At 41.0% G+C, this 206571-nt stretch overlaps 2 protein-coding genes across 3 annotated transcripts; one reads left to right on the forward strand and one right to left on the reverse strand.

The window, feature by feature from the left end:
- The first annotated feature begins 47694 nt into the window (after window positions 1–47694).
- On the forward strand, window positions 47695–175908 carry LOC132835872 (uncharacterized). The gene is made up of 13 exons (XM_060854970.1): window positions 47695–48916; window positions 62063–62153; window positions 63610–66854; window positions 69388–69753; window positions 111976–112191; window positions 113872–114390; window positions 121477–121911; window positions 123969–124502; window positions 140663–141217; window positions 143580–144068; window positions 159946–160119; window positions 161354–161558; window positions 168722–175908. The coding sequence occupies exons 1-13, from the start codon at window positions 47695–47697 to the stop codon at window positions 168864–168866; spliced, it is 8196 nt and encodes a 2731-aa protein (XP_060710953.1). The 3' UTR covers window positions 168867–175908.
- Window positions 175909–176125: 217 nt separating this feature from the next.
- LOC132835934 (A-kinase anchor protein 8-like) lies at window positions 176126–202796 on the reverse strand. 2 transcript variants are annotated; one of them, XM_060855052.1, is made up of 13 exons: window positions 202707–202796; window positions 198803–198850; window positions 196486–196690; window positions 193730–194210; window positions 190391–190502; window positions 189493–189551; window positions 187579–187597; window positions 181982–182048; window positions 181747–181888; window positions 181459–181564; window positions 179465–179595; window positions 178558–178653; window positions 176126–177572 (listed from the first exon to the last, which is right to left on the reverse strand). In XM_060855052.1, the coding sequence occupies exons 1-13, from the start codon at window positions 202723–202725 to the stop codon at window positions 177144–177146; spliced, it is 1914 nt and encodes a 637-aa protein (XP_060711035.1). In that variant the 5' UTR covers window positions 202726–202796; the 3' UTR covers window positions 176126–177143. The 2 variants fall into 2 exon arrangements, with proteins under 2 accessions (XP_060711035.1, XP_060711034.1); XM_060855051.1 differs by having other exon boundaries at window positions 187555–187597.
- Between the last annotated feature and the right edge of the window lie 3775 nt (window positions 202797–206571).

Below are 206571 nucleotides of genomic sequence, written 5' to 3' on the forward strand. Positions count from 1 at the left end.
CTCCCAACTCTTTTTATCGAGCATCATCAGGTTGTCCTTCTCAGAAACAAAAACAGAAATTGCTGTAAAAATCTCAGCAGGTATAGTAGCATCTACGGAGAGACATTCAGAGTTAACATTTCAGGTCTAATGACCCTTCTTCAGCACTCAGTTCATGACTGGATCTGAAACGTTAACTCTGCTTCCTCTGCATAAATTCTGCCAGATCTACTGAGTTTCTCCAGCACTTTCTGATTTTTTTTCTGACTTCCAACATCCACAGTTTTTTTTGATATGTTGTCCTTCTAACTCTTTCTCCCTCACATTCTATCTAGTTTACCTTCGGAAGTGTCAATGCAGCACAATTAACCTCAATGAATCCCTGAGGGAGTGAGCTTTTCAGTCCCCTGACTTTCTGAGTAAAATCTTTCAGCTGAATCCCCTATTGGATGTTTTGCAATCTTTCTTAGTTTGATCATTGCCCACATTCAGGAACACCTTCTTTACATCTTTTTCTTAATTTAACCTATTTTTCCAACCAACCTATTCAGTGATGTTATTACACATCCTCTGGAGCATACGGGACTTGAACCTGTATCTCCCATCCATGGGTAGGGACACTACCACTGCATCACAAGAGGGCCCTTCTGTAAGTCTACTCTACCAGACGGCTTCAAAATTTTAAAGAAGGCTATCAAATCCTTTTCTACCCTGCAGAGGTCAGTTAGTCTTTTAGTCCAGAGAACTGGATTAATGATCCAGAAAGTGTGAATCGGAAATTACATACACGTTAGGATTAAGGGGCAAATCCTATTGCAGCTGAGACAAGAAGAATTTCTTCATTGAGAGAGTGGTGAAATCTTTGGAATTGCCTTCCCAGGCAACAGTGGAGGTTCAGCAGTTGAGCAAGTTCAAGAGGTTAGATTGGCTGCACTGATGCAACGGTACAAGCAGTATTTCATCAGCATTTGATGCATTAGCACTTTCACTCCATGTGTACTGCCTTTGTGCATAGAAATGATTGCAAATAAAATATGGCCAGAGCTTGCAAACCCATGCTTCATGTATTTGCCTCCTCAATATCCAGCAGTCATGAATCCCACACTTCTACACATCAAACTGACACTGTCTACTCTGGCCATTGGTCCAGCTATCTTCCAGTTGTATTTCACATCAAGAGAACGATAATTGATGGCCGAAAATGCAGATTGCGATGAACATCATCAGGACCAGGCCCCATCTGGTCACCAGGTACACACCCCAGACACTCCAGAACCTTCATGTCACCTTTTGCTCTACCCAAACAGCCCATTTCCATTCACCCCTAAACCCCTCCTTCTGGTGACTCATCTCATTGAACTTCACCTCCAACAGTCTTCCCAGCCCCCTCAGCCCCAATTTTAATGATAACTACCCTGCTCTTCTATGCTGATGCTATGGAAGCGGTCACTGACAATAAGTACCCATGTGTCCCATGCCCTCTGATGCTCTTTGACATATACCCCTACACCTTGGTGCCACCTACTCCATCACTGTCCTGTCCCCGCCTCCCCTAATGCCCTGCTTTGCCCCCTCAGCTTTGAATCCCCCTGCCCTTTTTGAGCAGTGATCCTCTCGCTTCCCCTACATGCCTCCCTTACAATTGAGCAATCGATGAATTCTATTCTCCCTAGACTCTAACTGCCTTACACAAGCAGCTCGCTCCTAGCTAGCATGACGAGCCAGACCCCTGAGACTGCTGTTTTAGCAGCTTCTCGAACTAATGAGACGCATTTCCCCTGACTGTTGGAGCTGCACCTATCGCAGCGTGCTGCCCAATCACAAGACTGTAGCTGGACAGATTCCCTGATAGTAAGTAATCCAAACTGACAACTAACCATGGCCAAGCTCCTGGACTCAGTACAGATGACGCCCCTGACAGTTGGTACCAAGACCCGCTGACTGACAGAGACTGGACTGAGGACTAGCCCCAATGCAGTTTCTGATATGCTCAGTTGATTGAATAAAGGTACAGTATGTTTGCCATGTAAGCAGCTGACACATGCTGTAAGTATTGGACTGATACCTCAGTGTGCCTTAATGTTACCACCCCCACCATCACCTGGAAAGATTCCTACTGACAAGCAGCCTGTCTGTAAGGCCATGTAAAGGAGTGCATCAATACAGCAATACTCATAGCTTTGGGCTCTGGAAGAAGCATGAATGCTATCACAGGCAATGCAAGGTGATAGCTGGATGCTGTGGCCAAGCAAGTCGGCTGTAAATGAGCTCAGAAAGCAAATGAACAGCTCCAAATGGCTGCACAGATACAATGCAAGTGAACATTGTACTCCATTTTTGGAGCATTTCATTCCATCTTTGATACTTTTTCAAAGTGAGTTTCTCACTGTGCAGTGATGAGTTGCCAATTAAAGAGATGAGTGCCAATTGTCAAACACCTTGTTAAAGGCCCAATTCGCCTCACTAATAGTCAGTTTCCCATCTTACTAAATGTGCGGACCAGGCTTGACATAGAGATCGCAGGAGGTTACCTGGGGACTTCAACTAACCCCAGACTACCAGAAGCCATCATATTTCCCCAGCTTCACCCACCCCTCGTTCATAGACATTGGCATCTGACACCTGCTAAGCTCTAACAACCTTCTCGGATCCACCGGAAGGATACATGGACATGTATTTTGGGGCTCACCAATAACTAGCATCTAGAGGCTGCAGCAGGAAGACTGTGCAGCAGGGCCAGGCACTCAGCTCCCAGATTGCACCAGGATGCAAGTGAACAGCTCAGATTGGCTGCACAGGTACAATGGTGCAATCGGTATTTCATCAGCATTCGATGCATTAGCACTTTCACTCCATGTGTACTGCCTTTGTGCGTAGAAATGATTGCAAATAAAATATGGCCAGAGTTTGCAAACCCATGCTTCATGTATTTGCCTCCTCAATGTTCGCTGCAAAGTGAGAAACACATTTCGAAAAGTATCAAAAATGGAGTGAAATGCTCCCAAGGTTGAGACAGGGTTTGGTGCATTTTTCATCCAATTCTGCCACAAATCCCAACATATCATATATCTAAGGTACCGCCTATGGTGATCAGTACTGCTGTTGTTTGGAATCTTTTTCCTGTTCATGAAAAGTTGCAATATGTTAGTCAGCTTCCTGCTCCCATTGCAACCCTGTGCTGATTGCAGCTTTGAGTAGTGGGACGGAAGCAGTGAAATGTGCTTCAGATACTGAAACCGTCTGAGGCTATAAATGATTAGTGACATTCAGGCAAACAGTGGTGGCACTACCAGTGCAAATGAGATTGAGTGAAAGGCCAGGTAAATCCCAGGAGGAGTCCTGAGTGCGTCAGGATCCTGGAGAGCTGCAACAATCTGGGAGGTCCATTTGATTGGATATCATGCCAGCTCACTCATTTTGAGGATGTACATTTAAACTGTGCAGGAAGTGGCTGAGGAGAATAAGAAGGGCCCAACCAAGGGCAGAGAGATTCCGAGGGATCAGCTGGAACACAAACATGGATCTAATGACAGGCTACAGGAAAGAAAAAAAGCTTGGAGATGTGCAAAGGACTTGCCACTTTTCTGGCCTCATAGAGTCACAGAGTCATAGAGATGTACAGCATGGAAACAGACCTTTCAGCCCAACCCGTCCATGCCAACCAGATATCCCAACCCAATCTATTCTCACCTGCCAGCACCCGGCCCATATCCCTCCAAACCCTTCCTATTCATATACCCATCCAAATGCCTCTTAAATGCTGCAGTTGTACCAGCCTCCACCACTTCCTTTGGCAGCTCATTCCATACACGTACCACTCTGTGTTTGAAACAGTTGCCCCGTAGGTCTCTTTTATATCTTTCCCCTCTCACCTTAAACCTATGACCTCTCGTTCTGGACTCCCTGACCCCCAGGGAAAAGACTTTGCCTATTTACCTTATCTATGATCCTCATAATTTTGTAAACCTCATAAGGCCACCCCTCAGCTTCTGACGCTCCAGGGAAAACAGCCCCAGCCTGTTCAGTCTCTCCCTATAGCTCAAATCCTCCAACCCTGGCAACATCCTTGTAAATTTTTTCTGAACCCTTTCAAGTTTCACAACATCTTTTCCGATAGGAAGGAGACCAGAATTGCATGCAATATTCCAACAGTGGCCTAACCAATGTCCTGTACAGCTGCAACATGACGTCCCAACTCCTGTACTCAATATTCTGACCAATAAAGGAAAGCATACCAAACACCTTCTTCACTATCCTATCTACCTACGACTCCACTTTCAAGGAGCTATGAACCTGCACTCCAAGGTCTCTTTGTTCAGCAACACTCCCTCGGACCTTACCATTAAGTGTATAAGTCCTACTAAGATTTGCTTTCCCAAAATGCAGCACCTCGCATTTATCTGAATTAAACTCCATCTGCCACTTCTCAGCCAATAAGCCCATCTCATCAAGATCCTGTTGTAATCTGAGGTAACCCTCTTTGCTATCCACTACACCTCCGATTTTGGTGTTATCTGCAAACTTATTAACTGTACCTTTTATGCTCGCATCCAAATCATTTATGTAAATGACAAAGATTGGAGGACCGAGCACCGATGATTGTGGCACTCCACTGGTCACAGGCCTCCAGTCTGAAAAGCAACCCTCTATCACCATCCTCTGTCTTCTACCTTTGAGCCAGTTCTGTATCCAAATGGCTAGTTCTCCCTGCATTCCATGAAATCTAACCTTGCTCACCAGTTTCCCATGGGGATCCTTGTCAAACGCCTTACTGAAGTCCATATAGATCACATCTACCACTCTTCCCTCATCAAGCCTCTTTGTTACCGCCTCAAAAAACTCAATCAAGTTTGTAGGACATGATTTTCCACACACAAAGCCATGTTGACTATCCCTAGTCAGTCCTTGCCTTTCCAAATACAGACCTCCAGTCTTCCTGCACCTCACCGGTGACTATCGATGATACAAATATCTCAGCAAGAGGCCCAGCAATCACTTCCCTAGCTTCCCACAGAATTCTAGGGTACACCTCTTCAGGTCCTGGGTATTTATCCACCTTTACCCATTTCAAGACATCCAGCACTTCCTCCTCTGTAATATGGACATTTTGCAAGATGTCACCATCTATTTCCCTACAGTCTATATCAGGGGTGGGGAACCTGCGGCCTTAAGGCCATATGCGGTCTTCTAGGTCATTGTGTCTGGCCTTTTGAATGAATCCAAATTTTGCAGAACAAATCTTTTTTTTTATTAATATGTCTTTTTTCGTCCTTTATTATTTTTATTTTCATCTTAAAATGAATGTATTTAAAATACCAAAGAGTAAAAGAAAATTCAATGAAATAATCCTCACAGACTGACAGCTACAATTAAAAAATTGGTAAGTCATAAGGGCTATTGCGACACCTGCTATGCTCATGATTTAGTTATAATGTGACTCTAGTTAGACTTTTACAAAATAATGTGAATTTTGAAGAATATATAATTGAAATTTCTTGGAATCAGCCTTATTAGGTTACAACTAATATAATGTGCCTTCCAACATGAAAAGGTTCCCACCTCTGGTCTATATCTTGCATATCCTTTTCCAAATTTTGCAGAACAAATCTTTTATTTTTTTATTAATATGTCTTTTTTCGTCCTTTATTATTTTTTATCCTTTATTACTGATGCAAAATACTTATTTAGTATCTCCCCCATTTTCTGCGGCTCCACACAAGGCCATCTTGCTGATCTTTGAGGGGCTCTATTTTCTCCCTAGTTACCCTTTTGTCCTTAATGTATTTGTAAAAACTCATGTTTGGAAAGGTAACTTTTTTTTACTGCACCTTCTCACCCAGGGTCTCTCTGTCCTTTCTATTGAAGGAGACCAGGTCTGTGTTCCTTTGAATGATGTATCAACCTAGCAAACCATGTCTCAATTGCAGAGTTGCATGCTGCCATGTGTTCTTATAGTGTCATAGTCATAGAGTCATACAGCATGGAAACAGACCCTCCATGCTGACCAGATATCCCAACCCAATCTAGTCCACCTGTCAGCACCCGGCCTATATCTGTCCAAACCCTTCCTATTCATATACCCATCCAAATGCCTTTTAAATGTTGCAATTGTACCAGCCTCCATCACTCCCTCTGGTAGCTCATTCCATACACGTACCATCCTTTGCAATCCCAAACTAAACCAGTCCCACCAGCCTGTCCCTGGCACATATCCTGCCAAACCTTTCAGGTATCTATCCAAATGTCTTTTAAATGTTGTAACTGTGCCCACAACCATTACTTCCTCAGGAAGTTTATTCCATACACGTATCATGCTCTATGTAAAAGAATTACCTCCAGTGGCTTTTTTAAATCTCTCTCCTCTTATCTTAAACATATGCCCCTTCTCTTGAAATCCCCCATCTTTTGGGGATAGAGAAGTTGGCCATGATGGGTTGAATGGTCTCCTTTCATTCTGTAAATCTTCCTGGCTTCTACGGAGCTGTCAGATGAATATTTGTTTTTCTATCTTGGATATTATGAAAGAAGCCTGAGGCTTTTTGTCTTGCGCTCATCAGGACAGATGCAAGAATGACAAATATTAAAGGATTTCAACAGCTGCAGTACAAAGCGGTGTTGACTGGGTTGGCAAGCTGCTTCAGATTGGCTAAGGCGTTTCCATGGAAAAAGCTGTGATGAAATATAAGATCTCCAAGACTCCCAAGTATTTCAAAAAAAGTGCAAACTTGAACTGTCCTGTTGCCTTCTCCATGGCAATGCCTTGATCAGAGTTAACGATCCAATAGCCAGGACCACTTCCCCTGGGATATAAATTGTTATGGTTGTTTAAAATTTTGCATTGTTGCATGTGTCCTGATGAGCTGAAAATGTGTTGCTGGTTAAAGCGCAGCAGGTCAGGCAGCATCCAAGGAACAGGAAATTCTACGTTTCGGGCAAAAGCCCTTCATCAGGAATGAGGAAAGTGTGTCCAGCAGGCTAAAATAAAAGGTAGGGAGGAGGGACTTGGGGGAGGGGCGATGGAGATGTGATAGGTGGAAGGAGGTCAAGGTGAGGGTGATAGGCCGGAGTGGGGTGGGGGAGGACAAGATGATAAACTCGACAATATATTAGTCTTTACCGCAATGTTTAAGTTCTGTACTGCCAAGGTACTTGTTGTAACAATTTTAGAAACTTGTTATAAATTGTCAGCTTCAATTGTTTTACCTTCTTCCTACACTCCAGCTAATATCAGTTCTACATACCCAACACCACTTGGGCTAAGATCAGATGAACCAGACCTGGCACTGGGTATAACTGGAATCACTCCTCATCTCTCTCCTAGATAAGGAGTGATTGCAATGATAAATTAAAATCTCTGTTGATGGGACAGAGGGAGCTGAACTTGTCGCAGGCTCAGACTAATAATAATTCTGTTAATATTCCAGGGCGAAAGAGGTTGGCACTCTTGGGCTTCCTGCTGGTGAAATCAGCATCCACTGAATCCAGGAGTGAGAGACAAGCCAGGATCCTGGGGTAAGTCCAGTAACTAGAGACTGCCAAATGGGATTGTGCGATGAATACAGAGAAAAGAATGACTGAAATAGTGTCAGCTGGAACCCCATTGTTCAGTAGAGCTTCTTGTTAGTTCCCAAGAGACCAATTTGCTAATTCATCTGCAATTCAGCCAACTCCCGGTCGACTGTAATCATAGTCTCCAATAACTATAACAACACCCTTAATAACTGTAGCCACAACCCCTGATAACTGTAGCCACAGTATTAAATAACTGCAGCTATAGTACTGATGGCCACAATATGAAACAACTCTCGCCACAATACCAAAAAAACTGTAACTGCACCCCTCCAGTTACGGCCTCAAATAACTTAATACAGCCCTAAATAATTGCAGCCATACTCTTAATTAACTGTAACTACCACCTGAAATAACTCTAGCCGCACATTGGAATGACTGTAACCACAGCTGCAAATAACTGTAACCACAACCACAAACACTGCAACCACACCCAAAGGACTGTAACCAGCACCCTGAACAATAACCCCAACCTGGACAGCATAAGCACCTACAGCTGTTCACACAATCATCTTGTTTCTCAGTGTCTGAATGCTATTGGATGGTCCCAACTATGGAGGCATTGTCTTACAAGCAAAAGCGAAACAGGTTGGGATTCTACTCATTGGGTTTTAAAAGAATGTGAGGTGATCTTGTTGAAACTTATAGGATTCTGAAAGAGCTTAACTGGGTAAATACTGAGAGGATGATTCCTCCCATGGGAGAGTCTAGGACCAGAGGGCACAGTCTCAGAATAAAGGGGCGCCAATTTAAGACTGAGATGAGGAGGACTTTCTTCTCTTAGAGAGTTGCGAGTCTTTGGAACTAATTGTCACTGAGAGCTGTGGGGGTAGGGTCCTTGTGTGTATTCTTGATCAGTAGGATGATCAAAGGGCAGGAAAGTGGATGCGAGGAATGTCAGATCAGTCATGATCTTATGAAATGGCAGAGCAGGCTAAAGGGGCCAATGTCATACTCGTTTTGCTATTTATCATGATTTTATGGTCCTCTATCTATGTTAAGACACAGTAAGGTTGTTGATATTGGTGTGAATGTGGCTAAAATAATCCCATTTGATTTCTTTCTGTAGATCCCATGAAGACAAAGCTCTTAAATGGGGAGAATTGCTGGACAAGCTACTGAATTACAAATGTTAGTGTGAAAGAAGGAAAGGCTCACTTCTATTCTTTGCTGGTCTCATCCCTCAGATACATGCTCCACTCCACTCAAAATTTGAATTCTATTGTACCATAATTACTGTTCTGCATGAGGCAGACACCAACAGCCATTTGACGCACAACAAGACCCAGACGCACGAATGAGGGAAATAAATAAGTCTGCCTTGAGGAATGAGAACCTTGACATTAGTTGTTGTACTCTTAGAGTCATAGATCCGTAGAGTTATACTGCATGGAAACAGATCCTTCAGTCCACGGTCCATGCCGACCAAAATACCAAAACTAAACTAGTGTCATCTGCCTGAGCTTGACACATATCCCTCCAAGCATTTCTTATTCATGTACTTATCCAAATGTCTTTTAAACATTGCAACTGTACCTGCATCCAACATTTCCTCTGGAAGGTCATTCCACACATGAACCACTGTCTGTGTAAAAATATTGCCCCTCATGTTTTTTTTTAAATCTTTTTCCTCTCACCTTAAAAATGCCCCACCATAGGGAAAAGTCACCTGCCATCACTTTATCTATACCCCTCATGACTTTATAAGCCTCTGTAAAGTCACCTCTCAACCTCCTTAGCTCCAGTGAAAAAAGTCCCAACCTATCCAGCTCTCTCCAAACTCAAACCCTCCATTCCTGGCAATACCTTGGTAAATCTATTCTGAACCCTCACATTGCTGTGGGTCTGAAATCACATGTTCTGAGGTGGTCCAGGTGAACTTGTGGTTGGGGTGGAAGTTGATGAACTGTTCAACCTCCTTAAGTTTACCTGGACCATCTTAGACATCTTGGACATCTCCCTCCCCAGCCTAGACCTCTCCATCTCCATTTCTGGTGACTGACTCAACATGGACATCTACAACAAATCCACTGACTCCCACAGCTACCTGGACTACACCTCCTCCTACCCTGCCTCCTGCAAAAATTATTCCCAATTTCTCCACCACATCTGCTCCCAGGAGGACCAATTCCACCATAGAACACACCAGATGTCCTCCTTCCAACAAAGATCAGAATTTCCCCTCCCACATGGTTGATGATAACCTCCAGTGCATCTCCTCCACTTCCCACATCTCCACCCTTGAACCCCAGCCCCCCCCAACACAACAAGGACGCAGCCCCCTGGTCCTCACCTTCCACCTTACCACCCTTCGGATACATCGCATCATCCTCCACCATTTCTGCCACCTACAAAAAGAAGCGACCATCAGAGATATAATTCCTTCCCCAACCCATCTGCGTTTCAGAGAGACCATTTCCTCCGTGACTCCCTTGTCATCTCCACGGCCCTGCCAACTCACCCTTCCCTGTGGGCACCTTTCCCTGCCATCGCAACAAGTGCAAAATCTGGCCCATACCTCCCCTCTCACTCCATCCAAGACCCAAAGGATCCTTCCACATCCAACAGAAATTTACCTGTACTTCCACACACGTCATCTACTGCATTCCGTTGCACCTGATGTGGTCTCCTCTACACTGGGGAGGCAGGACACCAGCTTACGATCATTCCAGAGAACATCTCTGGGATACTCGCACTGACCAACCCCACTGCTCTATGGCTGAACACTTTAACTCCCCCTCCCACTCTGCCAAGGCTTGCAGGTCCTGGGCCTCGTCCATCACCAAACCCTAACCACCTGACCCCTGGAGGAAACATCCCTCATCTTCTGCCTTGGAACCCTCCAACCACACAGGATCAATATGGATTTCACCAGTTTCCCCATTTCCCATCCCCCCAGCTTATCCCAGTTCCAACCTTCCAACTTGCACCGCCCTCTTGAAAGAGCCTACCTATCCATCTTCCTTCCCACCTATCTACTCCACCCCCCTCTCCGACTGATCACTTTCACTCCCACCTTCATCTACCTCTCACATTCCCAGCTACCTTCCCCCAATTTATCTCTCAGCCCCCTTGGCCCACAAGCCTCATTCCTGAAGAAGGGCTTATGCCTGAAACATTGATTCTCCTGCTCCTCAGATGCTGCCTGACTGGCTGTGCTTTTCCAGCACCGCACTCTTCGACTCTGACTTTCCAGCATCTGCAGTCCTCACTTCCTCATAGATGGGATGACTATACAACAATCAGCGATAGTTTTCATTACTAAAGCTAGCTATTGATTTCAGACCTAGTAATTGAATTTAATAATTGTGATTTATTAATGGATTCTGGCTGTAGTGATGGGATTTGAACCCAGGTCCCAAGAATATTATTTGGGGCTTCTGGATTACTTGACCAGTGACAATATTAGCAATGCTATCATCTCCCTTGACATCTTCTGTGCTTATATTGCAATGGGAGGCATCTGATTTATCAATGGTTGTAAGAGTGGGAATGGATGGTTCCTTCATGAGGAAGCAGAATCAAATTCTCTTTCTGTCTTATTCCAGGTCGCATGGCTGCATTCCAAGCATTCCTTCACTCAGAGTTCAACGAGGAGAACATTGACTTTTCTCTTGTCTGTGAGGACTACAAGAACACAAAGACCAGCTCCAAACTCATGGTCAAAACCCAGAAGATTGATGACAAGTTTGTCAAGATCCAGGCCCCGAAGGAGGCAGGTTTGCCCTTCTTCTCTTTTGAGCATTGCCTTACTGCGTATATTTTCTTTCATCATCAGAGCACCCTTGACTGAATCAGGGGTCAAGTAGAACAGGGCAGGGGGGTGTCAGAGTGGCCAGCGAGTACTGAAGGTGATGGGGAGCTGGAGGTGGGGGAGAGTCAAGGGGTTTGGAGGAAGCTAGATTGGGTGGGCAATGGGAGGTCAGAGAAAGTGGGGAGTTCAATTAGACCTGTACCTCATCTGAGGGTTTCATCCTCCAGCTGAAAACCTTCCATGGTTTCGCAGTTTCCTATATCTCTTCCTGTCCTATTAGAAGCATTGTCTTTCTGATGAAATGTTATACTGAGGCTTGTCCACACTGTCAGATGGATCCAAAACATCCTGTGGCACTTTTTCAAAGGAAGTCAGCACAGTTCTCCCAGGTATGCCAGCTAATGAAGCATTCAATCAACATCATTAAACAGACAATCTGGTTTTTTAAGTCATGCCATTTACTGTATATTAATTTTGGACCCCACTTGACATGAGTTGGTGTGTATCAGTGGCCCATGACATAGCATTTTAATTTAAAATTGTTGATTTCCTTTGAAACATCTTGATTTAGTTGTACGACCCCCTTGTTAAGGATTGTCACCTAATTTGTTTCTATCACTTTGCAGATTAGGAGAATGAGGGGCTCTTGTGGCATAGTGGTAGTGCCCCTACTTCTGGGCCAGGTGGCCAGGTAATATTATCTGTGAACAGATTCATTAGAAGGCAATTTAAAGAGAGAATGTGGAGAGGGATGGGCAAGGAATTCCTCTTGGGCCCAAAAAATGATTGCTATGAACAAGTCCAGACAGTGGGATTGTTAAACCTGGCTGACTGCCTGCCTGCCTCTTTTCTGTGGTTATGTTCACACCTGGGGTGGCCTCAAAGAGACATCATGGATTGACTATTGGTACTTTCCAGGTTGGTGGGCACTATCAGGGCTGGTAGGCATCAACTTCCCTCAAAATCACATCTCATTTCAAGCTATTAAGTTTCCTTTCAGATCTTGATCTTAGTTACATGACACCCTTCAGTGATGGACCCCCTATTTAGTTTGGCTCAATTCAGTTTGATTTGGACTGAATCCCACCCGAGGCAGAAAACCAACCAAGGTCTCGAGCCCTACCTGAATGGCTGACACCTTCTCCTAGTTGTCACTACACTGCAGTCAGTTCTCATTGGGAAACTGGAAGCCAATTGGAAAATATCTAGGTTTAACAAGATTCTTCATAAACATAATTACCTCTTGGGGGTGGATGGTATTCCTTGAAAATAGCAATTACCTATCTCAGCAGGACACAGTATCTTGGGCCTCGGGCCCTGGAAAAGGCTTGGGACTCTCCTAGCAGTGAAATGGCAGAAACCACACGGAATCTGTGGGCCCCCAGTCCCCATGGCTCTACCTCAGCAAAGTGGTAAACTGCTTCAAAGGGAGGGTTTTACAGGGAAGGGAGCTGGTGAGCAACATGCTGATAGTTTCCTTTTGTCATTTATTTTCAGGTGAACCTGGACTTGCTCAGCAGAGAGTTCATCCTCAAGAACTTGACCAACCTGGGCCTCTCCTGCTTTGACCCAGCCCAGAAAAGGATTCACAGCCTCGTGGAGAAAGATTCCTTCCCCCATTTCCTAAAGTCCCAATTCTACCGTGTTCAAGCAGACTTAAGAAGGAGGAAGATTGATGTCCAAGAGAGGAAGGAGAATCATAGAGAGTTCCAAAGACCATCTCCCAGATGACTCAATCTTTGGGCCAGGAACTTACATTCCTTAGGCTAGGCCCTTAAGCTGTGCAACTGAGTGGGAAGGGTCACATCATTCAATCTAATTTTAATCCAGCTTTAGTGAGCAGCGAAGATGATGGGATGTGCCCAAGGGATGTGGTCCATCAACAGCTATGACAGTTTTGAGGGTAGGTTGATTTGGTTATGGGGGTAGTTGGGAGGGTGCAGGGTCATGGAATATTTACTCATGGGCCTTGGATGAGGCCCCTCTTGCACGTACTGCTGCCCAGTCTGCTCCATGTGCTGTGGACAGCAACATCTTTACATTCACAACTTATGGGTCAGTTGGAAGAGTCGCACATTGAACCCCCAGCGTTGTTCCACCATCATTATTAATAAATTCACCCTGAGCTCATGCCCTAGTAATTTGTTGACGTGAGTCCATATCAATGATGTGAACCAAGTATGACCCCAGGGGAGGAAGGTGAGAGAGTTTTTGGTCAGTATGGAGTTGGGGTTGAGCATTGGTAAATGGGAAAGAGGGTTTAAAACCTGCTGGGTTGGGACTAGAAACAAAGCAAAGACCTGCTTTACATCGGCTACAACAATCAGGCTTCTGAAAACAGGAGATTAAGTCAGGCCGACAGAGCACAAGCATTTAAAGGGACCCCGCATCCATCAAAATATGCTCCAAGCTCCACAGCCTCTGTTATTGTCTTGGGATTTGTGACCCCAAAAGGCCGTGCTGCATCCTCACTGGGGGTCATAACCTACAATTTGGAAATGTGTGAATGACACTCCTTATTCAAAATGAATCAATCAAGTTAATCTCTTCCCTCCCTATCTCTCTGTCTCTCAGTTTTCAAAATATGCTCAGAACATATAACCACATATGACACTGAACTGAAGAAAAACTATTTTTAATATAACATAGACACAAGGACCTTCTGTTAAAGCATTAAAATCCTTTCTGCTGGCTCTCCCCATTACTGCTTTGTCCATTGAATTGTATTTAAAGTGTCAGTTTTGGCTCAGTAACCAATTTATAATCTCAATCCCCCTCCAGAGACTTGAACTGATGACACAGGCTTACACTCAAAGTCCGTGCTGAGGGGGTATGGCCTGTTGGAGTTGCTGTGTTGTAGAAAATATGTTAAGACCTTAAAACCATCAGATGTAGGAGCAGATGTACGCCATTCAGCCCAACGAGTCTGCTCACTATTTAATGAGGTCATGGCTGATCTGACAATCCTCAACTCCACTTTCCTGCCTTTTCCCCATAACCCACAATTGCTTTACAGATTTAAAAATCTGTTCAAACTTCTACGTATATATGAACAGGAGAATCAACATATGAACCTCAACCAAGGTCACTAAAACTAACTCTGTTATTAGTGGGAGCATGCTGTGTCTTAATCTGTGATTTTTTTAACTTTGACTACTTCAATCCAACACTGGCTGCTCCACCACATAGTATTTTATGAGTGTAAGAAGATCTGGTTCATTTCAGGTTCCTTTCTTGTCGATACATTCTAATGATAGCGAAGGAAATATGTATAATGGATTTTGTAACTTATTGATATATGACTACAAGGATAAATACTTGTAAATTGCCAGCCAGAATCAGCTGGAGAATCGATACTTATGTAGAAGTTCTCCTTGCTACTGATATTCTTTCTTTTATTTATGGGTTTCACTGCCAGGATTTGTTGCCTGTCCCTAATTGACATTGAACTAAGGGGTTTGCTAAGGCCATTTCAGAGGGCAGATAAGAGTGAACCACAATGTTGTGGGTCTTGAATCACATGTAGGCCCAATTAGGTAAGGACGGCAGATTTCCGCCCTAAAGGGCATTTATGAACTGGATGCATTTTTTAAAAAACCATGAAAGGATAGTAATTTTCATGTCACTTTAACTGAAACTAGCTTTATATACCAGAGTTATTAATTAAATTTAAACTCCACCAAAGCAAAGGTGTCATTGGAACCCTTATAATTAGAGCCTGTCCCTATTGGACTACGAGCCTTGTGACACTATCAGTGATGAGATTTCTCTGAGTGAGTTTGCATATGTCATTGAAACCCAGCCGTACCTGTATTAAACTGCCTGGAATGTGGTTTAAATACAGCTCTACTACCTCTCCATTACATTCTGGGAATGGACTGGCCATTTCCTGCTCTTCAAATGAACAAAAATACAGAAAGGTTTTGCATTTTTACTGTTCATAACAATAACTGCAGCAACCAATTTGCTCACAGCAAGCTCCCACATTAGTAATGTGAGAATTAGCAGTTGATATTTTAAAATATGTGATTAAGAGCTAATATTAGTCAGAACAGCTGCTTTAATTGGCCTGCTCTTCAAAGTGGTGCTCTGGGATTTTTCATATCCCCAGAAGCAGACTAATGGCATTTCAATTTATTGTCCCTCCTGAACAGCAGCATCCCTGACACTGCAGCACTCCTCTGTGGGGTCCACCTTGATTTGTGCATTCAATGTAAACAAAGAACTTTACTATCCTGAGGTAACAATGCTTCTACTTGTGTCAATCATTCTATCAACTGCTTCCAAATATTCGTGATGTTCGAAGGTGCTGGTGAGCTGCAAATATTTGGTTATGAAAGATCAGTGACATGATGTAGATGAGGCTCCATATTGCTGAGCAGGAAACTGCTTCTGTTTTAACCTTTGGTGTGGAAAAGTATCAGAGATATCTGCCCTTTGACAGAGGGTGTGCTATAGGAGAGGGCGGATCGTGTCGAGCGGTTCCCTGGGCAGACTGTCAAAGTCATTTGGCAGAATGCCTCATCGCTAGAACTTTCCAACAAGCACCAAGACATGGCTTGACTGGTGGTGAGAAGGGCTCTGCCTGTGAGATCCTTTATGCACATCCGGACTCTCTGCCGCACCGCACGCTGCCCTCGAAGCGGCTGCAGAGGGGACGAGACTGTCACACACCTCCTTCTGGAATATGCCTATGCAAAGGAAGTCTGGAGTGGACAATGCAGTGGTGTTTGTCGAGGTTCGTCCCGAGCAGGTCCGTGACATGGGACTCCGCGCTCTACAGTCTGTTCCCCGGGACACATACCGAGACGAATATCTGTGCCCGGAGGGTCATCAACTCAGTCAAAAACGCTCTTTGGTCTGTCTGAAACCTGTTGATCTGCCAGCTGAAGGAGCTGACCCAACTGAGTGTTGCAGTTTGGCACATTCCAAAGTCCAGGACTACGTTTTGAGGGATGCGCTGAAGTTTGGGGCAGCTGCCACCAAGATGCGATGGGGAAAGACCACTGTGTAACGTCTGCCTGCCAAAGAGCAGGGGGCCCACGCAGTAAGTGGGCTCCACTGATGCCTCAGTTAAATATATGGATATATGGATGTATATATGAATGATTACTCGATCTCTGTATGCAAAGAAATGGAATGTTTTACCTATGTATGCATGACCAATTGTACAGATCATCAAAATATTTTTTATGAATAAAGTGTATTTTTGAAATAAAAAAGAGAGGGTGTGCTATCTCATTGCAAACATGTCTATTAACCAAAACAAGTATCGACTCCTTAAAACAATTCACTTGAATTCTGCTTTAGAAATTGTACAATACTTTAATGTGTGAAACAGCAAAATATAGGTTCTGTGTCTCTTGCACTGTTTCAGTGGGTGTTCTCTAATAGTTAATTGTACACTTATAAATTTTAATATTCCTGTCCTGGAAATTTCCTTCCGGAAAGATGTACTCCCATGTTGATGTGCCCAAGCTTACTCCTCCTTTCCATTCCTCAAACGAGTGATGATGCCCATTCCATGAGGAATCCTACTCCGATTCCACTCAACACCCAAGCACTAGCTGTCTGTCTCTATATTTACAGTATTGGCATCAGGAAAAGTTGCTAATCAGCACCGCCAATTGGGCTTTAAGAGTACTGCAGCTTCATGCTTCTTGTTCCAATTTCGTTTTGATGTGCAAGTGCTGGTGTTGGACTGGGGTGGACATAGTTTAAAAATCACACAACACCAGTTTAGTCCAATGGATTTATTTGGAAGTACAAGCTTTCGGAGTGCTGCTCCTTCATCAGGTAGCTAGTGGAGTACTCCACTAGCTATCAGATGATGGAGCAACAGCCTGAAAGCTTGTACTTCCAAATAAATATGTTGGACTATAACCTGGTGTTGTGTGATTTTTAACTTTGCCCAATTTAGTTTGGTAGGATCAGCGATATAAACTAACCAATGGTGGGACTTAGCTTGCCAGCTTTGCTATCACTTATAAGCGGAAAGTTGATCACATGGCATTTGTGCACTGTAACTGCATTTGCTTTAACTCAGCATCTCTGTGTTTCCAAACCCTAACCAAAATATTTGGCTTTTTCTTTTATAATGTGATGGTTTAAATCATTTATAACACAATAAAAATTCATCGGAAAATTCAACTCAAAACTTTTTAAGGGAAGATGCATCTGTATAGCACAGTTCATGACCACAGGACATCTCAGAAGAGTTTTACAGCTAATTAACTACTTCTTGAAGTGCAGTTGCTGGAAATTAGCAGCCAATGTGCACAGTAAGATCCCACAAACAGTGATATGGTAATGACAAGATGGCCATTTCTGATGATGCTGATGGTCAAATATTGACCTGGACATCCACTGCTCACCTTCAAAACAATGTCATGGGATCTTCCTCATCCACACAAAGATACTTGAAATAAAGAGCCTCAGGTTAATGACTCATCTGAAAGGCTACACCTCCAAAAGGGCTTACTCCTGATCCTATTTTCTCTGCATCAAATACACACAGACATGAACACATACATACACACATACTTGCGCACACACACATATTTACTCACACACTTATACACACAAATGGAGATACATGTTGCCAATACCTCTTCAGTCTGAGAAGGGATTGTTGACCTGTTTTATTCTAGACTATAAAAAAGGAATTATTTGTTACTGCTCCCTTTGGTGTAAGGAAAATCATTTTCATTTGGTTTATTTATTGTCACACGTATCTTGTTACAAAATACAGTGAAAAGTGTTGGAACATGTCTCCACACTCCAACACCATCTTAAAACACAGAAAAATAAATCAAAACATGGACTATAAAGGCAGAAAAATGAAGAAGTAACAATATTTTTACATGGTGATTAGAAATGCTCTGATTAAAGAACTAAGAACAACACAGCACAGGAACAGGCCCATCGGCTCTCCAAGCCTGCACCACCACATTTTACCCTTCCATAGTAAAACTGTCTTCACTTACAGATCTGTATCCCTCTATTCCCTTCCTATTCATATATTCGTCCAGGTGCTTCTTGAATGTTGCTATTGTGTCTGCTTCCATCAGCTCCGCTGACAATACTTTCCAGGCACTCACCACCTTTTGTGTAAAAATACTTGCCTCACACATGTCTTTTAGACTTCTCCCCTTGCACATTAACCTGTGTCCCCTAGTAATAGACCTCTCCACCCTGAGAAAAAGCCTCATACTTTCCACTCTATACATGTTGTTCACAATCTTATCAACTTCTATTAACTCACCCCTCAACCTCCTGCTTTCCAGTGTAAACAAACCCAATCTGTCCCCTGCCTCAGAGTGTGGTGGAGGCAGATTCAAACATGAATTTCAAAAAGGAATTAGGTAATTATCTGAAAAGAACAGATTTGTGGGGCCAAATGGCAAGACAATGGCATTAGCTGAGTCATTCTCACATAAAGCTGAGACGGGTCACATTCTGTTGAGGAGAGATGATGGTGTAGCAGTAATGTCACTATGCTATCATCTAAAACACAGACTAATGCACGGGGGATGCAGGTTCAAATCTCAGCATGGTAGCTAGTTTAAAATTTAAATTACTAAAAATTGGGAATTTAAAGCTAATATAATGGCAACCATTATTGTAAAAACACATTTGATTCACTCACACCCCTTTGGAGAAGCAAGTCTACATGTTGACTCTACTTGCTCTCTGCAATAACACCATAAGCCACTCAGTTCCAAGGTAATTAGCGATGGGAAATAAATGCTGGCCTAGCTTGTGACGCCCACACCCATAAATAAAGTGACTTCCTTTTGTCATGTAACCATTTGAATATTTTAGGAAGTTCCCTCTTTCTGATTAAAAAGTAAAAAGTGAGGTCTGCAGATGCTGGAGATCAGAGCTGAAAATGTGTTGCTGGTTAAAGCGCAGCAGGTCAGGCAGCATCCAAGGAACAGGAAATTCGACGTTTCGGGCACAAGCCCTTCATCAGGAATTTTCCGATTGCCTAGTGTGGCCTAAGCGACTCAGGTCTCTTTGCTGTCTTAGTATTTCAGCATATGAGCATATGCTTCACAGTTTGCTGACATTCTCTTCTCTAGCCTGCTCTGTGAAGCACTTTGAAGCCTCCAGAAATGCATGGGTAATTTCCCACTTATTCTTACTCTACACCCAATCAGTAGAAATATACTGATCAAAATAGGTCTGTTTCCTGCGATGTAGGTTAAGGGCTCTCCTGGAGCCAGCACTTTCAGGAGAAGGGCAAAAAAACACCTTAAAAACTATACGAATTTTGATTTTTACTATTTAAATTCAGTTGTTTTAACTTAGTTTGAAATGTTACAGCTACTGAGCTGTGTGACTGGAAATAGTTGTAGTACCATCTTATGCTTGCAGGTGGCGCAACTGGGCTCACATAAATTCATCCGTATTGAGCTTATTGAGCACGTGCCTCCACATATTTCCCAGATATGTGTCACTGCAATTATAAGACCATAATACATGGGAGCACAAATTAGGCCATTCAGCCCATCTGTTCTGCCATCCAATCATGTCTGATAAGTTTTTCAACCCCATTCTCCCACTTTCTCCTGTGACCTTGGATCCCCTTGATACTCAGGAACTTAACTATCTCAGTCTTAAATATACCAAATGACCTGGACTCCACAGCCTTCTGTGGCAATTAATTCCATAGATTCACCACTCTCTGGCTGAAGAAGTTCCTTCTTTGTTCTAAAACGTCTTCCCTTTACTCTAAGGCTGTGTCTTCGGGTCCTAGTCTCTCTTACCAATGGAAACGTCTTCCAACATCTACTCTGTTCAGGCCATTCAGTATTCTGTACATTTCAATTAGATCATCCCTCATTCTTCTAAACTCCATCAAGTATATTCAAAGTTTGGGAGAAGATTTGTAGCTCGGGTGCTCGTTGTTGTGGTTCTGTTCACCGAGCTGGGAATTTGTGTTGCAGACGTTTCGTTCCCTGTCTAGGTGACATCCTCAGTGCTTGGGAGGCTCCTGTGAAGCGCTTCTGTGATGTTTCCTCCGGCATTTATAGTAATTTGTACCTGCCGCTTCTGGTTGTCAGTTCCAGCTGTCAGCTGCAGTGCAACTACAACCACAGGGACGCCAAAACTGCAGACTTCCTAACAGCACTAGAATGCACACTCAGAAACAATGGACTGACAGAAGAGATACAACAAACAGCGAGACAAAGTATCGTACCCCTGATAACAAGGAAAACACAAACACATAATGTCAACACCAAGGAGAGGGAAGCATTAAAATCACTAAGAAATGATAAGAACATAATCATACTACCAGCAGACAAAGGCAGAATGACGGTCATCCTGGACAAAGCAGAGTACATCCGAAAAGCACAACAACTACTTGCAGATACCAACACCTACCAAAAGAGGGAGTTTGACCCCACCCCACAGCTCACTAATAGGATAAACAACACACTGAGGAACCTACAAAAAAAAAACGGACATATAACCAGGTTTGACTACAGAGAATGAAACCTGAAAGCAACAACACCCCCAGATTCTATGGACTACCTAAAGTGCACAAACCAAACATCTCACTCAGACCCATAGTATCACTACCAGGGACACCATCACACAAACTGGCTAAAGAACTACAGAAGAAACTGAAACACCTGATCAGCGGATCCAGACAATCTATACAGTCAACACAGGAATTTTTGGACATCATCAGAAATATACACATAAACAAGGAAGAAACTATGCTGTCATTCGATGTAACGGCACTGTTCACCTCTATCAACAAAACCCTAGCCAGAGAAACAACAGAGGACATACAGAACAGACAACAAGACGGGGAACCTATCAACAAAGACTGCATACTCAAACTACTGGACCTGTGCCTCACAACACACTTCACATTCAACAACCAAATATATGAACAAATCAACGGCACACCCATGAGCTCACCCATCTCTGGACTCATAGCAGAAGCAGTAATGCAAAGGTTAGAACAAACAGTCTTACCACAAATTCAACCCAAACTCTGGGTCAGATATGTAGAAGATACCTTTGTAATCATTAAAAACACAGAAATAGAGAACACACATTGGATCACCAATGCCACACTCACAGGAATCCGATTCACTGGAGAGGAAGAAAAGGACAACCAACTCCCATTCCTAGACATGATGGTACAGAGAACACCGAACGGAGAATTCACCACAAAGGTATACAGGAAAGCCACACACACACAGATCAAGTCCTAAACTACGAAAGCAACCACCCCAACACACGCAAAAGAAGTTGCATCAAGACACTGTTCAAAAGGGCCACAACACACTGCAGTACACCAGAACTGCAAAAAGAGGAAGAAGAACACCTATACAATGTATTCGCCAAAAACGGATACCCCTGCAATTTCATCAACAGATGCCTAAGGGAAAGACAATGGAATGAGGACATGCCACAACCCAAAGGACCAGTCACACTACCATACATCAAAAACATTTCTGAACTGACAGCCAGACTACTGCAACCACTAGGACTCATAACAGCACACAAACCAACAGCCACTCTCAGACAACAACTCACCAGAACGAAGGACCCGATAGCCAGCATGAGCAAAACCAATGTAGTGTACAAAATCCCATGCAAGGACTGCACAAAACACTATATAGGACAAACAGGAAGACAGCTAACGGTCTGCATCCATGAACACCAACTAGCCACGAAACGACATGACCAGCTATCCTTAGTAGCCACACACTCAGATGACAAGCAACATGAGTTCAACTGGAACAACACTACTATTATAGGACACGCCAAACAGAGAACAGCCAGGGAATTCCTAGAGGCATGGCACTCATCCACAGATTCAATCAATAAGCACATCGACCTGGACCCAATATACCGGCCACTGCAGCGGACAGCTGGAACTGACAACCGGAAGCGGCAGGTACAAATCACTATAAATGCTTTCAGAGGAAACACCACAGAAGCGCTTCACAGGAGGCTCCCAAGCACTGAGGATGTCACCTAGACAGGGAACGAAACATCTGCAACTCAAATTCCCAGCTCGGCGAACAGATCCATCAAGTATATACCCAGAGTCCTCAAATGTTCCTCATAGACTCAATGTTTCATTCCTGGGACCACTCTTGTGAGCCTCTTCTGAACATACTCCAGGGCCAGTGTATCCTTCCTGAGATATGGCGCCCAAACCTTCACGCAATACTCCAAATGTAGTCTGACCAGAACATTATAGAGCCTCAGAAGTACATCCCTGCTTTTGTATTCAAGTCCTCTCAAAATAAATGCCATCATTACAGTTGCCTTCCTAACTATTGACTCAACCTGCAAGTTTACCTTGAGAGAATCTGGACTAGAACTCCCAAGTCTCTTTGTACTTCAGACTTCTGAGTTTTCTCCCCATTTAGAAAATAGTCCATGTCTCCATTCTTCCTACCAAAGTGCACGACCTCACACCTGCCCATGTTGTACTCCATCTGCCACTTCTTTGTCCACTCTCCTAACCTGTCCAACTCATTCTGCAGCCTCCCTGCCTCCTCAATGTTACCTGTCTCTACCTATATTTATGTCATCTGCAAACTTAGCCAGAATTCCCTTAGTTCCTTCATCTAGACCATTAATATATAAAGTAAAAAGTTGTAGTCCCAACACTGAGGCTTGCAGAACACCAGTTGTCACCGGCTACAATCCTGAGAAGGACCCTTTTATGCCCACTCTCTGCTTCCTGTCAGACAGCCAAACTTCTATCCATGCTAGCACCTTGTCTCTAAAACCATGGGCCCTTATCTTATTTAGTAGCCTGCTGTGCAGTGCCTTTTCAAAGGCTTTCTTGAAGTCAATGGCTCCCCTTGGTCTAATCTACTCATTACTTCCTCAAAGAATTCTAGCAGATTTGACAGACATGACCTCTCCTTGATGAAACAATGCTGACTTTGCTCCATTTTATGATGTTCTGCCAAGTAGTTAGAAATTTCATCCTTCACAATGGATTCTAGGATCTTACCCACAATCGAAGTTAAGCTACTTGGTTTAGAACTTTCCATCTTTTGCCTTACTCTTTTTAAAAAGGGGTGCCCACGTTAGCGATTTTCCAGTTCTCTGGGACCCTCCCTGATTCTAGCGATTCCTGAAAGATCACCACTAATGCCTTCACGATTTCTTCAGCAATGGGGCATATCTCTTAAAACTCTGGGGTATAGTCCATCTTGTCCAGAGATTTATCCACCTTCAGACTTTCAGCTTTGCTAGCACCTTCTCCTTGGTGATGACCATCATACTCAGCTCTGCCCCTTCGCTCTCTTGAATTTTTGGGATATTACTCATGTCTTCACATGAAGACTGATACAAAGTAATTATTGAATTCCTCAGTCATTTCCTTGTTCCCCACTAGTATCTCCCCATCATCATTTTCTAACAGTCCAATGTCCACTTTTGCCTCTCTTTTGCCCTTTTTATAACTGAAGAAGCTCTTACCTTGGGCTTGTCATAGATTCTCATAAATATATGATTGTGGTTTATCGCAGGTTTTCTTTCTGCTGAGATTTTTGCAGTAATTGTGGATCCTCTTTCCTTTTACTGGATCTCAGGGTCTATTTGGTTTAACAATGGGGGAAGAATAGCTACGCTTGACTTTTAACATGTGAGCATCTTATCTTGTTAAAGTGTGGTTTATCGCAGAACTACAATTAAGTACAAGTTATACTAGCAAGATAACATTGTCAAGTCTTCATGAGTTTTGGAGATCTTGCTTTTTATTCTCCCTTTTAGCTCGCTGAAATCTGCTTTCAGGAACCCTAGGAGAAAGTGAGGACTGCAGATGCTAGAGGTCAGAGCTGAAAAATGTGTTGCTGGAAAAGCGCAGCAGGTCAGGCAGCATCAAAGGAGCAGGAGAATCGATGTTTCAGGCATAAGCCCTTCTTCAGGAAAATCCTGCAGAAGGGTTTCAGGAACCTAGCCCCTTTACTACCCAAGTTATTCGTACTGGCATGGACTGACATGCTAGCATACGTGCACACATACATACACACACACATACACACACACACACACACACACACACACACACACATATGGTCAAGAGTATCAAACGTCAATGCTACAGTCAAGAAAGCAGGAGGATGGAAAACAGCACAGTATCAGAACAAGGGTATGTCCACTGTATTCTATACATTGAGAGTGAAATAGTTTGATTCATTGGAATTTTATACACAGTGAATCACAGAAGTGTTAAAGTTCAGAAGGAGACAATTCACCCACCATGTCTGCACCAGCTCATTGAATAAGCATAATTTCTTAGTGGCAATCTGTTGCTTTTTCCCCAAATCCTTGCATGTTATTTTTATCTAAATAATGATTTAATGCTCTCTTAAATGCTTAAATTGAACCTGCTTCCACCAAACTTCTACACTGTACTTCCATACCATACACTAGCATCTGAGTCAATACAATCATCAATAATCTGCTATGTTCTCAACCCTACAGCGCATGACCGGGTGCAGGTGTAAATGTTGTCCATTATAACACTGATCATTATCAACTTGCTATTTGTGGGAGCTTGTCATGTGCAAATTGTCCACAATGTTTTGTAAGAATCTCAGAGCAGGAGTGGACCATTTGGCTCTTCATTGTATTTTGCCATTCAGTAAGATCATGGCTGATCTTTTACTCCATTCTCCGAAACCTTAGTTTCGGAATGTCTACTGATTTGAGTCTCAAATGTACCCCTGACTATCATCTACATCCCTCTGGGATACAGGATTTTGTTTTTCATGGGATATAGACATTCTTGACAAAGCCAGCAGTTGGTGTCTGAGAATCCACATCCCTATGGAGTAGAGAAGTCCAATTATCTATAACCATTTGAAAACAAAAACAGACTCCTCATCTATGTCCTAAATGCCTAACCCTTTTTGAGACTGTGTCTCCTAATTCTAGACCTACCAGCCAGGTCCCAGTATTTACCTTATCATGTCCCTTAAGAATGTTTTAATATTTCAATAAGGCATCCACTCATTGTTCTAAATTCTAGTAGTTTGTTCTAGTTTGTTGAGTTCAAATGCATAGATTGTTCAAACTCTGAACTCTTAAAGTGCATTAAGTAGCATCCCTAATTGCCCTTGGATTGAATAGGTTATTAGACCATTTCAAAAGGCATTTTAAGAGTCAACTGCTGTGGGTCTGGAGTCACCTGTACGCCAGACCAGGTAAGGAATGTATTAGTGAACCAGATTGTTTTTTTTTTAACAATTGATGAAGGTTTTCATGGCTTCCATAATTGCAACTGACTTTATATTTGAAACATATTAATTGATTTTACATTCCACTACTCCATATGATGGAGTGAGAAACCATTATGGCCACAGAGTTCACTTCAACACCATCTTCCCCACCCCCAAACCCCACCACCACCATCATTCTGAGCTTGGAATTTCCCCTGAACTCAGTGCGGAATGACTGTTCCCTTAGTCCAAGACTGTGTCCCCCGGATACTGATTTCTTAACCGAGGAAATTGTCCTTCAAAGAATTGCATTATATTCTTAAAAGTTTCATCACTGTATATAGGGAAGGGCATACTGGCATTGCAAACATTTCAGAGAAGGTCCATTTGTCTGATACCTGGAAGGATAATTTTATTTTATCAGGATAGGTTCAGAATGTTGCCCCAATATTCGTTAGGAGTTTAGAAGAATACAAAGTGATCTCTTTGAGACATTTAAGATTCTGAGGCAGCTTGAAGAACATAGGAATGGAAGTGGACATTCAGCCCATCAAGCTTGCTCCACCATTGTAAAGCTGATAGACCGGAATTTTGAAGTACTGCAGACATTATTAATTTGTAATTCCAAAATGTGTTTATTTTTTGGAAGAGGGCTAATACAACCAAAGATGGCTGCAGATGTACATTGAGGGTTGTTTTGAGAGAGAGAGAGAGAGAGAGAGAGAGACCAATGGAAGGTAACATTAATGAGACTTCATGCAGACTGGACTATGATGTCTTGATTATTATCTCTCTCAAAGATAATAAGGGACTGATGACCTCCTACTCAACAGCAAGCCACCTATGCCAGATTATATCATAAACTGAAGACACATTTTGTGTTTTTCCGTTTGAAGAATACACAAGGACAGAAGGTTAAAAAGCCAATTTGAACTCTACTGGAGTGGACTAGTGGGACTCAGTACTCTCATGTATACCAGCCTGGAGTTCAGTGGTAGTGTGCTGTCACAGATGAAGATTTACCTCTGTGTTGCAGGTAAAATCTTCTCTGACTTTGAGTGCTGCAAACTAGTTAAAAAGAAAACAGACAACAAATGGCTCTCTCTCACTCTCTTTTAATACTAGAATTTAATCACCGTAGAAATGCATTAGAACTACAGAATCTCAACTCAGGATCACAGAGCAGACAGTTCACCTACCAATGTCAATGTTACCAGTGACTTCCAATGCAATGAACTGCAATGTTCATCTTTACACACTTTATGAATAGTTCGGAGACTAAACCGTGTAACTGTTTTTATTAACTTTAATCATTTTAGATTTGCTTCTTATTTCTAATCTGTGTGTATGTGTGTTGCTAACTTTTCTCACATTTAATAATTATCAAACACATCTTTGTTCACTCAAGAAAGCCTAGTTATAGAGTCATAGAGATGTACAGCACGGAAACAGACCCTTTGGTCCAACCTATCCATGCCAACAGATACCTAATCCCACCTGCCAGCACCCGGCCCATATCCCTCCAAACCCTTCCTCTTCATACACCCATCCAAATGCCTTTCAAATGTTGCAATTGTACCAGCCTCCACCACTTCCTCTGGCAGCTCATTCCACACACGTATCACCCTCTGCGTGAAAAGGTTGCCCCTTAGATCTCTTTCATATCTTTCCCTGCTCACCCTAAACCTATGCCCTCTACTTCTAGACTCCCCCATCCCAGGGAAGAGACTTTGTCTTAGTTAAATTAGTTTATTTTAAAACTGAAATTAATTGCATCTGGGAGAAAAGCAGCCACAGGGGAAGGGATCTTTTTAAAATTATCTACACTGCAACTAACTGGGGCTGGCCGTTAGGTGGGGTTTGTGGGATGCTGCATGGTGGTGTATAAAGAAGGAGTTGCAGTCCATCTATTCTTACCCAGAAACTTTATACTTTGGGGTATTCTATCTGGAACTGCAACAAATTAGGGAACATCACGCAGGGTCTGGTCGTAACACCGTTCAATAAGATCATAGCTGACGACCACTTCAATTCTTTTTCTCTTCAGTATTCCCATATTGCTTTACAACATTGATATTGTTGTATTGATACAAAATCTCTATCTTGGAAATACTCAAGGACTGAACCTCCACAGCCATTTGAAATAGAAAGTTCTAAAGATTTACAACCTTGTGAGTAAAAGAAATTCTCCTCACTTCTGTCCCAAGTGTCTTCCCCCTTATTTTATATCCCTTGCTTCAAGACTCCCTGACCAGGGGAATACCTTATCTGCATCCACCCTGTCTAGCCCATCTCAATGGACTCAATGATATCCTTCTCTGGCCGTGATATCTTTGCTGAGATATGGAGACCAAAACTGCATAAAGTACTCCAAGTGCATTCTAACCAAACTCCTGGATAATTGAAGTAATACCAATACTCAACTCTTCTTGTGATACGTCTTCCTAATAGCTTGCTACACCTACATGTTAGCGTTCAGTGACCTACTGACAAGGAGACTCAAATCCCTTTGCTCATTTACACTCACCAACTTCTCACTATTTAAGAAAGATTCTGCACATCTGTTCTTCCTGGATAACTTCACATTTTTCCACATTATATTTCATCTTCCATGTTCTTGTCCACTCACTAAGTCTATCCAAATCCTCCTGAAGTGACTTTCATCTTCCTCACAATATGTTCTCACTCACTTTATATCATTTGCAAACTTGGAAATATTACATTTGGTCCACACCTCCAAATATAACTGCAGAATAACATCTGCATCCGTACACTCCAGCCCTTTAGAGATGATATATATCATGCATAGCTGGGGGCCATCTACTGATCCTTGCGGTATCCAGTTAGTCATAGCCTCCTAACGTGAGGATACCCCATTTATTGCTGTTTTCCACCTGTTAGTTGACCCTCAATCATGCCAGTACATTACTTCCTATTCTTTGTGTTATAATCTTGCTAACCATCCTCCTGTGTAAGTCTACTATGCCCACTGACTCCCCTTTATTAATTCCGTTAGTAATATCCTCAAAGAACTCCCAACAGGTTTGTCAAATGTGATTGTCCATTCACAAATTCCTCCCATGCCCAGTTAGGTCATTATTGTCCAAGTGTATATTTATCACATATTTAGTAGCTGTTTTTATCAGTTGAGTATCTGATAGATTCCTACACAATGAGATTTGGGCACATTGATAGTGTCCTGACATCTGGGCCATTAGGCCTGGGTTCAAACCCCATTTGTACTAGAAATGTGCCTAAATAGGTGATATAAAACAGAATGTCATTTCCATTATAACAGTTTCTATGAATAGCTTTATGGCTAACAGGTTTGAACTTCCTGTTTTCTTTCTCCTTCCTTTCTTAAAATGGTGAAATGACATTTGCTAGCTTGCAACATGTAGGACTCTTTCTAGAATCTATAACATTTTAGAAGATGATCATTCATTCATCCAATGTTTCCACAGCTACCTGTTTCAAAAGTGTGGATGCTTGAGATATTTCCTATTATGGGGAATCCTGCAGGGATCTGTATTGGGGCCTCGACTATTCACAATATTCATTAATGTGTCGGAAAATACCATAAAAAGTCAAATATACAAATTTGATAATGATACCATATTGGCAGCATTATAGACAGTGTTAACGACAACATAAAATTACCACAGGATATTGATACATTATATGATGGGCAAAGCTGTAGCAGTTGGATTTTAATATAAGCAAGTGTGAGATTATTCATTTTAGACCTTTAGAAAGGATAGATCAGGATATTTCTTTCGAATGCACAAAGTTAAATGTAATGGATGTCCAATGAGATTGGGGATTCAGGTATATAACTCTTTAAAATGCCATGAACAGATACAAATAGTACTCAAAAAGGCTAATGAAATGCTGGCCTTCGTTTCTAAAAGGGCTGTGTGGAGTTTGCACATTCTCCCCGTTTCTGCATGGGTTTCCCCCAGGTGCTCCGGTTTCCTCCCGCAATCCAAAGATGTGCAGGTCAGGTGAATTGGCTGTGCTAAATTGACCATAGTGTTGGGTACGTCAGTCAGAGGATGGACTGGATGGGTTACTCTTTGGAGGGTCGATGTGGACTTGTTGGGTCGAAGGGCCTGTTTCCATACTGTAGAGTATCTAATATAATCTAATTTAGTGTACGGATGCAGATGTTATTCTGCAGCTATACAAAACACTAGCTAAATCCCACTGAGAGTACTGTAAGCAGATCTGGGCACCATACCTTATGAAGGATGGCTTGGCTGAGGAGAGAATTCAATTCAGGTTTACAAGGCAAATTACAAAGGAAAATATTAGACAATTTAAGCTTTTATTCTCTAGAATTTAGAAGTTTGAGGAGTGATTTAATTGGGATCTTTAGGATAGTAATAGAGAAAGATGAGATAGATAAAGATAAACTATTTCCATTGGTTGAAGATTCTAAAACCATGGGGAATAATCTAAGAATTAGGGTCAGGCCATTCACAAGAGATGTTAGAAAGCACTTCTATGCACAAACAATAGTGAAGTTTAGAACTCAGTTCCACAAATGGCGGTTGATGCTATTTCAGTTGTTAAATTTAAATCTGAGATAGACTAACCTTTATTACGCAAGGGCATCAAGGGATGTGGGCAAGCAAGTGGAGTTAGGCCACAAATCAGCCATGATCTTATTGAATGGTACAGTAGGCTGTTCTACTCCTGTTCTTATGAATTTAGATCTGAGATGCAGTTTCAAAATCGTCTCTATTTAAATGGAGATGAGGAGGAATTTATTATGAGAGAATTGATAGCATTTGGAATTCTGTTTTCCCATGAGCTGTGGAGAATGGGGCACTGAATATATTCAAGCCAAATTTCTGGTTGACAAGGAAGGTGAAGGTTCTGGGTAACAGGCAGGAAGTTGGAGTTAAGGCCACAATCAGATCAGCTGTAACCTTATTGAATGGAGAGTAGGCTCATGGACGGAATGGTGGTACTCTTGCTCCTGTTTCTTATGATCTTATGTAAAGTGATTGTGTGGAATCAACTGCCAGAGGAACTAGTGGATGTAGGTACATTTATAATGTTTAAAAGATATTTGGATAAGTATATGAATAAGGAAGGTTTGGAGAAATATAGACTGAATGCCAGCAAGTCCTCCTAATTTATTTTGGGAACGTGGTTGGCATGGACTAGTTGGACCAAAGGGTCTGTTTCCATGCTGTATGACTATGACTGTGACATCTTCTGTCTGAGAGACATGACCATTCATCCCTTGTGGATTTGAGATGCTAGGAGAGCATCAAAGATACTTTACAGATGGAAGTCTTTATTTTATCTGAGCTGGAATGTGAATGGGGGAGATGCTTCCTCTTGGCCAAACAACCTAACATAAAGAATGGTCCTGAGAGGCAGTGAAGGCACTTTGGAAGGTAGGTTGGTGGACGTGGTGGGGAGATGAATGAGGTGTTTGGTGGCGCACAGTGTATGCCCCATTGACCAAACAGCCACCTGACATGAAAATTGGGGTTGGAGGAATTAGGGTGGTTTAAATATTCGGCCTTAAACTTGTGCAAACTATGCTGGTCCTGTACCAGTACCCCAATACGGGCTGTTCGACTAAGGGAGCCCTCGTCTTTCCTCGCTGTCAGTTGTTTGCAGGCGGTGGGAGAGGCAGCGAGTTGAAAGGAGATGGCTCCGCTAAGACCCAGCGGAAACACAGCGCCGGCCGAGTGACAGTGGGGCTTTGGGGGTGGGGGGTCCTCTGGCCAATGGGCGAGGCGGGGAGGCGGGCTTCCAGCCCTGACAGGCAGCGCTCCGGACCAATGGTAGGAGGCAGCGGGCGGGATGTCCGCTCGGCGCGTTGGGGCTGAGCCTGGCATTCCCAGGCAGTAATGGATGCCACTTGGCTGGGATTGCAATGGACTGAGCAGGATTGCAGCAGGGGGGCTGCATTTCCAGGTAGCAAGCACTGAGTACAGGCACCCCAGCAAGGAGAGAGTGCTGCCTGAGGGACATCAGGTGCAAAACCAAAAAAAAATCCACCTTCATCCAAAGCCCTGTATGTAGCTCATCCCCTTTTTGCAAAAAAAAACAAAAGTGGGATGTGATTGTCTTGAATGCAAAAGTGCATTGAAGTGTTTTTTTTTGCATTTCACAGTGACACAGCACTTGCATTTCTTGGCTGTGGGTTAACTTTCAGTTGCATTGAAATTAATACTAAGAATTGATAGGGCTTGCTTATTGTAGTTGCTGCACAGGGTGCAAGCTTTGCACACAAGACAGCTGCAAAAGTGGTCCTACAAGGAGAAGGCTCCCCACCCAACCCGTGAGTGGTGTTATTGTGCTTTCCAAGGGCACGGTGCCTATTGTGATCTGTGGTTGTGCAAAGGGGGAGGGGAGGGAAGGGAAGCAGACGGTGTGATTCGCAGTCGAGCTCTTGACTGGAAGCAAAACGAGTGAATGGGCTGTGATATAGATAGGTTTACTTATCGTTGCATTGTCTATCTCGCTTCCCCTCCTTGCAAAAACCCTGAAGGTGCAAGCGTCTTACTATTTGCATGTGATCAGTTACACGGTAGTTGAAATAATTAAGCTACTAATTAATACCACGAAGGTGTGCTTTTTGTTTTTTTCCCCCAAAAAAATCCCAGGTGAAGTCACCTGGACAACAAGCGAATTGTTAGTTTCCAGCTATGTTATCATTTGGTAGCTGTTGAGCAATCGATCATTTGTAATATATAAATGAGACAGGGAGATATTGTTTTTGTATGATACATAAAATAATATTATTTAATTAGGAATAGGATAGTGTAATTTTCATTCCAACTCAATATTGGGTCATTGACTAATATTTAAGGCAGTAGTTGGAGGAATACAGTTAGTCTTGATAGCCCTGGGATTGGGGCATTACTCCCATGTTAATCACTAAGTTGAAAAGTGTGTGTTAGCCCTTTGGTGAGGATGAGTTTGGGTGTGTTGTACTGGACAACGCGTCATACATTTCAGCTACAGGAATAGGAATGTTTTAAATAAGATACACAGAAGAATGGTGTTTTCAAAGTATTATCTGGAAAAGTGATATTTCAGTATATTGTCTAATACAGTGACATTTCTGTTATATTTTACTGGCAGATCTCCCATGGTGGTGCTCGTGACAAGTTGGATGATGTACTGCTGCACAAAGACTGGGCTGTTCTGTCAGGTACAGTGATAGAAAATGTATGAATTTCAGTGTATATAAGTTGTGCGTACAAGTGATTGAATCAAACAGCATGTTCTTCCAGTACAACACAGCATGCACTTGCAAAACCTTAAGACAGAGTGCCTGCTCTTAGATCTGACTCTCTGACTGGGTAACACTTGCTGAACCATTCTGAGTGTGCTTAAACTAGGTTCAGAAAATCAGTCAAACTTGTAATGTGGCACATTTACACATAGTCATTCAGCACGGAAACTGACCCTTCAGTCCAACTTCAGTCCTAAGTTAATCGAGTCCTATTTGTAAGCGTTTGGTCCATATCTCTCTCTCAACTCTTCCCTTTTCATGATTCCTTCCAGAGGTCTTTAAATGGTGTACCAGCATCCATCACCACCTCTGGCAGCTCATTCCATTTACACATCACCCTCTGCATGAAAATGTTGCACCTTAGGTCCCTTTTAAATCTTTTCCCTCTCATCTTAAAACTATGCCCCCTAGTTTTGGACTCCCCTACCCTGTGGAAAAGACATTGGCTATTCACCCTATCCATGTCCTTAATGATTTTATAAACCTCTCAGGTCACCCTTCAGTCTCTGGTTCTCCAGGGAATGCAGCCTCAGCCTATTCGGCCTCTCCCGATAGTTAAAACTCTTCAACCTGGCAACATCCTTGTAAATCTTTTTTGAACCCTTTCAAGTTTCACAACATCTTTCCTATACAGAGGAACCTTAATTATCCAGCATTTGATTATCCAAATATTGGATTATCTAGCAAGTTTGCAAAGTCCTGTTGCTTGACCAGACTATGTTCACCAGCATTCTGTTCTCCGGATTTCGATTAACTGAACGAAATACTCCCCTCCTGTGTCCTTCAGTTAATCGAGGATCCTCTAGTTGGGAGATCGGAATTGAACACAGTATTTCAAAAATGGCGTAACCAATGCCTTGTACAGCTGCAATATGACCTCCCAACTCTTATATTCAATGCACTGACCAATAAAGGCAAGCGTGCCAAATGCCACCTTCACTACCCTATCTATCTACGACTCCACTCTCAAGGGACTATGAACCTACACCCCAAGGTCACTTTTGCTTGCTAGAAGTAACATACGTTCATTCTCAGGCACCCATTCTGTGCAAGTGTAGGAATATTTTGAAGCTTGCCCTTTCTTTTGAGCTTCTTGGTAGTTTAAGATCCTACGGTTTCTGTTGTTTTTGCCATGGGATATCTTGGGCAATCAGAGGGGACTTTGCCAAATAATCAGCACTCTTTTCTCCTCTACTGTGAAACATTGTGATAATTAGAAACTTGGCATTCTTGTTTTTCATCCTGATGAGTGCCAGAGAATAAGCTTTGGCAATGTGTCTTCCTAATCAACCAGAGTATGATGTATTATTTGTTGGCTCAGCTGATTTCTGACTACCGATACATTAAATATTCTTAAAGATGAAAACAGTCACAGTGCTCCCAGAGTTTGATTTGGAGATGCTGGTGTTGGACTGGGGTGTACAAAGTTAAAAATCACACAACACCAGGTTATAGTCCAACAGGTTTAATTGGAAGCACATGGGCTTTTGGAGCACTGCTCCCTCATCAGGTGGTTCAGTGGCACTCCGAAAGCTAGCATGCTTCCAACTAAACCTATTTGACTATAATCTGGTGTTGTGTGATTTTTAACCCAGAGTTTGGTTTGTTTAGATTTAAGGAAGGTTTTTAGTTGGAAAATAACTAAAATTTGGATCCCAAATCAGTGATGACTTTTGGCCTTTTACAAACAAGATTGCTTTACATCTGTACCAAATTACAACATCTAGTATGTAATACCTTGAAATGAGAATCCTTTTTTTGCACAGCATATTTTTCTTGGCACTGCTCATGGGGAGTACATAGAACATAGAACAGTATAGCACAGAACAGGCCCTTCAGCCCACAATGTTGTGCTGACCATTGATCCTCATGTATGCACTCTCAAATTTCTGTGACCATATGCATGTCCCGCAGTCTCTTAAATGTCCCCAATGACCTTGCTTCCACAACTGCTGCTGGCAACGCATTCCATGCTCTCACAACTCTTTTTGTGTAAAGAACCCACCTCTGACATCCCCTCTATACTTTCCTCCAACCAGCTTAAAACTATGACCCCTCGTGTTAGTAATTTCTGCCCTGGGAAATAGTCTCTGGCTACCGACTGTATCTATGCCTCTCATTATCTTGTATACCTCAATTAGGTCTCCTTTTCTCCAATGAAAACAGTCCGAGCTCAGTCAACCTCTCTTCATAAGATAAGCCCTCCAGTCCAGGCAGCATCCTGGTAAACCTCCACTGAACCCTCTCCAAAGCATCCACATCTTTCCTATAATAGGGTGACCAGAACTGGACGCAGTATTCCAAGTGCGGTCTGACCAAAGTTTTATAGAGCTGCAACAAGATCTCACAACTCTTAAACTCAATCCCCCTGTTAATGAAAGCCAAAACACCATATGCTTTCTTAACAACCCTGTCCACTTGGGTGGCCATTTTAAGGGATCTATGTACCTGCATACCTAGATCCCTCTGTTCTTCCACACTGCCAAGAATCCTATCCTTAATCCTGTACTCAGCTTTCAAATTCGACCTTCCAAAATGCATCACCTCGCATTTATCCAGGTTGAACTCCATCTGTCACCTCTCAGCCCATCTCTGCATCCTGTCAATGTCCCGCTGCAGCCTACAACAGTCCTCTTATACTTTCAACGACACCTCCAACCTTTGTGTCATCTGCAAACTTGCTGATCCATCCTTCAATAGCCTCATCCAAGTCATTAATTAAAAATTACAAACAGTAGAGGCCCAAGGATAGAGCCCCGTGGAACACCACTCACCACTGACTTCCAGGCAGAATATTTTCCTTTTACTTCCACTCGCTGTCTTCTGTTGGCCAGCCAATTCTGTATCCAGATAGCTAAGTTCCCCTGAATCCCATTCCTCCTAACCTTCTGAATGAGCCTACTATGGGAAATCTTATCAAATGCCTTGTTAAAGTCCACATACACCACATCCACAGCTCGACCCTCATCAACTTTTCTAGTCATATCCTCAAAGATCTCTAAGGTTTGTGAGGCATGACCTGCCCCTCACAAAGCCATGTTGACTGCATTTAATCAAGCCATGCTCTTTCAGATGGTCATAAATCCTATCCCTCAGAATCCTTTCCAACATCTTGCAGACGACAGACGTGAGACACACTGGTCTGTAATTGCTGGGGATTTCCCTATTTCCTTTCTTGAAGAGAGGAATTACATTTACCCCTCTCCACTCCTCAGGTATGACTCCAGTGGAGAGCGAGGATGCAAAGATCTTCGCAAGTGGCTAAGCAATCGTATTTCTCATTTCCCAAAGCAGCTGAGGACAAATCTGGTCTGGGCCTGGCGACTTGTCAATCTTAATGTTTGACAAAATTTTCAGCACATCAGCTTCCTCTATCTCTATCCATTCCAGCATGCACACCTGCTCTTCAAAGGTTTCATTCACTACAAAGTTTCTTTTGTAAAGACAGAAAAAAAAACTCATTTAGGGCTTCCTCTACCACTCAGACTCCACACACATGTTCCCTGTGCTATCCCTGATTGGCCCTACTCTATCTTTGACCATTCTCTTACTCCTCACATAAGTGTAAAATGCCTTTGTGTTCTCCCGAATCCATTCTGCCAAGCCTTTCTCGTGCCCTCTCCTGGCTCTCCTCAGACCGTTTTTGAGTTCCTTCCTCGCCTGCCTGTAATCCTCTAGAGCTGAGCTTGACCCTAGCTTCTTCCACCTTATGTAAGCTACCTTCTTCCTTTTGACGAGACGCTCCACCGCTCTTGTCATCCAAAGTTCCTTTATCTTACCCCTTCTTGCCTGTATCAGAGGGACATATTTATTCATCACTCACAACAACTGTTCCTTAAACAGTCTCCACATGTCTATACTGCTTTTACCATGGAACAATTGCTCCCAGTCCATGCTTCCTAACTTATGTCCAATTGCATCATAGTTTCCTCTTCCCAATTAAATATCCTCCCATTTTGCCTAATCCTCTCCTTCTCCATAGCTATGTAGAATGTGAGGCAGTTGTGGACACTATCACCAAAATGCTCTCCCACCACAAAATCTGATACCTGCCCTGGCTCATTTCCGAGCACCTAGTCTAGAATGGCCTCTCCCCTCGTCGGCCTGTCAATGTACTGAGTTAGGAAACCCTCCTGAACACACCTTACAAAAAACAGTTCCATTCAAATCTTCTGCTCGAAGGAGGTTCCAATCAAAATTGGGAAAGTTAAAGCCCCCATTACAACAACCCTAAGACGTCCACACTTTGCCAAAATCTGCCAACCTACGCTTACTTCAGTCTCCCTGCTGCTATTGGGGGGCCTGCAGTAAACCCATAACGAGGTGACTGCTCCCTTGCTGTTCCTAATTTCCACCCATACTGACTCGGTCGGCAGATCTTCCTTGACAATGGAAGCTTCTGTAGCTGTGATACCCTCTCTGATTGGTAGTGCTACACCCCATCCTCTTTTTTTTATTTCCCCCCTCCCTTTTCTTTTTAAATGCTCTAAACCCTGGAACATCCAGCAACCATTCCTGCCCTGAGTACTGTTCTTTAAGTGTAGAATTGTTGTATTGTATAATGTACAATAAATTCTACTACTGAAGTGAGAATGTCCTTTAAAACCCCAGCAGCCTAGTCACTGTTCACCATTGGAGGTCACTTAGTTTAATTGCTCTTTGGTGAGGGAGGTGGGCAAATTGGTTGGTTGCTGCAAATTTTAGATTACAGGGCAGAATGAAGAAATTCCTGTCGGTCCTCTCTCTTCAATCTGATTGCTGAGGTCAGTGTCTGGTTGTAGACATTCTCACATTTGAATCAGTGGATATATTTTGTTACTGTTGTATGTCAGAAATATGACAGGTTCATCTTTAAATGTGTCTCTCTATCTCAGCCCCTTAGAACATTATTCCTCATGGTGCATTATATAGTGTTGTCAATGTGTGAAGGGAAAGGAGGGACCTATCTAAATACAGATTGTTGCAAAGACACTGTCCTTAACATAAAATGATAACGTTAAAACATTCAAAGGAGCTTCACATTCACATTGTCAAGATTTGACTGTGAGAAACAAACAAACATGCAAATTAGGAACTGAAATAGGCCACTTGGCCCCTCCAGCCTGCTCTGTCATTCAACAAGATCGTGGTTGAACTGATTACTCCACATTTCTGCCTACCTCCATTCACCCTCTTCCTCATTTATGAAAAATCTGCCTACTTCTGCCACAAAAAAATTCCAAGTACTCTGCTTCCACGTGAGAAAAGTGTTCACCTCCCCTCTATGTTAATTGGGTGACCCCTTATTTTGAAAGACTGTGTGTTAGACCACCTCCATGCAGTGGAGGCTAAAACCTGCCCTTGGATGAAGATCTTGCTCTGCCAGGACTGGTGGTCATTGATGTGCAATGGCCATCCCATATTAAAAGATTTCAGACAAACATATATTTCTATCCCTCCAAATGAAATTAAACTGAGGATCTCACCCACATTCCTCTTCATATGCCACTGCTCCCATCCTGTGGCAGGGTGTGCTTAACCAGCATTGTATTGTTGAGTGACCTCAGGATCCACAGCTCTAGAGTGAAAGAAAGTCATTCTCAGTCTCGAGGGGTTGCTCAGGCAGGCAAAGAGACTTTGAAACAGTGGCCTTGTGTCTGTACTCTCCCACCATTGGCACTTTGTCAAGGCTCCTCAGAATTTGTGTACTTCTGAAGATATTAAAGCAGTTAGTCACATTTGGTAAAAGCAGCATATATTTACAGAAAAAGTCAATGGGATGGATAAGTTTACATGGTGGTACTGAAGTTGAGGCCTTGGCAGCAGAACATCTGAAATTGGGTATGCTCGAGGTCAAATCAGAAAAGCACAGATCTCTCTGAGAGGTAGGGTTAGGTGGAGGAGGTTGCAAGAGACAGGGAAGAGCTAGGCCGTGATGCAATTTTTAAGCAAATGTGAGAATTTTACAGACGTGGCTGAACCGGAAGGTAGTATAGGTCAGGGAGCATAGGGATGATGGGTGAATGAGACTTGGGTATGACTTAGAATTTTGGAGGAATTCCAGCTTGCAGGGAGTAGAACATGGCAGGGTCAGCAAAAGTGCCTGGGACTAGACTGAAGTCAACAAAGTCATGGTTGAAGGATTTGGCAGTCAATAAGCCGAGACAGCTGCAGAGTTGAGTGACATTCAGGGGTTGGAAATAGGTGGTCTCATTCGATAAGCATGTAATACTGTAACATACTTCGAGTGAGTCGTGACCTATTGCTATGAAGCAGAACCCAGCATAAGTAAAGGGAAATAAAACATAAAGCTTCAGTTACTGTATCCAATAGTGCACACCATAGAATAGGAAGGAAGTTAAGGTTTCAGGGAAGAAGTTCAGAAGTGCCGTGCATTTCATGAGTTGTTCAGATGAAGGCAGGCTCGTTGTCTGCTGATGCTTCACCTTGAACTGTTTTACAGAACTCAGAAAGAGACCCTTCTGTCCAACCAGTCCATACCAAATATAATCCCAAACTAAATTAGTCCCACCCGCTTGCTCCTGGCCCATATCCTTCTAAATCTTGCCTTTTCATGTACTTATCCAAATGTCTTTTAAATGTTGTAACTATGCCTCAGGAAGTTCATTCTCCACATGAATTACTTTTCTTTTTAAAAAAAAAATTGCCCCTCATGTCTTTTTTTAAATTTCTCTCCTGTTGCCATAAAAACATGCTCCTGGTCTTGAAATCCCCATCCTAGACACCTGCCATTAATCATATCTATACCCATGGACAAAACAAACGTCATCTACAAAATTCCATGCAAGGACTGCCACAAACACTATGTAGGACAAACAGGAAGAAAGTTAGCCACCAGGATACATGAACACCAGCTAGCCACAAAAAGACACAAACCTCTTTCCCTCGTAGCCCTACACATGGATGAAAAAAAAAACACCATTTCGACTGGGACAACACATCTATCTTGGGACAGGCTAAGCAAAGACATGCCAGAGAATTCCTAGAGGCCTGGCACTCCAATCTCAATGCCTTGAATAAACACATAAATCTAGATGTCATCTGTCAACCCCTCAGGAAATGACATCACCACAAACCCCAGGAACCCCATCCAGGAGAAAGATATAAATAGAAAGCAGGAGACAACAGCTTCACTTCACTTGGAGGTCGCCACTGATGATGATACCTAGCCAGGTAGTGAAACGTCTGGATATCAAACCTACAGCTCAGCGAGCAAACCTACACCCTATATCTATACCCCTTATGATTTTATAAACCTCAATAAGGCCACCTCTCAAAATCCTGTGCTCTAGTGAAAACAGTTCCTGCCTATCCAGCCTTTTTTTTTATATAACTCAAACGTTCCATACCTGGCAACATCCTGGTAAATCTCATCTGAACCCTCTCTCACTTAATAATATCCTTCCTATAACAGTGCGACCAGAACAGGATACCATGCTCCAGAAGAGGCCTCACCAATGTCCTCAACATGATCTCAGTGGTGGGCTTGCCATTGCCTTCCACTCTCAAACAGGGTAAAGAGATGGGTTCCAGGTCTACCTCAGCCAGAACTGAGGATTAAAGATCTCCTGTTGTTGTTGTTTTGAATTGCACATTACATGCCTGAGCTAACCTCACCTATCCCCTTCTGGCTCAAAGTCTGGTATAGAGAATTAAGTATAAATAATTTTTTTTATATTCAGAATGACAGCCCGGTTTATGATTAAAGTGATTTAAAAATGGGGTTAGGGAAGATATGATGTTTAAGAGGTGAGTAGTTGAGAACTTGCTTCAACCATTTTAAACGTAGGGAGTCACAAGTTGCACTTTCAATGCAATTTCATGGAAATTATTGAGATTATTTGTAATTTGACATTCTTACATTTGTCCCAATGAGTGCAAAAGCTTTGGAAGAGTTTCTCTCATTTCAGCAAAGGCAAGTTCCAAACTTCTGAGTAATTATTCACTTTTTTACAGTGAGCTGTATGAAAATGATTATATTAGAAATGCTGTAATTTTGGACTTCAGCCTAACATTTTGGCTCTGAGATTATTCAACTCTTGATTATTCCTGTTGAGTCATCACCCTTTCTCTAATGAAATTATCCCAAAGTAATTCCAAGCTCGAACAGATATGCCACAAACATTCAAATTCATTGTGTACAAAGGGATCACAGCTCGGAAACCACAAGCTAAGCTCATGAACATTAATCTGCTCGTAATAAAATTCGATGGCTGTATGTAGCAAGCAGGAATGAGGTGAAAATGCATCAATTAACTATGTTGACAGGCTCGGAGGCATTGAGTGGCGAGATTAAATTGACATTGGGACTCAGTGGTTCTCACACCAATCAGGGAGATATTCCTCCTAATTGGGAAACTACGTTGGCTGCTCACTTTATTCCTGTTTCCTAAAGAAAATCAATAGTCATTCAGTGTGGATAAAATTAGAGCTCAGGACCACGGATGAAAATCAGGCCATCCCAAACATTACCGTATTTATTGGAGTGTAAGACACAATAGACTAAAGGGTGCATCAGGATTGTACAAGTACATATTTGAGTGTAAACTCCAAACTGCAAGCCACACTGCAATTTTACTTTCTTTTTCTAGAAAACGTGCAGTTAAGATGCTCTATGGGAGAGGTGTGGTTAACTTACGTTGTTGTTAGCTTTGTCCTTGATCTCTAACCATGATGTGTGCTTGCCCCCTATTTAAATGATAGCAGCAGACAGTGTTCACTTAAAGAAAGTGCAGTTGTGCTGATGGTGTATATTAGTAAGGTCAGATTCAGTCCTGGGCTGTCATAACATTTATGTAAGAGATGGACAATTCAGCCCACTATGTCAGTGTTTTTGCTCTCTACTTGACCTTCCCACCTTGCTTCAGCCAACTCTATCAACATTACCTTCTATTACTTTCTTGTATATCTACCAACTTCTCCTTTAATGAATTTATGATCAGCATCTCAACTGGGCTATGTGATAGCAATTTTCACAAACTAATCAATTTCTGAAGAAAGTTTCTCTTGAAATGTTTCTTAAATTTACAGGTGACCTTTAATTTGGGAAGTATTTCCTCTATGTCCATTCTATATCAGCTGTTGGATCAGCTTTTGGTCATTTTCCTAAAGCAAGAAGCCCCACCTTTCCTGATGGATATACTCTCTTAATTCTGGTATCATTATCGGAAATTTTCTGTTGAGTTACAGAACCAAAGGTCCACCACCTCTTTGGAAATGTTTCTTCACAATTGGTTCACATGGATTCAGGGACCATTCTGCTCCCTTCACTTTTTCACTGATATGACCGTGCTGGCATTAGGCACAGATATCTCCCTGTAAAGGGATCATGGCATCAATCCTTTCTTGGGTCTGCTTTATCTCTTTTCGTGCTCTGTGTTGAGTGATGTGTAATTGTTAATTGGCTTAGATTTAAGCAAGTGTGTCAGTAGAAATGAAGAGAACATTGGAAGCACTCATTGGCCATGATTTATGTAGAAGGTGACTGAAGTCAGGAGTGAGTTATGGTCAGTTCATCATTTGGCATGTAAATCATATCCCACAGGTTTTCATACTGTGCACTATTTACAGTAAGTGTTAAAGGTTAATTAGATAAAGGCGTAAAAATGTCGGGTTTAATGATGCATGGTGTTCCTTTGTGGGTTGGTTCCAGTGGAGCTGAAGGCAGGGAAGTGCTAATTAACTTAGGAAACTATAGTAAGGGTTTTGCATTTCTACTTTTGGCTAGCTTTTTCTCTTCTTTTCTGATACATCAGACAAAATCCATGACAATCCTTCCTTTCGAGCTTACAAAGAAAAATGTGCTTTTTTAAAAAAAATCATCCCTTATCGGGAAAAAGTGTTGCTGGCAAGACCAAGAGTTGTTGCTCATCCCTAATTGTCCTTTAATCGAGTGGTTTGTTTGGCCATTTCAGAGGACAGTTAATGAATTAACAACATTGCTGTGGGTCTGGAGTCACATATTGGTCAGACCTAGTAAGGACAATGGATATGTCTTTTCTAAAGCACACTAGTGAACCAGATGAGTATTCAGTGGCCATTGATAATAGCTTTCAATTCGAGGTTTATTTACTTGAAAATAAATTCCACCAACTGTTATGTTAGGAATTGAACCTCTGTCGCCATAACATTAACCCACGTCGCTGGATTATAAATCTAGTGTCATCAGCACTACACCAGCCTGCTTCCATCCTCTGTTTTTCTCTTCCCTACTGTCCCCCAGTCTCACTGCAGGACCTTGGACAGCAGATTTCCTTCCCTGTAGGTCAATAGTGAACCAGATGAGCTTTTTGAACCAATCTGTTTCAGAATTGTTAACTGAATTTGAGCTGCATCAGCTGCCGTGGGGTTTTGACTCTCCGCACCACTAACCTGGGTTCTGGATTACCAGTCTCTAATAGCATTATCATTACACCACAGTCTTGCTTGCCTTTCCTGGCCCCTTCAGAATGCTTCAGAAATGTGGTTTCTGTTTCAGTGTAGAGGAGATGTTATCTAGTTTGGAAATGGTAAAGTTCCACATTTAGTAATGTTATGACTATCACTTGTTATTGCGTAGATTTTGGCCAAAACAATGGAGTAAGCTGTCCTGCTTTGACAGTTAGAGATGTACAGCAGAGAAACAGACCCTTCAGTCCAACTCATCCATGCAGACTAGATATCCTAAATAAATGTAGTCCCATTTGCCAGCAATTGGCCGATATCCTTTAAACCCTTCCAGTTTATATACCTATCCAGGTGTCTTTTAAATGTTGTAATCATTCCACCTCCACCACATCTTCAGGCAGCTCATTCCATATACACACCACCCTCTGTGAAAAAGCTGCCCCTTTCAGTCCCTTTTATTATCTTTCCCTCACTCACCTTAAATCTACGCCCTCTAGGTTTTGACTCCCCCACCCAGGGAAAAGACCTTGCATGTTTACCCTATCCATGCCCCTTATAATTTTATGAACCCCTATTAGGTCACTCTTTAGCCTCCGCTCCAGGTAAAATAGCTCCAGCCTATTCAGCCTCCCTGTAGGAGAAACCCTCCAACCTTGGCAATGTTCTTGTAAATCTTTTCTGAATGTTTTCAAGTTTTATAACATCCTTCCTATTGGAAGGAGACCTGAATTGCACACAATACTCCAAAGGTGACCAAACCAATGTCCAGTACAGCCGCAAAATGACCTCCCAACTCCTATACTCAATGCACTGACCTGTAAAGGCAAGCATTCCCAATGCCACCTTCACTATCCTATCTACCTGCAACTTCACATTCAAGGAACTATGAACTTTCACTCAAAATAGTCCTTGGCCTAACATCTCATGCAAGTGACTGCAACTCTGGTTGTGTTATACTGAGGCTAAAATTATACTGTGAGCATTTGGCTAGATGATTTGTTGCAGTTTCTGAAAAGGACTCGAACACACCACCTCCTGGGTTAGAGGTGAGTGCTCCCCACTGAGCCGTCAGATGGCATTAGAATGGCACTATATATCTAGACAGTGATTGTTCTAAGGATGTGGAAAGGGCAGGAGCCACCAGTACAAGCCTCAACATTCCTACATATGCATTCTATTCTTAGGGATAGTTTGGATGGACAAGAGCTACTCTTCCTGTTTGCTTCTTTACTCTGTATCATGTCTGCTGGTTGCTAAGGACAGTCAGAAAATTCCTTTCACTGGTACCTTGGTGAATTTGAATCCATGACCTTTTAATCTTGCAATGATCAAACCCCATGACAACCTGCACTACCTGGAGGGATGGTTTAGAATATTTGTACTTTGAGAGTTTCCTTCACCATGATGTTTCAGGAAACCTGATTTCCTTGAGAAATAAAAATAATTTCATTGCAATTACATTATGAAGCCTAGAAGTTCTTTAATAACTCGCTTAAGTGTGTCAGTATGTCACTTTTTGGTTTTTTGGGAACTTATTTGGGGAGTCAGTGGCCTAGTGGCATTATCACTAATGTTCAGGGGATCTGGGTTTAAGTCCTGCCATGGCAGATGGTGGGATTTGAATTCAGTAAAGAATCTGGAATTAAGGGTCTAATGATGACCAGGAATCCATTGTCAGTTGTTGAAAAAAGTCCATCTGGTTCTCAAGTGTCCTTTAGGGAAGGAAACTGCCATCCTTACCTGGTCTGGCCTACATGTGACTCCAGACCCACAGCAATGTGATTGACTCTTAATTGCCCTCTGGGCAATTCGGGATGGGCAACATGTGCTTGCCCAATCAGAGAACCCCTCATCCTGTGAGCGAATTTAAAAAAAAATCCCCAGTGCAGGAATGTCTTGGGTTCTATTTCTAGCTCCAGTAACTAATTTATGTTGATATATTGGTGCAGTACCAAAGGAATGCAGCATTATTGATGGTGTTGTCTGATGAAATGGTTAAACACAAGATCCACCTGTTTGTTTAAATGGCATAGAGGATCAAGTGAGTTCTCCAGCTGTCCTGGACAATATTCATCCCGCAAGCAATTTCAAATAAAAACAGATTAACCACACATTATTACATTGCTGTTTATTTTCTGAAGTAGAAGTTCCTAACAAAATGCAAGTTCTTTTTTCTTTTTTGTGAAGGAGTCTCTCACCCCTATTCTTGCTGGGTTTTAATTATGGCCTCTCTAGACTGGGCTGCTGACTCTTGACTTAACCTGTGCCACACTGAATAAATGCTTGGTTTCTCCATTTAGTATTTCGTTGTCCTTCCTCATTAGCAGCACCAGTCAGCAAGGAAAAGGCAATAAAATAGTTGGAAAGGCTAACTTCAGGACTGGAGTGGGGTCAGTGGAAAAAAACCCACTAAAATTATTTTGGGACATACTTGATTCAGCTGTACAGACTGCTTCCTGCTGACAATTCAGTGAGCCACTCTGTCGTTTAGATCAGATTCTGAAGTTTAAACAGTGCATTCAGAAGGAATAGGGGAGAGATTAAAAACATTCATTTCAGCAATAGAAAGTACTTGGGTCAGTTAGCCTGTGGAGAGAAACAGAGTTAAGGTTTTGGCTCGCTGACTTGACAGATTTAACTGATGGCAGGTAGGGCATTTGAGAGCAATTTGTAAAGAGGTTCACTTACCTATTCCCGATCCCTAGCCTGTGACTTCTACTGGAAAATAAGCTGACGTCAGGCTCGGCTGTAATACATCCCTGGTCAAAACAGTTTACCAGCATTCAGCATAAACTATTTGTATAACGAACATGTACAAACAGTACCCTAAGACCGTTGGAAATAGGAACAGTAGTAGGCCATTTGGCCCATTGAGGCTGCTCACCAGTTCATGGGATCATGGATGATCTGACATAGCTCATGCTCACTTTCCTGCCCTTTTCCCATAACCTTTCATTCCACGACCAGTCAAGAATCTGTCTATTTCAGCCTTAGTATACATATGGTCAGTTTCTGTGCTGTATGATTCCTCGGTTCAACCAGTCCAAGCTGATCATAATTTCAATCCAAACTAGTCACAGCTTTCCATGGCAAGGAATTCCAAAGATACTCAACTCTTTGAGTGAAGAAATTCCTCTTCGTCTCAATCTTAAATTGGTATTTACCTGTTAAGTGCCTTAAACCCGGTTCTTGGGGTTATTGCATTCTGATGCTTCAGAAGAACAGATCAAGTTTGCGCAAGTTTCTTTCTGTGTGCCCTGATTTTTTTTTATATTATTGAACGTCCTTGAGGCTTGATGGATGCTTTTATGAACTGCATAAACTGGTGAACTCTTCATCTCAGGTGAGGCATAGCAGAGGTATATATGATACTCTAACTGAAGTTGTGACTTCCATGCAGACTCCCCATGACCTTTCTCAGTTGCCTCATCATTAACTTTGAGGAATTCAGCCAGTGTCTATCACCAGCTACTGAAGAAAATGTAATCTAAACTTAGCAGAAAATGTTGGAAGCGTTCAGAAGAGCATGTAGCAGCTTTTGGAGAAGAGGAGATGGAGGTCAACATTTCAAGCTATTAACCTATATTTTAAAAAAACACAAATACCATAATCTGAAGACATACCTAAGCAGCAGAGTAGTACTTCATGTATAGTGTATTATCTTACTATTCTTATTGAAAACAACATATCCTCTGACTTGCAGAGCAGTGCAGATTACTTAAACTGTCATATGTTTCTGCTGCACTTCAAATGTACTTTCAATTCCGTGCTAGCTTTGAAGAAGTGCATGAAGAAAAGGGAAATAATGTGGTACACGATCAGAATAATACCAGATATGAGGGACTTGAGTCAAGAGAGTGGAGAAGCTGGATTTGTAGAAAGTTGAAGGTAGATTTTAATAAAGGATTTATAAATGCTGAGGTTTCAATAGACTAAATGAGGGGAAATTGCTTTCACTGGTAAGAGTGTCAGTAGCCAGATTTAAGGTAGTTGGCAGGAAAAGTAGAGGAGGAGTGAGGATTTTGTTTTAAAAGCACTCAGCAAACTGTTCGAATTTAGAATGCACTGTTGGAAAATATTGGGAATTGATTCTAAATTTCGAAAGGGAAGTTGTGTGTGAGAGTATATACATAAGTACTTGAAAAAGAAAATACTTGTGGGGTAAAGAGCAGGAGGGATTGTAGCCAGTTTGGAGGGGAATTGGGATCAATTAGAAAGCTCTTTTAAAGGGCTGACTAAAGCACTGCTGAATGGGCATTTTCCATGCTGAATGATTCTGTAAAGCTTGTAATATGCATGACTTAATAAAGGTGCAACCTGCTGTATATGTGTTGATAAGATTGAGAGATATTACTGTGGGGGGAGGCGGTTGTGGAAAAGTGGGCTGATGGGATTGAGCGAGAGGATCACAGGGTCTATAGAAAGTTCTGACTGTCTAAATGTTTTCTGTTTCAGCCACAAAGGAGCTTTGATCATAAAGTATAAACGGCTTTGCAAGAGGGCACTGTCATTCCATAAGTTCAATGGCGAAAAGTAGCAATCAGGAACTAATAGAATGGGATGAAGAAATGCAGACCAACGTCAACAAGGGATTTTGCAGCCCTGATGATGTGCTAAATCTGTCAGGAGATCAAATGGACAATGTTGAGCTTTCACAACACAGTTCAGGTGGTGATGACAGCATCAGTTTTGGTGTCCATTGTGTGAATACCTTGGAGGAGATGAGAGGCAGGGCATCACATGAGCAGCACCTCAGTTTATCCCTTGAGGGTGTGATGGGTGCCGACCATCTGATGAGGACACCTCTGAGCGCGAAGACAGAGGTGGAGCATGAAAACCTATTTGAGGACTCTTCTGGTGCTAAACCAGTTAGTTCATCAGAGCAACAAGGCAGTGTTGGGCACATTGAAGCAATTGACTCCAAAGCAGGACCAATCATCACCAAACTTGAGCCCGTTCCTGCACATTCTGTCCTCACTGAGAACTTGAGGACTTTCGGTGAGAACACAAGGGACCAGTTGAATAACCACGCAAGTTCTTTTTCTGCTTGCCTGCCAGACAATATTTTAGATGGGATAAATCTGAACGTATCAGAGGTTGGACGCAGGGTGTTGTTAACACCTTATACCCAAAAGGAGCATGACAACCACACTATGAATAATCTTCAGAGTACTGCTGTAGACCGAATGTTGTATGGGTTTGATTTAACATGTGAACGAGATGGTGACCAATACTCTTCTTTAGACCAGATGACCTATGAGTATGATGTGACTTGTGGAGAGGAAGAAGTGCAATACACCTCTCTGGATCCAGTCTCCTATAGCTTTGATGTGTCTTGTGAGGCTGATGAAGATTTAAACACTTCAGTAGATCCAATGTCATATGAATTTGAGGTTTCTTGTACAAGAGATGATGAGGAAATGGCATGCTTTAGTCAAAACTCCCTCGACAGTGGCAAAATTGTAGATGATCCGACACCAAGTGTCAGCTGTGAAAAGGCTATCAGCAATGTGCACAATGCTGTCCAGTCATGGCCGGATGCAGAGTTCATTATTGGCTCACTTGAGCATTCAAGCAGTGTGGAAAACCCTTTCAGGGTCTTACCTTTAGCAAATGAAGACAGTTGCAAGAGAGTGGCCGTGACTGAGATTTCTGTCAATGTGCCTCGAGACCAAATGCTGCCAACAAAAGACGTTCATGAAAGGGAACAAGTTCTGACAAGCTTAGGAAAGGATTGTATTCCTGGTAAGTCAATTGGATGCCTTGCAGAATTTCACTTTACTCGATGTATTTTCACATGTGCGAGAGCGGGCATGTCAAGACGTATTGTGTAGCCAATAGTGGACATGCTTGATGGCTGCAGTCTGAAATATCTTCCTCCTTTTATGTGTTTGCTGATTACTCATCTCATTCCTCCCCACCTCCACCAGCTGCCCACTAATGTGTAAGTAACCCTCCCCAACTATTACGCTCTTTATTGAGTGTTGGCAGATCCATTAGACTGCAGGTTCTGTTCTCCCTTGATGTAAAAACCAGGCGTGGCAGGATTATAACCAGAAGTGAGAGCTCTGCCTGTGAATGCTTTTCCTTTTTAACTTGCACACTGCAAACAGCCAGAGCCCTGTACTTGACCAATTCATCATAGACATGACAATAAGTGTGAAGATTTGTCTAGTCTGTAGTTCAGCTATGCAAACTTGTTGAGCATTTGGAGGCTATAGTTGTACGGATCAGATGTTTCATTTTGTGAGAGTTGTTGGTCCTCCTGAGCCATAGAAAGGAGTTGGAATGGTTCGTGACTGGGGAAAATATCATATAGAAGGTAAGAGGCACATTGTATGAGGCTTTCCTTGTGATTTCATGAACTGGTTCTGATCGTCGGAGTGAATTTACCAGTGGTTTTTTTTTGTCCCACATTGGTCCTTTATTTTGTTTTCCCTTTTGCATATTTCAGGAGATCATGAGAGCAAGAGATTGGAATAAAATGTGTTCCAAACCCCATTGAGATTTCTTTTAAAATGAGTTCCTTCATTGTGCTTTTGGGCCCTAAAACCAGTGGAAAGAAAACTGATGGACAAGATTTTATTAATACTTCAGGTATTCCAAGCCAACACACAATCTAAACATGAAATATCCTGTGCCTGTTAATTAAAATAATTTCACTTTAAATAGCTGATACAACAAAGATATACCTCAGCTTATGTATACATGTTCCCTTTCAATCTTTCCCACTCAGTCTTTGTTTTGTAGGATTTCTCACTTTCCAATCAAATGTTATTGATTTGAGCTACACTCACCAGCAGTCATATTCAATTGGACATCAGCTGAAGTGATTCCCACAGAGAAGACAACATGTCACTTGACCAGACTGATGCCACAATTTTCAGACCTCTTTGAATGGTCTGGTTGACTTTGGCAGTACTGAAGTTTCAGGAATGGTCTTGCGTGACCTACAATCTCTCAATCTTCCTGTCTTAGGTTTCTGACTTTCCAACACTAAAACACACATGCAAACAATCTTCGATCCATTCTCATAATCTAGCTGCTCTAAAATAGCAAGCGGAAAACTTTCTTTCAGAGACAACCTTTCTTGTTTACCTGTTATATGAATTTTGTGTGTTGTAACTTAAACAGAAGGCACAGGCTGATCTAACCCTACTGCAATACATTGTTTTCTATTTACCACTTGCTTCTTGACTGTTCATCCTTGTGGCAATCCCAGGTTGTGACAATCGGGCATTTCCAGGCACAGAATGAGTTCCTAATCAGTAAACCAATTAACCAAATGCCCGAGCCCATCAACCGGTTCAGGTAGCAGGTAGTGCAGAGGGTTGTGATTCCCAACTGCATGCTTCCCTTCTGTGGTTCATGCTCAAGTGACCTTGCACGGGGAGCATGTGGTGTTCACAGCAACCTCGAGGCTTTTGTAGAGAGTGAGTACTGTGAGGGCTGATGTGTTATTTTGATTTACTTCCCTTCCTGGTTTCTTTCCCTTTTGACTTTTATTGTTACGCTGTCCTAGTGGACAGTGTTTGTTATTTGATTATGAGGATATGATAATTTGATGGTGGGTCTACTTTAAAAATACCTGTCGAACCCACTTTAATCTTAAAAAGATATTCCACAAAATTAAAAGACTTGCTTCCCAAAGAAAATAGGTTTTCGAATAGCCTCGCTGTAGCTTTCATGAGGGTGGTGCATACTCGATGGATGTTTTGGTCTTTCCCTGCCTATCATTATCACATATTTGTAAAACTGTGGACAAGGTGGTTTCTGGGCTACTCTTGTGCCCAATTTATGGCAGACGGGAGATCCCGCAGAACAAGATGCCAAATGTCTTGGCCCAATTATTGTGTGCTGGAAAGGCGCAGCAGGTCAGGCAGCATCCAAGGAGCAGGAGAATCGATGTTTCAAGCATAACGTCAATTCTCCTGCTCCTTGTATACTGCCTGACCTGCTGCGCTTTTCCAGCAACACGTTTTTCAGCTCTGATCTCCAGCATCTGCAGTCCTCAATTTCTCCCAATTATTGTGTACTTTCTCAAGTGGTTTCCTATCGTGTTTCTTCAAATATCATTACTTGGCCTGAATGAAATGTTGCTACACAGTATCCATTTGCTGATAAACATTTATACAGTAGTTGCTACATTGTTGGCACAGATTGACTGAGACACTACTGTGAAGTACTCAATGAAACAATTGTAAATTTTGGATTATATTTTACTTCCCATTTGTATCACTAACTCTTTAAACCATCCTCTCTGCTGGTGAATAACACCCCACGTGAAACAAGTGGGGAGCATTCTAATCCCAGCCCCTCAAGCCAAAGTTTTATCTCACTGCTTCCCTAATTTGAGAGAGCAGTGAGATGGAAAGCTGTTTCAATCACAGGGCTTAGAAATAAAAAGCATCTACCTAGTTATTGTGGACAATAATTAAGGCCTAAAGATCTGGCCTGTTAGGTCACATCCATAGTTTTAAAAAATAACTCTGCCATTTAAAGGGCCTCTGGACCAGAGCTCCACCGCTGCCATTGCTGCATTGGACCTTATCATCCTGAAGCTTTGGTTGCTGATGGATCGCTCCAGCTAATTTGCCACTAAACTAGAGATGCTCAAAATCGTGAGGGCTTTTGACGGCACATGTGAGGATGTTGTGTGGGTCAGTAACTAGAGGACAGAAATTTAAGATAATTAGCAAAAGAATCTGAAGAGAGATAAAGAAAAATGTTAGGGGTATTGAAAGCCCTTTCCAAAAGGGAGTTGATGGTCAAAGATTTGCAAGACACTGGGTCAGGAGGAGGGAAGTGGGACGAAATGAACAGCTCTTTCAAAGGGCTGGTACATGCACGATGGACTGAGAGCCTCCTTATCTGTTTTATGGTTCTAGAAACAGCCAGCCTCTCTCAGAATATAGACCATCGTGCAGGAGATATTGAACGTGCAAAATTGAGGGATGCTATTCTACAGTTAGGGCTATACTCATTGTTGGGGAATTGATGTCTTATTCTCTATTTGGCCAGGTTATGTTTGATCTGAAAGTGCTTATTGCTGTCACATTGCAGAATGTTCCATTCCTTAGTGATCATGTCACTAAGACAATTGTAAAATTTGGAGTCCAATAGACACTTTATTTCTCTTTTTTTTTTTAACCTTCATTCTGTCTTCAGGTGTGGGTGACATGGCAAGGCAGAAACTGAGTGCAGCTCTCCTCCTTTTGCAAAAGTGGTGGTCGTGCCTCTTTCCTGAATTGCTGCAGCCTAGGGAGTGAAGATGTTCCCTTTCTGATGGCCTTCTGCCTGCCAGATTGCTTGTGGCTTTGCACAACTTGAGCTTACCAAATGCCAGGAGTCCCCCTGCCCCACCTCAACTCCATTTTTTAAAAAATGCACTCTCTGCATCATTGGATAATCACTCGGTCTATTTAATTGCTGGTTGGCATGGTTACACTGCCTTGTCGCATCCCAGCCCTGCTTCTAAGTTCCTGGCCCATTAACTACTCTCTGGAACAACTTTTCAGGAAATCATCTCTTTAGTGTTAGCTCTCACCCTTCATATATTCTCTTCCCTTTAACCACAATTTTAATGTGCCTTCCATTTCTGCCATTAGTTTGCTAGCACTGGTGCAGCGTAGCATTGTAAATTTACACCTATACTCTTTGGCTGTGGAAGGAAATAAAAAGGCCTACATTTCTAGAGCATCCCAACCCACTCTATAGCCAGTGAAAGACTTCTGATGTATAGCCTCTGTGGTGACATAGGAAAAACAGCCACTGGTATGCCCATAAGAAATCTCCCACAAACAGCAACTATACAAGAAATAGGAGGAATCTTAGACAATATGTCAAGCCTGCTGTGCTATTCATGGCTGACCTTGGGTATCAGTACCACTTTTCCATCTGCTGGTCTATTCCTTCATTCTTTGAGGAATCAAAAATCGGCCTATCCCAGCCTTAAATATCTTCAGTGATGGAGCATCCACAGTCCCCTGGGTAAAAAATTCCGAGAATTCATAATGCATTGAGTGAGGGACTTCCTCCATCCTCTCAGTCCTAAAGATTGATAGTTCCAATGAGATTTGTACCACTGTGTTTTAAATTCTCCTACCTATGGAAACACTCACTGTTTCTCAGTATCTGCAGCCTCTCAATCTTCTATGTCTCAATGAGATTGCATTTCTCATTTTTCTAAAGAAGTCAGCAAGTGATAAACAAGGAACTAGTCCATCAGTCTAATCTCAGTGGTGGGAAAACTATTGGAAGTAATTCTAAGGGACAGAATTAATCTGCGTTGGGAGAGGCAGGGATTAATCAAGACTAGTCACCATGGTTTTGTTAAGGAGAGGGTCATGTCTGACCAAACTGATTTGAATCTTTCAAAGAGGTAACTAACTACGTGGGTGAGGACAATGCATTTGATTGCAGTCTGTGTGGATTTCAGCAAGGCTTTTGATAAGGTCCTGCATGAGAGACTGATCGCAACAATGAGATCCCATAGGATCCAAGGAAATTTGGCAAAATTGGATCCACTTGTGGCTGAGTGGATGAGGAGTTTTTATCCGATTGGAAGTCTGTGTCCAGTGGAGTCCCACAGGGGTCAGTATTGAGACCCTTACTGTTTGTAGTTTATATAAGCGATTGAGAATCGGATGAAGGAAGGTTGATGAGTATGTTTGTATGTTATTCAAAATTGGTGCAGGTGGTAAACAGTGAGGAGGTTAGCCTTAAACTGCCAAAGGATATAGACAAGCTGGTCAGATAGGCTGATCTGTAACAAATGGTATTCAATGTGGATAACTAATGCACTGGGCAGGAAAAATATAAAGGAATACCTGATGAATGGTAGGACCCTGGGAAGCACTGTGGATCAGAGGGACCTCAAAGTGCATGTCCACTGATGCCTTAAAGTGTCAGGACAATTGGATAAATTGGTTAAGAATTGTGTAGTCTACTAGCCTTTATTAGTCAAGGCATAGAGCTTAAAAGCAGCAAGGTTATACTGTATAAATTGTTGGTTAGGCTAAGGCTCGAATATTGTGAGTAGTTCTGGAATCCACCTGATAGGAGGAATCTGATAGCACTGGAAAGGAATATAGCTTTCAATTCTGGTTGCCCTTCTATAGGAAGGATGTTGTTAAACTTGAGAGGCTGCAGAAAAAGTTTTCAAGGATGTTGCTGAAACTGGAGTGTTTGAGCAATAGGGAGAGTTCAGTAGGCTGGGGCTGTTTTCCCTGGATCTTTGGAGACTGAGGGGTAACCTTATAGAGGGACATAGATGTGATAAATAGCCAACGTCTTTTTTTGCAGGTGGGGGAGTCCAAACCTAGAAGACATAGGTTTAAGGTGAGAAGGGAAAGATTTAAAAAGGATTGACAGGTAACTTATTCATGCAGAGTATGATACGTGTATGGAATGAGCTGCCGGAGGAAGTGGTGGAGGTGGGTAAAATTGCAATATTTAAAAGGCATCTGGATAGTTATATGAATAGAAAGGGTTGAGAGGGGTATGGGTCAAATGCTGGAAATGAGACTAGATCAGATTGGGATGTCTGGTTGGTGCAGATGATTTGGACCAAAGGGTCTGTTTCCATGCTGTATGACTCTCTGACTCTTTGAGCTGCAGCGAAGATTTTCCAGGGTATTGCCTGGGCTGGAAGTTATGAAGAGAGATTGGATAAATTGAAGTTGTTTTCCTTGGAGCAGAGGAGATTGAAAAAGGACATGTTTGAGATTTATAAAGTTATAAATTATCTAAGGTAAATAAGAAAAAAAAACCTCTCCCCTTTGAATGGATTAATGACTAGGAGGCATAGATTTAATGTAAAAGGTAGAAGGTTTATAGGGGGATGTGAGGAAAAGACTTTTCACCTAGAGAGTGGTGGGAATCTGAAACTCTCCAACTGTTAGAGTGGTAGAGGCAGAAACACTTATAACATTTAAGTAGTATTTAGATATATACTTGCAATGTCAAGATATACAAAGCTATGGGCTACGTGCTGGAAAATGGGATTAGAACAGTTAGATGGTTGTTTTTGACCGGCACAGACGTGTTGGGCTGAAGGGCCTTTTTCTGTGCTGTCTGTGACTCTATAACTCTGAACTCCAGAAAATACAAACCCAACTTATCCAACCCTTAGCATTACACTCAAATAAAGTAAATGATCAGATCACCTGTTTTAGTAATGTTAGGTGACAGATAAATGTTGGCCAGAAATGGGGGAGAAGATCCCTGATTTTCTTTGCATTCGTTTCATGGGATCTCTTGCATTCAACTGAGTGAGAAAGTGGGGGAGTGAGTGGGGGCATCAGTCTAACAGCTCCCCTGGAAGATAGTACCTCCAACAATGCAGCACTCCAGTGATGCCAGCCTTGATTGCATGGGATTGAATACAGCTTCTCCATAGTCACTGTGGGTCTGTTGAGTTGGCAGAAAGGAATTTGTCCCACAACGAGAAGGATTCTGCAGCTTGGGACCCTAAAGGCACCATAAAAATACAGAGCATTAGTCAGCACTGAGTGCAATGACCTTGGCATGTGGTACATATTATCCACAAGTCCCTCGATGACTTTAAGCTGTGTACATGTCAGTACTTAAGTCTGAGCTAAAAGCTGTCTAAGGGGATGGAGGGGAGGGAGCACCAAAGCACTTCAGGTTGTATTTACCTGCATATGGCAAGCCACTTAACAGGACCATCTGCTTAAAGGGAACATGCTTTCTTGGATTCAGCCCAATTCTTGGTGCATTCAAATAGAAACATGTCTGGTTTATAAATGGTGCTAATTACATTGATCCATTTTGGGCTTTGTGAATATAGTTATCTCAAACAACAGACCAGAGCTTAATACAGTTACTTAAGGGAAGAGGGTGCCCCTGAGAGTAGACAGCTTCATTTACACATGGAGAGGTGAAGCAGAGCATTTCAGTACTTGTACAGGTTATACAAAGCCTCCAGTTATTACCATTCCCAAAGGAAAAATATGCTAAGGGATTTGAGAGTAAAACAATTATGAAAATAGCACTGAGCATGTACAAACAATGAATATTTTGTACATTATTGAAAATAAATCCACCTCCCCTCTGCCTCAATAGGTTTCAAGAAGTTGAAGGGTTTTACCTATTACTGCATAGACATGATGGGTTGAATAGCCTTTTTCTGTACCATAACCTATAGTGTTATGATGTCTCCAAAACTAGAATTGGAAATAATCAAAGAGTTTTCTCTTTTGCAAAAAGCTCCTGGATTTCCTTTCCTGCCCTCATCCATTCAGGCACAGACTCTGAGATCAGAGAAGGGGAGATTGGATGGAAAAAAAAGGAAGAAAGAACTTACATTGAGATAACATTGTCACATCTCACAGGACTTCCCTTAGACCTTGCCTTTTCTTTTAAGTAGTGCCATAGGGCTTTTGAAACTCAGACCAGAGATCAGGCTGCTGTTTAACAAACTTTCTGCTCCTCTACAGAGCAATGCTCCCTCAGTACTGCACTCAGAGTGTCAGGCTAAATGACACTGCTCCAGTTGGAGTAGAGCACCAAGTGGGGCCACAACCTACTGACTAGGCTGGAGGTATTACTGCCTGGACCACAGTTGAGCCTTGAGCCAGATTGAAGGAAGAAATGGGTGGCAGTGAAGGGAAATGTTAGGATAAATACAGGACAATCGAAGGGAGAAGATGGTAATGGAGGGGACAGTAGTAGTTGCCCTCATTGTCGCACACAAATAAGCTTGAGGCCCTGAAAGTGGGGAATGAGCATTGTATTGCCTGATCCTTTCATCCTGCTACATTCACTTTTGACAGGAGCAGGAATCCTGACTGAATCTTCAAGTCTCCTTCCAGGCAATGAAACTACAATAAAAACAAGAATGTTGGAGAAACTCAATAGGTCTGGTAGCATCTGTGGAGAGAGAAACAGAGTCCAGTATGACTTGTCTTCACTGGGGACCTTCCTACCTGAGTTATTTGTGTAACAACAGGCCAGTTAGTTTAACATTTGTTATTGTGAAAATATTAGAATTGATTATAAAGGATGTAACGGCAGAGCATTTAGGAAAAATAATATTTTCAAACAGAGTCAGTCTGGCTTCACAAGGGGGAGTCAGCCCTAACAAATTTATTTGAATTTTTTGAGGAGGTAACAAGCAAGCTAGATAAAGAGGCAGTCAATGTAACATATTTGGATTTTCAGAAGGCATTGATAAGGTGCCACACGTTAGATTGCTCAATAACTTAAAGCTGTAATGCTGAGGTCATTTATTAGCATAACTAGAGGATTGGCTGACTAATAGAAAATACAATTGGGAGACATTTTCAAGATGGCAACTAGTGCATTGCCGCTAGGATCAATGCTGTGGCTATAATTATTTACAGTATATATTTGTGACTTGGGTGAGGAAAGTGATTTTACACAACAGTAAATGCCACATTCTGGGGTTTAAAGGGCCAAAGGTACTTTGACAAATGACGGAGAGAAGACATGCGAGGGAAATAGATAAAAGGGTGGTGTGGCAGGTGGGTGGGTGAGGGAATTGGGTGGCTGTGCAGGATGCTACAAAAGTGAGGGGATGGAGAGACAGGGTAGTGTGCTGCTTAAGTGGGAGAGAGGCAGGATAGAACAAAGAACAGTACAGCACAGGAACAGGCCTTTTGGCCTTCCAAATCTGTGTTGACATATTTTGTCCTTCCATACTAAAACTATCCTCACTTGCAGGATCTGTATCCCTCTATTCCCTTCCTATTCATGTATTCATCCGGGTGCTTCTTGAATACTGCTATTGTGTCTGCTTCTATTGAGTGGGTGAAGATGTAGGGTACTTGCTGTGTGATAGGGTGGCAGGTACCTACCAACTCTACCTCCAGAGTTATGGTCTTTTTCATTGGGTTCCAGATGGAGGGTAATTGTCCACTAAATGTTTGAATTTCAACACTGTCAATTCTTCGGGACTTGCAATGCTTCTCTTGGTGCAGGGTATACCTGATCTCATTGTCTGGAGAACAGAAGGTCTGGCTAATATCTGTTTTTTTCTTGCACCCCTTGCAGTCATTTCTGTATGCAAGCAATCTGATAAAAATGTAGGTATTGTTTTTGTTTGGACTAGGAATTAACCCCAGTGACCAATTCTCCACTCCAAAAGAACAGAGCCTCTGACTTGAGTTCTGCAGAAAAGTCGAAGTGGACTCACTGTTAACTCTGTTTCTGCCTTCAAAGATGTTGATAGAATAGCTGGGTTTCCTCAGAGCTCTCTGTGTTCGCTTTTCCAATCTGTGTATTTTTATTTTATTCTGCTGACATGGCTGTCTTGAGCTGTTGTGAAAGCATTGTAAAACCACCTCCTACCTTTCCCTATCTTTTTATTTTGTGAAAATTTTGGAAATGCATTTCGGGGTCATATGCTGATGAATTTACATGAATAAATGGAAGCATGGCCAGTCAATAAGAGGAGGCGTTTATGCCAGCACAAACATAAATGTTGGGCTTAATGGACTGCTTTTGCATCATCAATTCTATGTAATAAAAAGTTTATATCCCTTACCTCACACCAAGTTCCATTAGCCCCAAGCTAATGTTGGCTCTCAGTACCAAAATACCTCATTTAACATTTGTGCTAGAACTTCATGACCTTGCCTCTTTGTACCCCTTCACCTTTCAACTCTACAATCTGCCAGGACTGTCCACTGATCTACCACTTCTTCCTTCATCTCCATCATCTATGTCTTTAGCTATCTAGGTTCTCCAATTCTCTCCCCAAATAAATATATTTCTACTTCTAAGTCTCTTCTTTACAATCAACCTGAATGAATAACTAATTGCTGCTCACCCCTTCCAGTATCTTGCCAGTGACTAGAATGCATTTTGGCCGGCTATATTTCTCTGTTAAAAATCACACAATACCAGGTTATAGTCCAACAAGTTTATGCTTTACTAACTGCCTGTGCTATGTAAATGCAAGTTCTTAAATGTTGTACAGTCAGCAAAATCTATGGGTTTTTTTAAGAAATGGAATGAATTAATTGGATCCAAATATGTTTTGAAAATCTTTTGTGGTTATCATTTATTCCTCACTAATGTGGACAGTGAAGACTGAAAATAAGTTAGTAAATGATGTGAAGCCATCTGAGGAATGGGGTGTTTGGTGACAGAGAGCTCAAACCTGGCACAAAGCTCATGATCAAAATGGCAGTGTATCCAGTGTTTTTTTTCCCACCACCAAATTTAGATTGTTTTGAACCCTCAGTGAGAAGTCTGAGAGGGGCAGGGAGTAATTGCCTGTGAGAGTTAGGGAGGGACCCTAAGGTGGCCATTGCTGCCACAGAGGTCATGACCCCACCTTGGTTCTGAACCCACCACCTACCCAATTTTGAGAAGTCCTGATTTATACTACAGCAGTGTTAACTGACCTACTATATGCCTCAGAGGAATTGATAATGTATAGCAGAAATCTCATACCTCTAGAGCTTATTACAGCTCACTGTAGTAAGTATAAAATTCACAAAATCGGTGTAGAAAAGTTCATTGTTTGATGTGCCGATAATGAGATTTCTGTTGGGGCTTTTTCATGTTTGAGAAGCCTGAATGGACAATAGGCAACAATTCCCACAATGCACCAGTGCCTCTAAGAACGTGACAGATTACTAGATGCACCATTCATAATGCATGCTGAGACTTGCTATTTGCAATCCCTGCTCCTCAAAATTAAGAAAATCCCTCCCTGGAAAAACACTGAAACTAATGGAAAAGTAATTTAAATTGGCAAAATGCAAGACATAACATTTTTCTGAAGCAGCTCTGAAAGCAAAGGATTTGTGTAGCATCTTTTAAAATATCCCATTGACTTTGTAAAATCATTTAAAGGAAGATTAATGTTATAGCAGATGAGGAAATGCTTGGTCAAGTAGTCTTTTAAAGAACTTAGTCTCTACCTTTTTTTCCTGCATTAAGAACTTTATCCACTGGTGATGGTGGAGCAACTAAAATAGGATTGCTCAAGGCGCCAGAGTGGGAGGAGGGTAAATATCTTAGACATTTGTGGGCTTGGAGGGCATTGCAGAGATATGTGGGGATAAGCCTTTGAAGGGATATAATGAAAGTTTTAAAATTAAGCTATTACTTAATTGGGAGCTAATCTAAGTCAGCAACAGAGCATAAATATTTTTTCCCATAGCTGTGCTTGAGATTTTCCTGAAGGCAACTTTTTTGATTTTCAGGGTCTCCATTTTCTATTTTTACTGACTCGTTGAGTGACTTAGTTCCACACCTTCTCTATTTGTGATGACAGATTAGTTTTTTGAACTGTCTCAGAAGTAGAATTAGAAGAATTTGTTCATAAATATCCTCAAATTTACTTTTCAACTTAAAAGCTACGTTACAGAAGGATGGCATTTGTTTCTTAGACTCCAAAGTATTTAATTTGGTACAAGAAGGCCAGCATAATTTCACAAAGGATTTTATCCAAAATCATAGGTACATAATTCTACGTGCAAAAAGCCATCACTTGTCATTCCATAGAAGGTGATTTTTCAAGGTCAGAGGAGTTTGGAAATATAGATGCATCAACTGTGCAAAAATCTAATATATCTCATGTAATGTGAGAAAATTAGGTATTTTGCTTTAGCAAGAAGAACAACAATGTTGACTATTGTGGAGAATGACTGCAAAATTCCAAGGTTCAGAGTCACAATATGTTAGCACATGGATATAGCAAATAACTAAGAAAACTCATGGACTGTTATCCTTTATTACACGATGAACTGAACATAAAAGTAAAGATTGTATGATTCAGTTATACAGAACATTGCTGAGACATCATCTTGAATACTGTGTGCATTTTGATCTCCTTAGTTAAGGAAGCAGTTCAGAGAAGGTTTATTAGTTTGATTTCTGTTACAAGTAGTTTTGTATCGTTATGAAGAAAAATTGGACAGACTGTACTTGCTTTCAATAAGAAGTGACTCAATTGAAGTTTATTGGATCCTGACCAGTCTGCTCCTAATTCATTTTCTTTTGTAAAAGATACCACTCTGGCCCAAACCCACACCTCAGCATCTTTCAGCCAAAGGTTTTTCCAGTGGTTCATTCACTTCTTTTCGTTCTTACACACGCTGCTAACTGCTTGTCCAGTCACATTTTTTTGGAAGTGCCGGTGTTGGACTGGGGTGTACAAAGTTAAAACTTGCACAACACCAGGCTATAGTCCAACAGACTTATTTGGAGGTACTAGTTTTCAGAGCGCTGCTCCTTCATCAGCTGAGGGAGCACCTCCCCCACCCTCTTTGCAGGTAGTGAAAAGAGCAAACAATGGGGTAAAACATAATTGACCACATTCTCACCTAACTTGCCTGCTGTAGATCATCTGTCCAAGACCATATCAGTAGAGTGAACAATGCTCAGTCCTTGTGGAGATGAAATCCCTTCTTCGCATTGAGAACGCATGTTGTGTGGCACCATCACTGTGTTAAAGGGGAGAGACTTGCCCGTGCCTCTAACCAAGTTATTCTAGTGTAGTTACAACACTAGGACCTTCCCAACAATGTGGAAAACTGCCTAGGTATATCCTATACATAAAAAAGCAGAACAAATGCAAACCTGCTGCATTAATCGACTCTTGATCATCAGTAAAGTGATCGAAGGTGTTATCAAGCAGCACTTGCTTAGCAATAATCTGTGCACTGATGCTCAGTTTGGGTTCCAACAGGGTCACTCAGCTCCTGACCTCATTACAGCCTTAGTTCAACTGTGGACAAAAGAGCTCTCTGCAGATTTGAGTCTTATGATCTTACGCTGCTTGACATGCTGAGTATTTCTAGCAAACTTCGTTTTTTTGTTTCAGACTTGCCATATCTCCAGTATTTTGCTTTTGCACAAACGTTGATATGAACCTGACTGATTTTCTTTCAGCAGAAATTAAGGAATATCCTGACTACTGTGAATCAGCACCTGTACACTACCATGAGTATCTCAGTACCTCGAAGAACAGGGAACCCAGTCAGTAAGTGCTAATTCCGTAAAGAACTTCCTTGGCTTATATCTTTATTCATGGGTCTTCGGAAGCATGTTGTTCTACATTACTATATCATAAAGGCTGGCAAATATTGCATTGTGACGACATGTCTTGACGGTGATATTTAGACTGAACAATTTCCTTAGTTGGCTCTGACTGCTCACGGGCTTGGAATGTGCATGCATCTGTCATGCATCCTTTTGGCTTCTTATCGGCTCTAGTGTTATTGCCTGTCCTGGGAGAATTCAATGTTGTGTAGGCAAGGTGGTTGGAAGCTATAGTTATGTATCTGAATTTGTAATCCAAAGGCCCGGGCTGATGCTCTGCGGTTGCTGGTTTGAATCCCACCATGGCAGCTGGTGGAATTTATTTTCGGTTGAGTAAATCTTGAATTGAAAGCTATTGACACTTGTCTTGAAAAAAACCACATCTGGTTCACCGTGGGTTTTAGGGAAGGAAGTCAGCTGTCCTTGCCTCGTCTGGCCTATGTGTGACCCACAACAATGTGGTTGACTCTTTACTGCTCTCTGAAATGGCTCCAGCAAACCTCTCGATTTGAGGGTAATTAGGATTGAGCAACAAATGCTGGCCTTACCAATGACACCCATAACAGAGTGGGGGGGAGGAGGAGGAGGAGTGTATGTTAAGATTTATGACTGAACCCACACTCCAGTAGACCAAGAGCCTGTAGCCTTCCTGAACCCACTGCTAGCCAAATCCACCCCCCATCCTGACTGAGTTTCATCAAGACTACAAACAGAAAGTCCAGTCAATCTCCCTTACTTGTATATAAATGGGGAAGCAGGTAGCCCTGCTGGCCTCTAAAACTCACCTCTGCCAAAACAGCTGAGTTGAAGAATCTGGCACTTTGGCTGCTTCTGGCATTTAAAGCCCATGTCTGTTTTAGCTTCCAACACTTGGAGGGTCACAAAAGTTCACCTGTGGCCCTTTTGGTCTCGCAGATTATGAAGGGTGATCGATGGAAAATATAAAGACACCCGGCCAGACTTCACTACTGAACGTTCCAAATGAAGCAAGCTCACAGATCAATGGCTCATATGAAACGTGCAGCAGAACACTGACAGAAAAGTCATTCTGATCGAGATCTTTGTAATTTGTTCCTGCTTCAGTGTTAGCTGCCCAAGTCCTGAAGCATGGTTTTGTCGTCAGATAGCTTCTTCACGTCACAGAATGCTTGCAGTTGTTGGAGGAGGGGTGTTTTCTTTTTAAATTCGTGGTCTGGGTTGCGCTGTATATTTGGTGGAATAGGGGTGGAACCCTTCTGCCGGCAACAATGGCATTGCATGCTTGATGCTGCTGCCTGATGTAAAGTGAGGGGTGGAGAAAAGGTCACAGTCATCAATCACCTTGATGAAGACACATGCACAAAATAAATGAGAGTTGCTGCTTCTCTCGGTAATGCTGTCTCAATCTGTGCCTGTAGGTCGGCGATGGATGAGCGCTTCAGTGAGCAGCGTGATGGTGGCAGTGTAGAACCAACCAATACCTCAGTGACCAATTACACTCTCAGCCTTTGTCAAGCTGCGTCGTGGGACTGCTCGAGTGCAATCAGTACAGACTGTGTGGAGGAGCTTTCCCAGTTCTCTGCTAAATCCTCTGCAGAGCATGGCATGGAATCATCACGGGCTACCTCAGTTCAGTCAAGCGAAAGGTCATCAAGCCTTGACGGCTGCGACACGCTTGATGTTCCAGGCGTGCACGGTGCAGAGAGGCCCTGCCTCACTGCTGGCCAGGTGGTCCCGGCTGTTGAAAGGAAGACCGAGGCGATTCAGTCAGCAGCCCCTTTGTTTTCTGCCAATGCACAATTGCCTGATGATAAAGAGATGCCTCAGGAAAGCACTCCCAGCGCAAACAGGGAAGCCTTGAATGCATCTGTGCTGGTCCACACAGGGGTGGATGTTAGCCCTGCGAGAAGGGAGGAGGTCGCTGGTGCCACCGATACATTGTCTTCGGCTGATGCCTCGAGCCTGGTGTTAGCACATCCTTTAAACTCAGGGGAACTCTCCATTCTAACCTCAACTTCAACGGAAACCATAGGTAAACCAGCGCCAGAGACATTTCAAGCGGGCAATCTGAACGTAGCAGAAGGAGGATTGGGAGCGAGCAATAGCTCCGACTCAGAAGGAACATCCAAGGCACTCTGTCCAATTGCGAACAAAGAGCGAGCTGCCTCTGAAGAGTCAGGAGCATCAACAGAGCCAGCCTCTTCTCCCAAACCACTGGCTGCAGTCGCAAGCATAGAGCGAAAACAAGGTTTGGAACAAGTACATGATTACTCAGGACTATCAAACAAAGACAGCAAAATGACATACTTGGTTTCAGGGAAGAGAAGTGAAAATGAGGAGCAATTTGCCAAAGGGATAGAAGAATCTAAGAGCAAGGTGTTGCCAATAGAAGGCAAAGTAATCTCCAGAGAGACATCAGCTTTCATTGCAGTGGAATCAGAAGAAGCCCTCAAGCGAAGACTGGACCTTTCAAGTGAACACAGCAAAGTCAGTAAATACCTGAATGTCAATAAAGATTACAGAGTGGATTGTGCAAAACCATCGCTGACACCTGTGGGACTAACGCTGCCTAGTGCCAGTGTGGTGGAGAAAGAGCCCTGTGTGGCGCCAGCTGTAGTAGCAACGAGGAATCCTGTACCTTCGGGTGAACCATCTCTTTACACTTGCACAAAGTGCAGCGTTTATTTCCAGGACAGGGAGTACCTGCGCAGGCACATGCTGGACCACTTTGACGGGCAGGCCGAGGAGGGATTCGCAGGGGGTCCTCGCCCGTTCACGTGCCATGAGTGTGGCCATGCCTTCTGCAACCTAGCCTCCCTTCGAACGCACCTGAGTCTTCATCAGGAGCGCAGAGCGAGTTTCATGGAGGCCTTCCAGGAGCTGGCTGACCCATGGGGCGAGGGGCATGGGGCCAGGTGGCAGGGCACATTTGGGACCAGCCCGGCTAAGTCATCAGTGGTGCGGGCTGAAGCACATGCCCACAAAATGCCTTGTCAGTGCCATCTCTGCCATTTCCAGGCAGGCACAAGTGAAGGACTTCAGGAGCACCAGTGGCACAACCATCCAGGTGGGGTGGAAAAGACCAAGTCTCCGCGCACACCCAGTCTCGGGTTGCCAACACAGGTCATCAGAACAGACCTGAGGCTGAGCCAGGAGTGTCCTTCCTCCAAGAGAGTGGAGAGTGTGTATAACGACCAGGTGAAAGTCAGCCAGCAACACATCCATCAGCAAAAGTCAGGCTGCCCTCCAACCAGGCCACTCTGGCCTTCTGCTGGCCAAGGAGCTGAGGATTCATACAACCAATCCAGCAACTGTGAGAACTCCCCAAGGTTCCTGCCATCGAATAATCCAGGTGATGGCAAGCTGGAGATAGAATCGTTGCCTTCAACTGCAAGGGGACCTTGTCGTTATGAAGATAACCATCCTCTGATCTTTGAGGGGAAGCAAAAGAGCAAAACCATTGATGCCCCAGAAGTGGAGATTGCCAAGTTGAAAACTCACTTGGCGTTGGACATGACAAAGCGGGTTGTGCTACAGAATACGCAGTTCAAATCACCAGTGGGCTTGTCCAATTACACAGGCTTGTGCGAAGGTACAGAGACAAACATCACCCCCTTACCCAGAGGAGGCTTTGTTCCACAACAAGGAGCTGTCTGTTCTTCTCGCAGCCAGGTTATGAACAAAATTGAGTCAGGTGGAGAACATCATACCAGTCAAAGAACTGCTCTTACCTACAGGAAAATTGTAATAGACCACTTTGCATCCAGAATGGGTCCTAGTGGACCTTCAGTCTACAAAGATGTCATGAGACTAAAGATTGATTCGGAGGAGACTGTGGGAAATAAAGCCTGCTCTGTTTCATTTGGTCCACAAGACAGTCAGGAAATGAAGACCTCAAGCTTGCCAGGTCACCAAATTCAGAGCTGTGATATAACAGCTCTTCCTGCTAAGAAGGGAAGGATGACTACAGATCCAACTGCTGCTACTTGCTGGCCTAGAGCAGTAAGAAAACGCACAAAAGAACTGCTAAAGACTATCAGTTTTCCACAAGATCTGTCAGTTGACCAACATCAGCAATTAGTGAGAATGACTTCTATAATATTACTTGATAAAACAGAAAGCAGTTCAGAATGTGAGTCTGCCTTGGATGAAAAGGTTTTGGGTTCTTCCATGGAATCCAGGGAGGGCCAGTCCCAACGGGAGCCCGGGGAGGACCACTCCCAGCGGGAACCCGAGACGAGCCAGTACCATCGGGAACCCGGGACGAGCCAGTCCCAACCTGTGGGAAGGCATTCCCATCATGAGCCCAGAGACACCCAGTCTCAACGTCCGCCCAATTGTGAAGAAAGGGAATTAGCTTCTTCTGTAGAAGTAGGGTTAGACAAAAGCATCCTTTGGGAGGTGCCTAGCGAGGATTTACCACTAGATCTGATGAAGAAGTCAAAAGATCTCTTGAGCAAGAATTTATTACGTATGTTTCCACTGGAAGAAAGAGAATGTCCCTATTGTCCAGATAAATTCCACACCGGAATAGGCTTGGCCAATCATGTACGAGGGCATCTTAAACGAGTTGGCATCAGTTACAACACCCGGCACTTTATAAGTGCAGAAGAAGTTACAGCAATTGAAAAGGAATTCTCATTACAGAGGCTGAAGAGAAAAGGTAAGTTTCTTTGTCATGTTGTATATGGAATCTGAAACATACTGCTGTATAAAGATTGACTTAGGTGCTAAAATGTGAGCTGCCTCGTTGATAAATAATGCCAGAAATGAAGTGAATAGGTTCCAACATGGCTGCAATGCTTTTGTTGGTCAAACAGTCTGCTAATGTACACTGTCCAGGCACACATCATGTCCATTTGGCAGGGTAATCTTAGAAACTTCTGCCTGCCGTGGAGTTGTACCCACATCACCTGTGCTGAAGAAAGGGGACAAATTGGCTAGGCAAGTATGTTGTGTCTAACTATTCATATAGATTATTGAGGTTGTCTGTTGTAGTGGGCAGCGCCCCTGCCTTTAAGCTAGAAATTCCAGGTTCAAGTCCCACTCCAAGTCTTGAAGACCAAGGAAGGTGTGTTCATGGTTCTTGTAATTTCTACCGACACTTGCCAATGGTTGGTGGTAAGTGGAGAAAAAATGTGAAAGACCTTCTTCTAGTTCCAGGCTACTACATGCATATGAAAGTGCATGTTGTCACAGAAACTCCGGCTCCTTGGGTAGGTGGGAGGTGCAGTTGGCTCAGTCTGTTGAATAACCGATGTAGTTTGGAGTGATGCCAGCTGCATGAGATTCAATTCCCATTGTGGGTGGGGTGGATTTAGGACATATGTCTTCATCCTGACCATAAGACCATAAGACATAGGAGTGGAAGTAAGGCCATTCGGCCCATCGAGTTCACTCCGCCATTCAATCATGGCTGATGGGCATTTCAACTCCACTTACCCACATTCTCCCCGTAGCCCTTAATTCCTCGAGACATCAAGAATCTACCAATCTCTGCCTTGAAGACATTTAGCGTCCCGCCCTCCACTGCACTCTGCGGCAATGAATTCCACTGGCCCACCACTCTCTGGCTGAAGAAATGTCTCCGCATTTCTGTTCTGAATTGACCCCCTCTAATTTTAAGGGTGTGTCCACAGGTCCTAGTCTCCTCGCCTAACGGAAACAATTTCCTAGCGTCCACCCTTTCCAAGCCATGTATTATCTTGTAAGTTTCTATTGAGTCTCCCCTTAATCTTCTAAACTCCAATGAATGCAATCCCAGGATCCACAGCCGTTCCTCGTATGTTAGACCAACCGTTCCAGGGATCATCCGTGTGAATCTCCGCTGGACATGATCCAGTGCCAGTATGTCCTTCCCGAGGAGGTGGGGACCAAATTTGGACACCGTACTCCAAATGGGGCCTAACCAGAGCTTTATAAAGTCTCAGTATCACAACGGTGCTTTTATATTCCAACCCTCTCGAGATAAGTGACAACATTGCATTCGCTTTCTTAATCACGGACTCAACTTGCATGTTTACCTTTAGAGAATTCTCGACTAGCACTCCCAGGTCCCTTTGTACTTTGGCTTTACGAATTTTCTCACCGTTTAGAAAGTCGTCTATGCTTTTATTCTTTTTTCCTAAGTGCAAGACCTCGCATTTGCTCACGTTGAATTCCATCAGCCATTTCCTGGACCACTCTCCCAAACTGTCTAGATCCTTCTGCAACCTCCCCACTTCCTCAGTAGTACTACCTGCCTGTCCACCTAACTTTGCTAGAATGCCCCCAGTGCCTTCATCCAGATCATTAATATATAATGTGAACAGCTGTGGCCCCAACACTGAACCCTGCGGGACACCAGCTGCCATTCCGAAAAAGAACCTTTTATCTCAACTCACTGCTTTCTGTCAGACAGCCAATCCTCAATCCATACCAGTAGCTCACCTCGAACACAATGGGCCCTCACCTTGTTCAGCAGCCTCCCATGTGGCACCTTATCAAAGGCCTTTTGGAAGTCTAGATAGACCACATCCACTGGGTTTCCCTGGTCTAACCTACTTGTCACCTCTTCAAAGATTTCCAACAGGTTTGTCAGGCACGACCTCCCCTTACTAAATCCATGTTGACTTGTTCTAATCAGACTCTGCTCTTCCAAGAATTTAGAAACCTCATCCTTAATGATGGATTCTAGAATTATACCAACAACCGAGGTTAGGCTAATTGGCCTATAATTTTCCATCTTTTGTCTTGATCCTTTCTTGAACAAGGGGGTTACAACAGCGATCTTCCAATCATCCGGGACTTTCCCTGACTCCAGTGACTCTTGAAAGATCTCAACCAATGCCTCCGCTATTTCCTCAGCACCTCTCTCAGAACTCTAGGATGTGTCCCATCGGGGCCAGGAGATTTATCAATTTTAAGACCTTTTTTTAGCTTTTCTAGCACTTTCTGTTTTGTAAGAGGGCAACTTGTGGGTCAGAATTACCAGTGACAGAGAACACAAGTTGAGGATATTACATACTAATGAGTTATAAACTGGAGAGTTACTGGGATGTGGATGAGATTTGCAAAAGGATACTAAGGTGGGTGACGTAGACATTTCTGTGCGTGTTATGTTCAATATTGGCATGTGGTCAAATTGTTTATCTTTTTGGGGAAAGAAGAGTTTTATCAAGAGATGATACATTTACCACTCTGGGGATTATTGTCAGCCTTGCTTCCATCCTCAGCCCTAAAGATCCGTGGCAGTGCGGTGGAAAAGTGCAACCTGTGCGGTGCCAGCTTTGACTCGCGGGCGGGGATGTCGAGCCATGCCCGCGCCCACTTGAGAGAGCTCGGTGTCATGTCCTGGAGTGCTACCAGCTCCCCCATAGACCTGCTCAACGAGCTCCTTCAGGATCTGGTCCCGTCCAGCCTGGCCGATGGCCAAGCCAGGCCAGACAGCAGCCCCCGGAAACCTGCCAGCTATAGGTCAGGAGCCAAGACAGCGTCAGCAACGTCAGAAGGGTCAAACCCCCATCCAGTTGGGCGACCATTCGCCTCCGCAAATAACAGTTCATCACCACTCAGAAACAAGGGTGAGTTACACAGTGAGTACTATACGTTGCTGTGTGAAACTGTATTGCCAACCTGTAGCCTGTTGCCAAGTCTCCTGAAGTTCAGAGTTAATTTCTGTCTCGTCTGAGGATTTATTTTCTCATTTTAAAAGGCCTGGTTTGCATGTCCTGCAGAAAATGACGGTCTTTATGACAAGCCAATGTCTATATCATATGTTTTTGTTTATCTTTGCATTCATTGTTGCCTGTTTTACTCCAAATGCATTGCTCTATGTACTTTTCCACATTCCATTGTGTCTTCACTGTGCTGAAGTTGTACCTTTGCAGACAGCAAGCAGAGAGATAACTGGTTGAATGGACTCCTTCTGTGCTGAAATCATTCTGATTCTGTGTGTCAAGACTTGTCAATCTGTTTGCAATTCTAGCCCACTTTGTCCATGGACTTCAAGATGGTATTTCCCTCCGTCCAGCTTCCCTTGCCTGTCAATCCAATGGCATTTAAAACCCAAGAATTAGCTCATAATCTGCAACCTTCTCATCTTGACCCTGTACTTGGGTTTCTCAGTTCAAGAAAGCAAGTGTTTCTGCAAGGCTGGCTTTGCTTAAGTCCAAGCCTTGTGTATTGTTCAGTAACTGTGACTGGAAACAAAATTTTGAAAATGAGGTTCTGAATTTTTGGTTGAGATAATGTTATCTACTGCAATTTTTGGGGGGATTTTTTCCAAAGGAAGTGGGAATAGATATGAAGGGAGTCAGTCCACACGTATCAAGAGCCAGACAGGCCTAACCTCCTCTGTGTGTGTGTGTGTGTGTGTGTGTGTGTGTGTGTGTGTGTGTGTGTGTGTGTGTATGTCTCCTAGTTCGCACTGGTGGCCGGAGACTGGAGAGTGTGAAGCTTCTCTCTGTATGGTCAAGGAGGAAGGATGCAGCTTTCCTCACTGGAGAGTGTCTGTTTATATGATGTGTCCTCTTCAGTACCGCTGCCCACTTTGGGTTTGCTGAGTTGATGCAATAGGCTGGTTTTTACAGGCATGGTTACATAGGTAAATGATACAGTATTAAACCATTTTAAATAAGACTCGCCCTAATTTTTAAACTGTGTCCCTAATTCCAGAATCTCCCACAAGGGGAAGCATGTTCTCAGCATCCACCTCTGGATCCTATGGATTATGATAATTAACGTTTGATTCTTCTAATGCATATAGGCCCAATCTGCTCAACATTTCTTTAGAAGAGGCAAAAGTGAGGACTTAAGATGCTGGAAGCCAGAGTTTAGATCAGAGTAGTGCTGGAAAAGTACAGCTCAGGCAGCATCCAAGGAGCAGGAAAATCAACGTTTCAGGCAAAATGATGAAGGGCTTTTGCCTGAAACGTCAATCTTCCTGCTCCTCAGATGCTGCCTGACCTGCTGTGCTTTTCCAGCACCACTCTGATCTAATTTCCTTATTAGACAACTCCTTAATCCCAGGTAGGAGCAAATTACTGCTGATGCTGGAATCTGTACTGAAAACAAAAAATGCCAACAATCGGAGCAGGTCAGGCAGCATCTATGGAGAGAGAGCAAGTTAATATTTTGAGTCTAGATGACTCAAGGAAGATGAAGCATCATCTGGACTGCAAATTTTAGTTTGCTGTCTCCCCACCAATGCTGCCTGACTCTGGTGATTTCCAACATTTTTTGCCCTTCATCCCAGGAATCAACCGATAAACTATCTCTGTACTGTTTCTAATGTGAATAATTCCTTTCAAGTGAAGCCATCAGCTGATCAGAAAATCTCAAATGGTTGACTATGGACCTGCTGTCCATTCTTTCTGGACCAATATGTGACTCCAAATCCACAGCAATGTGTTTGATTATGAAGTTGCATTGGGCTACCACTGACCTTGCATGACAATGATACCAGAAGGTGTCTCATGTCTTTCAGTCAAGTAGGGATTGGGCAGGCAGTACCAATGCCCACATCTTGAGAGAGAATACTACTTAAAAAAAAAGAACTTGTCTACTGGAATGTCATGATCAACTACTGCTATGATATATACTTTGTCTTGTTTTTGCTAGAGGTTTGGAAGAAGTCAGCCCCATGTTTTCCATTTAAAGTCCTTTGATAAAGATAAAAACAAATGCACCAGCAAATCTACATTTATAAAGCGTCTTTATCATAATTAAAATACCTTTAAAGTGCTCTGCTGGTTATGAAGCAAAGTTAGACATGGAACCATTAGGGCAGTATTGGAGCAGCTGGCTGAATCTTTAGGCAAAGGTTGTTTACAAGGAACACTGAGAAGAAGGGGGAAAGAAAAGATGGCAAATCAGAGAGGTTGGGGGAGGGAATTTCAGATATTGAAGGCTGGCATATGAAGGCATATGCTGGGAGTGGTGTAAACAAAATTGTGGCTAAAATTGAGTGCAAATATCTTATAGGGTTGTTGGGTTAGAGGGGTTATAGAGCTGAGAAAGGGCTTGAGACCATGGAGGATTTGAACAAGGAGGAGAATTTTAAAATCAAGATTAAAAATGCTAAATTTGTAAAATATATTAAATGAATTTTGCCTGTCTGGCGGAAAAATGATGGGATTGGTTAATATCCAGTAAAATTTATTTTATCCATTGCTCTACTAACTGGAATGCTCCTCCAATTGCCAATGTGTCTCTAGGCATCTCTGTTACTGTATAAAATATCAATGTCAGTCTGAAGTGATTGCAATAAAACCAGCTGAAGTTGAAGTAATTTTTGCTTAAAATTTACAGTGAAGAGAGCCTAAGTTTGAGAGGCAGATTTTCATTTGATTCCTACTATTAGTGGTAATTTTGATTTAGTGGCTCCACCCAATCTTGATGCGTGTTAGGTAAGGCTAATTTTATTGTATATTGAACATTTGGGAATGATTAAAGACCACAGGAGAAGAGATTCTGTTGTATTGCGGCTGCTGACATTTGAATTACTCTCTTTGGCTTTCTCTGCTACTTCTCTCCCTTTAGAGGCATGGATAGAAATTTAACCATGCGTTTGTTTATACTGCTGGTCCCTGGAGGCAGTGTGACATTCTGTCAGATGTGAAATGCCTCAAATGGCTGTAGTTTAGCATGGGTAGCAGTTGTTTGCTCTGATTGCATGCCAGGGAGCAGTCAAACTGTCTTGAGGAAAACAAAACTTGAGGATTTTTACATTTGTTTATTGAAGCATAAATGTAGGATTGTCACTCAAATTTAGTAAGGAGTACAAGAGAAATGTCTTCACTTGGAGTGTTTAGAATGTGGAACTTGCTACTGTTTTCAATAGCTGAGGAGGGCAGCAAACAGTCATTTTAAGGGGAAGCTTGATAGAACATGGAGAAAGAGATATAATGATATGCATTTAGGATTAGGCTGGGAAGTGGTTAATCAGTAGCATTAGCCTAGTGAACACCAGTTAGGTTGAATGCCATGACATAATAATGCGGTGATGTAAATTATGCTGATTGTAATGTAAATCATTGTGTTTGGTGAACGGGATGTCGTCCATCCTGCTCCATAAACAAGCCTTGTCTTGCTTTTAAAAAAAGGCCCTTTGGCTAAAACCTCTTGATGTTTACTGCTTTGCACTGCAAGAGGGAGATTTTGGCGTACTGGTAATGTCATTGGACTATTAATGCAGAGGCCCAGGCTGTGTTTGAAAGAAGGGGTTCAAATCTAACCTTGGCACCTATTAGAATTAAAGTTCAATTAATAAAAAATGGACTAAAATCTAGTTTCAGTGACCACGCAACTATTATTGGTTATTGATAAAAACCCATCTGATTCACCGATGTTCTTTGCAAAAGGAAATTTACTGTCATTGTACTGGTCTGGCCTATATTTTATTCCTGATTCCCAGCAATATGATTGACTCTTAACAGTCCTTTGAAATGGCTGAAGCAAACTACTCTGTTCAAGGGCAACTAGGGGATGAGCAATAAATGCTAGCAACACCCATATCCTGTGAAAGAATAAATAACTTGAGGTAGTATTGATGCATATTATGGGTACAGCAGGGAGAGGTCCTCAGAGAAATGGCAAAGATCGGGAGTTATCTGATTACTGGTTCAAAAGGTTTTGGAAAGCTAACTGTAAATGAGCAGTGAATTTTCTCAGCTTGGGATAACTCCTAATCATCATCTAGACCTATCCTGGGGAATTTCCAGTGAAGCAACTCCGTGATGTGGCTGACGCTCGAGTTATCAGTGGAGCAGCTGCCTGATGTAAGGTGAGGCACAAAATGGCAGTCTTCCTGGCAGTGAAAATCAGGCATAAAATGAAGGCTATCCCTTGCCAAGAATTTTTGGCACCATTTTCTGCCAATATATTGACATGAGGAATCATCTTTTACTCAGTGAGTGGTTATAATTTGTAGTGCACTGCTTGAAAAAGTAGTAGGAGCAGATTCATTTGAGGCTTTCAAGAGGGATTTGGATAAGAACTTGAAGGGATAAAAAGTTTGAGGACTCTGGGGGGGGAAGGGGTGTCAAGTGGGGCTGGTTACTTAGCTCTTGCAGAGAGCCAGCACTGGGCCATCAAGCCAAATGGCTGCCTCCTATACTGTAAACATGCAGCATTAACTGCATTCTTTCTCAGAATCGCAAAGTAATTGGCTGTGTTATCACTACTCCTGTAGTGGAATGAAACAGAACAAAGTCTTCAGCAGCATCTGCATGAACTGTACGTGCTTCTGAGCAGGCATACACGCATGCTCACACACACGCAAACTCTTTTCGCTGCTTCACCCTTTTCTGACCGAGCAAACACACATTTTGTTGGTTATACTTTCAGGCTGTTCCATGTTTTCTTGAGTTCAAAGTCACAGCACACCCTGTTAAACCAACCTTACCTTTTCTGTGAACCAAAGCACACTTTTATGTGTTGAGATGTGGTGCTGGAAAAGCATGGCAGGTCAGGCAGTATCTAAGGGGCAGGAGAAAAGCTTCTGCCTGAAACATTGATTCTCCTGCTCCTCGGATGCTGCCTGACCTGCTGTGCGTCTCCAGCACCATACTTTCTACCCTAATCTCCAGCCTCTTGTCATCCTCAATTTCACCTACACTTTTATGTGGACAATTCCTCGGTAACCATAATTCTATTCGTTTTAAAATAGTGATGGGAAAGGATAGATCAGATCTAAAAGTTAAAGTCCTAAATTGGAGAAAGGCCAATTTTGACGGTATTGGGCAAGAACTGTCGAAAGCTGATTGCAGGCAGATGTTCGCAGGTAAAGTGACAGCTGGAAAATGGGAAGCCTTCAGAAATGAGATAACAAGAATCCAGAGAAAGTATATTCCTGTCAGAGTGAAAGGAAAAGCTGGTAGGTATATGAAATACTGGATGACTAAAGAAATTGAGGGTTTGGTTAAGAAAAAGAAGGAAGCATATGTTCAGTATAGACAGGATAGATCGAGTGAATCCTTAGAGTGTAAAGAAAGTAGGAGTATACTTAAGAGGGAAATCAGGAGGACAAAACGGGGACATGAGACAGCTTTGGCAAATAGAATTAAGGACAATCCAAAGGGTTTTTACAAATATATTAAGGACAAAAGGGTAACTAGGGAGAGAATAGGGCCCCAAAAATGTGTTGCTGCAATCATTCCTGCAGAAGAACTTATGCCCGAAACATTGATTCTCCTGCTCCTTTGATGCTGCCTGACCTGCTGCACTTTTCCAGCAACACATTTTTAAGCTCTGATCTCCAGCATCTGCAGTCCTCACTTTCTCCTAGAGAATAGGACTCCTCAAAGATCAGCAAGGTAGCCTTTATGTGGAGCCACAGAAAATGGGGGAGATACTAAATGAATATTTTGCATCAGTACTTACTGTGGAAAAGGATATGGAAGATATAGACTGTAAGGAAATAGATGGTGACAACTTACAAAATGTCCAGATTACAGAGGAGGCAGTGCTGGATGTCTTGAAACGGTTAAAGATGGATAAATCCCCAGGACCTGATCAGGTGTACCCGAGAACTCTGTGGGAAGCTAGAGAAGTGATTGCTGGGCCTCTTGCTGAGATATTTGTATCATCGATAGTCACAGGTGAGGTGCTGGAAGACTGGAGGTTGGCAAACGTGGTGCGACTGTTTAAGAAGGGCAGTAAAGTCAAGCCAGGGAACTATAGACCGGTGAGTCTGACCTCGGTGGTGGACAAGTTGTTGGAAGGAATCCTGAGGGCCAGGATGTATGTGTATTTGGAAAGGCAAGGACTGATTTGGAATCATCAACATGGCTTTGTGCATGGGAAATCAGGTCTCACAAACTTGATTGAGATTTCTTTTTGAAGAATGATTTAGGGAAGAGCAGTAGATGTGATCTATATGGACTTCAGTAAGACATTCAACAAGGTTCCTCAGGGGGACTGATTAGCAAGGTTAGATCTCATGGAATACAGGGAGAACTAGCCATTTGGATACAGAACTGGCTCAAAGGTAGTGGTGGTGGAGGGTTGTTTTTCAGACTGGAGGCCTGTGACCAGTGGAGTGCCACAAGGATCGGTGCTGGACCCTCTACTTTTTGTCACTTACATAAATGATTTGGATGTGAGCATAAGAGATACAGTTAGTAAGTTTACAGATGACACTAAAATTGGAGGTGTAGTGGACAGTGAAGATGGTTACCTCAGATTACAACAGGATCTGGACCAGATGGGCCAGTGGGCTGAGAGGTGGCAGATGGAGTTGAATTCAGATAAATGCGAGGTGCTGCATTTTGGGAAAGCAAATCTTAGCAGAACTTATACACTTAATGGTAAGGTCCTAGGGAGTGTTGCTGAACAGAGAGACCTTGGAGTACAGGTTCATCACTCCTTGAAAGTGGAGTCGCAGGTAGATAGGATATGAAGAAGGCGTTTGGTGTGCTTTCCTTTATTGGTCAGAGTATTGAGTACAGGAATTGGGAGGTCATGTTGCAGCTGTACAGGACATTGGTTAGGCCACTATTGGAATATTGCATGCAATTCTGGTCTCCTTCCTATCGGAAAGATGTTGTGAAACGACAGAAAAGATTTACAAAGATGTTGCCAGGGTTGGAGGATCTGAGCTACAAGGAGAGACTGAACAGGCTGGGGCTGTTTTCCCTGGAGCGTCAGAGGCTGAGAGGTGACCTTCTAGAGGTTTACAAAATTATGAGGGACATGGATAGGATAAATAGGCAAAGTCTTTTCTCTGGGGTCAAGGAGTCCAGAACTAGAGGGCATAGGTTTAGGGTGAGGGGGGAAAGATATCAAAGAGACCTAAGGGGCAGCTTTTTCACGCAGGGGCTGGTACATGTATGGAATGAGCTGCCAGAGGAAGTGGTGGAGGCTGATACAATTGCAACATTTAAGAGGCATTTGGATGGGTATATGAATAGGGAGGGTTTGGAGGGATATGGGCCGGGTGCTGGCAGATGGGACTAGATTGTGTTGGGATATCTGATCGGCATATCAGGTTGGAGAAGGGTCTGTTTCCCTGCTGTATATCTCTATGACTCTCTGTGACTGAATTGGGCCTGCCTTCTCTTCTGTTTAGAAGAATAGGAGGTGATATCATTGAGATGTGCAAGATATGAAAGAGGTTTGACAAGTAGATGCTGAGAGATTGTCCCTGCTGATTGTGGAATCTGAAACACATGGAGGGGTGTACAGCCTTGAGATTAGAGGCCAATGATTTAGGACTGAAATAAGGAGAAAGTATTCCATTCCAATGATTGAGATTTATTGGAATTCTGAACCCAGAGTGTTACTGATATTCTATAATTGCATAGTTTTAAGGCTGGAATAGATTTTGTCTCTCTGAGCAGAAAAGGTGAATTGAAATTGAAGATTATTTATAATAATACTGGATGATGGAACAAGCTCAATTGGTGGTATGGTCTACCCCTACTTCTGTTTCTGTGTAAATGTACAAAGACCAGGGATCAAACAAAGAAGCTTTATTCATGTGTGTTGCTCTAGAGGAATGCATAAAATGCCACTGTTGGTGGCAGGTGTGTTATCAGACTGTAAATCGCCAGGCAAATTCATTATAAATTCAAACAGATAGAAAACATTGATCTAATATAATTTTCTCTTTGTGGCAGAGGATTGTGGAGAATCCATTGGTTTGTTCTCCTAGATCAAAGAAAAAGCTGTTTGCCTTGAGCGCTCACTCTTAAAATAAAATTAACCTTTGAAATATAGTTGTTCATAATTTTGCACGGCTGTCCAATACTGAGGAATCTCCAAACTAGTCTGATCATTGCTGGCTTTCATTTGATGGATGCTTTTGCGTAATGTCTCCCATGATACAGCTCCAAATCCTTTGGAAGCTATCCCAGAGCAAAGGACATTGAAATACTCACATAATTATATTTAGGTTGTCAAACATTCACAGGATTTGAAACAGTGTTTGCCCAACACGTTTACTGCTGCCAAAAGAATGTGTACTCTAAAGAGCCCCACAGGATGCTTGTAGTTGGCTTGGTCCTTTGATAAAATTGTAGCACTGAATGCTGTACGCCAGGTCATTATTTAAGGAGCAGTTAACTCCCGTGTATTAAGGACATTTTATAGTATCAGCTTTATTTTGAGGTATGCAAATCGTCAGCTTGCTCTGTGTATTCTCCATGACTAGCAGGAACAGCCAGCAGTCACTAGTCTTGTGTATCGGATAACCAGCAAGAAAAGTCCTATTTAAAAATCCATCACTTTGAAAAGAACACTCAACTTTTGTCATGTCATGGCAGCCTCTTCTGTATGGACTCTTTTTACACACATCCAGCACTTGCAACTTACCTGTACAGGGGAACCTCAATAATCCGCACATCAATTATCTGAATTTCAGATTAGCCAAACAGAATCTGAAGGTCCCATAAAAATGGCATTAGGCAACTCCGCGTTCAGTTATCAGTTAAACGGCATTGTGAAGTGCATTGCCGGATAACTAAAGCATGTTCGGACAACCAGCACTCCTAAATTACCACTTGTTTATGATCAGATCAGTTATCCGAACAATCAATTATCTGAACAAAATACTCCCTGCCCATCTCATTCAGATAATCGAGGTTGCCCTGTATGTGGTTCCTAGACTTTCTATAATTCTATTACTGACTCCCTTTAGGAATAACTAAACACACTATCCATTCTTTTTCCAACAGTAATTGCAAATACAATCCAGCAGGTTTCCCTGCTGTAGGAGAGGTGTTGTGAAATTTGAAAAGATTCAGTAAAGATTTTTAAGGATGTTGCCAGGGTTGGAGGGTTTGAGCTATAGGGAGAGGCTGAATAGGCTGGGGCGGTTTTCCCTGGAGATTCAGAGGTGAGGGAGGACCTTATAGACGTTTATAAATCATGAGGGTCATGGATAGGGTGAATAGCCAAGATCATCTTTCCTAGGGTTAGGGGGTCCAAATCTAAAGGGCATAGGTTTAAAGTGAGAGGGAAAATATCTAAAAGGGACTTAAAGGACAACTTTTTCACACAGTTGGTATATTGAATGAGCTGCTAAAGGAGGTGTGGAAGCAGATCCAATTACAACATTTAAAAGTCATCTGGATGGGTACATGAATGGGAAGGGTTTTAGTTCAAATGCTGGCAAAAGGGACTAGATTAAATTAAGATATCTGGTCAGGACCAACGAGTTAGAGAGAAGGATCTATTTCCATGCTGTACATCTCTATGACTCTAAATATCAATCCTTAAAACATGTCGGAACAGTAGCACAATGGCAACGTTACTGGACCAGAATTTTTTTTAAAAATTGCTTCATGGGTTGTATCTATGCTGCATGTTAATATTTGCTATCTCTCACAGGTCCATAGCCTGTTCGGCATTGCTAACCTTAATGTTCAGCAGAGAAATTCCTACTCTTCATGATTGTCCTTGGATTTCTGTTAATTTCTATGACACTGCCCTAAGCCACAGAGAAAAATCAATAGGACGTTTTAGTAAAATAAATCACACTTTAAATACTTTGGCTAGTATGTGACATGGAATCTAACCATCTCTCTCCCTGATGTTCAATGTAGAATCTCCTTCAGTCAACATCCTGGGTTTACCATTGACCCAGGATCTTAATTGGACGAGTAATACAAATACTGTGACTCCAGGAACAGTTGAGAGGCTGAGAATTCTGTAGTAAGTAACTCGCCTCCTGACTCACTTGTCCACCTTTCACAAGGCATAATCAGGATTGTGATGGCATCTCCTCAATATGTCTGGATATAGACAGTTCCAACAGTACTTAAGAAGCGTAACACCAGTCAGCACAATGCAGCTGCTTGATCAGGAATCTGTCCACCACCTTCAACATTCAATTCTGTCTTTCATATTGCTTAGTGCCAACGAGCTCTTGCAAAACTGGAGTCAATATCCTGAAACATCCTTCCTAATAGTATTGTGGATGTCCCTACACCACATGAACTGCAGTTTTCAAGAAAGCAGCTCATGATCACCACCTTGACAGCAACCGAGGTTAATCATTTGGATATTGACTGGGAACACAACCTACTTAATTTTGTTCTTTTATACATCCTGACTACAGATGAACAGATATAACAGCATTTGTGTGTATTTTGCAGATACCAGTTACTTCAATAAAGACTAGCACTGTCACATAAATGATGTGGTACAGGCAGGTACCTAGGAAACATGCAAATCCCACTTTTCAGTGGTCAGCACTCTCTTGGAGAGGAGGCATTTTATTTATAATAATCTGTAAGAACAGCCAAGTAGGGACATTCTTACAAGTGGTCTTTGAGTGTGTAGTTACTGTCTTTAATATAGAAAATCATTTTGTGTTAGGACAGGATACACACAGCTGCTGAAAATTTTATTTTCCAGATTTGATTTGAAATACTGTACAAAACTGCTTTTCGATTGGCAAACTGAGAAGTGGTAAGTAGATTTTCTTCCAAGTAGTCTGGTAAGTACTCAAAACGACTGGCACTATTTTTTTTTAAAGTAAAGATGGCAGTCTGTTTTTAAGGGCATGTTCCAACTACTTCAAGACTTCTGAGAGCATTTTATAGCCAGTTAAGTACTTTGGAAATGTATGGTGATGTGGGAAACATGACAACTAATTGGTGCATATTAAGATCCCAGAAACAGCAATGAAATAGTGAGCAGATAATAAGGCTGTAATTTTGTTTAATATCTTTACACATGCTTTGTTCCCTTTTGGGGATAGGTTAGAGTTAGACTTCCATGGTCATCAAGTCTGTGGAGTGTGATATGAACCTGGAACACTCTGGCTCACAGAGGCACTACTCATTGAGCTACTAGACTTTCTGATTTTGACATTGGCTGAAGCCAAAGTGTTGGCAAGGACATTGCATAATATAGTTAGTACAGCTCTCCTCAAAGTGCTTTGAAGTTAGCATATAGATATTATTTTTTCAGCTACTTTGTTTACAACAGGCAGCCCGGACCTTATGGATAATCATCCTGCCTTAGCATTGAGAGATTTTAGGTTCAAATCTCACTCGACAATCTTGAACCCATAATCTCAGCTGGCACTTCAGTACAGGACTGATTGAAAGGGCATTTCTCAGAAGAGATAGTAAATAGACTCCCAGGGAGACATAGAAAATTCCATGGCGATATTCAAAGAAGAGAGAGGAATTCACCCATGTGTTTTGTCCAGTACTTATCCCTCCACCACATCACTAAAAATAAACATATAGACACTCTGTAAAATCATTGAGCCATTACAACACAGAAGGATATAATTTGGCTCATTCTGACTCTCTGCAGAGCACTCCCATTCCCATACTTTATCCCTACAGTATTTTTTAAGTGTCAGTCCAGTTTCCTTTTGAACTAATTGATTGTCTTTGTTTCCACTACCCTTGTGGGCAATGAGTTCCAGATTATTGCTGTGACCTATCTAACATCTCATACAGCTCCATCATATCTTCCCTGCACATAAATTCAGTGCCTTGACTAATAATGCTGCCCATATGCTGCCTTAACCACCTTACTCACTGTCCTGTTGTCTTCAAGGATCTGTGGACATGCATACCAAGATCCATCTGAACCTCTGCATCTTCTAGCATTTGAAATTAAGATTTAATTTAAAAATCCCTTGAGATAACCTGCTCAAACACCAAAATGAACTTGTTTTAAAAGAAGTGACTGCAGATGCTGGAGATCGGAGCTGAAAATGTGTTGCTGGAAAAGCGCAGCAGGTCAGGCAGCATCCAAGGAGCAGGAGAATCGACGTTTCGGGAATGAGCCCTTCAGGAATGAGGGAAATGCCCGAAATGTCGATTCTCTTGCTCCTTGGATGCTGCCTGACCTGCTGCACTTTTCCAGCAACACATTTTCAGCTTGTTTTAAAAGAAGCCAATTTAAACAGGCTTTCTTATATTAACGAGTGCATGTATTAATTATTAAATGTGAGAATAATCAGTGACCCAACACACATCCACATAGATTAAAACAATAGAGGAGGCCAAAGGAATAGAAGTTCAATAAGAAAAATGGATACATGATCAATCTCTGAACTGTTTGAGAGGATGGGATAGATGAACATTACGACCATTGCAGTGTCAGTTGCTGTAGTGTTGACAATGGTAGTTGACCAGTATGTTCTATAACTCAGTTTTGAAGATTGGTTGAGATTCTCTTGTTCTGATTCTTTTCAACTGTGATTTAAGAGTGTAATTTTGTTTGTTTTTATCTAGCTGCTAGTTTATTTACTTCTAGCACTCAAAATGAGAGAGTTTGTTAACTTTTTTTTATAACATAAGTGACTCAGTATAGCTCCCTAGCTGTGATGCTAATGCTGAAACCCAGGCTGGAGCACACAGAAATGTTCAACCTAACTAGCGCACTCCAAGAGTGAACTTGGCTTTTTAACCCCTGTCTTTGTGAAATCTTTGAAAAGAAAAACATTAATGTGTCTGCAATCGGACTAGAATAGACAGGTGACTGATGACTGGCGCCAACGTGAGGGGCCTCTCTGTGCAGTAAAACTCTCTGAATCTGACTTTAAATTGACCTCCTTATGACCAACCAAGAGGCAAGTGACTTTCAAGCAAAGAGGAGCCATTTCATCTTTGTTCACCTAGCAGCTTAATGATTTGGAGCATCCTGTTCAGAACTGCAATAAATTAGGGAACCTCCTCTGTGATCTGGATACAGAGTATCCATAGGGGATAACTTGCTATTGATCCTGGGTCATCAGCCCCATATTACCTTCATAGTCATAAGGGTTCATAGTCCTTTTCCTCCCTTTTGAAGTGCCAGTGTTTGAAGTTTCTTTCATGTTCACAGATGTAACATTCAGTGGATTTTTCTCAGCAGACATTCACGTAATATAAATCTGCAGCTATTTTTGGATGTATTAGCCTTCTTTTTAAAAAAAACATATTTCAAAATAAATATGTCTGCTGTTCTTCAGGGTTCTGACTCATGGTCATGACAGTTCCAATGTTTTAAGTTATTTAATTTACTTAAGCTCTGTGGCAGCATTTTCCTGACTACTTTCATCTTGAAGGACAAGGACAGCAGATACAAAAACAGAAATTGCTGGAAAAGCTCAGCAGGTCTGGCAGCATCTGTGAAGAGAAATCAGTTAAAATTTCTGGTCCAGTGACCCTTCCTCAGAACTGGGTTCTGAAGAAGCGTCATCGGACTCAAAACGTTAATTCTGATTTCTCTTCACAGATGCTGCCAGACCTGTTGAGCTTTTCCAGCAATTTCTGTTTTTGTTTCTGATTTACAGCATCTGCAGTTCTTTTGGTTTTTGCAAGTTCCCCTCCAAGCCACTCACCATCCTGATTTGGAAATATATCATTATTCCTTCAGTGTCATTAGTTCAAAATCATGGAACTTTCTTCTTAATGGTATTGTGGGTATACCTACAATGTATGGACTGCAACAGTTCAAGAAGGCAACTCATCATTTCCATGCAACGTGGGATGGGCAATAAATGCTGGCCCAATCACTGACACTCTCATCCCATGAATGAATATTGAAAAACAAATCCCAAAAAAGACAGTGGTCTGTCCTAATGGAGTGTTATAATCTACTATGTTCCAATCTAATAAGCAACCATCTCATTGCTATTTATACAAATTGGTCACGTGTTTCCTGAGGGGGGAAACAATGGCTATGAAGCAATTGGTAAATTCTGAGGTTGAGAAGGGTGCTATATAATTCATTCTTTCTCATTGATTATAGATCCAAATTGCAACACTGTCTGTATCCATCACTCTACCTTTCTACCTCTTCTCTCTTATCCAATAGTGCCATGTACAAGATGCTATTTTTTTCAAATGAGACATTATAGCAAGGTCTCACTTAATCTGATTGGATGTAAAATATAGAAGTATAAGAAAGAGAAGGTTTGGCATCACACGTGGGCCAGGCTAGACTAGGTGAGGATGGCAGAATTCCTCCCCTAAAGGACATTAATGTTGCTGCAATGACCTTATCACTACATCTGTCTCCCTTGTGTGACAGCAAGGAAACTGAACTCTACATCCAAAGATCTACAGTCACTGAGGAGTTGGATATAGCAGATACTGGTCACCATTCTTGCACAGGGTCATCTGGGGATGATGAATCTTGTGTGAAGTGTTCATGAAAAATTACTGTCCCTGCTGGCATAACTGGAGTAAATGAGGTAGATCAGTTATTGAGATGGATCATGCATAGTTCGTGGGGCAACAGTGGCAATGTCATTGGACGGGTGGTAATCCATGGGAGCCTAGCTAAAGTCCTGGGGACAAGGGTTCAAATCACTCCATGGCAGCTGGTGGATAGGAAATTCAGTTGAAAATCTTAAAGATGATCTTTATCATGACAACTGTTATATTTTGGCTTGGTGATATATCATTAGACTGTTAATCTAGAGACATGGGTCATATCTTTAGCATTCAGGTTCAAATTCCATGACGGAATTCAGATAATAGAATTTGATAAAAAAGCGAAAACTGGAATTACGAGTCTAATGAAACTTCTTGTTTGTTGGAAAAATCTGGTTCACAAGTTGTCCTTTAGGGAATGAAATTGTCCTCCTTACTTGCTATGGTTCACATGTCACTCCAATCCCACAGCAATGTGGTTGACTCTTAACTGCCTTCTGGGCAATAGATGTTGGCTTAGCCAGCGATACCCACACCAGTGAAGCTGACTCATTATTTTGTTTATTCACAAACATTTGGGGGTGGGCAAGGTATGAAAGCCATTGACCAGTTACATAACTATTTGGGGAGAATCTTTGGAGCCTCACGTAGAAGCTGAACATTATGGTTAATTCTTACCTTTCTTGGCCTGGCTGTCTTGAAATCTGTAGTGGTGCTGACAGCACAGCAGAGGCTTTCAGCCTCTTGCTATGTGTATACTGTAGAGAAGCTGCTAATATTGTATTAAACATTTTTCCTTAAATTAATCTTTTGTCAAAATGGTACAGTACATTCTATCAGTGATACATTTTGCTAGTTTTCATTATCAGAATTTTCTAGAACACATTATATATTGTTCCATGGAAAAGTCACTTTTTAAAACTCAATTCATTTTTCTTTTGTCATAATGATGTGTTTTTAACCACAAACACTCCTGTGCTGAGAATCTGGTAAGATTCTGTTTCATACCCCATTACACAATATATTTATTCAGTTTGCCATTTGTCAGCTGTGTCAGCTAGCAGCACATTCCCCTCTGAATCAGAAACTGTGGATTCAAGTTCCAAGACATGAATACTGTAAAATAAGTCTAGGCAAAAACTCCCAGAAAAATGGGTGGCACAGTGGCTTTGGGTGGCATGAAAGCTGCGTGGTTAGTAGCCTGTCAGCATCAGGACCCAGGTTGGATTCCAGCCTTGGATGATTGTCTGGGTGGGCTGCTCCTCAGAGGGTCATTGCAGACTTGATGGGCTGAATGGCATCTTACTGCACTGGAGGGATTCTATAATTGTATGAACAGTATTAAGGGAGGATTGTATTGTCAAAAGTGAGATATTTTCCTGAGGGCCCAAGTTTGACTCTCTTCAATGGCATTGAAAGATCCCTGGCATTGTTCTGAAGAAATGGAGTGGAGGCTGAAGTACCCAAGTTACTGTGGCCATAATTTACCCCTTAATCAATATTAAAAGGAATGATTACATGCATGTTTAGGGATACCAGCTACAGCTGGTTGTTTCTCCTGTAGGCTTTATCAATTGACCTTTTTGCTCCACCAGCTCCACTTAATTGAATCAACTTGATTCCATCTCCAACATTTTTATGGGTTCAAACCCAAAATGTTCAAACAATGAAAACAAACACATTTTGGTAATAATTGTTTGCAGCAATGATCTGAAGACTTACTGTAATTTCTGAAGACTCTAAAACAGTTGGCAATCCTACTCCATGATTATTTAAATGTCACTAAAATAGCCTTTATCATCATTCACTTTTGGGATGTGGATGACGTTGACTGGGCTAGTATTTATTGTCCATCCATGGTTATCTTTGAACAGGTGATGGTGAGCTGCACTCTTGAACCACTGCACTACTTTTGATCCACAGTCCTGTGAGAGAGGGATTTTCATGATTTTGTCCCGGTGACACTGAAGGAATGGCGATTTATATTTCCAAGTCAGGATCATGAGTGCTTTGGAGAGAAATCACAGGTGGTGCTGTTAGCATCTGTTTGCTGCCCTTGTCTTTCTAGATTGTGGGTTTGAAAGGTGCTGGCATAGAAATGTTGGTGAATTTCTGCAGTGCATTTTGTACAGTTGTCAAGTTCCATTGCCCATACGTTCAGTTAAAACATGTGAAAGAAAACTAAACTGATAGGGACAGATGTGTTAAGTGCAGGGGCAGGGCAAGGAGTTAAGATGAACTGCTCATTTGGAAATCTGCAGCAGACACATGGGATGAGGAGCCTCCTTCTGTGCCCCTCTAACAATTATGCGACAGTGGAGCCTGGCAGAGGATACAAAAATGTTAAGAGTAATGCTTTTCAATGACACATACTGGTCGACTCCTCTTGTATGCCTCCAAAGTAGAGTGTAGATATTCAAGCATCAAAGAATTAAGAATAAAACTGTTTGTTTCCCCACGCCCACAGTGTCATTTTTTTTTCATGCCATACCTGTGGAAATCGCATCGGTTGTCTACAAGTTCTGCAAACTGCCCCTGCGTTTCATGACCTCTTTCAGAGCCTCTCCATGTTTGTCCATTGACTAAGCATAGTGGCCAGGGATAGTTCGTTAGAAGTCAGGCGCTACGTCAATGCAGGTGTTGGCCTTCCCAGTGAAGGGACGTGGTGGTTGGCCGGGCCAGTTGGACACCACTTGACCGATCGGTGAGCCTTGTGGTCGGCTGGTCGAGCCTGGGCTCTAACGGTCGCATGTTCCCTCCCGCGTTCCCGATCGGTTGCGCGGCGCTCGTCCCCGCCCTGGCTGCGCGTTCTCTCCGTCTCTCTCTCTCTCTCCCCTAAGATGGCTGCTGCCGCTGCTTCGTCTTCGACTCCTTCCTCCTCCTCATCACCCACCGGCTCCAGCCTGGAGAACCTGACAAAGGCCGAGCCCCGGGAATGCCCCGCGACGATTAAAGAAGTGGCCGGCCCGGGCGAGGGTAAGGGCATCTGGGAATGGGAGGGGAAGGAGGTGGATGGATTGGGGGAGGGGGGGGGGGGGGTCGACGGCGGTGTCGGCCTGTGTTCCCTCCGCCCCCACCCCGCTTTTGATCAAACGGTTTTTTTTGCAGAGGTCGCTGAAGAAGAATTTTTTTTGCGGGAGCCGGATGGACTTGTGACTATGTGGCGGCCGATCATTAAGACAGGTGGTAGGAGGGAGTTTGGTGTGGACACTTTCGCGCCCCCCCGGGGTCACAGGTAGCAGGCAGACGCACTCCCCACCGTGACCCTCATATCACCTCCTGTACTTTACATACCTCCTAGGATTATCTCTTCCCCCTCCACCACCGCCCCCTCTTCAGAAACCTTCAACCCCTCGAAGGAAAAAAAAATCCTCAAGGCATTTCTAATATTACCAGTCATCCCTTTGTAGAAAGGCTGAGCAGAGAACACAGGCCCTCCTCACACTTTGCAATCCCTCTCCAGTTGGTTTTGTTTTAACCTCCACATGGAAGTCAGATTTCTTTTCCGCAGAAAGTGAAAATACAATCTGTCAAAGATCGTTTAGAGAATTATTTTCTGAGCACATTTTGCAATTTTAAAGTGCTGGATTTTGCAGAAACAAATGGGAATTAATTGATTCTATAAACACTGATGTTTGCTTATGATACTTTAACATTTCATTTGATCTGCCTCTTTCTAAGAGTTTATATCCTCTGAAACTGAAATGTTTTTAGAAGAATTGTTCTATTTTAGTTTAATGTTTAGTTAGTTGTGAGCAATTTTTTTAAAAAAACAGAAGTCCTTCTGCAGACAATGCATTTAAAGGTGTGATTTTCCTCATTGACTCCCACCAGGTTAATAATTTATTTTAAACAGTTTTTGTTTAAAAATGTTGGAATTTCATTTCACATTATTATTTTCTGAATGAAAGGTATTTGCTGTTGAAACATTTGTCTTTACCCTAAATAAGGAAATAATAGCACAGTGAAGGGTAGTATTATGACTGTAAAACTATGAATTTGCTATTAAGATATTTGAAGCCTTTTGCAGGCGATGTCAAGTGTGTGGTCTCTACTCAAGCGACTACTTTTGCACTCCATGGCAGTTTTCAACAAATGAAAGCTAGATTGGATGCAAAATGTTGAAAACTGGCATGAATGTGACACAATACATTTCACTGTCTAGATTAAAGTGGTGCTGGAAAAGTACACCCGGTCAGGCAGCATCCGAGGAGCTCCTTGGATGCTGCCTGACTGGCTGTGCTTTTCCAACACCACTCTAATCTAGATTCTGATTTCCAGCATCTGCAGTCCTCACTTTTGCCTAATGCATTTCACTGACTAGTCTTCATTTCCATGTACTGAATTAAGGCAGAGTATAGGTATGAAACAACAAGATTTGAATGCATCTGAATTTCTGTACTGTGCAGCAAAGATCCAATGGGAAAACTGAATGTGAGCAGGATATCATGGTGGTCATTAAATTTTGCGCAAGTTGAGTTCTGTTACAGGCAGTTTGGATGAAAGTGTCTGAAATAAATTAGTACTGCTTATTTATTTGAATTGATGGTCTGTTTAGTGCATAGAAGTAAATGAGGTGCAAGTATTGTAATTGACAAACGTGCATATGGTGAGCTTGATTGCTTATTTACTTTAGATCCAAACAGGGTCCTGAGAGATAATTGTCAACCATGCCACTGTGAAACAAAGATTTTTTTTGTATATATTGTAATATCAGTTTTATTTCCTTTAATATATGGGGTTACTTGCAACATCACAGCTTTTCAAAATGAGAGGTTTTCAGATAATTTCAGTTTGCATAAATTTTGTCGGATGGGGGTGGATTGCTTTTGAGTACAGTGAATGTGCTGGGTTACCAATGATATTTGTCTGAGGTACTTTGGCGATAGCTCTTGGAGAACAACCTCCAAATGGAGATTTGAAGATCAGATAATAAAGTTTGCCCCTATTTTTTTTTGAACACCAATTGTTCATGATTTTGTGGTGTCCAGCATGAATCTGTGGCATTCACTACTTCAGTGTGTGGAGGATGCTGGGATTTTAAGTAAATTTGAGGAGATACAAATTTTTAATTAGTAATACGTTGAAGGGTGGTGGAGAGCAGATTGAAGATTGCTTTTTTCAGATTATCTATGACAGTCATTGAAGCAATGCAATTGAGAAATCAAAAATGATGGGTCACACTTAAAAATTAAATATAAGAGACTTAAAACAGATGACAGGAGAAACTTCCTCACACAGAGACCTGAAACTGTGGAATTCACTTCACGGTTTGAAGATTGATGCAGAAGCTTTACCGGCACTCAAGTTTAATTTGAGCAGGTGGACAAAGGAAATGTTGAAATGGATGAGAAAATGTGATTAAAGCAGTTTGCTTGCGTTGATAGTAACTGTCTACTTGGTGGATTGATTTCGCCTGTTTTCATGGGGTACTGTACCCTCAGTAAACAGCTGTTGAGTTTCAAACGTACTTTTTACCATGTTTGTATTTCTGATGTGCTGTGATTGAAATATTATATCCTTTCTGCTGTTGTCACATTAACAATGTTAGCCATTTTTGTCATTAGCAGTCAATGCACTTAAACAGCTATCTTATGTAAGAAATTTTGCTAAATATTACAACTGCATTTCATAGATTCATAGAGCTGTACAGCAAGTAAACAGACCCTTCGGTCCAACTTGGCCATGCCAACCAGATATCCCAACCCAATCTAGTCCCACCTGCCAGCACCTGGCACATATCCCTCCAAACCCTTCCTATTCATAAACCCATCCAGTTGCATTTAAAATGTTGCAATTGTACTAGCCTCCACCACTTCCTCTGGCAGCACATTCCGTACACATACCACTCTGCATGAAAAAGTTGCCCCTTAGGTCTCTTTTATATCTTTGCCCTCTCACCTTAACCTATGCCTCTAGATCTAGACTCCCCCATCCTAGGAAAAAGGCTTTGTCTATTTATCCTATCCATGCCCCTTATGATATTATAAACTTCGATAAGCTTGTTCAACTTCTCCCTATGGCTCAAATCATCCAACCCTGGCAACATACTTGTAAGTTTTTTCCGAAACCTTTCAAGTTTCGCAACATCTTTCTGATAGGAAGGAGACCAGAATTGTATGCAATATTCCAACAGTGGCCTAACCAATGTCTTGTACAGTCGCAACATGATCTCCCAACCCCTGTACTCAATACTCTGACCAATAAAGGAAAGCATACCAAACACCTCCTTCACTATCCTATCTCCCTGCGATTTCACTTTCAAGGAGCTATGAACCTGCACTCCAAGGTCTCTTTGTTCAGCAACACTCCCTTAAACCGTACCATTAAGTGTATAAGTCCTGCTAAGATTTGCTTTCCCAAAACGCAGCACCTCTCATTTATTAAAATTAAACTTCATCTGTCTCTTCTTAGCCTGTTGGCCCATCTGATCAAGATCCCGTTGTAATCTGAGGTAACTTTTGCTGTCCGCTACACTTCCAATTTTGATGTCACCTGCAAACTTACTAACTATACCTTTTATACTCGCATCCAAATAATTTATATAAATGATGAAAAGTAGTGGACCCAACACCGGACCTTGTGACACTCCAGTGGTCACAGGCCTCCAGTCTGAAAAACAATCCTCCACCACCACCCTCTGTCTTCTACCTTTTGAGCCAGTTCTGTATCCAAATGGCTCGATCTCCCTGTATTCCATGAGATCTAATCTTGTGAACGAGTCTCCAGTGGGGAGCCTTGTCGAAAGCCTTACTGGGTGGCACGGTGGCTCAGTGGTTAGGGTCCCAGGTTCAATTCCAGCCTTGGGTGACTGTCTGTGTGGAGTTTGTACATTCTCCCAGTGTCTGCATGGGTTTCCTCCAGGTGCTTGGGTTTTTTCCCACAGTCCAAAGATGTGCAGGTCAGGTGAGTTGGCCATGCTAGATTGCCCATAATGTTAGGTGCATTAGTCAGAGGGAATGGGCCTGGGTGGGTTACTCTTTGGAGGGTCGGTGTGGACTTTTTGGGCTGAAGTGCCTGTTTCTACACTGTAGGGAATCTAATCTAATCCATATAGACCACATCTACCACTCTGCCCTCATCAATCCTCTGTTACTTATTCAAAATAAAATGAATTAACTTTGTAAGACACGATTTTCCACGCACAACGCCATGTTGACTATCCCTAATCAGTCCTTGCCTTTTCGTATACATGTACACCCTATCCCTCAGGATTCCCTCCAACACCGACATCAGGCTCAGTGGTTTATTGTTCCCTGGCTTGTCCTTATTACCTTTCTTAAAAGTTTATTGCATATCAAAACATACCTCTTTGAGAAAGTATATTAAGTACCTTTTAGTAAATTGGATATGTTGGAGAATAGGGACACGAAATGTTTTGTACCCTGAAAGCTTATGATGATTTGAATTTGTTTTCAGTATCTTGAAAGTAAATTGTGTTATGGACCAAGCCAGATCCCCCTCAAAACAGTTCAAGAAGGTAACCCAGACCCTAACTTTCTAAGTTGTTTTAAGCAGGTGGAAAGTGGATATTCCAGGAGTGATGATTAGAGTAGTGCTGGAAAGGCACAGCAAATCAGGCAGCATCCGAGGAGCAGGAAAATCGATGTTTTGGGCAAAAGCCCTTCATCGGAAGCTTGGAGACCTGTAGTTTACTGGATTATCTTTTGCCCCTTTCTTACATTTGTAATCCTTCCGCCCCCTGAGACTAATCCATTGTTCAGCGGGTCCTGGAAAATTTCTGACAACAGTTCCGCAATTTGCTTCCTTGCCTGTCTCAACAACCCACCTCTGCCTTACCCTTTGTTTCAGTTAGTAGCATACCCTGCTTGTTTCTAATGGGCTTCATTAAACTTTTACTATTAGTATGTTTTACTATTTTGCTTTAGTGCATTCTGTCATCCTTTCCTAATACTTTCTCTTCACCTTTCTTATTGCAGCCTTAGCCTCCCACATTTGAGATACCAAGTGAGAGCTTGGATTACAGCAAGGAATGAATTGCAGAAGATAAACTTTTCTTCTAACAGGATGCTCATTCAGAATCCATGAAGCAGGAAAAGACTGCCCAACCTGTCACACCCATTCACTCCAATGTATCCAGTGCCATCACAGTTTCATGACTTCTAATTAACCCATTCTATCATTATCAAAGTATCAGTTTGTACCAAATAAACCAAGTTAACTAAATCAGAGAATCCTGAACAAAGTCCTGCTATTGTCTTGTGTGGAATAACATTGCTTTTGCTGAAAATGTTATTCCTTACTCTGCCCTACTTGCTGCTGACCTGTACTGGCTCCCAATCTTTTTGTGTATTAAATTCACCTGGTATCTACAGTTTCCAGTCTTGTATTCCGTTCTGAATGCAGCCTCTGTTTCTAGATTTATGCTCCCCACCTTTGGACCACAGTTGGTAGTGGAGCCTTCAACTGTCTTGATCGGTCTTTGGGAATATCCTTTTCTGCCTCTCCAGCTCGCTTTTTCACCTTTTGTACATCTCTAAGATTAATTATAATTTTACAACTTCCCCAGATAAAGTCTTCACATCTATTTTTCTTGTTGCCTGTCTGTGTTACCACTTGAGATATTCCTCTGTGAAATGTTCTTTAATTGAAAGTAGTCATGCCAATTGAAAGTAGTCATGTCTGTAGTGAGTTGGATTAAATGTAGTGGATGGTATTGTACCTAGACCTCAAAACACATTGCAAAATATAGTAAAAGAAAGAATTGTGGATGCCAGAAATCTGAAACAAATGAAAGCAGAAATTGCTGGAAGAATTCAGCAGGTCTGGCAGCATCTGTGGAGAGAAAACAATTTACATTTTGCCTCCAATGAACCTTATAAAATAAAGTATTTTGTTAGTCACTGTGTTATTATAGGAAAGCTAGGTGAGAGAGCAAGAAAATTTACAGGTTGATTAAAAACAATTTATACTGGTTAGAATTAATAACCAGCATAAATTGGGATGTCTGATCTTGCAGACGCAAAATTATTCAAATTGTGGACTTAAGTTGTGTCTTAGTTATATTTCTGTATACTCTGTCTTATAATATATCTAAAGGTAGATATGACCTTCAAAAAAGCTCCTCTTTATATCAAAGTCAAATGAAACTATATGGACAAAAAACTTCAATTTGTTCTTGCTCCTGCTTTCAGTACTCAGATGAGCCCCAACTCCAATTAGAGCAAATAGTTTTGAAAATGAAACTAATATTTGTTAACTTCAGCATTGGTTTTGTTCCTGTTTTATGTGATTTTATAAGTAAATGTTTTTAATTTTGGAGCGGTTCAGCATGAAAAAAGTCTGGATGGGCTGGGGTTGTTTTCTTGTAGCAGAGAATACTGACAGGATCTGATTGAGGTTATGAAGTCTTACCTCAAGGCCAAGGACCAATTCCACTTCCTGGAGACACCTGCCACATGCAGTTGGAGATGCATTTGGGTTGGCGATTGAGTTCGTCAGCCACACAAGTACCCACAGAAGCCATGATTGGTGACATGGATAGGCATAGATGTTAGTGAGTGCTTGCTGATGATGACAAAGTTCTAAGGGCCATAGGGTAGATATGGAGAAATCTTTCCCCCTAGCAGAATAAGTGACTAAAGGGCACAGTTTTAACATAAGTGGAAAGAGATTTAGAGGGAAATCTTTTTTACCCGTAGATTGTTGGTATCTGAAACTCACAATGTGAAAGGGTGAGGGATGCAAGAAACCTAGCCACTTAAGAACTATTTAGATGAACATTTGCAGCATCTAAGACTATGTGCCAAGTGCTAGAAAATAGGATTAGAATAGATGGATGTTTGATTGTGGACACGATGGGCTGATAAACCTCTGCTATAAAAACTTTGTGTCAGAATGATTGACTATGACATGAAGGAGAAAAGCTACATAAACTTTTATAATAAGAGATCTAGATATATTTATTAACTCATTCACAGAGGTGAGCTGTGGTATAATGTAAAATGACCGGTTGTGTCATTGTGCTCCCGTCTTTTAAATGTCTTTTTAAGTGGCACTGAGTACCAGGAAATTCAATGTACAATTAATTCTACATGATGTTGCGCTTTGACACCTAAATGTGAGAGCAAAGCATTACCATTTAGTTTTGGATGACTTGGAAATTGATTGTTGTTTAGATTAAAAAGGACGTTATGATGTTGCATGCTCTGTACTTTAGCATATAGGGCCAGAGACCTTTACTGGCCAAACATGAGATTGTCCGTGCTCTTCTAAATTTTGCCTGAAATGCACATAATCCAAGGCTGGAGAATGCCATTGTCTACTCAAATATAATTTGTATTGTTTGGATATCAGTAAAGAAGAGCTAAAATTTTCATAGTCTCTTTTTCTTGATTTAGATTTTGTTTTGAAAGTTTGGTCATAACTAGAACTGTTTTCAGCCATGTAGTACGAGAGAAGGCCATGGGTAGTCTGGTGCTAGTCTTGATGGAAAATTGAGTTTTCTAGTAGCAAATTGGTACTGTTTCAGGTACAGTGTTTTTGCTGGCCAAGTGAATGCTTCTCTTTTAAAAAAAAAACTAAGCTTTCCATCTTGTGTTTCTTCAGCTTAAGTTTTGGATATCTTGCGATTAAAATTAAATTGAGGACTGTTTATGACATTGTTGTAGTGCTGAGCCAGACAAAGCAGGAATGTTCTAAGTTTGATAAGGTATGAAGTGCACTCATGGTTATGAATAGTGGTGAGTGAATATGCAGTTGTCCCTGTCCTCAGGCTTGGGGAGGAAGAAGGTGAACAGTCAGCAATCCAATTTTGAACAATGATCTTTTGTAGAGGTGTTTTTGATTGTTAGGTGTTGACTGGCATAGCCTACAGAGGTTTGCTGTATAAATTTGTGAATGAAGGTGATGCAGATATGTAACATCTTTTCGCATTCAAATGTGATATGTGATGTGACAGAAATTCATGGTAGTGGGATGAAAATCATGGGGAAGGAGACATTGTGAGTTTGAATAAGGTTAACAAAAACCCACAGCCCACTGCAATGTAATCTCCTTTTGTTAACAAACTGAATCTCTGTTTGTTTAACAGATGCAAATCTAGCATGAATTCACATAGCTAAACGCAGAAAAAAAGTATGGAGGGTAAACTGGAAAAGCAATTCAGTGGTCTCTGTTCACAGGTTATGCTGAGATGGTTCTTCTGTTGATCAGAACACTGCTTCTTGATCTTCCTTCTCCAGATACTTCCACTAATTTGCAAGAGAGACAGTGTGACTGGCTCACTTATAAAAGGTCTCTAGTTTATTAATTAATAGTCAAGCCTTCTACCAACCACTGAAGGAAAGGTAATTGTTTTTTTTCATAAGGATTAGAAAGCTTTTACTGCAGAGACCAGAGAGCTTCTGAGCTAGTAGAGGTCTGAAGCCTCCAGATACTTGAAAATATTACAACCAATGTACAAAGAATTACACTGGGGGCTACTTAATAACAGCAATGTACAATACTAATTGCCTTTGCCACCACACAGATCTGTTGTTTCTGCCATTGAAGGTGAAGATTTGAAGCATGCTGTCCCTCTCCAGATTGTTTGGTACTACTTAACCATATTCAATATGAGCAGCTGAAGCCTGGTTAAACATCTGGAGGTGATACAACACCTTCAGTGTGATGAATTCTAAGAATGTCTGTTGACTCTTTACACCAAAGAAAAGTTAAAAGGAGCAAGGAATGTTTGATCAGCTTGTGACTTCAATGGATCCATTTCTGTGATAGATAAAACCAATCAGTTTGATCCCAATGGACCACATCTCTAAATCTTCAAATCTTGGTCAATCAGCTAGGCAGTATGCAAGACTGATTGTTGTGTTATTGAGAAATGGAACAAATTAACAAGTCTCAGTATTTTAGGTGATTTATCTTTTTTCTCAAAAGGCAAAATGATAAGCATCTGTGCATGGCTGTAGGGCTGCTGCAGTTCTAAGTAGTTGAGTGTTGCTGCCAGGACTTTCCTGGCATTTATGAATGGAGTTCAAACCATTTCTGTTAGTATTGGCATAGGAAAACTACCACACTGGATTATGTGACTAAACAAGCTCTTAGTGGAGTGCTGTTACAGAAACCAGTTGGTAACAGCCAATTTCAGTTCTTTTTGACATGCTAGCCAATTTGGACAGCCTATATTAATTCTGTAGTGCCTAACACAAATTCAGCTGTCTGGGGAAATGTGAACATATGGCTCTATCTAATAGTGTAGACAAGTTGTCAGAAACTGCAAACATAAGCTTAACCCTCAGAGCTCGTCACACAATTTGTTGCACTATCTATAAGGTTTCTTTCCAGCAAGGTTAGAATTAAGCAGGTGAGTTTCCCTGGTTGTAAGTACCCAGAGACAAAATTAGAAGGGTAATTTTTAATGTTCCACTAATGTTATGTGGTGCATTTACGAAAATTGCATTGTCCTATTTCACATTTTCAGCGAATACTTTGTCCAGTAAGTTGCTGGAGTGGAATCAATGCTTTCTCCTCATTCAGTTCGTAATTGAAATTCTAACTTGAATTGTAAGCCAGGTTTGAAGTGCTCATGATATAATTAACATGCACGAAGTGAACATGTTCTGAAAATATGAAAGCTTCTCAGAATTTTGAATCGTGTATATTCAGCAAGAGAAATTTTAAGCATCATCCTTGCTTCACTTTATAATGATTGAGGGCTCAAATTGTTCAAGTTTTAACTTTGGGAAACCCACTCCACTTATCGTTCTGTTTCCCCCTTCTGTCAAAGCAAAATGCTCAGACACGGGAGTTTTACCTCTTTCATCTTTATTCCGGGCCCTGGAGGGAGAGGGAACGATCGCTCATCTGCACAAAGAAATGAGTTCACGCTCTTCTGTGGAACATCAGTTTCTCAATGAACTATATAGTCATTTTATGGAGAAGAACATCCAGATAAGGCAACATACATATTAATTGGGTGACTGTTACAGTCAGTGAGTATCAACCGTAAAGATTAAGCCATCTGCCATTACGCAGTGAATGTTCTTAACCTTGTTTACTGGTTTTACATAATGAATACTTTTCACCTTGTTAACCCATTACTCTTGCCTCCAGCACCCATTGTTAACTGTAAGTTCTTATCTGATATGAGTCATGCTCAGTTGAACCTCGTGTTTTGTGAAACAAGAACTTAACTATTTCCCTGCCTGCTTATACCCTATACACATTCTCATTCCCTCCTTTTATCATTTCATGATAACCACCGAGATGGCATAACCAGCTTTCATTAGAATCTGACAGCCAGTATTTAAGCATGTTATTAATACACAACATGCAGTGATTATAAGAAAAATTACTAGTCCATTACTGTAATTAGAGTTTTATTAATCCTCTCCGTGTGGAAAAAATTCACCAGTAAAGTTCTTAAATCCACAGTCCTTAGTGACCACTCAATCCCCTCCAAGTCAAGTGGAAATGAACCAGTTCTCCAAAATCTCCTTTGGCAAAGTCCAAACTGAAAAAATTCAGTCTATCCTTGTGCATCACTCCTTGAATGCAAATCCAAATTCTTGAATAACAGCAGTTAAATGCTTCACAAAACTGGCGAGACCTCAGTCCTTGCAGAGATGCTTCAGATGAAGGATACCAGTGCATCTCAGTGGTAGGCTAGATGAATGCTGCGTTCTTTGCTGCTTCTGCTCCTGCTCTGCTGTTAAATGTTGAGATGTTAGCTTGATCAGTGAACCATCATATCACTTAAATGATCGTAAGACAAGGTAAAGCTCACGTGGTTTAATGTCCATAGGAAGGCCACTGACACAAGCGTACCGGCCTCCTCTTTATTGTTAACTCCTTTACTTTTCGTGCTCATGACTGGGGAACTGATGGAATCCATTGGATCAGGTTGTGAAGGGGTGGGCTGTGGTCTGAAAGCATGCTTTACCTGTGAATGGAGAAACTCGAGAGACAACGTAGGCTGCTGAAAGTATCTTTGCATTTCCTCTCTCATTCCTTCCTTGCCAAGATGATTATCAGTATTGAGACAGTCGTACATTTAACTGCACTAAATTGTGTCTGCCTATTTTCACATTCTTTGAATCCTTGAAGTCTGTTACTCTGTTCACTATTTATGACAAGTTTTATACAATCTATAAACTTCTATTGTACTACCTCAACAATTTAGTCAATTATAAACAACAATCAATGGTCCTAAAATCAAACCCTCCATTCAGGGTTATTCAAAAATTACTTTCTTTTAACAAATTAATACTTGGTTAAAATGAAAGTTGTCAAGAAAATTATTTCAAAGGTTTGGAATGGCAAGAAAACAATGTGCTTTAGCAATTGTAAAGGCAGTTTCAGTTCAGGTTTATGTCCCAAATATTCATGGGAAACAAATGCAGAATGTTTAAAAATATTTTCTCCAAATGAAACTTCCAAATAAAACAATTGAAATTATAGTGGCAACTTTAGTGGAGGTCAACATTCTTTGAATTTGCATTGTGAAGGGGGCCAATGAAATCCTAACAATAATTAACAGAATTTAAACAACTCAGCCTCAAGTTCTCATATTCTCTAAAATCCTAACAAGACATCAAAGTCAAAATGCGCACTTTTTGTGAACAATCGGCATTAAAAACACAGCAAGGATATTATAATACAATACTCTCATCTGGCTAAAGCATGACCACTGATCCAACTGTGTGTTTCTAAACAGGCATTGTAGAATTTCAAACAAATCAGGGGCTCAAGGCACTCAATCAGTTTGTTTTAAGGTTACAAATTTGATAATTTTGAAACTGTACAACATTATGTCCTTTTAATGTAAAAACAAAATTTTCCCCATTACCCAGCCCACAAAACACATTGAATTGAGATCCTGATTCAAACAAGGCAAAACAGTTACTTAAAAGGGTTTTCTGAACCAGGATTTTAACACATCAGAATTTTTAAACATCAAACGCACTCAGCATGGCACAATTTACATAGAAACTTTGCTGTTTCTACCCAAGTATTAGTACAACCATAATTTCGGCGTTTCTCTTTTTTTGCATCCTATCGATGAAATTACGTTTATAAAAACAGAGAGCCCTAGCAGTCAACCATACAGCACTGCAATCCAGGCCACTCTCTTCCCTCAGAACAAAGACTCGCAGAGCCTCCAATTTTGCCACCAAGGGGCTTTAACCCCTTTCTTACTTTACTCCCACAGGGTCCGAACCCCATTTAAATGCAGAGAACTCAAACCCCAACTACACTTGAATGCAGAGAACCTGAACCCCAATTAAACACAAACCTCAAATCACGCTTCAATGCAGAAAGCTCGAATCTCAAACGTGGAGCTCGAGCCTCAGCACAGTGTGGAAGACTTGAATCTCAAATCATCCTACCCAGTAGAGTCAAACCCCAGTACCGTGCAGAGGACTCCAACCTCAACCCAAACCCATCCCAAGGGACTCGAATCTCTATCAAACACACCCCGGGGACTCGAATCTCAGTCAGACCCACCTGAGGGCATTCAGACCCTAGTACCACCCAGGGGACTTGAACCCCAGTAACCGTGCAGAGGACTTGAACTTCTGCCTGCCAGAGCGCCTGTGAAATTGTGTCTCTTGACTAAACTAATTACTGTTCAAATAATCCGTAGAATAGCCAGCGATTGAATGAGGGCGCTGTCTCTGGAACAGAGGAATATAGAGAGGGACCAATGTTTAAAATCTTGCCTTGTGGGCCCGGCCCCTCGAGACACCAATGCTCTTGGTGGCAGGGGATACTGACGGATCGTAGCTTTCCGTTTAAATCCTGCTGACTATGCCAGTATTGTCATCCTGATTCCCTACGCCCCACCCCCCACATCAAAGCTCAGACAGTGTGGCTTTACCACCTCCATTTTTGTACCAGGCCCTGGAGGGAGAGAGAGTGATTGCCTGTGTACACCACGAAATGAGTTCACGCTCTTCTCTGGAACAGCAGTTTCTCCATGAACTATATGGTCATTTTATAGGGAGGAGCATCCAGATAAGGCAACATACATATTAATTGGGTGACTGTTACAATCACCAAGTATCAACAGTAAAAATTAAGCCATCTGCTGTTACACAATGAATGTTCTTAACCTTGATAACTGGCTTTGCGTAATGAATACTTTTAACCTTGTTAACTGACCTTGCATACTGAATGCTTCCAATATTGTTAAATGGCTGTACGTAATGAATACTTTTCCACCTTGTTAACCCATTACCCTTGCCATCAGCTACCCATTGTTAACTGTAAGTTCTTATCTGAGTCATGCTCAGTTGAACCGCTTGTTCCACAAAACTTAGCACTTATCTCTATCCCTGCCTGCTTATAACTTATACACATTCTCTCATTCTCCATTGCCTTTTTCTTCTTCAGTCAATTTACCAAGTGACCTGCTCTAGAAAGGCTGGTCTGAAGTTATGATGTTCAAATGATATTTTGACAGTGACTTGAAAGTAATGGTCCGCAGATTTCCAAAGACTCTGGGAATCTGCTGGACCAGCCAGATCCAGGAGTGTGTCTCTGGTCCCCTCAAACAAACCTTTCGAAACTCTCAGTCTTCCCTCGTTTCTATTGCTTCTGGGTTACCAGTCTGTCTGTTTCCAGCTGACCTTCACTTCAGTCTACCACTGATCAGCTTGTCAATCAGGTTGGCTGTTAGGTAGGAGACTGTGTAAAATAGAAGTGAATAGAGATCCATTTTGGGAGATTCAAGATGGTAGCAGTCTGAACAGTCTGCTGTGTTGGGCTCTGTGTCATATCCCAGGCAAGGTGGACTCCTACGCCTGCTCCCTATTAGTCACCGCTGAGGAAAGTTTGTAGTTTAAAATAAGTAGAATATCTAGAGCCTCTTTAAATCAGGATTTTGAAGATCTGGAGTTGATGTGAGAACGTCGAAATTTGGGGGGGTGTACCGGGGGACAGTAAACGTTCAGGATGCCATGCTCTTCTCCATGTATTAGTCTCTTGAGAATGATGAGCCATCCATGTTCATCCTTTATTTGATCTGTCACCCAAAAAGGGAGGTTCTTTCATACTATTATGGCCACCCCTCTATTTTTGGAGTTAAAGAAGGAAAAGAATACCCTGTCATATCCTCCCTGCTGTAACTTCAGGTGTTTCTTATCAGTCAGATGTGTCTCTTGCAAGAGCGCGATGTCAACCTTTCTTCAAGATTTGAGAGCATCCTTTTCCTTTTAATGAGGAAGTGGCTCCCCTTTATGTTCCAGGTGTATCATCTGAACAGGTCGCTAGCCATGACTGCACACTACAGCTTGCAGTCCCCCGAGAAGGAGAAGCCCAATCAACGTGCGATGATTGGAGAAAAAGCAGACTTTATCAAATCTGAAGACTATTCCTACAAACACTACCAGAACTATCAAAATTTAAAAAGTAACCTCTACCCCTAACTTAAATAAAAACACAAAAAGCACAAATTTCCAGAGATCCCCCTCTTGCCCAGACGGGGCATTCACTCCCAACCTCATAACCATCCTAACCTTTCAGTTAAGGCCGCACCCCAACCCCAAAATGCAGCACCTCGCATTTATCTGAATTAAACTCCATCTGCCACTTCTCAGCCCACTGGCCCATCTGGTCCAGATCCTGTTGTATTCTGAGGTAACCCTCTTCGTGGTCCACTGCACCTCCAATTTTGGTGTAATCTGCAAATTTACCAACTGTACCTCTTGTGCTTGCATCCAAATCATTTATGTAAATGACAAAAAGTAGAGGGCCCAGCACCGATCCTTGTGGCACTCCACTTGTCACAGGCCTCCAGTCTGAAAAACAACCCTCCACCATCACCCTCTGTCTTCTACCTTTGAGCCAGTTCTGTATCCAAATGGCTAGTTCTCCCTGTATTCCATGAGATCTAACCTTGCTAATCAGTCTCCCATGGGGAACCTTGTCAAACGCCTTACTGAAGACCATATAGATCACATCTACTGCTCTGCCCTCTTCAATCTTTGTTACTTCAAAAAACTCAATCAAGTTTGTGAGACATGATTTCCTATGCACAAAGCCATGTTGACTATACCTAATCAGTCCCTGCCTTTCCAAATACATGTACATCCTGTCCCTCAGGATTCCCTCCAACAACTTGCCCACCACTGAGGTCAGGCTCATCGGTCTATAGTTCCCTGGTTTGTCTTTACCACCCTTCTTCAACAGTGGCACCACGTTTGCCAACCTCCAGTCTTCCAGCACCTCACCTGTGACTATCGATGATACAAATATCTCAGCAAGAGGCCCAGCAATCACTTCTCTAGCTTCCCACGGAGTTCTCGGGTACACCTGATCAGGTCCTGGGGATTTATCCACCTTTAACCATTTCAAGGCATCCAGCACTTCCTCCTCTGTAATCTGGACATTTTGGAAGATGTCACCATCTATTTCCTTACAGTCTATATCTTCCATATCCTTTTCCACAGTAAATACTGATATAAAATATTCATTTAGTATCTCCCCCATTTTCTGTGCCTCCACACAAAGGCTACCTTGCTGATATTTGAGGCCCTAGTTACCTTTTGTCCTTAATATATTTGTAAAAACCCTTTGGATTGTCCTTAATTCTATTTGCCAAAGCCGTCTCGTGTCCCCGTTTTGCCCTCCTGATTTCCCTCTTAAGTATACTCCTACTTTCTTTATACTCTTCTAAAGATTCACTCGATCTATCCTGTCTATACCTGACATATGCTTCCATCTTTTTCTGAACCAAACCCTCAATTTCTTTAGTCATCCAGCAGTCCCTTTGCCTACCAGCCTTCCCTTTCACCCTGACAGGCATATACTTTCTCTGGATTCTTGTTATCTCATTTCTGAAGGCTTCCCATTTTCCAGCTGTCCCTTTACGTGCAAACATCTGCCTCCAATCAGCTTTTGAAAGTTCTTGCCTAATACCATCAAAATTGTCCTTTCACCAATTTAGAACTCCAACTTTTCCATCACAATTTTAAAACAAATAGAATTATGGTCGCTGGCCCCAAAGTGCTCCCCCACTGACACCCCAATCACCTGCCCTGCCTTATTTCCCAAGAGTAGGTCAAGTTGGTTCTGAGGCTGGAGAAGGTACTGTCTGTTATTACAAAAGAGAACCAGACTGGCTTTATAAAGGCTCGCAGCTCCACAAATAATACTAGCCAGGTGTTGAATATAATACAAATCGGTCAACAGAGAGCGATGGGTGGGAGGGTCGCTTGGTAGCGGTACCGAAGCTGGAAGGTGAAATGGAATCTTCCTTTTAGGTCATCACAGAAAGGTTTTCTTTATCGGGGAATTTCTATTAGCCCTCTCTTCCAGCAGCTGTTTGAGTGGATAAAGCAGGACCTGCAGCGATGGGAGGATTACCTATATCGTGGCTTGGCCGTATAGCCTTGATTAAAATGAATGTTCTCCTTCAGCTGCTATATCCTATGAGGTTGCTCCCGCTGTTAATACCCAAACGTGCTGCGGAGGTCTGTGGGATGGCTTTGATCATTTATTTAGTGCTGTAGACGTCCCATAATTAAATTTACCAAATTGCTTATCAATACGGGTACAGAATATAACCTTTCTTTAACCACCTCAGTATGGATATAAAAGCTCAAAGGTGTCTTTACATTGAATTCTATGTAATGACTGGAGATCAGTTTAATTTTTACAAATAAAGTTAGTCTCCAAGGTTTCTTTCTCTTTTTTAAAAAAAAAGTCCATTTGTTATATTTGGCTGACTTTGTGTTCCTGGGATCTTCCTTAAAAGCAAACATACTCTCCTTTTCCCTTCCTGTAAATATCAGCATGCTAAACTGGCAAAAATTCAAACTTTCACATTGGCATGATTCTGCCACGGTGTGTATTTAGAGGCCAAGCCTAGCTGAAGATGACGGCTTGAGTTTTTATTGAACTGCAGCAGGCTGCAACATTTGTTGAGTATAAATTGCAAGATTTGGTTCAGAAACAGTGAAGGAACACAAAAATGTGCCTGTGTTGTGCAGATCTGTCGATACAAAGTTGACAGAATAACTTTAATTTGTGACCTCTGTGAGCTTATATTATTCACAAACCAGTACCAATTGCACAAATTATCCTAAAATTTTCAGTTGGTGCAGTTGAATCTGGTATGTGTGTGACCACCACACAGTTCTTGTGGAGACAAAGCCCCACCTTCACATTAATAATACCCTCCACTGTGCTAAATGAGACAGACTTCGACCAGATTGAACAATTCAAGGTTGAGCATCCCATGAGGTGCTATATGGGCCATCAACAGCACCATAATTATATTCCAGCACAATCTGCAACCTCATGTCCCCACTTAACCATGACCATCTAGCAAGGGGATCAACCCTGGTTCGATAGAGTGCAGGAGGACATAGCTTCACCAAGTTGAAAGCTCATTTTTTGCTATCAACCTGGACTACTTGCATGCCAAACAACAAAAGCAGCAAGTCATAGACAGAACTAAGCAATCCACAACCAACAAATCAGATCCAGACACTGCAATCCTACCTCATCCATTCGTAAATACTGGTGGACAATAAAACAATTCACTGGAGGAGGAGGAGGCTCTCCGAATATCTCTATCCTCAGTGATGGAAAAGCCCAGCATATTAGTGCAAAAGAAAAAACTGAAAAATTTGTAGCAAACTTCAAAATGAAGTGTTGTGTGAATGATCTATCTCTGCTTTCTCCAGTGGTGCCCAGCATCACAGATACCAGTCTTCAACCAATTCAATTCACTCCACGTGATACAAAGAAACAGTTGAAGGTATTGGATACTGCAAAGGCTCCAGCCTTGGGTGATTGTCCGTGTGGAGTTTGCAAATGCTCCCCGTGTCTGAGTAGGTTTCCTTCGAGTACTCCGGTTTCCTCCCACAGTCTAAAGATGTGCAGGTCAGATGAATTGGCCATGCTAAATTGCCTGTAGTGTTAGGTACATTAGTCAGAGGGAAATGGGACTGGGTGGTTTACTCTTTGGAGGATCAGTGTGGACTTGTTGGGCCAAAGGGCCTGTTTCCACACTGTAGGGAATCTAATCTAATCTATGGCCCTGACAATATTCTGGCAATAGTACTGAAAACGTCTGTTTCAGAACTTGCCACACCCCGAGCCAAGCTGTTCCACTACAATTACAACTCTGGCATCTACCCGACAATATGGAAAATTGTCCAGATATGTCCTGTACGCACTATGGAGGACAAATCCATGCAGCCAATTGCTTTGTCTTCAATCTAGTCTTGATCATTAGTAAAGTGGTGGAAGGTAACATCTTTTGATATCATATAGCACCTGCTCAGCAATAACCTGCTCAGTGAAGCCCTGTTTGGGTTCCGCCAGGATCACTCAGCTCCTGGCCTCTTATAGAGTCATAGAGATGTACAGCATGGAAACAATCCTTTGGTCCAACTCGTCCCTGCTGACCAAATATCCTAACCTAATCCAGTCCCATTTGCCAGCACTTGGCCCATTTCCCTTTAAACCCTTTCTATCCATATACCCATCCAGGCGCTTTTTAAATATTGTCATTGTATCAGCCTCCACCACTTCCTCTGGCAGCTCATTCCAAACATGCACCACCCTCTGCATGAAAACGTTGCCCCTTATGTCCCTTTTAAATCACACCCTACACCTATGCCCTCTAGTTCTGGATGCCCCTACCCTAGGGAAAGTCTGTTTATTTACCCTCTCCATGCCCCTCATGATTTTATAAACCTCTATAAGGTCATCCCTCAGCTTCCGATGCTCCATGGAAAACAGCCCTAGCCGATACAGCCTCTTCCTGTACCTCAAACTTTCTGACCCTGGCAACATCCTTGTAAATAATTTCTGAACTCTTTCAAGTTCCACAGCATCCTTTTGATAGGAGGCATACCAGAATTGCATGTAATATTCCAAAAATGGCCTAACCGATGTCCTGTGCAGCTGCACCAGGACCTCCCAACTCTTATGCACAGCGCTCTGAACAATAAAAGAAAGCATACCAAGCACCACCTTCACTATCCTATCTACCTGCGACTCCACTTTCAAGGAACTATGAACCTGCACTCCAAGGTCGCTTGGTTCAGCAACACTTCCAGGAACTTACCATTAGGTGTATAAGTCCTGGCCTCTTTTGCCTTTCCAGATGCAGCATTTCACATTTATCTAAATTAAACTCCATCTGCCATTTCTCAGCCCATTGTCTCGTCTGATCAAGATCCCATTGTTCTCTGAGGTAACCTTCGCTCTCAACTATGCTTCCAATTTTGGAGTCATCTGCAAACTTATTAACTATCCTCCCTATGTTCACATCCAAATCATTTATATAAATGAAGAAAAGCAATGGACCCAGCACAGATCCTTGTGGCACATCACTGGTCAGAGGCTCCACTTTGAAAAGCAACCTTGCACCACCACCCTCTGTCTTCTACATTTGGGCCAATTATGTATCCAGATGGCTAGTTCTCTCTGTATTCCATGTGATCTAACCTTGCTAACCAGTCTACCGTGACAGTCAACCATTGGCGGAATGCCTTACTGAAGTCCGTATAGATCACATCCGCCACTCTGCCCTCATCAATCCTCTTCATTACTACTACAAAAAACTCAGTCAAGTTAGTGAGACATGAATTCCACACACAAAGCCATATTGACTATTCTTAATCAGTCCTTACCTTTCCAAATGCATGTAAATCCTGTTTCTCAAGATTCTCTCCAACAACTTGTCCACTGCCGATGTCAGGCTCACGGTTCTATAGTTCCCTGGCTTTACCTTAATACCTTTCTTAAAAAGTGGCACCACGTTAGCCCACCTCCAGTCTTCTGGCATCTGACCCATGGCTATTGATGATCGAAATATCTTAGCAAGGAGTCCAGCAATCACTTCCCTAGCTTCCCACAGAGTTCTAGGGTACACCTGATTAGGTACTCTGGATTTATCCATCTTTATGCATTTAAAGACATCCATCATCACCACTACCTCTGTACTATGGACATTTTTTTAAGATGTCGCCATCAAATTCCCCACATTGTTTTAGCCTTAATTCAAGCATGGATGAAAGAGCTGAATTCCAGAGGTGAGGTAAGAATGATAACTCTTGATGTCAAGGCTGCATTCGACCGTGTGTGGCATTACGGAGCCTGAGCAAAAGTAGAATCAGTGGGTATTTGGGGGGAAATCTCTCCACTGGTTGGAGGTATACCTGGCACATAAGATAGTTGTGGTTGTTGGAGGCCAGTCATCTAAGCTCCAGGAGACCTCTGCAGAAGTTCCCTAGGGTAGTGTCCTAGGCCCAGTTATCTTAAACTGCTTCATCAATGACCTTCCCTCCATCACAGGGTCAGAAGTGAGAATGTTTGCTTATGATTGTACAATGTTTACCATTCACAACTCCTAAGATACTGACGCAGTCTATGCTCAAATCCAATAAGATCTGGACAACATTCAGACATGGGTTGACAAGTGGCAAGTAACATCCACGCCAGACAATGACCATCTCCAGTAAAAGACAATTCAATCAATCGCCCCTTGACATTTAGTGGTTTTACCATCATTCAACACTGGACTCAACACATAAACACAGTGGCTACAAAACCAGGTCAGGGGCTAGGAATATTGCCGGAAGTAACTCATCTCCTGACTCCCCAAAGCCTGTCCACCATCTACAAGGCATAAGCCAGAAGTGTGATAGAATACTCCCCAGTTGCCTAGATAGGTTCTTGCCTGGTTGGGTTCAGTTCCAACAATACTCGGGAAGCTTGACACCGCCCACAGTAGCAGCTCTTGATTGGCACCACATCCACAAGCATCCACTCCCTCCATCACCGGTGCTGCGTAGCAGCAGTGTGAACTATCTACAGGATATGCTGCAGAAATTCACCAAGGATTCTAAGACAGCATCTTCCAAACCATTACTTGCATCTAGAAGAACAAGGACAGTACCATCGCTTGTATGTTCTCCTCCAAAACCACTCACCATCCTGACTTGGAAGCACATCACCTTACTTCCACTGTCATTGTGTGAAAATCCTGGAATTTCCTCCCGAAGAGCATTGTGGTCTTAACCTATAGCATATGGACTGCAGCAGCTTAAGAAGGCAGCTCACAACCACCTTCTTGAGGGTGACGAGGGATGGGCAATAAAATGCTGGCCAGCCAGCAAGGTCTATATCACACAAGTGAATTTTTAAAAAAAGCTTCTCAAAGATTGTGCAGTTCTGGGTTGGTTTTAACTGTGAAGTGAAAATATTTGTTACGGGCTGAAGTGTTTGAAGAGGGATGGTAAAAGAATAGTTTTAAATATTTAGTGAAATAATTGGAAAACACAAACATTTCGATCAAATTTATTAACTGTTTAAAATATTTGTTAGCATTACACTACTGAACTGAACCCTAATGTTCGGTAACATCTGTCATGCAAAACATTGTAACATTTAAAGGGGCAATTTTAAAGATATGTTTTTCACTGTTTGGAAGCAGAGACATCCAGCCTTTTGTCATGCTTTATTGCATTTTGCGGAACCTTTATGTCGAGCAATGCTCACTTTATTCTAAATGTGACTTTAAAAGCAATTGAAAATGAAACTGTTTGTAATGACCAGTTCAGGCTCAACTTTTGGCCATTCTATAGTAAAGTTGCTGATTGTGAGTCATAAAAATCTTTTCGATTCCCTTTTACCACGTTTATATTTAAAAGGAAACTAGTAGATGTTTAGGTGCTTTTATATCTAACGTTGTTTTGTCTGATTATAAGTGTATACACCCCTGTGTGAATTGTAACAGCTTGCACTTTTCTGACTGGAAGTGGAATCTTTTCCCCTCCTTACTTATGAAAAATTTTATCTCTGTTATACTTTAAATTTCTCTCCCCAAAAGGCCAGAGCTGAGCTGATTTAATGGTGCTTCGCCAATAGTTTATCGTCATTAGGCTTTATTGATGTGGAAGAAAATGGCAGCAGTGTTTGTAGCAAAATAAGGGAAAGGGGAAAATACCAAAGCTCTGGGCATAGAGACTTTCAAAAGGCTGTCAAAGATATTTTGGGGGGCGGGGGGGGGGGGTGCATGGGCAGGGCATGGAGTGCAGGTTTTGAGCTGTAGTTTGCAGGACTAGGGATCTGGGGAAGGCTGGAAAAATGAATCGTCAGGGTAAGTGAGTTTCCACTACTTGTGGGGTACACTTGAAATATTGGCAGATGATGTTCTAAAGGTGGATGCAAAACATTTCAGTGATAGACTGTGGATTCGTGTATCCTTTGTTCACTCAGTGGCTGTCACACTTATGAAACACTGGGTTCCTGTGAATTGCTAAGGATGAGTCATCACTATGCAAACAATTGAATGAGAAAAGAAGTGAAGAGATTTCATTCGGTGTCCAGGTAAAGCTGTTTTGAAAAACAAGAGTTTTATGAGAGTTCTCTGTAAAATGTACCAGCCAATGTGAAGATGGGTCAAGAGCTAACTTGGGAATTAGTTCCACTATTTCCAAAGGGTGGAGCTATTTTTGTTTTAAGTAATATCATATGAAATCTAGTGGGATTTGCTTGGGTAGGTCCTGTTCAGCCAGTACATGCAACAGTGGGATAAGTGGCCACTCCTTGTGCAACAAATCATCTTTGTTTCTGTCTAAATGCTCCAAATTGCTCTAACCTCAAAAATGCCAGGTGTAATCCATGTTTGCAAGTGTTTAGTCTAATTGTACTGAGTGATTTTCAGGGTTTATTGAAACAGCACAAACAAAATTGCACTTGTCATCATTCTTAACAAAGTGCTATATGGTATGTTTCAGAGGGTGCAATTTTCGCATAAGGCATTTGATAGTTGGGGGGTGTTGTGTACTTCTGCTTTGAATCCATGCTGCTACTTATTGCTTGATGTACCCTGCCTAGAGATTGCACAGGAACATAGGCCGCAGGAGCAGAAGTAGGCTATTTGGCCCTCTAGTCCTGCTCCATTATTTGGTAAGATTGTGGCTGGAATGATTGTGGTCTCCATTTTCTTGCCTGTCTGTGATAACCTTTGATGACCTTGTCTATCAAAATCTAACTTGGCCATGAATAAACTTGATGACTCCGTTGCCACTGTTCTTTTGGGGAAGAGAATTCCATGCACGAATGACATGCAGAGAAAAAAATATTTTCCTCATCGCCCTCATGTCCTCTTATCTGGGTCATTCAACTCAGAAACAGAGCCTTTGATCCAACTCATCTGTGTTAACAAGAAATCCTAATCTGACCTAGTTCCATTTGCCAGCATTCCTCTCAAACCCTTCTTTTTAAATGTTGTAATTTTATTCACCTCCATCACTTCCTCTGGCAGCTCGTTCCATACAAGTGCCACTCTGTGTGAAAAGGCTACCCCTCAGGTCCTTCTTAAATCTGTCCCCCCTGACCATAAGCCTATGCCTTCTCATTTTGGAGTCCCTACCCTGAGGAAAAGACCTTGGCTATTCACCCTATCTATGCATCCGCTGTAATTTTATAAGCCTCTATACAGTCACCCCTCAGCCTCTCCCTACAACTCCAACCCTCTAATCCCAGGGATTTATTTGTCAATCTTTTCTGCACTCTCTCAAGTTTAACAATATCCTTCCTATAGAAGGGCGACCAGAATTGTACACAGTATCCCAAAATTGACCACAACACTGTCCTGAGTGGCCACAATATGATATCCCAACTCCTACACTCTGTTTTAACCAGTGAAGGCAAACATACCTCCTATATTCACATCTAAATTATTTAAATAAATGGTAAACAACAATGGACTCAGCACTGATCTTTGTGGCACACCCCTTGTCACAGATCTCCAGCCCTGTACCTTCAAGCCAAATTTTGTATCCAATTGGTGTTCTTAAATTATATAACTTTTAAAGAAAAAATACATTTTAAAACTGAAGCAGTGGCAGAGATGAAGAGACGAATAACTCAAAACAGTTATTCAGTAAAATCTTCTAGCTATATTTGTTGCAAAACTAGAATTGTGAGGATAATTGTTGCTTTCACAAGTGAAATTGTGGCACATTGTATAACATATAAGGTCTTCAGACCTTTTAAAAGTGTGCACTACTGCTGAGCCAGAAAGTCGTTTTGAATTAAGTATGAGGTACCCCCATTGAATTACTTGGTTACTTTTAAGTGACACTTGCAACAATTACTGTTTAAATTTTTAAGTTAAAAATCACATAACACCGGGTTATAGTCCAACAGCTTTTTAAGTACTTTTTGAATTTGTATTTAACAGCTCTGTAAATCTCCCTAGGTCCCAGTCATTTACGACACCCCATTAAGTAATACTAAGCTTCACAAACCAGCAGATCTCTGATTCAATCTCTAATCTATGTTGGGCTAGTTGATTAGGTTGTGCTTGCTACTGGGATGTTGCCTTTAGCCTTGATAGCCATGGGGAGAGAAGGGAGCATGGGCTAAGATCAACTCTGGTTCTCTTCCTTAAATGCTTTCAAATTATTACTTTAGGGGTTATAATCCAGGGAGTTTCACAAGGAGCATACTGTGCCTCACTGTGTCAAATTGCCCAGTGATCCTCGTCGTTTGGGTTTACTGAAATGTGGTCACTTGACTAAGTTATTGAAGGATGACTCTCTACTCATTTAACTATTAAGTAACTGGTGAAATTCAGTGGTTTGAAAATGGGAGATTCCATCATGTGTATTATCAACTTGAGCATTATTAACTTTAACATTTTGGACAACAGATTTGGAAGGAAGGAACCGCTTAAGTCATTTTCTTTTTTTTGTTTTGCAGTGGTGATAATTGATCCTGATGATGATGATGAAATGACGACTCTGGAACTCGATTTGCCATCTGGACATAGTTCTGCAGAACCTGAACTCCAGGAGAAAAATGGATTGTTAGGAACTCCAGATACAAACTTGCAAACAACTTCAGTGCTTCCCAAGCAGTCTCTTCCTAAAATTACCTTGGTGACCCAAGGAGAGGATTCACTGCAGTCTAATAAATGTAAGTTTAAAGTATTCTGCTGATTGATAGAGCATCAGCGATGGCAACATTATTTAGTCTGGAGGAGCCAGGGTAATAGTGGTGGTTAATGTTTTCTGCATGATGTTTGCTCTTTTAAAGGAAAAGTACAATGCTTCAATTTGTATTTAGGATGTAATTCCCAAAACTAATGCCCTGCATTCATTTTGGAAATGGTGTGTATATATGTTGATTGTCTTGATCCTTGACTAAAAGCTATTGCCTTCTCAGGTACTTCCCATGCCCCTGCCCTCATATTTATCTCTCAGCCCCCTTCCTCCTCCTCCCCTTCCCCCACATTCCTGATGAAGGGCTCATGCCCAAAATTCCAATTCTCCTGCTCCTCGGACCTGACCTGACCTGCTCTGCTTTCCAATGTCACACTTTTCCACTTTGATCCCCAGCATCTGCAGTCCTCACTTTGTCCCAAAGCTGAATTTGCCGATCATTGAGATACCCTAAATATGTTACATTTCTGCCTGTATTTAAAACTATTTTTCTTTTGTGGAAGCATCCCTAATTTTGGCTAAGTCTCCACTTGGGGATTATCTGGAAAGGTTGGCAAGATTTTGTGCTTGGAACCATACCATCTTTGCATCTGTTCATTTGTGTGTGGATGAGGTTGACAGCTACTGCACACTGATCGATTCATAACACACTGAGCGCTAGCCACTTTACTGTACCAGCGATGGCCAGGCAGGATCAAAACCCGTCCAGCTTGCAATCCCTTTCTAAATTTTAAAGATTAGCCTTTCCTTCTAATTTGGCAAAAATAAGACCTGTATGATTCAGCCTATTGTTTGGGACCCTTATTCTAAACTATCTAGCCATCTACTATGAAATTAATCCCTCCTTTCATCCTGTTATAAATTTGGCGTAGCATCACTTAAGTGGACACAGGTCTGCTAGATAGGTCTGACAATCTTTTAATATTATGTGTATTTAATCCCAGTTGGAGCAGGAGGATGACCAGGAGATGAAAAGTGTCATACTTGATTAGGAAGAGATTCTTTTTGTGTGGTCAAAGCTAAAGCATGTCGGGTAACTGCAGCTGATCCTTATTCTGAATTTGGCTCGTGCTGGTTATACCTTTGAATGGTAGATGTGATGCTAATCACTGTCTGTGAGTGCTTCATTTTTGAGCATCTTTACTTGATTCATTTAGACATTGACAAAAAAACATGTACTGAAAGCCTTTAAAACAGCTTTAAAACAGTACCTCAGAATATCTCTAAAAGTGAGTTGAGGATGAATATTGTGGTGACCTGGGTCCATGTTCCTTGTGCTTTCTTCCACCATCCTCTTGAAAGCAATAAGGAACCCAAGTATAGAAATGAAACTGAGAGGAAGTGCAATATGAAGGTAGTGTAACAACAAAACAAGTCTTAGATTTTCAGATGAAACAAAACAATTTAGGTCATTTAAAGCTGGTACTTGGAGACTCATGGTCACACAGTATTGGAAAAAATAACCTAATATTGACAAAATATTAGGTCAGACTTGTTCCACTCTATGCATCAAGTCAGGATAGGCTTTATATGTTTTTACTCACTAAATTTGGGTTTTCAGGTACGTGGTTCGACAAGCACAGTTAAGGCTATGAAAGGCTATGAAAATGTGTTCTATCAGGATTGACTGTTTTGTGGTTTTCTTTTGCTTTAGTGCTGAATTCCTGTCAGTTATGTGGCACCTGCTTTGAGACTCGTAAAGGATTGTCAAGTCATGCACGCTTCCACCTGAGGCAATTTGGAGTGCCAGACTCAGAAAGCAGTGGCGCCCCGATCGGTACACTGTATGAACTGATGAAAAGAAAAGGGATACCGAGTGTTTTACCCTCCACTTTGGCTACTGATAAATCGCAGAGCTGTTCACCAAAGGACATGTCTGCTGTAAAACAAGAAACTCCTGGCAAACCACTTGGAGAGGAGTGCCAGGGAGAAACAACACATGCAGCTAAATCGCCAAAGTTGACCATTACCAGTCCACCGAAGGGCCAGTCTCAGGCAGGATCATCGACACTCAAGAAAGTGCACCCCATTTTACCAAAGCCGGTGTCTAGTAAATCTCCAGAACCCGGAAAAACAGGGCGACCATTGATGGATACTCCTCAGACATCAGGAGAGCTGATGTCGAAGAAGCTGTTTTGGACCCCACAAGATGACAACACACCTTTAAACCTCAGTAAGTTGTGGTCACCTATTGGTCTTTAAGGTGATTTGCTTTGTAAAATCCTAATATTTAAAAAACAAACAAGCCCCATTAACTTCAAACTGAATGACTAAACTAAGATTAATTTGAGTCATCAAATAACTTCAATTACCATGCACTTTATTTGTTCAGATATTGGGAGGGAGGCATTCAGTTTTATTTTGCATTGAAGGGTAGGGATAGAACTTGGTTATACTCACATATGGATAAGTAGTGGAAGTGCCTGCAAGAAATTTCATCTTCGTAATGAAAATCAGGATTAGTCACACATACGTGACAGATTCTTTCCCAGACTATTATAACTGTTAACCTCTCTCAAATCTGAAGACTTTTAAAACAGATTTTCTTTTTTGTTTACTGGTGGTGTTCTACCTTGCTAGGATTTACACTGAGCCTTGTGCAGTCACGTCAGTCTCTCCAGATCAAAAAAATAGATGTCTGCATCATTTTAGTGATATTGCCACTTTGGCTTTGGTGTATCTGTGTCCCAAACTTAAGGACATGTAATCTTAACCTCTTGAGAGAATTAGAATGTTGAGGCTTTTTCTTTCAAGAGCTTGCATACAAAGCACTTTTTAAGACATGACTGTAGAACCACTTGATGACAATTTTCTCCCAAACAGAATTGACCTCTGACCTTGAAACATGTTGCATAAAAACCTTTGGTTTGATCTACTTCCTTCGCTCCTAGATATAGTGCAAACACTGCAGAAATTTTCATTCCTTTGAGCATGATTTCATAGTTTGGTTGTGATATATACCTTTCTTACCTATCCATCAACAGCATTTCTGCTTAAAGTGAGGAGAACCTTGGAGAGCGTAACTCCACAGTGGGTCCTTCAATTAGCTCAGATCTCGGAATAAGTTAATTTTATAAATTTGGGTGCTAATAGCTTTCAGTCTGAAATTTGATGTCCTCTGAGTATTTGGAGCATGCTGAATGGAACAACAGTCTGTCATTCTGTTCTAGATAAAATTTGAACAGAGATCATCATAAGTAACCTCATATCCATGAGAGCGTACCAAAATGCCTAGTACCTGATGTGATTAAGTTTATAAATATTTAAGCCCCTTAGCTTGGCTTTCAATTCTGATGTAACTTTCAATGTATACCAGTGCTATTGTACAGTCATAGAGACGTACAGCATGGAAACAGACCCTTCAGTCCAACTCGTCCATGCTGACCAGTAATCCCACCTTATCTAGTCCTATTTGCCAGCACGTGGCCCATATCACTCTAAACCCTTCCTATTCATTTACCCATCCAGATAACTTTTAAATGTTGCATTTGTACCAGCCTCCACCACTTCCTCTGGCAGCTAATTCCATACACTCACTACCCTCTGCATGAACAAATTGTCCCTTAGGTCTCTTTCATATCATTCCCCTCTCACCCTAAACCTTAAACCTATGCCCTCTAGTTCTGGACTCCCCCACACCAGGGAAAAGACTGCCTATTTAACCTATCAATGCCCCTCATGATTTTATAAACCTCATAAGGTCACCCTTCAGCCTCTGACACTCTAGGGAAAACAGCTCTAGCTTGTTCAGCCTCTCCCTATAGCTCAAGTTCTCCAATCCTGGCAGCATCCTTGCAAATCATTTCTGAACCCTTTAAAGTTTCACAACATCCTTCCAATAGGAAGGAGACCAGAATTGCATGCAGTATTCTAACAGTGGCCTAACCAACGTCCTGTACAGCCGCAACATGATCTCCCAATTCTTATACTCAATACTCTGACCAATAAAGGAATGCATATGAAACACCTTTTTCACTCTCCTATCTACCTGCAACTCTACTTTCAATGAGCTATGAACCTGCACTCTAGCAACACTTCCCAGCACATTACCATTAAATGTATAAGTCCTGCTAAGATTTGCTTTCCCAAAAAGCAACACCTCGCATTTATCTGAATTAAATTCCTATCTGCCACTCCTCAGGCCACTGACCCATCTGATCAAGATCCTGTTGTAACCTGAGGTAACCTTCTTCGCTGTTCACCACACCTCTGGTTTTGCTGCAGTCTGCAAACCTACTAACCATCCCTCCTAGGTTCACATTCAAATCATTTATGTAAATGACAGAAAGTAGTGGACCCAGCGACAATCCTTCTGGCTCTCCACTGGTCATTTGCCTCCAGTCTGAGAAAAAACACTCCACCGCCACCCTGTCTTCTACCTTCGAGCCAGTTCTGTATCTAAATGGCTAGTTTTCCCTGTATCCCATGAGAACTAACCTCGTTAACCAGTCTCCCATGGGGAAACTTGTCGAACATCTTACTGAAGTCCATATGGGTCACGTCCATTGCTATGCCCTCATCACTCCTTTGTTACTTCTTCAAAAAACTCAATCAAGTTTGTGACACATGATTTCCCACACCCAAAAATATGTTGACTATCCCTAATCAGTCCTTGCCTTTCCAAATACGTCCTCCTAAGCAAAGGAATTATAAGCCATAGAAATTTGCCATTAGTTTGTGAGCAGCTCTGAATTGACATATGACAGCTTATGACACGCTACACTTACAGTGCAAAATAATTTCCCAAGTGGACCAGCTTTCTCTCCAGCCTCAATTAAAATGGCAGAGCTCAGGTTGACATTTTATCTCAATTACCAAAAGGAGCCAAATTCTGGTGCATTAACTCATTAAAATGTGTGTGGGCAAAGTTGGAGTATCGTTCACAGATAGAAATTCTGGTATCAGAAAAATGGCTCAAGTTTTGCAGTCATGGGATCATGATTACTGCATTAACTCACAGTTGAGATGGTGATATAGAATTAATGCCATTGAATGAGTAATCCGGAGTATCTCCAGCATCTGCAGTCCTCACTTTCTCCTCCTGAGTAATCCAGAGGCTAAGGTTACCCACAGGTTCAAATCCTACCATGGCAGCTGACAGAATTTAAAATAAAGAGGTCTGGAATTTAAAACTAGATTTGATGACAAGTATCATCAATTATTGTAAAAAAATCCACCTGGTTCACTGATGTCCCTTCAGGAAGAAAATCTGCCATCCTTATGCAGTTGAGCCAATATGTGATTCCAGACCCACATGGTTGACTATTAACTACCCTTGGAAATAGTCAAGCAAGTCATTCCGTTTTAGAGCAATTAGGGAGTAGCAGCAACTGCTGGTATTGTCAGCAATGCTCACATCTGGTGAAAGAATTTTAAAGAATATAGAAATTAAAAATCTGAATTGATGAGTTTATTATTGCGTAACAAATCTAAATTCCTATTCAGGGGATGGTGCTGTCCCTTAATTACATAAGATTTGTATCTCCATTACACTAGATTGCTGTTCCAAGTGTTGGCACTCTGTCTGAAAGATATTTTTGATATCTGCCCTGATTTTAGTTGACACCCTTTACTCTGACAGACTTTAAGGAGCCCTCTAGATTTCTCTTTATCTAGCTTTTTGTATTTTGTTTAGTTCCATAAATTTCCTTTTCAGTTGCCACCATTTCATGTGAGCATTGCTGTGCACCTGCATCATTTCATGTTATCATCCTGGTTTGGGACTCTTCACTGAACCATGACTCTTCCATGCTTTGAATGTCTTGGTAACCAAATCTGAGCAGAATTTTGAAATGGCAGTCAGGCCCACATGGCAAAATTTTAACAACTCATCCTTCTATATTCAACTGCACCAGATATTGTCTTAATTTTTTTTCTTTAAAGCAGATTTTACTGACACCAGTTAAAGTGCAGTGTGGGGTTTGCAGAATTGGTCATCAGACCCAGATCCTTTTCTGCTTCATTTTTAATTATTACTGTGCCACCTTTAGGTATTCTTGCCACATCCGTTTTCCTTCTCAATTGTTGCCCATTTTATCCAAAGGCTTCTGTAGATTCCTGGTCTGTTAGTTTCATCTTGACAGCTCCTTGTACGACAGTAAATAATTCAAAATCCAGTGTGCAGTACAAGTGCACAATAGTATAATTACAACAGTTCACTACATCAGCTAATGCTGTACAGCCACCATACAAATTAGCCTCTGTACCAAGTTGTCCTGAAGAGATGATGAAGGGCTTATGCTCGAAACGTTGAATTCTCTATTCCTGAGATGCTGCCTAACCTGCTGTGCTTTGACCAGCAACACATTTGCAGCTGTGATCTCCAGCATCTGCAGACCTCATTTTTTACTCGAAGATTTTAACCTACTGCGAATCCTCTTACAAGGATGCCGTCCTGAAGAGATGGCATAAAATTGTGAACTTCTAGTCAATATGGAAGCTATAACGTATGGAATGTGTACCAGTTCCATAAGTGGCCCTTTTTTTAATCGTATAGAATAACAAAAATGGATTATCACTTGAGAAAATCCACTGACTTTCTCAAATAAAAACATTCCCTAACACACTGCTGTAAATATTTTATAAATATTAACAAACAATTTAAATTTTATTAACTATGGGCGGCATGGTGGCACAGTGCTTAGCACTGCTGCCTCACAGCGCCAGAGACCCAGGTTCAATTCTCGCCTCAGGTAACTGTCTGTGTGAAGTTTGCACATTCTCCCCTTGTCTGCGTGGGTTTCCTCCAGGTGCTCCGGTTTCCTCCCATAGTCCAAAAATATGCATGTTAGGTGTATTGGCCATGCTAAATTGCCCGTAGTGTTAGGTGAAGGGATAAATGTAGAGGAATGGGTCCGGGCAGGTTGCTCTTTGGAGGGTCGGTGTGGACTTGTTGGGCTGAAGGGCCTGTTTTCATACTGTAAGTAATCTAATCTTAACTGTTTTGAGAGGAATATCAGTTAAATAATAGTCTGCATGGGACATGGGTTTGTTCTCCAAGATAGATTTGAAATTTTATCCTTTGATTTATGGACATTATTTACATAAATGCCTTTTTCATTGAATTTGATTACATAGCTTTTCTTAATCGATGCCTTTCAGCTTTTTTGATGCCAAGCGTCTAGTATTTAGATCCATTTGGGAATAGCTGAGAATGCATATTTCTCTTTCTGTGGGTAATAGGGGTCCTTGGTCATTGTACTATTCTCTGATTGAGAGTCCTGGAATTAACTTGAGGAATGATTTACCATACATTAAGAAAGGATCTTGTGGATTTTGAATGAAGTCTTAAAGGCAGGTATGACTCAGAAGTTATTTGAATGCATGATGATACCACATGGTATGTAAAGTACAATCTTAGTTCAAAAGATCAGTACACCAAGGTAAGTACCCTGTGTTTTTTAAAATCCTACCATATAAGCTTTTATGCTTAAGTTATTGGGATATTTATAGAGTCTGCCATCAATTGTCTTTATATTGTAGATTTACCAATGTTATGAAGATGTTCCAAAGTTGCTGCAGATGTCAGGGTTGGCTTTTTGTTAATATATCTGTCTTTCTGTCTTGAATGTGATGGGCAGGAACTTCTTTTTTGGCAAATTTCAGCAGCACCACCTCCAATACCCCCCACCCCCCTCAAAGTAACTTCCTCCAGTTTGCATCCAGTTGAGATTGATAATCAAACTTAACTTGTTTACTGGAGATTCCACTGCTCTTGTACTGTAACTGCCAGTTTGGCCTGGTTCTTGTTAGCTGTTTTCAAAATTTATCTTTTAGTTATTTAGCTTACTGAGGGATTTTTAAAAATTTAAACAAGTTCTTGTTTCTCTTTAACATTCTCTTTAAGGACATATGTATAATTCTGGAAATTTAAAGACCACCCTTAGTGTTGGCTAAGTTTGAATGCCAGCTTTTGCATCAGATATTCAGTATTGAAGTTGAGGGGCACCTGCTAATTTCATGTGCTGATCACTGTAACATTGCGTTCCATCAGAAAATCCTCAAATATTTTGTGGTATGAAACATGCCCATTTGTTTTTAGAATAGCACCAACTTATTTCATTGCTTTTACGAGTTCTGGCTATTTGCATTTGCTCAGGCACTGGCTTGGCTTTGTGTTTTTTGTCTGTGCTGCTGTTTGCATGGTTGCACTGCAGAACCTCTTCTGTCTGTGATGCTTTGTGTTTCCGTGTATGTTGTTGAGCTTTTATTTTGTAATGGTGATGGTTGCCTGTGATTCCTGAAACTTTGCTTGTTTTTTGTATGAGTTCTATTGCATCGATCACTGCTGCCTTTTAGTTTAGGTAGGAAGGGTGGAAGTAAGGGGTTGACTTGCATGTGGCACTTTGACCTATATTGCTTCAGTGATGTAGAGTTTGTTCTGTGTTACTGCTTCATAATTGCCTACCCAGTTAAAATAATAATCATGGACAAATTGGTCAGTGCTTGTGTTAGTCTTTATTTACTACCTTTGCTAAACTCTCACCCTTGCCCCTCAAAAATATGCTTTTGAATTTTTTAATCATAAAATTTATTCCGATGTACTTTGACAAAGCTGCTGTTGGTCAAACTTCCCCACAAGTGCCTTTAATTTTATTTACACAAACTTTTATCCTCTTGCTGAGTGACCAAGATTTAGCAGTCAAGAATACACAGGTGCTCAGTGCCTTCAGTAATATTATACTTCAAATGATGTATGGGATTTGTTAATTGATAATCCTGCCCTTTCTACCCTGAGCAGCAACCCTTGCCAATCAAAGTCCAGGATGCACTGGGGTTCCCTGCAAACTGGCAGCCCACCAGGGTTCTACTAAATTGGCTGCATTTTCAAGTTCATGGACTTCATATGTGAACTGTGCATCCTCATGCACAGTCATCTCCACATGAAAGCTCCTGAATAGTGATTATAGGAACATAATCCCTGACTGATTGGAGTTTATTCCTTATTCACAGCTAGAGAGGCAAGCTAGATGGTAGCTCTACCAGAATTCCAGCTGAGTTAAAATAGCACAGGCCTTGTAGTGGAGCTAGGAATTTCCAAATTGGTCTGATTAGTTGAAAGACAGACTTATTTTTCAGCCCTAAATTTCCATCACTTAAATCAATGAAATGTAAGTTCTATATAGTTTGGTTCCTGTATTATTGCTTAGAGCCGCAAAATGCTCTTTAGATGCATCAATGAAGTGTATGAGAGGTTAATGAACATAACACAGGTGCCGTTCTAACGGTGTTAAATACGACTTCTCTCTTTCATTCACAGCAGTAAACAGTGAACACATAAGCTGTCGGTTGTGTGGTGCCTGCTTTGAAACCCGGAAGGGGCTGTCGAGCCATTCCCGAGCTCACTTGAGGCACTTTGGAGCGGTGGATGTGGATTCTAAAGGATCTCCGATTGAAGCTTTAAATGAATTCATTAAGAAAAAAGGAATTCAGAGTGCTTTGTCATCCATGTTGCCAATAAAGAAAACGCACAGCTACCCTAAGGTGTCTACCCTCAAAGCAGAAAGGACTAATTTCAAATTAGGATCACCTGTCAACAAGAAAACATCTCTAACATCCTCTTCGGTGTCACCACAGAAGAAGCTGAAGCAAGTCACTATGAGTGTGCATATGGAATCTGGGATTTCTCAGGCTTCGAGACCTAATAATGAACTGGCTGCAGAAACCTATTGGCCATCTTCACCTATAAATCTGTGTAAGATATTAATTAGTGATAGGTGGGCAAGATGCTGTTTTTGTAATCCAAGGAAATATAGCTTCTCATCAGAATGACCCAGGGGCAGAGTCACTGGCATCTTTCTAGGAATGCCTGTGAGCCAGACTATTTCCCCCATCCCTTCTGAGAGCAGAAGTAGGGAAGCTATTAGCTGGAATGGGAAAGAAGAAATTTTAAGAGTGATGGTTGGAAATGAGGATGTAAGCAATGAGCATTATTTGAGGGGCTGGTGAACTGATAATTTAATGAGAGGAAGCATTTATTCATAAAACCAGGATTAGCAAGGCTGTTTAAAATTACACATTTGATAAGTCCAATGGTTTGTTCTGCTTTCAGGTTTATATTGTTCATCTTTCAACCAGGTGAGAAAGACCTAAACTGCATTTTAAATAATGCTTCTCATATCCTCTCAACATTCAAAAGTGCTTAGCTGTTGAATTATGTTTGTTGAGTATAATTACAGTTGCTTTGTGGGTGGTTTAGCAAGGTCCCACATATAGCAATAACCAATTGATATGTTTTGATGATGTTATTTGAATACTGGGCAGGACACTGGGAGAATTCCCAGTTCTTTGAAAAGATGCAATGCAATCTGTTAAATATGCCTGAAAAGGCACTTTGCGTCTATTCTGGAAGATATAGCATCTCTATATTGCACTGAAGTATCGACCTAGATTATGTGTGGATGCCTTGGATTTGGCTTGAACCCACAAACTGCTGACTTGGAACCAAGAGTGCTACAACTGGACAAAGCTGACACTTAGAAATCAAGGGTACATTGGAGAGGTATGAGGAAACAACTGTGCAATCTGTTGAGTGATGCTTTTCTTTATCAAGCTTTCACAATATAGCACTATCCATTACAGTAGACAGTGGAGCACAGTAGTTTAGATACCTGTTATGTTGCTTTCAGTTATTTAAGAGAAATGTGTTAGGTGAATTGTCGTAACTATTTCTGTATTAGACTTACTTCGATTAGAAATTGATATTGGAATGCACTGCCTTGTGCATGCAGCCACTTGAAAGTATTACCATGCTTTCATAGCAAAGCAAAGACGTGAAAAGGTGAATTGATTAGAAATGCATACAAATGATTTTAGTTATTTTGTTGCATTGAAATGCCAAAGTGCCATTGTATCCTGGACTCGCAATGTACACAAGTTTCCAATTTCATTTGTAATTTTGGTGGGTGGCAAGTTGAAGGGATTGGAGTTGGAATACAAACGAACTCTGAAAGCTGTTGAAAATCTTGCAGCGTTTGCTTTCTTTTCCTACCTCCTTTGTCCAGTTTCTAGTGAGGCTCTGAGAAAGAAAGTCAAGTTGCTCTTTTCAGCTCATTCTGTAACGGTGTTGTGTACTACACTGTTACAGAGTATAAAGATTTCATATCTGCTTAGTTAACCTCAGATGTTAGGGAGGGGGGAACATAACTGGATTCCAGTTTTGGGCTATTGATTCTGCAGATGAGTGTACATGTCTGGATGTTAGGTGAGATTGGATCTTAAGTGAGTCAGATTTTGCCATGATGGTTCCCTCACATTTTGATAGTTTTCTAGTACGTGTTGTCAAATTCACATGGCTTAGTCTCACGTATGTGAAAAATCATCATTTACTTGAGCTGCTAGGATGTTATGTTCTCTGTGGAAGTAGACTTAAAAGATTGTTTCTATCACTGTAGATAAGAGTTGAGGCTTAAACAGGCAGGCAAGGTGATTTTGGTGGGAGTGTGTGAGCAGTGGTGGCCTGGTAACCATGTTATAGTAATAAAGCGGTGCATAGATGTGACCCATACCCTTACAAAGCCATGTCAAGCTAGATACAGCAAATAAAGGCTGAGTTGTATACCTTTAGGAATGATAGTAGCCCAAGCCTTTTTCCCCATGCCTAGAAGCAGTACTGTCCTGGTTGAACCTTGTCGGGCAAGGAAAAGCTTATGGCATAAGGAGACCTAAAGTGGGCCAAAGAATTTCACTTTCAATTTATGGGGAAACCGTTAAAAAATGTTCATTGCAATTTCCCCTTTGTTTCATTTACAGCAATTGATTCAGCGCCTAGCAAAGAGACGCGTTGTGAATTTTGCGGTGATTACTTTGAGAACCGCAAAGGGCTGTCGAGTCACGCAAGGTCACACCTGAGGCAGTTTGGGGTGACTGAATGGACAGTTAACGGTTCGCCAATAGACACATTGAAGGAGCTTATGAAAAGGAAAATGCATCCTCTCGACTCGCCTCTCACACCTGAGCTCAAAATGCCCTCAAAGCCAGCATCAATGCAGGCCCTGCAGAGTGAACCCTTCTCGCCCTCTCCGGGTAAATCATCCAAGTTTAGCCTGACCATTCCATCTGTCGGGCAGGTTCCATCAGGATCACTAGTGCCGAAAAAGGTTCAGGGGCAATTTTTCTCCCCGCCACCACTGAAAAAACTGAAGCTGACCCCACTGAAAAAGGTGAAACAGGAGCACTTCACAATAGAGTATAATCCTGAGGAATCAGCAACCTTGCTGAAGAGCAGCAGTTATTTATCCGAACAAATGTGGTCATCCAGCGAAGATACCTCACCTCTTCGTTTAAGTAGGTTTTTCTGTTGATGCGACAGTTTTGTGTTTACCTTAGTTAGTGAAAAAAGCTGAACAATTATGCTGTTGGAAATAGTGGAAAATGATTCTTAAAAAGTCAGTTAGAATTTAGAGTTTGTATGTGCAATAAAACAGCATTTACAGTATATACTGTAAAATATTGCTGGCTAATAAGATTATTAGGCTTCAGGTAATGATTGAGTTTTATGGTTTTATGAATCTATCTTATTGCTGTTCTTAATTGTTTTACCTCCGGTATTCACTGCCCCTCCTTTTTGCTGCAAATTGCAGCAATTAATATCTATCTGGATTGCTCAGTGGCATCACCTGATGGCCAAGCAGAAAAAACACTTTACTGGAAACATACCAAACAGAAGTGGCCAAAGTCACATGTGCTTTTCCTCCTTGCCATTCTCTCCTGTCCTGAAGGGTTGGCACATTTTAGTGTTTCTTGTAGTACATGGAGCCTTAAAATCTGAATGCCTGAAATGTAAGCAGCTTTTTAAAAATAATGTATGCCCTACTGTGTTTGGTCCAATTTTAATAGAAAGCAAATGGACTTCTTCTGAACCATTACACAACTTTTCAAAAAAACAATGTTCGAGGAGAAGTTAATTCTTAATAGTTAACATCTATGCTTAGTACTTCCAGATGTGTCTCTGATGGTGCATGCCTTTTTTTATTTCATAAAATATGTGTAGTCTTCAATGTGTTTGCTTTTACAGGGCTTATTGTATAACCCTAGTCTTCCATTGGTTTACTTCTATGTGACACTTCAGACTATGTCTATCCATTGGGTTAAATCTTGGAACCTTGTTCCTTTTTTCCAAAAAAACTTTTCTGCCATCATGAGAACTGTGTAATTTGAAATGCATTGTGAGACCAAGTTCAGACTGCCTGTCTCCTCTTTTGCTTCCGTTGGCAAATAGCACTGCTGCTATCTTTCATTAGGTGTAGGCAGAGCGAGTGCTATAGTTATAGTTCTCAACCTTCCCCACAGTGAACTTTTAAGAATGATCAGTATAACGTGCTCAATCAAAGCTGGTTTACGTAAATGCCCACCTGGGATTTCTGGGCTTTACAGTGTGTACTTGAGGCAGTGGGTGAATTACCTGTTGTTATGCACAGTACCCAGTTTTGAAGAGTTGAAACCAACATCCTCTTTGAGAAGAGCTAATTAAGAACACAAACGATGTAAAGTGACCTTAAAGACTGCAATTTGTTCATGTAAGAGATTTTTATTATGGAACTTTAGACTGTTCTGTGGTTCAAAGTACTGTTGGTTAAAGGGGAATGTTAGCAACTAATGAAGAGCACTGGTGAGACGGTCTATGCATTCTCGTAGATTGAGCAAGATGTTTGTTGCCTTTGAGTTCATATTTGCTATTTGGCTGTAGCCCTCTGTCTGTGAGGTAAAGTCATTTTTACCTGACAGTTGGGCTTCCTTTAATTCTTAGCAGGGTGCCCTCAACTTTTGATACGTGATTTGGATCTTATTGGTTCTTACTAAGAACATGTGTTAACATCTTACAAAAGGTCATTCCCCAGCAATAGGAACTTTAAGAGACTGCAAATGGTTGTCAGCTTCTCTACAAATTAGGAGCAGGAATAAGCTATTCGGTCTACCTACCAGATTGCTCCATATCGTTGCCTACCCCGATAAACTTTTAACCCTTGTTCATCAAGAATCTGTCTTTAAAAGTATTCAACAACTTTGCTCCCATCACCTTTTGAGGAAGAAGTTCCAGTGACCCTTGGTTCTGAGTGGACAAAAAACTTCCTCATCTCTGTTTTAAATTAGAGATCCCGAATTTTGAAAACAAAACATTCTTTCCATGTCTACTTTGTCAACCCCTCTCAGGATCTTCTCAAGTCTTATTCTTCTAAACTCCAATAGGTACGTGCCTAGCCTGTCAAACCTTCCTTCATATAATAGCCCACACCTTTTTCAGGTATTTATCTAGTAAATCTTCTCTGAAAAACTATTGATATATTTAGAATATTTCTTAAATAAGGAGACCGGTACTATGAACATGAATCTGGATGTCATCTCACCAGTACCTTGTATAATCAAAGCATAACTACTTACTTTTGAATTCAGTCCCCTTTAAAATAAACAATAACACATTATTTTCTTTCTTAATTATTTGCTGTATGAAATGTATGCCTAGCAATTACAGATCACTCAGTTTAACTTCAGTGGTTGGGAAATGATTTTGAAACAATTATTCAGGATAGAGTTAACAGCCACATGGAAAAAAAGGTTAATAAAGAAGAACCAGCACAGATTTCCTGAGGGAAAATAATGTTTAATTTGCTGGAGTTTGTTGTAGAGTTGTATATTTGTAACAGAACTATGACAGATAAGTAGTTGATGTGGCTATGTAAACATTCAAAAGGGCTTAATACAGTGCTAACAGATTTGTGTGGAAGGTCACAGCTCATGAAACAAGTGGGATAGTAGCAACATGGATGCTAAACCGGCTGACGGATAGGGAACAAAGAATAATAATAAACGGATATTCTTAAGGCCTTTTTTTTCTAACAAGTATCTGTAATCTTGGACTGCAGGGCACAATTTCAATGTTCATGGATGATAAAAACAAAGATTGTGGAAGCATTGGAAATGGTGAGGATGACAGTGATTGACCATTTGGTTCCCTGGGCAGATAGGTGGCAGATGAAGTTCCATGCCGAGATGTATTAGACAGTGCATTTTGGTAGAAAGACAATGGAGGTAACCGCATTTTAAAAATGTGCAGGAGCAGCTGGGTGTATATGTATCTAAGTCAGTAAAGGTGGCAAGACAGGTAAGGTGAGCAGTTAAAGCCCTGGATGCTGTATGCTTTCTTATAAAGAGGGGCAGAGTACAGGAGAAAGAAGGTTGGAGCCATACGTGGCGACAAGGAAGGTGTTGGAGATCTGTCATCTCAATTCCAGGACACCTGCAGGAGTTCTTCAGGGTAATGTCCTGGGCTCAGTCATCATCAGCTGCTGCATCAATGACCTTCCCTCTATCATAAAGGTCAGAAGTGGGGGTGTTCGCTGATAATTGTGCAAAGTTCCGCACCATTTATGACTTTTCAAATACTGAAGCAGTTCATGTCCATATGCAGCAAGACCTTGCCAATATCCAGACTTGGGCTGAGAAGTAGCAAGTAAAATTTGTTAGCGAGTTTTGAAAAGATTTGTAGCTCATGTTAAGGTTCTGGATGTAGGTGTGCTCGCTGAACTGGAAGGTTCATGTTCAGACATTTCGTCACCATATCTTCAGTGAGCCTCCGGACTCGCCATAGAAAGCAGGAATCATCAGCAGTGCTTTGTCCGGAAGCTCACTGAAGATGTTACCTAGAATGGTGACAAAACGTCTGAATGTGAACCTTCCAGCTCAGTAAGCAAAATTTTACATCCAGTAAAATTTGTACCATACAAATGCCAGCAATGACAAGAGAGAATCTACCCATTGTTTTTTGGCATTCAATGTTGTTAGCAGTACTGAATCCTTCACCATTGGCATCCTGGAGTTGCTATTGACCAGAAATTGAACTGGGTTAGCCATCTTAACATAGCGGCTACAAAAGTAGTTCAGAGACTAGGAATCCAGCATCATAATTCACCTCTTAACTCCCCTAGGTCTGTCCACCATCTACAAGGTGCAAGTCAGAAGTGTGATAGAATACTCCCCACCTGCCTAGATGAGAACACCTTAACACTTAAGATTGACACCATCCAAGATAAAACAACTCACCTGATTGGCACCATATCTACAAGCAACCACCACTGACACTCAGTAGCAACTGTGTGTGCCATTTACAAGGTGAACTGCAGAAATTCACCAATATTCCTTAGACAGCACCTTCCAAATCTACTACCACGTCTAACTAAAAGGCAGGGTCAGCAGTTACGTGGGAACAACTTCACCTTAGAAGTTCCTCTTTAAATCAAACCCCCCCCCCCCATCCTGACATTGAAATATATTACTATTTCTTCAATATTGCAGGTTCAAAATTCAGGAACTCCATCTCAATGGCATTGTGGGTCTACTGATACCAAATGGTCTGCAGTAGTTCAAAAAGGCAGCACACTAACACCTTCCAAAAGGCAATTAGGGACAGGCATTAAATGCTGTCACAGCCATTGTCATCTGCATCCATAAATGAATAAAAAACAGTTTTGCTGATCGTGTTTAAGATACTACTTAGACCTCACTGAAGTAATGCATGCAGTTCTGGGTGCCATACTTTAGAAAGGATGCAAATGCATTGTAAAAATTGAAAAAAACTTCACATGTTGGTAAAGTTTGGTAGTATATTTAAGTTCTTGAGTTAATCTTTCCTTGGAATTTTCTTTCTTGTTTAAATTCAAAACAAAAACAGATGTTGCTGAAAAGGTCAGCAGGTCTGGCAGCATTTATGATGAGAAATCAACGTTAACATTTTGGATCTGGTGACCCTTGCTCAGAGTTGAGTGCTGAGGAAGGGTCACTGAACCTGAAAGGTTAACTCCAGTTTCTCTTCACAGGTGCTGCCAGAACTGCTGAACTTTTCCAGCAATTTCTGTTTTTGTTGTGACTATTGGTTGGAACGTAGAGAGGTTCATAAGATTAGCTCCAGGAGTGAGAAACATCAGCTATGAGGATAGTGTGGAGAAGTTTTATTTATTTTCCTTTAAGAGGAGACAACCAAAAGGTAGTTTGATAGAATTTTTCATAGTCAAGGAGTAGTTTGGGATAAACATCCCCCTTGTAGAAAGGTTGAGAACTAGAGAGCACAGAGAAAAAGTAACTTGCAAGAAGCAAATGTGATGTGAGAAAGATACAGTCAAGCGAGTTGAGAGAGTCTGGAATGTTCTTCCTGGAAGTGTGGTGGAGGCAGGTTCCGTTGAGGCATTCAAGAAGGCTTTCAAAATAGAAACAATATTCAAGGTTATGGGGAAAAGACAGGAGAATGGCACTAATTATGTTCATTCAGAAAGCTGATACAGACATGATGAGTCAAGCAATCTCCTCCTAATTGTGATTCTGTGCGTTGAGACATTCTGATTTCTTTTCACCCAGAAGCTCTGCGGTCTCTCGCCATTTTGGTAAAATGTGTTTTCTTACTTCTGCCAATTACATTATACTCCATTTACCAGAGATTTGCCAGCTCACTGAGTCTATTTCTTTATAGCCTCCTTATGCTGTCCTCAAACATGGACAACATCAGCAAACATACCTATGAGGCCTTCATTCACATCATTTATTTAAATTATAAAAAGTTGAGACTGGCATTGATCCCTGTGCCATACTACTGTCAAATTTTGCCAGTCAAAAAAAGTGACCTTGTTGGTTAGCCCATCTTCTACCCATGTCCATGTGTTCGCCCCTACACTGTGTCTTTATATTTGACAATACTCATTTGATATGGCAATGTACCAAATGCGTTCTGGAACTATTAGGTGTGGCACTAATCTCCTTTATCCACAGTACACTTAATTCATCAGAGACCTCCAAAAAATGTGATTTTCCTTTCACAAAACCACATTGACTCTGTGATTATCTTGAACCTTTGTAAGCACCCTGCCAGCACATCTTTAATAGCTTCTAATATCTTCCCCATGACTGATATTAAACTAACAACCTATGGTTTCCTTTTTGAGTACTGTTTTCTCTGAAACAATATTTTTTTGGGAATTAGAACCAATGGATTAATTATCTCACAAGCCACTTCTTTTAAAATTCTAGGATGAAATTCATCATGACCCAGGGACTTAACAGCCTGCAGCTCCAACAACCTGTTTGGCAGCCTTCCCTGACTATTGTAATTTTCTTGCTCTCCACTCTTCTCCCACACCCCCCTCCCCTCCCCCACCCCCATTTCCTGATTTACAGCTATCTCTGGGCTACCTGCAAAATACCTGTTGAACTTGTAAAACCATAGGAAATAGGAACAGGAGCAGGCTGTTTGGCTCCTTGAGCCTGCTCACCCATTCAAAAGGATCATGGTTGATCTGACATCTTTCTTATTTTCCATTATTAATTCCCCAGACTCAGTTTCTACAGGACCAATACTCACTTTAGCTATTTTCTTATCAACGGAAACTTAATATTTGTTTTCATATTTCTCGCATCTTTCTCTCATGCTCTTAATTTTTCCTTTTTTATTAATATTTTAGTCAATCTTTGCTGGTTTTATATTCTGTCCAGTCTTCGGCCTGTCATTAGCTTTATGTGAGTATATGCTATTTCATTAAGTTTGGTATATATTTAAGTTCTTGAGTTAATCTTTCCTTGGAATTTTCTTTCTTGCTGAAATGTATCTGTGCTGTATTTTGAAATATCCCCTTAAGCACTGGCTACTACATTTCTGTCAACCTATCACAGTTCACTTCAGATAGCTTTGCTTTCATGCCCTCAAAATTGCCCATATTTTAAGATTAAAGCGCTGACCTCGGACCCACATCTCTCCAAATTGAATCTAGCTGTAATTAATTAATTAATTTATACTGAAGAGTAATTAATTACTCTTAGGTATAAAATAGTCTGCTCTCTGCTTGGTTTAGGGCTTGCTGTTCTGCCAAAATATCTCAAACATTCCAGGAATTCTTCACCTAAGCAACATTTGCTCACCTAACTTTTTCAGTCACTATGTAGATTAAAATTCCCCATAGTTACCAATTACCTTTCTGGGAAGCTTCCAATTTTTCTTCTTTTATGCTCTGACTTCCCATATGGTTACAGTTTGGGGAGCTGTTGTTCACTCCCAAAGGTGTTACTTCCCCTCTGTGTGACTGTCATTGTCAGTTATCAGAGTAATTTCTCCAACTTTTCATAGCTTGCTGCATGTATTCATTAGTCCCAGTCTGTTTTCTTAAAGCCAGTCACAGAGATATGCAGCACGAAAATAGACACCCTCGGTCCAACTTGTTCATGCTAACTAGATATCCTAAACTAATCGAGTCTCATTTGCCGGCACCTGCCCCATATCCCTCTAAATCCCCCCCCCGCCCCATGCCTTTTAAATGTTTTAATTGTACCAGCCTCCACCACTTCCTCTGGCAGCTCATTCCATACACGCAACATCCTCTGTGTGAAAACGCTACCCTACCTCTTATAATCTTTAGAAGCTATTAGATAGTAGTTATGAACTGTTAGCCCAATTAGCGATAAATATTTGTTTCAAATGCTGTTTGAATTCAGGTACAAAGCTCTGAGTTTAACCTATTGTTTTATGTTTCTAAACCTCTAGTCTTATCTGTTGATTCAATCTTAGATTTGTGCTCTTTACTCCTTACATAGTCTACTGATCATTTCCCACATTAATACCTTTCTTTCTTGCTTTATCTATATTCTTTGATTTATCACACGTTTTCAGATTTGAGCCCTTGTCCCCCACTCTTTAGTTTAAATTCTCTGTTCCTCTTATTATGCAAACCAGACTGAGTCAAATACAGTTGACCTCATGTACACATGCAATCTTTAGCTTTTTATGTCTGATATACTATTAACTTGATCAGTACGTGTTTGAAGCCTTTCATATTGGCCATAGTCAACATATTCTTCAGGCAGTTATAATTGATATATTTATTGGATATTGAGTTTGATTGTTGCAAGATGATATTTACACGTTTTCCTTTATTAAGTGCAGCTGACTGAGGTGTCCAAGACGCATTCCTTCTGGTTATACAAACATGGTCATTTCTGAGTCAAGAATTTGGCCTTTTTCAACCCAGCACATGAGAAGAGTTTGTATTGCCCAGTGCCTTCCACATACCGGGATATTCTGAAACAGTATTCTTCAGAACAATGTCACTTTTTAGAGAGAAATAGCAGCAATTTGCACACATCAGAATCACATGTAATAACAGTAATGATTTGCATCAGATAGTGTACCAAATGTCGCAGTGAAACATGCTAGGTCCTTGGGGCATGTAGAGCAATTTATTTCAGAAGTAAGCAATGTAGCTGTCATTTGATAAAACATCCTATATATTTGAGTTGTAGATTAACCTTTAAGTGATCTCTCAGGCAATAATAGCACCCCAACTTAAGGAATGTAAAAGTGTTTTTAATGAAAATAAGTTCCAAAAAATAAAGCACAGCCTTTTGGAAAAGCCCTTACTGCATGAATTGAGGAAAATATGCTCAGAGCTGAAGAAAACTTTGGTTTGTGCCTCTGTATTCTATTGTCATACAGTTTAAGAGAGAGTTGTTGGATTTGATAAGCTACTACACATAAGGCTACTCAATAAGATAAAAGCCCATGGTGTTGGGTGTGGTTTTATTTGCATATAAGATGGGCTAACTATTAGAAGACAGAGTTGCGATAAAGGAGGTATTTTCAGGATGGCACCTTGTAACTTGTGGAAAGAACTGTGATCAGTGTTTTGTTCTTAATTATTTAGAATACATATTAGTGACTATAGCCAAGTTTGCAGATGACACAAAAGTAGGTGGGAAGATAAATGTTAGAGATGACAAAAGGGCCTACAGAGGGATCTGGAAAGCAGTGAGTGGACAGAAGCTTGGCAGATGAAATACTATGTGGAAAATGTAAGGTTATATACTTTGGCAGGAAGAATAGAAGAGCTGAACATTATTCAAATTGGAAAAGTCTGCAGCAAGCTGCAGCAATGGAGTGATTTGGGAGTCCTCATGGATACATCTCAAAAGCATTACGAATTTAGTGAGTATTAGGAAAGGCAACCATGACTTGTCCGGACTTGTCCTACCTGCCTATCTCCTTTTCCACCTATCCATTCCACCCTCTCCTTCCTGACCTATCACCTTCATCCCCTCCCCCACTCATCTATTATACTCTATGCTACTTTCTCCCCATCCCCACCCTCCTCTGGCTTATCTCTCCACGCTTCAGGCTCACTGCCTTTATTCCTGATGAAGGGCTTTTGCCCGAAACATTGATTTCGCTGCTTCTTGGATGCTGCCTGAACTGCTGTGCTCTTCCAGCACCACTAATCCAGAATCTGCAGTCATTGTTTTTACCTAGTTTGAATACTGGCCTTTATTTCAGAGGGAATGGAGTATAAAAATAGGGTAGTCTTGCTAACAAGGCACTAGTCAGGCCACAGCTGGAACACTGAACAGTTTTGACCCCCTTAATCTAAGTAACGATGTACAGTCAGTTCTGAAATAATGCAAGAACTAATTGGGCTGGAATTGTGTTATAGCCAATACAGGTAAATGAAGTTAGCGTTCCGCAAATAGCGGTCTAAATTCTTCAATCGAGTTTAAGTCAATTCACATCAAAGAAATGCGCATTATAGCAGAAGCAACTGTACTTTATCAGATGCAGTCCAGAGATGGTTCTTTAGATTGATTCTCCACATGGGGATTTTCTTATGGGAGATGTTAAGTAGGTTTGGCTACTGAAATTTAGAAATTTTGGCACATTGGAATTTAGAAAGAGAGGAGGCCTTATTGAAACATTATAGATTCTTAGGAGATTTGACGGGTAGATGCTGAGTAAGAAATCATCCATTTAAGGCAGGGTTGGGGATTTTTTTCTGAGGATGGTGAATCTGTGCAGTTCTTTACTGTAGATAGTTGTCAAGATCATTAAGTATATTTAAGGCTGCAATAGATTTCCATTCCTCGAGGATTATGGGAAAAAAGGCAAGAAAGTGGAATTGAATATTATCAGATCAGCCATTTTCTAATTGATTGGCAATGTGGTTTCAATGGCTAAATGGCTTCATAGGGTGGCACAGTGGTTAGCACTGCTGCCTCACAGCATCAGGGATCTGAATTCAATTCTAGCCTTGGGTGACTGTCTGTGTAGAGCTTGGGCGTTTGCTCTGGGTGCTCCAGTTTCCTCCTGCACTCCAAAGGTGTGTAGGTTTGGGGACTGATTAGATTAGATTTTATACAATGTGGAAACCAACCTTCTGGCCTAACAAGTCCACACCGACCCTCCGAAGAGTAACCCACCCAGACTCATTTCCCTACATTTACCCCTGATGAATACACCTAACACTATGGGCAATTTAGCATGGCTAATTCACCTGACCTGCACAACTTTTGTAATGTGGGAGGAAACTGGAGCACCATGGAGTTGGCCATGCTAAATTGCCCATAGTGTCAAGGGAAGTTCAGGCTAGGTGGATTAGCCACGGGAAACAGTGTTGCAGGGCTAGGTTGAGAGGGTTGGGTCTGGGAGGATGCTCTTTGGAGGGTCATTGTGGACTCAATGGACCTAATGGCCTGCTGCCACATTGTAGGGATTTTATTATGATTCTATGAATTTTTTTTCCTATGTCACAGGTCCTTTGGTCTGTGCTGATATGGCTAATCTCAAAGGAAACCTTACCACTTCACAGAGGAAAAGAATCTACCAAGCCTGCTTCTCTAAGTTTGTGCACCATAGCAATTTCTGTTTGATGATAGTTGAGGATGGAATTGGGTGCTGTATTCTTGCCAGGCTGAATATTTAATCTTGCATGAACATGGCGTGACTCCTTGGATGCTAACCTGTTGTTAGGAGAGACGAGGAAACTATTTCATCAAAAATGCACGAAGCTTATAGTCGTGTGAAAATGTCACTAAATCAAAGTACGGGTAATTCTTCCATACCGCAATGGTTGTGTTGTAGTGTGACCCTGTGCTTTATGAAAATGATACAATAAAAATAACTGTTGGTGATGCTATATGTGTTGGTTATAGCCAGCACATGTTTTAAAAGTTTGCACTTTACAAACAGTGTCCCCTATTCGTCAGTCGTGTTACAGCCAATTTGCATTGACAAATTGCTCATTTTAGCAGACCGATATGTACACTGAATTTTGACATGTTGGGAATGTCTTTATGTAATATATCAGCACGGGGGTCTGCATTTAAATTTCTTAGTTGCATCAATTTTTCTTACTTTTAGAAGTACAATTTCAAGTAAGCCATTTTAAATGTGACACTTCAATTTAGCACCTGTAGCTTATTAAATCCTCAGAGTTCCTTTGGCTGTAAATGAGAAACTAATGCCTACAGTTCTTCCTACCTACTGCTTTGCCTGTTGTGGGTTACTTGTCATTTTCGCCCTCCTTCACTGAGACAATGAATCTTTATCTTCCAGTCCTGAGCCGCACTCTTTGCTTTGTTTTTGGATTAGCATTAGCTTATGAATTCTTTCTGCAAGCAAAAACTAGATTATGGACAGCTTTGCTATCCACTGTGAAGCCTCACAAAATATTGTCCTCATCTGGGTTTACAGTTAAAAGGAAGTGTGGAGCAATTTTAAATTTCCCTTCACAGACAGAAGCAGAAATTGCTGGAAAAACTCAACAGGTCTGGCAGCATCTGAGGATAGAAAACAGAGTTAACGTTTCGGATCCAGGAGACAATTCGGTTCTGAAGAAGAGTCACTGAACCTGAAGCATTATCTCTGATTTCTCTCCACAGATGTTGCCAGACCTGCTGAGCTTTTCCAGCAATTTCTGTTTGTGTCTTTCTGATTTCCAGCTTCTGCAGTTCTTTTGGTTTCCAGTTTGTTGTCTTTTTTTTAAATGGTGGAGCACCTTCATTAGCTTTTCTGTGAATATTTGTTTGACATCAGTCATTGTCAGTATTCTTTTTGAGTGAAGATTTTATGGTCGTTGTCTTTAATACGGTTTTGACTGTTCTGAACAGGAAAAAGTGAGGACAGCAGATGTTCGAGATCAGAGTCGAAGAGTGTGGCGCTGAAAAAGCAGCATCAGAGGAGCAGGCAAATTGGTTTTTTGAGCATAAGCTCTTCATCAGGAGTGGCACAGTGTAGCTGAGAGATAAATGGGAGGGGAATGGGGCTGGGGTGGGAAGGTAACTGGGAATGCGATAGGTAGATGGAAGTGGGGGGATGATGGTGATAGGTCAGAAAGGACGGTGGAGCGGATAGGTGGGAAAGAAATTGGACAGGTAGGACAGTTCAAAAGGGTGGTGCCGAGTTGGAGGGTTGGATCTGGGATAAGGTGGGAGATGAGGAAATGAAGAAACTGGTGAAATCTACATTGATCCTGTGTGGTTGGTCCCAAGGTTGAAGATGAGGCGTTCTTCCTCCAGGCGTCGGGTGGCTAGTGTTTGGTGATGGAGGCGGCCCAGGACTTGCATGTCCTTGGCAGAGTGGGGGGGGGGGGCATATCCAATAGAGATTTACCTGTACTTCCACCCACGTCGTCTACTGTGTTCGTTACTCTCTGTGTGGTCTCCTCTACATTGGGAAGACAGGACGCCAACTTGCAGAACATTTCAGAGAACATCTCTGGGACCACTTGCATGCAAGCCTTGGGCCTCCTTCACTGCCCACTCTAGCTGCCTGACGTCCAATGTTCTGATCTGACTGACTTGGCACCTTCACATCAATTTATTAAGAAAATTCGTACAAAATCTAGTTTGATTGGATTGAATACATCATTTTTGGTGGTCGTAGGCACAATGAGCCAAATGGTCTTCTGTGCTGTAAGTTTTCTAAATTTTTATGAGTCAATCTCTTTATTCATTTGTTATTGGTTATATTAAATATGGTACTTGAAAGAAGAAAAGTAAATTTGATGTTTTGCTTGCTATTAGCATGTGGTTTAGCTGAGCAGTTATTGACCAGTGCTGCCAATTTTCTGACCCAGCATTGATGTATCTGATCAACCTTTTCGGGTTTTCCTGTGAAATATCAAACTATGAGAAAGTGAGGACTGCAAATGCTGGAGATCAGAGATGAGAGTGTGGTACAGGTCAGGCAGCATCCGAGGCGCAGGAGAATCGATATTTCGGGCATAAGCTCTTCATCAGGAAATATCAAACTATCCACACTTTGTATTTGGCCTCTGTTTCATTATCTTTGGTTGGATATTTTTGTTTTTGGAGCATTCTCAATTCTTAACATTTCCTTGAAATAGATATTATTTGTCACCAGAGGACAGTTGTCTCTGTTTCCTTGTGTTGCACTTAAAAAAAAACAGGCTTGAGTTATGAACATTGCATAGACAGTAGTCAAGCAGGTTTCCATCTTCAGTTTATTGACCCCTGTTGTACATTTTATTAAATGCACCAAAATGTTGCATCCTGAAGCAACTATCCCGTTTGTTGCACCTGGTGATATGTACCTAGCAGACTGGCATTGAAACTTGACCGTTTCATTGAAAATGTCGCAATCATATGGGATTTTCAGTGACTCTAATTTTACCATTTTTCTTTATCTGCAGCTTGTACATTTCTGATTCACATAAGGCCTTTTATCTCTTGGAAATTTTCTCCAGCCATATCAGGTCTTTAGCTTTCCATGGATGGATTTCCTTTTCTGGACTTTCCACTTGTACTTTCTTTGATTGCACACTATATACCCAGATTGTGCTTGTTTAATTCTAGGCTTATTATCTTGAACTTTGGGTTTAAGTATGACATTTCTCCGCATATAAAGTAAATTTGTGTGTTACACTATTTGGTGTAAATGATAATAGTGGAAGACCTGTTAAAGACTTAGTAATACAATGATTGATTGTATCCAGTGCTACTTGATAGTGAAATTTGAAAGAAGTTTTTGACATTCGTATGTTCTGCTGAGAGTACAACTTTCTGCTTATTTTGAGAATGAGAAGTGATTTTGGTTAACAGTTTGTACGAAGTGGGTATCATTATGTAAGATTCATCTAGCAAGTATTGAAAAATTCTATTAAGTTGCTCAGTTACTCAGCCAACTTGCCTCATGACTTGTAGAAGCATTATTAGGAATGGTCTTTGCCCGCAGTCTTTGCTGTTTTGATCTTTAAGTGGAAACTGAGGTTTCTCATGAGCTAAGGCATATCTCACCCTCAATTTGGTTTATAAACTAGCTGAAAGTAAATCACTTACAACTGTTCAACTTGCTTTGGATTAAGTACCATATGGTTGGTACCAGGTTATGGGTTGCAGTTGTACATATTTGTGTAAACTTTAAGATCTTCCCTGTATCTAGAAAACAGTTCTGGCCATGTGATCTGAAAGAAATGTTTCAAATGAATAGTGGCTGAAGATCTTTGCTCCTGGCTCAGATGTTTGTTGCAATCTGAGAGAACGGTGTGCCATCAGCAGGGAAAGATGACTGAGCCATGATCCAGCATCCCAGTTTAAATTTTGAACTCATACTTAGTGTGACTAATGTTCTTAACGTTTTTACAAGAGTAGATCCCCAAAGGTAACTGCATTTTCGGCTGAATAGAAAAACTATTTTCTCAGATGAATAGAATCCCAATTGTTCTGCAGTGACTTATTAAAGACTAGGCACTATTGTACGTTTTTTTTGTACACAGTAGTGCCTCGACTTACGAACTTAATTTGGCCTGGGACCCAGTTCATGAACCGAGAAGTTCGCGAACTGAATCAATTTTTCCCATTGTTCGGATAGCATAAGAATGCTTGGATGTAGCAACGAACGCTGTTCACAGCGCATGCACCAAAGACGAACTGAATGAGATCACGCGGGGCCCGAGAGCTTTTGCGTTCAAAGTGTGCGTAGCAAAGCAGAACAATGAAACCACATGATCGCGCACGGGCTTTTTGAGTTCGTACATTTGTTCGTACCTTGAATTTCATACGTACGTTGAAACAAAATTTTACGTACAATCCTGTACGTAAACCGATTTGATCGTGAACAGGGTCGTTCATATGTCGAGGTGCTACTGTACTTCAGATGTGATTTTACAACCATCCTGAGTGTTGCAGTAAATTTCCTGACAGGAATGTGCTCCATTCTCTGAATGAATTCACCATTTAGATTCCATAAATGAAAGCTTAAAAAGTGAGAGGGACGATTCATAGAACTTATGGGGGTACCTTCTTTGGCAGGAGTCAGATCTTTCCATCAAAATATTTTACTGTGGATGTTTTGATAGTCTGATCATTTGCTCTTCCTCTGGGTCAAATGCTCCATTTACATTGAATTGAGAATCACTTTAGAGCTATCTGGAAATTCCTGTTCATTCACATTAAAGTTATTGTTTATTCTAGTGAAAGTGCATTGACAAAACCTGGTTTCAAGGTGATATCTTAGAATTTCCCATTCCACATCAGTGATACAGTGGTGCCCTTCCAATCTTTTTATGTGGAGGTTATGTTTTGAGACTTGTTGAATTCCTTGCCTTTGGATCTTGAATTTCCCCTTTAAATTTTGATGGGTGGCTCTTGTCCTTTTACTTATTGTCTTTTTTGATTGGAGAGCTTTGAAATTACTGATCATTCATATTATTGCTTTGTAGCATTACAGTATTCAGCCATAACTCAAAAACTAAATAGTGACCATCTGAAGGAGACTGTAGGTTGTTTGAGAAGCTTCAGTGAAAAAACTCCCTTTGAAACAACAACCTTGAGGTCTCTGTCAAATGCTAAATCTGATCCTGGTGTTTATGAAATTGCTGAGCACAGTGACTGAACGCAATAACTCTCTCTGACATTTGGGAAGGCAGTTCCTTATTGAAATTTAGGGCATACTGTTAATTAGCACTAGACTGATTGATTGATTGCCCATGTTGATGTAAAGAAGTCTCCTGTCCTATTTCATCATTGTCGAGGAGATTATGCATAGTTCTATACAGGTTGCAATGTTTAATGTATCAGAGATCTCAAATTGTACGTTCTTAATATTAGAGAGATAACCCTATATTGTACTACTTTGCTTTCAGCTTTTAATATCGAGCAGTTATTTCTTCTACTACTGGTAAAGTTAATCTTCTCAATCATTTATTAGTGACCAGATACACGATTAACCAGTGTGGTTTTGATTGAATGTAAACATACTTGTTTGGTGTTTGCCGAAAGTGGCTATTGATCAACAGAGAGTAAATGGAGATTAAAGCTTATTTCCTGGGATCTGGGCTTTGAATCCTGATGTAATGGTGTGAAAGTGCTTATTTTCCACCTCTGTTTTTGGATCTTAAGTTGATTGTTTGGCTATGCCCATATTACAGATTTTACCATCTGATCTTTGGCACTCAAATGATAACCTTGCTTAGGAGGCTGCAGGGATGCTTGATGTGAGAAATTGGTATATCACACAGAAAGGTTGGCTCTTGCATCCAAATGTAACATGTTTGCGACTGCTGCTGTCTCTGGGTGACATGAGAAACTTGGTGGGTGGGTCCAATCGCTGTCCCCATTTTAACTTGAAATTCACCTCACCATTTCCTTTGTTCCCTCAGTGATTAAATTTCTTTTCTTTTGTTTTGTAGCAGTTGACCAACCCAACAAGGATGTCCGCTGTGAGTTTTGTGGTGAATACTTTGAGAATCGCAAAGGGCTATCAAGCCATGCCAGGTCACATCTGAGGCAGTTTGGTGTGACAGAGTGGACTGTGAATGGTTCACCAATTGATACGTTGAAAGAGCTGATGAAGAGGAAAGGAAAGCCCGAACCACTTAGCCATGAGTCAATGCAGCGGGAGCTTCAACGAGAGCCTGAAAACTACCTGTATGAGGAGAAGTCAATTTCTAAGTCATTGGGTCCGCTTATTAAGTCATCTGGCAAGGAGGTGCAGCAAAAGCACCTAACCTCCACCGCAAGAAAAGTATTAACTTACATGCCCAGCACCCAACATGCGACTGGGTCACCACTGGGCAAGAAGATACCGATGGGTTTTGTGTCAACTGCACCACTAAAGAAACCCATGTTAGATGATAGAAATCTGACACCAGAATTGAAACCCAGCTATACTCCAGGGTCAGGCTTGTTTAAGCCAAAGGCCACATGGTCCCCGCAGGAGAAGGTGGCAACAAGTCCAGTAATAGGTAAGTCAGACTTGTTTGAATGCTCTTGCTTTCTCTTTGATCTGATAAGTCTGCATATTTATCTCCGGTTGGCTGCCAGATAAGTAACTCTTCTGTATCTCCTGGCATTGCTGCTTGCAACAAACATTTTCAGAGATGCCCAGACTTCATTGTTTTGTTTTGTTTTATCTATTCCCTGTGGTGTGGCATAGTTGCTTGCTGTTTCTCCTCTGCATCTTCCGAGTCACACAGCTGGGATTGGGGACCACATTGTGCAGGGAATCCTGCTGTAAGTCATGGTGCAGTGCATTGCAAATGCAATACTCTGCAAATACTGCGCTTTTGCCCAGGTCTTACTCTGAGTGATTGTTATAGTTCCTGACCCATCTTAGTAACGAGTTTGGAAGATTCACAGTTATTTGTTTTTTTTCTTTCCCCTAGATCTGTTTGCAGGATATGGGTGATGTGGGGCTGTTTATTGTGCAACCCACTCATGCTAAGAAATCAATAAGCTGCCTTCTTAGTTACATAACTGGCTTGCTAGACCACTGCACAAAATGTATTAAGAGTCAACATAGTATGAGATTAGAATTGAGTATGAGCCAAACCAGATTGTGGTGCCAGGATCCCTGCTGGGAAGGATAGTTTCTGTACAAAAATAAGGTGTTTTTTTTTAAATCCAATTTTGTGTTCTTTTTGTTTCAATTGTGTTACTGGGAGCCAGATCACTCTAACAATCTTCTCTCAGCCACTTCATGGATTGTTGACTTGTTCAGTTTCCTCCCAAAGTAATATTTAAGAAAGATGTCAATTTCTTCTTACATGAGGCAAAATTGACATTGATGCTGTGGTTTGCTGCAATTTTCTGTATGGTGCAAATGGCATGGACACACAGTGAAGTTCAGCCCTCGGTTAATGCAGAAGGACAGCAGTATGGGCTGCTTTACACAGATTCCAGGAGAGAAGGTTTCTTGTACAACTGAAAGGATACTGATGTGTCAAGAAATATATTTAACAAGGTGAAGTTTTCTGAATTTCTCAACACATTAACAATGAGATAAGTAACTTCACGAGGTTTACTGATCCCAAAGGTATTATTCACTTCCTTCTGTTAAGAAAAAATTGGCCAATACTCGGCTCCAAATCTTTTACATTCTGATGTTGTGTCGCTAATCTTGAACTTTCACCTGAATACCTTTGTACTCTGGGAGAAGTTCTCAGATTTGAGTTTCTATTGTTGGCTCAATTCTGCTTCGTTCTTAACTTAAGAAATATGCCAGAAGGGAAGTAACTCAGTTAGATCTGATGAAAAAGCTTTTCCGTTCCATTAAACATGATCAAGTCTTTAGATTGTAATACTGCTATTGCCCTTCCCTCCTACTGTTATCTTGCATGTATTCTTGTGAAATTGTTCACTATTCCACATGTTCTCATTGTGCCAATGAGTAGTCAAAGCTGATAGTAGAAATAAATGGGAACTTCAGTTGTGTAAGGATGTGGAATAAAAGACAATCTTGAAATAATTACTATTGTGAAAAGACACTTTCTTGTTTTATCTTTTTTTTCCAGTTTCTCTCTGTCTCCTTAAGGCACTAACTCTTATTGGGTTACAGGACTAAGGGTGGGCGCAGTCCTCTGTGAGTGCATTCATCAAATGGAGAACCCTAAACTATCTACAGCTTTAACCACGGATGGCATCGCAACTGAACTTAATCTTGGCCTCGCATGCATATTTTCCAGTACAGGTCATTGTATCTTGGGAAAGAATGGGATTCTGAGCAGGCTTCCTTTTTGTGCCCATCCCACCCCCATAAGAATTCAACTCAATTACAGTACTCCCACTGCTCTCCTAACAGAGATCAGCTCACTCCATTCCAGGACCATTCCTGTTTAGCACATAACTGGCCATTTCCTTTACCCACCAGAACCAAACTGAAATTTATTAAAATGTATTTTGCTCAAATTCCAGCATTGTCTCCTGGGACTTTTTCTTATTGAAGCTGCAGAATAGTGATTAGAGATTCACAAGTGATGTTCAAAATGCATAGGATGGGTTGAGTTAGAGGAAAAGGCACAGAGTGGAATTCTACCCAGACCAGTGGGGTAAGCATAGTCAATTTTAAAAGGAAACTCAATACTTTTCGAATAAGGAGAAGAGCAGAGGAATGGAGCTAAGTGGCTAAGCATTTATGTGCTGGCACATTCTCAGTGGCCTGACTAGAATCCTGTGCTGTAACATGGTTAATTCAGGAAGCACAGAGAAAACCACAGTCTTTACTATCAGGACTGTTGAACATTAATTTGACTTAAACAGATGGCTGCACCACTAAACAGCCGGAGTCACATTAACACGTTGATTTGTGTCCTGGTCTCTTCCCTGCAGCCGCAGATACTTGCTGCGAATTGTGTGGCCACTACTTTGAAAACCGGAAAGCTTTAGCCAGCCATGCCAGAGCCCATCTCAGACAGTTCGGGGTGACTGAATGGCACATCAACGGCTCACCGATAGACACCCTGAGGGAATGGATCCGCCAGAAGCCCAACATTGGCACAGGTGCTTCCCTGAACTGTATGCAGGACCGCCCTCTTCCAAAACCTATCAGAAACAATATCAAATCTGTGGTTAAAGAGCTGTCGGGGGAGCTGTGTTCTCTGCCAGGGGGTAAGACGGTGAAGTTGGAGCCAATGCAGCCCAAAACAGTAGAGCTGGGGTTTCCGGCCTCACCAGTACAGAAGAATCCAGAGACAGAAAAAATGCCTCCGACAGAGTGCTACATCCCCACAGATCTGAGCCAAGGCAGCATAACTGAGTGCACCCCGAGCTCCTCTATGCCATCTGAGGACGATGAGCCACATCCAAAGAAAAAGAGAAGTAAGTTTGTATTCAGTATTTGAGCAAATATTTTTATAGAATTTAAAAAAGAACTACTAAAAAAAACCAATTGGTCACTTGTTTCTGTGCAGTGTTCTCATCTTAAAGGTGTAGGCTGTTCAGGACAGACTAACTGTTCATATTTGACCTACCACTTTAAGAACCAGTTCCTATGAAGCCCTTCCTTTCAATTTTAACATAAGGCTTCTTTATTACAACAAAAAAACTTGTAAGGACATCAAATTTATTGTAAAAATGTTTTTTTTTCTTTTCCAAAACCACAGAAGGCTAGGTGGGTAATGGGCTTAGTTTGATAAACAGGCAATCTCCAGGGCTACTTGACTGATCATGACCATTGTGGCCGCATCTAACTATGTAGAAACCCTCTTTTTGAACCATGAAACCTGAGTTGCATCTCAATGTTTGATAAGGCCGTATGGGTTGAATGATTATTCTCCAGCTGTCTGCCATTAAAGGAGCACATACCTGACCCCATGTAAATCAATAGGCAGGCTGTACAATTTCATATTTCCATTTCGCAATAATGTTTGCATAGTTTTGTCAATTATTGTAAATCCCCAAGAAAAATGAGTAACGTTTCTACTGGTGATGACAAATTCAAAAAAAATTCTTGTTTCATCAACCTTTGTTTTGATATTTGCCACCTTGTTTTCGCAAGTTCTTTGCATAGTACCCAATGGTTGACACATTGATACTGATGTCCATTGTAATGAGTTGTCCTTTTTTTCCTTCATAATTGTTCAGTTAAAAATCTCTGACTAGTTATGCATGCATCTTTAAGTACAGGATAAATGTACTGTTCAAGGTAGATCTAGAATTTTTCTGAACCAGTACTCAAAAAATAATTTCTAGTGACTTTTTCCAGAATTGCTCCATTTCCTTTCCCTAAAGTTGAAAGACTCAGAGGTTGGAGAGTTTTCACCTGGGACAATAAATCAAAGATAGTGTGTCTACAGTAGAAGAATCCTATAGCCCAGGAAGAGCTGAAGATGTGTTCCTGGAAAGGCGCAGCAGGTCAGGCAGCATCCAAGGAGCAGGAGAATCGACGTTTCAGACATGAGCCCTTCTTCAGGTTCTTGAAGAAGGGCTCATGCCCGAAACATCGATTCTCTTGCTCCTTGGATGCTCCCTGACTTGCTGCGCCTTTCCAGCAACACATTTTCAGCTCTGATCTCCAGCATCTGCAGTCCTCACTTTCTCCTATAGCCCAGGAAGAGGCAATTTGGCCTGTTCTTGCTTTTGCAGGCTGTCAGAGGGCTTTATTTATAATCCTTCAGTCTTTTTCCCATGATATATTCTTGGGTGATGGTGATTTACTTTCAAGCTCTGCTAATCTACAAATGAATTTGCATTCATTAGGTAACCATGCTGATGTAAATACTAAAACTCTGAATCATCCATGATAAATTGTCTTATCCCATTAAGACTTTTCTCATCCCTCTTATTGTCTGTCTTGAAAGTAGTAACTCAGACTCGAGTGTACCTACGACCAAGAGTAGGCCATTCAGTCTGTCGAACCTTCCTGATATTTTAGATTATGGCATCTCCGTGATGTTTTCCCACAACGTCTCCATATTTCCTAACGTCATTAGTCTCCAGAAACCTTTAGATTTCTGTTCTGAATTCAATGATTCAGCTTTCAGAGAATTTTATGTAGAGACCACCCTTCATGTTCCTCCTCCTCTCAGTCTTAAGTTAGTCTTAACCTTCGATTAATTCCCCTGATTCTAGTTCACCAGCCATGGGAACTTTGTATCTATATACACCTTTTCATGCCCCGATTTCCCAGAACTTTCTCTCATTTTGTATCATTTTTCAAAAACTAAGAAATATAGACCTCTCATCATGAGACAGTTCCACCATCACCGAGATTAATCTGGTGAATTGTCATTGCATTTCCTTTATGGCGAAGATATCTTTGCTAGAATAAGGAGACTAACTTACAATACTCCAGGTGCAGTTCCCACTAATGCTGTATGCAGCTGCAGCAGGACATCTTTAATTCTGCATTATCAATCTTGCAGTCCTTTCTGGTTTTGATTGGCACAGCCAAGCCTTGACTTTATACTTATGGTCGTCATGGTGCAGGATCAAAGCGGAGCAGTTAGAAATGGGTGCATGGGTGCTCATCCTTCTCCTTTCCCCATGCCCCATACTCTGTGAAAACTTGAACAGTGAGAGTAGCTATCATTTCAAAGCACTATGTTAACAGTACAAACAAACTCCATCCAGGCCAGCAGAAAAGTGCAAATAAGTATCTTTACTCCATGGGAATTAAACCAGTTTTGGGCCCTAAGGAACAATATAGTGGCATTGTTTGCAGTCCAGAGAAAATTTACTAGGCTTATATCAGCTATTGAGTTATTTTCTGATGAGAACAGATCGGGTAGATTGGGCTGGAGTAAAGAACAGTGCGAGGCAGTCTCATTGAAAAATACAAGATTCTTAGGGTACTTGACAGGGTAGATGTGGAGAGATTGTTTTCCCTTGTGAGAGAGTCTAAGACCAGAGGGCAAAATCTAAAAAAAAAGGGGTTGCGATTTTAAGCAGAGATGAGGAAGAATTTTTTCACTTGAGAGTGAACTTCCATGTACCTGTGGAATTCTTTACTTCTGAGGAATAATGAGCTGGGTTATTAAGAAAATTCAAGGCTGAAATAGTAAGGGAATTGAGGATGATGGTGGAAAGGTAGGAAAGTAGAGTTGAAGATTGACGGATCAACCATGATCTCACTGAATGGCCTATCTCACCCCTGTATGGTTACTAATTAATCCAAAATAAATAAAGCCATATTTAGGATCTTTCATGTTCATGTTTCAGAATGTTTTATTTGAATATCTAAATATCTGAATATATAGCTAGTACAGCACCTCCCTGCTCTGAGTCCATGTTACCCTGCAGACTTCTAAAACTCCATGTCTGGAAAGTTGCAGAAAATACAATTCTGTAATAATCCATAGTCAGTGCACCTAGAGTGCACTGTGATATCATAATGTCACCTAAAACATTAAATAAGTCTCTCCCTTCTCTGAGCTAAGAAAGAAAATACATTACTTAATTTGTCAGCTTTGCATTCAGATAGCAGTTTATATTTCATTGCTGGATTTTATCATTTGAATCCTTAAGTTGCTGCTAGTCATATTTCTCCTGTTTAAAGTATACATTCTAAGCCCAAGCACCTTACAATGCAGTTGTACAGTTGCTAAAGTTAGTTTTTATCAGATGCTTTACTAATAAGTGTTCAGCACTTTCCGTAGAGATGACCAAATGCAGAAGAATAACCTGATAACCTCTGTAAACTGACATGACTTGGGTTGCTAAGAAACAAATTAGCATGAAAGCAATGTTGGAAATCCACCAAGTATGTGAGGAATGTAGTTAGTTAGTTACTACTTCCGTAAATCTTCAGAGAGGAGGGGGTTAGGTTAAAGTGCATCATAATCAGTTGCTCCAGTTCAATTAAAAGGTATTATCTGACTTGACCAAGGATTCTTGTGATTGCATCCACCTTGTTAAAGCACGCACATCATTGCCCTTCTATCTGTTGTTATGATTTTTACAAATTTTAAAGTAGAGGATTTTCATTGTTCCAAAATATTCCCATTATTTGTGACATCTCTAATGTTAGAGTTGTATGTCATATTATTGTTAGTATTACAAAAGTAACAATATTCTCAGTTCACCTAGGCAAATAACCAGAAAATTCCTTTTTTTTGGACTGTGTGAGGGCAATTTCTGACCTAACTGCAACATGTACAGTGCATCCTTGGTCAAATAATCTGCTAAGCATGCTGTCCAGATGAATGTCTACCTTAAGCGAGGTGCAGAAGAATAAGTGAAATTTGTGTATTTGCAAATATGCTGTCATTTTTCCTTCATTTTTTGAAACACTGCTGTGAAATCCCTGGGTATAGCTTACATTTATATAGCACCTTTTAAAATAGTGTGTTGTTGAAGGATGAGTGATAGGCCGTGGAGCCATTTAAATAAGTTATGGCTGATGCGTGTCACTATTTCTTCCACTTACCTTAGTTTTACATCCCTTGATTAGCAAAGATATTTTGGTCTAAGAATGAACATTATTTATTCAGCTAGCATCCACTGCTTCTCTTGGGTGAAAGTTCTCATTTCTAATACATATTGTGTGATGAACAAGCGGGGTCTTTTTAGACTGCTCTACCAGGAGAAAAAATTTCTGTCTTATTAATTCCATTCAAAACACTAATTTCTAGGTTTTCTTTTCTGTATTACAGGGAATGCAGCTTTAGCTTATATAACCTCTTACAATTCAACATCCTGGCAAATCAGCATTGCACTTTTCAAGCTGACAAATGCTTTCTAATTTGTAATACTCAGAACTGTGCACAGGACATAAGACCAATGTTTTCTCTACATTAAGCAATTGCACAGTAACTGTAATGTTCCCATGCCAGCTGCATGCAAGCTGGCATGTTTACGTTACTGTGCATTCACAGCTGGACAAAGAAAATGTAAATGGCCTCTGCATAAAAAATAGGGTTGTTTCAGACCTTCTTCCTCTTCTTCCTGAGCCTTCAAAACATGAGGACTAGCCTTTTGAATTTTTTTAATAGATATTTATGTAAGGACCCTGAAATTCCTTTCAAGCTGTTCTTTAATCTATTTGTACATGTGTTCAAATTTTTATATCTTCTGCCTGACAGAAATATAATTGGGATAGGAAGGGTCTTATGGTTGATTTCCTGAGGCAGCAAAAAATATGGATGGAAAGCTGATTTACGTGATGGACCGGACTCTGTTTAAGACTCTCTGTAGTTTCTTGTGGTCTTGGGAATAACAGTTGCTATACCAGGCTGTGATGCAGATAGGATGTTTTCTATGGTGCACCTATAAAAATTGGTAAGAGTCCTTGTGGATATGCCGAATTTCCTTAACTTGCCAAAGAAGTAAAGAGATTGTTGTGTTTCTTGACTCGCATCAACGTGAATGGACCAGGACATATTGTTGGTGATCATCACTCCCAGGAACTTGATGCTCTTGACCATCTCTGCCTCAGCACTGATGATGCATACAGGAGCCTGCCTTCACTCCACTTCCTGAAGTCAATGACCAGCTCCTTCATTTTGCTGACATTGATGGAGAGATTATTGTCTTTACACCATGCCACTAAGAACTCAATCTCTTTCCTATATTCTGTCTTGTCGCTGTTAAGATCCGATCAACAACAGTGGCGTTGTCAGTAAACTTGTAAATGGAATTGAGGCGGAATTTGGCCACACAGTCATGAGTGTACAAGGCGTGTAGTAGACGCTGAGTACACAGCCTTGCAGAGCACTGCTATTAATGATTATGGTGGGAGATTATTTTGTGGCAGTAATGAAAGCAGCCAATAGGTTCATTTGACACACGCAATTTATACATTTGTTGATTGCCACTAATCAATTAAAATGTCTCCTCAAACTCTGTCACACTATCCTTAAATAAAAAGTATATAACTTCACATCAATAGATATTACACTGATGTCCTGGTCGCTTTCTCTTGGCCACCTTAAAAAATAATTAAGGCATTGACTGTTAGAGACATGCTTGGAACTTGCCGGTACTTTGTCTCAAACAGAGATTTTTCAACTGTAGATGACGAGCGCCAGCAGGAGGGAGACAGTGTTACAACTACTCTCAGTGTGGACCTAGATTAGAGTGGTGCTGGAAAAGCACAGAAGGTCAGGCAGCATCTGAGGAGCAGGAAAATCAATGTTTCGGGCAAAAGCCCTTCATTAGGAATCCTGCTCCTCGGATGCTGCATGACCTGCTGTACTTTTCCAGCACCACTCTAATCTAGACTCTCATCTCCAGCATCTGCAGTCCTCACTTTAGCCCAGTCTGGACCTGTCCAACACATGCATTTTCTGTATTGGTAGTTTCTGAACAGTGAGCAGGAGCATTACCTTTCCTCCCCCTTTTCCTTGTTTCAAAGCATGGAAATGCTACTGCCAGTTGTAGTGCTGATCTCCTTTCTTGATTTTAGCTAACTCAATTCACACGACAATCAAATCTGGTTTATACTATCAGTAATGATTAACAATACTTGGAGCAACCTTCAAATCCAGTTTTTTATTTAAGTTAGGATATGAGCAGTTTATAGCGAGATATTGATGTATAATGTAAGTGGGCAAAAAGTTGGTGAATGGAATATAATGTGGAGAAACTGAATAAAAGAACTTAAATAAGGAATTAGCAGGACCAACAGGGGTCATGAAAAGTCTAAAGCAAACAGGATTAAGGAGAATCCAAAGACTTTTTATCCATATATAAAAAGCAAGAGCGTAGCCAGGGACAGAGTTGGACTATTCGAGGACAAAGGAGGGAATCTATGTGTGGAGCCACAAGAGATGGTAGAGGTCCTAAACGCATAATTTGTGTCTGTATTCAACAAAGAGAAGGAACTGGTGGAGGATGATCTCAGGGAAGGGAGATCAACCTATTAAAAAGGAAGAGGTGTTGTACATCTTAAAAAGTTTTAAGGTAGATAATGACCCCGGGCCCTGATGGGATCTATCACAGAATATTGAAGGAGGCAAGAGAACAAATTGCTGGAGCATCGACAGACATGTTTGTGTTCTCTTCGGCTACAGGTGAGGTCCCAGAGGACTCAAGAATAGCCAATATTGTTGCATTCTTTAAGAGTGGTAGCAGGGATAAACCAGGAAATTACAGGCCTGTGAGCCTCACATCAGTAGTAGGGAAATTATTGGAAAAGATTCTCAAGGACAAGATCTATATGCATGTAGAAACAAATGGACTTATTATCGATAGGTAGCATGGTTTTGTGTGGGGGAGGTCATGTGTCACTAACTTTTTTTTTAACTAAGTTTTTTTGAAGAGATGACAAAGACAATTGAGGGAAAAGTGGTTGATGTTGTCTGCATGCACTTCAGTAAAACCTTTGGCAGGCTGGTGAAGTCACATGGTGTCAGGGGTGAGCTGACAAGATGGATACAGAACTGGCTTAGTCATAGGAGACGGAGGAAGGATGCTTTTCAGTGGAGGTTTGTGACTAGCAGTGTGCCACAGGGATCAGTGCTGGACCTGGGCTGTTTGTGGTCTGTGTAAATGTATTGGAGGAAAATGTGGCTGGTCTAATTAGTAAATTTGCAGATGATACAAAGATTGATGGAGTTGCGGACATTGAGGAGGATTGTCAGAGGAGACAGCAGGATATAAATCAGTTGGAGGCAGGAGCATAAAAATGGCAGATGGAGTTTAATCTGGACACATAAGAGGTGATGTATTTCGGACGGTCAAGTAGAAATTATAGAGTGAATGGCAGAACCCTTAGGAGTATTGATTTGCAGAGGGATCTAGGTGTGCAGGTCCACAGATCACTGAAGGCGGCACCACAGGTAGATAAGGTAGTAAAAAAAGGCTTATGGCACTAGGCCTTGAGTATAAGGGTAGACATGTTACACTACAGCTTTATAGAACTTTAGTTAGGCCACACTTGGAATGTTGCATAAAAGTCTGGTCACCACACTACAGAAGGATGCTTTGGAGCAGGTACAGAAAAGGATTACCAGAATGTTAGCTGGTATGGGGGATTTTAGCTATGAAGAAAGGTTGGATAGCTTGGTTTGCTTTCACTGGAATGCAGGAGGTTGAGGGGTTATAAGATTGTGAATGGCATGGATAGAGTGGAAAGTATGAGGCTTTTTCTCAGGGTGGAGGAGTCAATTACTAGGGGACACAGGTTGAAGGTGTGTGGGAGTGGTGGTGGTTGTAGTTGGTTGAGGGTGAAGGGGGTGGTTTGGAGGATGAGTTTAATAGAGATATGCGAGTTTTTCAGAGTGGTGAGTGCCTGGAACGCGTTACCAGCGGAGGTGGTGAAAGGAGACATAATATCAGCATCCAAGAAACTCTGGACGAGTACATGAATAGGAAGGGATTAGAGGAATATGGATCCTGTAAGTGAAGGCAGTTTTAGTATGGAAGGGCAAAATGTGTCAGCCGATGCTTGAGGGCCGAAGGGCCCTGTCCTGTGCTGTATTGTTCTTTGTACTCATGTGTTCAATATTGTTCATACTGAAGGCGAGAACAAAAGAACAGTATTTAAATAGAGAAAAACTGCAGAAACCTTCAACACAAAGGAATTTAGGGGATTTGTGCAGGAAAAGCAAAGCTAGCATGCAGGTAATCAGGAAGGATAATGGAATCGTGGCCCTCTGGTCTAGTGAGTGCTAGTGAGACCATATCTTGAGTACTAAGAGCAATATTGGCCCCCTATTTAGGAGAAGATATCACTTGATTGGAGGCAATTTGGAGAAAGTTCCTTAGCATGGTCCCTGTCTTACGAACAAAGGCCAAACTGGCTGGGATTGTAATCATTAGTTTAAAAGGACAAGAGGTTATCCCATTGAAATATTTGGGTTTCTTAACAGTGTAAATGCCGAGAGGATGTTTCCCCTTTTGGGAGAGTCTTGGAACAGATGGTGTAATCTCAGAATTAAGGGGTGCCAATTTAAGACTGAGATGAGGAGAAATTTCTTCTCTGAGCATTGAAAACTCCTTGCATCAGAGAGCTGTGCGGCAGAATCCTTGTGTATATTCAAGGCTGAGATAGATTCTTGATCAATAGGGCAATTGAAGGTTACAGAGAAAGGGCAGAAAGGTGGATGTGAGGAAGGTAGGATCAGTTATGATCCTATTGAATGGCTAAACAGGCTCAAGGGCCACACACACACACTACTCCTGTGCTTATTTCTTTGGTCTTAAGAACTGGATTCAAATTATTATCATCTGCCTTTGTGGGATTTGAATAAATGTTCCTAGAACATTTCTGGGCCTCTGCATTGTTAATTCTGTGACATTGCCACTTCGCCAACATCTCCCCAGTAGAGACTCTGAGCGGTTGGGGTTGCATTGTATACTTAACTGTTGCAAAATACCTTGGTTTTCTTTAGTGTATAGTAGCTTATTTCTCTGGATTTTTCATGTTTGTTGGGATAAATACATGAATTACATAATTTGTTTTCATGTAAATAGTAGATGTAAAAAATCAGATAAATAGGTAGCTAAAATCAATACAGAACAGACATAAAGGGCAGCAGGTCAGTGTTTGAAAAAGATTAAAATTTTGGTTTAGACTCCGAGCACCCTCACTAGGAAAGTTTGACTTCATGTCCATAATTTTCTGTTTTTATGTAAACAAAAATTTGGGGACCACATTAAAGAACTACATAGTAAAGAGAGGGGGTGTTGCAATGGTTAATGTTACAAAAAGAGCCTCCCCAACTGTTCACATTAATAATACCATGTCTTGTATTATTTCATTTGTTGTTGTCAGTTAGGCAGAAATGTGAAGATTTCAGCATCAAGGCCACTTGAACTATCTTGCTTGGTAGAGGAAATGCAGGTTTTGTAACTCCAAATTTTGATTGTTATTTGGGGAAACTGCCATGTTAGGTGAGTTAGCTGATATTCAGTAGCAACAGCCAAAACTTTATAGATGTGATTAGCCAGTGTTCACGATTTCATTTTTAAGCAAAGATTGAAGTTTCCAGATATGTTCAATGAGTCGGGACTTTGAATCTGCTAAATAAACAGTGAAAATCCAGATTTTTCTTTTAAATGGAGGCCTGCACATCATGTGTAAAATGTCATCCAAAGTAGTCAATAACTGGGAATATTGCATAGAAATACTCAGAGAGTCATAGAATTAGTGACCTTTTATAGCCATTTAACATTATCTAAGGATTGTAAACCTTTCTCAATACTGTCTCCAATAGAGCCCTCGAGTTACTTGCCTTTCACCATAAACCATCTTTTGATAATAGAGTGGTTGAATGTGCGACTCAAGAAATGAAATCCAGAAAGTTGTAACTTCCCATTTTAAAAAAAGACACTTCAAACAACAAAAGGAAAGCAACATAACTACAATACTTGTAGATACATGTTTTAAGAGGAAGATACAGCAGTTTGGAATTTCCCAAAGGGAACTTTAATGAATATTCAATTTAGTGATTTGTGCTTGGGCAAGACAAAGTAAATGTTTGCTTCATCATAAAATAAGAACAATATTATAGGGGGCTATGAAGCTTCTGCTGTAATGAAATTATTTTGAGGTGCCAGTATTGGATTGGGGTATACAAAGTTTAAAAATCACACAACACCAGGTTATAGTCCAAAAGGTTTATTTGGAAGTACTAGCTTTCAGAATGCTGCTCCTTGATCACAACCACCTGATGAAGGAGCAGTGCTCAGAAAGTTAGTGCTTCCAAATAAACCTGTTGGATTATAACCTGGTATTGTGTGATTTTTAACGCTTTAATGAAATACAGTCAAGTGCTTTTGCAAGTGTTCACTCTCTCTTCCTCCCTCATTAGATAGACATCATGCAAGCAGTAATTTTTTTTGGGAGGGAAAACAATCAGCTTTTAATGTTATGTTCCAAAGTAGGCTGATTCAAGCTTGTGAATCTTTAGAAAATCCTCATTTTACTTGATGGAACTTCTTTGTTCTACGTGACATTTCTTTTGAGGCAATAAAATGTTCAGTTAGATAACTCGTATCAAGCTTCAAATGTTTCTCATTCTGTTGTGGAAGAATTTCATTGAGGACTGGAGGATGCCATTCTGTCTGAAGATCAGCACAGAAGTTCAAAATGGGATTTGTTTCTTATAAAGCATTGCACACATTTGCAGGGCCCTGATCTGTTTCAAGACCACTGGTTAGAATTGTGACTTTGCACTGAATGTCAACTAGATGAAAATATTAATCTCACGCTTGCCTTCATTTGTCAGTGCATTGAATATCGGAGTTGGGACATCATGTTGTGGCTACACAGGGCATTGGTGAAGCCACTTATAGAATACTGCGTTCAATTCTGGTCTGCCTGCTGAGGGATGACCTTTATAGAAGTTTATAAAATCATGAGGGATATGGCTAGGACAGATAGCCAAGATCTTTTCCCAGGGTAAGGGAGTCCAAAGTTAGGGGGCATAGGTTTAAAGTGAGAGGGGGAAAGATTTAAAAGAGACCTGGGGGACAGAGGGTGGTGGATGTATGGAATGAGCTCCCAGCGGAGGTGGAGGAAGCTGTTACAAGTACAATTTTTAAAAGACATTTGGTTGGGTATATGATAGGAAGTGCTTAGACGGATACGGGACAATTGCTGGCAAATGGGACTAAAGTTAGGATATCTGGTCAGTGTCGATGAGTTGGACCAAAGGGCCTGTTTCTGTGCTGTATAACTATGACTCAAAAAACTAGTCTCCAGTGAAACCTTGACCTCTAGAAATGATAACCATCCAATATTAAATTCATAAAAGGAATCCAAAATTGAGCCTTGGTATTGCTGTGTTCCTTCTCCAGAATCCTAGTTAGACTGATTTCAAATGGTGGCCCACCATTTCTTGTCTTGAAGGTCATTAACATTGCAGTTTAGTTTTGGTCAAGAGGTTCCAAGATCTCATGGCAGATCTATTATGTTTTATTTGGAACTTATGTAACCTAATTTTATGTTTCCTGAGAGGACTTTATGCTATTGTACAGTTGCAGAAATAGAGTCCCGATCTCCCTTACTTCCTTAAGGGTTGTGGTGCATTGTAATAACAAACTAATGAATACTTAATCTTCTTAAGCAGTGCTAAATTAGATTTGTGATGTGTACATGTGGAGCCAGTCTGTTCTGCATTTTGTTCTAGAGAGGTTGGTAAGTCTCTAGTCTTCGAGAATTCTCTCTTCAGGTAAACTCTAAGTTGACTCACTTTGTTTTCTAACTTGGCTTCTGTATGTTTGCTGTACATGGATGCTGAACAAAAGATGAAGAGGTTAAAATAGCCTATTTCAACTTGATCATCCTAATAATGAAACTATTCCTTCATGGGCTAATCTGATAAGCCATACGGAGGACAATATATCCATATTAAAGCTGAATTTGCTTAGTTAACTGATTCTGGCTGTTATGGGTCTTCAAACACTCCCACGTGAGGGTTGATTAAATAAATTCATTGGTATACCCTCAGTATTGATCAGAGAGTCCTTTGGAAAATATGCGTATGTGAATTGGGTCAGTTGTGATGCCCATGAAGTTCAGTATACTTGTACATAAGATCTTATCTTTTGATTAAGCCAGGAGAGAACTGATGGTTTCTGCAGAGGCATAGCCCAGCAGGAGAAGAAAGATGGCAAGTTTAGTTTACAGTTGCACATTTGTGCAGTGAAGGAAGGTTCCTTCACCACATTTCCTATGTGGTCTTCATAGGAAATGAAATACTCTCATTTTTCCCTTGATAAATGTTTTGCCATTGCCAGGTTTTGAGAAACTTTAGTTCCTTCAGCAAACTCCATTCTCTAACTATCAATTTCTTCCCTTTATCTTGAGTATCTCAGGCTACACGAGATCTTGGCATTGTAATTGACCCCATGTTGTGTTGCAGCCGCATATCCAACACAGTATCATCATCTGACTTGACCCTTACCTCATTTGATCTGTTGCTTAAATACTCATTCTTGCCTTTGTTACTTCCACTCTCAACTATTTCAATATTCTCTTGTCTAGCTTCTCACATGCTGCACACTGCAAACTTGACCTGAAAACTTCCTTATGTTCTAATGTTGCCAAATCACATTGACCCATTATCCACGTATACATAGATTTGCATTGACTCCTGTTTTGTCAAGCTTCCAGTTTAAAATTTTCATCTTGTTTTCACACTTCTCTCTGTAACCTCATTCCACCCTACCAGCTCCAGTTCTAGCTGTCCAAGATATCTGTGCTTCTCCAATTTTATCTTCATGCACAATCCTGATTTTTAATCACTCCACTGATGATGGCCCTGCCACCATCTACCTTAATCCTAGTCTCTAAAACTTTTCCATCTCTCTATCCTTCCTCTTTAGACTGTGAGGTCATTTGGTTGAGCATACCATTCTGTGGTTTCAAATTTAATTTGATAATCATGTGAAATGTCTTGGTTAGATTTGCAATATTAAAAGTGCTATATAAATGCAAGTTATTGTTAAGACTGCCTATTCTCAGAAATTCTTAATTGTGAGGATAAAATTACGTGAGGATGAGGAAAACATTTTCGATGGTATCAGTACTACTTTCCATTAGTAACTCAACATATGTTCACCCGATTATTGAGTCAGGACAATATAATAAACTAGAAAAGCAAAATTAGTAATTGGTTGGATTAGTTTAAACTGCATTAACCTTTTTGATATAAAGTACCTGCAGTATATCAACATCAATGCATGTTTCCCAAGGTTGGGAAATTTGGGTATCCTCTCGTACAGCCTGTTACAAGGAATTTATCAGTCTTTATTGGGAATAGAAATAGGATGCTCATGAGTACAGCTTGTGTTGTCAATAATCCCAGTTAACAGAAGGTTTCATGGCACTATGCACAGTGGACCTTGCTTAAGATGGATCACAGCTCAGTAATTAAAATTACAGATTGCCTGTGTCCTATTTTTGTTAATGATTTGTAGACTGAAAGAATGCATATATTTAATATTTTTGTTTGTTTTGCAATTTGGCTCAAATTAACTGGATTGCGGGGAGAATATTGGGTGAGACTTCCCTATTCCATTTATTGTGGATCCCCTGAGGTTTTGTTAAATTTGGGAACTTGCCACATCGAGCAAAATGGTAAATCCTGGTTCTGGCTGCGCTGGCTTAGAATGCTGTTGCCCCAAACAGGATTAATTGCTTTGGCATAACAGTGGAATGGTTACTTTCTCTGCCAGACCATTTGCTATCCTCCTCTTTAATTTTATGACATTAATGTCTTATTTTGCATGCTCCATTTTCAAAGATCATTCTTAATTTCTGGTCATGTACAACTAGTGAAATTATAACTCATGCCTTGGACTGTGCAATGCAGCATGCTTGTGCATCAGTGGTTGGCAGTTCTGTTTTCAGTTGTGTTAAGTGGCTAATTAAATGGTTCTCTCATGCCTTTGGAGGCTGATGGAAGAGAGCTTGCATTGGTAATTATCAAGCCTCAGACTATCTAATATGTAGAATGAAGGGGAGAGAAGTCATTCAGTACAGTCCATACTCTTCAATGTCTTGAGTTCTTGAATCCTTACCAGGGTGGCAGATTAAGACTCGCCTCCTGTTCAATGCTTGATGGTTCGCTCTGACTTTACTTCATTATGCTTGATGCAGCTTTTAAATTGACTTTCACGTTTTTGCTGATCTTGAGAACTTCTAACCAATCTCAATGTAACCACTGGTTGTGATTTTCACGAGAGCCTCAAGATTTTACCTTTTCAATTTGTTTTTGAGGCATGGGTATTGCAGATAAGGCCAGCATTTATTTCTCTAGAGAATGCAAGCCAGCATCTGGGACCACTGCTATCCTTGGGTGTAGGGGCACTCTCAGTGCTGTAAAAAGGGAACTTCAGGATTTTGACCCAGTGATAGTGAAGGATGATGATAATAGTTACAGGTTCGGATGGTATCTGGCTTGGATGGAATTTGGAAGGTGGTGTTTCCATGCTATGTCTTCTGTCCTTTGGACTTCTAGTGGAGACTAAGGGCTTGGAAGGTGGTGTCAAAGAGAGCTTGTTGCTCTAGTGTATGTTGCAGATGGTACTTACAGCTGCCACTGTGTCCCAGCAGTGGAGGAGTGAATAGTTAAAGTGGTGTAAGTGTTGGTGCTGATCAGATGGGCTACTTTGTCTTCTGTGATGTCAGATTTCTTGTAGATTGTAGGAGTAGTATCCTCTAAGTAATTGGAGAACACATCTGGCCTCTGTCTTTAAGATGGTGGAGAGGCTTTGGGGAGTAGGGAGAACAGTTCCCTTACAATTCCCAACCTCTGACCTTATCTTGTAAACACAGCGCTCGTGTGGCTGGTCCACTTTGGTTTCTGCTCAATGATAATTTATCTTCCCCCTCTCACCTGGGCACCTCTCTCCCTTACCCGTGCCCCTCTCACCCTGCTTGTGGTGGCAGTTCTGGGAGTAGGAGCTGCACCATAATGGGCAATCCTGGGGGAAGGAGCTGCACTGTAGTCAGTTGAAATGTTTGCCATTCTTCAATTATAAACAAATGCTCGTTTCTGACATGGACTTGATAGGCTGAATAGCCTGTTTGAAGTATTTGGAGTACTGAAGTAAGTGTTTGTTCATGAATTGTGTGCTGCTGTCACATTAGTATCTTTCATACCCACAGTTTGACAGGTCCACATTTCCATTGGTTTCAGTCTATATTGCTTGCAGCAATGTAGTAATGTTTCAGACAACATGAAGATTCGATCAAAATGTATGTTTGAACAAATGTGATTTTCCATCCAGATTTTAATCAGTACAGCCAAAATTTGAAAGGCAATTCATTGAAGGTTGTCTTTAAAAAACAGAGAGGTAGTAATTGTTCAGTGGTAAATGCTAGTTTTAGGATAAATCACCAAGTGGACTCCTGGGCTTCCTTTACTTTGCAACTCTTTCTCCTGCCTCCAAATACCTGGCTTGATGCATGGATGACAAGTGACTGAGTATGTGTTTGCGTGAGAACTGCGTGATTGGAAGTGGTGCATCTTTCTGCTTTGCAGTCATTGAGGATTTCCTAGTCAGATAGGGCATCATCCATAATGCAGAGCTCTTACTCCAGCTCTCTATTCCATTGTCCATCTCCCAGCCGCCTAACATCTTTACCAATCCTTGTCCTCCAAAAGCAGGCCCTCATGGTTATGTGATGTTTCAGTTTCCCTCAGCCCCCTCTAAAGAAAACCTACAGTCAGTGCTAAACTTGAGAGCCTTTAATTATGCTGGGAACTAGGTTGAGACCTGCCAGAACCTCAAATTAAAATTAGCAAATCAAACTGTGGAAGGCAGGGTGGTAACTGAATCTTAATTTCATTTTGGACAACAGAGCACCCAGTCAAGTTAGGAACCTGTGAGTATTGTGGAGTGACACTAACCACGGGTGTAGGCCTCTCCAACCACATGCGTGGCCATCTGAAATCTGGATTGAAAAGGAAGTTACCGAGTCTGTCTCAGTTTGAGGAACTCCACGAAAAGGCTGAACCTGCACTCACCGACACATGTGAGACCCTTTGGCTTTGTATAACTTAACCAACAAAAACAAAACTAAATATGAACTTTGACAGTGCTGGGGAGAAAACTTGTTAACTTGAAAAGCACTGTCAAGGAAACTGTGTAATTATACGTGCTGTGATCCAGACACAAAGTTCTACCCCTCCCTAATGAGATTGAGCCACCATTTCATTGACATGCTTGAGAATGCAAAGCCTAACCCTAGAAGTTCAGGACTAGTTGCAGCTTTTGCTTGCTTATGTATATAAGTTTCTTTCTTTTTTGTTTTGCTTTAATTTGCACGTGAGTGGATTGTATTTATTGTACCTCTTTTGTTCTCGCACTCTTTTCCCCTGTGTAGAAACCGAACCATGGTGTATAATTCATTGTAATGTGTAAGTAAGCCTATACCGGTATGAGATCAAGCCCCGTTTGCATGCGGTTTGGCAACTTAGAAAATCCTGCATAACATTCACCTTGCAAGCATAACTTTCTGAGTTCAATAATTTCAGGGAAGGGGAGGTTAGTAGGTGGAAGAATAGATGAAAAGAACTGCGCTGATACACTCCTCTCCTATTTAGAGCATAACCTGTAGTTAAGAATTGTGTTCTGCACTGAATGTGAAAAAGACATGGTGCCGGAACGTAATTGATAAATGGCATTTCTCTTATGGCCAATCAGTTTGTCGCCAATGTGGAATAGTCCAGTTGATAAGTGCAGTTAAACCCTCTAAATGACCATTTGCATACACGAGAGGAAAATTATGCTCGAACTGTGCCACAGTTCCAGAAATAAGATTTTATTTGTTCTCTCCCAAACTCCATAACAGAAGCAGCTAATTCAGTACATCTTAAAACTCTTAAGATGCAGTAATCTGTAGCTTCCTACAGCTTGCTTGAATACGGTTGACATTCATGTATCAGAATATTACTGATTAAAGTATATCAAGCTTGAACAAAGTGTCTACTGACTCTTGAACAGTGTTGAGTAAGTCATTTAGTAATGTTGTTCCTCGTTCCAAGTATGTTTAAGCCCATTAATGCCATGACTTTCTGTGAAAGTTATTTAGGAATTTTTAATAGAGCAATGTGATCTTTGGAGGGTTTAATTGTACTTCCTGTTTACAGTAAATGGTGACAACACCTGCAATTATTCTTAGGAATGCCTTCCTCAAAGGTGGAAATGGACATGAATTTTATGCATTGACTGAAACAGCAACCTAACGAATTCTCTTTCGTGTTCAGACTATGAGCGTAAGCAGCATAAGCCGGTGGTATGTACAGAGAACGTGTCACCAAAACGAGAGGAAGGGAAGGAGACAAAAACGTTCAGGCCAAAATCAGAGGAACCAAGACCTCTCCGAGTGAGACCTGTGATCTTTCCGGTGCCGAAGCCTGAGCCCATCTCACTGGTGAAGTTTATAGGAAACATCTACACTCTGAAATGCAGGTAAATGGCCCAGTCATGCTGTGGAATACGTTTGTTCATATTGCTGTGTGGAACATTAGAGCTGATGTTGTGTAAAATTTGTATTTAGTGATATGAGCAAGGCAGCATTTATTGCCAGTGCTCCATTTCCTGAAAGGATGGTGTAGGACTTTTGGAATTTGTGGGCTGGAATTTCCATAATGATATTGATTTCCAGGCTATTGAAACAGTCTCCACTGAGGGATATATTTCTTTGTCTAGCTTGGAAAGGGATGCGGTGATGTTGTTATCACAACTCAGCCGCACTTAGCTTCCTTTGTGGTAGAAAATGTAGGGAGAGTGTAGACAAGTGATGTACGCTAATTGGGGATTCACTTGGACCCATGCCTGTAGACATGGACTTAAATTTTGGCTTTTGGATTAGGAAGTGCATATTTTCAATGGGTAAGTCTAAATAAATGCCTGTGAAAGTGCATCTAGATTGCCTCCATTTCTGTCCTGTTTCATCTGCCTTCCTGGCTGCAGACATTCATATTCAAATAAATGCAAAGAAGTGCCATATGACTGGGGTGACCAAGTATTCCAACATCCTAACAGTTTTCTCAAAATTGCTGAAAGATCTGGATTTTTAGCTTCACTGTGAGCTCCTCCCCTTTTAGCTGCCCCTCTTGTTTCTAAACTTTTATGTTCCATTTACTATTGGCAAACACAAAAAGGCTGTGCTACACTTCACCCTGGGGATTGAACTTTTAAAAGGAGAGGGATGAGGAAAGCAAATATTTCCTAGTCGCATTCCTTTCAATTTGCGGGAGCACCTTATATTTCCCTTGGATGTTCAAGTTGGCAGTATTGGAGATGAACAAATGCTCTTTTTCACTGGAAAAGGTACAGAATGACTTAAAAGACAAAAGAGACCAGTCAACAAGGAAAAGTAATGTTTATTACTGTAGGCGAGTGATAAGGGTGGAGAGAGAGGCTGGGAAGCAGAGTGGCTTCAGGGGTGGGACATGAGCAAGCAGGGGGCCCTAATTGAGGCTATAATCCCTGGCATGGGGTGCCTCATTATTCAGTCTTAAAGTAATATCTGAATAGGAGTAGGCCATTCAGTTCCTTGAGCTTGTTTTGCCATTCGATGAGATTATGGCTGATCTATGGCCGAACTCCTTATACCAGCCTTTGGATCCTATTCCTTAATATCTTTACAAAAATGTATCCATCTCAAATTTAAAATTAACAACTGATTCTACATCCACTGCTGTTTATGGAAAAGAGTTCCAAATATCTGTCATGTGTAAACGTGCTTCCTAAAATCCCTCCTGAACATTCCAGCCCGAATTCTGAGACTGTGCTTCCAGTTCAAGAATCCCCAACCAGTAGAAATAGTTTATTTCATAGTTCATCTACCGTGTCTTATTCTGTTAATAGCTTGAAGGTTCAATCAAAAGTACTTGCTAACCTTCTAAATTCTAGAGAAAATGGGCCAGATTTGTGTAATCCTCATAACTTAACCTGAAGTCCAGGTATCATTTTTATCAACCTGTGTTATACTCCCTCCAAGGTCAATATATTCTTCCAAAGATGTGGTGCCAGATCTGCTCTCCAAATGGGGTCAAACCAGGGTTTTGTAGCATAAATTCTATTCCCTTGTACTCAAGTTCTCTTGATATAAAGGCTGGTATTCCATTAACTTTCTGGATTAGATTTTGCACCTGTTCATGAGAGTTTAAAGGTCTGCACACCTAAACCCCCAGGTCTCTTTGGGCATTCACTTCATACCATCCAGAAAGTACTCTGACCTATCCTTTCTTTAGTCCAAAATGGATAGCACCATATTTGCTTACATTGAACTCCATCCGACACGGTTTTGCCCATTCATTTAGTTTATCAATATTCATTTGTAGCTTTATGCCATCGGCTACACTGTATAATACCTCTGTCAGCAAGTTTTGATGTATGACTTTCTATGCTAGTATCCAAGTCATTAATCTGAACAATTGAGGCACTAACAGATCCTTGTAGGACACCACTGGTCATATCCTACAAATTTGATATTATCCCTAGTTTCTGTCAATTGCTGCTCAACAAAATTTCTAGCCTTGTCAATAATTTGCCCTCAGTTTGTGGACTTTGACCTTAGTTAACAGTCTGTTTTGTGAGACTTTAGCAAATGCCTTCAGGATGCCCATACAAGGGGATGCAATGGCCTGGTGGTATTATCACTAGACTATTAATCCAGAGACCTAGGTTCAAATTTTTAAAATGTCTATAATTAAAGGTCTAATGATCATGAAACCATTGTCAGAAAAATGTATCTAGTTGTTAATATCCTTTGGGGAAGCAAACTATCATCCTTACCTAGTCGGACCTACATATGACTCCAAAGCCAATGTTATGGGCCAGACCAAATCCCCTCAAATTATATTTAGAAGGTAGTCTAGTCCCCACCCTTTTCTTATTTTTAGAGGCAAGTGTAAGGAATACCGGATACAATTTGATTAGACAAGCTATCAATCTTGAATCAAAGCACATGTTATTCTTACAGCACAGTTAAAATACAGACAAAATAAGAATTTTTGAAAATTAGCGAAGCTGTAACTCTATCAAAATACTTAAAATAACTTTAATGTTAACAACCATTGTTAAGCTGTTTCATGATAATAGCGTCCCATAAATACATCCTTGATGAAGACGCATTCAGTGAAATAGATTGTCTCACAGGCAATGTTTCTCCAGTCCAGGAAGAAGTCCAGCATTTTGCTGTGGCAGGGAGGAATGTATAGCAGCTTCTGAACTCCAACAGCTACTGAAAGTTAAACTAAAATCCTGGTTCTATGGGAGCATGGCCCTACACTTCCATGCTGCTTCTATTGTTCCCAACTTTTTTTTAAAGAAGAACACGAGGCTTGACAAGCTGTTTACTTTATTAGTTTGGAACAGGCTGCTTGACACCTCTGTCTCAACATCTCTTAATTTAAATAAATTCAGGACCAAAATGGAATCATCACACCACAGCAATATGGTTGACTCAATTGCCCTCTGAGCAGTTAGGGATGGGCAATAAATACTGACCTAATCAGCGATGCCCATGTACTGTGGATGAATTTTTTTTTTAATTTAAACAACATCCATAGATATTCCCTGTCCACTACCTTCTTGACGTCTTCAAACATTTCAGTGAAGTTTGTCAGGTTTGATCTACCTGTCATGAATCCATGCTCACTCTCCCTGAATAACTGAAAATTTCAAGGTGTTCAATTGCCCCACTCTTGATTATAAGTTCCAACAATACCCCCACTACTGATGATGCACGAACTGGTCTGTAGTTTTATTTTCCGGTTCCACGTTCTTTAAGAAATGGAGTGATTTGCAGTTTTCTAATCCAGAGGGATGACTCCTGTATCATGCTCAGATGGAAACTTTCTCTTGAGTTTGATGTCCCTGGTAAGTTTTCTTTCATTATCATTCTTATAAGCTGCTTTGTGGCCCTTTGTTCATCTTCTTATCTTCCCCATTCAGCAGGATCTGCACTGTTTCTTGCATTTTTGTAAGCCCTTTTAGTTTTCGGCTGTCCCTTATCTCTTTAGGTCTCCATGGGTGTTTTTTCGGTGAAGTGGAGCTTTATCCTGTCAGGGGTATAAATTGGTTTTGTATTGCGTTTCATGTTTCTTTAAACATCCTCCACTGTTCTTGATTGTTTTATCAAATAGCATATTTTCCCAGTTTACTGTTGACAGACTTTGTCTTATTAAAGTCGGCCTTTCCTAAGCCTAAAATTCTAACAGCTGATTCATGCTTTTCACTTTCAAATGCTACATTGAACTAGATCATGTTATGATTACGTTTGATAACCGTTCTTGTGCAGTAAGGTTACTAATTACATTTGGCTCATGACTCACTACTAAATCCAATATTGCTTTTCCCTGTGCTGCATCCAGGACATATTGCTGTAAGAAATTAGCCTGGACACACTCCATAAATTCTCTACCTTTCTGACAGGAGATAGAGTCATAGAGATATGCAGCACAAAAACAGACCTTCAGTCCAACTCATCCACGCCGACCAGATATCCTAAATTAATTTAGTCCTACGTTCTTGTCTGCCTCTCCCAATCTATGTTAAAGTTATAATTCCCCAATAATGCTGCCCTGGCTTTGCTACACACTTGCATAATTTCTGCATTTATAGCATTTCAGAGCTGCTACCAGAAGTCTCTATACACACCTACTACAGTTTTAGATGCTTTACTGTCTCTTAGTTCCATCCATATGGTCTCCACTGAAAGCTTTGTCCTCATTCTATCTTCCCTCACCATTGAATAATTTTGTTTCTACATCTTCTCAGTCATTTTCCCTGTTTGTCTTGTTAACCTTTATAACTTGGTATATTTAGTTCCCGGTCCTTCAGGTTCAACCGTACCCACTCTGCAACCCTCAAAGTTGCTGCTTTGTGCTCATTGTGGCTTTTTGATCAAGGTCAGATTGAATTGGGTCCCAGCAAGTGAAACGTTCTCTGTGAGCTTTCCATTTTTCTTGTATTTTTTGGCAAGCACAAATTCATTCATTACACCTGAAGTGTTAATAAGGTCATTGCCTTTTGGACACATTAACTAAATCTGATCATTTTTTCCAAACCTTCAAGCATTTACACCACTGGTACCAATCACCACTGTTTAGCAGCAACAAGCAACAGAAGTTGAGGATTATGGAGACAGCTTTATATTGCAATGAAATATAACCTGCAGGCAGGATGTAAATACCTGATATGCATTTTCCTGGTCAAGGATAATTTATTGTTTACATGGCATCTCTGTATAGGAATTCTGTGTAGAGGTATTGGTAGGCACATGAGCTTAAATTACTTTGTGTTTCTGCATGCTTTGAATGTTTTTGAGGATGAGAGGTGTTTGTTACAATTGCTATGCTACTCTGCAAACTTCTGCAAAGTTGCATCCTTTTTAGGACTTGTTATCCCTCTCTTGTAACTGCATTTTTCTTCAAATGAGACTGAGATGAGGGACTGTCCAGCTGTTTTTCAAGTACCGAGTGTGCACTTGTTGCTCCTTTTCTCGTTATGTTTTAAGATCCAGAGGTTCTTTATGCCACCTTTCCCTCCCACTTGTGCTCAGCTGCTCGATAATGGTGAACACAGTCCTATGCCAGCTACCCAACTAGTCAGGTCACTCCAGTTACTGCTGCCTTATTCTGGGAGATATCAACATGTGACTTCCTACCTTTAACTGCTCTGGTCCCAGACTCCTATTTGTCTGTCACTATTGACATGGTGATACATGAAGGATTATTGTGCAAAGTAAGAGCTCATGGTAATGGGGAAAATTAATAGCATGAATAGAAAATTGGTTGGCTAGTTGGAAGAAAACAGCAATGTGCATATGTGGCAGGATGTGATGAATTAGATCCCATGGGAGTCTCTGTTGGGCCCTCAATTTTTTTTTACTGTTTATATCAATGGCTTAGATGAGGGGAGCAAAGTCATGGGATAAATTTGAAAATGACAAAGCTTGCTAGAAAGTTACTATGAAGTTGACATTATCATGGAGATGGACATGGATTGTGAGAGCAAAAATCTGGTGGCTGGATTGTGTAATGTGAAAAATAAGTGGTTCATTTTGGCAGGAAGACTAAAATAGCCAATTAGTTAAGAGTAGAACTGCTACAGAATTCTGAGATGAAGAGTGATCTAGCTGTTTTAGTGCATGACTCACAAAATGTTGACATATACAGTTAAAAATCATACAACACCAGGTTATAGTCCAACAGGTTTAATTGGAAGCACACTAGCTTTTGGAGCGACGCATCGGATGAAGGAGCGTCGCTCCGAAAGCTAGAGTGCTTCCAATGAAACCTGTTGGACTATAACCTGGTGTTGTGTGATTTTTAACTGTCTACACCCCAGTCCAACACCAGCAGCGAGTGATTAGGGAGGCTCATGGAATATTTTCCTTTAATTATGAGAGGAATATGACACAAGTTAGAGGTTGTGCCTCACTTGTATAGCATTGGTGAGACCACAATACTGTCTGCAGTTTTGGTCTCCTGATTAAAGGAAGAACATAAATGCATTGAAGGCGTTTCAGATCTTTAGTAGATTGCTGCTTAGAATGAGGATAGGCTGGGTTTGTTTTCAGTGGAGTTTAGAAAAGTGAGGAAATTTCAAAGATCTTGAATGGTTTTGACAAGGTGAATGTGAAAAAAATGTTTCTTCATGTGGGTGACTAGATGATAGGATCCTTTCTATGATAAGAAATTGAGTGGTTGCTCTTTCTGGACAGAAATGAGGGGAAATATTTTTTCATTGTTGGGCAAGTTTGGGACACACCTGCCTCAGAAGACAGTAGAGTTGGGACTGTTGGGACCTTTAAGTTGAGGTGAATTTATTTATTTTAAGGGTTTTGGTCACATATTGGAGAGTGGAATTCAGGACACGAATAGATATCATCTTGTTAAATGGTGTAAAAAATGAGGTCTGCAGATGCTGGAGATCACAGCTGCAAATGTGTTGCTGGTCAAAGCACAGCAGGTTAGGCAGCATCTCAGGAATAGAGAATTCGACGTTTCGAGCATAAGCCCTTCATCAGGAATAAGTTTTATGGTGTTAAATGGTGTGCAAACTTGAAGGTCCGAATGTCAACTTCTGCCTCTTAATGTTTGTTCTTATGAAGTCCTGCCTTCCAAGATGTGGTGTCCTGTTTTTGACTTTTCAAAATCCTGTCACAGTGCACACAAATTGGGTCATAAGGGGAGCTGGTTTACACTGACTGGACAGGACGCATGCTGCTAAATGTAAATTGAACAGTATTCACACCAAGAAACTATTACTGAAGTATACAGTCTTTGGTTCTCTATAATATTCATTGGAAGTGTATTGGATTAAATCAAGCAGTTTGAGGATAAGTTGATGTTGAATGACACTGTCATTGTCAGAGCCTTGTAATGAAACTTCCATGGCTATCTTTCCTTTAAAAAAAATTGGTTCCTGGCTTGTGGCTGGTAATATCATGCCCCTTATTCTATCCACACCAACGTGATGGTATGCCCCTTTTTGTGGCTTTCATGCCAGTGGCTGGGGCAGGGAAGAGAAAGTGAAAGGGGCAGCTTTTCTTTTTGAAAGTAAAGGAATGTTTTAATTGAATCAACAACCTCTGATGCATTTCCCTTCCTGGTCAGATTTTGTGATGTGGAGTTCCATGGTCCGCTTTCGATTCAAGAAGAATGGGTGAGACATCTGCAGCGACACATCCTGGACATGAACTTTCCAAAGACGGAGGCTACCCGCGAAGAGATCTCTGTGTCTGCTGACATGGGGAAATAGGGAAAATCGACTGCCTATGTGGATACTTGGGTACACTGGGGGCAGAGTGTCCATTGCAGTCTCTCACGAAGACGCACTCGATATTATGTTCTAGTTTTAGTCAAGTTTGGAAAGAATCTCCTTTGCCTTGAACGTTTAAACCTCTGTAGTAATAAAAGTATCTGCCTTATGGTGATTTCCTTAGAGTAATTCTGCATTTGCCTCATACAGTTAGAATGTTATAAAGAACAACTTAGCCCTGATTAATTTCATACAATATAAGATCAGTTAGGTAGCCCAGTGCACTTCAGGGGGAGTGGCAGTGTTTGATGAAGGCTGCATGGCATTGTATTTGGCATTTATATAACCTGAAGCAAAAACACTGTTTGCTTGTGATCTATTTGGTATCACTGTCACACTCCCAAGTAATAGATCAATCCCTGCCTTGGGAGACAAGGAGAGAAGGAAAGTACAAGGTGGATTGATAATAATTATTTTAAAATTTTTTCAATGTTGTGCCACTTTTTTTTAAAACTACATTGTAGCAAATCAAACTATTCAGTGTTTCTCCTTTCAAGGCCAGCAGGGGAAGGGAGCGAAGCCCATTAAGCAAGCAGCTGCCATAGTACGGATCATTGCATGAGGGCAGAACCAAGTAACCATGAGGAGGAGGTTTGGACGTTATGCATTCTATGTACAGTGTGGTTGCACGTCTTCCTGGTCTCATTCTGGGCAGTGTCACTCGAACCTTGCAGGGCAGAATTCGAGCTATACAAGGCTGGTTCAGTATTAAACAATGTGCTGTGAAGTACCTAGCCTTTGTTATGGCGGTTATTTTGCATGCTGTCAGACTGTAGTAACCAAACAGAGATCAGCAGTACAGTACAACACAGAACCCTAAGCGGAAAGTTCACACGTGTGCCAGCATCTGAAAAATAGTAGGTTAGGACTCTCAGCACTAAGTAGACATGTCTGTCTCTATGCAGCCTACAGAAGGGGATCTTGTGTTACAGTGAATACTGTAGAATGCCCCAGCTTAGCAGGAACATAGTCCTATTAGAAAATGGAATAGTTGCCACTTATATTTCATGTCCTCAAGGTTTCTTAGACAGCAGTGCTGCAGCTGGTGCACTTTACCATCATTCTGGTGCATAGGTCAAGCCACTTTCTTCTGTGGGGCAGCCGTCAATGAGCATATGGCTAGGGGAGTGGATGGGTCAGTCTAAAAGAGCCTTATTCCTCTGACTGAAAGAACTAAATCTGCATTTTTTCCAACATATTTATACTCATCCTTTTGGATGCTTCCTAATATTAGTTGCTGTTTTAATATTTGGCAAAGGACCTATTTGTTTTTAGAAGTGCTTTGGTCACAAAGTGGCAGTACGTCTGCACGTAAAAATGTAAGTGTATAGTAAAACTGTAAAGATGCTTTCTTTCCCTTTTCTTCATCTTGTATGTGCTGGATGGTGGTTGACTTTTAGCAAGTTATAAAGGCAGGTTTTGTTGTGTTCCCTTTCACAGCTGAGATCCTCTTGGCATCTTGTGGTCTGATGAGCTGAGAGTTAAAGGCTTTGAGAGATGCCATTTCAGGGCACTTGGGCCTTGGAGGCCCTGCAGCCTTTGCTGGACTATCACCCCACCGATGCCACTTTTGCACCACTGCCTCAGCAAATTTTGTTGGGGTTACTGTTCCGTCTCTCTAAATGGCAACACTTCCAAGTGTCCTTCCTGCTGCTGTGATAACGTATCGGTCACTAATTCTCTGCAAACCAGATAATGTAGCTGTGGGGAGGAAGGGGATCTCTCAAGGCTGCTCACAAGGAAGATGCTCATCAAAATTAAATTCCTCTTCTCTTCCTCCTCCGCTTCCCACCAAATAAAAATCCTGTTCGTCTGAGGACCACCTCTTTTTTGGTTTGAAAGCGGGATACAAAAGGCTGTTGTGTTCTACTGAAGCTGTTCAATTTAAATCTTATTTAAACCTGTGGTCACTTTATATTTGCAGTGTTGTGATGTGAGTCTGTGCATCTAATGCAATTGGACTCCCTGTGACCAAAAAAAAATCTTGTTACCTGTTTGTTCCTGTGACTGTGTATTGTTGTAACATGGAGTGTAATGAAATATACCTTCATAACCAAAGGTGCTACGAAATTGGTTGTTTGGTATCCCAAAATAAGGTTTGTTTTTGAGAATGGACTGCCGCGTCAACACGTACAAAAGCTCCTTCGTTGAATTGGTAGAAGTTCAGACTTTTGTGTCTTGTTTAGATCTATTTTCACTATTCATTTGGATGCATAGAGTTTTAATTTTGTGCTTTTGAAGTGTATTAATGTGACTGTGCTCTAGGAAAGATTACATTCAGTGCATTTTAACGTCATGTGATACTGTTAATTCATTATCTAAAATTGCTACCACTGCCAAATCTGTCATTCTTGGTGCTTCTTCCTCGTGTTACATGCTCCAGCAAAACACTTGGCATTTGCCCAGGGAAATGTAACCCATAATTGTAGAATTAGGAACATCTCACTTCCAGTGGAAGCAGACTCTGAAGATTTGTTAATGCTCACCATTGAGTTTAACTGAGATCCTAATAGTTCTGTAAAGTTTGTGTGAATCAATCCTGGTTTTGGTTGCTGCTACATGCCCTTAGATGCCAAGTGAGTCTGTGTGATTGTGTATTTGGAGAGCATGCATTTCAGAGTTGGCTACAGTTCTATACAGGTTCAAATCTTGATTGCATCCCTGGCATTAAAAATCTCAATTAAGCTGCACCTCTCCACAAATGCAGAGGCAGCAAGCAGACAGGTGCTATTGGAAACATCAAAACACACTTCTGGAGTTTTTTTTTAGGTGCCTCTGATGAGCTGTTTTGCAAATTCCTAGTAAGGTTTCAGTGGTCAGTCTCTTAACATGCTGTAGAAATGACTAGTTCATGCCTCCAAACTTTAATGGAATATTCAGGGTTGTTGGCATTGACTGTTAATACTGTTTTGGGAGATTAAAGTGTTTGTGCAGGCCACCGCGTAGTGCAATGGTGAGCCTTGTGATGAAGTTTAGACGGTGATGAAGGAAGATTCTTACAACAAACTTAGAAAGCAATTGTTCACAGTTGTTTTTCCAAGAGAGGAATTTTAAAAGCATATTTTGGGAATCTGAATTCTGTGTAAAGTTTCTTAGAGCAGAATGGTACCTCTAGAATTGGTTGATGTGCTTGTATTTTGCTGCAAGTTTCTTACTTTATTGATGCAGAGGGAACTTCTTAAAATGCTTACTACTTCTTGTACTATAATCTGTTGTTCTCGCATGTATTGTTAAATATTATTGATTCTCATCTATGTTTGTATTTTAACATTTTTTTTAATATAAATGTTACCACAGTATGAATTGGATTTGCATCTTGTGTAGCTTTCAATTTCTTTGTGCTCATACCAAGATATTTCAAAAGTAAATGTCTGTCATTTTAGGGTGTTAGTTTTATACAATTTCCTCTTGCACCATCAGTGCTGCCAGTTCATATTCTGGCAGAAACTTCTCACTGCATGGCCTCTGCCCAAAATGCCTTGCATATGAAAGGAAAATGCACATTTGTTAATTTCTTCATCTCCCCCACTCTCAATTGTAACAAGTAGATGTCCGGATTGGGTTTGTATGTCATAGTGAGTAGTGGAATTGTATGATATGTGGTGGTAGTTTGTGGGTAGAGAGTAATGTTACAGGGAACTTAGGAATCAAGCTGCATTACTATCAAGCAAGCAGTAGATAATTGCTTTTTTTTCAAGTTATCTAAACACTGACCTGAGAAATAACTAAGGTATTGTGTGTGCAAGCAGGATTCATCATAACCCTTGTGATAAAGATAATCATTGGCAATATGCAATACCTGAGTCATTGCTTGGTCAGAGAGGGGTTTAATGAGTGCTTTAAACAAAAGCAAAAGCAGATTTAGGGAGAAATTCCAGACATTGGTGGTATCAAGCAGCTGAAAGCATAATAGCCACCAATGGTGAGGTGATCAAAATCTGGGAACATTATCTTTGAGTAAATTATTGTATTCTCTGCTGAACTCAGCCTCTGTTCACATAATTTCACTGGGCTCCACAAAATTGTTTCATTTTGAATATGCCAGCCATTTACTATTTCTGAAAACGAAGACGTTCAACCCCAACAATCCTGTTAAAGCAGAGTGAATCCCTAATAGCCTGTAGTGTCTTGCAGGCTAGAAAAATTTGCAAGTTTAATTCCCAGTCTCTGTTAAGCAAGTTACTCTTGGTCAGAACTCCAGTTAGGGTTTCTGTTCACAACTGGTGAAAAATTGGCATGTTATTTCAGATCCTGCAAACAGGATTTGCTTCAGACAATGCTCAGTAACTCTCACCTTCTGAAATCATGTCTAGCTTCGTCGCATGCAATATTTAAAATGTAAAACTGGAACTCAATTACAACTAATCTGAGCACATTGAGGGTGGTTGCAAAACAGAACAGAAATGTTTTGCTGAATTAGACAACATTCCTTATGCAGGCTATAGAACATTGCTCTCCCAGTTCAAATATTTTCCTAGCCCTCTTAAATCTCCTGGTTAATCAGTTATAGCAGTGGGGTATTGAGGGTCATTAAATTATCTAAGATCTGTGCTGATACTTCGATGGGGTTGACCTGAAGAAACATACCTCCTGACAGTTATCTGATTAATTAGTATTCATGGGGTCCATTAGGTTACTCTTTCCTAGGCACATTGGGATTTGAGGGCAAACTGATTCCTCACCATCTGGAATATTTGACGTATCTTAAGTAAATGACCCTACATGGGAAAGTGAATTCCAAGATCTTGAGGTTCAAATGCATAGCCTATGAACCTTTACAATGCAAAGCCTATACTTTATTTCTCCCCTACTTTTACTCCAGCTTCTTTCAGTATCTGCAGTTGCAAAAATGGTTGGTTTACTGGTATTTCTTCATTTAGCTGGACCCTGCATATTATTGCCAACATGATGTTATGTTGAACAGACGTGTGAGGTTAAGCAATCCAACTCCATCAGCTTGGAGATCCCTGGTGTGCATTCTAATTTAGATTTACTAAGGGTTTTTTAAAGCATTACTTCATAAAATTAACAATTAATGCTATTTGTGTTTATTGGCCATTGGATGCTTTAAGTGCTTCCATTATAAAGAAAAAAAATCATTTGTCTGAACTTCCAGCAGAAGAGTTGTTCTGTCACCTGTAACATACATCCAGGTTAATATTTAGGGTGTCAAATTCAGGTTATTTGGGAATGTGCACCCTGACTAGCCTGTCAGGTACTTATATTATTTCTTCAATTCATCTGCAGAGTATGATGAACACAGACAACTTTTGACTTAGATACCAATTGCTACATTGTTATTTTTAAACCTCTGTCAGTTGTGTGAAAACAAGTTGAAGTGACTTCCATTTGTGTAACCTGGCAGACATGTGGCCTGAAATCTCTCATTCTCTTGTGTCAAAGGAAACATCATTTCACTGGGAATCATGGATTACAAGCTAAACTGAACTTGGAGCCATTAGCATGACTTGATGCAGGGTTCATGTCAGCCAAGATAGTGTCTAAAGAAATGCTGACTGGTTAGAAGTTTCCCTGATGAACCCTATTATTTGAGAATTGGGGCATCAATAGTGATTTGGTTTCTGCTTAGAGGGGAATCTGTTTTGCAAATAATGTTCAGTATCAATTAATGAAAATGTCAGTATGTAAATAAAGATTATTTTCTAATGAGCAATTCCCAGTGGTTACATTTCTTAAGTGTTGAAGCTTTCCTGTAGGTGTGAGATGCTCAGTCCATTCTATTATTAACCCCATAGTTTTTTTAAAATGGTTAAATCAGCTTTTGTACAAATTGTATTTTACAGGCTAAAAGTCACTTTTACTGCAGGAATTCTAATTTTTAAAAGTGTTGAGCTGATGCCAGCTAAGTGAGGTTACTGAGGAATAATTGGACAAGCTTTTTGATATGGAGCAAGTCCTGCATAAAAGATCTCTAAAGTAGATTTAACAGGTCTAGGCCTGAAATTAGCTGTTGTATTTTGAAGATTTTAGTTCCAGTTTATTGTAAAACTAGCTTACCTGTGACTCATGCTTTCCTTAGCTGTAGTACTTAAAACAATTTGTGGTGATAAAACAATTCCAGCATAGAGATTAGTTAAGCTCCAATGTTTGGTATGTGAACATGGCTTCAAGCTTGATTTTTCAAAAAATCATGAGCCAGACCAAAAGTGTAAATGGAGTAGCTGTGGCAAGGATATATCCACAAATACAGTTTAAAAGGTGGGATACAGAAACTCCCCAGATGGTGCATTCTACACAGCCTATGCATTGAAATTTTTGCCTCTAATCATGTGATTGCTAGAACATAGCTGTCAAGAAGCTCATGCATATGGTTTGCTTGTGGTAATTCCTATAGGTAACATTTAATTTTCTTGGCCTCTAGGAGGTGATGCTTCTCATTTTAATTGTTCACAAATTTCACTAGTCATTTTGAAGCAGTCTGCATAAAGATCTTTCTTTAATAGTAACGAGCTTTTTCATTCCCTGGTTGTTGGTTATCAATGCCCCATTAATCATTGTTGAAAACAAATTACTTACTATCCAAAGCCAACCTTTGGCAGCTATGGTGAAATTTGTGTTCAAGCTTGACATGGAAGCTTCCAAGTTCATAATACAATCTTAACACTACTGCTGCTCAACTTGTCCTTGGAGCTGTGTAGGTTCTGTTGCTGGGGTCAGTAGAACACAATAATAAAGAGGTAAACATTGCATTTTTATAATTTTTTTAAAAATGTATACTTGATTGTGCACAGCTGTAAAGGACTGTATTTACTGATATTTGTACTTGGGAGTTGTTTATAAATTTAGATAAAGCTAAGATGTATGCGCAGCCCAATTTGAGTCAAACTTTTCCACTTTTTTGGTTCTTGAACTATTGAGGTTAAATAAACCAAACTGGAAGCTGATGCCTCAAAACTGTTACTGCTGTACATGTTACTGAAGGTTGTGTATCCATTTAATCTAAATAAACTACAAAAACAAAGTTTTGTGCAGTAGAATTTGTTCAAGGAATTAGTTTGAAGAAAACTTAATGTACAGCTATAATAAAGGTGCAGCTATTAACAAGGCTTCCTCCTTTAGCTGCTTCAGAACTAAGTATTCCACAACTACTGTTACAGTCAAAGGTAGTACTCATTGTTCCTGTAGCTATACAGGTAGAACAGCACTAGAAGTGTAGTACTAAGAACCACAACACAGGATTACATTGGAAGTTTTAATTAACACCACTACAAACTGATTTACAGTTGTGTATAAAATTGAAAACAATGAAGTAGAGTCAAAGTACATTGCATTTAAATAGCCTAAATAAAGGTTGCTGCTGCATAGAAAAGCAGGGTGGAATAAACCCAGTACAGGAAAAATAAATGAAAACAACTTCCTGCAGCTCATACAAACGCTAAACCACACTGCATTCCCACTGAGCCAAGCCATACTTGTTTTCAATTGTTACTCAATACTGAAGTGTACTTTATCACATGCCAACTGATCTGCATTTGGTTTGAAAACAGTGGAGGTGCAAATGCTAAAAAAAAATTAGTTGGGCTGGTAGATGTTAAATGTAATGTGAAACCTTATGAGGCAGCCCACACCCTGCAGGAATGCAGTATTATTGCCCTGAAGCATTTCTAGATTTTCACAATAGCTGCTTCACTAAATATTGCTGGAATTGCATTTGCAGTTACAAAAATCAACTTTTAAAACAAGCAACATGCTCAAAAGCACCATTCACCAATTTCATGCAAGAGAGTGCTAAATTATTACAACAAAATATTCTAAGTCACCCAAATCCCACTACATATTTACACCTCATCTGTACACAAACCAAATGAGAGATTTTTAAACCCAGTGTCTTTGTTTTACAACTGGAACAAATCTGGATTGTGTAGCTTTGAATAAAGATTGCCAGACCTTGAGTTAAGGTCACAAACTTCAATTACTGCAAACAAACCATGCCAGTCCTTAGTTAGTAGGGATCAATTGAACACCACATTAATCACATTACAGGAACCAAGTTTATTTTAAAAAAAAATTCACATCAGATGTAGAAGTAAATTTGACTTGGCTTTAGCCATATTGGATGAAACTGCAATACAGCAAGTGAACACAAATCTACTGGCAAGTTAAAAACAATTAAATTTTTAAACTAGTATAAACTTCAATAGCTGGTATGGGATAGAATTATACATCTGCATATCTGCAGAAAATTGTACTACAAGTTTATTCCAACTGTTCTTCATCTCCCTTCAGCATCTCATCTTCCTCTTCTGCTGTCAATTCTGGATCCTTGTCTTCAGCTGCCTCCCCACTGAACATCTCAGTTCCTGCCTCACCCTCAGCCTCAGCCTCCTCTCTTTCTTCCACTGCTGCCTCTGCCTCTTCCCCAGCCTCTTCCTCCCCTCCAGCCTCCTCTTCTGCCTCCCCCTCCCCCTCCCCAGTTTCTTCTTCTGTTGCTTCCCCTGCATTTTCTTCAGATGGATCGATCATTTCTTGCTTTAGTTCAGTGACAATGTTGTCACCTGTATCTTCAGTATCTCCTTTGTTCTCAACATCCACAGAGCTGTCCTTTGTAACATCTCCACCCTCAGCAGTTGCATCAGCAACATCCTCCTCATCTTTATCTGGATCATCAGTAAATGGGTTCTCACCCTGCAAAAAGACATACATGCAGTAAAATTTTAATACAGTTCCTACAACAAAATAACTACATATCAATCCTGACACTGAGGAGATGAGATAAAGTCCTCCATTCAGACCAATAAAATCTGAACCATCATTTGAAAAGCAATCCAATTTATTTTCCATAGAAAAATGAGTTTATCTTGCAAGATGCTAGCAATACCTAGATGCTACCCTCAAATCATCCTACTTTCCCCACCATGAAAAATTCATTCACTCAAAAGGCCTTTCCGACTCACATTGTGTTGTTAAGAACAAGCACTGAAAAGTTACAAAAACAAACCTGGTGTCAGCGTGTTAATGTTCCATCAAGATTTTACTGACGTGAAAATTGTTTTGCTAATACTAAAAATATCCCATTTCATTATAAATTGATTTTGATTTAGCCAGCAACCTTGAAATAAACATTTATATAATGTTTGTTCATCATGCAATTAATAGAGTTTAATTTACTGTAATGGACAATATACTTAAAATGGAATCAATTGTTGTGTGGCAGTTTGCAGTATTTGAGGAGAAAATGACTTAATGTCTATCTAGTCAGTTGAGTGCAAGTGAGAACGCTCTCTGCTGGTAAGTTTTATTTATGCAAAGTTGCATTATATTCAAGTGAATAACATTTAATAAATCAAGTACAACAGTGATGTGTACTGCCCTTTATGATGCTTCTATTATTATGTGATCAAAATCTGCACACTCCCATTCCCACTGGATAATATGATGATGATGATGTCACCAGTTAAACTTAAAATGAATTCTGATGATTTGGACACTAGTTAGCTATAATGGAAAAATGAGGATTATTCCTAAGGCAGAACTTACAAGATAGTAATATAGTCAACAGAATGTTATGTCTGTTTCAAACCCAGAATTAACCAACCAATACAAAGATTTTAAAGATTCTTTCTGCAACTGGTTGCAGTACAGAATTAAAACTTTTGAAGACAGCAGTTACCTTCTTGTACTTCTCTAGCATTGCTGCTATGTTACGGTTATTCAAGACACTCCTAGCAACGACAAGGCTGCCCTTCTTGGCTTTCTCCAGCATTGCCTGGTAGGAAAGAGATGGTAAAAAGGATAATCAATGAAGCTAGTGATTCCTTGCTTTTTGGATAAAATCTTGCAGTTCAAAATATCTCAGGACTCAAGAAAGCTTAGTTAATCAGACAAGGATGGTGGATACCTCAATTTTTTTTTAAATTGATACTACACACTTTATAACTTTAGACAAAATAACTATTTCACAGGCCGTTTGAAGCACACGACTCCTTTTTCTAACACATCCCATTCTGCTACTGTTGAGCATCTATGAACTAGTAGTGAAGCTTGAGCATTTGAGATCAGTTTAGAGATTAATGACCACACGCCACTATCTATATTTGGGAGAAAGGATTAAATTGTTTGTACTTGGATCAATATCAGTCAAAAACCACCTACATTCTATTTTTGAATACTTGCTCCAAATTTAAATCCTATACATTTAAATACTTAAATGTTGAAGGTTTCTGGTTCCATAACACTCAGGATGAAAACATTCCCCTGCCCCTTCTACCCTTAAACTGTGCCTCCCACTCAGTGATCCCTCCACCAAGAATGCTGCTTCTGGTCTACCGTTTCAGAAACCTGTAGAGGTCAAAGTTATTGGACAGACTTCTTCAGTTTACAAAAATTAAACTGGGAAAAATTCTGGTCAAAATTATCCCAAAGTCCTAAAAATAGAGATCCAATGTAATCCTGGCTAGAGGAAAGAGGCTTGCTGTCACCAACAAGAGTACAAAAAAAAACAGCTGCAAGAGAATGTTAGCCTCCTCAATCTCCTGTCTGCAATTCAAAATCTGCTTCACTTATTACACATCACTTACTCTGCGGTTCCAGCCGTGATCTGGTGATTTCAAATGTCGCATAAGGACAGCATTCTGAATGGGGATAAACAGATCACAGGCAACACAGTGTGCTGCCTCCACTTTCTTCATGAAGTGTTCCAAACCAACATCTACAGAACAATTACAAAGGATTAGATACAGCAACTGATAGTAAAAAAAAATAAATGGGGAGGAGACCGTTCCTCAAAGGCAATAATGACAGTTGAGATTATGCACCCTATTTATAATCAATAAAACTTATTTGCACGTGAATTCTAACTGATGACATTTATCAGGTTGTCTGGAGACTACCTCATTCTTTCCTCCCCATCCCCAAACCTTGGCAGACTGCTCCAGTGCTTATGCTCAGCAGCATGCACTCAAATCATTCAGGAAATAAATTAATACTTAAATAAAATAGTAACATTGAGGGGGAAAGAGAATTGGTGAGTATTTAAGCAGTTGTTTAACACAGTTGAATGCCAAACAATAAAGCTCAAATTACTGATACCAGCATGTCAAACATATCTGGGTATGAAAAAATCCTAATTCAGTTAGAAAATAAGTGATCCAAATACTCTCGGCAAAGCTTCCAGATTAAATTTAGTGTACTTGTTGGCAAAAAGAAAATCTAGTAAAAATGCCAGACTTGTAGAATTGTGGAAACACAAACGTAGGATGAAGTAGTGAGTGGTTGATGTAATCGATTAAGCCTGCTGCTTTGTCGGTCTGGGCCAATGTTTTTTTCAGGGGGAAGAAAAACTAAGTCTGAATTCCATTCCTACAGGTCTGTTTGCTTGCTTTTGGAAAGACCTTTAGTATTTAGGTCTTTTCATTTTTCAACCTGTACACATTTTAACACGCAAGTCAGTGTGCCTAATCTTAACCATCTAAAATGCTATTCGTTGTGCCCACTTCTGCAATTGTAGCTCCAGTTTGCAGAACTAGAACATAGAATTTGAAAGCAACACAGCATGACGTTGAAAATTTCCAACTGCAATACAAGATAAACATTGAATTAGCTTCAACTTCAAACTGTCTTTTCAACCCAATCTTAAACCACATTCAAGACCTATATAAAATACTCCTGACACTAAGAGAATTAAATTAGAATGGTGTTCATACTGGTTCAAGGAGAAAATGAGGACCGCAGATGCTGGAGATTAGAGCTGAAAATGTGTTGCTGGAAAAGCGCAGCAGGTCAGGCAGCATCCAAGGAGCAGGAGAATCCATGTTTCAGGCATAAGCCCTTCAGGAATTGGGAGAAGGGCCTATGCCCGAAACATCGATTCTCCTGTTCCTTGGATGCTGCCTGACCTGCTGCGCTCATACTGGTTCAAACCTTGTTCCCATGCGGTCTCCGTTCAGAGCTGGAGTAACAAATAGTATCAGATCTGCTGTCCACTGTTGCTCCACCAATGATTCAACATTTTATCTAGGGTACAATCCCAAGCAGAGTGTCTTGTGTAACTACCTCTGGGCCAAAAAGATCCAGGTTAAAAGTTCCATTTGCCTCAGGCATGTCCTATAACTTGTCTGAACAGTTGACTGAAAACCTATGATCCCAAACAGTAGATAGGTATTTCTGCCTGCCATTCCTCACTGAGCCTCAGGTTTTGACCACATTTCAGTGTACAAATTGCAAAGTGGAGGCTAAGCACCCCTCCATGGAACTGGTTGATATGGAAGAAAACAGAACGAGATTCAATGTTCACAGAAGATACTGAACCAATTTTTAAGATTACTTTCTATAGGTACAGAATTAACCTGGTTTCTCATTCTAAATCTTTTGCTTTTCCCATGGCAGTAACAGTAACATTTTATAGCTGTTCTGTGAAAGATCCAGAGGCAAAGAAATAAAGTTTTCAGTAACACTTGTCATATGAAAATGCAATGCCCTGAACTTGGAAAGCTAAACATTGATTAGGCCATCTTATTTGCAATGTCAAATCTGCAAATTACAGACTGGATGCTTTCCACTAAGTTCAACATACCTTGCAGTAAATCTTGCTGCTGCATCAGCTGCTTTCTCAAGATAGTTTTATCTCCAATTTGCTCCCGGCGCTTCTGAGTTTTCTGAATCTTGTTTAGGATATACTCCTGGAATAGATTCAAACATTAACAGTTTGTATGAACAATGGATTATATTAACAGCCTGTATTCTTACACACAGCTACCTTAAGACTATGCAATGAATTGCAGGCTCTCTGAAAAAAAAACACTTAATTGTAAGATTTTGAACTAACAGCAATAATAAAAAAAGGAACAGAATGGATAGATACATGCAAGAAGTCAGCAGTCTGCTTGTCAAGTCTGGTCGCAATGAACTTGAAAGTTTCCTTGTGGAACTTGCTATCCACATGGGAAGAAATATCCTCATCTTCGAAGGTTCGGAACTTACAAACTGAGCAGGCATACATTATCCTGTAACACAAGATAATGGTCTTTTTAAAGAGAAGCTGCGGAATATGAACAGCAGAATAGAAGAAACCTAGCAACAATGCTGTTAATGCATACCTTTCTGCAAGACGGTCACGATTCTTCTTTGGTTTATTTGCCTTTTTCTTTTCTTGCATTGTAGGAACTAATTAAAACAATCACTATTTCAGTACATTAGGTAGTAGCTATCCAGCTCCTTAGTGTTTACAGTTTAAAAAGGTAAATTTCAATAATACTCAGTCAGACATATGCAGCATGGAAACAGACCCTTTTGTCTAACATGCCCATGCCAAATCAAATATCCCAACCCAATCTAGTCCTATTTGCCAGAACTTGGCCCATATCTCTCCAAACCCTTCGATTCATATACCCATCCAGATGCCTTTTCGGATGTTGCAATTATACCAGCCGCCACCACTTCCTCTGGCACCTCATTCCATCCACACACCACTCTGAAAATGTTGCCCCTTAGGCCCCTTTTAAAAGGTTTCCCCTCTCACCCTAAACCTATGCCCTCTAGTTCTGGACTCCCCCACCCCAGGGAAAAGACTGTCTATTTATCCTATCAGGATTTTATAAACCCCTATAAGGTCACCCTTCAGCCTCCAACACTACAGGGAAACCAACCCCAGCCCATTCAGCCTCTCCTTGTAGATCAAATCCTCCCAACCTTGGCAACATCCTTGTAAAACTTTTCTGAACTCTTTCAAGTTTCACAACATCCCTCCTATAGGAGGGAGACCAGAACTGCGCACACACTATTTCAAAAGTGGCCTAACCAATGTCCTGTACAGCCGCAACATGACCTCCCAACTCCTACGCTCAATGCTCTGTCCAATTAAGGAAAGCAGACCAAACACCTTCATTATCCTATATACCTGTGACTCCACTTCCAAGGTCTTTGTTCAGCAACATTCTCCAGGATCTTACAAGTATACAAGTCCTGCCAAGATTTATCTTTCCAAAATGTAGCACCACCACTCAGCCTATTGGCCCATCTAAACAAGATCCCATTGAGGTGTAGTAGACAACAAAGAAGGTTACCTCCAATTTTGGTGTCATCTGCAAACTTACTAACTGTACCTCTTATGTTCACATCAAAATCATTTATGTAAATGACAAAATGCAGCATTGATCCTGGTGGCACATACAGGCTTCCCGAATGAAACGCTTCCTGACCCTTCACCCACACCCTATCTTTTATTTGGAGCCAGTTCTGTATCCAAGTGGCTAATTCTCCCTGTATTGCACATGATCTAACCTTGCTAAGCACTCTACTGTGGGGAACTTATGCTAAACACTTTACTGAAGTCTATATACATCACATCCACTGCTCTGCCTTCAATCTTCCGTTACTTCAAAAAACTAAGTTAGTGAATCATGATTTCCCATACACAGCCATGTTAATTATCCCTAAATCAGTCCTTGCTTTTCCAAAGGCACGTAAATCCTGTCCCTCAATATTGCCTCTGCCAATGTCAGGCTCAGTCTATAATTCCATGGCTTGTCCTTACCACCTTTCTTAAATCATGGCATCACTTTAGCCAACCTCCAGTCTTCCAGCACTTCACCTCTGACTATCGATGATACAAATCTCAGCAAGGGGCCGAGCAATCACTTCCCTAGCTTCCCAGAGTTCTCAGGTACACCTGATCAGGTCCTGGGGATTTATCAATTTTGCATTTCAAGACATCCAGCACCACCACCTCTGTAATATGGAGATTTTTTCAAGATGTCAACATCTATTTCCCCACATTCTATATCTTCCATGTCCTTCTCTACAGCAAACATTGGTGCAAACTACTTGCTCAGTATCTCCCCCATCTCCTGCAGTTCCACACAGGCTGCCTTGCTGATCTTGGAGGGGCCTTCGTCTCCTTCATTACCCTTTTGTTCTTAATGTATTTGTAAACACCCTTTAGATTCTCCTTAACCCTGTTTGCCAAGGCTATCTAATGTCCCCTTTTTGCCCTCCTGATTTCCCTCGCAGTATAAAGGCAGTAGGAGTATACTTAAGGGTTCACTCGATCTCCGCTATCAGCCTTGCTTTTCACCTTAAACAGGAAGGTACTGTCTCTGGACTCTTGTTCGCATTTTTGAAGTCTTCTCGTTTTCCAGCTGTCCCCAAATCAACTTGAAAGTTTTGCCTAATACCATCAAAATTGGCCTTCGTCCTATTTAGAACTATTAGATCCGGTCTATCCTTTTCTATCACTATTTTAAAATATAATCATGGTTGCTGGTCCCAAAGTGCTCCCCCACTGATACCTCAGTCACCTACCCTACTTTATTTCCCAAGAGTAGGTCAAGTTTATCAGCTTCTCCAGTAGGTACATCCATATACCGAAACAGAAAACTTTATACACTAAAAATTTCTCTCCACCTAAACCCTCAACACTATGGCAGTCCCAGTCCATGTCTGGCAAGTTCAAATCCCCTACCAGAATGACCCTATTACTCTTCCAGATAATGGAGATCTCCTTACAAATTTGTTTCTCAATTTCTAGCTGACAATTGGATGGTCGAGAGTACAATCCCAATAGGGTGATCATCCCTTTCTTATCTCTCAGTTCCACCCAACTAACTTGCCTGGAATATCCTCAAGTCCAGCCATAATGCTTTCCAGGATCAAAAACACCACTCCCCCTTCTCTCAATCCTTTTCTCTCCTTCCTGTAGTATCTATATCCTGGAACGTTAAGCTGCCAGTCTTGTCCATTTGAGCCATGTCTCTAATTGCTATGATATCCCAGTTCCATGTTCCTAACCATGCGGAGTTCATATGCCTTCCCTGTTAAGTCTCTTGCATTAAAATAAATGCAGTTTAACTTATCAGACCTACTGCATTCTCTGCTTTGTTCCTGACTGTTTAACGCACCACTTTTCCCAAGTGTACCTGTCTCAGATTGATCTCTTTCCTTACCACTTCCCTGGGTCCAACCAGGGCAACATCCTTCTAAGTCTTTTCTGAACCCTTTCAAGTTTCACATCTTGCCAATAGGAAGGAGACCAGAATTGCACGCAATATTCCAGCAGTGGCCTAACCAATGTCCTGTACAGCCGCAACATGACCTCCCAACTCCTATACTCAAACCGATAAAGGAAAGCATACCAAATGCCTTCTTCACTATCCTATCTCCCTGCAACTCCACTTTCAAGGAGCTATGAACCTGCACTCCAAGGTCTTTGTTCAGCAACACTCCCTAGGACCTTACCATTAAGTGTACAAGTCCTGCTAAGATTTGCTTTCCCAAAATGCAGCTCCTCGCATTTATCGGAATTAAACTCCATCTGCCACTTCTCAGCCCATTGGCCCATCTGGTCCAGATCCTGTTGTAGTCAGAGGTAACCCTCTTCACTGTCCACTACACCTCCAATTTTGATATCATCTGCAAACTTACTAACTGTACCTCTTATGCTCGCATTCAAATCATTTATGTAAGTGACAAAAAGTAGAGGGCCCAGCACTGATCCTTGTTGCACTCCACTGGTCACAGGCCTCCAGTGTGAAAAACAACCCTCCACCACCACCCTCTGTCTTCTACCTTTGAGCCAGTTCTGTATCCAAATGGCTAGTTCTCCCTGTATTCTGAGAGATCTAACCTGGCAAATCAGTCTCCTGGGGGAATCTTGTCGAACGTCTTACTGAAGTCCATTTAGATCACGTCTACTTCCCTGCCCTCATCAATACTTTTTGTTACTTCCTCAAAAAACGCAATCAAATTTGAGAGACATGATTTCCCACACACAAAGCCATGTTGACTATCCCTAATCAGTCCTTGTTTTTCCAAATACATGTACATCCTGTTCCTCAGGATTCCCTCCAACTTGCCAACCACCGACGTCAGGCTCACTGATCTATAGTTCCCTGGCTTGTCCTTATTCCCTTCTTAATAAGTGGCACGTTAGCCAATCTCCAGTCTTCCGACACCTCATCTGTGACTATTGATGATACAAATATCTCAGCAAGAGGCCCAGCAATCACTTCTCTAGCTTCCCACAGAGTTCTCGGGTACACCTGATCAGATTCCAGGGATTTATCCACCTTTACCAGTTTCAAGACATCCAGCATTTCCTCCTCTGTAATCTGGATATTTTGCAAGATGCCACCATCTATTTCCCTACAATCTATATCTTCCATATCCTTTTCCACAGTAAATACGGATGTAAAATTCTCATTTATTATCGCCCCCCCCGCCCCATTTTCTGAGACTCCACAAAGGCCACCTTGCTGATCTTTGAGGGGCCCTATTCTCTCCCTAGTTACCCTTTTGTCCTTAATGTATTTGTAAAAACTCTTCGGATTCTCCTTAATTCTATTTGCCAAAGCTATTTCATGTTGCCTTTTTGCCTTCCTGATTTCTCTCAAGTATACTCCAAAGACTCACTCAATCTATCCTGTCTATACCGGACATATGTTTCCTTCTTTTTCTTAACCAAACCTTCAATTTCTTTAAGTCAACCAACACTCCCTATACCTACCAGCCTTTCCTTTCACCCCAACAGGAATATACTTTATCTGGATTCTCGTTCTCATTTCTGAAGGCTTCCCATTTTCCAGCTGCCCCTTTATCTGCAAACATCTGCCCCAATCAGCTTTCAAATGTTCTTGCCTAATACAGTCAAAATTGGCCTTTCTCCATTTTAGAATGTCAACTTTTAGATCTGGTCTATCCTTTTCCATCACTATTTTAAAACTAATAGAATTATGGTCACTGGCCCTAAAGTGCTCCCCCACTGACACCTCAGTCACCTGCCCTGCTTTATTTCCCAAGAGTAGGTCAAGTTTTGCACCCTCTCTCGTAGCTACATCCACATACTGAATCAGAAAATTTTGTACACACAAATTCCTCTCCATCAATTGCCATTCCAAGCAATCCATGATCTGATAGGAAGTGTCTTGGTTGTGAATCCTGTAGACAGTCAGCAACTCAACTCCCATATCAGATCGGAAAAGCACATCACTCTACTAAAGGCAGTCTTTTTTCCTTCAAAATCTACAGACCCAGAAAACAGCATTGTCTTAATGCTCTAAAGAAAACAATGCTCCAGGCTAGCTTAATGCTCAATTCAGCCAAAATCAACAACCATTATTCCTTATATAAAAAAGTACCATCCTTTTAAAAACTACACAGTGCTCTTTGTTCAAAAAGGCATTGGTAACAGGAAGATCCAAGCTCAGTTGAAGTTCAGCTTAATGGCTAGAGTTTAACACTGATTAAAACAAATTCTACATAAAGTATATAACCTCTAATGATAAAATAGCTCATTGCTTAAAGTGGAATCAGCTATTAACAATTTGCTTGCACTTCAGTCTCTTTGCCTACTCTGCCTACATAAGGTCCACACTTTAAAATAGGGACAGCCTACTTGTATCACATTTCAACTGAGTTAGTGTGTTAAACTATCCAGAGTTACAAAATTAGACAGTTGGCAGCTAATTAGCATTTACAGAATGTCAATTTAACCTTTAAGCAAATTCACTTTGCCAAGAAAGCCATAAATGTGAATCAATCAAACCAACGTAAACTTGCAGAGAAAGTGACAAGACAGATCAACAGAAAAAAACCATGAGAAACTTAATGAACTCCCTTCCTCTGCTGAGTACATGGATTCATGCAGAGAATTACACTAACTAAAACTTGATCTTACAGCGTTTTGGTTTCTTGTCCTCACCCTCTTTGCCTTCACCAGTCTGGGAAAATAAAAACACATGCATTAAGGCAATATTATAAACATGCTCCAAGAAATATTTTTGCATATTACATCCAGTTGCAATAAGTTAGAAGTCCCATGTTGAGATGCATTGGACAATCCAACTTAGTAACAGTACTGATTGCTACAGTGATTAAAAATACAACTTCCAGCAAGTCTTTCCAACAAAACATATTTGAAGTAACAATTAGTTATACAGGCAGATAATCTAATAATTCAAACTCCCAGAGAAAAAAAGTGACTCATGTAAGAAAATTTATTTCACATGGGGGATAAAATGAGGAGTTTGAACACTGCATTTGGAGAATAGCTGTTTGCTTTTACACATCCAAACTAATACTGTGTTGCCTTTCCTTATTGGCAACACAAGGTCATGTAACTTTTGGGACATTGACACCAGGTATATGTGGGCGGCACGGTGGCACAGTGGTTAGCACTGCTGCCTCACAGCGCCTGTAGACCCGGGTTCAATTCCCGACTCAGGCGACTGACTGTGTGGAGTTTGCACGTTCTCCCCGTGTCTGCGTGGGTTTCCTCCGGGTGCTCCGGTTTCCTCCCACAGTCCAAAGATGTGCGGGTCAGGTGAATTGGCCAAGCTAAATTGCCCGTAGTGTTAGGTAAGGGATAAATGTAGGGGTATGGGTGGGTTGCGCTTCGGCGGGTCGGTGTGGACTTGTTGGGCCGAAGGGCCTGTTTCCACACTGTAAGTCTAATCTAATCTAAATATGCTTTTCATTGGCAGCTTTTCACAGAACTGAGATGTGAGCAGTTTTACCCAGAGCTCTTAAAAAACCAACAAGATAGGTCAGTATCTCATTCTACTCCCACTCCTCAAAAAGCACCACCCACTATTAGCTTTTCTGGTTTGTGTAAAGGTGAACTTCTAAGACCAACAAACTGAGAATATCACCTTACTCCACCCACACATTTTTGGCTCCTGATCCACAAACGATGTTCCTCTGCAAAACTATTTTCCAAATCCTATTTATGAAATCATTGTGCATGCATTTGGATTTAATGGGGATGCAGTTTACATTTGCATGTTAATTAATAATCCTTTCACTATTTAATATAGCATATACATTTGTTATAAATGTTTTTCTTCTAGTTTAGAAACCTGGTGCAAGTTCCGTTTTTCTGGTAAAAGGAGGCAAATCATATCATTAAATTGGGCTTTTATTTCTTCAAGATGACTTGTGGAAGAGCTGGATTGATTTCTAGCATTAATGGTATATGAATGTTTAACTCTACTCATCCATATTCATAATAAAATTGGCCTAGTTTCTCAGTAATTTCAAATCTCCCGAATATGTCTTCACAGGCTGAGACTGGCTTAAAAGTGGGGGGAGGGGGGGGGAAGAAGAGTATTTCTCCACTTCAGTCTTAGTTTTACATATGAAACCTGCTAACTGTTTCCTGCAGAATTCACAGAAAAAAAGTCAATCTGGACTCGAAGGTTTGACTGATAATAGAATTGCGCTGTTTCCCAGAGTACACTATGAAGGGTCAAAATCCACATCAGAAGTTGACAGTCAGTAAGACTATAACTGAAAATCTCAACCAAAAAAGGCCACATTACATCATGCAAAATTTTAATAGTTGGTTACTTGCCAAGAAGTTTATCAAATCTCATGTGGACATTGTCGCTTACAATATAAAATTATCCACTTCTCTCTTCCCCCTCATTAGGATAACAAAATAGAATCAATCCCATACAAATTAAACAGCTGCAGAAGTTAAGCTCCTTCATACTAAACCAAATAAACCAGTAACATTCATGCAAAACACAAGGTTCTGCAGTCAGTCTCTCAAATGATTGAGCTCTGGCTTTATTAGCAAATACTCAATGTCGGCAGTAAGCAAACAACTACTTACACCACCATCCCCAGCAGCATCTCCAGCAGCATCTCCAGATTCACCACCATCATCTTCTCCTGAAATTAAGAGTCATTTTAAGAACGCTACCACTCAAATAGATAACATTATTGCACGATGCACTTCATGGATCAGTCATTTGAACAAGTGTAGGTACAAAACAGTTAAACAATATATAAGTTACATAATGACTATTCTCTTTCAACATTTTGTAGAGTGCAATTTCAGTGTGTCACAGAATAACTATATTTAGGATGTTGTGTTGAAGACATTTCAACAGATAATCCAGTAACAAAGTGGTTCAAACCTGAAATGGAATGCAACCTGAAAGATGTTGTGGAGCAGATTTAATCTGATTCAATCAACTTATCTGAAAAGGATGAACTTGCAAGGGAGAGGAAGAGCAGCACTACACAACACATACACAGCCAATACAGACATGGTGAGTAGAATAATTTCCTCCTGCAGCATAACAGTCCTTAGACGCTATGAAACCCATTCTGGATAGATCATGGGATAGCACAGGATTGCTCAAGTCAATTCCATTTTCACCCTGCATTGACATGCATGCCAAGCACAGGGTACTACTTAGAAGTCAAGAGGAAAATTGGCCTTACCTCCCATTCTGGTAGTTTGTAGTCCAATTATTGACTTGAACCTGACCTTAATTCTGGAGTAAAACTTAGTAGCTAAATGTTAAGTTTCAGCATGCACCTGGATCAGTATAGATTATCAATATCTTGCTGAAGGAAATGTAGTTCTTATGGAGGATTATCAAAAGATGAAAATTTAAAATGCAGGAGACAAAAGTAGTCTGTCATGAAAAAGTGAGGGAACATCACTTGTATTTTAACATGGCAAAAGACAGGTTGCAGGAATGAAAGAATTTGATGCATACCTGGATCAGATCCATTAGGATCTTCGGATTTTGCTTGTTTGTTCTCTGGTTCATCAGTACTGGCTGTGGAAAGCTTTCTCTTCCTGCCAAAGCCTGCAGTCACTTTCTTCATCTGTTAATGATCAAAGAGAGATCAATTCACATTCTTAATACACAAAGAGCATTTAAAATATTTTTATACATGGTGTTGAATCAATCTCATGATATGCATAAGTGATCTTCAAATATTCCAATTATTAACACTCTGGACTTAAACAAGTTATTTGTAGAGTCCAGAACAATTTTTGTTTACCATTTAATGATTTAGGATGCACCCTAACTTGGCATTACAGACAACACACAGAACATTTCACAGCTAGCTAAGTTTACCCTGATTATTTGTTGCTCCAATGTTTTAAAAAAGACAAAGAACACTTCCTGATAAACTGAATACTGGACAACAGTTGGACTATACAATACTGACCTAATTTCACATTTCTAAATCATTTCAAAATTGAAACCTAACTTTTCTGCAAGACATGCTATGATTTTCTGTGACTGGTATTAACCAAACAACTTGGGAATTAAGCAAAGAGAACAGAAAATGATGAAATACACTTCACACGCACACAAAGCATTCTAGAACTCATGATGAGGAGAGTGCCAGTCTGTGTCAAAGACATCACATTTTTTTTCAAAGAGATCACGTAACTACTTTTGCCACCAGATCAGATACACAATTGTCTGTGACCAAATACAACACACAAGCAATGTCATTATTCTAGTATGTGGTAACCACTGGTAGTCTGAAGTGTCAGTAATAATGCCCAACCTCTGCTGAAGTAGGCGGACGACCATGGAAGGGAGAAAGGAGAAAACAGTAAGCAAAATCTTGGAGAGCATAAATTGTTGCTTTACTATTAAAAAGGCATTATGTTTAAGTAACATTGAAACCAAAGGGTCCCAGCTGAATCCACTTACTATATTGAACAAACTGAATTGCTCAGTATTAAATATTAATTTAGCAGATCAAACAACTTGTGAATTCTACATCACAATATCCTTTCCCTTGGCACTTAATATATGATTTCACTTAGCAAGGTTATTGCTAAAAACAAAGTCAAGCTTATCATTGAGTCTCAATCCAGATGAGTGCACATTCTAAAAAGGAAACAACAATCTACACAGCATGCCAAGAGGATGCGAACTTGGACAACAGGAGGTACAGCATGACCAGTTAAGCACTAATCTACTTTGATTAGTCAGGACATTGCCAGGGAGATGCAGCACAGATTGGCTGGCTCCAAAGTCCTTTCTTCAGTGCAAACCAGAAGAAAGCCTGAAGAATACAAGATGAAAAATACTTAAAGACTCCAGATCTCTCTTTAGCAACGTTTCTTGATAAGTTAATATCCTTCATGAATATAGTTTGAATTACACTCAGCAGAAAGAACATTTCTTTATTTCACTTAATGCACAAATCCTGTAAACAAAAAAGTAAAGCAATGTAATGTACTGAATTGCATTTGTTTTACGTCAACTCATATGGACTAATTGCAGACCTAGAAACACAAACAAGCCAAACTTGCAAAGCAGGATTGGTCCACAGAAAGACAAGTGATATACCAAAGATTATGAAACTGCCTCAGCACCAGTCACATTTCCAGAAGATTTTGATCAGAAAAGAAGTGGGGAAGAGTCACAAAACAAACAGTAGAATGCTTAAAAAGGTAAAAAGGACTTTCATTTTTTAGAATGTTAAAGTAACATTGAAACCAAGGGTCCTAGCTGAATCCACATACAATATTGAAAAACTGACTAAAGGTAAAAACAGAATTTAAAAATTAAAAAGGAACATACTGGGAAAGTTATTGAAATTCAGGCCTGAACTTCATTTCAATTCAGGAGAATCCAGGCTCAGAACAGCTCAAAAAAATAAAATTTATTGGATTCCCAAAATATCAAGAGCAAAACACTGTAGGTGCTTCAAATCTGAAAACAAAAAATAATGGGAATACTGAGCAGATTTTACAGCATCTGTGGAAAGGGGAACAGACTTAACATTTCCAGTCAAAGAAAATATCAACCATAATATCCCCATTTTTAAATCTACAGTTGGGAAAATGTTTGAAAGTATTAATATGGACAACATTAAAGAAAAGCAAGTTTGCCCGCTTTTCAGTGTACAGTTGACAACTAATGCAAGCATCACAGGCTAATTCTTAAAAATTGGATTACATAACAATGAGCAAATTCAAAAAGGTAATTTGGGCACTGTCAAAGATTGGTAAAAATCACACATGGAACACAGACTCAATTTCCATACTAAAAAACTCATTGGAGTTCACCCCACAAACCAATCAGAATGCAAAAGATAAAAAACTCATGGTAGTCATTTTTAAGTCGAAGTATCTTTTAAACATCACAAAAGTCTTAAGATTTTATACAGGATCATTGCAGTGGAGACAGATTATAGAAATATGGTGAATATTTATATTGCAAGAATCAATTTTGGATTTGCATCATTTTGTTTCAACACTGCAAGATCCCTTGAATTTTCCAAGTTAAACTGCATCTACTGTAAATAAATTCCAATATTGTACTGTACACGAAGGCAGACAATACATCCCACTGTTTAATGTGGGAAGTTACATTTAACAGTGCAGTACTATCCCTAGCTTAAACATTTAATGTTAAGATTTGCAAGCACTTGCCAATTCCAGGCTGGAAATAAAATGAAATTCAAAAACATGAAGTACATTTTGCATCAGCTACAGGAGACTAATATGACACTAACATACAAATTTAATACAGTTTTAAACAGCATAGAATTTATGAAGCTGAGACTCAATACTCATTTTAACACTAAAAACTTAATGTTCATGTTGCAATCTATGACAGAAACCACAAACATGTTCAATAAATCATACATTCAATTTAACAACATCTGCGTGCAAATACCCTACAGTGAAGTAGGAATGACTGATGACTGATTTAAATAGAAGGATGGATGTGGAAACTGGCTCACCAAAGATGGTTCTCAAGACTTAACTAACCAAGTGCAATTCGCATAACCTGACTTTAAAAAGGCATGATACAACTCGGGTTATAGATATGCTAGAGGATCCTTCTGTTTAAGCACTTTCAGTTCTGCACTAGTTGAAACACTGCACACGAAAAATGGATTTTTCTTTGGACAAGGCAGTGGAAGTTCACATTGGTCCACTTAAAAAAAAATTAAAAGTCGTGCCCTTGAACTAAAAAAAAAACTCCCTCAAATGAACAAATGAAATTTTCAGAATGCCTCATTTTACCTATTAATTACTGGATAAAATAAAAAGTATTTAAAAAGGTACTTACGCCTCTGGTTCGAGTCCTGTCTCTCCTTCGCTGTCTGGCACCTCCTAACGGTCTTCCCGATCCCTGAACTCTGAACAGGTCCATGGGGATAATGTTTGGGGAGAAGAGCGAAGGGAGGTTCCTGGTGGAGGAGGCGGTGGCGGCGTTGGGGCCCCTGCCTCCCATCGACAGCTCATTCCAGCGTGCAGACATTCGCCCGGAACTTGCAGGTGACATGAAGGGGTCGTTCCGATTGGGTCTGTTATATGGAGGCCGGTCTCTAGACCAGTTCTGGCCCCACTGGTTAGCAGGGCCATATGGGTCACGTGCTCTGTTCTGGAACTGATCTCTGCGGGTCCCGTAGGAGCTGTCGTAGTGGTCATAGCGACCTCCATAGGAATCGTTATAATCAGGCCCATATTCACTGTAACCGTAGCCAGATCTGTACAGATCACGGTCATTCAGTGAAGACCCGGAGTCGTAGGACTCGTAAGGTGTAAACCTGAAAGAGTCGCACAGCAAGCAAGGAATCTGGTCAGTAGCTGGAAAGTACCATGGTACAAGTCTGCCAAGAAGTGATAGCAGACTTAAAAACTAAACAACATAGCTGTAGCTAATGACATTTTAGCTAATTACAGAACCTATGTGGTTTGCAGTAATTAAATAAGTATTGGCTGAAATGGTCAGTCTCTAACAAACACTAGTATTGCATTTACTAAACTGCTAATTAAAATAGCAGAAAAATGGGTCAGTGAAAAATGTAACTAATAATCGCACAGCATGGGTTAACAAATACAATTTAGTTAAGTAATGGTCCATGTTCCATAGCTTTGGCTGTGCAATTACTCTTCTTGGAGCACACTGCCACTCAAAACATGTTGCAATATGGTAAACAGCAGAATGGAAAAATCCACCAATATTTGGATTTTAGCCATTTTAAAGTTGTACGCCATGTTAACTTTTACTTGTGGATGGGAAGGGTTGGATGGGGGGGAGGGGTTAAAGACTATGAGCTCAATGGCAACCTTAAAATGACAAAACAATTGTTTGGCTTATAGGCTCTTATGCTTAAATCATTTACCTGACATCATTGGACACGATACCTTTGAGAACCAGATCTCATCCTTACAGCCAGCAGGAACGATGGGGATTTTTCCACCATGCTACACCGTCTATGCCACCAAGCACATTTTATTGTAGATATGCTGCTAAAGCAAGCCCTATCTACTTCACCAATCTAGAGAGTGCATTCAAATCCAGCTTTAATGGAATATCAGAGTGTAATTAATTTTACTAGTTGAAATGTAGCATCTTACTCTGAACAACTTACTGAAGAGGAAATGGTGTTTACAGAGTACTAAACAAGCTTGGTTTTGAATAACCTATCTCTGTGTAAAAGAAACTACAAACACACCAGCATATATTAGCACATACAACACATGGCAAAAAAAAAACGAGACTCCCAGTGCACAGTACAGCAGCTGCCAAGTTTGCAAGCAGTTAGGATCAAGTCTTCTTGTCCACCACACTGTCAAAGATTCAAAATTCCCATCCTTAATGGGATGGTTAAATCACCAACTTAAAGAGGAGCTAGACACATCATAGTATCTTGGGAACAAATCACCTCAACCTAGCATTAACTGCTACAAATGATTAAGTTAAATTCAAGGTTTTGGATAAGCTCACTTCCATGAAAACTGATGGGCAACAATTCTGCAAAACAATACTTATAAGGAGAGTTTTCAAACTATTGAAATAATCACCAGTCCACCTTAGCACATTTAATACAATTACTTTTTTGACCATTCAGCTAAGTGATTGGATGAGTGTATGCATGACCATTGCCCTTAGGCATGTTGCAAATAGGTTACATTAAGACCAAAATTATTGTAGCAATCTCTTCCTCTTCCCTACTGCAGGGAGGTAAGTTTAACCCAAACTAATGCTGCCAATACTAGATTATAACAGAGCTATTTCATATATGGATTGACATGACTGAAAGTCAAGTTTCACAACAAAATTCTGTGTTTAAATATCAATTTATCCAGCTTCTTGACAATAGGACTTTTCTAAACTTTAATTTCTCCCACAAACTTCAAAACACCAAGCTTTGCCAATTGTTACTTGTCCTTCAAGTAAGCAGTATCCCACTGCACGTGCATTTCAAAAAAAAAGCAATGAAATTGAACAGAAACATTTAGAGCTACACAATAAGTATGTAAGGATAGCAACATTGACTAGGTTCACAATTCAGAGATTAGTTATTTTGCAAATCAAAGTAGGTTGACTGATTCTGATATTGGATTGCTAATTTTCTAAAATAGACATGCACTTGGTTAAAGCTGCCATTTTTAAACCAAAGTACCAAACATCAGAATAATTTTAGCCACAAGCTTTGATTCCTCCGATTCAAAACCTGCCAATGTAACACGATCATGAAGCTGTCAATCAGAAAGCAGTCGATTGAGACATCGCCATCCCTTTCCAAGAAGTTTCTCGGAAACTTACATTCACGAACTCAATTAGCAAATAACCCACACTTAGGAAACAAGTAATACTATTGAAAGATAATCCGTACGGTAGAAACTGAAACAGCAAACAGTGAATTTGAAGCATGTAAAGCAAATACTCTGGTTGAGAAGACTGTATTTTGAATGTTAAGTTTTATGCAATGACAATTGAAACTCATCAGATACAGAGGAAAGGTGTCTTTATGCAACGCCTTTAAAAAATTGAACTGCTGCTCTTCCTTTTAGCACTGAATTTTCAGCAAATACCTGTTGTCCTGGTAAGAGTCTTGCACCTGGTTCTCCGTCTCGAGTTGAGAAAGCATATCCAGACGCTTGTTGATCTTGGCGATGATGGTGTCCGTTGCTGTATTTTTAGGGACCTCCCAAGACTTATTACCAGAATTGTAGCCGTAATTTGTTGCAGAGCTGGGTATAGTATCCTGGGTGTAACTGTAATCATAGCCATCATATTCTGAAAAGGACACAAAAGATTTAAAACATGTAGAAACCTTAAACTATATTAAATGTGCATACCCAAAGTCAAACGGTTGCAGGATATTTTGCAACATATAGCCATTTTCCAGGAAATGAACTGCATTAACAATTTCCTGCCCCAGGGGACACTCATAAAATGGGGGGCACAGTGGCCTCACAGCACCAGAGACCCGGGTTCAATTCCTGCCTCAGGCGACTGACTTGTGTGGAGTTTGCACATTCTCCCCATGTCCGCGTGGGTTTCCTCCGGGTGCTCTGGTTTCCTCCCACAGTCCAAAGATGTACAGGTTAGGTGAATTGGCCATGCTAAATTGCCTGTAGTGTTAGGTGAAGGGGTAAAATGTACAGGAAAGGGTCTGGGTGGGTTGCGTGCCGGTGGGTTGGTGTGGACTTGTTGGGCTGAAGGGCCTGTTTCCACACTATCTAATCTAACCTAATCTAATCATACTTATTGGATAGGCATAAGTATCACAACAACATCCCAATTTGACCTAGGCCCATGTGACCCTTCTGATTCATGTATCCATACAGATGCCTTTTTAATTGCATCAGCTCCACCACTTTCTCCAGCAGCTCATTCTATACACACACCACCCTCTTCATGAAAAAGGTTACTGCTCATGTCCTTCTTTAAGGCTCCCCTCTCTCACCTTAAAACCTATGTTCTCTAGTTTTGGACTCCCCTTACCCTATGGAAAAAGGCCTGATCTCAAAAGATGTCTTTTAGACCAGGCAATAAAATATTTGATTCCTCTAAATCAAAAATCATAGTAAACAGTCGTTAAAGCTGCAACAAAATGAAACTGGGAGAATGAAGCCCCAGTGGTATTAGAAAGAAGTGTCTTAGTACAAGTTGGCTAACGCCATTTCATTTCAACTTGTTTTAAAGTTTTGGAAACTTGTGAAGGTGGCAACTTCAATTTATTTATTGCAAGAGAGGCGGGGGGGGGGGGGAAAAGAGGAGAGAGAGAGAAAGAAAAAAGGGGGGGCAAGAAGACAGAAAAAGAAAGGGGGGGAGGAGAGAGGGAGAAAGAAGGGGGGAGGAGAGAGGAAGAAAGGAAGAAAGGAAGAAGAGAGAAAGAAAGAAGGGGGGGAAAGAGACACACACACACTGTAATAGCATTGATTTCTACAGAATAAAATGCAGTCTCAAAAGACTAGACACTTGCTCTAGTGAGGATTGCAGGAGTTGGAAGGGAAAATAATTAAAACCAAAATCAATTAAAAACCCGTAAGACTGCATAACATTGCACCCACAAAGGACTCGCAATGGAAACAACAAATTCAAGTTTACTTCCAAGCATTAATCCAGAGTCTGTCAAAGCACACTGCCTGAACCCAATTCTGATCAAATGTCTAAAATGGCTTGGGATATCAAACAGCCTTCACATGCTCCTAATTCGCATGAGCTTCATATAAAGGCTATGCTTCAATTCATTGAATCCAAAAGGCATTCTTATGTACCTGGATTGCCATGCTGTGTGCAAGAGCAGATACTGAAATTATGATAGACACTGGGCATAATCATTGGTTGTGATGCCCTCATATAGATTATATTATGGAACATAAAGTAACAGGACAAGTACCTGAAAGGGTGCATTCACCCTTCACAACAAGTTGACACAAAGAAGCACATCAGTGAAAACGGTGGAACATAAATTTACATAAGCATTTTGTTCAACCCTAAATTTATCAACTGAAAATATATAAACACAGCAAAGATGTAGTGGCCTCACTTGTCAAATCACAGACACCCAAAGGCATCACAGGTATGCTCAAGAACAGCCTCCCACTCTAAATTTCTCAGCAGACAATAACCTTGTTAAATGTATGAGATTCACAACAGTAATCCTACCAGAACAGTGGTACATTTACACTATTTTGTTATAAAGTGACTGGCAAAGATGCACAAATACATGGGGTCAAATTAGCAGACTAATTGCATCAATGCACCCACGTCACTGTCCCACCCAACCAAAAGCACCTAGCATTTAAATGCACTTTTTGCCTTACTAAAAAGGGTTAATCTCTTCATAAAATATATTTAAAAAGGAGGGTGCAGGCAACCAAGAACCCAGGAAAATCTTACCTTGAGAATTAGTGGCTCCAGTGTTCCAAGAATCACCAGTCCCATACCCTGCAATGAACACAACCAGGAATATTTAAATAAAACTCAATATTTCTCACTAAGAATCATAAAATTCATCTATTGTCTTTGTAAACAGAAGACACCGCCCCAAGACAAAGCAACAGCCTGGAAAGGGTACCGCTTCAAAGTGATCAAAACAGAAACATTTCTGAAAAGGTTCATCCAAACTGGGTCCACTTGCCCAGTAAATAGATGTGTTAATACTGGTTAACTACAACCAAAACAGTTCGAATTGAAATGAAAATTCTGAAAAGAGATGAATAATTCAACAGGAGCTGTGAACTTCACAGTGGTCTCTGCTGCAAAGCAGAAAACTTGGATCCTGTGAAAGGACAGTTGAACAGCACTAGAAATGCACCTTAACATGCTGTAATTGTTATGTAAGCTCTCAGAGGAAGTTAAAAAAATCACAATACCAGGTTATAATCCAACAGGTTTATTTGGAAGTAAAGCTTTCGGAGAGCTTCTCTGTCATCAGGTAACTAGTGGGGCAGGATCATAAATTCTATGTCTGATAACCTATTGCGATTTTAAAACTTTGTCCACCCCAGTCCAACATGTCCACATCATCTCAAAAGGACGAACAAAGACTAAGACAGGCTTGCTGGGATTCAAAGTTACAGGAACTAGCAGAAGACAATCTTTTGTAGGTGCCAGGGAAACAGTCCTATGTTTAAAAAGTTGTCAAGAATACGAAAACAAAAATCACAGAACCAATTTCATTGGCTTATATTGACTAAGGACAAATATTCTGCTGATCAGGATAGGCTTGGCAGGACAAATGGATTATCACAATCATTAATTGAGATTTCCAATCTTATGCCATGAGAAAATGGGTTCAAATCCCACCACAGCAGAAGGAATTTAAATTATAATAAATTACAATTGTTGTTCCCAAGATATTCTACAAGCATGAAGAGGAAGATGATAACCACAGTTCAGGAAGAGGAAAATGTACAGATGCTGCTGGAGAACATTGCATTGAACAAGTACTACTTCTCTCTTCATTTGAAGCAAGGTGGCCTTTGGGTTAAAGCTCTATCAGTTGCATCCCCCTAAGAGAGCAGCCATATGGTATAGTCGGACTGTCATACCTTTAACTCTACCCACCCGTTCCATGCCAAATCTTCAGAAAAGCGCTCTAATTAATTTGACTTCCCCATTTCCCCAGTGGCACACTAAGATTTTTTTCCCTTTAAATAGTTATCCAATCCACTTGAATATGTAATTAAATCAGACTTTTCCAGCTCCTCAGACAAGACATGTCACAATCTGCTATCTTAAATGTCCTCATCTCCTGACAAACATCAGTGACAGCTCAATTTGCACAATCTGACATGACACTCAAGTCAGATTGAAAGTTCAAACCCACTCCAAGGCTTGAAAGCAAAAATTAAGGCTACCACTCAAACAAACTGGAGGTAGGTTCCATCTTTCAATATGACATCGAAACAAAGTCGCATCCAACCTCTCTTCCATGTACAAGATCCCACGAGTGTCCTGATCACTATCTATCCCTCAATTGACTCAACTATGTTTTAGTTATGTTATCATGATGTTGTTTGTGGGAGCTTTGTGTGCAAGTTGGATGCCATTTTACAGTGAGTGCATTTTTAAAACAGTTAGACATTGGAAATCTGGTATAAGCAGCTAAAGATAGTCAGCAGGTCTGACATGTGCAGGGGAAAACAGTTAACATTTTAAAAATTCCACACTTGGTCATTTTTCTCAACCTTTGATTACAGTATGATTTATAAAGTTTACCACTAGATATTGGATCCAACTTGTACTTCTAATGTGGTATGCACTTTTCATGCAGACACAAGAAATGCAATAGTTATGCTTTCACTTCCTCCCTTCTCACTATCCAAGGCTCCACTCCTTCCAAATGAAGGAACTGATGTATACTTTCAATTTATTACGCATTGTTTAGTGTTCAGTGTGTTCACTTCAACACAGACCAAATTCTGACTGGGTGACCAGCCTTCTTTCACATCATTTTAATATACTACCTTCTCTTGCTCCCAACAGTGACCCGTCAGTGACATGCCAGCCTCCAAGTGAAATTTGATAAACAGCATTACAAATCACAACACCAGATTATTTGGAAACACAACCTTTCCAAGCACTGCTCCTCCTTCAGGTGGTTGTGCAGCAGAACCATAAGACACAATTTATAGCGAAAGATTAATGTCATGCAAGTAAAGTGCTATATTTAACAGACCAAGACTTAACAACAATTGAGGTTTGTGAAATAAATCATTTTATTTGCATGACATTAATCTTTTGCTATAAATTGCATCTTACGGTCCTACTACACAACACTGTGTGGAGTTTGCACGTTCTCCCCGTGTCTGCATGTGTTTCCTCCGGGTGCTCCGGTTTCCTCCCACAGTCCAAAGATGTGTGGGTCAGGTGAATTGGCTATGCTAAATTGCCCGTAGTGTTAGGTAAGGGGTAAATGTAGTGTATGGGTGGGTTGCGCTTCGGCGGGACTTGTTGGGCCGAAGGGCCTGTTTCCACACTAAGTAATCTAATCTAAGTAATCTAATCTAAACATGATGGAGCAGCCTTCTGAAAGCTTGTACTTTCAAATAAACCTGTTGGACTATAGCCTGGCATTGTGTTATTTGTAACTTTGTCCACTATATCATAGAAAAACGGCAGCTTTTATCTTAGCACTCTGCAGGCGGGAGCACTTTATACAGAATTTGGCAACTTCTGTTCACAACCACTGTCTCCAACGTGTACTGACCTTCCTTTTCACTGCTGGGTTATCTCAACTGCATTTTAATGTACAGGCCACCCGTACACAAACCTCCAGTCTTTATTGCGCCCACTGCCACTCTTTTGCTTCCTGAAACCTTGCGTCGGTTAACCCCTTACTGTCTTTCACTAGATCACAGCATTCCCCTTCTTAAATCAAGAAGCAAAAAACTGTCGTCCCACAGAGGACTCATTCTTTCGGTGAAAGATGCTGCCAGACCCCAAGTTTCTCCAACGCTCCTAGTGGGGCAATCTGTCGTCATGGCTGTCGTCCACTGCCCTGTCCCCGAAATCCCTCGTGCGTGCGTATCAGAGCTGTGCACACAGAGAACGTGCACGCCAGCCGGCAGCGGGGGCGCGCACATCGGCCTGGAGCGCGCACCTGGAATAATCCATGCCAAGGAACGGCCGCCATTTTATTGCAATTCGATAAAATTTTTGAAAAGGCGGCGTGTGGATGGCGGTGGAGGAGGTTTATTTTAGACAGTCGCTAACCGGGGTAACGGAAAGCGGCCGTGACCTTTGGTTTTTTTTTTAAAAAGTTGAAGAAAACACACGCGGACCTACGCATTTTAAAAACACAAGAGGCTTTAAAAACGCACATGCGAGTGCGTGATCGTGGCTGTTTTTAACAGCAAAAACCGAATAAGCCACGTCTTTCCCAAGAGGATTTTTCTTTTATTAAAATTTAAATAAAAATAAGTTTGGAGGGGGTGGGGGGGGGGGGGGGGGGGGGGGAGGGTGCAAAGGCAAAAAAAAAGACAAACCCGACGCGCTGGGTCAACCAAACTATGGTGCGGCCCGATTGACAGGCTCTCCCACCAATCACGGAGCAGCGTTCGGTGGTAAGTGAGGCCTTCCACCAATCAGGAACTCCAGAGGGCGGGACACATTGCCCCCTCCCAACCCATCATGTTAGGTCGGCTTCCCGTTTAACATGTCGTGCCTCGAGACAGAATTTTTTTTTAAAAAACCTTTTCATTTCTTCCTCCTCCCGAATAAAACCTTCCCAACCCTGGCCGAGTCACTCAAATTACCGAAACTCAAGAGGTTAGAAGGAACTGTTGTCTGCACTTACCGGAGTACCAAGAATCCATTTTGACTTCGTTGAATTATATGAAAAAAACCCTCCACCCCGCTCTTGCAGAATTTTCTAGCTCCGGAAGGACCACCTGCCGGCGCTGATTGGCCTACGCTGAGGGTGGACCAAGCCTTCTCGCCTTCTCTGATTGGACACCTATCATTGTCCATCAGGGTGACGCACAATGCAGATTTGCCTAATAAGACGCAAGGTGAAAGTTGCAGCTTTCGGTTTCCGTGCCATTGTTCATTCAGTAGTGATTTGCAGCGTGGGGGGAAGTGGCTTCTGAATGAGGCTCAAGACAAACAGGGAAATCCTCAGAGCACTTTTTTTGGGGGGAACAGTTAATAAGATTCATTAGGGGAGCTAAAAGCATTAGGGGTCCAGTAGACGACTTGCTCAGGGCAGGGAAGAGAGAGACAGTGAGATATCCACAAGGGACACAGATCAGGGCGTTCTCAGAGCAATGGACAGTTCAATGGTATTCAGACCAAAGGGGTCTCAGAACAGTGGGACTCCAAACAATAGGGCTTTTGGACCAGGGAGTATTGGTGCTGAGCCACGCCCAAACTTTTTGTTGTTAGACAATCCTTTTCTTTTCCACGTGGATTTTGTTATTAGTGAAGTTTCCCTTCTTTCCCCTCCCAATCCAAGTTATAAACAGCATAAATAACCTGATACTCGTAGTACAGGTCTCAGTGTCGTTGGGGGACTAAAGGAACAAATATTCTCGTGAGGCTTTCTGCCTTGCGGACTTCGGGAAATTTTCACAAAATATGCCAGTGTAAATGGAAAACTGCTAAAGGACCTCGTCACTGTGGTTCTGAGTTGAAATCCACGCTTGAATGTACGCACAAAACATCTACTGGGTAGTGTGATGTCAGCAGTACTATGAGATGTTAAATCATTTAGGGCCCATGTGCTTTTTCAGGTAAATGTAAAGATTCCATGTTGTTATTTTGATAAGGAACAAGGGACCTTTTCCCAATGCTAATAAGACTTCGGAATGGAAGTAAGGCCATTCGGCCCATCAAGACCACTCCGCCATTCAATCATGGCGGATGGGCATTTCAACTTCACTTACCAGCATTCTCCCGTAGCCCTTAATTCCTTGTGACACCAAGAATTTATCAATCTCTGCCTTGAAGACATTTAGCATCCCGGCCTCCACTGCACTGTGCGGCAATGAATTCCACAGGCCCACCACTCTCTTGCTGAAGAAATGTCTCCGCATTCCTGTTCTGAATTGACCCCTCTAATTCTAAGGCTGTGTCCACGGGTCCTAGTCTCCTCGCCTAACGGAAACAATTTCCTAGTGTCCACCCTTTCCAAGCCATGTATTACCTTGTAAGTTTCTATTAAGTCTCCCCTTAATCTTCTAAACTCCAATGAATATAATCTCAGGATCCTCAACCGTTCCTCATATGTTAATATTTATAATATTTACAAATATAGCTCAACCAATATAGCTAAAAAGAGGAAGGAATTTGAAGCTTTTTGTCTTGCAATCATCAGGCTTAGGACACAAGAAACAGGGTTGGAGACAGTGACGCTCACTTACAAAGCATTCAAAAAGTGCTGGTTGGGCCATCATTTTTTTTATTTAGAAACTCGCCTGTATGTACTACACCAAAAACTTTCCATAACATCACTTCTGCCGGTGTTTCCCAGATAATGTCCAGGTGACCCTAGAACTCAAAGGCCTGGGGCCTGCAAGGAGCACAATCTTCCACATAGCCCATCATTTCAGACAAGGACTTGAACAGTAGACACTCAAGTTAAAAATCTGATGCCCTACCAACTGAGCTATCCAGGGTCGAGGTTGAACCATCATTGGCATGGTGATGGAGCAGTTATTGTTCACTGTTAATCTTAGTTCTCAGACCAGGCAGGTGGAGCCTACCTGGTCAGCTATTGCCATGGTCAAAAAGTATGGTGCTAGAAAAGCACAGCAGGTCGGGCAGGATCTGGGGAGCAGGAGAGTTGACATTTCAGGCTGATGAAGAGCTTATGCCCAAAATGTCGAATCTCCTGCTCCTAGGATGCTGCCTGACCTAATGTGATTTTCCAGTGCCAGCGTTTCGACTCTGACTCTCCAGCATCTGCAAGTCTTCGCTTTCTCACAGCTGTCGCCAGGGGCATGCAACGATTGGCAATCTCCGCTACTCCTTTTTCAAAAGCTTTGACTGTTTGTCTTTCAGTAATTATTATTTCAGGTAGCACAAACCTGCAGACAAGGCATAGTTTGAACAAAATTTAATTTAGCTTGATTTTAAAACAATCAGCCACAAGGTGAACTGTTGATTTTCCTGCTATCTAGTGTTAATTGCCACTCTCAGAATTCCATTTATTTCTTGTTAGCTAACCTTTTCTTATGTTTGGTCTTAGTCAAGAGAAAACCTATTGATAGCTGGAATGGGATTGGTATCTTATGAAGGTTGGACCCACCGGAGTTGAGAAGAATGAGGTGTGATCTTATTGAAACCTATAACATCCGAAGAAGGCGATAGGTTGGATGCAGACAGGATGTTTCTCCTTATGGAGGAGACCAGAACTTGGGAACACAGTTTAAAAGTAGGGTTACTCATTTGAGGAGATGAGGAGAATTTTCTTCTGTGAAAGCTGTGTCATTTTGGCCTCCTGATGGAGGCAGGTCATTGAAAATTTTCAAGGCAGAAGTTAATAGTTTCTTGACTAACAAGAGAATCAAAGGGAAATGGAATTAAGATCACAAATAACATGATTTTATCAAACAGTGGAGCAGACTCGAAAGCCTGCTCCTAAATTTGTTTGTTAAACAGCATTTCTAATTTCTCAACTTTGTATGAAGTAAAACCCCATCAACAGATGTATTCTCTCTCTGAAAATAGGACCATGGGAGCAGGGTTAAGCCATTCTGCCCCTCAAGCTTGCTCCACCATTCTCAATGAAAACTGATAATTGACTTCAACACCATAATCCTGTGCTATCCCCACATCATTTTATACTATTTCATAAGTGAAAATGTATCAGTCTCTCTCTTGATTTTAAATGCCTGTATGTCCATCAGCTTCAGAGATTATGAATTCAAAAGGGTCCCACCCTATAAGTTATAAATGCCATGTTTTTTCTCAATAGTGTCCCCCGAATACAGATCGCATAGCTAGGATTAACTATCTTTGAGCATCTACTCTGTCTATGCTTTTAAGAATTTATAAAATTTTAAAGAAATGGATTTTCAAAACATTTTATGAAATATACGGTTTATTGGATTAAAAGGCAAGTGTTATTATTACTATGTAATACAAGCAATGTCGTCTAAGAAAGAAGAATTTGAAGGCTATTGTTATTGGAGAAAGGCTGCGAAATTGCAGGTGAACTGCTGATTCAGAGAGCTGCTGCAGATACAGTAGCTAAATGGCCTCTTCCTGCACTGTAACCATTCTGTAGTTTTTTTTGCAAATTGGTGGCACACAGCCTTTCAATAATGCAGTGGGTATTCCGTCTCCATCAGTGGCCCTGTTGCTCCCACCTGTCAGATGGCTTTCTCAAGCCTCAATCCAGGTTGATTCGGTGCTGATGTGTTGGTGAACATGGAGCAGTCAATCATATACACATCGAATACCGAATCTAGGTTGAGGAGATCTTCAGGCAGTACTTCCAGCAAGTGTTGATTGCTATTGTCAGCGTGACTGGCAGGCCCACGCCATGCCAAATGCAGATACCATGTGAAAACCTGGGCAATCCCAGTCCATCTAACTCCATGCTTCATCAACCAACATGTCAGAGTTGGGCATGCAGATCAGATCCACTATGTGGCCATTTAATCATTTTGGGATCTGCAGTAACTCTACTAGTGGAAGAAATTCATCTTTGGTCCTAG

Source organism: Hemiscyllium ocellatum, chromosome 45 (assembly GCF_020745735.1).
Source record: "Hemiscyllium ocellatum isolate sHemOce1 chromosome 45, sHemOce1.pat.X.cur, whole genome shotgun sequence".
Lineage (NCBI taxonomy): Eukaryota > Metazoa > Chordata > Chondrichthyes > Orectolobiformes > Hemiscylliidae > Hemiscyllium > Hemiscyllium ocellatum.

What these genes read in the sequence shown, in the direction of transcription:
- LOC132835872 (XM_060854970.1), top strand. Translation starts at nt 47,695, where the DNA reads ATGGCGAAAAGTAGCAATCAGGAACTAATAGAATGGGATGAAGAAATG. An exon ending in CAACACACCTTTAAACCTCA is followed by an intron (nt 114,391 to 121,476) that starts GTAAGTTGTGGT and finishes TTTCATTCACAG; the next exon opens with CAGTAAACAGTGAACACATA. An exon ending in GGCAACAAGTCCAGTAATAG is followed by an intron (nt 141,218 to 143,579) that starts GTAAGTCAGACT and finishes TCTTCCCTGCAG; the next exon opens with CCGCAGATACTTGCTGCGAA.
- LOC132835934 (XM_060855051.1), bottom strand. An exon ending in TGGAGCCACTAATTCTCAAG is followed by an intron (nt 196,691 to 198,802) that starts GTAAGATTTTCC and finishes TGTCCTTTTCAG; the next exon opens with AATATGATGGCTATGATTAC. An exon ending in TCCTAATGGATCTGATCCAG is followed by an intron (nt 189,552 to 190,390) that starts GTATGCATCAAA and finishes TCTTAATTTCAG; the next exon opens with GAGAAGATGATGGTGGTGAA.